The sequence below is a fragment of the Martes martes genome (assembly GCF_963455335.1).
Source record: "Martes martes genome assembly, chromosome: 8".
Lineage (NCBI taxonomy): Eukaryota > Metazoa > Chordata > Mammalia > Carnivora > Mustelidae > Martes > Martes martes.
In genome coordinates, this window is record NC_137895.1 from 3,903,126 (window position 1) to 4,191,483 (window position 288,358).

A 288,358-nucleotide genomic window follows, 5' to 3' on the forward strand; every position below is an offset into this window, starting at 1 on the left:
GCCTAAGGTGACCTTCCAGTCCTCTCTGCTGGGCCAACCCCTACACATCCTTCAAGACTGGTTCGTGCATCCCCTCCTCCAGGAAGTCCCCAGTGCTGTGCAAACAAGGGCGGGAGCAGGGGCTGCAGAGTCGTTGCAGACTGTGAAGGGCTGTAGTGTCATTCTGCCAACCCCGAGTGGTTGGCAGAATGCCCACCCGAGTGCAGGCCCGGAGCAGAGTCTGGGGGGCTCGCTTCTGGTGGGAGAGACGCCTGCACACGAGGGCCTGGTGTGGTAGGAGAGGGTGGCCTCTACGTCCTGGCCTGGCCCTCCTGTTTCTGCCCATGCCTGGGGCTGGGCGGCCTAACCTCTGCAAGCCTCAGCTTCCTCTTCTGTAAAATGGGGATTTTCCTAACGGGCCTGGGTGAGGATGCCCGGCAGGCACCGCTCCAGGTACAAAGGAGGCGCCTGGCTTTCCGAAGCCGCCGCTCCTGACGGCAGCTGTGGACGGAGTGTTTAAACCCCAAAGACACGTGGAACTCGAGAGTGTGAACGAGGCTCTTTGGACACAGGGCGGCTGCCGGGTCTGCCCCATAGGAGGCTCTTCCTCCTCCCTGCACCTGACCTTGCTGCCCTGGGCCTCCCAGCTCTCAGCTGCAGCAGGCCTGGGCCCCTCAGGGCGCAAAGTCCTCGTCTGCCTGGGGTCTGTGCAAGCCCAAGGGGAAGCCCTTGGTTCCTTCAGTCCCACTGGCCTGGTGCTGCATCTGTAAATGGGGCTCGTGCCCACCTGCAAGGTAATCTCAGAGCTGCACAAGGTTCTAAGTGCCCCACGCTGGTGGTAGAGGCCAGGCCTGTCTTCTTGATGCGGTGAATGTTCTCTGACCCCTCTGGGTGCCCCCACAGGCCTGGGGACTGGGCGCATGGGGGTCTCACAGGCTGGACCCAATGCCTGCCTCATGCCACTCGGGTCTGGTAGGCCCAGGAAGCGGCCCTGTTGTCACAGTCCTGGGAGATTCCCCGGGTCTTCTCGGTGAGACCTCACAGACTGCCATAGTCCCACTCTCTTGAGCTGCCAGGGCCTCCCGCCTTTTTCTGGGGATGTCTTGGAGCTGGGGGGGTGGGGGGGGGTCAGGCAGGAGAGCCAGTGCTGGTGGGCCTCTGGCCTCAGGACAGAAGCTCCCCTCTGGGCCCTTGGCCTCCTCCTAGCCTGGCGGATAATCCCCCCAGCATTGTGGGAGCAGGAGCTGGGCCCTGGGAAGATGCCCTAGAGCCTCCGCTTGGGCCCGGGAGGGCGACCTCTGGGGTTTTCACTGGTTGCCCCACCCTTGGGGTAATTGAGAAAGCGGCTTCCTTTTAATTAAAGCTCTGCAAAGGGTCTGAGCTCCCTAGGAAAGGGAAAGTGTAGATGCAGAATAATTAGCCAGACAAAAGGCAAATCCCCTTAGCATCTCCCTGGGCAGGTTAATTGGTTGGGGCTCTGGCCCGCCTGTCCGGGCCAGATACCCCGGCTTTCCCCAGCCTCCCGCCGCTCGCTGACCCTGAGGCCACACCTGCCCCACTGTCCGGTGTGGGAACCCAGCAGGGGCTCCGGTTGCCCTCTGATCCGCCCCTGCCCCTCCAGGCCCTCTGCTCAGCCTCCCGGCCCCTCCCTCGTCATACCCCAGAGCCAGGGGGAGCCTGCGGGGCAGCCCTGGCCGGTCTCCCTGGAGCTCCTGCGGCCCTGGGCCCGCTTTCCTGTGGCCTGTTCCAGCACAGCGCCCTCTGAACCTTTGCCTGGCAGGCTCGTGGGCAGGCTCCCTGCCCACCAACACCCCCAGACCCGGCATAAGTCCTCCTGGCAGAGCCTCCCCCGAGACAAGCCTCTCCTGGGAGGTGCCGGCCACACGCTCCCCCAGCGGGTCCCTGTGACAAATGTCCTCTCTCCGGCTGCTCCTTGTCCTTACCCCAGACGTCAGAGCCATCTCCAAGGACTCAGGGTCCAGCCCAGGCCGAGCACATAGCGGCACCCAGGATCCTCAGGCCCAAGGTGAGGCTTTCGTGCAGGCTGTGAATGCGCAACCAGGCAGGGCCCGGAGTGTCCCTCACCAGCCCAAACGTAGGCCCCGGGAGGAAGGGCCGCCTCCTGACCATGCCCTCCGTCCGTCGGAGGGAGCTGGCTTGGAGAAATCCAGAGGTTATCAGTGAGCAAGAAAGGAGGAAGGAAGGAGGGGGAAAGGGAGAGAAGATAGACGGGAGGGGGACAGCCTCCCGATCGCTGGCCCCTTCCGGACCTGCAGACCCCAAACTGGGCGACGCTCGCTGGGAGGCCTTGCCTGAAATCATTCTGAAACGTCTGATTTCCTGCCCTGCTCTCTGAGGCCTTCCTCTGGCTGTGGCCCCGGGTAGACCCCCGAACCGCGGCCGCCACCATCGCTGTCCACAACTGTGGTCGGAGCAAGAGGTGCCCAGGCCTGCATCTGGTGGAGGCCACGAGGCCACTGAAGTCAGGAGAGGTCGGGGCCGAAGGTCTCACGCTGAGCTGTGGGAGAGCAGGGGTGCGGCAGGGCGGGCATAGCCCGGGTCCTCCCGGCTCGGGGGGCAGTGTGGGGCCCAGATAGGGGTGGCCCTGACCCAAGGTCACCGCGGGGCTCCTCGGGGCAGCCCTGAGCCCCTTCGCACCGCCCCCACCCCGGCGGACAGTGAGTCAGCCCCACAGTTTGGTCTGAGGCCTCGGGCTGTGGTGGTGTTTCCAGCTGTGGTGAGGGGACAGCTGCTTATTTTTCCTGCAGTTCCTGGGGGTGGGGGCGGGGGCGGGGGCGGGACCGAGGAAGCTGACCCTGCTGGTTCTCACACTGGTGCGGGCTTCCCGGGAGCCCCTGAAGGAGAGGGGGGGCCTCAGGGACAGGCCGCCGGGGCGGGGGGCGTGTGGGGCCTCCCCGCCACACGCCTGGGGCGGCCAGCCAAAGCCAATTCTACAGGCCAGTTCCTGGAGCGGGATGTTGGGGTTTCCGAGGTCGAGAAGGAACTGGCAAGCTCGATTCATGATGTCACTGGCCCGGCCCCAGCCCTGGCCCAGGCCCCCGCCCTGCCACCGCCTCTCGAGGGCGAGGGGCACCCTGGGATCGCTCAGAGCCACCGCCGTGAGGACTCAGGTGCCTGCCCCAGAGCCGCCCTAGGCACCCATAGCCCTCAACACCCGGATCTTGACTGCTGGGGCCACCGACCTGGGGAGGCCCTCGGAGGCGGGGACCGAGTGTCCCGGCTTCTGGGACGGGCCAAGGTGGCTTTGAGGGGAGGTTTCCTGAACCGAGAGAACATGTTTCCAAGATGCAGTGATTCACCCGTGCCGGGAGGCCTTCCCGAGACCTGCCGACCCTCCTCCCAGCAGGCCCAGGGCTCGGCCCCCAGTGGGGCTGGAGCCCCCTGCCCGGCCCGGGACCCAGGTGGGGTCAGTGGGGGCTGCATGTCACCGGCCACCTAGAGTCGAGCACCCCTCCCAGTGGGAAGAGGGTGGACGACAGGGGCCATCTTCCCCCTTTCTGGGATTTCCAGTTTTCTGCCACAAACACTATTTTTTCTGGAACTTTTTAATGAAGTATAACCCACAGGAAAGTGGACACAGAAATATACAGCTCGACGAATTTTCACAAACCAAACCCTGCACGTAAGCGGCACAAGGTCAGAAGCAGAGCAGGGCCCGCTCCCAGAAGCCTTCCGATCCCCGCCTGGCCGCCGTCCCACCCCGGGGGCCACGCTCCCGACTCCCACGGCCGTGGATTCGTTTTGCCTGGTGCATGCCCCACATGAACGGGTCACACGGCCTGTCCTCCCATCAACGGGTCACACAAAGCCTGTCGGGCTCCTTTGTTCAACATTGTGTTTGTTAAAAAAAGGAGAAGGAGAAAAAGAAAGAAAGAAACCCCAAAGCCAAGGAAGACGATGTGCGGGGTATGTCCCGTAGCTTGACGGCAATAATCCTAAATACGTACACTTTCTCTGTATCAGTTCTACCTTAGGAAAGCTGGGAAAAAGGAAATGCATAAGCAAACAAACAAAAATTGTGTCTGCAAGGTTCCCCTACGCTGTTGCGTGTGGGCGTAACTCATGTAACACTCTTAAAAAATTTAGAGCATTTTTCAGAGCAATCTGAAGAAAAAAAAATCGAGGGGAAAGTACAGACTTCTTCTGTGCCGCCCTCCCCACCCCTGCGGCGAACATCTCCCGTTTGTCTCAGTTCACGAGCCGATAGGGGCCCATTATGGTTCGTAAAGTGCGTAGCTGACGTTAGGGCTCACTCTTGGTGGGGTGCATTCTTCGGGTTTGGACAAATGAACAATGACATCTCTCCACTATCACAGCACCCTCCAGTCTACAGAGTAATTTCACTGCCCTAAAAATCCTTGGTGTTTCACGTCTCTATTTACTTCTCTCCACCCAGCCCCTGGCAACCACTGGTCCTTTTACCGTGTCCATATTCCAGGCCTTTCCCAGAAAGTGACGGAGTGGGGACCCTACAGTATGGGGTCTTGTCACACAGACTTCTTTCCCTTACGGATGTGCATTTACCGCTCACTCCTTTTCAGCGCTGTGTAATAGTCCATCATCTGCGTGGACCACAATCTATTTATCGGTCCACTGGCCCAATACCTTGGTTGGTTCCAGGTTGGGACAATTACGAGTAAAACTGCTAGAAACATCTTGTGGGCAGGTCCTTAGGTAGACATCAGCGTTTCGCTCTTCTGAGTAAACACCGAGGAGCGCAAATGCTGGCTTATAGGGAGAGAGTATGGTTGGTTTTGATGGCACCGTCAGCTGAGGGTCCAGTTCTTGATTTCGGCTCAGTCTGTGATCTCAGGGTCGTGGGATCGAGCCCCGTGTCGGACTCTGAGCTCAGAATGGAGCCTGTTTGAGAGTCTTCCCTCTCTCTGCTCCCCCCCCCACTTCTGTCTCTCTCTAAAATAAACCAAATTTTAAAAAAATGAGTTTTGTCCCGCACAGTGGCTGCCCCCTTCTGCGTGCCCCCCAACCAGCCACCTGTGTCCTTTCATCCACATCGTTGCCAGCACTGGGCGCGGTGGGTGGTCTGGATTTTGCCCTCTCTCAGACGTGTGTCATGGTCTTATTTTAATTCGCAGTCCCCCGATGACCCAGAAGGGGAGCACCTTTTCAGATGCTTATTTCCCATCTCTGGTAAGTTATCTCTTCAGATCTTTGCCCCGTTTTTTTGTTCGCTTTCCTATCACGGAGTTAAGATTCTGTTACTCAGCACGGTGGTCGTTTAGCAGGTACGTTTTGCGATGGTTTTCTCCCCACTGTGGCTTGTCTTCTCACTCTCATGACCGTGTCTTCCTCAGAGAAGTTTCTAGGTGTGATGCATCTGGCTCATCCATCTTCTCCCTCACGGACCGAGCCGTGGGCGTTGTGTCTACAACGTCATCTCCAAACCCGAGGTCGTCCGGGTTTTCTCCTCCGTGACCTACTAGGAATTTATTATGTAAAGTTCTGCACTTGACACGTAGGTCTATGTCCCTTCCTGAGTTGATTTTCGTGAAGACCACAAGGTTCGTGTCCAGATTCGCTGTTTCGCACGGGATGCTAGGGTGTCCCGGTGCCCTTTCCCCACTCCATCGTGTGTCTGCTCCTTTGCGAGATTGGTGACTATGTTTACATGGGTCTGTTTCCAAGCTCTCCGCTCTGCTCCATGATCCGTTTGTCCTTTCGCCAATGCCGCCCTGTCTCGATCGCCATAGCTTTCCCCTGTTGTGCGCTGTGCTGGAGTCTTCGTGCAGTGCTCTTTTTCATTAAGAAAAATGATCGACCGGGTGCCTGGGTGGCTCAGTGGGTTAAAGCCTCTGCCTTCGGCTCAGGTCATGATCTCAGGGTCCTGGGATCGAGCCCCGCATCGGGCTCTCTGCTCAGCGGGGAGCCTGCTTCCCTTCCTCTCTCTCTGCCTGCCTCTCTGTCTACTTGTGATCTCTGTCTGTCAAATAAATAAACAAAATCTTAAAAAAAAAAAGAAAAAAGAAAAATGATCGACGCTATTTTGAAGAGTTGCCATGTAGGAAGGGATGTGCCTGCAGCTGGCCTGCTGCGTGGGGTGTGTCCTCTGCCAGCCCCATGGTCCCTGGAAGTGACTTCTAGACCCCAGCGAACCTCTGGGTGGCAGGGTGGGTGTGGGGGGGTGTTGTTTTCCAGGCTTGCGGTGAGTGAGTGTGTGCATGTGTGGAGAGGGGAGGCGAAAATTCCTCGCTGGCCTTTGACTATTAAGCATTTCGTTAACCAGACCAGGCCTGCTGGCAGCTGGGGTGGGGAGCCCCACTGCCCCGAGGTGGACCACTCCCACTGTCGGCTTCCCATAGCCATTCTAGAGAGAGTCCCCATCAAGGCTTCGGTGGCTGGGACGGAGGAGGGGGACCTGCCCCGTGAGACCTTGGGCAGGTCGTTCCATTCTCTGAGCTCTCGTTGGCTCACCTGCAGACAAGGGACACGGACCCCCTCCCTGGTGGGTAAGCACTCAACCTAGTTCCGCGGCTCCCAGAGAGGGAGGGAGGCCCCCTGCAAACTGTAAAGCGCCAGGCAGACGGGTGAACGTTAAGACCAGCCGGAGTGTAAGTCCATGAGCCCGGCTGCCTGGGGCTCCATGGGGTGGTCCGAGAAGGCAGGGGAGATGGGCCGTGTGGGGAGGTCTCCAGACAGCCCTGCCCCTCACTCACAGGCCGAGGCAGCAGGGATCCCAGGGGCTGGGACCGGCAGGGCGCACCGGCCGTGGCGGGCGCTGGGTGCCGGGACCCTGTTCCTCCTGCCTCTGGGCGCCAGGCTGCTCCCCGGCCGCCGCCTGGAGAAGAGCCTTGCCGCCCACACGGACGCACCCGGCCAGCGGCCGCAGAGAGCTCCGCGCAGGCGCCTGGCTCTCAGGCCCCCCGGCAGCCCTGTAGGTCCCCCGCAGCATAGGTGCGGGTGAGAAGCAAGGAACTAAGGCGGGTGCCGGCCCAGCCGCCCGCCCCACCCCTGCCCGGCCCCCATTGCCTCCGGCGAGCGTCAGGCAGCCCGAGGCCAAGGCCAGCCTCCCTCTGCCAAGCACCAGGCCTTCCCTCCCTGGACCCTCTCCACCGGGGGGGGCCCCACCCTGACCTCCGCTGCACAGGTGGAGACTGGGGCCTGGGAACTGAGGACAGGGGTGACCTCCTGACCCTGGGACCAGCACCGTGCCCAGAGCGTGCGGCCCAGAGCTCACCTGGGCAGCTTGGTCCCGGGATCCGTGGGACAGGCACTTCCTGTCAGCCTCCCACCCGTGCTTTCACTTGTTACATGAATTCATCTCATTTCGGAGCACCCGGCAGGCCTGCAGGGGGCCGGGGCACGCCCACCCACGTCCGGGTAAGGAATCTGAGGCCCAGGACTCTGCAGCGGCCTGGTCGGAGCCGCTGGGCCAGAGAAGGGTGGCGACGGCTGCGCTTAGAGCCCCTGACTCCAGGGCCCGGCTCTCCCTGACGACCCTGATCTTGACTTCACCAGAGACTGCAGGGGCCTCTTCGGGGCTTCCCCCACTGGGGCCTAGACCCCTCATCAGCCCGTGAGCCCCTACCCCCGGCTCAGTCTCTAGACGGTCATCCCCTCCTAGCAGGTGCGCCCGGGCCTCTCGCCGCCAGCCTGGCCTGCGTGTCCCCTGATGCCAACGCTCCCACACCAGAGTGGGAACCACGGCTGCCTAGAGCCTGGTGGGTGCTCCATTAAGGACATTTGAGGGAATAAGACTGGAGAAGGAGGAAGGGGCACATCATGGCAGCTCTGAAACTCCAGGTCTGGGAGTTTGGCCCTTGTTCTCTGGGCAGTCTGGGAGCCATGGAAGGTTCTGGAGCTTGGAGGAGGGCTTGGAGGGACATCACCCAGTGGGCCACGGGGTTCTCTGTAATTCACAAGCTGCTCTCGGGACTTCTGTTCCTCTGACTGGGAGGAAGTTACCCTAGTAGAGGCGGGAGTGACGCTTCACCAAGCCGAGGGGACACGAGCCCCGGTGGGTGCTGCGCTCATAGTAGGCAAACAGTCTCCAAGGCTTCCTCTGAGACGCGGCACCCAGCTGTGACCCTGGATGTGAGGACTGGGGCGCTCTTGGGGACCGGACAGCTCCTCACGTGACAGACCTGGGGAGGAGGTGCAGGCTGGCCCACAGCGGAGCCTCGCAGCCTGGGCCGGACAGCGCGCAGTAGGCCTGAGAAAATCTCTTGTTAGGTGGGAGCAGCCAACCCGGGTTCCGAAGGAGGACATTTTCAAAACTGGCCAAATATTTGCAAGTAACAAGCTCATCGAGGCAGGTGGCTATCCCATCCGTTTTTACAAGCAGCTGTGCCCTCCCTGTCTCCTCGTCATCTGAGGCCTGGCCGGAGCCAGGGAGCCCGCGGAGCCCGTAGGCAGCAACCAGGCCATGGTCTGGTCCGACGTGGGCCTTCCTCAGTGGGAGCCCCAGCCTCCATTTCCCCGCTCACTCCATCGCCCCATCTCCGGGGCCACTACTCGGCCTCCTCCGAAGAGGGTGGTCTCCAGGGACCTGGTTAAATTGCTGCCCTCCTGCGGTCCCCGGCAAGCCAGTGGCTTCTCTCTGGGCCTCAGTTTCCCTCTGTGGGAGGAAGCAGCTCTTCGCAGAATCCAGCCGGACAGGATGCTGTGGTTCCCCACCCTGGCCCATCGTGCACCAGTGTCCCCTTGTGCTCTGACCACCGGCGGGCTAAGGAGGCAGCCCCAGGGTGAAGGGCAGAGCCCCAGGGGACAGGGGCCTCAGGGCTGGCCTGATGGAAACTGTTTCTGGGCCTTGGGGGCTAAACTCAGCATCCGAGGGGAGAGAGTGCAGGCAGGGTTGAGGCCAGAAGGATGGCTGGGGTCCTCTGTTGCCCCAGTGGCTTCTCCCCTGTGTCCTGCAGAGGGATCCCCCTCCCAGGACTGTGCTCCCCAGGCCCAAGCAGGGAGGGGGCTCCTGACCTCAGTGCAGCACAGACCACACCTCTCTGCCCCACCAAACTCCCCGGCCTTCCAGCTGACCTGCCTGACCTCAGACCCCACCTGAGTCCTTTTCTCTTCTGCCCGCCAGGCTCCAGAGCCCCTCCTCCAGGAAGCTCTCCCTCCTTCCTCCCTGCGGAAGTCTCTGATGAGGAAGACCCAGGGGCCATGGAGCCCTGTCTGGGGGTCAGGGAGGCTTCCTGGAGGAGGTGATGATGGTCTAAGTGAAGGGAGGCAGGAAGTGAAGTGAGAGCTGAAGGAGGAAAGCCAGGCGGGCCGGTCCGAGGACCCTCGCCGCTCTGAGTCGACTCGGGGTTTACTGGCTTTTCTCCTTGCTCCCCTTTCTGGGCTGGCGAGCCTTTGGGGACAGGGTCGGGCTGAATCCTCCCCAAGGGCCTGGTGCCCACAGGGGGGTGCCTGATCCTGCTGGCAGCGTGGGTGAATGAACAAGGAGGAAGGAGTAAGTCAGATGGTCTGGGAGCCCCTCGCCAGTGGGCCGCATCCTCCGGGAGGGGCCTGTGGGGCACAGGGGTACATCAGGTCCGCCACGGCTGGTGGGTGTGGCGCGGCTCCCATGTTTTTACGGTAACGGCAGGGTAGGGGAGTGGCGGGGAAAGGAGTTCTGGAGCCCCCACTTGTTCCGATCCGATCCGATGACGGGAAGCCCCTGGCCAGGCCACAGCGCCGAGCCGAAGCATCAGGGCCGGCGCGCTGAAGCTGGGAAGACGAGGCTGTGGGGAGACCAGGGTCTCACTCACGGGCCGGGGCTCCCCGGCTTCCCCGCGAGGCCGTCCCGGGGATCACGAGACCTCGCGTGCCAGTTCTGGCGCGACGCCAGGAGCAGGTCGGGACAGCACGGTGCTGCGCCCGGCCCGCACACAGGCTCCAAACCCCTCAGTACCGGGCGCTGTCCCGGGGCAGGGACGGGAGCCCCACGGGAAGGGGGCAGCCCGAGGGGGAGGGACAGAGACCCCAGGCCCAGTGAGGGACAGAGGGGCCAGCCGGGCCCCTGGGCAGGGAGGTCAGAGAAGGGAGATTCATTAGTTACTGTCTGAACAAGGTCACTTTTGGAGAGCAAAAGCAGGGAGGTACTGAAAATCATTTAAATTGTCCGTTGCTTGAATGTTTATTTCTTGACCAGTTTTATCATAGGGGTGGGTCTCCCAAGTAGTCCAATTCAAAACTGTTTTTATTCCTCATTAAGTAATTAATTAATATAGCTATTATTTATTTATAATTATTTATAATTGTGAATATTTATATTTATATATTATATTACATATATTTATATAAATGTATTTCTATAAATATAATTTTATGATTATACTATTTATAAGTTATATATATATATTTTTTTACAGATTTATGTGTTTGGGAGGGGAGGGCCCGAGGGAGAGGCAGAATTTCCGGCAGACGCCCCATGGAGCGCAGAGCCTGGCACGGGGCTCCTGTCTGCGACGCTGAGGTCAGGACCCGGGCCCGGATCAAGAGGTGAACTGAGCCACCCAGGTGCCCCTAGGTTCAAGGCCTTTTGAAACTGGTACGACTATTTCTCACACGGTTGAGACCAGTCACATCCGTACACAGGAAGCCGCGATGAAACAGCAGGGCCGTCCCGTGCGTCGGTCACCGGGACACGAAAACGTAATGAACGTAGCATGTGGCTTCTCAGTCACACCACGTCTTTGAGCCCCGTCTGTCCCTTTGTCCTGGTGTTTTCCCAGTGCGTGTGTGTTTAATAACGTCTAATTATTTTTAGGGCTGATTTCCAGCCATTTTCCCGTAACCTTCAAAGTTGCTTGTAATGATCCCTAAAGGTGAACGTGCCGGCACCTTCTGCCCGAGCTTCCCGCGGGTGACAGTGTTTTGGTGGACACGGTCCTCTCCCCACAGCCTGGGGCGCCCGCTGAGCCCAGAGCCAGCCCTGTCAACGGAGGGAGATCTTGGGTCTAACACTTTACACTGAAATGTGGAAACACCTCAGCCCGGGCATGCCCCCAGCCACTGCCTTCTGTCCTCTGTCCAGGGCGCAAATACTCCACAACCAAAGACGAACCGTAAAAGGCAAATCTCACTCCAACAAGTTGTCTCTGTTTGTGATTCTTCGAAATGACTACTGAAATTGACGTGCTGGAAAACTGGGGCTTCTCGGTTCCGTCTCATTTCGACCCAGAAGGTAAATTCACCAGGTTAGTCCGTGGACCCCTCACCACCTCAGCTGCCACAGCCGCCGCTCCCAGCCGAGCGGTTCCAGCCGCGACCATCTGACCATCCGGCTCGGGACTCTCTCCCCGGCCGGGGGTCCAGCTCTCCTTCCTCCTCGCCCGCTTGTCCGTCCGCTTCCTTCCGTGGGGACGGGTGTGAACGCCTTCTGGTTCGCAAGCTGTGTTTCCAGTCCTCGCGGGCCAGGAAGGATTTCCGGCGCTCCTTTGGCTGAAATAGTTGCTGAGATCGCGGCTGATTTCCTTACGGCATCGCAGGGGAAGGTCAGAGGAGCCCCGTCCGCAAACCCTCGACGCCACCCGAGGCCTCCTGGGCTGATTCAGGCAGCAGCGCTCCCGAGCCGAGGGCCGGGGGACAGCGGGCAGCACGTGTTCTGCCGCCCCCGGGGACGTCTTCGTGTGCGTCGCCGCCACGTCACCCCAGAAACGTGGCCATTCGGCCGTGACCTGGGCCAAGAACCAGTGGGAAAGGCTGATCCGCGCAGCGGGTAGCTTTGCAGCTACGGAATCGGCGTGTGTCACGACCGGGCACATCCCCACCCCGTGGGTCGGTGAGCGCGGTCGTCCCTGCAGGAGGAAGGATTCTGTCTTCAGGCCGCACTTGTAGCCGAGCTCGCGAGGGAGGGCCTTCCCCATCACGCCCCCCAGTCCTCCCGGCAGGAGGAAAGCGCTCCTGGAATGGCATGGAAGGGGCAGAATCATCTCTGCTCTACGGCTTGTCAGTTGGTGATGCGCTGGCTGTGTCCTGGGGGCGGGGACGGTCAGCCCCCACGCGTCCCGAGTCAGCAGGCTGCAGCCCCGACCCCGGGGGTCTCCCTGAACTGGCCCAGCTTCTGCTGCGGAGGGTCTGGGTGGGCTGTCCGCACCCTGGGGACCGGAGACTGAGGGGGGTTCCCTGCAGGTCCCTGGGCTTCAGCGGCTGAGAGCCACCCGCAGTCCTTGGACTCCGAAGAGGTGGGGACGCAGAGGCTCTGAGCCGCTGGGTGGCGGGGAGCAAGGCGGAGGCGGGCCCGCGCCCGGGGTCTGGCCGCACTCGCCTGGTGGGGGGAGACAAGGACATGACCAAAGAGCTCGTGTGGGGAAGGGCCCAGCAGGGTCGTGATAGTCGGTGGTGGCTCCTTGGGGCGTCCCAGCAACGAAGCCACTTCTCCCACAGCCTGACAAGCCCCCGGGATGGCTCCACACCCAGGGCTCTGTGACGCCTGAGCCCTCGTGTGCCCAGATTTCATGCCTTGTGAGGTTCCAGGGAACACAGTTTGGGAACCGTTAGAAAACACCCACATTAAACGTTTTTGCCGTGGGTGCTCTTTGTGGAGCTGGCAGGGCTGGGACGAGTGGAACAGCCCGGCCCACGGGGGCAGCTGTTGGGTTTCTCAGTCACGGGATGCTGCCAGTCTCCTGTTCAACCTCTGGCGGGTGCCTGCCCTCCGCCTCAGTTTCTCCACTTGTACAACGAGGTGACTGGATGGCAGGTGCCCTCTCCGCTGCTGTGGCAGCTGATTCCGTGGAGCCCGGGACACACCGGGAAGGAAGGGACAGACGAGGCTCCCGACAGGGTCCCGCTCAGGTCTGCCGGCTGGGGGCTGCCCATGTCACCTCCAGCTCCCTGCTAGGCCTGCCCCTCCCCCAGCAGAGCCCAAGGCCAGCTCACTGCAGCCCTCAAAGCCTGCCAGGCCAGGCGGAGGGGGCGCCCCACGAGCGGGCAGAAGCAGGTCCTGTGCTATTGGAGAGGCTCCCCCCGCACTGATCGGCCCCAGGCAGCTGCTGCCCGGGGCCGGGGGGGCCAGTCGGGGCTCTCTTGGACGTTCTGTGTGGCTGAGGGGGTCTCTAGGCAGTCTCTAGAGATCCCTAGGATTTTCTCCGTCCAGAAACAGGAGTCACCAAGGGCTATCTGGACAGCCCCAAGGAAAGGACAGCCACAACTGGGGGGACAATGATACAGCCCTGGGCTGTGAGGAGGCAGAGGGGTCCGTGCCCACCTTACAAATGGGGAGACTGCAGTCAAGGGAGCAAGGGAGGGGCCAGGAGGCTCTCGTGTCGCAGGGTCCCCCATTGAAAGAGGCTGTTCGTCCTCGACATCCCTCAGCTGCGGGCTGGGTGCTGGCATTTCAGGTGCCGTGGGCCGAGCACAGGCAGACAGACCAGGGAGCAGGTGCCTCCCAGGACGGCTGCTCCAACGCGAGACAGGAACGGAGTCAGGGAAGGGCAGGGGAGGTAGGAGCGAGGTTTGTCCCTCCCAGTTCAAGGGGACCCGTTCGAGGGTTGTGAGCTTTGCCTGCTAGGGGAGGCTGAGGGTGGAAAGGAGCCACCAGGAGAGGGAGGGCGGTGGCTGAGACCTGGGGATGGAGCGGGAGGGTGGGTGCTAGATTCTAGACATCTCTTGAAGGTAGAGCCAACAGGATGGAGTGTGGCATCAAAGAGGAGAAAGAGGCAAGAGAGGTTGAGGGTTTTGGTCTGAGCCTTTGGAAGGAAGGAGGGCTTCCGTCCTGAGACCGGGAGGACTGAGGTCAGAGCAAGGGAGGATGGTGTGTTCAGGGACAAGGTACTCGAAGGAGAAAGGGGAGTGGTCTGGGGCTGGCAGTCCATCGTAGATCTGATGGGATCGTGATGGAGGGAGTGTAGGATCTAACCCTCTGGGGCCTAGTGGGTGTCTCCCTTTCTCTCTACAGCAGCCTGATTACTGCACACGTCCTAACATGTTTGCCCTGCTCCCACGCACACACGCCCGGCACTCTCATGCTGTCTCCTGGGTGCAGAGAGCCCTGTGGGCGGAGGGGGATGGGGAAGCAAGGTTCAGAGCGGTGGTAATGCGCCCCAGGCCTCCGAGCCAGCGCTGGGATTCGGACAGGGGGTGTCAGAGGCCAAAGCCGCTGTTTTTCCAGGGCTCACGGCTGCCTTGGGGCCTGTGGGAATTTTCTCTCCCGGGGCGGGGGCGCTGAGTCCAGCTGATGGAGGCGAAAGGGCCACATGCTTTTTGTGGTTGAATTATCCAAACAGTGAATCGCTCCATCCGCCCGGGTGGCTGTGAACGGGCCGGCTTTGTCCAGTCCTGAGAACAGCGGTGGCGGGCAGGGCCAGACAAAGGCGGGCGCTGACACGGACTTTTCCATGGTCCGGCAGAGAAAGAAAGGCCTGATGGACAAAGCCTGGCAGAGTCAGTGGGGCGGGGCGGGGGCTCAGGCGTTAGTCACGGTGTTGCTGGCGGGCGGGGCGGGGGTCGCCGGGCCCCCCACCCCAGCTGCCCGCCAGCCGGCCAGAGCGGTCAGGGTCGGAACAGAAGAGCGGGAGCTGACTAGCTGATGGCCCTCTCTGTCCTGGGGCAGCTCTCAGGGCTGAAGCCCCCCCCCCGCCCCCGCACCTTCCTCGTAAGCCCCAGAGGAGGCCTCCAGGGACGCCCAGAGACCACCCAGGTTCCCACCGCCACCAGCACCCACTCTGCATGGGCCCTAGGCCCGGTCCCACGTCCTGGACAGCGCCAAGTCTCGGTGTGCAAGACCTCCCCAGCCCAGCGGCCAGTGACTCTTCAGGGGAGCCCCACGACTGGCTCAAACCAACCTCTTAAAAACTGTGTGTGGTGGGGGCCGAGCGACGGGCACGCCGAGGCTGGGGCTGGAGCCCCCTTGTCCTCACCCCTCTGTTCACGGGAACCAAGAATCAACCACAGGCCAAAGGCCAAGCCTGCGGGCTCAGCACAAGGACGGAGATTCAGGGGAGAGGAGGTGGAGGAGTGCCCGGGGCAGGAGGGGACACGCGGGGGGCCGGGCAGAGCGGGTCCCTCGGCCACCGGAGCTGGGCACAGTGGGCTGCCTCCGTGTAGCCCCTGGAAGGGGGCTCTGAGGGTCTGGACTGTGGGGTCCGCCTCTGGACATGGACCTTGAGGGGGGAGGAGTGGGTGTGGACAGAAGGCAGGACGGGGCTGTTGGGGGTGGAGTTACATGGGCATCAGCGTGGGTGGGGGTGCTCCAAAACACCGGGGTCACAGATGAGGGATGGTGGCCTTTGACCGGAAAGGAGCCCACAGGGGTGATGGGCTCATTCCTGCCCTTTAGAGAATTGTCTTGAGGCTGCCTTGACGATGAGCTGGAAGGGGCGGCCGGGCCCTCGGCAGGGTGGGCCGGTGGGGGCGGCTATGGATGGTTCAAGCCTGTGTTTAGTCCAGGTGAGGAAGGGTGGTGGCCGCGGGGGGCAGCCAGCTTTCCCCGGGGGGAGCTGGAAGGAGAGTCGGGTCTGAGGCCGCAAGGGGGCTGTCCTGGGAGTCCGGGCGCCGGAGGGCAAGCCCGCGGAATAACGGCTGGAACCGCCGGGCCTGGCCCAGCCTCTACACGCACAATTTCATCTTTTAATTCTCCAAACTGCCGGGTGCGTGTTATCCCACTTATGTCCCGGGGAAAGCGAAGCTCAAGGGACCCCGAGTGTCCGAGCCGGGCCTCGGGCAGGGTGGGCTCTACCCGCCATGTCCAGCGGCTGCCTCGACTACCCCCGGCCCATGGCTGACCCCGGATCCCTGGGCCACCCCAAGGGAGCACGTTGCTGTCCCCACAGGTGAGGCAGGCTCCCCCAAGCCAGAGCACATCTGGGGCCCTGCGGGGCACACCCGGACACCCGTGCCAGGCCTGCTGAGAAGGCACCTGGGCCTTGGCCAGAGTCGGCGTCATCCTCCCGCAGGCAGAGCAGGGCCCCCAAACCAGGAGGTGGAGCCCCCAGCCTCACCGCGGCCCGCACCGCCCTCTGAGGCCTGCCCCAGCTCCCATCTGGGTCCCATCAGCTTTGCCCTCGGCCAAGAGCGTGTGGCGTCCGTGGGAGTACGAGAAACAGCCGCAGGGCCCGGCCTGCTGCCGACAGGCCTGGCTTTGCCCCAGCGGGGAGGGCGCATTTCTGATGAGGAAGCAACTTGGCTGATCCGTCCCCCCGTCAGGTGGTGCCCGGGGAGGCTGCCCAGGCCCCCGCCCGGCCCTGGCCACCAGGCTCCGGCCACGATCTTCCGCCAGGATGTGACTAAAGGCCTGGCCCAGGGCTGTGGGCCGCCTGGAGGACAGCAGCAGGGGCCCGGCGGGCACTCAGAGGAAGGGACTGGAAGTGTGCACGCACGCGTGTGTGTATGAGCTGGGTGCTTGCCTGCGTGTGTGCGTGTGCATGTGTGTGTGTGTGTCGGTGGCTCTGAGCTCAGGTCCCCGTGCCGGGAGGAGAAGGGGGCCAACCAGCTGCGTCCACAGGAGGATGGGCCCCGACGGAGCTCCAGCCCACCGGGACCCTGGCAAGCCGGCCTCTGCCCTTGGGGTTCTCCCAGGCAACCCCCACCCCCCACCCAGGCCCCTGTTTCCCCACCTGCTGTGAACAGCAGGAAATTAGGTCATTTACACACATCCACTAGCATAGCCCTGGGCCTGTAGCAGGTGCTCTGTGAATGAACTTGCCCTCAGAACAGTCCAGACCCTTCAGGGGCCTGGCCCAGGGTATCAGAGAGACCATCTATGCAGTGGCGGGGGGCCTCAATGTTCATCATGGCTTCCTTCCAGGCTCCAGATATCCCATGGGATTCTGCAAACATTAGCCACGTTCCTGCAACCTCCTAGGCCCTGGGTGTAGGGTTAAGAATCCTGAGATGACCCAAGCATGCCCTTGGGGAGCTCAGACCAGTGGGGGTGGGGGGGTGGTGGACAGACATTGCCCCTGAGAGATAGCTGTGAGACCCCAGCCTCAAAGCCTGACTGGCCCTCAGTCCTTGCTTTGCTGGACTGGGGTGCAGTCAGGGAGGGCTACATGGAAGAGGTACACATTTGAGTTAAATGTGTAGGAGGAACATGTCAGCCTGGCTGGCGGAGAGGGGACAGAGCATGGCAGGGGCAGGACTGACACGAGCAAGGGCCAGAGAAGGGACGGCACATGGTGTCCACGTGGCGGACCCGGTGTGGCGTGGGGAGGTAGCAGGAATGACCATGGAGATGTAGGTCGGTTGGGGGATGCCATTGAGCGGGACCACAGATGGCATGAGGCCCGCAGAGGAGGTGGGCTCTGGAGTCCTCTGTGCCTGCTTCCTCCCTCCCAATCCCGGGCGCTCAATGCGGAGGGTCTGACTGCAAACCCCGGGCCTGATGTGGGGTTGCCCTCGGCCCCCTCCCTGGGTGGCGTGGCCAGGCGTGTCAGTCCACACACGCTGGGGGCAGGCAGGAGCGGAGCCGCCCTGGACAAGGAAGCAGCCGGACCTGGGTGCTTCTCGGTGACCTGGGCCCTCTCTGTCCCCTTCGAAGTAGGGGGACAGCTATTGCCCCCTTCTGCCCCCAGGGGGCTGGGACCCCCTGCAGCAGGCACTGGCCCAAGCCGGTGAAGACGCCTGGGCACGGGCATTCATGTGGTGGGTAATGAGCATGGAGGGAGCATAAGTCCCCAGAAAGCCCTCTGAGGTGTTTGGAGAGAGCAAGCGAGCATCAGTCCCCGCTGGTCCCTGCTGGGTCCGGCCTTTGTTCCCTGGTCTCTGGGCGCTGGAGTCTGGGAGCATCAGTTCAGACCCGGGGCGGGGTTCACCGCGGGCTCCCTCCTGCCCCCGGGGAAGGCTCCCTGAGCACAGCCCCCGAGTTCAAGCTGGGCACGGGCAGGCAGGCAGGGAGAGCGCCACGGTGGCTGCAAGGCTGGTGGTGGTCCTGGGGACAGAGGGGACATTCTGGAGGATGAGCACGAGAAGGGGTCAGGGGGCTGAAGAGTTTGGGGAGCGGGGCTGTGGACACAGGTGCCCCTCCCTCTGCCTGAGGCTGCCTGAGGCTGTGTCCCCAGGTCCCGAAGTCCCCCTCGCCGGGGACCAGAGGTCCTAATCCTCCCCTCACAGAAGGGGGCTGCAGAGGTCTTGTCCAGGGATGTGTATGCCCAGCAGGATTTCCTCCCTTGCTCAGGGTGGGGGGTTGGAGGTGGTCAGGTTTCGGGAGGCGGCCTGATGGGCTGCTGGTCTCCCAGGGGCTCTCTTGTCCCCCCCGGATGGGCACCCACGGGACGCACTGAGTAGATGTGTCAGGGTAAGATCCTGGGTCCAGGAAGACAGGGGAGGGGGTCTTGGACCCAACTTGAATGCAGCGTAGGATTGGGACAGAAGGGAGCAAACCAAGGCAGAGGGCACCAGCGACAAAGGAGTGATGTCGGGAGGGGAGGTTTCCACGTGACCACAGCTGGAGCTGGGCCAGGCCCGAAGGTCACATCCTGACACCCAAGCAAGGCTCTTGGCACTAAAATGCCTTTCCGAGGTTGCTAACCACCCTCTGCCCTGCTCACAGCCAGGCCACTCTCTCCAGAGTGTCGATGACAGGCACAGGGATAGCCACCCCCAGTGGCCTCTCAGGGACGGCCTCATGCCTGGGAATCAGCCTGGGCCTCTCCTCCTGGCTCCGGGTGGTGTACACCTTGCCCTCGCTGTCATTCCCATGGACGAGCACCACCTCGCTGCCCATCACGATGGCTTGGAGTGGACACCACCATCACCCCGTCGGAGAGTAAACAAAGGGGTGACACCGAGGTCCCATGGCTTGCCCAGGATCTTCTGGGTTAAGGGTAATCTGGCCCAGGAGCCATGGCCTTGACCTCCACAGCATGTGATAACATGCTTGTAAGCTGCTAGGATCGATAGATGTTTTTACGTTTCCTAAAATACATTCTGCTCCCTCCAACTCCTCCCATAGCTCCCCATTGCCCACAAGAATGCGGCTGGCATGAGTGTCTGTGTCCCCAGACTGTGCTTGTAGCATGAGGGCCTTCTACTGTGTCCCCCACCAGGACCCCAAGCTCTCTCTAAGGCCTCTCCTAGCCCTTTGGCATCCCCAGGGGCCCCTGGCTGGTGGCCCCAACAGCACTCATCTGAGCCTTGCATGGTGTGGGCCCCTGGGCATCTCACTCTCCTGTGCCCTTCGCCTGCATCCAGCCTCTGGCTCCGGTGACACAGCTGTGGCCAGTGGCCGGGCAAAGCTCTCACAGCTTTGGGAGCCTCGCTGGGCCTTGCTCTAAAAAGGTGTGAGCTGGACCTGGGGCCAGACAGCCACTCTCGTCACAACTCCCTCCTGACAGCTGGAGATGCTGTCAAACCCAAGGACACAGAGGGCCCGGTTAGCGGTCGCGATGCCACGCTCCCAGTCCCAGTCCGCCTCGGGTGACGCCTCCAAGCTTGGAATTATGGTTCCTAAATATGTACTTACTTGGGTTTGCTTTTGAAAAGGTTAGGATTTAAGTATCACCCGATAACACACACATGCCCAGCTACATGTGAAATTACAGAGCAGCGGGCCCCGGGCTCTGGCGCGTGCCCACGGCTTGCCTGCGGCTGTCGGCCGCGGTGCCTGGTGAGGGGTGGTCCGACGCGGCCCCATACCTGGGGCATCCCGGGGAGGGCAAGCGGGGTCTTCGGGGGCAGCCCAAGGACAGGAGGAAGCCCTGCCCGGCTGGACTCACCGGATCCAACAACAGTTTGTGCCCAGGGCCGGAGGCCCCACCCCGGGGGGCCTGGCCTCACAGGTGCTCCCAACTCTCTCTGGAGTCTGGCATTGGACGCTTGCAGGCACTGGGGTCCTGGGCCAGTTCCTTCCCTTCTCCGTGTCTGCGTTGATCATCTGTGAAATAGGGATAGGACCGTTCCAAGCAGATAAAACCTGTGGCGGGACTAAGCCCAGGGCGCACGCATAGCGAGGACGCCGCGGAGCTCGGGGAGCGGCGGTGAGAAGGGCCTGGAGCAGGGCCGACGGCAGCGAGCCCAGGTGCACACGACCAAGCGCAGGGACCCACGTGCCCCACCCCCCACCGTGATCATGGCGAGGGTGATTATCATCGACATTATTATTCTCGGCAGTGGGAAGCTCACCGATGGGAGGCGAGGGAGGCAGGGCAATGTGCGTGACGTCAGGGGAGCTCTCTGCAGGTCCTAAAGGCAGATCCCGGCGGGAGTGAGGAGCGGGCACTGGGGAGGGGCCCAGCACAAGAGGCCCTGTGCTCGGGACGCATGGAGCCCACGCGGGTGCCCGAGTCAGTCCTCCTGAGGACAGGCGTGGTGAACGGGGCTCTGGCCAGCTCTCCTGATGCTCCCTCAGCTCTCCCTGACCGTCCCACCCCGGGCAGGCCCCTCTCCCCGGCTCTCCCTGGCTCCGTGAGTGTGTAAGGCACACCTGCTCTACCTGCACACCTGCCCGGCTCCCTCACCCTGAGGCCTCCGGGGCGTGGCTCATCCTGCGGACAGCAGACTTCTCGCTGTGACCTGCTGGTCAGCTCTGCACCTGTGGGTTAGGAACAGGGGTGCAGTGACCTGAAGCCATGGCCCAGCCCCCCATCAGCCCTGTCGATATCACCTCCCTTCCCTCCCTCTACAGAACAGGCCCTGAATTCGGGAGCTGGAAAGCATGAGGGACAGGGGCCCCAGGATTGGCGCCGGCACCACGCGAAGCAGCTGCCTTCCTCAAAGCTCCGAGTCCCAGGTCCCGGGCCTCCCTTCTACCCTCGTCACTGGGCATCCTCTGTCCTTCATCCGTCTGCGGCCGGGAGCCTGGCGGGTGAGCGGTGGAGGCCGCTCTTCAACCTGAGAGCCCTGTGACTTTGGGCAAGTCCGTCAACGTCTCCGTCTCCAGGTTCCTCTCGATCCGTGCTGTCGCCCCCAACCCCAAGGCAGGGGGCACAATTCACAGGTGCTCAGCCTAGTGCCACCAAACACAGGTCAGATGGACACTGGGGACAATGTCCGACCCCCAGGTCAGAGCTGGGGCCCCTGACCCGCTGTAGGTGCTCCCTGGGCTGCCTCGGGCTCCCTGCTTAACAAAGATACATACACAAGGTATGTGGTGAGCGGCCTGTAGGCCACTATGCGGTGAGCTGCCCCAGCACAGAGACAGACGTCGGGGAGGGTGTCACCCCTGGACCGGACTGGTGCTTGGGTGCTCCCCTATATTCTCAGCAACGGGAGCAGGGTGGGGGCCCTCCCTGGGGAAGGGCACCTGCCACCCACCGGTGCGCGAGTCTCCTAACGTTCATACACCCCCACCGGGGCGGCAGCAGGACCAGGAGGCCGTGAGACAGGGACGGGGAGAGAGCAGATCCCAGGCGCTCAGCGTCTGCGGGGCCGACCCTCCGCTGGCCGTGGCCACGAACCAGTGTGTGGGTACCGTCCCCTCGGGGTCACTCTCCCATCCAGCAATGTGGCCACAGAAAGTCTTCGGTGGGCAGATCCACCCCGCCAAAGGCGTAACAAACTCCAGGGAGGTCTGGCGGTGGGCCCCAGGGGGCGGGGGTACGGGCCTGCTGAGCCCCAGCAGCTGGGGGGTCCCCCACCCCAGGGGATCTGCCTGCACAGGGCGAGGCACAGGGACACAGAAGAGACAGAGTGAGGTGAGGGGCGGCCCACAGTCAGGGCAGCGGGGGGGAGTCTGTGTTCAAATCCCGGCCCAGACCCCATGGGGCTGTGTGAACTGGGAGGCCAGTGCCTCAGCCCCCCAGGCCTCTATTTCCTCGGGTGCAGGACGAACGAGCCAACGCCCCCACGAAACTGAGCTGCTGGGAGGGGAGGTTACTGTCGCTGTTGGACCAACATCCTGCCCACCGCCGTTGTCCGGGGAAGCAAATGGAAGCTCGGTGGGCTTCCTACGAGCCCTTGGGGGCCCGGCCACGGAGAGGTCGCTGAGAGTGCCGGGAGGTCAAGTTTAAGCAGAGGCCTCCCTTGCTTTGCTGGCCCAACCCCAAAGAAAACACAGCCCCAGCCCCCACAGGGCCTTTGTGTCTGCAGAGCCATCCGCCCCCAGGACATCTGTGGCCGCCCCAGCAGGGGACGCGGAGAAAACAATCTGACCAGGTTTGGTGGCCTCTGCATTCAGCGGGGCCCGGGGACAGCACCGCTTCCTTTGGGCCCCACCCCTGGGACCCTGGGCTGCCTCCAGCACTCTGTCCCCAGGGTGGTCCCCGGCCCTCCCCAGCCCCAGCACCTGCCACTACCCCTGAAGGATGCCCAGGGCCTGTGGGTATTGTCCCGGAGCCACCTGTCCTGTCCCCGGCAGGCCCATGGGGTCAGGACAGCTCCGCTCATTCACACAAGCCTGAAAAGCAGCCCCTCCCGGCAACTGCCCTCCTCCTCCTCCTCCTCCTCCTCCTCCTCCTCCTCCTCCTCCTCCTCCTCCTCTGCGTGGGGGGAGGGGCCGGGCAGAGTCAAACAGTATTTTTTCTGTTCTCTCCTGCACAGATGGAATTCAATTAGGAAAGAAGAAACCCAAGCCCAGCCAAATACTGCTTAAAAAAAAAAATCTTGCGGGAGAGAAACATCTTCCCACATCTTTAGCAAATCAATGAAATCAGCGGCTCCTGTCCAGTTTCCTCCCCAAGCGCATCAGACACAGCCAGAACGTTCTCCCCCACATCCGAAGTGGGCAAGGCGGGCCGGGGCGTCTGACGAACACAAGCGGAGCTCGCTCCGGCCCCGACCCCGTTCCCGCCCCACAAACTGCGATTTGCAGGCAAGGCTGTCCCTGGGAGCAGGGCCGGCGGGCAGACCAGGCCAACTCCGCCGCCCCCTGCGCCAGACCCAGCGTGGGGTCAAGGCTCGTCCCTGGGCTCTGAGGGAAGAAAGCTTCTCCCCATGGTCCAGTCACCCCCTTGGCTCTCCCTCCGGGACCCGGCCACCGCCCAGGGCTTCCAGAAGCAGCCTGGGGCCTGGACGCAGGAAGTCGCTGCAGAAGGCGGGGTCCGTGAGCCGCCTCCCACCGCTGTGGCCTCGGACACTGGGTCTCCTCCAGGCTGTTCCCAGCTCCAGAAGCTCGCCACAAGGGCAGGTCTGGCTGCACCTGTCCCCCGCTTCGCGGGGAGCGGCCCCCTCCCGAGGAAACGGCCCAGAGCCTCCCCGGGGCGGTGCTGCGGGCCCAGCCCCAGCCCCGCCCGTGCGCCGCCTTCTCCAGGGGAGGACCGGAGGCTCGTTGAAACGTCCTGTCTCATCTCCAGAAGCTTCACTGGCTTTGGAGACAGACTCTGCCCACAGAGCCAAGTCTTTCCGGGGCACCAGTATGAAACCAGAGGAGAAGCGCATCAGGCCGTCCACAGAAGCAGCTCTGCGCCCTCGGGTCCCGGGGGAGGAGGGGGCCCTCCGCGGCCTGTGTCGCGGGAAGACCAGCGAGTCAGTCCCGGCGCCCGCTCTGCGTGCACGGCCACTCCCCAAGCCCTGCCCCGGGCTCACTGAGGTTCAGGCGTTACCCCATCTGGGAAACGGGTGGGCTGTGCCCAGGACCCTGAGCATTTGAGGGGCGAGAAAGTGGTGGCAGAGGGATGGCAGAGGGATGGTCTGCACGCCCTCCGCTCGGCTCTGCCCCTCTCCACCTGCCCGTCCCCCCAGCTCTGACCCCTGCTCCTCGCCGTCTCTCTTCCAGAAGTCCTAGGGTGCATTTTGCCCCAAACCCCTGGCACCCCGACCTCCCCCAGACTGAGTTACCCGAGGCAGCCATCCTCCCTTGGGGGCTCGTGGGGCCCCAGCCCCGGCACAGAACCAGCACGGGGGAGGGGCTTCTGGCCTGTGGCAGCCTTGGCTTCTCGGCTGGGTGGCGGACTCTGCAGAAAGGACCACGGGCCTCGCCTGCGTGTGCCTCGGCCGTGCCACCTGTGCATGCTCGTGCCACACACCCACGTTGACGTGGAGCCCCTTGGGGGGGAGCAGCGGGCAGGACAGCTGGCTGGGGGCCTGGGCCCGGGAGCAGCGCCACCATCCGCAACGCAACGTCCCAACAGCCGGCTCTGCAGGTGAGAACGGGCCAAGGTCCCGCAGAGGGAGGGGTGGCAAATGCCAGTGGGTTACAGGGGAGCGCTGGCCGGGGCTCGATTCCCTCCGCGTTCTGAACCAACAGGAGCCGTTTCAATTCTGTCGAGGGCGGCTTGTCTCACAGATTGCCGAAGCCCTAATTAGTGCTAATTAGAATCTGATCGACTCGCCAAGGCAATCTGTCCTGCTGGGGCAGGCGGGATCCCAGAAGCACGTCTGATCTCGAAGCGAGTGGAGCCTTTTATGCGAAAAGGCCCCATGGGCAGCTCGGGGGGCTGGGTGTCTTTGTACCTCGCTGCCGGCTTTGAGGACGCCCCTATTAGAGGTGATTCTGTTCAAACGTGTTTGACACATTCCAAGGGGAGGGAAGACAAACGCACGCCTCTGAGAGGTGGGTGAGAGATGGGTGAGAGGTGGGTGAGACACGGGTGAGACACGGGTGAGAGGTGGGTGGGCAGCAGGGCCGGCCAAGTGTCATCTCCAGCGTTTTGTGCAAAGGCACCAATGAGGCCTCGCGGGCCAGGACGAGGCCCCGGAGGGTTGCCATGGGAACGTCCTCCCGCCGGAAGGGGAAAGCGGGCACCCTGGACCTTCCCCTTCTCTCTCCGCCTGGGACCCGCTCTGGAGCGGGGTGGCCGCTGACACCCACCTGGGCCCCCGCGAGGTCAGGGGCGGGAACTAGAGCTGCAGAGAGAGGGGACCCGAAGCCTGGTCTCCGGCAGAGGGCAAGCAGCTGGGTGAGGGCTTCAGTTTAAAATTCCTCCCGGCGCCTGTAACGGGTGCTGGAGGCGCCTCATCTCAGGCGGCCTCCACGGAGGGGGCCTGGAGATCGGCAGGTGCGTCTCCGTTTGACGGACACGAAAACAGCTCCCAAGAGGTTGATGACATGTGCTGAGAGTCCCGGGAGGGCCGGGAAGAGGCAGGGCTGCAGACAAACGAGGGACAGGGGCTCCCACACATGTCCGGAGCCCTGAGCTGCATCCGACCCCCGGGGTGAACAGAGGGGAGCCCCCACGTCACACTGAGGACGGGTTGGGAACGGCTCGCGCTCTCAGTCTCCATCGCGGAGGCTGGTTCTCCTTAGGGTCTCGGGGTCCAGGGCCCGCCTCCATTTGAGAGGTGGGGGCCTGAGGGTGCGGGGCGGGGCTCGTCCGTGGCTAAAACCCAGATCCAGCAATGCTCAAGCCCTCAGGCCGCCCGCTTCTTCGCGGGGGTCAAGCCCAAGCGTTTAGATTCTGAAATTTTTATAGAAAACCCCCACGTGCACGTGTGTCCCGCTGTTCTCCACTGCGCGAGCGCCTTGGCCACGGGCACGGAGCCCCGAGCCCACAGGTCCGGTGTGAGGGGGAAGCGCTCACTTCACGGAGTGGAAGGTCCGGGCCGCCCGGGGCGCGTCTGTTCGTGGGGTCTGTTGGCACGTGGATTCGCAGACAGGTAACTTCTGAGACGCTTCTAGAACATATTTTACCCCCCTGCCTGGCCGCACGTGCTCTGAGCGTGTGCGTGGGATGGGGGCTGGGGTCCTTTTGTGCTGCCCTCGCCAGTCACCGGCGGGCCGTCGTGAGGTCAGGACGGGTTCCACCGAGGCCAGTTTGCAGGAGGAGGAGAGTAAGAGGTCGGAGCCTCTGGGTTTCCGACGGCCGCTCCGCTTCTGGGTCAGCTCTGTTGCCGGGTCCGTCTGTGGTGAGGCTGTGGGCCGGAAGGGGCCTCACTTCGGGAACGTTCCTCTTGCCCTTTTCCCAAAGCAGCTTTATTGAGGTTTAATTCTCAATGAATGGCACGTGTTTAAAGGGTACCCGTCTGATAAGTTCTGACCTGTATACGCATCTGTCAAAACCAAGAATGAGTCCGTTGTCCCCCAAAGTGTCCCTTTGCAATCAATCCCTACCCTCCCCCCCCCCCGCCTTTCCTTGCCCTACCTTTCCCCTTCTGCTTTCTGCAACGATTAATTAGTTTGTGTTTCCTAGAATTTTAGATAAATGGACTCATCTAGTATGTTCTCTGCCTGGGTGCTCACCCGCAGTAGAATGACTCTGAAATTCCTCTGTGTCGTAGGGCCAATCACTAGTGCGTGCTTTCTTTTGCTCGATGTACAGATCTCACAGCTTGGGTGGTTTTTTTTTTTTAATTTAAATTTTTAATTTTAAATTTTTAAAAAAATTTTTTTAAATTTTTAATTTTTTTAAATTTTTATTCTCTTGCTGATAGACATTGAGGTTGTGTCCCATTTGGGGTTACAAATAAAGCTGCTATGAATATTTATATATAAAGCTCTGTGTGGACATATGTTTTCAGGGTATGTTTAACTTTTTAAGAAATGGCCAAAATGCTTTCCAAAAGTGCTTGTGACATTTTATAAATATTCCACCAGCAGTGGGGGTTTTTCCACATCCTTGACAATACTTGGTATTGTTAGCTTTTCTCATTTTAGTCATTCAAATAGATGTGGAGGGTATCTTGCTGGGGTTTTACTATGCGTTTCCTTAACATATTGAGTATCTTTCCGTCTTATCTGTTCTTCTTATAGCTTCCCTGGTGAATGCTGTTAAAATCTTTTGTAAATTAAAAAAAAGTGGGTTGTTTGTTTTCTTACATTGCATTTTGAGAATTCTTTGTATATTCTGGATACAAGACCCTTATCTGTTAAGTGCTTCAAAATTATTTTCTTCCAGTCTGTGGCTTTTCTTTTTATTCTCTTGACAATATCTTTCAAAGAGCAAAAAAAGCTTTAATTTTTTTCAAAGGTTTTATTTATTTATGTGTCAGAGCGAGAGAGAGGGAGCACAAGCAGGGGGAGCGGCGGGCAGAGGGAGAAGCAGGCTCCCCACTGAGCAAGGAGCCAGGGCCCTGGGACCCCTGACCGACTGAGCCACCCAGGCACCCCAGCTTTCATTCTCATCAAGTCCAATTATGACTTTAAGAAAGTGCCTTTACGAATTGTGCTTTGGGTGTCGTGTCTAAGAAATTGGTGTCTAACCCAAGATCGTGAAGTTCTTCTAAAGTTTTTATAGTTTTAGGCTTTCCATTTCCACGGTTTAGTTTTAAGTTAATTCTTTTATGTTGATCCAGATAGGGTTGAAGTTTGCTCTTCAGTTTTTTTGTTTGTTTGTTTTGTTTTTTTAAATACAAATATTTGAATGTTCTAACATCATCTGTTAAAAGGACGATCATACGATCATTTTTCCACTTAATCGACTTGGCTCCTTGTCAAAAATAAGTTGCCTGTCTATGCGTGGGTCTCTATCTTGTTTAATTGCTCCATTTATCTTCACACCAATACTACATTCTCTTGATTATAGTAGTTTTATAATAAGTCTTAAAATAATATCATGTGCATTTTCCACTTCTGTTGTTTTTGAAGTTGTTCTGTTTTTTTCTAGGTTCTGTACACTTCCACGGGAGTGCAAGGGTCATCTGTCAGCCACTACAAGAAGGATGCTGCAGCCTGAGCCGCATGGCATTAAATCCGCATGTTCATTTTGGAGGAAAGTGCCGTTTTCACAATCTTGAGTCCATCTAACCCATGAACACAGTCCACCTCTCCATTTATGAAGATCTGTAATTTCTTTTGGCAATATTTTGTAATTTTCAGGGTAACAGGTCTCTCGTGTCTTTTGTTAGATTTACCCTTAAGTATTCCATACTTTTTTGACACTATTATAAAATGCATCTTTTTATAAAGATTTTATTTATTTGACAGAGAGAGCACAAGCAGGGGGAGCAGCGGAGGTAGAGGGAGATGCAGGGTCCTGGGACCTGACCTGAGCCAAAGGCAGACGCTTAACTGACAAAGACACCCAGGAACCCACATAAGATGAATTTTAAAGTCTTAATTTCTGATTACATGTTGCTGGTATATAGAAATACAGATAATTTATGGACACTGGTCTCGTTCCTGCAAACTTGTTGAAATCTTTATTGTAGATTCATCAGATTTTCCATATAGAAGATCCTGTCACCTCTGAGTACAGACACCTTTACTTCCTCCTTTCCAATCTAGGGATCTTTTATTTATTTTCCTGCCCAATTTCCCTGGCAACAACTTCCAGTTCCGGCTGAATAGAAGTGACAAGAATAGCCATCCTGTCTTGTTCCTGATCTTAAGGGAAGAAAATTCACACTTCCATCATGATGTTAGTTGTAGGTGTTTTATAGATAGATGCCTTTTCTCAGATGAAGAAAGGTCCCTTCAATCTCCAGTTTACTGAGTTTTTAATCAGGAATGGATGTAGATTTTTGTCCAATGTTCGATGTGTTTTCTGCACCTATTGAGGTGATCATATTTTTTTTCAAGTTTGTTAATATGGTGAATTACATTGATTAATTCTCTAATATTAAACCGATCTTGCAATCCTCAGATAAAAGCTCCCTTAGGGGCGCCTAGGTGGCTCCTACCTTCAGCTCAGGTCATGATCCCAGAGTCCTGGGATTGAGTCCTGCATCTGGCTCTCTGCTCAGCAGGGAGCCTGCCCCTCACTCTCTCTCTGCCTGCCACTCTTGACCACTTGTGCTCTCTCTCTATCTCTCTGTCAAATAAATAAATAAAATCTTTTTTAAAAAGCTCCTTTTGTTATGCTGTGTTATCCTTTTTATATATTGTTAATTGGGAAATACATCCCTTCTTTAATATTCTGGGAGTTTCTATAGAATTCCTTAAATGTTTCATAGAATTCACTAGTGAAGACATCTGGACCTGCAGCTTTCCTTGTGCAATGTCAATTTCTTTAGCAGATATAGGGGTATTCAGGCTATCTATTTCTTTTTGAGTGAGCTTTGGAAATTCATGTCTTTCTAAGAATTTGACTGTTTGAACTAAGTTGTCAAATTTATAGGCACAATATTATTCATAATAGTCTCCTATTATCTTCTTACTGTAGAGTCTGTAGTGATGCCACCTTTCTCATTTCTAATGTTAGTAATTAGTATCTTCTCTCTCTCTTATTTTTTTTCCTGATTAGTCTGCTTGGAGTTTTATCAGATTTATCAATCTTCCCAAAGAGATAGCCTTTCTTTGGTTTCATTCGTCTCTTTATTTTTTTTCTCTTTTCTATTTCACTGGTTTTCACTTTGCTCTTCTTCTCTTTCCTTTTCTTTTTTTTTTTTTTAATATTTATTTATTTATTTATTTGACATAGAGAGAGAGAGAGAGAGAGAGAGAGAGATCACAAGTAGGCAGAGAGGCAGGCAGAGAGAGAGGGAGAAGCAGGCTCCCCGCCGAGCAGAGAGCCCAATGTGGGGCTTGATCCCAGGACCCTGAGATCATGACCTGAGCCGAAGGCAGAAGCTTAACCCACTGAGCCACCCAGGGACCCCATGCTCTTTTTCTGTTTTCTTAAGGTGGAATTGGAGTCACTGATCTGAGATCTTACTTCTTTTCTAATTAGGCATCTCATATATCTAAGGTGAAGTTAATCTCTGCTTTAGCATCATCTCTCGAATTCTGATATGTTGTGTTTTCATTTTCATTCAGTTTAAAATACTTTCTGATTTTACTTTTGATTTCTTCTTTGTCTCATGGGAGTATAATATAAATTTTTTTAGTTTCCAAATATTTGAGGCTTGCCCAGACATCTTTTTATTATAGATTTCCATTATGGTAAGAGAACATAATTTGTATAACTTGAATCCTTTTAAATTTCATGAGGTGGAATGTGATGTATCTTGGTAAATGTTCCATGCACACGTCAGAAAAATGTTTATTCTGTTGTTGTTGAGTGCATCATCCTATAAATTATAATTAAGTTAAGTTGGCTAATAATGTGGCTCAAATCCTCTATATCCTTGCTGATTTTCTGTCTCTTGTCCTATCAGTAATTGAGAGAGGAATATTGAAATCTCTCTCCATAATTGTGATTTAGTTCCCTCTTCAGTTTATCAGCTTTTGCTTCATGTTTTCCGAAGCTCTCAATATTTAGGATGGTTATGTCCTCTTGGGACACCTGGGAGGCTCCGTCCGTTAAGTGTCTAACTTTGGCTCAGGTCATGATCTCAGGGTCCTGGGATTGAGCCCTGCGTCAGGCTCCCTGCTCAGTGGGGAGTTTGCTTGTCTCTCTCCCTCTGCCCGTTCCCCTACTCATGCTTAGTCTCTCTCTCAAATAAATAAATGAAATATTTTTTAAAAGATTTTATTTATTATTTATTTGAGAGAGAGAGAGAGAGCATGAGCCGGGGGAGGGAGAGGGAGAAGCAGACTTCCCACTGAGCAAGGAGTCCCAACATAGGGCTCCATCCCAGGACTCTGAGATCATGACCTGAGCCAAAGGCAGAAGCTTAACTGACTAAACCACCCAGGTGCCCCTATAATAAATAAGATCTTTAAAAAAATTGTTATGTCCTCTTGATTAATTGACACCTTTATAATTACGTGCTGGTTTTTTTTTTTTTTTTAATCTCTGATAATAGTCTTTCCTCTGAAATTTACTTGGATGGTATAGTTACTCCAGCATTCTTTGGATTACCATCATACTGGCAAGTCTTTTTCTATGCTTTTACTTTGAACTTATTCGTGTCTTTATATTTAAGGTGCACTTCCTGTATGCAATATTTTAATTGGGACTTGACTTTTTTAAAGTTTATTGATTGATTTAAGTAATCTCTACACCTAATGTGGGGCTTGAACTCATGACCCTGAGATCAAGAATTGCATGCTCTTCTGACTGAGCCAGCCATGTGCCCCAGACCTTGGTTATTTTATCCAATCTTAAAGTCTCTGACCTTTAGTTGGGGTGTTCAGACAATTTACATCTCACGTGATTATTGACATATTAGGTCTCTTTGTCTTGTGGGTTTTTTATGTTTTTTGTTGGTCCCATCTGCTCTTTGTTCTTTTTTTCTCTTTTACTGCCTTATTTTGGATGGAGTATTATTTATTATTCCATTTTCATCTCCTTAGTTATATCTCTTTGTTGTATTATTTTAGTCATTGCTTTAGGGTTTATACTATAATCTTGAACTTATCAGAGTCTACCTTCAAGTGATATTATGCTATTTCACCTAGTAGAGCGTAAGAACCTTTCCGTTCCTCCCCTGACCTTTATACTACTGCCATACATTTCACTTATTTTATAAATGCATCTGAACAGTCAGTCACCTCTTTAAAAATTGAAGGGAAATTCACATAGCAAAATTAGCAATTTTAAAGTGGATAATCTAGCAGCAGTTAGTCTGTGCACAATATTGTAGAACCATCACCATCTACAGATGTTCCAGAACATTTCCACCCCTCCGAAATAAAACCCCACCCTCATTAAGAAGTTACACCCCGTTCCCCCTGGACCTTTGACAACCACTCATCTGCATTCTGTTTCTATGGATATACCTATTCTGAATATTTTGTGTAAATGGAATCATTTACCAGGTGACATTCGTGTCTGGTTTCTTTCACTTAGCCTGATGTTGTCAAGGTTCATCCACATGTAGCATATATCAGTGCTTTACTCCTTTTTATGACTGAAGAACATTCTATTGTGTGGACAGACCACAATTTGTTTATCCACTCATCCATTGATGGACATTTGGGTTCTTTCCACCCTTTGGTTTCTGTGAATATGGTTGCTATGGGCACTGGTGTGCAAGGATTCAAGTCCTTGTTTTCAGTTCCTTGGGAGAACTGCTGATTTTTATGGTCATTCTATGGGTTTTTTTTTGTTTTTTTTTTTGTTTTGTTTTGTTTTTTAAAGATTTTATTTATTTATTTATTTGACAGACAGAGATCACAAGTAGGCAGAGAGGCAGGCAGAGAGAGAGAGGAGGAAGCAGGCTCCCCGCAGAGGAGAGAGCCCAATGTAGGGCTCGATCCCAGGACCCCGGGATCATGACCCGAGCAGAAGACAGAGGCTTTAACCCACTGAGCCACCCAGGTGCCCCTGGTCATTCTATGTTTAATGTTTTGAGGAACAACCAAACTGTTTTCCACAGCAGCCAAACCATTTTATATCTTTACTGACAATGTATGAGGATTCCGGTTTCTCCACATCCTTCCCGATGCTTATTTCCTTTGTTCCAAACAATGTTGGAAACTGTGTGTCACATGGTCATGTGAAAACGTGTGAAGTGGTATTTCACTGTCATGTTAGTTTGTCCTCTCTCTAGTGACCAGTGATGCTGAACATCTCCTGTGCTTGGCCATTTGTATCTTCTTCGGAGAAATGTCTACACAAGTCCTTTGGCCACTTTAAAGTTGGGTTGTCTGTTTTTGGTCTGCTGAGTTGTGAAAGAGTCTTTTATATCTTCTGGATATGACACCCTTATTAGATATTTGATTTATAAATATTTTCTCTCACTCTGTAGGTTGCCTCTTCACTGTCTTGGTAATGTCTTTTGGTGCATAGAAGTTTTTAATTTTAATGAAGTTCAATTTATTTATTTGTTCATCATGGTTTTGGTGTCATATCTAAGACTCCATTGCCAAATCTAAGGCCAGGAAGATGCACTTATATATTATCTTTTAAGAGTTTTATAGTAGCTTTGATAGTTAGGTTGTTGCTGATACACTTCAATTCAAAATTTTAATTCAAATTTTAATTTGAATTTAATTCAAACATTTAATTTTTGTGTATGGTGTGAGGTAAGGGTCCAACTTCATTCTTTTGCTTGTGGATATGAGGTTGTCTCAGCACCTGTTAAAGAGTGTATTCTTTCCCCATTGAATGATCTTGGCAACCTTGTTGACAATCAACTGGCCATAGACATGCAGGTTTATTTCTGGATTCTCAGATTTATTCCACTGGTCTATAGGTCTGTCCTCACACTTGTACCAGACTGTTTTGATTACTGTCACTTTGTAATATGTTAGGAAGTTGAGAGATATGAGTCCTCTAACTTTGTTCTTCCTTTTCAAGGTTGTCTTAGCTATTTGGGACGTCTTATGATTTCATATGAAAGGGAGGGTTGACTTTTCTGTGAAAAGGGCTGTTGGAATTTGGATAGGGATTGTACTGAACCTGTAGATTAGTTTTGATAGTATTTCCATTTTAAGAACATTAAGACTTCCAATCCATTAACATGGAACATTGTTCCATTTGTTTAGTTCTTCTTTTCAATTGTCTTTTGAAGAGATTTGAATTTTAGACAATGTTACATATTTACCCATGTAGGTACCATTTACATTGTTCTTAATATCTTTGTATAGCTCTGTATTTCCAACTGGTATTATTATTCCTCTGCATGAAGGACTGTAACATTTCTTTTTTCTTAAAAAAAAAAAGATTTTATTTACTTATTTGTCAGAGGAAGAGCAGCAGGCAGAGGGAGAAGCAAGTTCCCCACTGAACAAGGAGCTTGATGCAGGGAGCCTGATGTGGGACTCACTCCAAGAACCCTGGGATCATGACCTGAGCCAAAGGCAAAGGCTTAACAGACAGAGCCACCCAAGCATCCCTGGACTGTAACATTTCTTGTGGTGCAGGTGTGCTGCTGATGAATTTTCTTCCTGCTTATATGTTTTTGAAAATGTCATTACTCACTTTTCCTTTTCAAAGATAGTTCACTCTGCATATATTTGCTGGAATTATATTTTAAAAGATACTCTTAAAGATAAGTAGAGGTGACAGTTTATCTTCCAGTACTTAAAAAAAATGTGGTTGCTTTATGTGCATTGTTTCTGACAAGAAATCTGCAGTCATTCTTATTTTCTTCCTTTATAGAATGTCTTTTTCTATGGTGACTCAGATGTCCTCATTTTCACTGGTTTTGAGCCATTTGATTACAATGTCCCTTCACGTAGTTTTCTTCACGCTTCTTGTGCTTGGGGTTTGTTGAGCTCTTAGAGCTGTGGGTTTATAGCTTTCATCATTTTGGAAAAATCTGATCATTATTTCTTCAGATATTTTTTCTGTTCCCTCTTTCCTCGTTTTCAGGGACTCCAATTATACATATATTAGGCCGATGGAAGTTGGCCCACAGCTCACGGATGTTTTTTCTTTGCGGGGGTGGGGGGTGGTTCTTTCTCCTCTGTGAGCTTCATTGTGGATACTCTCTATCACGTGTCTTCAAGTTCGCTAATCTTTTCTCTTGTGATGCTAATTTTCTGTTATTGTGTCCATTATGTGTTTTATCCTGTGCAGTGTGGTTTTCAGTGCGGTTTGGTTTGGTCTTTTTTATCCTCCATATCTCTACTTTATCACTGAACTTGTGGAATTCAGTCAGGGTGTCTGGTTCCGCTAATTCTTTTGGTTGTTTCCAGCAGGAGTCACATGGGCCTAGTTATTCATCTTGGTCAGAAACAGAAGGACTCCCTCTTCTTGATCCAAGAATTGGTAACGTCCTCTTCGCTGACTGTGGGTGCCCGTGTGACGTTGGGCAAAATAAAATGCCAGCCCTCTTCTGATGGTAAGTCCTCCCCACGGCCTCCCAAGGGATAACACAGCTGCTGGTGGGAAGTGGGTGTGGTGTAGCTTCAGCAGAAACAGAGACTGAAATGTGACTTGGCCCAGGTTGTCGGGTACCTGGGCTGGTCAGGGCAGCAAGCATTACCTGGACTGAGGCAAGGCGGCCAGAACCAGCCTCCTGGTAAGCATGTTTGGGGCTTTATTCATGCAGATAGAAGAGCCTGATGCTCACTCAGTGATGCCAACACTGGGAGGACCTAGGACCCCTTGGTTACAGCTCAGGTTGGGGTTCAGAGGGCACTTCCCCCTCAACTGGACAAACAGATTGATGACCCAGCCAGAAAGGTCTGAGGTACGACAGGCCAGGATGAAGGGCGAAAACCAATCTACCCAGGTGGGGGCAAAACAAGATAACAGCCGGATGGGGTGCTCATTGCTGTTCAGGCCGTCTCAACGAGTCCTTCGAATCACGGTAACAAGTACCACAGTCGTCACCACCCTGGTTCTCGAGAGCCACGATGATCGGGGCATTGCCTGTTGGGTATCTTCTCTGGCTCCCTTGGTGACTGGTGGTGCCTACTTTAATCATGCCCTTTTGGGGTTGGTGATTACTGAGGCTACTGTGTGCCTGGTGGGGGTGGGGGATGGTGCTCTCCCTTACCACGTCCAAGCGTGGCATGGTGGGGCAACTCTGCCCTCGGAATAGGGAGTAAAAGGTGGCGTAGATCACGTCTTGTCCTCGGGCAGGGTCCTGGCCTGTGAAATAAGTTGTTAAACAAGAGAGTCTTGCCAGGAAGGCCCGGGGACTGAATTTCTGGGGTCCAGGCCAGCGCCAGGGCTCTAATCAATCATTAGCATCTGGTGGTAGTGCTAACAAGTGTGTGCATGTGTTCAGTGTGTCTGTGTGCATACATGCATATGTGTGTGTGTGGTAGCGAGGACTCCCAGAGGACTGAGTTCAAGTCTGAGACGGGGGCTACGGCGTCTCCTCAGCCCACCGCTGTCACAAGAATGTGGCAGCCAGGGTTAAGCTGGGACTTAATCTGGCTTTGATGCTGACCCACTGAGCACCCAGGGCACAAGGGTCACGACCACCCACTCCGGCCCCAGGGAAACCACCAAATATGAATCCATCCTGCTTAACCTGATTCAAAGCCCCTTGGAGGCTGAAGGGAGGGGCCAGGGCTCCCCTGGACCTGGGGAAAAGTTGTCCTTGCACCTTCCTGTTGGGACTCGTGCTTCTGAGCAAGGAGCCAAGGGCCATCCTTGTGCTGTTCACTTGGTGGAGGTTTAATAGGCGCCCACTATGGCCAGTGCTGTTTGGGGTGTGGGGGATGCAGCGTTGAGCAGAGAGGTCAAAATCCCCACCCTCAAGAACCGGACAAAACATGAAATAGACACTGGCCTGGCTGGAGACAATTAGGAAGCAGGGAAGAGAAGACAGGGCAGGGCTGCTGAGAGGGAAGGTGGGAGGCTACAGGCATGATGCCACTGAGGAGGTGATGTTTCGGCAAAGACCGAAAGGAGATGAGGGAATGAGCTGGGAGAGATCTGATGGGAAAGTGTTTAAGCAAAGGGAATGTCACGTGCAAAGGCCCTGAGGCAGGACACACTGTCACTTGCTTAAGGAGCATCTAGGAGTCTGTGGGGTGAGAGCTGCAGGGAGGGAAGCCCAAGCAGGCGACCCCATCAACTCCAGTGACGCTGGGCGGCGTTGTGAGCGTGATGAGCCTCTGGAGGTTTTTGGCAGAGAAAAATAACATGAGGAGGCAACTGTAACAACCTCAAAGAACACAATGCACGGTGGCTTAGGCGAGGAGGTTGTGGGAGGTGGCCAGATTTGGGACATACGTGGAAGGTAAAGCAACAGGATGTGCTGATGAATGTGGGGTTCGAGAAAGAGGGGGTCCCGGAAGACTGTAAGGATTTTGGTGTGGGCTACTGGAAGGCTGGACTTTTTCTTTTGTGGGTTTGGGAGGACAGGCAGGGGCAGAGCTGGGGTGGGCGGGTGAGGCACTGCGGTGCGCGTGTTCACCCGTGAGACACCTGCCGGCTGTCCCTGTGGTAACATGGAGCGGGGAGTGGGATCCAGGGTCTGGGGCTCAGTGGCGTCCAGGCCAGGTCTAAGTGGGGGCATCTGAGTATCTGGTTTTAAAGCTTTGACACTGGGTAGATCTCCACGGAGTGGGTGTAGACATAGAGAAATGTCACCGACTACACCCAGGAGCATGCCAGGACACGAGAACCAGCCAGGCCATGAGGTCCTCGGTGGCCTTTGGAGCAGTGGAGGGGTGAGCTGCGTCGGAGAGGCTCGCGGGAGAAGAGGGGCGATGGGAGATGGCGAGACAACTCTTCCGGGGGGTTTGGCTTTTGCAAAGAGCTGAGAAATGACCTTCCGCCGGAGGCTGGGTGGGCTCAACAGCGGGGTCCTGATGGTGGGAGAAATCCCAGTGCACGGGCTGCTCGGGGAGGGGGGCACAGGTCAGGCCAGGAAGGGGTGCGCCGCCACTTCCCGGTTCCTGCTGCTTCCAGAACTGGGAGGAAGACCCCACGCCGAGGGGCGGGCGGGCAGCCCCATGGGCCAAGGGGCGTAGGGTGTCAGGTGGCCCGGGTCACGCCTGCAGTGCCCAGCTCCGTGGCGAGTGCTCCCTCCAGGCCGACGGCAGCCACGGAAGGGGCACGAGGCTTTGCCCATGGGAATTCCACGTGGGCCAGGGGCCGGGCTGCGGGGGTGTGGGGGGAGCATGTGAATGAAGACCGCGAGTCAGGTACGGACAGAGGGGAGGGAGGCTGCCGAAGGTTCTAGCGGGGGGCTGGACAGCTGCGGGGAGGAGATGGGAGGCGGCGGGCTGCGGGGCATTGCCGCGCCGTGCCCATGGGAGGGCAAGCCCGAGCGAGCGTCAGTGAGGCCGCCTCTGCCTCAGCGTCCCTGTCTGTAGGATGGACACGATGGCAGCGGTGTCGCGGTACTGCTGGGGGTTAAAGGCCTCGGTCCATGGCCAGTCGGCACCAGCATCGGGGGCTCCTTAGCTCTCGCTGTCCTCCCGGCCGAGGCTGGCCCCGGGGCTGTGGACCTGTGAGTCCCACGGAAAGAGCGCTAGTGCCCTGGGAGCCGCAGAGGAAGGACGGCAGCCCACAGGCCAGAGGGCGCGGGGCGGGCTGGGGGGCCCTGGGCGCTGCGGGCCGCATCCTCCTCACTCCTGCGAGGCCATCCCCCAGAGGGCAGTGCAGGATCACCTCTCGGCCACACGCAGTCTCCCCACAGCTGGGAAGCCGGCTCTCTCTGGAATCCCTGCAAACGGGCCAACCTGCCAGGATTGGCTTTTCCTCTGAATGCTCCTCTGTTTTTCGGCTCTGAATCGAGTGTAGTCAGAGGCTGAGCACTGCTCTCGGCCGCTCCGTGCGTGCTAGCTCACCCGGCCTTCCCAGCGGCTCCAGGCGGTGGTTACTGGGACCTCCACTCTATACAGAAGGAAGCCAAAGACCCGAGAGGTCAAGGCACTTGGCCAAGGCCACACAGCTAGGAAGAGAGGGGGTGATCCCTCTGCTCGACTGCAGGGGCACACGGGCTGTCCGGCACTGTGGGAAGGGTCCCCATCATCCTCCCACCCCAGCTGGTCTCCTTCCTGACCCCCACCCCCAGTCTGGGACCTTGTCACTTTTTTTTTTTTTTTTTTAAGATTTTATTTATTTATTTGACAGAGAAAGAGATCACAAGTAGGCAGAGAGGCAGGCAGAGAGAGAGGAGGAAGCAGGCCCCCCGCTGAGCAGAGAGCCCGATGCGGGGCTCGATCCCAGGACCCTGAGATCATGACCTGAGCCGAAGGCAGAGGCTTAACCCAGGGAGCCACCCAGGCGCTCCCCTTGTCACTTCTTCGTACTGGTGTCTGGAGTGGCCTCCCGCACCTGTCCTTCCGCTCCAGCAGAGCAGGGACCTGGTCTGTCTGCCGGGGGCTGAGCACCCGCCACGCACTCGGGATTCAGACCCAGCACCGGCGGACGTCCCTGTTTCCAGGGGGAAAGGCGGGAAGAGGGGCGAGAAACCCCGTTCTGGGCCAGTGCAGACCTGCTGCCTCCTCTCCCGACACCCCGGCCTCTGGGCTCGCCCCTCCTGCCATGCGCCCGGGCAGCCGCAGGGGCCGCTGCCGCCGGAGCTGCGTTCTCCCACCTTCTGCCGCCGGACCTTGCGTCTGCTCGATGAACGGTGTGACGGCCGTGGTGGCTGGGGACGGCACGCGTCCCGGGCCGTGTCTCCCCGATCCCCCCCCCCCCCGGACCGGCCCTGCCCTGAGCCGGGGTGGGCTGCTGGCAGAGGTGGGGACTTCTCTGAAGATGCAGAAGGAAAGAGGGAGAGACGGGGAGGAGCGGGAAGGCGGGTGGACGGGAGGCGGCCAGAAGGGCGGAGGGGGCAGCGGAGGCCGGCCGGGAGGATGGGGGCCCCGGGAGCTCGGCTCCCCCGCGGGTGCGTGATTTACAGCGGAGAGGAAGTGCTGGGAACAGACCGGCTGGGAAAGCCTCTCGGTGCCAGGTCGGTGCCGCAAAGAAAACCGTATCTGTTAGGACTCTGGGAACAAAGACTCCACGTAAACATCTCCCGAGGTGTGGAATCTCCGGGTGACTCAAGGACCTCACATCCAGACAGCAGAGTTGTGAAACCGAATGCCTGAGCGGGCTAGTCGGCCGTCTCCTGCACCGACGACAGCGGGAGGCGGACTCAGAGCGTGAGTCACCGGCAGCAGCACCCAGGAAAATACCCAGGTCACCCCAATTACAGCATTATCGATCGTTGCCATCGCTCGGGAACCCAACCCAATGAAACTAGAGAAAACGCCAGCTGGGCCGGGCTGGGCCGGGAGGAATCCAGCCCTTGGCACAGTCGGCCTTCCTGGCGGGCGGCAGCCTCTGCGGTCATGCCAAGCCACAGCCCTGTGTGGTCGAAGTGTGCGGAGGTACCGGCCCCCTTCCGCGGACGTGGGCACCAAGGCCCGCCGGGCCAGGGCCCCTCCTGCAGCTCGAGCCCAGGGTAGAGAACCCAGACCGGGGAAGGCTGCTGGGGCGAGGCAATGGGCCTGGGGGACCAAGGGTGGGCAGGGGTGGGGGCGAGGGGAAGGAGAGCGTGAAGCTGCCCCTGGAGTGGTTTCCGCTCACAGAGCATCTGTCATGCGCGGGCACGGACGTGTCAACCGCCACACTTGCTTTATCTTGACCTCGACCAAGTAGATGCCCAGAAACCAAGGCTCAAAGAGCGCATCGCTTGCCCAGGGCCCCTCAGCTAACAAGTGGCTGCACGGGGTTAAACCCAGCCCTACCTGCCCCCGAGTCCACGCTCTTTCCATGGGGACCCCCTGCCTCTCCGTTCCCCTTATGTGCAGGTGGACAGAGGAGGCGAAGGACCCCCGCCCCGTCTCCACGGAGCACGTGTGCACGCAAGTGCGGCCGTGCCCACCAGTGAGGACGTGCGTGGCCGCGTGGCCCCGTGGGGCCTCCCCACTGCCCCCTGCCTGGCCCGGCCTCGGCAGAGCGGGGAGGCCAGCTCCCGGCGGCCCACCCACGAGCCGGTAGCTCCCCATGCTCTTAATCAGTAAGATATGTTTCTGGAATAAAAACCACATCAGCATTTTTATTTTCAAGTTCAGACAAGGTTTTTTTTTTTTTTTTTTTCTTCCCAATTTTCCCTTCACATGGGTGAGGCTAATCCTCTCGCCTTGACTGACAGGTCTTTAGACTCAGCCGTACACGGAGAGAAGCAGAGAATCAAGGACAACAGCACGGGGAGACTTTCCTTCTCCGCGTTTTGCAGATTTCAGAAAGCCCACAACCCGTAATTACCGACGCGAGACGTTGAGAAAGTGACACCAGACCGGTGGCTGGGCCGTCCTGGCAAACGCGAGGAGTGCCACAGGGAGTGCCACGGGAGGGCTCTTGTCCTCGCCTTGTTTATCCCACAGATTCTGTCCTTTCCTCCTGAGGATCTGCCCCGGGGGCGGGGGGGATGGCCCACAGGTAGACACTCTGGCCTGGGGGGGGGGGTGAGAGGGGCAAAGCTCAGAGGGAGGGGGACCAGAAAGAGAAGAGGGGGGAGGGCCCAGGTAGGAGCCAGAGCTCTTGGAAAAGCCACTGAAATCCAGGAAAATGCAGAGTAGGCAAGAGCCTCTCTGTCAGGAGTGGGGAGGCTTCTCCATAGCTACGGAGTAAACAGGAGAACTTTCCATGCCCCTTCTTAGTGTTTTCCAGAGTATACTCAGACCCAGCCTCTGTCCTGGAATTGAACTGACCTTGAGTTAATAAAAGGGGTGTGGCAGTGGGGGGCCAAATCCTGGGTGTGTGTTTGGGAAGGTCTCCAACACTTGAGCCAAGCCCCAAAGGCCCAGTCATAATCTGGCCCGGTGAGGAGGGGTGGGAGACGGTAGCGGGGAGAGCTAGGAGCAAGGCCCGTTCCCAGGTGTGACTCCGTGGGGTCCTTCTGGTGTTCTCAACGGGGTCATTCTTCACTGTGGAGCCTGGTCCAGGCACTGCTGGACATCTGACACCCCAGCCCCTGCCCTCTAAATGTCCGTGATGGGGACGGAGTCTGGGAGTGTGACGACTCACACTTGCACACATTCCTAAATGCCCCCTGGTGGGGGCAGGGGGTACTGCCTCCAGAGAGGGCCAGGTAGAAATCAGGTGCGCCGCCACTCCAGCGTGGGGGGTTGGGGCGGCCTGGAGAAGGACCGCGTTGAAGACGAGGGGCCCTGGGGTTCAGCTGCCTTGAATGTCATCCTGGGGACAAAGCCCTGAAGAAGTTTGGGGAGGGAAAGGACATGGCAGACTTGCGCTGTAGAAAAGTCACGGGTTGCCAGGTGAGGCGTGCTTTGGAGGGCATTAAGACTGGAGGTAGAGGCCTGGGATTCTCTTTGTGGAAAGAGTAATCGCAGATTCAATTTCTTTAATAGATATAGGGTTATCTGAATCTTCTAGTTCTTTTTGTGTCCATTTTGAAAGTCTGTGTCTTTCACAGACATAATTTTGGCATAAAGTTGTCATATTCTCCTCACTTTCCTTTAGTGTCTGTAGGGTTTGTAGTGATGGCCCGTCCTTCATTCCTCATAATTTGTGGGTTTTTCCCTCCTGAGCAGTCTCACTGGGGATTCAGAAACATTGTCAATCTTTTCAAAGAACCAGATTTTGATTTTATTAATTTTCTCTACTATTCGCCAGTTTTCTATGTCATTGGCTCATGCTTTTATCAGTACCGTTTACGTCCTTCTAGTTAGTGGTTCATGGGCTCTTCTTTTTCTAGCTTGTGGGAAACTTAGATGATTGATTTTAAACTGCTCTTCTAATAAAGCATTTTAAAGCCCTACATATCCCTTAAACATTGCTTTACATGCATTTCAAGAATTTTCATATATTTGTGTTTTCCTTAACATTCAGATAAATCTTTTAAATTTAATAATTTCCTTTTTGACCCACAGGTTACTTAGAAGTGTACTTCTTAACTTCCAAATGTTCAGATATTTTCCAGATTTTTGTTATAGATTTTAATTTAATTCTGTCATGGTCAGCACTTAATTCAGTATACGAAAGCATACATGTTCTGTATAATTTCAAGCATTAAAATGTTGCATTTGATAGAATTCTGTGTGAAAATGAAAGGAAATGCAGAAGGAAAAGTTAGAGTAAAATTTCCAGACATTTTTAAAACAAGCGTGTTCAAAGATGGATTATGATGGGGGCCACATTTTTTGATATTTCAATTCTACTGAAATTACTGAAAGGAGTGATATAATATTTTAAAGTAGCTCTACTACTTATGGCAAATTATATTATATCTAGTTATAAAGACCAAAGATTAAAAACTTAAGTATCAACTTGAAATGTTGGTGTCATTTTTTTTTCCGAAGTTCTTTTAGGGAGATGTGAACAAAAAGTTTGAAGACGACTAGGCTAAATAATGAATGAAAAGAACTTGGAATGGGAGGTTTCCTTTTTCTTTAAAACGGGTGCTACTTAAGCCTGCTAGAAAGGGTACAGGAGCGAGGAGGCCTCTGCGCGTGGGGCCGGGGCAGTCTGGAAAGGCAGGTCAGTGTCGGCAGAGCGCAGGTGTGTAGGCACAGGGGCCCTGCTGCGCCCTGCTCTTTCCTAACGGTGTCAGGTTCACCTCCCTCCCCCAGTGCCTATTCGGAGTCCCACTCAAGAAACACTCTAGGGCAGAGCTGCCTACCCTGGGGAGTACTGGCAGGTGCGGATTAAGGTGGACCCAAGTCCTTGAAGACTTCCTGGAGGAGGAGAGCGTTATGGTGGAGCCTGAAGGAATGATGAGTATTTAGGAGAACAGGGAGAGGAAGGATTGGCACCGATCCTGTGGAAGGAAGCAGGGCGGGGCTGGAGCCCAGGCCAAGTCCAGCCCAGGCTCTGCCTTCCGCTGCCAGGGCACCGTTCTCTTTGGGGTCTACTCCCCCACCGCCATGGGGGCCCCAGCAGAGCAGCTGCCACGGCTGAGCATCAGTGAAGGGCCCCTTACAGAAACCAGAGGGCTGATCCTCACCTTAATTCTTGCTTGATGGAGAAGAGGTCGACACCGGTGCTCAGAGACACCCAGCAGCACGCGAGCTCACAGCGCTGGGACCGGGGCCGGGGTCTGCAGCCCTCCCCTCTGCCAGGCGGGCCCTTGCCTGGCCCGTTTTTGCCTCGTCCAACACACCTGCGGCCTCCGGAGGGAGACTCTACTGCTGGGGGCTCCCCATCGTCTCAGGCCACAGCCCGAAGTCCTTAGGCAGGCAGGTGACGCTTCAGCATGAGGTGGCCGTTGTCTCTTGGCCCCAGGCTGATGTCCACTCCGGCTCCCTGCCTGGAACGCCCTCCTGGCCGTCCCGACCCGTGTGAGTGGCCACTGGGAAGCCTGAGACCCTCCAGCCCCCAGGGCTGCGGCTTCCTCACTCACCGGTCTTCTTCCCCACAGGACCCCGGGCGCTGAGGGCCACGGTGAGAGCGTCTGCTTGATTCAGCCTTCAGTGTCGCGAGCGCTGCGGCTCGGCATGCATTCGCCAGGGCTGCCGCGGACTGGCTCCGGCGACAGCAATCCATCCTCTCGCAGTTCCCGGGGCCGGAAGCCAGAGATCAAGGTGCGGGCGGCTGGTTTCCTCTGAGGCCTCTCGCCTCGGCTTGAAGGTGACCCCCCTCTTGCCGATTTTCATGTGAGTTCGTCTGTGCACACACACTCCTGCTCTCTGCGGCCAAATTTCTTCTTCTTAGACGTCAGACTGGATTCAAGGTCACCCTAACAGCTTCATTCTAATCACCTCTTTTAAAAGCCCTATCTCCAAAGACAGTCACATTCTAAGGTCCTGGGGTTAGTGCTTCAATACATGAGTATGGGCAGGGGAACGTGACTGGCCTCTAAAAGCGCTGGATACACAAGGGACGTCAGACAGACACAGCCCCTGCTCTCACTGGCCCCCCAGCACAGAGGGCCAGAGAAGCCACCCGCTGACAGTCCCCTTCCCCGACGACCCCGCTGCGGCTGCTCCTCTGGCCACCCTCCTCCCGAGTCAGTGCTCCACCCCCACATGGCCCTTGCACCCCCTCGGACCCCCAGGACCCTAGAAGGTGTGATGGTTCATTTTCTGCATCAACTTGGCCAGGCCAAGGGGGCCCAGACATTTGTTCAAACATGATTCCAGGTGTGGCTGGGGGGTTGGCGACTGTCGACGAGATTTGGGTTTGCGTCAGTGGTCGGGGTGAAGCCGATGGCTCTCCCCAACTGATTGTTCCCATCCACTCAGCAGAAGGCCCAAAGACAGCAAAAAGGCTGACCTCCCCTGAGAAGGGGGGGGGGGTTCCCCTCCTGCCTGACAGCCTGGAGCTGGGACTTCTGCTTTCTTCCTGCTTTTGGACTCTCTCGGAAACACTGGCTCTTCCTGGGGCTTGAAGCCTTTTGGACTCAGACTGGAACGACACCGTCGGCTCTCCCGGGTCTCCCCCTTGCTGATGGTGGACCCTGGGACTCATCCGCTTCCAAAAACCACACGTGCCAACGCCTGAGAATAACCCTTTCTATCCATACCTACATGTGCCGTGGCCTCTGTTCCTTGGGGAACCCAAACACAGAGGCCCTGCGTGGACCTCACCCTTTTACAAGCAGGGAAACTGAGGCGCCCAGGGACCTACAAACAGGGCTTCCTCTAGGCGATGGAGGCTCCGTCACTCCTTTTCTGAGCTGCAGGGGCCTTCACCTGCTGCTCCCCTCTGGTCCCCAGGAGGGCGAGCTGCTCCACGGACACTTGAGACAAGGCCTTGCAAAGTCCCCTTTCCTGCCCGCGGGACCGCACCAGGGAGACTGTGATCCCAGTTGCCCAGGATCCTGGTCTGACTGAAATACAGAGAGGCCGTTGAGGCCTCCCCTACGAACGATGTGCTCATGTGACCTCGCCCAGGCAGGGAGTGGGACACCCCAGGGCCTTCGAGAGGCTGCTCCGGCCCGCACCCCCCTCCCCTCTCGGGCTCTGCTCCCTGGCGTCTCGTTCATTCTCTACTGGACGGGGCTCCGACCGGTGCCTTCCCCTCCTGTTCCCGGCACGCTCAGCTCCAGAATCTGGTGACGGGTTGGCTGCGTCCAGTCTGACCCCTGGCACTTTCTCTGGGCAAACGTCTGCACGTAGCATCAGGCTTTCTCAGCCCGTGGACACTCGAGCCACAAAACACCTGCCCGAACAGGCCGGGGCTGGTGAGGGTGAGACCGCATCCCTGCCTTCCGGGCAGCCACGCGAGGCCCCACGACCACACCGCCATGGTGGCCGAGGCTGCTGACTGTCCCCACGACCTGCTGTCCCTCCTTCCTGCGGTCAGGGACCACTTGCACTCTGAGTGGGCCAATCACCACCCAACCAGAGACTACGCGGTCCGGTTTCACTTAGGAATACGTGTGGCCACGGGGCTAAGTTCTCACCCAGAGAACGTGAGTGAAAGAGAAGCAGGCCAAGTTCAGACCACCTCCTTCAAAGGAGACCGCCTGCCCTTCACCCTCTGTGCTTCCTCCCGAAGGCAGGAAAATCGGCACAACAGGCCACCCAACTTCACTGCGCACAAGGGGGACAGCACAGGAGACGGCAGAACGACAGGACAGGGAGGAGCCAGGCCCCTGCTGACCCTGAGAGCTCGGGGTACCCAGCCCCGCCCGCCCGTCTGCCCCTAGGAACAGACCGGAGGCTATTACGCCGGGAGAAGCAAGCTTCCTTCCTGCCAGGCCGCCGTACTTAAGGTCTTTGGGGAGAGCAGCTCAACCTGCACCCGGGTGGCAATCTTGGTTAGGTGTGACACAGGAAACCCAGACAGACAGAGACATAACATTGAAGCGTACGACGCCAGGCATTCTCACAAACTGCACACACCCGCGTGACCACCACTGCTCTCCTCCGCAAAGGCAACCACTACCCTTCCTCCCACAGTTTAACCTGCTTACGAACATCATGGGAACAGTCATACGGTTGTCATTTGGGCGTAGCTGCTCCCTGGCGAGTGTGGCCGCCGGACCCTACGCTCTGAATGTACCACGACCTTAGTCCTTGTGCCGCTGGTGGCTCGGGTCCTTCCCCGGTCCTGGCTCTCCCAAGTCCAACGCCGGTCTGGACATTGACATCTCCTCTGTCTTTGGGCTCACCCACACATACTTCTGTTAGGTATGAACCTTGCAGTGGAAATGCTGGTCACACGATATGCTAATCTTCCAAGGTTAGCAGAAAACGCCAAATTGTTTCCCAAAGTGGTTATAGGGTTGTGCCAATTTCCACTTCCACCAGCCGTGTTTGAGAGTTCTGTCTGCTCCACATCCTCACCGACAAACACATGGTATTGTTAGTCTTTTTATTTTTAGCTATCCTGGTGGGTAGTGGCAGCATTTCACTGTGGCTTTAATTTGCATTTCTTTGATTACTAATGAGGTTGAGTACCTTGGTATGTTTGGCGAAAAGCTATCTCCCGTGTGCAGTGCCTGTTGTAGTTTTGGGCCCATTTTGGACAACGTTTTGAGATGTAGTTCTTAATCTATCTGGGATACGAACCCTTTGTCAATTATATGCTTCAAGTCTCCTCTCCCATTGCCTTTTCACCAATTGTGACTTAATGTTTAAGGCAGTCCATTTTAACAGCTCGCACAACATAGTTAGGAAATCGGACCCTATCTGTTGCGAGACTTGTTTCCTAGAAGTTTTCGCATTTTGCTTTTCCTGTTCACACTAGCAATCCATCTGGGAATTGGTATTTTCTTATGGTACAAGGTAAGGGTCAAGGTTCCTTGGCCCTCTACGGATACTCAGTGGCCCGTACCCGATTGGTTGAGATCACCCTCTCCCCACGCTCTGCCAAGCCTTTTGAGAAAAAAATGCATCAAGCGTCCATAGATGATAATCTGGTTTTGGACTCTGTCCGGCTGCTAAACTTGCTTTTCTCAGTTCTGAGAACCTCTTCTTTCAAAGCCTATTGGCTCTTCTTGGCTTTTTCCATTTCCGTGTACACTTTAGAATTTATTTGAACATTTTGTTTTCTAAATCTTCATTCCTGGTGTGTAGAAACTCCACGAACCTTCGTGTATTACCCTTGTATTCAGTAACCTGGCTAGCCTCATGAATCACGCTAACGTTTGGGGCGCGGACCTCTTCTGCACGAGGTGCACGAACCGCCCAACGCCTGCTTGAGGTCTTTCCTGATCGCAACACTTCAGTCTGCTTTTTTGATCTATCTCTGGCTATTTCACCGTTCCAACAGAAGGGTCAACGTAGGTGGTGAATTGTGACTAATCTTGCCTTATTCTTAACGTCAAAGGGAAAAATTCCAGCATTTCTTCACAAAGTACAGGACTTGCTGTAGGAGTTTTTGTAGATAGTCTTAATCATAGTATCTCCATTTGCTATTTTTTATTAATATCATGATTGGTTGTTGAATGTTTACTGACTTTTTCTGCAGGGATTGATCGTGATTTTAATGTTGACATAGTGATGTTTATTGACATTTTAAAAAATGTTACACCAATCCTGCATTCCTAAAATACAGAGTTTGTTAATAATGTGATTAGGCTGTCTGGGTCCACATTCATGCCTAAGATTGGACTTCACTTTTCCTTTCTTCTGATAAACCTTTCAGGTGTTAGTCTCAAGGTTATGCTGCCCTCCCAAAGTGCATTGTGACGTGTTCCTGCTCTTTTCTGTTAGTCTGTGTGTGATTGACAGTATTTCTTCCTAAAATGCTTTAAATGTTTTAAAGATTAAATATTTAAAATACTTAAATATCTAAAATATTCTTTTTAAAATTATTTATTTATTTATTTGAGAGAGAGAGAGATCACAAGTAAGCAGAGAGGCAGGCAGAGAGAGAGGGGAGGAACAGGCTCCCCGCTGAGCAGAGAGCCCCATGTGGGACTTGATCCCAGGACCCTGAGATCATGACCTGAGCCGAAGGCAGAGGCTTAACCCACTGAGTCACCCAGGCGCCCAAATATCTAAAATATTTTAAGACATATTTCACTGTTTTGCTTTTTTTTCAAAAAAAGGAGTTTGTTCATGTCATCCATAAGTTCAAATTTATTAGGGTAAAACAGTCACAATATTCTTCTACGGACTTTCGGCGTTCACACGATCCACGGTGACACAGTTTTATCATTAACGCATTTTTAAATTCTTTTAACGGTTCGTTCTTATTTGACAGAGAGAGACACAGTGAGAGAGGGAACACAATCAGGGGGATTGGGAGAGGGAGAAGCACGTTTCCCACCAAGCAGGGAGCCCGACCCTGAGATCATGACCTGAGCCAAAGGCAGACGCTTAACCAACTGAGCCACCCAGGTGCCCCAATGCATTTTTTTAAGAAGCAATTTTTGGCTTTATCTTTGCTGTATGTTTCTTTTTTAATTTTTATAATTATTGTGGTTGTTTCCTGTTTAATTATGTTCTGCTCTTACGTTTATTACTCATTTTTTCCCCTTAGTTGTGCATTTAAGTCATGTTCATTCTACTGAAGGATGTTCAGGGGATCAATGTTCCGCCTTCTTTTCTCACATGTGCATTTAAGGTAGCAAATCTCCAACTAAGTAGCTTTAATTGCAGCTCACAATCTTCATATGCAGTATTTTTTTTAAAGATTTATTTATTTGAGAGAGAGGGAGGGCAAGGGCACGCATGAGCGGCGGAGGGGCAGGGGCAGGAGAGGGAGAGAATCTCAAGCAGACTCCAGGTTGACCACAGAGCCAGATGCGGGGCTCGATCCCACAACCCTGAGATAATGACCTGAGCTGAAACCAAGAGTTGGGACACTTAACAGACTGAGACACCCAGGCACCCCCTATATGTTAGTATTTTCATTAACATTCACTTAAAAATACTTTCTGATGTTCATTTCTTAGTTCTGACCCTTAGGTATCTGAGAAATGTATTATTTAGTTTCTAAAATTGTGGGCATTTTCTAGTTATTTGATATGCAGCTTAACTGTTCTAGGGTCAGAACATATTCTGTATGATTTTAACCCTTTGAAATTTGTTGGTATTTGTCCTATGGTACAGCAAAATGGCAGATCTGGTAAGTGGTTCCACATGTATGTGTACTCTACAGGTGTTGGGTGCGATGTTTTATGGAAACCAAATAGGGTCGACCCTACTAATTGAATTGCTTGAAACTTTGTATTTTTATGGGTTCTTTTTTTCTGCTTATTTTACCATTTGCTAAGAGAGGACAGACCACTGCAAGCTGACCGTATGACTCCAAACCCTTCCGCGGACTGGGGCAGGAACACCGGCAGGCGGTTGTCACTAGACACTGGCTGGGAGCATGTGACGGCCACTGCAAAGGGAGAAGGGGGAGGGGAGGGAGACAGGGAGGGAGGAAGAGAGACGGATGCAATCACCACTTAGCTGACTGAAGGAAAGAACCGCCCGTCCAGGCGAAGTGGGGTTCACGTTAACTTTCTTTCGCTATTGCCTTCTTGAGGATACTTCAAGCTTAAGGTTTAGTTTTGACTTTCGAGTGTTATTCCCAAGAAGTAAAACATCCATTCCCTTTCTTCTTAGACTATACAAGTGGACATGAGACCTTGTCACTGTATCCCGGGTCTCTTACCCCATCTTCTGTACTTTCCACCATTTTGTCCCTTAGTGGTTCATTTTGGGTATTTTCAACTGGTTGGTCTTCCATGTACAATTTCTCTCTTTCGTGGCTAAAGCCACCTACTGATTCCTCAATTTTAGTTATATTTTCTATGGTTCATGAATTTTTGTAAGTCCCTTTCATACTGTGTCCTGTCTTTTGCTGACATGTCTGATGTCAATCTCCGATCTCCTCTTTCATCTCTGTAAACACGGAACAAGGTTGTTTTAAATGTTTGCTGTCAGCTGGAGCCCTTCTGTGTTCACTTCTATTACTTACGCTTTCTCTTAATTTTCCTATCAGTTGTCTTGTCACCTCGTATTATTTCTGCTTGAGTGGCAGAGAACATATATGGAAAATTATACCAATAATTTGAGATCAAAGGTGGCATCTCTTTCCAGAGAGGACTTCACTTGCCAGGTACCTGGGACAGCAGTAATCCAGGCTGACTGAAGGCACAGCACACCAGATTACTGAAACTCAATTTCTGGGGCTGAAAATATTTTAAACTGAGAGTCGTCCCCTGGGTTATTTCTGGTTCACGATCACTCTTCTGATACAGCCCTTCGGGGTCCTGACCTAAATAAAGAAACAGAGGTTTACCAGGCAACAGTCCCCATCCCCTTGGCTCCTAAAGGCCGCGAGAAACTCCAGTCTCTTTTTGTTTTTCTCTCTCAAACGACAAAACTTCTAGAGGAAAAAGCAGCCCAAACACCAGACTCATCTCCTCGCCTCTGGTTATTCCTGGGTCCTGGCCCTGTAATTTTTCACTGTGTCTTGTTAGCTCCCTGGTACCTTCAAATAGTAGTTTAAAAATATTTTGGCCGGCTTTTTAGTCATCTTCAGAGAGGCTGGTCAGAACCATCATGGAGTTTGGAGCGCCCTCTCTTTTCTAACATAAATAATTCTCTAAGAAGATCTCCTCTAGCTCCCCAACCTATCTTCCTTCCTTGACCTCCCATAGTATACACCCTCCAATGCAAACGAAGCCCTAGCACCAAGATGTTCACAACAGCATCTATAATGATGAGAAGCAGGATACAAAACGCCTAATGATAAGAGGATGGTTCAGTCCACGATACAATATTCTGATGATGCAGTCAGTGAAACTCTTTTTAGGAGGGGTTGTTAGCGTACAGACATATCTGAAGCTATAATGTTAAGTGCAGGCTTATAGGTAGGCTTAAAATGTGGGCTACACGTTGGAGGCAGCCCTCTTCTCGACACACTCCTGCACAAGACAATCCCCTTTATCTCCACGCCTTCAAGCATCATCTATGTGACTCCAGACATGGATTCCCAGCACTGACGGTCTTCTGGGCTCCCGTCTTGTATACTCAATTACTTTCCAAAGTCATCTCCATTGGGAGGTCTTAAAAGCATCTCAAACTTCATTTGCCCTAAAGAGACTCTCCACTCTCTCTGCCCCTTCACATCAAACTTTTTCACTTCGGGGAACATACAATCGTCTACCCAGCTGCTCAACAAAAATCTAAGAGTCCTTCTTGTTCATTTCATCAAGCCCATCCCCAAAACTCCATCAGCAAGTCCTATGAACTCCCACACACACACTACAAGTAAACCTGTCTCCCCACAGCCACTGACCCCCGTGTGTCTGAGTCACCACCACCAGTAGCTCCATGATGATGTCTCGGCTTCTGTTCTCTTTCCACCGCAGTTCATCTGCCACACAGCCGCAGGAGTGGTCACCGAAAAATGCAAGGTAGATCTCATTCCTATGCCGAGTGCCACTTAGTGCCTTCCCAACACATTTCAGTTAAGAGTCAAATGCCCCCAGGGCCTCCAAGACCCTGCGTGATCGGACTCGGGCTTACCCCGTCTAACCAAGTCTCCCTCACACCACATCTCTCCGCTCACCAGACACTGGCCCCACTGGCCCGGCCACCCTCCTGGCCACTGACCACGTGAAGCTTGCCACCTCGGGGCTTTTGTGCTCGGTGCTGTCTCACTGCAAACGCTCTGCCCCAGCTCTCCACACAGGTCAGACGTGACCGTCTGAGAGAGGACACCCCACTTACCGTCCGTATCGTCGCCTTGTTTTCTTCACAGCCTTCACTACAGTATGGGATGCCCTTGTTCTTATCTACCCGTTCGCGTGTTAATTTTCTGTCATTCTCATCAGAACAGAAGCTTCTCGAGAGCACAGGCTGTGCCTGCCTTCTCTACCGCTGGGCCCCCAGTGCCTGCCTGGGACACTGCCTGGGGAGACGGAGGCCCTGGGCAGTTGAGCAACTTGCTCAGGACCACACAGCCGGCAGTCCGTGGAGGTGAGGTTTAAACTCAAGATTTTCTAACTGCAAGCCCACGTGCTTCCCAGGGAGCCCCCCTTGCTCTACGTCCTGAGCCACTGTCCAGGCACTTCTGCTAGATTTACCTTCCGTGCTTCTGGGAAAGAAGCCGTACTTTCCTTCTCACTCATACCCTCCTAATTAACCACAACAGTTAATCATCACGCATTTACTGCTGTGTGGCCTTGGGCCTTAACCCCTGTAACTCAACTTCCTCATCCATGAAATGGGATTAATCCTAGAACATACCATATCATTGCTCTGAAGATTAAACGATTAATATTTTCCAAGTGCTGAGAACCCTGCCCGGTACACAGAAGGCATTACACAAGTATTTGCTCAAGAAATAAATGGCATTTGTGTGTCTGGCACCGTGGAGACGGGGGCAGCGGGAGACAAGGTGAGGTTTCCACGTGCTTCCATCACAGTGGAACTCACAGTGGAGGTGGGAGGGGCCCAAAGACGCAGGTCCAGCAGGGAGAGTAGTGGGCAGTAAGGAATGCTTGCGACGTAACAGGTACTGTCAGCACGTTCACCAATTTTTACTCTCAGACACACCTAGGTATTGGTGCTACTGTGAGCGCCATTTTATTGGTTGAGCAAACGGGAGGCACAGAGCTTACGGAGTCTGCCGAGCTGCACGGGCGAGAGATGAGGGCCGCAACCCACGCGCTCATGTCCACTTATGCCTTTCGACCACCGTAGTGCTCTACACCATGCTAGAAAACCTCACGTAAGTGCCCACTGAACGGATGGACATAAAATGAGCAGGACACACTGTGCATAAAGGAAGAACGTATATTATACTGCTGAACCAAAAAGAAACATTTAATGTAATGTTTCTAATTAAAGGTTTCAATTGGAGCAACAAGGAATGATGACCAAAACCTTCAAAAAGTCATTTCCGCTGACATAACCGGTTGTGACTAGGGAAGTCTGAGGAGTGGGCTAACACTATCAGCACTACAGGAACAGAAAAGACTTACCTTTAACATTTAAGTAGTTGTAGATGGTAAATTAAATTCGATTTGATGTGTTAAAAAAAAAAAAATTCCAGGGGCGCCTGGGTGGCTCAGTGGGTTAAGCCTCTGCCTTCGGCTCAGGTCATGATCTCAGGGTCCTGGGATCGAGCCCCACATCGGGCTCTCTGCTCAGCAGGGAGCCTGCTTCCCTTCCTCTCTCTGCCTGCCTCTCTGCCTACTTGTGAGCTCTGTCAAAGGAATAAATAAAATCTTAAAAAAAAAAATTCCAAATAAGTATATAAAAATTTGTAGGGGGAAAAAATAAACATTCTAGCATACAAATGCAAGGGGAAAAAAGGGAATTTTGAAAGCAAGGTTTTTAACTGATTTCTCACACATAGGCCACTGTGGCTGGAATTATCAGGACCGCGGACAGCACCGAAAGTGCCCTTTGGTGGGGGGCAGGAGGGAGCCAACCTCCAAAAGACTGGGTTTGTATTAGACTCTGAATATTAGGGTTCCTCGTCAACTTCGCCGCATTTTACAGTTCTGTCTCAATTTTACTGACTCGCACGTAAAGACCAGCTCCTATGTGCAGAACCTGCTGACGAGGGAAGACGTATTTTCACGCCTCCCTCCTGCAGTGACTGCCATTTCTACTAACAAGGTCTTTGTTTATTCATTCGAGGATGGAAATGAAAGGAGAGTGATGACATTTCAATAACATTTAAATCCCAGATGTTGGTAAAAGAACAGGATATTGATGCCTTCAGTAGATAACGGGCGCAAGATAGATATATATATATAAAACATGTTAATTTTTTATTTAAGATGTACTAATTGTAGCTCAAATGACCACAACCACTTCTCTATGTTCAATTTTGCAAAATGGGCTCTTTTAGTCGTTTCCAAGCTCTGTGGCTAGATTCAAAAGTTACTGAACAAAAATGTACCTCTGTATTAGCTTCTCAAAAAACCTCATTAACAACCCTATGAGGTGTATTCATAGGGACACACACACATATATAAAATACGGACAAATTATAATAGCATATTACTAAAATGGTGAAAGTAAGTATTTTTGAAATATTAACATCCCTCGTTAGCGCATTAAAAACCATTCCGCAAATACTTAGGACTCGGCATCAAGCAGAACAGCCTTCCCCCGTTTTCTTTGATAATGAAACAGGCTACAGAATTGAACAGCTTTGTTAGTTTGCTCTTGGAAACAATAATACGGCCACGGAACTTGCCGCGACCTTTCTGTCCTTTTACAAATGCTGTTAGGCTGGCCTGCCTTCCTTTCTTCTTCTTCTAAATGACTGATTGAGCTGGTGATCTAATCCTCTGCAGCAAGCATGTAAGACGAGGCTCTCAGAATGGCCAAGCCCGGGGCAGAGGACGGAGAAGCTGCTGGTCATGCCGGAGGCTTAGCCAGCCAGAGCATCCAAGCAGCCACAATGCAGCCGTCAGCATGTTTTCACTATGCAAGTCCCACATTTCCCAGTTAGAAAACACACAGCCATTACCCCTTTCTGTGTTCCCACACAAGGCTCCCTTTTGTTTATTTGTGTTTGTTATCATATGGCTTATACCGACACGTTTGCTTGATTCCACTGGTGTGCACACATCCATTGAGAGGCGAAGAAAAAGAAGTGTCTATTGCAAACTTGTTAAAAGGAAAAAGGGACTCCCACTGTTTTTTTTTTCCTCTGGCGGGGCCCTGTTTAGAGGACAGGATGTTAACTCTTTGCATCCCGGGAAAGAATGACTTCTTCGCGCACTTTAAATTTTGCAAAGGCTTCTTTACTGATGGAATGTCATAAATGAGAGGGGAAAAAAATGTTATTCACAGATGACCACAATTCTAGAAGCTGACGTTTTTTCGGACATAGAGAGTACGTTAGCACAGGGGACCACTTTTATTTCATTCTGAACATACTTGAGCTGTTTTTACAAAAGCAATTTAAAGTACGACTACAAAAAATGTTGGAAGCACTTTACTCTGGAACGATCAGTATTTCGGTTAACGCTTCTGGCGGAATCTTTTTATTTTGGGAAATTCAACAGGAACTGTGCAAAATCTCTAGATAGCTTACAGTAACGGGCTGTTCAGGAATGTTCATACATGACCTCCCTCCTAGAGCTTTTGTTGCTTACATCAATGACCTAAAATTCCAGCGCTCGTTTAATCCAGCTCCAGCTCCGAGTACGTATTGGGGGGGGGGGGCGTGGTTAGAAAGAGATGGAAACAGAAAGATACAGGGTCACATCTGCTCCCACTCCCCAAAGCTACTTTTGCAATTCCACAAAGCGGAGCCGTGGCCAGACCTGGAGTGGCGTGCTTCAGGAGACCGTGTCCTTGAAAGTGAACAGGACAGGGACTCTCTTAATCCTGCGGTCCTGTGCACAGAGTCCCCTTCACAGAAGCAGGCATCCCCCTGGGAGCACAATGGTCCGGGAGGTCTCTTCCCGGGTGATTTGGAAAAAGAAGAGTTAACGGCCTGCACACTCTCCCCACTCTCTCCCCAGGGCCGGGCTCAGTGACAAGCACAGCCCAGTCCCTAAAATGAAGAGCGAGCTTCTCTATTCTTCAGCATCTCTCGAATTAATTAGCTGGAAATGAGTCTTGTCAATGTTTTGGAAAGGCAGAAAGGGTGAGAAGAGATTGCTAGAATTAATCACAGTGAGAAACTACTTCAACTGCCTGCCAGAGTGCGGAAAACCCAACAGGCAGAGAAGAAAGGGAACCGGGCTGACTCGCCATCTGAAGGAACAAACGAACCGATCAAACGCTCCAGGCTCTGCCAAATAAGGGATGCACCCTCCCTCGAGGAGAAGAATTTATTATCTGTTGCCACAGTAAGTACAATGTATTACTGAAACGCACACTGTATCCATGGGGACAAAGGCAAACCAGACAGTTTCTAAAGCAAAGAAACAACAGAAGACTCAGGTACTTTCACTTTCGAGCTTACCCACATTGAACTCTATTATCTAAAGGAGTCACGTGTTCCTGAATTTACACTTAATAAATCTTCAAACACTTGCGACTTCACATACTGCAGAAGATGAAAAATCCAGGAAACAGGTTCCAAAAATTCAGGTATTTTGATGGAGAGCCCATTCACTAAGAAGAAAAAAAAAAGAAACAAAATGACAGCTATAACAGATCTATTTTTAAGAGTCATCCAAGGCGGGTGGGGGAAACAGCGGATTTTGGTCAAGAGCTGAGAGAGAAACCTGGAACACCACACCCAGCATTCTACAGGGAGACGCCTGTTCTTTTCACAGTAGCCATCTCTCCACTAGAAAATCCAGAAACTTCGACCATGTAAAAATTCTCATATGATTTTTCTATTCCCCCCCTAAAATGAGTTTGAACTTTCCAGACAACGGCAGCATAAAGCCAGGACAACCACCACCAAAAAACCCCCAAATTATCGGCAACTAAATTTCAGGCTTTCTTGGCCATTTTAGAAAGTAAAGTGGCCCAGTCATATTCTCAGGAAGAACCCATCACAGGCTGAGGGGACAGGGCGCTGGGACCCAGAGCGGGCGGCGGCTCGCCCCGGCACACTCACCAGTGGTGGTGGGTCACTAGCAGGCTTCAGAATCAGCTTGTCGCCCTTCTTCTCCACCTCAAAGCCCATCTTCTTCAGCAGGGACGCGTCCGCCAGCCCCTGCTCCTCCATCTGGGCGATCAGATCTTGGTTCTGACTGTTGTCTTCGGTGAGGTTGCGGATGGCGTACACCACCCACTGGGTCAGAACTGGGGGCCGAGTGAAGGAATCTGCTGATACGGTTCCCCGTGTCCCAAGTTCACGTGAGCGTGATGGGAAAGGGAGGGCAGGGACACGGCCTCGGCGGACAAGTTCTCACGGAGCGTGTGCTACGGACCCGCCGCCCAACAGGGAGTAATGAAAAAGCGGGAACACGCGCACTGTACACGTGTGTCCCACGTGTGTGCGCCCGTGTGACGGCCAGCACGGGGAGGTACCTGATCGAGATTTGATGAATGAACGAGCAGGGAAGCAACATCTGAACTCTGATCGCGTGCGTGCGCACAGATAACCGTGGCGTTGAGCCGCCGGGGAAGAAGACACGACAGCGTCAGTCACGAAGATGCCAAGTGGGAAGCAGACAGGAGACTCATCTTGCTTAAAACCAGCTCCGTCATAAATAAGAACTGCTCCCTGGCAGTCGGCACGGAATTCCCCTCATTCGGCCGCCTCTTAAGGAGGGAGCTAGAAAACCTTTGAAGGATTTGCTGCGTCCTCTGGCCTGGCTGCACCCAGCCCTCATTCTGCACGTTCTGGGCAGCATCGGCCACAGCAGACAGAAGACAGGATGGCTGTGTTAGTTACTGAGCTCTTTTCTTGAGTGACCAAGAACTGTGTAAATCTCTGGAAAGCATTAAACCTAACGTTCTAGAAAAGACTGCAGAGAAACCGGGTACCAACCCGTGGATCCACGGACGCAAAAGCGATGCCCAGAATAGCGGGCCCGGCACTATCTGTTGGTCCAGAGGAACAGCAAACACCCATGGGAGTAAACACTTTCTCTGAGAAAGCAAGGCCTTCCTGCCCACGATCGGATGGAAGTTGGCAAGAAAAACAGTCCCTTTCCCCTGGCTGCCACATGCTTCCTGGGCCGGCATTTCTGATGTCAGAATGGGGCATCTGTGTTCCCCCCCAGGATGTATCAGGCTCTTTAGCCTGAAGATCCTAGCTCCCAGCACAGCGGTGAGGCCGGGCCCCTCGCTGGACACACGAAGCCACAGAGAAAGGCTTCAATGTGCATAAAGCCTATGGCTCTTTCCTGTAGAATCTGAGAAAGAATGTCAGTCAAACTGCTTTCCCAGCTCCGTAACCTCAGAGCAAGACAGTACGGAACGAGCCTGTCCACTCAAGTCAGACGGCTGAGATGCAGGAAACACGACCCTTCACGTTCAGGACAGACCTTCAGGGGTTTTAAGAAGTTACTCCACCCCAGTCCCTCTGACACGCCCACACTGGTTCACAATCCCAGCAAGGCCTTCGAGCTCTCCCCTGATCATAGACGGTCCACGCCGGCCCTGCCCTTCCCGCCTGGGGACGCAGGCAGCCCCGAGAAGAGGGTGAGCAGAGGTGTGCTGGGGCAGTGACCCACCGCTCTCTGGAGGTCTATCATTAAGGGCACTTGTGAGGATAAATGACTAACCTGTTCCAGATGGCACAGAGTAGGAATGGGTGATGCCCAGCGGATGGTGATTCTATAATCAGCTGTCCCCCTTTGGTGGGGGAATGTCCTTCTGCCATTTACCTGTCATTCTCCGATGAGAAAGCCCAGTACCTTTATAAGGGCTGTTATTTCCTTTCTGGAGACAGAAATACTCAAATGCACAGAGCCTAACTGTAACGTTCTCACCCTTTCCCACGATCACCGAACCCCCATTCTACGCCAGTTTAGAGAGAATAAAAGGGAGGATCATAGACAAAAACTTCCACCATGTTAGTGAATTTCTGAACCACGAATCATTTGCTGCAATTTCTCATCCTGAATAACATCACTCTGCAGGTTCCTTTCCTCACTTTTTGTACGGAAGCGGGGAGGCGGGGTCAGGAGACCTGACTGAAGGAGCCAACAACTGAAGGGTAAATTTAGGCAAGAAAAGATAGAAGACTGAAGAATTAGCTCACGTGTCCAATTCCTGAATGCCAACGACAGGAAGCAAAGCACTTCTTTCTAAAGCTTCCTGGGAACGCACTGAAATGTGACTGAAAGCAGGAAACCCGAAACCCCCCCACATGCCCCCAGAGCTCCCGGAAATGGGGTGGGGGGTGCGGCTCAGTCATGGAGGAACCCAAAGCCAGCCTTCATGATGCCAGACGAAAGGCAGGGTGTCTCTGGAGAATGAACCACCACCCAGAGCGGCAGTGGTCAGACCGTCACAGGGCAAACGAGACCTCTGCCCAAGGGCCACCGTGTCCCTCTCCTGCCAGGCGCCCTTGACACAAACTGGGCTGCGAACACTACCGGTGACCCAGGACTGCGTCTGTGTGTCCACCCAAACACCCCGTGAACTCTTCCTGCGCAGGTGCGAGGCCTGCGGGACGTGGGACCCTGGGAGTGCCATCTCCCTACTCAGCACGTGGGTGGGGCGTGGGGACACGGCAGGGACCCGCACAAACCCCGCACAAATGTGTTTCTCCCTCTTGCTCTCAGGGTGGTTTCCTGACTCGGGGCTTTGCAGGCTGGAGGAAGGGGAGGATGGGAAACTCATCCACATGCAGCCCAGGCGAGAAAGCTGCGTGCTCTGGGTCAGCAAAGGGTTGGGGACAACAGCCCCCAGGAGAATTCCCACCACATGGGCAGACGAGAGGGCAGATCTCAGTCATGCTCATGGTGTTGAGGCAACCAACGCGTTTTGTGAAAATCCTGCCCCCTGTGGCTTCGTAGCCCCTCGCCCTCACAGCGCCTGGAAACTAAACACTGACACGCCCGCCCGGTCTACCCCCCGGGAGAGAGCAGCACAGACCCGGCAAGGGCGCTGCTCCCAGCGCGGCCAGCACTGCGCCAGGAACAAGACGCGAAAGCCGTGAACTTCTCGAGGGTTGGATCCCCGGCACAGCCCCCAGACGGACAGCCTAGCAGACGAGGCAGAAAAGCCTGAAACAGAAGAGGCATATTTGTAGTTTTCCAAAATCGGTGCTCGGAGGGCCAGAGGACGGGAGCCGAGGGAGAGGAGGGGCTGGGCGGGGCCCGGCCACACGCGGGAGCTGGCTCCTAGGCACACCTTGAACGTGAGAAATAACCCGAGGGCAAAACCGCCCCCCTCTGCACTTACATGCACGCTTCACATTCTTATATAAGGAAAATGGTACTTGTTTAAAAGAGGAGGATTTCATGGAGTCAGAGCCCAGCGTCCCGCCGCACACTTTTCCTGGGCAAATAGGAAAGGCGCGCTCTGCCCCTCCGCCCCCCTGCGAGCGCCCGCACTCCGGGGCGGTGTCGTCTGGCTACAGATTAAGTGCCACACAGACGTGCTCGACTGGGTCCCGATTTCCGGGGAGAACATTCTAGTCCTGCTGTCTGGGCTCTCTGATTTAATAATAATTAAAAAACCAAATTGAGTGGTTGTTTCTTTCATAAAATTCGGTCTGAAAAGAGAAACACTGAAACACAGCCCTTACAGGCGGGCTCTCACGCACGAGCCCGGCTCATGAATATGCATGGCCGTCCTTGTTAGCGCCCCTGAAAGCCCGGAGCCCCGGGCAGCCCCGAGTGTCACTAGGGAGATTAAAGCGAGTCCCAGTTAATATTCACATGGCGCTCTTGTTCCCGCTCTGAAGAGACAGACGGAAAGAAAGAGTGGGGGAGAAAATTAAACATCTTCCAAAGTCTAATCCTACCAACACGTGAAGTGCTTTATTGTGCGCTCAGCTTTAGAGAGGCGGCTTCTAAAGTTTCCATAGCTACTGCAAATACAAGGCGTGAGCCTGGGAGCTACAGAGCTACCTTGAAAGGGCCCTGCCAGCAGCGACCTCGAGCGAGGACGCCACAGGGCCAGCCGGCTCCTCCGCGGAGGGCTCCGGTGTCTGGAAACAAGCACAAGCACAAAGACTGAGCAGCTCAGGACTGCTGAGCTTGGGAAGGTGAAGACGGCTCCCGGCCCGAGCCCCGGCCCCGGCTTCAGAAGGACACAGGCCCAGCACCGAATCTTGTGGCTTGGCACAAGTGAGGTGATGCGGTGTTCACGGGCCACAAAAACGGGGGCTGGCAGACGACACAATCTAGGAAAAAATACCGCACAGCAAGGCCATTACTAGCTAGCACATTTATGTGTCAAATCCACTTTATAGATTATTTATTTGAGAGAGCGAGCGAGCGAGCAAGCAAGCCATGTACACGCAAGCCAGGGAGGGGGAAAGGGCAGAGGACAAGGGAGAAGCAGGCTTCCCGAGGAGCAGGGAGCCCCAAGTGGGGCTTGCCCTCAGGACCCTGAGATCCCGACTGAGCCGAAGGCAGACGCTTAATGACTGAGCCACCCAGGCACCCCCCAAATTCACTTGAAAGTCAGGTGAGTGTAAACACTAAAGCTGGAACTGTCCGACGAGGAAGACTCCCTCTAAGAAAGGCAGTGTCTTTCAGTTACTGGGACCCGAGGCACTTACAAAGTCCTGTGCTGTATGGGAACGCAGGGGCCGGGGCAGGGGACAGGGACTCCCTTCTGGTCACTGCTCTCGCTCTCTAGCTGGAGGACTGCTGAGAACGGAGGTCAGCAAATTAGGGCCTGTGTTTCTGTACAGACACAAGTTTAGATCTTGTATCTTTAAATGCTTGGGAAAAATAATCAAGACTACTACTAGTGTGTGACATGTGAAAATTATTTGAAACTCAAACTGCAGTGTCCAGAATAAGTAAAGTTTCATTGGTACGCAGCCACGCCCATTCATTTACGTAGGGACTCTGGCTGCTTTTTGCTCCAACAGCTGAGCTGTGGGGCTGCGGCAGAGACAGGACGGCAGGCACAGCCAAAGATACCTATGGGAAGGTTGGCCAACCTCTGGCATAGAACATGGAATCAGTAAGTATTTGTTGAATCTTATAAATGAGCTTTTAAAAGTACTGGCATCAGGGGCACCTGGTTGGCTCAGTGGGTTAAGCCTCTGCCTTCAGCTCGGGTCATGATCTCAGAGTCCCGGGATCGAGCCCCACATAGGGCTTTCTGCTCACTGGGGAGCCTGCTTCCCTCTCTCCCTCTGCCTGCCTCTCTACCAACTTGTGATCTCTCTTTGTCAAATAAATAAATAAAATCTTTAAAAAAAAGTACTGGCATTGAAAAACTTAAATTAAAACAATTTAAATATATTAAAAAATTTTGCTGATGTGTATACATACTATATGTGCCCTATCTAAATATAATGCTTTATATACTGTGTGTGTATAGATGTATAATGGATACATGTAGATTTAACAGAATCTATACTAGGCATATATCCAAGAGATATACTGTATTTTAGTATCTACATTTAATTTTTGCTTCCAGGATATATTCTTCAACATTACTTGTAGACAACAAACCACTTATGGCAAGGGATTTATGTGGTGCCTAATAAAGTATACTATTTCACAGGGCAGAGAGTATGAAAAATCTTTTATGAGGCTGGTCTGAGAAGACGATGTTCAGTGAGGCAAGCGCACTTTAAGCAGGCTTTCACAAAAATCAGTAATAATCTTTGCTAAAGAGGAGGATAGTTTTACACAAGCTCCGTATCTAAACTAGTATCTTCACAGAACTGGTAAAATTGCAGAATTTTTCAGACTGCAAGAAAGGAGTTTAGTTTAAAACGGTTCGGGAAATGCTTTACGTTGCTAAAAACCAAAATACTTCTAAATATGTCAGGTCCGCCCAGCACGGGCCGCGGCCTCGGAAGAGCGCCCTCTCCCCCTGCTGCGATGACCTGCTTCGGCCCTCCTCCCAGCTGCTCAGGTCTGGGAAGCCGTCCCGTGTCGGGGGTGGCGTGTTTGGGGTCGGAGGGGACGTTCCCGGAGTCCTAGCCAACCTCAGCCCCACTCTCCGAGTCTTGGCTTTCTGAGGGAAAACGCAGCCCTTCCCAAACTGCTGCCCGGGGACCCCCCGGGCTCCCGAGCCTTCTGCTGGAGGAGGAGGAGCTCGCGCAGACCGAGGAGGACTTCCGGGTGCAGGCGGTGAAGGAGGACGAGCTCACGGGGCTCAGGGGCGTTGGGAGGGGAAGCAGGTGCCGAGCTGCGGAGGCAGGAGGGATGGCAGTTGAGCTGGGCCGCTGAGCAGGGGAGGCGGTCGGGCAGGAGAGGTCCTTGAGGAGGGACAGACCCAGAAAACACCACCATCCTTCCTCCCCAAAGCCAGCCCCGCTTCTCCAGCACAGGCTGCCTCTACCTCCAAAGGCCGACATAGGTCACCTCACTGCCCCCTCCGTCTGCCGTCATCACCTTCCGCTCCTCACGCTCATATGTCACTCAGCTAACGACACACTCTTCTCCATCAGAAAATTAAAGTAGGAGTCTTTCTAGCGCGGATTCTATCCGGGGGTCTCCCTGCTGGAAGCCGCGTGTGCCCAATAACCATCGCAAAACCAGCCATTTGGCTCCCTCTTCCCTCTCCAAATCGTTGGTCTATCTGGCTTCTAATTTCCCTCCGCAGTTTTGTATTTTAATATGAGGGAACATCTGTGGTTCCCGTGTCTCAGCGTCGTGCCGATTCCTGCTGCCCGGGCCCCGCGGTGTGTCGTGTCTTAACAGCATTTACACACAGATGGACGCGTCCTCTCTTATTTGCCAATTACTGGCTAATTGTGACTCCCGAGAGTGGTAAAAACAATAACGCTAACAGAAGAGCCGGGGCGGGGGCGGGGGGGCGGATAACTGCCAGATCTGTAGATCAGAGGTCCTATCTGAAGAACATAAAATAATACTTGGGGTTGGTATGTGCTCCGAGAAGGAGCAGTTCGTCTTCTCGGAGGGAAAAGTCATCCCCGAAACACCATCTCTGCGAGCAGAGGCTGTCTGCTGGCCCCTAGGTCCCTCGGAAACTGGGACATCTAAGGAAGTACGACAAGGCTCAGGGAAACAAACCAATTCTGACCGTTCTGTGTCCATGCAAATGTCCACCAAAGACATCCTCTCTCTGGGCCTAACCCAAATCGGCACTCTCTTAGTGACTCTGAAACAAAGGGCATGTTCTCCGTCCTCAGTATGCACAATTTACTTTCTGTAAGTGGAGCTTTGCCAGGGGTGACCCGACAGTGACCACCTCACGGGCCTCCTCCCCTCTCCTCAGCCCGGACCGTGCCTCTAACCCCACACGGCCCCGTGTCCTCAGCAGCAGCTCGCTCTGAGTCCTTTACAAATCCCAGATGTAGAAAGCCCCAGCATCCAAGATGAGCAAAGATGTCGCTGTCACCTCGACCAGCCAGCCTGTGCATCTGGCAGGGGAGTGGCGGGAAGACGATACCCTGCCCTCTGTCACCACACGCACTCCCCACTCCAAAAGTTTCTGTGGCCGAGTGAGGGCTGCGCGGCAGGTACCCCACATCCACGGGGTTTTGGTGGTAAAGGATCCTACGGCCCTGAGACTAATTTGGTCCATTACGTATTCTGGAATCATCTTACCAGCCACTTGAAAGCATAGTGTGGTACGAAGAGTCAGAGTCTGGCGTCCGTGTCACACAACAGGTTTCGGGATCAGAAACAACCAATACCACTTCTAACTTAGACCACATGAAAGGCTTCTGGGGCCACGAAGTCGTTCCATCTGTATCCGGGGCAGCCCTCCAATGTTGCTTCTGAGACACCAGCCCAGCCCCCACATGCCATGTGCTCAGCCGGGCCAGAGCATGGTGAGCAGGGCCCAGACACTCAGTGGCGCCGGGATGATTCCTCTAGAGCCCCTCACACTGGGTGTCCCTCCCCTCCATGACCCTCCCTCTCGGTGCCCCTTCTCAGGCTGCTGTCACCGGGAAAATCTTCAGTCCTTCTGCGGAACGTGCGCACCTGTGTGCAGGGACTGCTGTCCTCGTCCCCGGAGCTCCCAGCACACAGAGAGGAGACGCGGATTGGCTATTTGCCCGATGAAGGGCCCTTGGCGCCTGCCTTCTCTCTCCCTGGAATCTCCCGCCGCACGGGGACCATATGTGAGACATTACCGAGCAAACGCACGCGGATGCCCAGTGCCGCTCCGAGTTGGCCCTGGTGCTGCAGGGGCGAGGTGGCCACGGCTGACGTGGAGACCGCGGCAGGAGAGGGTGCGCTGTGGGTCCCTGAGGACTGACCGCGTGTGAGCAGAGGGAGCACAGCAGAGGCAGCCCGGAAGCCCCAGGCCCCGGGTGCTGGGCAGGACGACGCCTGCCAGGTGCGCGGTGCTCTTCGGGATAAGGGACTCGCCGGGTCACGAGCTGCCTCAAATGAACTTCTCTTCAGAGACAACATTACTGCTGCCTTCGATGTGAGCACAGCTGGGCCAGAGGATCGAACCCCAGCAGAGGGTCAGACCACTTGATCCTCTACAAACGCACCACGCCACAGGGGTGCACAATCATCCCATTTTACTGATGAGAACACAAAACACAGAGGCTCGGGCTTGTCCGAGGTCACACAACCAGAAGGGGCCGAGCCAGAGTCGGAGCAACGCGGCCACGCGGCTTCCAAGCACTTGCAAGCGAGCGCACAGGCAGGGGGAGATGTGTGTGGGAAGGGCGGGTCTGCCTCCTGCTCACTCCGACCATGAGCTTCTAGACTTCGCCTACACCACCAGTTAAAAGGATGCTAAGTTTCCCGACCCTTGAAATCAGTTCCCTGTCTCTTCGAAGAAATCCCAAAGGGCAAGACAGGCTGGGAGATACTAGAGCAACCACCTCTGCAAAATTACCTGGGAAGCAGCCAATGAAGAGTTCAAAATGAAATTAGTATTTGGGGCAGGGAGAGTAAGTAGTGTCGTCTAAATGACGGAGACCAGTGCCGGCCTAGCGCTGACGCGTCCCACATCACGGACGCACAGCTAAGGGTCAGAGATGCTGCCAAGCTACTGAGGCTTAGGAGAAGAGCGAACAGTGTGGGGTTTCGGCAGACGCGAGACAAGACACGGTGGGCACAGAGAGGCAAGGAGGCTTCTCCTGCTGTATACACTAGGTGCCGAGCATCTGTTGTCACTGTCCTTGGCCCAGATGTCACTAGTCACCTGGGGGCAGTCTGCTCCACGGGTACCCCATGGCTGTCCTGCGCGCCTCTCTCCCTGCTCCTTGCCACACCCCAGAAAGTCAGCAGGGGGCCCCCCCCCGCAGATGCTGGGTGGCCTGCTGCAAAGCAAGCAGGGGAGGGGCTGGCGGTTCTCATTCCTGCCGTTGGCTTCTGTTTCCACCACTGACAGGGGAGCTAAGAGTGGAGCGCAGAGCTGGATGCTCGCTCCTCCTTGTTATGGGAGGAGCTCTGCTGGATCCATTTCAAGGTGACGACGACCTCCAGCAGACACTGATCATGTGCAAATACCTTCCACAGTTACTGGAAATGACTACCACGGACCCTCCAGATGATTTAAAGGCCACAGTTGGTTGTGACAGTGACATTAAGTTCTAAAGCTCCTCCCGGACATTTGTCTGCCTTAAAGCTTCTAGAACACCGGCTACTTCACTTTGGGGGTAAAATCTCCTTCAGTTACAGACACCTAATACCTCAACACGTTTTTCCACCTCTCTACCAACAACATGCTTCTTGAGCATGACCCTGGAATGAGCACGGGGTGTAGACACAAACAAGCTTGGTCACACACCCGGCTGTCCGGAGAACTGAACCACCATCTAGTCACTCACGCAGCAAACGGGAAGACACTGCACTCCGTGTGGGGGACACCGCAGCTCCCAGGACGGTCACATCCCTGCCCCTGCAGCACCTACATTCCAGAGACCAACTCATCGGACAAGAGCGGTGGGAGGACGCCTCTCTGAGGAGGCACTGCCAAGTTGAGACCCAGGGGAGAAAAAGAAACCGGTCACCTAGTCACCTAGTCAGCTGGGGCAGACGGCTGTGGGCTGCGCATAAGCCCGTGGCGCCAAGAAATGTCGAGGGGGCCCCTCGGTGGCTGGAGCGAGATGTTCGGGGCAGAGGTAGATGGACGCCACACCTCCTGGGCATTCAGGAGACGGTAAGCCATCTCTCTTTCAGTCCAGTACAATTAGAAGCCGTAGCAGGAGCGATGCAGAAAACTCAAGACACTCTCCTGGGCAGCTGTGCAGACAGTGGTTTGGAGAGAGGCAAGCGTGGGAAGGGGGCGTCCATGAGGAGCCCCCAGGGGCCAGAGGGAGGTTGTGGAACAGGACAGACCTGGGCTCAAATCCCAACGCTGCCCTCTCCAAAGATGTGGGACTTTGGGCAGGTTACATTAGCTCATCAGGGTGAAGTTGCTCGGGTCATCTGCGGGGACAGCAGGAGAGGACGTCTGTGGTGTCTTGCCCCGCACTTGGTGCCCAGCACCGCTCAGGGACAGCACCGGGCCCTGGGTGGGCCGTGGAAACCCCGGCTCCTGTCCGGCCTGGGGCTTCATGACCCCCGTCTCAACTTCTTCTCCCATTCAGTGAGGGGGACAAAGACATTCCCCAGCGTGTGAGGGGCCAATCCAGGACTCAGACGAAGCTCCTGGCTCCTGGAGTGAGAAAGTGCAGATTCTAAATGCCGTGCCTGCTCTCACCAGCAGAGCGCAGAGCCGTGGCCCGTTACAAAACCTTTCTGCCTCCACTTCCTCTTCTGTAAAATGGGGATCCTAACAGGCTCTGTCTTACAGAGTGCTCATGGGGTTTAAATAAAATCCTGAGGCCCGGGATGCGAGAGGCTAGCTCTGCTAGACACACGGGCTGGCCGCCACTGCCTCTGCAGCAGGTAGTCCCCCTGCGGTCAACAAAGCTGGGCCACAGAGACAGCTAGACTCGCCAGTGTCAGGAAAAACCTGTCAATTCAACCGTCAGAACCAATTAGTTCTCTGGCTGCTACCCACGTGACCTGCTCAGCGCATCCCCGAAATCAGTGTCCCCGCCAGCATCCGATGGCACATGCGGGTCTTGTTAAACCCAGCGGCATTCCTGGGTTTCTTTGTTCTCCCTCTGTCCCTTTTCAACGAGGGGACAGAGCAAAGGTGATCACCACGGAGGGAGGAAGGCGTGGAAACGGTGTGTCTGTGCAGACGCACCTGTGTGCTCCAGAAGCATCGAGTCAGGGATGGGGACGGCCTGATGCCACAGTGCTGCTGACCTCCCTGGAACATTCGTGGACAGCAGCACGGAATCCCAGCTGAGTATCGCAGTCCCGATGCTACATGACAGCGGACACTGAAACAATCAAAGGGGGTCTTGCTCGAACTGGGATCATGGGAGATTTCTCTCCAATACACAGAACGTATTTCAAACTGGATGAACCAGTAGGGGTTGGCCAGTGTACACAGGGGAGCAGCCCAGGTCGAGCAGCAGCAGGTGCAGGCCTGGGGGAGGGAAGAGCCGGGGGTACCAGTGGAAGAGGGAGGCCAGTGCACCAGGAGGGAAATCAGGAAAGGCTGATGGGTGGGGTGAGGCCGGGAGGCGGGAGGTCAGGAAGAGGCACCCTCTCCCCACCCCTGCTCAAGTCAGCCCTTACCACAGAGCCCTCTCTTTGCCAGGAACATCTGAGGTACCTCAAGGCACCTCAAGGTACCCCACACCAGACCGCAGGCCTCACGAGAGCAGAGAGGGGGTCTCCTCCTTGGCCAGCCAGCACTGTATCCCCAGCAGCGTGAACAGTGTCCACAGTGTAACCCAAGCAGACAGCAGGAAACACATGCAGAATCCACAAATGGAAGTGATGACAGACACCAGGGACCTGAATCCAGCAACATGGGAAAAGGATCGTGTAAGAAAGGCTGTTTAACATTTGGAATTGGCTCTACCGGCTGTCAAGACAGTCACATACTACAACGAAGATGATATCAGGTAGGAACCATGGGAGGCCAATCTTCTGAACACAGAACAGAAACAGAATCATACCTATGGGACAGTGACATGTGTCCCGCAGAGCCAGGGGTGAAAGGAAGGTCTTCTCATGGTGGGGCAACTACAGAACCACAGGAGGACAATGAAAAAACTGCACCCCGGGGGCGCCTGGGTGGCTCAGTGGGTTAAAGCCTCCGCCTTCGGCTCAGGTCATGATCCCAGGGTCCTGGGATCGAGTCCCACATCGGGCTCTCTGCTCGGCGGGGGCCTGCTTCCCTTCTTCTCTCTCTCTGCCCGCCTCTCTGCCTACTTGTGATCTCTGTCTGTCAAATAAATACGTAAAATCTTTAAAAAAAAAAAAAAACTGCACCCCGACTGTACGCCTGGTAAGAATGAGCTTCTGGTAGACCTCAGATCTGTCAGCAAGGCAGAACTACAGAGTTGCCCGCAAAAATACAGAAAGAAGCTCTTCCAGCCTCAAGGTCTCAGTGAGACACAAACCCACTAACTGCAGAGGGAAGAAGAAACTCGCCCAAGCACCCCAGAAGTCAGATCAGAGTCCGTTCTGTAAAGTGGTGCTGGGTGAGAAGGGGCCCAAAGGAGCCCTCCAGGGGACGGGACCGGTCGTCTTCTGGGTAATGGCTGTGGCGTGCGTACGTATGTGGGGACACCCACACGTTGTGCATGGTACACTGACCTCTCAGTAAGAAAGATACCTATGAAAAATGAAAAACAAGAAAATAAAACAAGCCACGGATCGGAGAGACGCTTTCAATTCACATAAACGAACAAAGGATTCACACCCTGAATACAGGAACTGCTTCCATGAATCAACTGAAGAAAAAGAAAGAAAATGTACATAGAGACAAAAAAAAATCTGGCGGCATCTTTGTGACACGGGAAGTCCCAATGGTCGGCAAGTGTCAAAACATGCTTGTGACCGATGACCGTGCCTCCCGCAGCATCCCGGACGCACGCTGTACTCATCGGAACGGCAAACGTCTTAAAGCCCCCATCGAGCGCCAGGAAGCACGCAGGCCGGGAGAATAAACTGGTACAGCCAATTCTGAAGAGTGTGGTGTCACGGAGGAGCGCGCTGAAGGTAAACAAGCCGCCAGACGGAAATTCCAGAAATGTTCACGGCGCCGTTCACTATCGACGGTAGCAGCCCCCAAGTTAAAATACCTAAATGCCCAGCAACAGCTGAGAGAAAAAGCTGCTGCCGGGAGAGAACGCCGTGAGCCATCGGCAGTGATCTGGAGGGTGAGTCTGATGGCAGGCGACAAAACATCGCAGGCCAGGGCTCCTCGTAAGCCGATCCGGAGATGGCCAACCGCAGCCCCCTGGCGCAGGGAGGCGAGCCCATCGGGGAAGGGCGGACGCGGCGGCGGGCTCCGCGCAGCTGGGCCAGGACTCTGCACCCGGGAGCTGGTTCCGCAGATGCCTGCTTCACAATCTTTTACAAGCGGTGCCTATATACTCTTCCCACTTTTCGGTAAGCACCTTCTGTGTCAAGGCAGAACAGTCTCGAACACTTAGCATGACAACTGAACTGGGACTAAAGGCGTGTGGGTTCGCCAACTAGCCTGTACGAAGAAACACCGCCCCTGACACCCCAACCTTCCGAATCCCGCGGGTTCTACCGTCTCAGCGACGGAGCGGCAGTGCGCGGGCATCACTGCTCTGGCAGCCCAGTGGAAGGCGGCTGGGCACCTTCTCGAAAACCTGTTAGGATTTCCTAGTGCTTCCCAATTCCACACAGAAGGAATGCCTGAATAAGAGGGGGCTGGCTTCTAGAAGTGCTTTAGAAGAGAAAGACAGAAGTCGTTTTGATTCTGACAAAATCTGATTTCTCTCAAAAAAAAAAAAAAAAAAACCCCAAATGGGGAAAATGTGTTGACTTTTTCTAGGCTTTTCCTATCCTCACCCAGAAAGTGTGGATCTTTATCCACATCTGACAAAGTCATCATTCTGTGAGTCTGTAAGAACGAGAAATTCGGCTGTGAACCAAACACGAAGACAAGCATCTCTTGTAAAAGTGAGGCTCGTCGCGGTCATGTGAAAAGTCTCCAGGGCAGGGCCGGCTCCTTGCTGCCCAACTGCAGGCCATCTCCTATTTTTGCTCTGGCCTGGCTTCCGTCCACCCATGAGGCTTTTTCACAGCACGGGGCCTGTTTTCAGTTGTACTCAGTTAACCCTGAAGAAAAGGTCTGTCCACTCCTCAAAGAGCCTCTCCTGGTAGCTCGCAGAAACCAACGGCCATTGCTGGGCTGGGAGCTGGCAGGTTTCTCGGGGTGGCCGGGGCTCACAACCCACAACACAACGCCTGCTGCCCCGGGGCCAAGAGCACTTCGCCTCTGCCTCGGAGAGGATGTGCAGCAGACCAGAGGCCGGTTAAGATGGGGAAAGGGGATATCTGCAAGCTAGCTTCCTTTTTCTGTCTTCTAGATCTGTGCCAGTGTCCAAGTGAAGGGGTGAATGTAGGTCCGCCAAACCACGGGGCTAAGAAAGCCCGAGCAAACGGGGGCCTCCCTTTCCCGGTCGCCAGCACGCCTCGCCCCTGTAAGGCAGTCGACTCTGCGCAGGAAGCAGGCCCTGTATGTCCTCCAAGTGGTCTGCAGGAAGACACAAAGAGCTCGGGACGCGGGGTCCCCGGTGCGGCTCTCCTCCATCGCACCCGCCACTCCCGCCTGGAAAGTGCATTTCCCATGGGCCTCCGAGCAGGGTCTCAGCACACAGCTTCCTTCATGGAGTCGACAAGGACTTACGGGCCAGCTGCTCCCTGAGCTCGTTCCTTCAGAGACTCAAAACACTCACTCAATCGGGTTTGTTTGGTTTTCGTTTTTTTTTTTTTTTTTTTTTTTTAAACCAGATGGTTCTAGAAAAATAAGTGGCACCGAGAACACAACACTTCGTGCTAAGACTGAGGATGTCAAAAGAAAAGAGCCAGAGTTACTATTTAACGGTGCTGGGCTGGCTGCGGCACACCGATGTTTGGACCAGACCCTCGTCTGTCACTGCTAAATTTGACCGAGGTCATTTTAGGCAAAAATACTGACATTAGTCAGGGTTACCTGGAACACGTTTCTCTCTGCCAAACTTTGGCAACCCAATCTCTCAAGTGTTTTACAGAATACACGGTCCGTGTAGCAATGGTATTTAAATCCAACAACTTAAAAAAAAAATCATTTGTTAACATCCTAAACACACCCCAGTGTCACTGCTCTTTTTAATAAAGAAAGGGGATGCAGAAAGAAAAACTGGCAAATAATTAACTTTGTAAGAAAATACATTAAGCTAAATACTACTACTACTACTACCACCACCACTACCACTACTACTTCTTAGGCACCGATCATGCATCAGGAACTGCCCAAGACCCTTTAGGTGCCGGTGTCAGCAGGTTCTCAATTCATTAGCTCGCCTGAAGGCAGAACTTCATCCTTGGGGACCGCTGTGCCTAACAACTGCCCCAGGGCTCTGTCACATGCGATCTGCCGGCGATGCCTCTTGGTAATGCCATCTGCAGACAGAGAGGCGGTTTATTACAAAGCACAAAGAAGACAAGACTTCTTCGTGGGGTGCCTTGCTGACTCAGGAAAGCACGAGACTCTTACTCCTGGGTCACAAGTTGGAGTGCTACACTGGGCAGAGATGACATTCCATCAATCAATGGCTCTCCTGGTGACTGGTAAACTCTGCAGCGCATGCTTTCGAAAGCAGTGCAAACTGCTCCGTGCAGACAGGTTCTCCGGAATGGGAGTGCAGCCCCACAGGAGGACGCGTTTGAAGGAAACTGTCGCACATGTGAAGTTTAGGCTGATGTTCCAGACATTTATGGTCTAATCTATATGGCAGATATAAACGTCCTGAAATGCAAAGAATTACTAAAGCTCTACGACATCCTGTAGAGACAGACACCGGGGACACGTGCGGGACGACCAAGGTGCACACAGACTATCAGAGAGAGCAATTCTGAGAAACAAGTCTCTGGTCCATCCAGACAATGGGATACTATTCAGCACTAAAAAAGCAACGAGCCGTCACACCTGAGAAGTCTCAAGGACGCTTGAGCTGCAAGTTGAAAGAAGCCGATCTGAGAGGCCACGTACTGTGTCATCCCGACTTTCCCAGGCCATTCTGAAAGAGCTCCAGATAAAGAAAAAGATGGGTGTCGGTGGGGAGGGACGTGCGGACGGAGAGCAGACGGTCCTGCGGGCAGTGAGGACACGCCGCGTATCACGACGGTGGACACACGTCATTACACATTTGTCCAGGCTCAGAACGCAGGACCCCAGGAGCGAGTCCTCACGTAAACGATGGCCTGTGGGTGACAGAGATGTGTCCGCAGACAGTCCCCAACCGCAGCAAGTGTCCCATCCTGCCGGGGAGCGCTGAGCACAAAGGAGGCTGTGCACGTGTGGGGACGGGAACAGAGGAAATCTCTGTACTGTCCTCTCAGTGTTGTTGCAAACCTAAAACTGCTCTAAGAAAATGTTATCTTCAAAAAAAAAAAAAAACCAGGAAAAAAATGACATGAAAAATTATTTCATGTTGTTTCAAAATTAAAATACCTCTGTGGGCTAACAAACTCACAACCACCACGGAAGACTAGCACGGGGGAACTATTTACGTGAGAACGTCTAATACGCGTTCCCAGGGACATCCTTTCCCTGAAGGATGCTCATCGGAGGGCACTGTTAGACCAATCAGCCACAAGGTGCAGGACCCCTCAGATTAAGAATCAAGGGCAGTAAATATCTACATAAAGTTTTGTTTCTGTTTTCAAAAGAATTTTATGTGGTGTTATTTAAAACATTAATAGTAACTACTGAGAAATAAAATTAGGAAAACACTGGGTCATCGCAAGGCCAGGTGGCGGATGTGACAGTCTGGGGAAGGGGCTTCCAAGGCACCAGCTTTCGGCGTGGCGGTGGCGGCCCTGCCCAGGTCCCCGCCCAGGTCCCCGCCCAGGGTGAGAGCGTGCGAGGGGCAGGAGGCTGCCTGTAGGGAACACAGTCTACACTGGGCACCTTACCACAGGGAACGACGGACGCCCACTTCCTAACTTCAGTGAGGGTAAGCCTTAAGCCACCTTGCTCTTAGTTCAAGTCAAGGACATACAGCAGAGCCTGACGCATCCTGGCCTCTGCGACAGGGGAGAACGCGGCAAACCAGGCTTAGCAAGACAAAACCCAAGGACAGGCAGGGGGAACTGCCCGTGCCGCTCCTCGGCCCGCTGGACGCAGATCCGTGTGCTGATGACACTTGTCATCTCCAGCCTCTGATTTTCGAGATGGGAGGAAACCAGAAGCACATCACTAGAAGTTAAGTAACACGATCTGAAGGAGTGCAACTCCAAGTGTTTGAGTCTCCTTTTAGGATAGTCCATTTGCCAAAACACCTGAATGAGGAAACTGGCCCACTTTTGTGAAAGCCTCATTCATAACCTTGCAGGGACTCCTCCAGCCACCAGCTCCAGGCCCTGGGGAACTGGTTGCTAGGATACCATAGAAGCCACACAAACAGGACTTCTTCCCTCTTTCACTCTGAATGGTTCCATTTAGATGCATCTGTGTGTGTGTGTGTGTGTGTGTGTGTGTGTGTGTGTTGGGGGGGCACTGGAGGCAGCATGTTACACTCTCAGATGCCTGGGAGCGGCACCAGCGCCTTGTCCAGTCCGCAGCCCTGGGCTTGGCTCACGCCCAGGGCCCCCGGGAGGCCTCTGCTAACCTGTGGGCCCGTGTATGTGCACTTGTTTGCTTTGCTTGGGAAGAAATACTTGGTTCGACATCTTCAAACACACGAGGTGAGCGGTAAGCGCATCAATGAGAGGCTTTAAAAAAACCAAATTAGATCACTGGGAAGCCAAACCAAAAGTTTACCTTTTGAAACTAAAGCAGCATGCAGAGTTTTTCTAGCGTTTAACTGTCAGCTCAACCATGGGACAGAGTGTCACCGACTGTCTGTCAGCTGTTTAATACCGGGGACTCAGAAATAAAGAGAACTCGGGGCAGAAGCAAGACGACACCGATCCCACCAGGAGAAGCTTTTCTAGAGGGAAAGAATTAACACGATTTTTTTACCCCTTCTACGACTGATGAGTATTGGGGATGTTTCCACCTTGGGGCCCTTACAAATCATGCCATGTGGGCGTTCTTGCCCGTCTTCTGAGAGACACGCTGGGAGTGGGAAGCTGGCTCACAGGGCAGGTGTGTGGGTCTGGTGTCGGCAGGCTCCGCTAGAAAGTTTTCCAAAGGGATTATTCCAGTTTCCGTCCTCACCGGCTTGCTCCACGTTCTCGCCATCACTTGCTACCGGTGGCCCTTCTTACCAGCCACGCTGGTGGGTTTCTCATCATGGGTCCAATTTCCATTTCCCTGATGACTGGCAATGCTGGCCTCTTTCCGCGTTTACTGGTCATTTGGATTTTCTTTTTCCCGAAATGCCATGAGTCTTCTGTCCACTTTTGAAACCTGAATTACCTTTTGTAGAAGCCCTTTTACATCCTAAAACAGAAGTCCTCTGGGAGATACCTGCAAAGTAAATCTCTTTGCAAAGCCTTCCTCTTACAGCATGCAGTTCTGGGTTACAATTTTTGTGTCTTAAGAAATCTTCGGGGCGCCTGGGTGGCTCAGTGGGTTAAGCCTCTGCCTTCGGCTCAGGTCATGATCTCAGGGTCCTGGGATCAAGCCCCGCATCGTGCTCTCTGCTCGGCAGGGAGCCTGCTTCCCCCCACCTACTCTCTCTCTCTCTCTGCCTACTTGTGATCTCTCTCTGTCAAATAAATAAAATCTTTAAAACAAAAAAAAAAAAAGAAAGAAATCTTTGCCTACCCCTGTCTAATAACCATGCTCTCCTACAATGCCCTGTGGGAACTCCTGTTCTGTCGTTCACACGGAGGTCTGTGGTTCTTTTTGAGTTGACGTGTGTGAGCAGTGTGAGGTGGGTGGCTGGTTATTTTTTCCCCATTATGGAAACTGAATTAATCCAGTCCCATTTATGGAAAGGACCATCCTTTTCTTGATGAGCTATAGCAGGGCCTCTGTTGTGTATGTGGGAATCTGTTTCTGGATTCCCTACCCTATTCTGTGATAGGACTTTTATTATCATGATGATTTGAGTCCTACCACTGATTCACAGCACAATCGTAGATGAAAACTCACCTTTCTCATAGGAATTAACAGCTTTAATAGGGTGTTTGTATGAGAACATCTATTTGTTGAAAAACCATGTGATGGGCACTTTACAAACATGATGACCCTAGCGGGGTCAGGCCCATTTTAGGGGAGCAGAACCCGGGTGTGTCTCCCCGCCCCTGGGGCCTCTGCGCCTGTCATCATGCCACACTTCCTTAACACAGGGTCACTGGGGAAAATGCCATCGCTTATCACTCCTATAAACTGCTACATTTCTGTACGCAAGTAAAACTTACAAATGAGATGTCTCCATGCTGAAAATTTAAAAAAAAAAAAAAAAAGGAAGAGAGAAAGGGGGGAAGAGAGAGAGAAAAGAGCAGGGAAAAAAACCCTGTTTGGACTCTCATTCGGTGCCTGCCCCTCCCCCTCCAATCAAAACAAAACAAAACAAAAAACCCACATCAAGGACAACTGATGAAAACACAGATCAAAAAAGAATGAAAGAAAAACATTTCAAATAAAGCTCGGTGGTTTCTATTTGGAAACAACAACACAAATTCCCACTTGCCACAGTGAACTGACAAATACGAAACGGGCTCTGCGGCAGCGGAGCGGGGATTTTCCGACGGCATCTCCTACCGTGTCATTACTGTGGGTGACCCACAAGTGAGCGGGCGAGTGGACAGCTGGGCCGGGGCTGGGCCTGTGCCCCTGGAGCAGCAGCAGTGAGCGGAGAGCAGTCCTTCCCTGCTAAACACCCCTTTGACGTGTTGTCTCCCTAAACCTGGAAATCCCCACTAGCCTCCAGAACCTACCTCCAAGAAACGGAGTCGCACTCCGAGGTTCCTAGCCAACGGGGGGCGGGAGGGGGGTTGCTCTGATAGGACAGCCAGCCTGGGGTTCCTAAACCACAAGGGTGGCCAAGAAAGTAGAGGTCTCACAGGGTCCCAACTGCAGATTTCCTCTGGGGAAGGAGCCTGGACCCCACAGGTGTCACATGCCCTCATCCCCAGCCCACGGAGGATGGTTACATACGTGGGCATGACCAGCTGACCCAGAGTGATCGGAGCGTGGGGGGTTTTGGTTAACTGATAGCTCGCGTCAGCATGATTCCTGGTCTAAGCATACTCCAAAAGATCTATCGGTTTCTGACACCAAATACTGAAATCAAAGCTCAAGAAAAACTTGGCTGGTATTAATCAGAAGCTCGGGCGCAACCAAACACATCTGAAATAACATCACTGCCGAACGGAGCTCATTAATTCACCAAAGAATCGCAGAATCCATGGGAAAGATTTCTCTTGTGCTTCCAACCACCCCTGCTCCCGCCAACGAACCACACGTACACCCTCACCGGCTGCTATCTGTTCGCTGTTTCACTCATTCAACTAAGTATTTATTAGAAGTTTACTATGTGCCAGTCAGCAGCATGTTACGCTGAAGCAAGAAACAGAAAAATGGTCCCTGCCCTTGCAGAACCTGGCCCAGAGTAACGGAGATGTAATGCATGACGAGTATTTATTGACGGACTGTGATAAGCTGACACAGCAGGTTCTAGGAGGGGTGACCTGACCTCACTGAGCTCCAGGAACGCTTTGCTGAGGAAGGGACCGAAGGCAGCGCAAGGAGGAATGGACCAGGGAATGGGAGTCAGGGGAGAGGTCAGTACGGGTGACTGCCCGAGGTGACCATCAGGCACATCTGATAAACAAAAAGGGAAGTGTGGGTCAGGCTGCTGCAAAAGGGAAGAGGAGCTCTGGATAAAAATGCGAGGCAGGCAGGGGCAGGGTCCTATGGAACCTTCCAGGTGCTAGAGACTCTGGCTTACTCTAAGTACAATGGGCAGTGCTGGAGATTCTGTAAATCGGGCACGTTTGCGAGAGATGGTGGGGGGCAGGGAGAGTCAAGAGACAGGGAGGAAGGATCTTGTTTTTGTTTTAAAAGATGACACTGAATGAATGGGGAACCCTTATCTCCTGAACACCCCAAAAGAAGGAGGGAAACTGGAGATGAGAAGCCATCACTGACCCAGACCAGGGTGACGAGAGTGTACACACCTTAGAGGCAGGGGAATAAAAAGAAATAGCATCACAAGTGGCTCCCAGACTTCTGACCCGAGCAACTGGATGGATGGAGGTATTTCCCCAATCACCGAGAAAGAGAGGGGATGGTTTTATGGGGATATTAATAGTTCAGCTTTGGACATGCTAGTTTTGGAGTATCGGTAAGACATACAAGCAAATGTTACACAGGGCATTAGAAATTTGTCTGAGACTCAGAAGACAGCTTTGTCTAGAGACTGAGTTTGGGAAGCATAGGAGAAGAGATCTTTAAAGCCGTGAGATACCCAGAATACAACTCCATGTCCCCACCTCCATGGTAACCAGACTGGTCCAAGTCACTGTCACCTCTTGCCTGGACGACTGCAGTAGCCTCCCCACAGGATTCCCTGTCATTCTGGGGGGCCCAGAGAGAGTGTGGCACATAAAAGGTATTCAGTAAATATGGAATGAATTTAAGGAATAAACGGGTAGGATTCCTTAGGGAGAAGATGCAGAGTGAGGCAAGCACTCCTGAGCTCTGCCAATGTCCAGGACTGCTCCAACATTTACGAGTTGTGCAAAAGAGGAGGCAACAAAGGACTCAGAGAAGAAGGATCCAGAAAGACATAAAGAAAACCTATAGAAGGTACTATCATGAAAGCCAAGAAAGAAGCAGTATGTCAAGGAGGAAGTGATTAATTCTTTTGAACTGAGTGTTAACATGATGAGAACAAAGTACCACTGATTCTGGCAACAGGTGAAGAATGGCGATACTAAGCAAATGATGAAGATTATGAGCCCCTTCACCTACCAACACGCCCTTTTGAAGACCCACTGGAGTTTTTAAAGACACAAACCCTAAAGTACCAAAAAAAATTTGAGATGCTGAAAGGCAGACAGAAAAGAAGTAACGGACAAGGCCATGGCTTATGGCTGTGTAACTCAGCAAAACCCAAGAAAGTTGATTCTAAGCTGGCAATAAGAGAAACAAACATTCTGCCCTGCAGAATCCCCCAAAGCTCCAATGTTGGTGCCCACATGTACCTCTTTAATGGAAGGTAAAGGTGAAAATGAAAACAGAAGGCCTGTTTGCAAAGTTCAAACATAGGTGTACCTCTAAGGTCTCCTTTCTCTATCTCGATAGAAGATTGGAAGATTCATTAATCAACGACAAGGATAAAACAGAGATACTCTGGCATGAAGGATACCAGACACCGCACTGGAAATAATGGAATGAAGTCAAAGTATCCATGTTAAAATGGAGAGATCCTGTAGCTCTCCCAACAAAATGGTGGTATCAGGCATACATTTTCAAACAAACTCAACTACTTCCTCACCAGTGGCCCCACTTTAAAGGTAATTCTAAAGATTTCAGGCAGAAGGAAGATGACCCCACTTGGACAAACAGAGATACAAGGAGTTAAGGGCAGGGAAAGCAGTAAATATGTGGACAGATCTAAATGAACACAGATATTGTGGGGTTTGAAAATAGAATTAAAGTGTGTAACAACAGCAGCATGTAAGTTGGGGACCACTAAATGGTCCTGGGAAGGGGGAAGGTTTGAGAAACAGCAGACAAACGTTTCCTTAGTTAATGATGCATATTGTAATTTCCCCAGGTATTAACAGAACAGAAAAAATAAAGAACATTTAAACTAGAAAAAGATAAAAATGGAATTATACAAACTAATCTAAAAGAAAGCAAGAAAGAGAAAAAGAAAAAATAGGAAAGACAGAAAGGCTTTAATAAATAGATTGGTGATTATATTAAATATAAATGGGCTAAATGCAACAGCTAAAAGACAGAGATTGTCAAACTAGATTAAAGAAAAAACCCAACTACATGCTGTTTATAAGAAACAACTCTGATGCAGAGAAGTTGAAAATAAAAGGGTTGAAAATGTTATACCCCATAAATACCAACCAAAAGCTAGTTAGAGGAGCTATATTAATATCAGGTAACAAGTATTTTTAAAGATAAAGAGGTTCAATTCATAATGACAAGAACATATCTCAAAGCCTGCCATACACCTTTATCTAATAACATTGCCTCAAAACATACAAAGGGAAAATTTATGCAACTAAGAGGGAAACAAATCTATAACCACAGACTGATATTTTAAAACTCTCTGTAACTGATAAACCAAAATGGACAAAAATATCAGTAAAAATACAAAAATTTCACAAACTTGACCTAATGTATGTGGATAAAATGCTGCTCCCCTCTACTGGAGAAATGTGCTTTTCAAGGACACATAGAACGGTTGCCAAAAAAAGGACTGAATACTGGGTCATAAGGCAAGTCTCAATAAATTTCACAGGACAGAAAAGCATGTGCTCTTTGATCATAACACATTTATGCTAGAAATCAATCCCCAAAAGAGATTTAGAAAAGTTTTATTTGTATAGATTTTAAGAAATCTATTTCTACACAATCCAGGGGTCTAAGAAGAAACCATAATGGAAATTAGAAAACACTTTAAATGTACAGTAACAAAAATAACACACATCTAAATCTATGCAATGGAGCTATAAAAGATAAAGAAAAGGATAAAAGCTTAAAATTAAGAATCCTAATAAATGGACGGATATACCATATTCATGGACCGGAAGACAGTATTGTTTAGATGTCAATTCTCACCAAATTGATTTTAGTCAATGCAGTTTCAGAGAGTAACTCAATATGTGTGGATTTAAGTCATTTTTGTTGGTTAAACTGGTTTTTGTTCGTTGATTTCATGTGTGTACGTACATGTATGTGCACGTAGACACAGAAGCACGAATGTGTGGAATTTGACAAGCTGATTCTAAAACTTTTATGTGAAAAAACAAATAATCAAAAATAGCCATAACACTCCTTAAAAAGAAGAGACATGTTGGAAAGACTGACCTGACTAATACTGAGCCAGGTTAGAAAGTGATAGCACTTAAAGAATATAGTATTTGTGTTAAGGATAGACAAAGAGATCAATGGAAAAGAAAACACTCCAAATACAGACCCACACATATTTGGACACTTAGGATAAAGACGGCACTACAGCTAACAATGCGTGTTCTTTTCAACAACTGAGCTGGGACGATTATGTGTCCATATAGAAAAGTATAAAAATAGACCCCTAATAAACACCATACTCAAAAATCAACTCAAAGTGAATTACAGACCTAAATATAGAAAGTAAAACTATCAACCATTCAGAGGATAATACAGATTATCATCACGACCTCATGGCTAGAAAATATTTCTTTAACAAGATACATACCCAAAGAACTAACCCTAAAGGAAAAGTGATAAATTTGACTACAAGTTCAGAACGTCTGTTAATTAAAATAAACTATAAAGAGAATGGCAAGATAAGTCACAGAATGAGAGAAACAAAACATTAGCAAACATGTAGTTGACTAAGAACTTCTATTTAGAACATACAGAGATCTATTACAAATAAATTACAGAGAGAAAACCCAATGAAAAAACACAGGCAAGAGGTTTCATCAAGCATGGTTTATGTACACGTGCGTGCACACACGCACACACACACGTACAAAATCCAAATGGCAGATAAACACGCTAGTAGATGCTCAGCCTTGTTAGTCATGCAGCAGTAGAACACAAGATCTTTAGCCTTTCCTGTGGTGACATGAGGGAGGAGAGCACAGGTGTACATTAGAGTAAGCCCTCATGTCATGTTATGATAGATTTATCAGACTCTGATACACACGTCAAGAAACAGCAAGCAGCAAAGCATATTACTGAGACATACAGAAGCAACTGCTAGAAAAGCGAGCTGAGAGTGAACTCAAAGTGTGGAGAGTGGAAGCAGAGACCTCATTCCCTCATTCAATACATTTTGGCACTTAAAACACATGTATTATTTTGATGAAAAGAAAATATAAGAACTGAAAAAAACTAAGAATGGATGGGGGAGAGTGAATGGGAGGGAAGGAGGCCAAGTCAGGGTAGGTAGAGAAATCTCTGGCAAATCTGCTTGTGAGCAAGAGCAGAGGAACAGCATGGAGGGCGGCCTGGTGTGGTTTCATGCTGTAATCTGTATCATGTCCCTTTCACGCCAGCTACCAGGAAGGCCAGGTTCTACCTTATGGCTCACATCTAAAGACTGACTCCCTGGGCTCTAGTGCTTCTTCATCTCTGACCATTCCAACCATCAATTTCCCTTTGCTCTGGTATTTCAGTATGCTATCTCTTATCTTATTATGCATACTTTATAGGCCTTTCTAACATGGTAGGCTTTAATAAAACTCCAAAGAATTAATGAATATGCATCATATAACATGCATATGCATGTTATTGATATGCATCAATAAACTATGTCATATTTTAACTTTTCTTGACAATTTAAAGAATATTCTGGGGTCTTGAAATTCTTCATTAATTATCACTGTAAAAGCTAGTTATATACAGCTTATCCATATACATGCTGAGTGACTTCTCTGCTACACGAACAGTTACTGTGGTTTCCCTGGACGTGTTCTGCCCCCTCCCTGGGACTCATGAGGCAGGACAGGGGAGCAGCTAAGAACCAGGCACACACCAAGCTTACGTTCTGCGTCAGATCTGTAGGACGAGCCACTGAGACTCTCTCGGTGGACATCCTCATCTACAAGACGGGGGTGACGATGACGACAGGACCTGCTTCGCGAAGCTGGAGGATTAAATGAGGTGACGTGCAGGAACCCAGTAAGGGTTCAGGGAATGTTTCTGGAAAGGAGGGAATGTACCTGGCAAGGAGGCCAAAGAGACTCTGCCAGCATAGCCACGGGCGGCTGGTCTGCACAGCCACAACGTGCTTTGTGCAACGGCCTGTCAGAGCCAAAGACCAGTGATCAAAACCTTCATTCCCTGGAGGTCAATTCGGGGAACATGGAACTGTGGGTGAATTTCTTTCTTCACATAATTTATCCCTTCCATCAGGAAGCGCACCCACTACGAATGCGCTCGAGCCTTTTTGTACTGCTTTCCTGTGAGCCAAAGCTCTTTTTCTTCTCCCTTCCTTGTTTAGGGAGCTATGACAAATTTCAAAGCCCTGTGAGGCACAGAGCCTGTCATGCCTGATTGTAACGCGATGCACAGAGCCAACTCTGCTTCACCTCGGAGAAGAGTCTTCTGGGGCTGTTCGTCTTTTCCTGACTGGGCTTATAAACTGTTGTGCTCTTTAAATCCAGAGATTTTCTTCTATCGCTCATCAGACAAATGACGGTATCTTTAGCACAATAATGAGCATGTCTCCATCTACGCACTTTAAATATGTGATTTTCATCAGCTCCTTTTCTCTTCTTGACAGAAACCACAGTGGGGGGGGGTGTTCGTTAAGTGCCCCCCTCCCCCGGCTTCTCAGTTCTAGGCTGGGCTGCTCACCCCCTCTCCGGGGCTTACGCTCTCCACATTCTTATCACCCTCCTCCCCAAACACGTGCAACTGACGCAGGGGCACACAGAGGCCAGGGTGAGGGACTGGGCTGAGTCCGGCGGTCACCAGGGAGGTCTGGAACTTACCAGAATACCTCTCAAACCTGAACAGGCTGAGGTCCTCATCACTGTTCTGTGATCAGTTTTCTACAGCGCCACTGGGTGACGGGGCATGAAATGAGCAGGTTCCCTGTACACCCTCCAACAAGGGGGTCACCCAGGCTGTGGCAAGAACCGGAGTGCCCAGCTTCAGTACCAGAGGGTCACAGGGCAGAACCTGTCCAAAATGGGTACTTTGTGCCACTGAAATATTTCTCCCCATTCCTGTGGGGGACGTGTGCCCCTCATGTCTCTGTCACTAGACCATCGTGAAGATGGTTTGTCCCAAAAGACTGGATACTCAGACTGCCTAGAGCACAACAAAAACAAAAACATAAAAACAAAACCCAAATTCTTCACATTTACAAATACGCACGGTTTGGAAAGGTGACATCGACGCGCTGCCGCACACAGGGGGACCATGGACAAGTGCTCCCCCCCCGCCCCGATTTTAAAGCACTTGTGAGGAGAAGACTGGTTTAGAATGTCCCCCCGACCTTGACCACTCCCACTCGCTACCCCGCACAGACCGCAGGACTGCTCCTCCAGCATGCTAACTTTGAGAAAGTGGCTTAGTTCGGAGGCACGAGCACACAAGAAGGCCGGCGGCCACACCACCAGGGAGCCCAGCACCCTGACTGGGGACGCTGCTCACGCTTCCAGTGCAAGGATACAGGGGTTACTGTCGTCGATGCTGCAGCTGTCCAGGATCAAGGGGATGCCGTCCAGCTCACTGACCTGCAGAGAAAGGAAAAGACAAATTTGTACACGGACAAAACCTTGGGTCATGGTGGAGAGGACAAAGCACTGGTTCTTCCTTTCTGCTTCCTTACTCGCTGCCACGATGTAACAGCATCCTGTTATATCTCAAGCCTGCCCCATCAGCCACAGCAGAGTTCTAAACGTGACCTTGACAGTGAGGCAGACAGACACGGGAGGTGTAGACCTTAGTGACCAGCCTGCCCTAAAGGATTCAGATGATGATGAGATGTCAGTTAACAGGTTAACTCCTCTCCTCCCCTGCTACAGCCCGGTCTCCTGTACCTCCCACCACCCCAATCTCTAATGACTCAGCCCAACACCCCTCGTCACTGCCTCTTGGCCTAGCCATGTGCTCACCATCTTCCTGCTCCCGCTAAGTTACACACTGGTGCACAGGCATGATTTCTACTTTACGCAGGCTGCGTACTCATCGTATCATTCCTGCTTTTATGACATGTTAGTGTTATTTTAGGTTTTAGGTGTTATTTGGTAGGATTTGGTAGGTTATTTTTTGGGAATGAAAATGCTCAAAAATTTTTCCATGTAAATTAAGGGTAATTGCTTCTTTGCTTTCTGCCCTCTTGGTTTATGAGGCTTCAGAGGAACGCTCTACTTTTGCTTATCAGGGGAAACCTGTATCTGAAACACCTCCACCAACTCAGAAATATTTAAAAACAGATAAACAAAAAGGGATACACTATTTTTCTTCTTACCCTTCCTCAAAAATGTGGCAACTAGACAGCCACATAAGGACGGATAAGAGTGTATCTCTTCCCAATACTGTTCACCAGGATAGACCACAAATGGATTGGAGTTTATCACAGTTTAGTAGTACTAGTAAGTGGACTGTTTTTCTAAGTTAAGAATAGGAAAAGCAGGGGGACCTGGATGGCTCAGTCATTAAGCATCTGCCTTCGGCTCAGGTCACAATCCCAGCATCCTGGGATCGAGCCCCACATCGGGCTCCCTGCTCGGTGGGAAGCCTGCTTCTCCCTCTCCCACTCCCCCTGCTTGTGTTCCCTCTCTCGCTGTGTCTCCTTCTGTCAAATAAATAAATAAAATCTTTTTTTTAAAAAAAGGAGTAGGAAAAGCTTTTCAAACTATGATTCACAATCCCATAGCAACAGGGACAAGGTTTTAAAGGTTGGAATACATTTTTTCAAAAGGCAAATAAAAACTGGGAAAATTACTTATTAGCTACCAAAGGCAAAAGGTTAATATGTTAATATATAAAGAACTTGTGGGGGCGCCTGGGTGGCTCAGTGGGTTAAGCCTCTGCCTTCGGCTCAGATCATGATCTCGGGATCCTGGGATCGAGCCCCACATCGGGCTCTCTGCTCATCAGGGAGTCTGCTTCCTCCTCACTCTCTCTCTGCCTGTCTCTCTGCCTACTTGTGATCTCTCTATCAAATAAATAAATAAGATCTTTAAAAAAAATAGTAAAAATCGAGAAAAGACCAGTGGTCCAGTACAAAACAATGGGTTGAATACATGAACAGAAATGGTACAGAAACAAAGAAATGAAGATGGACCACGGACATTGGAATAAGCTCCACTTTGCAAATTGCGAGCAGCTGAGACACCGCTTCTCACCCAACAGTGTGCCAAAGGAGCGGGGGACAGGGAGAGACGGGTGCTCTCACACACTGCCAGAGTGCGTGCTAAAATGGCACAGTGCCCATGGAGGGGCACAGAGGGGCAAGGAGGGGCTGTGCGGGGTCAAGCAGACTCACAGGGGCTACTGCTCTCTGACCCAGTCACCCGCACCTGGGACGACACCTCAAACGTCACAGTCCCATGAAGTTAGGTTTGCACACGTGATTCACTGTGGCACACTTTCTACTTTTTAAGTTTGAGATTCAATTCACACACGGTAACGCTCACCCTTTTAAAGTGCACAAGTCAGTGGATTTTCGTTTAGTCCCACAGTTGTGCGACCATCACCGCTCCCTAGTTTTAGGACACTTTTGTTATCCCCAGAAACTCCATACTCATCAGTCATTCCTCCCTTCTTCCTCCGTCCGCAACCCTGGCAACCACCGATCTTTCTGTCTCTGGATTTGCCTCTTCTGGACGTTTCGTATAAATGGGGCCGTTCGGTATGGGGCCTCTTTCAGTTAGCGTAATGCTTTTGGGGCCTTCCACGCTGAAGCACGTACCAGCGCCTCGTTCCTTTTTACAGCTGAATAATATTCCACCGTCTGGACAGACCACGTTTTCATCCGTTGACAGACATTTGAATTGTTTCAACTTTTTGGCTATTACGGCCATGCTGCTGTGATCACCGTGTACCTGTTTCTGAGTGGATGATTTATATTTAATTCTCCCCACTGTGCATCTGGAGGAAAAATGGCTTGGTCTTGGTAACTCTCGAACATTCTGAGGAACCGCCAGAGTGTTTCTCAAAGTGCTGTACCGTTCTCTAGTCCAGCTGCAACGCATGAGGGTTCCAACTGCCGCACACCCTTCTCGGTACTTGTTAACCATCTTGGTGGGTGTGAAGGGCTGTGTCATCGTGGTTGGATTTGTATTGCTCTGACAACTAGTCGGGTTGTATACAATGCAATGTATGACAACAAAGATCCCAGAAACGACTCAAATGTCAAATATGCTATGGCACAGATGCGAAAGGCTTGTACACAGCTGGGAACACAAGTGGAGAAGACCTAACACACTACTGTGCAGGGATTGCCAGGACGCAAGGTAAGTGAAGAAAGCAAAGTGCAGCGTGGGCTTGTCTGTGGACCTTTTGGGTCATGAATCAGGAGAAATATACAAATTTTCTCGTATTTCCCAAAAGACACCCTGAAGGGTGAAGTAAAAAGCTGTAATGGTTATCCATAGGGGATGAGGAGAGAACGAGGCACAAGAAACAGGAACGGAGACAAGGTCTCTGTTAATGTACCTGCTTATGGAATTCCGACTTTGGAATCCTGAATGTATTTTATATAATTTTATATAGTTAAAATTATATTTTATATAATTAAGTTTATAATGGATATTAACTAGACTTCTTGTGATTATGTCAAAATATACACAAATACTGAGTCAGTATGTTGTATACCTGAATGTCATATGTTATGTGTCAATTGTGCCTTAATAAAAAAGTTAAATTTACAAAGTTATTTTAATCTGATGACACATAAAACAAAGAAAAACTATTTCACAGAACTGAAACAGTCCCTGGTGAGATGTGTATCCTAAACTCAGAAAGAACCACACAGAAACCTTCAGACGGCATTCAGCTTCACTTATTCTGAACCGTTATTTATATATTTAGTTTAAAGCAAAGGATAATTAATGTTTTTAGGAGCAAAGATTTTCAGCATAAAAAAGAACTATCAAATCCAGAAACTAATTTTATACTTATAAATTAGAAACATTAGTAAGATTTCCTGATCTATTTTTCAATTTCTAAGAAACATTTATTCCCTAGCTGCCTACTGTGATGATGGCCCAGAAGAGAAGACAAGCATCACTGAGCATTCCCAGGGCTGGATGAACTGCGGACCCTCCTCGACTTACCATGGGGTTATGTCCCGATGAACCCATCGTTACTACACCCAACCTACTGAGCGTCGCAGCGGAGCCCCGCTGACCTTAAGTGTGCTCGGAACGTTCACGTTATCAGCCTACAGCGGGACAAAATCATCTGCCACAAAGCCAATCTGATACTAGAGTGTGAAACAGCTCACGCACAGAGTGAAAAGCGGAAAGGCTGAAGGGCGCGGCCCAGCTGTCAGCGCACCAGCTGCTGCTGACCTGTGTGATGGTGTGGCCGACAGGAAGCTGTGGCCGCTGGCCCGCGTCACCAGAGAGCACCGTGCGGATCGCTAGCCCGAGAAAAGATCCACTGTCAACACTCCAAGGGCGGTCTCTATTGAACACATTATCACTCGCACACCATCATCGGGGTGGAAATTCCGAAGTCGAGCCACTGTGAGCTGGGGACCGTCTATAAATACGTGTGCTGGCGGAAGAAGGCAGCCCTCCCGCCGCAGGGTCACTGATACCGACCATCCTCAGTTTCACAAAGGCAGAGAGGAAGAGAAGAAATCTAATTCCTACCCTTTTTTCTAGGCACTGGAGATAGGGTGAGAAATGAACTTAACAGACATCAAGCAGGCGCGAAGGAACGACAAACACTTTCATCATGTTTCCCGTCATTCTGATGAAGCCCGGGTACGCATTATTGGCTCTACTTTACTGAATAAGGAAGCGGGGCTCCTGAGTTAAGCACCTCCTCCCCAGGATCACTTCACTAAGGAGTGCTACTCAAAGTGGCCTGGAGACCACCGCAAGTCTGTGAAAATAGACCAGGAGAGGAAAAAGCCAGGAACCGAGCTAACGATTTAACAGGGTTGTCCTGCTACGCTGTTACGTACCCTGAATCTTAAAGTAATAACATCTAGGTTTGAATCTTCCAGGTCTTTTTAAAATTATTTTTCTAGTAATTCATTTGTATTATATTTTATAAGTATCTTGGTCCAGGATGGTCTGGGAGAAAAGAGAGGACGTTCTTCAGCACAGGTAGTGTGAGAAGCATTGACTCGGAAGGTCAGAGCCCTACAGAGGGCCGCACCTGGAAGGGGTCACATGCTTGAAAAGCACAGAAGGAAATGTTTTGGCCAAACTGGTAATGCCCCAGTGAGATTATAGTCAAAGCTTCCCAATGCAACCCTCACACCGCACGTCTCCTCCAATAACCCGCCACGCACCTACCAGCAGGACTGAGGTACTAACAACGACATTGCCAATGCCTGTGTCCTGGGGTGAAGAGGAAGGATCCAGAAGGAACAAGGGCCTGGTGACTGGCATAGTGATGAAGGGGTACCATTGGACCCTCCAGCCCTTTGCAAATATGTGATCTTAAATCCTCCTGGAACATACTGGAATAGCTCGGTGTCTGACCATACAGCACCGGCCTCACAGGGAAGGCCTCCCCGAAGAAGTGGCATTTAGCTCGAGATGAGCGCAAACATGCATTAAGTGAACAAATCAAGGGGGCTGTGGAGAATGTCTTGCCGGGAGAAAAGCATGTACAAAATCTGGGCGATCCAGAGGACCAGAGAATGTTCCAGGAGCCGGCCAGGCAGCACGGCACGGGGATGAAAAGCAAGAGCCCGGGAGACACATGCTGGGGTCCAGGCCTGGTTCTGCAGCTCCGCTGAGCTGAGTGACTTTGGGCAAGTCACTTAACCCAGGAGACTGTGTTTTCTTGCCCATAAAATGGGAGGATGGAGCTCACTTCCAAGGGCAGTTGTGAGAAGGGGACTGACTGCCACAGGTGCTCGCGCACTGCCGGTGCCCCACGATGGCATCCGCTGGTCACACTGTTAACAGGGGTTCAGGTGCTTGCAGTGAGCGGAGCTCTCTGGAGGATGAAGAAGCAGGAAGAGAATGTCCACAGAGCTGAGTTTACAATCCTACTTTGTACCTAATTCAAAAAACTGTAAATTTTTTTTTCAAAAAACAGTAAATTTCTTTTCAAAAATCTTTTTTTTTTTTTGGTGAGAAATAAAACTATTCAGGATCTAATATTTGATGCAAAAAACATTCTCATTTTTGGGGGGCGGTGGGTAAGGAGAATCCTCAGGGGTGCTAAATGGGTGAGATTTCCTTTGAAGGAAACGAAATCGCATGCTAAAATGTGCAATTTAGGCAGGCAGTGAGAGCGAATGCAAGAGCTGCTGAAGACCATGGTTATGCTAGGGCTGTAGCTGTATTGGGGGGCATGCTTTCCCAGGTAAATATTTCTCATTCACACTGCTCCATTACGAAATGATACAAGATACATTTTTTTTTAAAGATTCTATTCATTTACTTGACAGAGAGAGGGAGAGGGCACAAGCAGGAGAGGGAGCAGTAGAGGGAGAAGCAGTCTCCCCACTGAGCAGGGAGCCCGAAGCTGGACTCGATCCCAGGGCCCTGGGCTCATGACCTGAGCCAAAAGCCAAGCTTCACCGACTGAGCCACCCAGGCGTCCCTATACAAGAGAACTTCTTATGGAGATTCATTAAATGTTTGTAACATAAATGATCTCCAGACAAGGATGACGGTGGCATTATGACAAATACACAATTGTATACTCAAGAATGGACTCAGGTTCCGTCACCGGGATGAGGACACGCCGATGCCAGCCCTTCAGGGGGAGTGACCCGTAACACAAAGGTGTTAGGACCAAGCTCAAGTTGACTGCTGCAGCTACATGTGTGGCACTCCCGTCTGGGGCAGGGGAGAACAATTAGGAAATTAACAAGTTTTCTTCTGTTCACACTTCATAAAACAAGGAAGCTGTTTGTTTTCTTACCTAACATGTTGGGAATTGATTCTAGACCTGTAATAAATGAGTCACAAGCTGTAGTGCACATCAAGGAGCCAAGCTCAGTCAACACTTTCACGAGGTAACACATCTCAACAAGACAGCAAGTCTGGCTTAAACAAATGAACATTTAGCCCCTGGAAATAAAGTGTAAACAGAAGGACCATTAATTGATTTGCTAACTGTTCCCTCCTTCCTTGGCCAATCATCTCGGGGAATGTACTCTGCCAAGTGTGCAGGCCAACCTCTACTGTCTAAGCTCCTTTGGGAAAGTAATTAGATGGACAGAAAACAGAACCTCAACTGTTCTGACTGCTCTCACAGCAAACGTTACACGCAAAATCCAAGAACCCGAAGGACGGCCAGAGCACGATACCAACGCAGGACCTAATCTCCATGAAATATATAGTGAATCGAGCATAACTGACATTTGGTAAAAATGTGTTCACAATACAGCTCCTCAAAGCAAATACATCCACAAACAGAAATCAGGGTCCTCGTTCTGAAGTGAAATCGATGACCAGTAGGGGTGTGGCGATACTCCAACAAGGTCTCCGTGGGACGGAAGCCATCCTCAGACACGCTCACAGCCACTCAGAGGGCCTGGAGCCCAAAGGCAATGCTGGATGACAAGGACCACCCGGTCAGAAATGTGGACGCACCTGTCCATGGGCTGAGACTCAACGATCCCCTCAATCACCTGGAAGGACGGCAGATGCTTTGGATGCAGAGAGCCCTACACAAGAATTCCAGCCCATCCTTTCAGCCACGGAACCTGGAGGAGGTTTCTGAACTTCCCGAAGTCCAGACTTGTGTGACGAGGGGTCACGCCCACCTCAGGGGGTTACGATGAAGATCCGCGAGGAAGTGTTCAGCACAGTGCTCCGCACGTCAGGACATAAGACACGGCAGCGTCTGTGATACTGCTCTCACCTGGTTCAGAGATTCTGAAGGTTTCCTTCACGACCCATACTTGCAAAGGGCCGGACACAGGACTCCTTCACCGAATACAAGCAAAGTTCCAAAACATAAAGACTGGCACTTGCAGAAGGAGGAAATCGGTAGCCGTGGTGACTCTGGGTGAGTCAAGCTTCTCCTGAGTGTCTCATGAGCTGCGTGTGATGCTGGGCGGCTAAGCCCTCCCCGCAGCCCCTTGCCAGCTGTTGCCTCACACGGTCAAGTGTGACCGCAAACACGGTCTCGTTCATCTCCGTGTTGCACGCGCTTCTGCACTGTTTCGTGCAGCATCAGCCCGGGCACTTCATGATTGAGCTGCTGCGGCCTCCAGAGAAACAGGTTATGGGGCTACGACTCAAGAAGCCACAGGCCGTCTGGTAGATTCTGCAGGCCATCTTGATCTAGCATGCAGAGCCCAAGGCTAGGCTAGTGGTTCACAACCTTGGCTCCACATCGGCACCCCTGGGAGGTTTCAAACAGGACCGATCCTGCGGTTCCAACCCCAGGACAAAGAAATCACAGTCTCAGAGAGTGAAGTCAGGGGATCAGAGTCTTGGATGGAGTTTTCCAGGGATTCCAATGTGCAGCTGAGCTGAGAATTCCTGACCCGGGCTGAGTCCAAGAGCACCCACAGAGCCAGCGCTGGGGACTCATCGTAAACCCTGAAAGAAGACCCTAGGACGGAGCTCACTGCCTTCGTGTTTTCCCCTCTGGTGCTTTTTTCCCCCTTTCTCCAAATTCCTAAACCCAGCTTTGTTGAGCAATGACTGACATACAGCAGACTGTCGTTGCCCCCGTGCAACCACAAACAAACCAAGGTCAGAATGTCCACCTCCCCAGGAAGCGCCCCGCCACCCACGCGGCTTGCCCCCAGCTCTTGCAGCCGCGCAGCCGCCTTATGCCACGACTAAGCCTACCTCTTTCATTCGTTTTTTTCAAGTGGCTGCTCTAGGGTTTAGAGGATGCGTCTCTGACTTGCTGTGGTCTCCCTACAAGCAGCATTACACTGTTTCCCACACAGCGTCAAGAGTCTCACAACCGGACCCCCCACTTGACCCTGGGGCAAATTCTCATGCACTTTACTTCCACACATCATAACCCCCCGAATACACTGCTTTCCTTCGCTTGATACAACTTCCCTCCACACCCCCCTGGGCACAGCTCCGCCGATGGCAATCTCTCCTGTCTATCTGGAAATGGCTTTACTCTATGTTCATTGGTGAAGGATATTTTAGCTGGATATAGAATTCCAGACTGAGTTTTTGCATTTTAGAGCTGTCACTCCACTGACTCCTGTTTTGCGCCACCACCCAGGAGAAGCCTGCCAGCTCGAGAGTCTTTGTTCTTTTTCTTCTTCTTTTTTTTTTTTTTTGAGAGTCTTTGTTCTTTTTGACCAGCCGGCAAGAGTCAGAGCGGCAGTGGCAAGTAGCAGCACCGCAGAAAGGTGAACTGAAGCCAAAGGGGGTTCTTTGCAAACACTAACGAAATGAAAAAAATTCCAGGAAGACTGATGAAGAAAGAAAAGAGAGACACCGATTTAAACAGAACAGAATGAAAAGAGTTAAACAGCTATAGAAAACATAGATTCAAATGAAATATTATGAATTTCATGAAAAAAAGCTAGAAATCTAGGTATAATAGAATCTCTGAGGAAAGTAGAAGACATCAGCATTGACACAATAAATATAAATCTTGAACAGAATAATTTAAATACTTAAATTATTTAAAGATACAAAAATAAGGAAGACTGACAAAAACATTCAAAGATCCAATGGCTCTCCAAGTGAGGGCCTCCAAATTTCTCAGGACCACATAATCTACGGTGTATTTAAGTTGTTCCCAAACAACAGGACAAGAAAGAAGGCTTCCCAGCTCATTTTAGAAGGCTACTCTGAGTTGGTCCAAAGCCAGCATCAGACAGACCAGGATAGGAAATGACAGGCCTATTTAAGTATGAACATATACCCCCTCCTGTCCCCCCAACACAAAAATCCTGCAAGAAGTATTTGATGAACTAAATTAAACATACTACAAAAATTCACCAGGATCCTCTAAAGCCAACCGGAAAATCTACAATGTAATCATCCTCGCTAATGTACTAAGAATTACCTCACTACCACAGAAGAAGCATGGTCATGGTTAGCACCTATTTGTGATTTTTCTTAATTCTCAGAGAACTGGAAAACATTTCTAACTTGAAAAAGGCTATATGCCAGAAACCTGTAGTATCATACATGCTAAGAGAAAATTTAGGTAGATCCCAAGACCAGAAAAAAAAACTCAAGGGGATGGTCTTCTTATTCTATGTAGGAAAATAAACTCAGTGAAATACTGTGACTTAAAAAGGTCTTTGTTTGGATCTTTCTGACTCTGGAAACCAGAGAGGAGTCAGAGTACTGCGAACAGTGCTCAGTCCTACTGTCAGAACAGAAGCAGCGGAAGAAAACAAACAGAAGAAAGCAATCAGGCTGATTCGAGTGAAGGAAGAGCAATTTTTTTTTAAGGAGTAGAAGTTGAAATCTTAGAGGATCGATTACCCAGATATAAAGTGGAAAATAATCATCCAGGAGGCTGGGATAAAAGGACCTAAAGGGACATGAAAATGCACCCAGTCCTAACTGTTCTCCGAGATGGGTAGAAGTTTTAGTTATTACTGGCACAGAGACTGGACTGGGGCCCCACAAAACCCAGGACAGGAAGAGAACCATGGGCTTGGCTCACTGGAATTGCTCACAGGGGCAGGATCCAAGAAATGAGTGAGGAGAAAACCCGTAAGTGTCACAGACCACCGACTGTCACAGACTCACAAAAGTCCCAGAGAAGCAGAAATAAGACCTTTCTGCATCACTGCTCTCCCCTGGACACGGCAGACTTTCTGCTGAGACTGCTGAGTGCTGGTTTCTGGAGACACGGTTTTGCTTGGGGAAAACCCCGAGCAGACTGGGCACTGGCTCGTCTAACTTTGGTGTGCGGGGCCGGTGCTCTGAAAAACCTGGGCCCTGTTACCTTTCCTCAATTTTAAGAAGTGAGGCATGTCAGGGACTCGGTATTGGGGTTTGGGAACCTGCGGGACACCAACCCGGCCCGCAGCAGGTAAAGGAGTCCCAACCCCAAGAAGGCACAGGGAACCCCTCCAGGCAGGATTACACGGAATAAGAAATCGGACAGGACACATTTTTAAATTTCAATCTCTTTGAATTTTAAGTCATACGGGCAGAGAATCTGACTTTACTGTCTCGGACCTTAATTTAAAATGGAATGTAATCTTTGGATTTCAATGTCTCCCCGGGAATCTGATAATGAGATAGAATTAATATTCAAATTTAGAGTATCTCTTGTGGGCATCTTATTATTACACTGAATTTAGTCTCTTAATATGCAATGAATTCTCTGCCTTGAGGTCAAAGTGACTTTGGAGTTAATTTAATTCATGGGTTGGTGTGACCCACTTAAGAGTCTTCTGGGGGCAAAATCTCGGCTCTTCACCAGTGGTCCAGGAGAAAGAGCGGAGCACGGCTGGTGGAAGAAGCAAGAGTGTCCTCATAATAAAGGTCAGAACAGAATGGTCCTGACAGCGGAGCTTCCCTCTGAAGAAGAAGGGACACATCCGTGGCCCAATACCTCAGCAGAACAACAAAACCCAGAAAAAATGCTGACGGGGCAGACATCTGCTCTCTTTACGTTGCAGAGACAGCTGAATTAATGTAACATCTGACGGCCTCTCCGGGTCCTTCCCTCCGGGTCTCCACTAGCTCCCTCCCAGGGCAGTGGCTCGGAGAGGCCAGCGCTTCCATTCTGGTTTCCATTCTGGTCCAAGCGAGGCTGGTTCTACGACATCCGCGGTCCATCCGTGTCTGTCTGTCTGACTCTTTCATTGGACTCTGGGGTCTTCACCCACATGAAGCGTGCTTCCTTCATTCCTGCATCTCGTGCTTTGCCCTTAGTAACTAGTTGCTGAAAACATACATGGACGTGAAGCAGGTGAAACAGCTCTGCTGACTGACCCCATGCACACACCCGCAAGCGGACAGGCAACAAAGTCTTAGTGCTCGTGCAGCTTAGCTCGGGGGAGTGCGGGACACATCCAGAAGGATGCACGAGCAAGAAATCGGTAAACAAATAAAAACACATTACAGACCGTGATAATTCCTACAGAGGGAATAAACAGGATGACCAACTAGACAGTGACAGGGAGGCTCTCTTTCAAACACAGTGGCCACATAATACTTTTCCACAAAATGGTGACCTTTGAACAAAGACCCAAGCACGAAAACGGGGCAAGCACTCCACGACCTAGCGGGAACCCAAATCGCCTGAGGGAGAGCGGGCTAGAAGTACAGACCTGGCGGTGGAAAGAACTGAGCACATCTGGGGTACGGAAAGGAAATCAGCATGGCTCCGTGCAGGGAGCAGGGGTGACATGGTAGGGGACTAAGCCGGTGAAGGAAGGAGCCGGAGCCCATGGACTAGAGGTTCTCAAAGCAGAGTCCCTGGAGTGGCAGCCAAAGCATCACCTGGGCTTGTTCTAAGGAATGCAAATCCCGAGCCAGCCCTGAGCCTCCAGAATGGAAACGCTGGGGCCGGGCCCAGCAGGGAGCTGTCCAAAGAGCCTTCAGATGATGATGATGCTTGCTGAATTCCAAAAATCGCTGGTACGCAGCAGTGGTTCTCGATCCTTCCTATGAATATGAATCACTTGGGGAGCTTTTAAAAGTGATGCCTTGATCCCACCACACATCAGCTTCACCTGAATCTTGGGGGTGATGGTCCAGGAACATATACTTACGTTCATGCACGTATTTTAAAAGCCCCCTAGGTGATTCCACTTCCTAGAATATAGTCCTGAAGGTCAGGGAAATCACTGGGATCTTTTTTTCCCTAAGTGTAAAAGCAGCGATCGAAGATTTTATGCAATAATCCAATGTGGATTTTCAAAAAGAGGACCGCAGGCTGCCGTATACAGATGTGAGTGAGGAAGAGCACTCTGGGAGGGCTGTCAGGCGTTCCCTGCAGCAGGTTGAGTGGAAAGCAGACAGGTGCACTGGGGGTAAAAACAGCAGCTGATGGGAGACAGATCCGATGGATTTGTCTTCTCCAGCGGTGGGTGGTGAAGACAAAGGACTGGTTTCACTTACTGAGAGACGGAGGAGCTCGGAGACCTCCGAGCAAACACAAGCAGTTACGTCTTCTGTATTTGCTTATGGGGAATGTGAGCTGCCATGTATCCCATCGTGGAGACCAGGGGACAGGTCTGGGCTCGAGAGGGACACAGGGTCATCTGTACACAGATCGATGGTCTTTAAAGCCCAGAACTAGGGGCCTCCCAGGGGAGGTGGCTGCAGACAGCGAAGGGCTCGGGACCAAGTCCTAAAGCATTCGCACACTTAGGGGTTCTCAGACGGGGATTTCTGTGCTCCTTCTACAGCCTTGGCATTGTCGTCAAATATGGTTTCATCAAAAGGTTTGAACAATCCAACACTGGATACTGCAGGGAAATGTAAGCACTTTCTCATGGACTAATTTATAAGAAATAGCAATTTTTTTCCTGGAAGGTGAAAATCAATAATCAAAAATCCAGAGGGATAAGATTTTCTTTAAAAGCCACAGTGACGGGGCACCTGGGTGGCTCAGTGGGTTAAGCCTCTGCCTTCGGCTCAGGGCATGATCTCAGGGTCCTGGGATCGAGCCCTGCATCGGGCTCTCTGCTCAGCAGGGAGCCTGCTTCCTCCTCTCTGCCTGCCTCTCTGCCTACTTGTGATCTCTCTGTCAAATTAAAAAAAAAAAAATCTTAAAAAAAAAAAAAAGCCACAGTGACCATCAGATTATTTGCCCAGCGATCATTTTTCAGGGTGACTTTTTAGAAGGTGATTTCTAAACCGAATCATGTGGGCTGTAAATTTCTTCCCTTGTTGAGGTTACAGGAATAATATATATGCACATATATTGAATAAAATATATTTTATTAAATCGAATAAAAAATATTTTAATTCCAACCAACTGCTGCTGTGCCAGCCTTGTCCTTGAGAGGAACAGAGGCAAACTCGATGGGAAATTCAATGTCAAGACGATTGGTCGCGGCGTTCAGTAAGTCTACTGTGTGCTCGGGGTTAAAAAAAAAAAAAAAAATAGCCAGTCCCGGAAGTGGAGGCTGGACGGTGCGGGTGAAATAACCAGTGAACCAGTGGGCTCCCCGGTCCCTGAGCCCCTCTGTCCCTCTCTGCTTGAGGGCAAACAAAGCAAGGAGGAAACAAGCAAGAGGGTAGAACGAAAAAGGTCAGTTTCAGTGCCAGCGAGAACTAGAGTTCATCTCCGCTCGCAGTCACCACCCTGAAATCTCACCCAACCCAGGCTGACATTTGAGGATCTGATCCATTCCGTTAGGGGTCAGGCCTCACCCCTGAGGTGGGGACAGAGCCCATCCATGAACGTGTTCATGTAGTTCGACATTTCTGTTCAACCCGTATGTATTACAGACACGTATGTTTAAAAACGAAGATCATCTGTCTATAGACGCTATTCTGTGTCTTTCCGCATAATAAAAATTGTTTGAAAATGTGATTTTTAAAATGCTGCATACCATTCCGTTACGACAATCTGCCATAATTTATTTCACCTTCCCTGCTGAGGGCACTTGAGTAATTTCGAAGCTTTTACCAACAATATAACGAGCATTCATGTATCAATATTTTTAACGACATCACCGATGATCTCCTTTGGAGAAGTTTCCCAAGGAAAACTACCATCATCTCCAGACCTCTTTGACACAACTCGCCAAACTGCGCCCCCAGAGGGTCCTGCCGCTTCAGATCACCCTCGTCCTTGACGTCACTTTATCCTTACTGACACGGAGCAATTTTTTCCAAAGTTGTTTTTCTTCAACAGAAAAAATTTTTACTTTCCAGCGTCACTCTTTTTATTATTGTTGTTATTGTTGTTAGAAAGGCCGAGCATTTTTCCACCTAAGTTTTGTGCAGGTGTTTTGAGAAGCAAAGGCTGTAGGAGGTAAAGGCCTGCGCTAGTGAAGTTTTGCAGACCAGCTGGAACACGCAGAGTGGGTTCTGGAACCCGAGTTGGGAAGAACCCACAGGACTTGCAACGGGTGAGCAAACGTACACCTAAGAAGGACCGTGTCCGCGGGACAAGGCTTAGCCCAGCGTTCCACAGGGGACCGGGCCCCCGCAGAGCGTCCGTGTGAACGCTGACAATGGGTGGACGGCACCAACGGCAGAGCCATGGCGGGGGCCCCGAGCGGACAAGAGACTGTACCCCACGGGCGAGCTTGGCCAAGACACCGCAGGGCGGAGCACGCTGGGAAAGAAGAGCACGTGGAAAGGAAGCCGGGCCCGGCTACGGGGCCGGGCCCATTCAGAAAGAAGAGAAGCCAGAGAGAAGACGCGTCTTCCGACTCCACAGGGCGACACAGCAACGTTCTGACGGGGCTTGTGGAAAAACAAAGAAGCGTTTCAGGAAGAGCAACGCTGAGACTCTTAAGGTACTCACAGTACAAAGGACAATGTGATTAATAAAAATATTTTTTACGTTCAACGACCAAATTCCGAGAAGATTAACAACTGACTTCTCGCTAGCCAACACCTGCATCCGAAGCGAGTACGCGTTTCTCCGAATTCTTCACCAGCAGACACGATCTGTTTCCGAAGAGGGAATGGAACGAGCCGGGTTTACAGCGGCTTACTGCATTCTGCTTACAAGGCTGCAAACAACAGTAGTCATTTTTTTTTAAATTTTATTTATTTATTTGACAGACAGAGATCACAAGTAGGCAGAGAGGCAGGCCGAGAGATAGGGGGAAGCAGGCTCCCTGCCGAGCAGAGAGCCCGATGCGGGGCTCGATCCCAGGACCCTGGGATCAGAACAGTGGTCATTTTTAAGGGCGAAGGGAAGAGACTGCCCATGGTAAAGTCGTCCCCTGGCCACAGGATGTATGTGCTTCCAGAAACTTCAGGGCAGGATGTCTGGGAGGTATTTTCAACTGCTTTGGAATGCAAAGCATATTCAAGTGTTCGGTGGGGGGAGAAATGGACGACGACGGGGTCCAGAGGCTGCCAAGCAGACCCCTTCTAGACACTGTTCCTGACGCCAGGTTCTTCACTTTTACACAGGAAGGGGTGAGCCACAGAAACTCAGCTGAGTCACCCTGGGCTCCTCTGAAAACCAGGCAGAAAGTTCGACTGCCACAGCACGGGGTGTCACTTACCTGGGGGGGAGGTGAGACAAGGGAATGTCTTGCACAATACCTGCCTTCCAGAAAGCGTTCAATAAAATGGCAGATAGTAATATAATCTTCTTTATTTGTCCTTCTACTTAGGGCATTTTTGTTGCATTCTTTGCAAAGAATGTTAAACTAGCAGAATTACAAGGAAAGAAGCGCAGGCACAGGGTTCTTTTGCCACTAAGGGCATTTCTTGAAGACTGTTTCAGCAACGAAATGTCAAAAGCTGGCCAGCGTAGCAGCTGGGGAACTAAATGAAAGCCTCTGTTTTCAAGCAGAAATAGGGGAAAGTACGAATCAAGACGTGAACTGATCTCGGACATTCTTGAGTGCACGTGACTTAAAGCTCCACTCTACTCAACGGCCTCCTTAAAGCACCAACAGATATGACTTGAGAAAGCAGTAAGACCAGAAAGGGATCGGTAAACCGTGTCAGCGGCAGAGAAAACAAAGCAGCTCGGGAAAAGTCATGCTGGGACGTCTGCACTATCACACACAGCTATGTTTAGAACAGAAATAACCCATAGAACAAGTTTTTAAAAATATGCATTCCACCTCTGCTTCTTGGGCTGTGATTCCCACCCCACCACACTGTCCACGGTGTCACCCTTCAGCGCCTGAACAAACAGAAATCGGTCCGGAACACATTCAGTCTTTAATTTTTAACCCGTGGACAGAATCTCAATGGCTCGCTGTAACACGACGAGCTCCCTGCCACTAGTAAATACAGCCCTGGAAACAAATTATCCACTTGCCCATGGTGTTAAAAAAAATAAATAAATAAATACAGGAAAGAAAGAAGGACCCGCTGAGAACCTCGCCACCAGCGTGGTAGGAACATCAGAGCACCAACTTTGGGTCCTTTCCCTGGACTGATTGTCTGTTTGCCGATACCTTACAACTATCCACTCATCGGACAAAACTTGAAAATAAAGCTATTCCGCGACAGACCCTATGGTGGGGGCCGATGGGAAAGAGGCACGTTTACGGTTCTTACCCCAGTTGGGGCGGGGGCAAGGGATGAGGGAGCGAGGAAGGCCCGAGACAAGAGCAACATGTCATTCCCATTGGAAGGAGCACAACGCACCAAAGAGACACAGAAGAGGAGCCCAGGTGGGGCCAGAGAGGCCTTGAAGGCCTAGCTTGTAAGTTCCACTTTTTACCCTGAAGGCAACGGAAGACACTTTGTGTAGAGATCTCTTTCAGAACACACACACATATTTTTTTTTAGATTTTATTTATTTATTTGACAGAGATCACAAGTTGGCAGAGAGGCAGGCAGAGAGACAGGAGGAAGCAGGCTCCCCGCCGAGCAGAGAGCCTGATGCTGGGCTCGATCCCAGGACCCTGAGATCATGACCTGAGCCGAAGGCAGAGGCTTAACCCACCGAGCCACCCAGGCGCCCCGAACGCACACATACTTTATTTTAAAAATGTAATTTCCTACAGTAGCGTATATAAAACTGAAGTGCACAGCTTGTAGATGTTTTATATATGGACATGCATGTGCAACTTTTACTCAGATCAAGACAAAGAACATTCCAGCACCCAGAAGCTCCCTGAGTCCCCTACCAGTTGATAACCCCATATAGCAACTAGGACTCTACCCTCTACCATCTTACATTACTTCTGGCTGTTCTGGAATTTGGGTCTATGGACCCACACAGTCTGCACCCTCATGTAGGTTTTCTTCGCTAACCATATTGCTACGGATCACAGGAGTTCGTCCTTTCTCACGGCTGTGTACTACTCCACGGTACGCACATACCAGTCTGTGCCCCTACCCATTCTACCGGCGGTGGACACTTTTGCTTTCTCCAGCGTGGGACTCTTATGAGTAAGACTGCCAAGAACATTCGCACGCATGACTCCCGGTGGACATCAGCCAACATTTCTAGGGTATATACCCAAGTAATTGCTGGTTTCAGAAAACAAATTATTTAACACAAAACCATCTTATTGTGCTGTTGTTGAAAATGCTGGTTGATGTAACGACCTAGACTAAGATAAGGCAAGGAGGTCTTACTCATTAATAATAAAAGGCTGAAAGCAAGATCCTTTCTTGTTTTAATAGGACAAATGGGATGATGAGATCATAAACATTTCCAGAGAGGTGGGTCGCTTACTATACACAAGCTAATGGAAGGAAACATGACCCAGTCTAGACCCTCCTGAATCTGTAGGCTTTTTGTCAAAACTGGGTCATTGTTCCTTTGATCCCGTTTTCAGCCTTACCCTTCTTCTCTCCTTCTGGGACTCTGATGACAGAATCTTAGACCATATATTAGAACCCTACATGTCCCTGAGGCTCCAACGGTTTTTTTTTCCTCCTCGTCTATTTATTTCTGTTGTTCAGACTGGATCATTTTTATTTTATCCTCAAGTTCCTGGATTTTCTCCTCTGTCGTCTCCATGGTGCTCCAAGCCCACCCGTTGGGTTTTTACATTTTATTTTGGGTTACTATATTTCTCATTCTGAAAATTTTCATTTGGCTTTTCTTTACATCTCCTGTTTCTTGGCAGAGATGTCCTATTTCTTCCTTTGCTTCAAGTTCCTAACTGCTCAGTGAAGCGCTTTTATGAACGCTGCTTTAAAACCCTTGTCAGATAATTCAGCATCTGTGTCATCGAGGTGTGGTGTCTCTTGATTGCCTCTTCTCATTCAGGTTGAGATCTGCCTAGCTCTTGGCATTAACGCGTGATTTTTACTTGTACTGCAAACATTTCGGGTGTGATGTTATGAGACCATGAATCTTGAGCAGATGTCCCTGTGTTAGCGGCCTCCTCTAACACCATGACGGCGAGGGGGTGGTGGCGAGGGGCAGCATCTGTTACTACCATGCGGGGGGTCCAAGTCCGGGCTTCCCCTCGCTCGGTCTCTCCTGACAGTGGAGGTGCGGCGGGGCATCGGGGGCCTGCCTCCTTACTGCTCTGTGCCTCTGGCTCCTGAACAGGGTGGCATTCCGGTGCCCCATATGGCCTCTACCAACAGCACAGCTGGGCAGGGGAGGAAGGATGACTGTTACTGCTAAGCAGGGATGAAGTCCCAGCTCCCCATCCAGTCTTCTCGGACTCCACCAGCCGGGGGGACGGGCACCTCCTTCCATCCAGGTGAAGGGAGAAGTGTAGGCTCCCCACCTGGCCTTTGCTGATGAGGGTGGGGCTACATGCTTTTCTACAGTGTCTGCCTGAACAGGGCAATTATCACTGAAAGTCTGCCTTGCAGAAGTGCCCCTTTCTTGGTCCTTTGGCAAGAAAGAGCAATTTCTCTTGGTGTTTCTGGACTGACCCCTTCTCTAACACCCAGTCTGAGACACCAGAGGCAAAAGAAAAACCCAGGGAATGTACCCTTGGCCTCTCCTGGAGTCCCGAGGTCCCTAGGCAGCCTGTCTTCTTCTCCCCACCTTTTAGAAGATTCCTTTGTTCACATCTGACGTCCAGGGATTCTAGCTGTGCTTAGTGAGAAGAACAGAGAGAAAGGCATCTAGGCCACTGTGATCCAGAACCGGAGGTTCGATTCCCAGTACAGGTGTCTTCAAGGTGCAAGGACTTCAATCAGGAGATAAAAGAGGAAGTCTCCTCCAGGTTTGGATTTTGAGAAGACTGGGATGCACGTGTGCACACAAAAATAAGCATGGCTGCAACTCACCAAGGCTCGGTGTTCATGTCACATGGTCCAGCCCGAGCTTCCCAAGAAGCCTCCGAGGCTTCTGTCCCATTTCCTGCGGAGGAAGGAGGCTCACACAGGGTCACTCTGAGTTCACAGTAGGGCTGGGGTTTGGACCTCCAGCTGCCCGACTCTAGAACCAGAGCTCCTAACCACCACACTATGTAAAGTCTTTGGCCATGAGCCACCCTCCAGAATGGGCAGTAAGGGGGCACGGATTCATACTCTGCTATCTTCAGACCATACACTGCAAACACAGCCAACAATCAGCCACTGAGGATTATACACGCTTCCCTTTTATCTTTAGAATTCCTCGTTTTAAAAATGGTAACAGCCTGAACTTTGATAGTGCCGTACGTTTAGAGCTCACAGCTATGATCCCATGAACCCTCTTAACAATCCTATGAGGTGGGTAACCTCTTTTTTTTGTTTCATTAAGTTTCTCATTTTCATCCCAGTATAGTTAACATGCAGTGTAATATTAGATTCAGGTGAATGATGTAGTGATTCGAAAATTCTATACGTTACTCGGCACTCGTTGTGGTAAGCGTATCTTTATTCCCATCATCGATTTCCTCCATCCCCTCCTCCCACCTGCCCTCTGGTAACCACCAGTTTGTTCTCTATACTTCACGGTCTGTTTCTTGAGCGGTCTCTCTCTTTTCTCCTTTGTTCATTTGGGGTTTTTTCCTTAAATTCCACATATGAATGAAATCACGTGACATCTGTCTTCCTCTGACTTATCTGCTCGGCATAATACTCTCTAGCTCCACCCTTGCTGCTGCAAATGGCAAGATTTCTTTCTTTTTTAGAGCTGAATAATATTCTATTGTAGATCTACACCACATCTTCTTTATCCGTTCATCTATCAGTAGACACTTGGGCTGCTTCCATAATTTGGCTATTGTAGATAATGCTGCAAGAAACATCGGGGTGCCTGTAGACCTCTGAATTAGTATTTTTGTATTTTTGGGGTAAATACCCAGTAGTGTGATTGCTGGATCATAGGGCAGCTCTATTTTTCAGTTTCTGAGGACTCTCCCCACTGTTCTCCACAGTGGCTGCACCAGCGTGCATTCCCAACAACAGTGCACGAGCGTTCCCTTCTCTCCATGTCCTCACCGACACCTGTCGTTTCTTGTGCTTTTGACTTTAGCCACTCTGACAAGTGTGAGGTCATATCTCACTGTGACTTGTATTTCCCTGATGATGAGTGATGTGGAACATCTTTTCCATGTGCCTTTTGGCCACCTAAATGCTTTGTTTGGAGAAACGTCTGTTCATGCCTTCTGCCCATTTTTTAATTAGGTTATTTGTTTTTTGGGTGTTGAGCTGTATCAGTTCTTCACATATTTTAGATCCTAACCCTTTACTGGATATGTCATTTGCAAATATCTTCCCCTCCCCCACCACCTCCTTCCCTTTGCCATGCGGGAGCTTTTTATTTTTGAAGCAGTCCCGGGAGTTTGTTTTTGCCTTTATTTCTCTTGCCTCAGGAGACACATCTAGAAAAATGTTGCTACAGCTGACGTCAGAGACATGACTGCCTTTTCTCTATTCCAGGATTTTTATGGTTTCAGGTCCCACATTTACGTCTTTACTCCATTTTCAGTTTATTTTCATGTATGGCGCAAGGAAGTGGTCCAGTTTCATTCTTTTGCGTGTGTCGTCCAGTTTTCCCAACACTAATTGTTGAAGAGACTGTCTTTGTCCCGTTGCATATTCTTGCCTCCTTTGTCGCAGATTAACTGACCATATAATTGTGGGTTTATTTCTGGGTTTTCTATTCTGTCTCATTGATCTATGCATCCATTTTTGTGCCCGTTCCATACTGTTTTCATTATTACAGCGCTGTGATAGAGCTCAAAGTCTGGAATTGTGATGTCTCCTCTTTGCTTTCTTTTTCACAACTCTTTTGGCTATTAGGGGGGTTTTGTGGTTCCATTCAAATTTTAGGATTGCTTGTTCTACTTCTGTGAAAAATCCTGTTGGTATTTTGATAGGGATTGCACTAAATGTGCAGACTGCTTTGGACAGTATGGGCATTTTTAACAACATTTGTTCTAATCCATGAGCAGGGAAAGTCTTCCCATTTTTTCCTGTCCTTTTCCATTTCTTTCATCCGTGTTTCATAGGTCTTTCACCTCTTTGGTTAGGTTTATTCCTAGGTATTTTATCAATTTTGGTGCAACTGTAAATGGGATTGTTTTCTTAATTTTTTCCTGCTGCTTCATTATCAGCATGTAGAAATGCAATGGATTTCCGTATATTGATTTTGTATCCTGTGACCTTACTGAACTCATTCAACAGTTCTAGCAGTTTTTCGGTGGTCTTCAGGGTTTCCTACATATAGTATCATGTCATCTGCAAATAGTGAAAGTTTAACTCTTTCTGACCAATTTGAATCCCTCTCATCTCTTTTTCTTATCTGAGTCCTATGGTTAGAATTTCCAGTACTATGTTGAATAAAAGTGGTGCGAGTGGACATCCTTGCCTTGTTCCTGACCTTAGGGGGAAAACTCTCAGTTTTTTCTCACTGAGTATGATGTTAGCTATGGGTTTTTCATATATGGCCTTTATTATGTCAAGGTATGTTCCCTCCACACCTACTTTGTTGACAGTTTTTATCATGAATGGATGTTGTACTTCTGTGTCTCTTGAAATGATCACATGGTTTTTATCCTTTCTCCTACTGATGTGATATATCACACTGACTTTATCATTCTTCGGAATTCCATGAATTTGGAATATGGTAGATATTAAGTCATAAATAATATTAACCTTGTATTTTTAAAGGCAATGACTCCCAGTAAAATCACTTGAGTATGTTTTTCCACCTTACTTCTTCATCGACCAGTGATTTTTTTTTAACGATATGTTACTAATTACTAAATATCCTAAAAATTAAAGTTCCAGAAGAATGACACATTTTAAAATAAGGTATAAATGGTTTTTCCTTTGTATTTTCTAAAAGCATATATGAATTTTATTTAATCTCTGCCAGATCACAGCCCATGAATTGTAGATTTAATTTTCACATCTGTAATTATACAAAGCAATCCTGAATTGGTTATTTCACATCATATCAACATTTCCTCCAGAGTCATTTGCCAAAGGGAGAGGGCTATAGGAAGGAGGATACAGCAGAACACAGAGAAATGACAGATGCCCAGTGGGAACCTGAAATCACAGCCCCTCGCCGCAACGGCAAGTCTGGTGTTTGAAGCCTCCCAGCCACGCAGCTTTTCCTCCTTTCTACCTTAAACAGATAAAACAACAACACAACACAGCCCTCTTCCTTCCCATCCATCTTTAGTCTTGTGAATCGTATCGTGGAATCGCAAGAATGTCAGAACTGGAAAGTGCCTCAGGTAATTACGTGGTCCCTCACAACGACACCCCACCTACAGGTGAGGGCCAGGAGAGGAATTATCCCGGTTAAGAAGAAGAGAGAAATTGACAGCGTCTCACGGAGACGAGGGCCCTGTCACTCTAATACCATGCATCCTTTACTTCCAGCCATGAAGAACCAAAGGTGTCATAGCATTATGTGAAGAAACAGTGGCAGACCTAGCAGAAGAGAAAAACAATACAGATCTCTCTACTTTGGGAAATCTGGGCGGAGAGAAAATCTACAAATTATATAATTAGAGCTTCTGAAAAGGACCCGGAAAAACATAGTCCAATTTCCTTATTTATTTTAGAAATGAAAAAATGAGCAAAATGAGGTTATTTTTCCCAAGTCAGGGGCTTCTAGGTCCTTTGACACTATGTGTTCATTCCACTCACTAATGAACCCTACCCTACTCCCTGTGCCTGTCCAAGTACCGACATGTAAAATACTCAGGGCCTGGGACCTTGCGCACAAACACCAACTTAATTAGATTATTAATATTTAACGTATATAAAAAAACTAGTATCGAGCTTATATTTTCAAATCTTAGTCTTCTTAGAGCATGATCACCACCTCAATGAATATTAGCCTTTCAGCTGACCCTTACTTCCTCAGTACTCCTCCTCCCTGCTCTTAACTGGATTCGAAGAACCTCAGAAGTCCAAGGCATCTGATGTCTAATGAGAATTTTAAAACATGGAATGAGTAGGGGCGCCTGGGGGGCTCAGTCGTGAAACGTCTGCCTTTGGCTCAGGTCATGATCCTGGGGTCCTGGGATAGAGCCCCATATCAGGCTCCCTGCTCAGCAGGAAGCCTGCTTCTCCCGCTCCGACTTCCCCTACTTATGTTCCCGCTCTCGCTGTCTTTCTCTCTGTCAAATAAATAAGATCTTTAAAAAAAAAATAAAATAAAATATGGAATGAGCATAAAATGCTAGACAGAGTCAGCTCCAAGTTCCGCAGACGAATACGGAAGGGGCTGGTGGCACCAGATCCTCTACTCTTCCTGCTCTCATCGTCTGCAACTGAACGGCCCACTGTACCAAGAGCAATCTGACTGAGCTAGAAGGACACAGTGACACTACTTTACTTACACACGGTTTCCTATGAGCCATTCCCTCTCCTGATGAGGCTAATTGCCCCTTATTACTTCTAGTTATTCATTCTTTCAGTAACAACCTTATGGACAGTAAACATGGAATTACAAGGGTTGCAACCTTGAATTGAGTTTCTACTGTTTTCACACATTAACAACCCTATACTTAGCATAATAATGATAGCTAACATCATAGGGTACGTATTCTACTTATGATCGCCTATGCCCAGGAATGTTCTAAATGCGCTTTTACAAGTATTAATTCATTAAACCCTCCCTGTGCAGTACGCACTATTATTATCCTCACTGAGCACGTTTCACTGGAACGTAAGCCCCACGAGAGCGGGCATGCTGTCTTTCCTTCCCTGGTGCACTTCCTCAGCCTGCAACCACGCTCGACACACAGCAAGCCCCTAACACTCATCGAATGAACAGATAAATGACATTCAGAGAGGAAGAGTTAAGGTGTGAAGAAGTCACAGACATGATTGAGGTCGCACAGTTACTAAGTGGCACAGCCAAGACCCAAACCACTGTTTTTTGATCTCATTATATCAGGAAGCAGCAAACTTCTTCTGTAAAGAGCCAGCAAATAAATAGTTCAGGCTTTGCAAACCATTCGGGAGTCTGTCACACCTACCCAACCATGTTGGAAAAATAACATGTTAACAGCCGCAGACAGACAATACTACAGGAACGGACATGGCTGTGTCTCAATAAAACTTTATTTATAAGAAGGGGCCAGGAGGCCGTAGTTTGCCAACCTCTGCATTAAATCCTCATAAGGATCAAGCAAAGTAGATGAATGGGAACCAGAGAGTCAGCTATGAAAGGACTTCGTCCCAGGCCACACTGTGGACCTGAAAGTTCCTGCTCTTTCCATGAAAGCTCCTGGTCTCTACCAAAGGGAGACCTGCAGACCTACCGTGCACTCAACATTGCTTTTGTACTATTATTCTACAAACCGGAGCCTCAACTCTGTTTTCCATCTTGAAATGAGAACCCTGACCTCAGCAGGCTGCTGGAGCTTAAGTGCACCGGCAGGTATGGAGGGACGTGGGCAAGGGCACAGATATAGTTAATCCAAAATCTGTTTTCACAAGAAAATCTGACCTTACATTAAGCACCGTGATCTGGAAACAATGCAAAGACTCCATCTGGAAGACAGGCAGGGCACAGGGTTGGCCATTTCTGTTCTCCAAAGGAAAACAGCTAACCAAAACTAAACACTAACCTGGTTAAACGTGAGGCTGAACATAGCTGAATGCATTAATCATCAGACAGGATAATAAAGGAAAATATGCAAGCCCTCTCCCAACTGTTTACCACTTATATTTTTCTTGGAACAGAAATGCATTTTATATATTGTATGAACCTGTAAAAAAACACATACCTGGTAAAGTATTTGAACACATACGCTGTATGAAGAGTACTAAAACATGAAATATTCCATCATCATAAAAGAATTTTGAGTTCACAAAGGTTTAAACACTCACCCGACTCCAGCTATGGTAACAACTACAATAACGAAACTTCATGCGAACAGAACTGCACTTTATGCTAACTGGATAATCTTGATAATTACAGACTGTTCGGTATGTAGAAAAGTATGACATACTCCTTCATGCTAGCCAGTCTCAGGAACTAAGGTATCACTTAGGAGAAACAACTTAGAATTTAAGTAGAGAAATCCTAATAAATTCATTTTCAAAATTAAAAGTAGCTTTTTGGTTAAGATTATTGCTCGTATATTTATAAAATCCTTCAAGGCCAGTGCTATCCTCTTTCCAACCGACATAAGTATTACTTGGCTGAGGAAGTTCAACTCAATACCTTCATTTACTGAGAAATTATGTGCAAACTGATACGTGAAATTAAAAAGCTGAGAAAGGCACAGTCCTCCCATCAAGAAATTTTACAAACTCATGTTTACCTCAGGCTCACCGGCACAAAGATGAATTTAAGTAGAGTATAAATGCTGAAAAAGTCACAGTAGCGGTTTCTACTTTGGGGTGACATCATACACCAAGAATCACTGGATGGACTTTACGTAAATGCCACCCACCCTGCGACAGAACGCCGGCATTATCCTTCTCTACAGAGAAAGCCGGTTTCAGTTGTTCTTGCCCCACGTCACACGGCTGGCGAGCACCTGCCGCCTCCAAGTCCAAATGCTCCTTCCGTCCCGCACTTGAACTCCCTCGAATTCGCCGGCTTCTAGCTCTGAGGTCCAAGAATGGGTCTCAGGGCGTGTCTGGCCCCTGTTAAGTGTACAAAAAGTCTATGGCTCTGGTGTGCAAACTTTTCGAAAAGGGATAATTCGTAAAAGAAAAAACATGAAGGATGGTCAGTTGGAGAATCTCGTGATCACACCCGGCAAGTACAGTCAAAGTCTCGCAGAGCCCTCCCTTTCACAAACCTACTGCTCCCAGCTGCCGATACACTTCCGAACAGAGAGCGATGGACCTTTCCTCTCTGACCGTGAGATGGAAGGGCTCTGACAGCCCAGCCCCACGGACGCAGCTCTCCCACCAGAACGGCACGACCCGTCCGCTCGCCCTCACCGTGAGGAACACACACCGCGCCCAAGCGTGGGTTACAAGACAAGACACCACCGCAAGATGTTCGGCTTGCTGGAGCCCAGTTTTGGTCTTCTAGAAAGAGGAAGATCCATTCTACAATTCTCCGGGAGTGTATCTGGAGGGGCCGTTGCCATGCATTGAGGCTCCGATGGACGGACGGACAGATGGATGGATGGATGGACGGATGGGCGTGCCCAGGCTGGGATGGAGCTAGTGGGCTGATGAGGGGGACACACGGCGGCTCCCCTGCCTCTCTTGAGCTCCGTGTTTCTGTTCAACAACAAAGGGGGGCCCGTCTCCCTTCAGGCTGCTGGGAGGGCCTGAATGAGGGGACAGACGCTTCCATGGTTAGTGTCACTATGGGAGACGGCGTGAACCCCCACTTCACAACCCAAGGCCAGAGACGAAAGGCAGCGGTGCACACGCTACGACGGCCCAAAGCCTCGCTCTAACCACAGTTTCCAATATTCATGGTGTTTTAATAAAATGGAAACGCTACCGAGTCATTACTTCTGAATCTCATTCCGCAGGCCAATGAGCCAAGGTCTGAACAGACCAAGGACTGCTGCACGTGGACCACACGTGAACCTGCAGCCAGAGGCGCCCCTTCCACGAGCCTTCGCAGGGCTCGTGCTCTCCGGCCTCAGTCTTCACTTCCTGGACAGTCCTGCCGAAGCTGCCTCACAGACGGAGTGCTCACGCTAGCAGTCCTCAGGCTGAGGTCCCGGATGCGAGCGCAGGGACAGGCCACAGAGCCCTGTCCCCGAACCAGGGAGCTGCTGGTCTTGCTGCCAACTCAACACAAACAGGCATCTCGATGTCTCGTGTGGGCACACATCGATCTTTCCCCTGCTCGCTCCGCCCCCCTCCTTTTCCAAGGATGGCTAAGGACCGAGGGGCAGGGTTTCTCAGAGACGGCCCCAGGCCGGAATCCCACCTCTGGAAACGGTGGGGTCCCTCCCGACTGGCATGGTCAGTAAGTGCCTCTGGAGATCGGACACTAGTGTTTTAGGATTACGGGGTTCGGGAGGAGTGGAGGGGAGGGGAAAAAAGCAGGGAACTACGTTCGTGTAATGCGTCCCACCCCCCATCCCCCATTTCCACTTTGTAAAATCCATTTAAAATTCATTTTCCCTCTTTAAGAACCTGAGGCTGATGACTTCCTGGAACCGGACCCTCTGCCGGCCAGCCCTGGTCAGGGCCAGGGAGAGAGCAGGTGTCAGGACGGCCCCTGAAATCTCACAGGACGGGTCTGTTTCAACAAAGCCGCTGTTCTTTCCCTCCGAGGCAGCTCTGGTTTTCACAGGGAAGGGGCTGGAGACCCCAAGAGTTCTCCCACTGAGCCGCCTGCTCTCATGCTCTCCCTAGACTGTCTTAACGCTGAGACTGTGATGCGCCGGAAGAGAGACGAAGGCCGCCGCGGACAGGCCCAGCGACTGCTTGCTCTCTGCACTAGGCAAACAGCGGGCAGCCAAAGACTCCCCCGGGGGAAATGGTTAAGAGAAGGTGGTGGTGTACGGTGTTGCAGGTGGCCAGCTAACACATGCGCCGCCCAGGGTGCCTGTTAGCATGCACGCGCGCACACACACACACACACACACACACGCGCGCGCGCTCTGGATCTTGGCGGGGTGGGGGAGAGCTGGAGCACATGGTGCAGAACGTCCTTTTCTGTCCAAGAGCCCAGAAGCTGCTCGGTTGCCATGGTTTCGCATTTCTCGACAATTCAGTTCTACTGGCCATTCTGTGTGCCCAGAAAGGAGTAGAGTAAGTGAGAACTCTGCGCAGTTGATTCCAGAATAGGAAATCTCGACATACGAACAGGCCTGCGTATAAACATAACTACTTTTCTCTCGTTCTTCCAACAGTTGGGTCTTTTTTTTTTTTTTTAACATCACGCCATTTTCCTTCTTTCTTTTCACTTTGTTTTTCCTGTGATTATTTTTTGTTTTAGCTTCGGTTTTAATAATTCTTCATTCAGTGAAAAGTGATTTCTGTTCTCGTTTAGCACCGTCGGAGAAGAGGGAAGAGACAGACACTGCGGCGTAATCAGAAAAGGCTCAGCGGTGAAAGACGACGAGAAACGGCAATCAAAGGCACACAGCCTGAAAAGGAGGAAACAACTTCGCCCTCGTTCACAGAGGATACGGTTGTCTGCGTACAAAATGCCAGGGCATCTGTCTTCTAAAACCCCTCGGGTAAGCGACGAGCGGGGCCAACACACAAAAATCAACCGTATTTCATGTGTAAGCAATGAACAGCCAGAAACTGCGTATTTTTTTTAAAAACGCCATTTATAACAGCTCCTCAAAAAGGGAAACATTTAGATATAAATCTAACAAAGCATATATAGGATCCGAATGCTGGCAATGACGAACCATTGATGAGAGAAATCAAAGGAGAGCTCCACAAACAGGAAAACACTCCTTGCTCATGGGTTGGAAGACTCGGGGCAATTATACCAATTCTCCCCCAAAGCAAGCTGTAGATTTAACTCAATTCCAGTCACAATCACAACAGGGTTCTCTGTACGGTTACACACAAGGTATACTCTAGAACTTATGTGGATAAGCAAACAAGGCAGAAAAGCTAAAGTAAAGTTGAGAGAACCCCGCTACCCAATTTCCAGCCTTGATACAAACCTACTGTACTCAAGCCAGTGTGGTGCTGGTGAGCAGACATGGGGCCGGTGGTAGAGAATAAAGTGTCCGGAGACAGGCCCACACAAGGAAGAGCCATCTCACTTCTGACAAAGGTGCAAAAGCCATTCAGCGGACAAAAGATAGTCTTTCTGACAAATGGTGCTGAAATAATTGGTTGTCTGTTTGCAAAAAAAAGGGCAACTTGACCTAAACTTCACATCTGACACAAAGACTAACTCAAATGGAACATAGATCTAAACATAAACCAGAAAGCCAGAAAGCTTTTAGGGAGAAAACATGTGAGAAAGTCTTTGTCATCCTGGACGAGGCAGAGTTCTCAGAAAGGGACTAGAGGCATGACCCCTAATAGGAAAAAAAAAAAAAAAAAAAAAAAACCACACATGAAACTTCATCAAAATTGTAAAGCTGTTGCTCCGTCAAAAACACAGCCAAAAGGGGTGCCTGGGTGGCTCAGTGGGTTAAGCCTCTGCCTTTGGCTCAGGTCATGATCTCAGGGTCGTGGGATCGAGTCCCGTATCGGACTCTCTGCTCAGCGGGGAGCCTGCTCCACGCCCCCCCCCACCTGCCTCTCTGCCTACTTGTGATCTGTCTCTGTCAAATAAATAAATAAAATCTTAAAAAAAAAAAAAACACACACACAGTCACAGAACTGAGAAGACAAACCACAGACTGAGAGAAAATACTGTGGGTCACATATCCAACACAGAAACTGTACCCAGAATGTATGAAGAACTCTCAAAACTCAACAGTAAGGCAACTCGGTTAAAAAAATGGGCAAAGGACTGCACATACACTTCACAGAGAATATACATGGATGACAAGTTAAGGCCCATGGAAAAATGGTCACCATCGTTAGCTGTTAGGGAAACACAAACAAACAGAAAAACCAAGATCCCACTACACACCTATCAGAATGGTTAAAACAGGGGCACCTGGGTGGCTCAGTTGGTTAACTGTCTGCCTTTGGTTCAGGTCATGATCTTGGGGTCCAGGATGGAGCCCTGTGTGCCCAGCGGGGAGCCTGCTTCTCCCTCTCCTTCTGTCCCTCAAAAACAAACAAACAAAAAAAACCCAAAACCAAACCAAACCAAACCAAAACCAAAAAAACGGTTAAAATAAAAACTAGTGATGAACGCCACGTGTTAACAAGGATGTGGAGCAACCGGAATTCCACTCCCGCTGGTGGGAGGGCAAAACGGTACAGCTACTCTGGAAAATGGCTTGGCGGCTTCTTGCAAAACTAAACAGAGACAATCCTACGATCCAGCAGGTCCACTCCTGAGTATCTGTCCTAGAGAAATGAAAACTTAAGCCTAAATCCAAATGCTCATTGCAGCTTTACTGCCAAAAGCTGGAAAGACCCAAACATTCAACAGGTGAGTGGATGAGGGAACGGACCAGCACCAACACAAGCCATACTACTCAGCAGTAACAAGGAATGCACTTTTGGTCACTTGGAAGACACTCCAAGACACTATGATGAGTGAGAGAAGCCAGTCCCAAGATGTCATATATATCCTACGATCCCTTTTATATGAAACCTTCAAAGAGATAAAACTAGTGGCAGAAAAGAGATCCCTGGGCTCGGGGGTTACAGTCGGGGAAAGGATGTGACACGAGGGGGATTTCTGGGGTCATGGACCTGTTCTGTATCCTGATTGTGGCAGTGGTGTTTACACGCATCACATACATACACAAAAAATTCAAAGAGCTGTCTATTCCCCCCAAAATCAATTTTACTCTATGATAACAAAAACAGAAGAAAGAAGCTCAAAGATACGGAGCTCTAAGAGATGAAGGGAGGCAGCCTCTGCACTTTCCCCAGTCTGCTGGCTCCAAGCAGGTGTGCCGCATACTCTGGGGCGGTCAGACTGGAGAAGTCCATCTGCAGGCAGGAGCAATCACTACCAGGTCTTCTGGAATCTTCCCCGAGTGAGTGCTCTCCCTCCAGCGGGGCCCTCTGTGCTCTCCTGCTCAGGGCCCTCATGGCAATCACGCAGAAAGGGCTGACCATCCAGCATGCCTACGTGCTCTAAAAACTTCTTTAATTCTGGTGTGAAGGAAGAGAGGGAAAAAGAAAGACGCCCCAGGGAAGACTCTGGAAAAGACAGAGATGTCTGTGGTCTACTTGCCTCGGATGCCCTTCTTCGGAGAGCAGCCAGAGCGGCTGGAATGGGGGTCGGGAACCCCAGCAGGAACGGGCGACATTCCTGACGGGATGCAGCCGTGAGTGCCCTGAGGAGAAGGCGGCCTGGGAGACTGTGGCCCCCAAAGGTGGTCAGACTCGACGCCAACAACTGAACGGGAAAGACGCAGCCCCGGGGAGCCCAGACAGCTGACCCAGCGCTCTCCCAGGCTGGCTGGAAGCTCTTCTCTAAGGGAAGGTCGCTGTCTTCTTTTTCCAAGCGAACAGTTTCTGAAAGGCCACACAGGGAGCCGTGAGGGAAGCCGGGGTCATTCCCGGGCCAAGTGATCAAAGCGGACAGCTCACCGACTAATGAGTCAAGGCAAGGGCCGGGAGGTGTGAGGTTGCTGGATCCTGGCCCTAGCTCTCCCCATGTCAAGAAGCCCTCTCTGATCCCGGGCTGTGCCTGGCTGCAGTGGGCCCGAAGATGGGCCATGCTTCATCAGGTGCCTCTCTCCCACGCTCAGACACCTGCTCTGTGGGGAACCCTCTACCCAGTACATTCAAGGGCACTTCAGGGCCCCGTCTGGCTACCCCCAGCTCATTCACACAGCCCTTGGCAATGGTATCAATATATTTTTTGAGCTCGCCTCACAGTCAGAAACACATTTTATATTCAACTTAATAAACACACATGAGCTCAAACTCCTCCAGAAACATACGGGCGTGGGGACATCCGGCCACTCGTGTATTCACCTCATAGCGTCCCCTATCTTTCCCACGTCACCTGTCCCAGCCCACCTGGCCCCAGTACTTACTGTAACATGTGTCATTCTCGCTAAATAAGCATGTGAAAAAGCATCTTCTACTCCATGTTACCCTCTCTCATTAAAAAAAAAAATTCTGGCCGTGAGCAATGAAACTGGTTTAAATCCCATGAATGGGTTGCAATCCACATTTTTTCTTTTTTAAATTGTGCTTAAAATGGAATTCAAACAGATCCAGGTTTGGATCCTACTTCGCCGTAACTGGGTTGGGGCAACTTCCTCCTGTGACTTTGGTTCCTCACCTGAAGGACAGGGTAACACGTCCTGCAGGGACACGGCAGCACAGGGCCCCGCACAAGGCAAGCTCTCGGGAAGCTGCAGCATCGTTAGACCAGAAACGCTAAAATCCGCCTCGGGGGTGCTCAGCCTTACCATCTGGGACCCAGCCTGCTCAGAGAAACTGCACCCGGTACCCTTACTTAGATACCTACAGAGTGGCAAAACACTTGGTGGCAAAGTTGACTCCATATTCCACCAAGATTATCTATACCTTGTGTTCCATCAGAAAACTGCATTTTTAAAACTTCCTGACACTCTTCCAAGTTCTTACTCAGATCAGGCTCCCTCACTGTGTCCAGGGTCATCATTCAGCAAATATTTTCTGAGTACCTAGCAGGCACTGTACCAGGTCACTTGCGGAGATGAAATATGGGAGACATGGCTCCTTGGCCAGCAGGGACTCCTAACCAGCTCCCTGGGCCTGTGGACTCAGGCCTTGGTCCACTTTCCGTGACCAAGTCCATTCAAGATTCTCGCTGGCTTTGGCCGCACTGGGACTCACTCCCTTCTTCCTCTGTACCTGTGCTGGTGTAGTGCATTCCTGCTGAATATTCTCTTTGCTGCCCCACACCTAGCTGTTCCCACCCATCCGTGAGGCCCAGTCCAGGCGATCTCTTCTTTCTCCACTGGGGTGTCTGTGGCCTTCTGTCCTAATCATGCGGCAGGACTGTGACCACTTCATCCTTAATTTCCCTACCAACCTGCTAGCACAGTGCCCCACGCTCACCAGAGAACGTGGAAATATTTGTCGTCTATGACTCTTAACAATTCAAACACGTACAACATGCTACTCTTTTGATGAAGTTTTCGGATTCCATGGTGAATCCCCCTACCCACCAAGAGCTTTCAATCTAAGGTCAACAAAGAAATAACTTTGACATTTCTTAACCTTTTTTTGAAATAGAAATTTCCAAACATACCACAAATTAGAGAGAGAAGCATCATAAACACCACTATACCCAACATCCAGCTTCCAAAATTACCAACACATTAGCAGTCCTGTTTCATCTACCCTCTTCCCACGCATTCTATTTAAAGTAAGTCTCAGACATCAAACCATTTCACTGGCTAATGCTTTGGCATATCCAACAGATGCCACCTTAACAGACGCCATTAGTTTGCTTTGTAAGATTAAGTATGATTCCAGGGTGCCTGGGTGGTTTAGTGGGTTAAGCATCAGCCTTTGGCTCAGGTCACGATCCCAGTGTCCTGGGATTGAGTCCTTCACTGGGCTCCTTGCTCAGCAGGGAGCCTGCTTCTCCCTCTGCCTCTGCCTGCTGCTCCCCCTGCTTGTGTTCTCTCTCTCACAAACAGATAAAATCTTAAAAAAAAAAAAATTAACTATGATTCCTCAATATTATCCAACAGCTTGTCCATGTTCAAATATCCACGGACACCTCAAGCGTGTCCTTCTGCAACTGTGTTCAAACTGCCCTCAAGCCCAGTCTACACACCACCTTTGGTCGACAGGCCTCCTCCGGGTCTTTTCAAGTCCTCCTCCTTTCAGGTGGTCCCTTACCGAAGCCACCAGCTGCTTATCTCATAAACCTCCTCACCTGCATTAGATGACGTGTTTACCTTACCTCCCTACCATGTACGTTTTCTCTCGCTGGCGTTAGATCTAGAGGTTTGATTTGATCCGAAATATTTCAGCAAGGAAAGTTCACAGGCCCCCTGGACTTCCTATTGCATAACATCAAGAGGTATGACCCCTGGTACCCTCTGCCCCCACCCCCATCAGGGACTTCTGTCGGTGGGTCCTGGTGCTGGGGCCCCACACAGCCATCACACAGTTCCACCCCAGTGGTTTTACCCTAACGGGCTCTCAGCGCATGCAGAGGATGGCAATCTAAATCCTACCATTCTTTAAGGACTGCCAAAGGCAAACAGTGATTTTCTTCTAACAGGATTCCTTTTCCCTTGTTAGCTGGAATTCTTCTATGGAGTGTGTCTCATCAATTCTTTGCTTGGCCTGAATTACAGTTCAAACTTCCAGAATAATGAACCGGCACCTGAGTCATCTTCAAAGGTGATGGACGAGAATTCCCGCATCTTTAGCATCGTACCTTACATCCTGCATCACGAGCACACGGCTTTTTATGTATCTGCTACGTTTCCACCCGCTACTCGATTTTCCTTTCGTCCTCTGGCCAGCGTACAACCCTTCAAGTAGGCGTCTGTGTCCCTGTGACACCACCCTGGGAAGTCTGACACCTTCCAAGGGACTTCTCCCCGGCTGTCTGCCCCACCTAGAGCCAGCCATTCCTCTAAGAAGCCTGGCTTCCTTTGAGAGAGAGGGGATTAAGAAAACACTAAGTGGATGCTACAGGGGCTCAATGTTTTTGGTATTTTTCAGTGAAGAAAGCCAGGAAATACACACTTTCTTGAAGGAAAATTACCAACCATGAATGGATACTGCTTGTCCCGACTCAAACTCCAAGGGTTTTTAAATGTCTTCGCTTCTATATTTGTATGTTTCATGCTACAAATCTTGCTTCCAAACAGCACAAACACGACTGCTTATTTTCTTTATCCTAAATGCAAAGTAGGTGATGTGCACATAAACCTAAGTGCATCAACAGGTTTAAGTACGCAATTCAGAATAACAGTTCCAACACTGCTCCTAACAACAGAATGTGCTCTACAATTTCTCTGTGGCGCTTCTGTCCCCAGGATGTATCCTTCTAGGGTGACATGGTTAAAATGCTTTCAAGTCACTTCACATGACTCCTTTGGTGTGAGAGTTTCCTTCTGCCCCCACATCCTCCCGCCCCCAGTTTCTCGCTTTCCTTTGAGGGAATGCCTTTGTATTTGTTAAAATTTGTTAAATTAAGTAAAATACACAGGATTTGCGGCACTGGGTGGCTCTGTCGGTGAAGAGTCTGCCTTCGGCTCCTGGGATCGAGTCCACCAACACATCAGGCTCCCTGCTGGGCAGAGAGCCTGCTCCTCCCTCTCCCACCGGCCCTGCTTATGTTCCCTCTCTCGGGGAGTCTCTGTCAAATAAATAAAGAAAAGCTTAAAAAAAAAAAAAAAAACACAGGATTTTGAAGGAAATACTATAAAACAGGGACATGCAGAGGATTCTAGTTTCCATCTCTCTCTATCCTACCCCGCCCTCTTAAAGTTTTAAAAATCAGTCTTTATTTTCTCAGGGTTTCTCTTTAAACATACATGGGAAGAAAAATGCGTGTGCACACGCGTGTGCATACAGAGACACTCCCATTTCTCCCCATGCTACATGGAAGACAGCAGAGTCTGACAGTCTTTGGTGGCTGCTGTTTTCATACAACAACGGATCACTGCACAGAATACATTGTGGGGGATTTCATTCAGGTCACTCATTTGTAGTGCGCTGCATTTCACTGTATGGATATAAGACTCCTTCCTGGGGCGCCTGGGTGGCTCAGGGGGTTAAAGCCTCTGCCTTCAGCTCAGGTCATGATCTCAGGGTCCTGGGATCGAGACCCGCATCGGGCTCTCTGCTCAGCAGGGAGCCTGCTTCTCCCACTCTCTGCCTGCCTCTCTGCCTACTTGTGATCTCTCTCTCTGTGTCAAATAAATAAAACCTTAAAAAAAAAAGACTCCTTCCTGAGGGACAACTGTGTTCTTTCTGATTTCTTAGAATTATAAATAATGTACAGTTAATGGTCCTGAGCTCATCTCTGGAACAGACTGAGGAGTCTAAGAAACAGGTACTAGCCTAGTCTCGGGGACTGCGGCGTGAAACCCAGCATCTCGACGTGCGGTTTCACACGTTCGGTCTCATCATGGGCAGGGTGGAGCGCTGTGTCATGGGTTCGAGGGCCCTCTGCATATTTTCATGTGAATCGTCCATTCACGTCTTCTATCCATTTCTCCACAGGCCCCTGGTCTTTCCCTTCCTTGTTCTCAGAAACAATGTCTCACAGGTGTCAGCTCTCTGCCGGTGATTAAGTCGCAAATATTTTCCATCTTGTCATTTATGGTTTTACTCTGCTGATCTCCTTTGTGCTGTCTAGAGGGTTTTGTTTTTTTTCTGTTTTAAGTCTACTTAAATTTACCATGATTTTCTCTTACTGCTTTCAGACTGAGCGATGTGAGAAAGTCTCCCTAGCTCTTAGGGTGCGAAGGAATCCCGTGGTGCTTTCTTCGAACACTTGCAGGTTCCGGTGTTTTAACATGTAGATTTCTGTCATTTGGCACCCCGCCAAACCAGTGTGCACAGTCCATGGGATGGATCCAATTTTATCAAAGAGATACTGGATGTGCAGTTCTCCTCAACGCCATTTAGAAGACCATCCTTCTCGTCCTCAGTGACCTGAGACACCATCTTTATCACACACGGAATTCCCAAAAACACTTGTCTCTATTTCCGGGTTTTTCCATTCTGTCCCATTAGCCTGTCTCTTCGTGAGCTAAGGCCGTATCATTTTAGTTGTGGAAGCTTTACATTTTCTGGTAGAATTATCCATGGTTTTTCTTTCTCAGGGACTTTCCTGGCTATTACTATTCACTTATTAATCTATATAAGCCTTATAATCAACTTACTTAGCTCTAGGAAAAAACCCAAGAGTATTTCCGAGATTACATTAAATTTAGAAGTTAAACAGCAGGAGAAATGCCACCTCCATGAACGTAGTAAGCCTTCCCGCCCCAAGCACCTGGAGTCAACAAGGGCTGTTTTCAGGCAGGACACTTCCCTTCTCATCCTGCCTTGATGAGAAGAACCAATATTTTAAACAGCAAGATTAAGCAATTTGCTCAGAAATAATTTCTGTTGGAGGAGTGATTTATGACACAAGGTTTTAAAACATCTGCACTGAAGATATGAGTAACCCAAGAGGGGTGAACGTGGCAGTGCGGGGAGCACGTGGAGGTAGGGCACAGCAGCAGCCTCAAACCATGAATCCCAGAGCAGCGTCCAGGGCAACTTCCAGCAATCAGAAGCTGGGTTCAGAGGAATTAAAATGCACACCAAATCCTCGAAGATCAACTCCTGCATGGCTGAATGACCCTCCCTCTGTAACTACTGACAAAGTGTGGCTTTCCTGGGGTTCCCGGGGGGCTCAGTGGATTAAGTGTCTGCCTTTGGCTTAGGTCATCATCCCGGGGTCCTGGGATCAAGTCCCGCATCGGGGTCCCTGCTCCCTCAGTCTATTGTTCCCCCTGCTTGTGCTCCTGCTCTGACAAATAAAATAAAATAAAATAAAAATAAAATAAGTGTGGCTTTTCTGAAAGCTTGTTGTGCTCCCCCCAGCTCTCTACCCCCCCCCCCCCCCCCGTTGGCTCTCAGACCCCGTCTCATTCCTCTCCTCTTGACGTTTCTACATATTCCTCTGCCGGTCGGCTGCAACCTGCTGCTTTTTATCATTCCTGCACTAAGGCAAATATTTCCTCTGCTGCCGCCCTGAGCAGCAGCGTTCCAGGACCAACCCAGGGCTGGGAGGTAATCTCCTCTGAGCCATCCCCCTCCCCCCACAAGCCTTTCCACTGCACATTGCTTCCCTACCAGCATGACTCTTCAAAATTCCTGAGAGGGTTTTTATCATTTACAAAACAGAAAATTTATCATATGATCTTTTACGGTGAAAAACACAGGATTACTGGAAACAATGGCTGTTGAGAATTAACTGACTGATAAACCAACGGCAGAAACTAAGGCAGAAACTCTCAGGCTCTTCGTAATCAAAGCCTGATAAAGTTGAGTACGGACGAGCGTTTCTACAGCTGCGGATACTCCAGTTGCTTGACTCTGAGACAGAATGTGTGAGAAGCAGAAATGTCTGACTTTCACTAACTCCCTGGCTTACCACATACATGTGTGGTTCTGGAATTTTCTGGTTTGCTCCATCCAGGGAGTCGCATTTTCACACAGTTTTGGATAAACTCCTCGGTTGCTTAAGAGCCATTTTGCATCTCTTCATGAAAGCATACAAAGATTTGATACCAAAAAAGAGAAAACTCTATCTTAGCCTGAATCTGGCCACAAAGGCCGAGGGGGGGAAGTCAACAGAAGCCTCCCCCACCCAGGTGGAAGACAAAGGATCGCAGACAGCGAGCCAGACAGTGAAGTCTGGACAGACAGGCACAACCAACCGGGGTAGCCAGACGCAGAGCTGAGGCCTCCTGGGAGTTCAGACCCGAAGGTGAAGGACGCACGGAGGAGGGGAGAGCAGCCGCGAGCGCTGCCGGTGGGGAAACCCTTCTGCCAAGTCTCAGCACACGCCCTGACCTTGGGCTGCCGGCAGCAGAGGGGATGATGGGAAATCTAGCAGCATCGGCCCAAGGTGCTGGCGGGGCCCGGTGGGGGTGCCGTGGGGGTGCCGACACGGCCCCGCCCGTGTAGAAGGGGAAAGGGAAAGACAGCTCACTGCAGGACAACTCACATCTAGAAACCAGCAAGCTTCTCAAGTTAGGTTCCCATACTTCAGTCCTGCACAAGGGGAGAGAGCTCTGGGTCCACGAAGGTCTTGGAGGACAAGGTTCCAAGTGACGGGGATGAAAGATATGCGGATAGGCCACTGGAAAGGCCCAGGGAAGCCTGGTCAGCCCCATTCTGGAGCATTCGGAAACTCATTACAGAGGTAGTACAGCTGTCTGCACTGACACAAAGCAGCCTGAGAAAAGGGGCGAGGGGAGCCTGGAACACACCCTGGGAGGACAAAGCAGTGGCCTTCACACACCCTATGGGCCTCCTTGCAAATACTTGCCATTCAATCAGTCTGCCCGGAGAGCCTGCTTACAACTGGGGCTGTTCTAGACGGAGAGACATCTGGTCCCTGCCCGCCTCTCCCCGCGCCCCCATCCTGGGAGCCAGGGTCCCTGCCCGCCCTCCCTGCACTTACAATCTAGGAATGGGAGTGTGGGTAGGAAGCAGACAGATACAAAACATATCCTGTAAACGCGCAGGATGACAGATGGCAGGAAATGTGCCAGCGGAAAGGCAAATGAGTGCCAAAGGAATGGGGGGAGTGTGGGGGGGGGTTACAATTTTAAGGGAGGAGGGGTAGGAAGGCCTCTGATAAGATGAGCAAAACCCTGAAGGAAACGAGGGAGTGAGAATCCGGCAGAACAAAGTACACAAGGCTGCTGCCGGTGGGAGCCGAGGGCAGCAGGACTGCCGGTGTGTCAGAGCCAAGTGGGCAAGAGGGATAAAGTCCAAATTCCTCAGCTCCACACTCAAAGGCCTTCCATAATCTTGACCAAACCTTTATTCACTGCCTTATCTCTTAGGAGCCCTCCAAAAGAAAATCTCCTTTCCAGCCAGCTGCCTCTTGTTCTCCGGGGAACACATCAGGCCCATCCCCCCACCCTACTCCTCTACTAGGGACCTCTCTCCGGCTAGCAATCGCTCTCCCTGCCATCTTCCTGCCCTCCTCCTGCCCGCCAGGCCCGGCCCCGCCCCGCCCCTCCCCTACTCCCCTAGGGGCAAGCTTCCCCCACTGAGCCTTGTAGGCAGGGAGGGCTGACCACAGGCAGGGCCATTTTCTATGCTTTCTTCTAGACTAGATCCTTCTAGACCAGATCGCTATGGTCACAACCTCTGCTCCAAGAAACAGTCCCTCACTGTCCTCTGTGCAGGACTGGCCACGAACCCCACAAGCGCTTCTGGAATTTACTGCACATTCCAACCACCTGGGCGTCCCGTTCAAGCACAGGTTCTGATTCAGCAGGTGTGAGGTGGAGATTCTGGATGTCAGACAAGGCCCCAAGGGATGCCTCCGTGTTTGGTCCAGGGTCCACACTCGGAGGAGTCAGGGACCAACAGCCAGGATGAAAACTGACCTGAGAGAAGCCATGCTATGATTGTCCCTTAGGATCTGGAACCAAGACACAGAGGGACTAGAGGTGTGAGCTGCAGGCCCCAGAGCAGTGAGGTAAGGGTGCACGAAGGGTCAGGCTGAATGGCTGGGTGGCCTCAATGGGACAAGGGGGGCAGCTCTGGCTTCTAACGGGTCCAGAGTTTCCCGAGTTCCCGGAGGCCTTTCAGTCCCTGCTCTAGGATTCCACGTCCTCACGGTACCCTTAATAATCACGCTCTGGCTCAGCCTCTCCGGCGGCAGCTTCTAGAACAACTAGGAGGAAGAGTCTTGACCAGACCAAGTCATGGGGGAGAGCGGGTTATCCAGGAATCCCGACAAGTTCAAGGGCACACATCTGATTACAGCTGAGCCAACCAGGGTGAGAATACTATTTTATTAAAGAACACAAAGACATCACCGTGTGTGTGTGTGTGTGTGTGTGTGTGTGAGAGAGAGAGAGAGAGAGAGAGAGATCAGCAGTATTAAGCAAAGACCATGTAATAGTGAAACAGACCCTGCATCTGACTGAAATGATCTACGTTACCTGCCACCTGTCATCACAAAGAGAAGTAACAGACAGCTGCCCCTTCCGGCTGGGGGGGAGCATCCACAAACGTGTGAGTACCGATCTAGGCTAAGTCCTCGGTCGGGCAAAACCCAGAGAAAAGCCAACCGAAGTAACTGAGCCTTCAGAAAGAAATACAGTCGAGGGAGACACACACGGGGGGAAAAGTTACAAGAGCGGTTCCAGAAACGCCATGACCAAAGCTGGCACGGACGGAAGGAATTCATTTACTTTTCACCCATTAACTCCAAGCTTCTCCCTATTTCTGTAACTGTTATGAGTATATTATCATTTTTGCGTGATTAATTTTTGTTGTTCAGCTCAGGTAAACCATAAAATGAGGTAAAAACATTGATTTAAATAGGAAATGCTTTAAAAATCAGAAAAACCTGGGAGTCAGAAGGTCCATTCACCTGCTGAACATCAGGACCACGCCTCCAACGTCCCGCACGGATGTGGTTTTTTAAAAAAAAAAAACAAATTATACTTCAACCCCTTAAATACAAACAGTCGCAAGCCCATCGCTCTTAACCCAGCCTCTTCTGTCTCGGCCAACATTTGAAAAAGATCTCCAAGACGACCTTTTTTTTCCAACTTTAATTAGAGACCATTTAAGACAAGCAACCACCTTCTGCCATTCCCTGGGGTGTAGCTTAAAACAGATTTTTGTGTAATTACTAATAATGACTAGGCAAAAGCAGGGAAGGAGTAGATGATACAAGAATAAAGGGCAAAGGCTTGTATCAAGTGTCCTATTCACTGGGGTTGGAAATTTCAAGAAAGGAAAGATGGGTATTTTGTAGCACAAGCTGCGTTTTAATGCTACCAGACATTTAATTTTCTCCTTTAAAAGGAGTTTATACCTATTACGCTACAATTTTATCAACTATTGTTTTGGCTTCCATGTTCCTGGAAAGGTTAGGGGGAAGCGAAGAAAGAGGAAACGTGGCATTAAACAAGAGCTCGGAGAAGCTGAACGGGAAAAGAGTAACCGTATTCGAGAAGATCCACCTGTCCATCCCTGGGAGGGCGCAGAACCTTCTCTCTGGGCAAGGCACCTGCCCCGCTCAGGAGTGAAGAGCAGCAGAGGTGCGCCGCCATGTTCTGGAAGGCATCCTCACCTCGGCTCGGACCCCGAGGTGCTCCTTGCAACTGGAAGGCCGCCACGAGCTCACCCCTCTCCCTGCGGCCGGCGTGCTGAGAGCCACGTCCCCTGCAGCCTTGCCTTTCCTGGCTGCCTCCATTCCAGTCTTCCGTTTATTTCCTGTCTTATCTCCACGCCCCACGGTGGCCTCCCTCCACTCCAGATGCCCATGGCCGACTTCCAACTGCTTCCCCTCGCTGGGGTGGGATGGGAAGGGAGCAGAGGGGATCTGCTCTAGTCCCTTCCATACTGACATGCTTAGCAGCTGGGACTAGTTTATGCTGCTGTGACAAAGAGCCCCCCCACCCCCACCCCAAGCAGCCTGAAACAACAAAGTTCATTTCTTGCTCATCTCGCTTAACAGCTGTGTGGTCTTGGGCACGTCACTTAGCTTCTCTGGCCCTCTGGGTCTTCATCTGTGAAATGGGAACAATTACATCACGAAGAGGGATGGAGTGAAGTACTCATAACTGTGCCTAGCACTTAGTAGCACTCCGTGCTAAGTGGTAACTGCTGTTACTCCCGGGAAGCTTCTGCTGATACCCCAAGTCTTAATGAGGAGCCTGAGCGCAGACTACCCGCTTCTACAGGGTAACTCTCATTTAACCATCTGTGTCCCAAACTGGACCATAAGTTCCTCGAGATTAAGAACTGCACCGGACTCCGTTTTCAGATCCCAGAGCTTAACAGGGTCTGGCACAAGGCAGACACTCCGTCAAAGCTTGCTGAGCTAAAGGGCATCGTGTGGAGTCATAATCCCTGGTTCCTGAACCAACCCCACCCGTGCCGGGTACACACACAGAGAACGATGTTACGGAAGACACGTTCCCAGAGGCCCCTGGCCTGCACATTTGCCTAAAAGCACGTGCTGAGGGTCAGGAACACCCTACGTAGACGGGAAAAACGTATGGCTTCGGGGGCCCTGTACTGGGCCACGGGGCTGGCCAAGACCACCAGGACGTGGGCCACCGCTCCCAGTGCCCGGAGTCTAAGCAAAGGAATGTGGCTGGATTAGCACAAGTCTGTCTCCACCGTAGGAAAAGAATGCGATCCAAGATTCTGCCCTGTTCCTCATTCCTTATGTAGGGCCATTATTCCCCTGCACAGAGAAGCCGGCTTCGACATGGCAGAACCTTTGGAGGTGATGAAAACGTTCTGCAGGTCTTGACTGCGGTGCGAGCGACACAGGCGTACACATTTGTCGACACCCATCAAACCGCTCAGGACATAGCTGTGTTCTGCTGTCTGGAAACGAGAGTGAGAAGCTGGCCACTAAGATCTGGCTTCCTTAGCTCCCGTGAAGGAAAGGGGAGGGGGAGGGAGGGAAAAACTGATGAACGGCGAGGAGAACCTGGGGCCTGCTGACAACATTATTAAACACTACTTACCCTGGAGTCCGTGCCGCATCAACGCCTTGGGAAGCCTTTTTCCTTCCTTCCAGCTTCAGAGCCCCGTGAAGAATGGGGGATTCTCCGCCCTGCCCAGCTCTGTGCCCCACCACCCGGCATGGCCTTCTCACCTCTATCGTAAAAACACAACTTCTCCGTTCTAGCATTTTCCCCTAGGTGCTGAGTTACTCACGGGCTAAGACCACCTCTCGCACGTCCTTTCCCCCAGCACTCAGCAGCATGCTTGGCACACAGAACGTTCTTCCTAAGTATTGGTTTCTCTGTGGATGTGTTTTTTAAAGTTCTCTTCAAACATATGAAATATACACCACCTTTAGATAAGAATGTTACTTCTAGGCAAGAATAATGTCTAAATTACATTAAATCTCGGTAACTCTGTAGAGATTTAATCCCCTCGTTTCTGGATGCGCATGAATCCTACTGTCATGATTTATAAGTCCATAAAAGCCATATATTTACTGGGAAGAATAGACAGTAAGCTTGGAATGCATAACACGGCACTAGAATTCTTGCTCTAAAGATTACTGATGCCTCAGGCTTTTAAAAAATGAGATGTCACATGACGCTGTACATCAGGAGCCTGCCTAAGTATAAAACATTACACAATGCTCTACCAATTCCACTCTACACGACCGCTCCTGGCACTCTGCTGTGAGCATGTATGCACGTGTGCGTGCGCAAGCACACAGGCCAGTTTGTGCGTCAAATTAACCTGGCAACCTAAAACCGCATCTCCAGGTCACTGTCCACACACGAAACACGGCCCTAACAAAGAATTCCCAGAGCCGTAGCCTGGTGCACAGCAGCGGCGATCCGGAGTCAGCTGTGATCCTCCCCGGGAAGGTCAGCTGGTCAACACCGATCATTTGAATCTACAGTTCTGAACCAGAAATAATGACGTCCGAGACTACAGTGGGGAGATCTCAAGCCACAAGTAGGCCATGTCACGTGCTGGGCTTTTACACGGATCCGAGATGGCCAGAAGGTCTGCAGTGCCTCCGGGAGACACGGACAGTCCACGGCCACCGCACCTGCATGCGGGGCTTCAGGGGAACTCTTGAGATGACACTTCCTGGGGCGGGGGGAAGGTGTGTGTCACAGACTTAATTTCGCAGGGGTGAGCGGGGGTGGACAATTCAGAGCCAAATGTCAGGCAAGAGCGACTACCGGGGCAGCATCGGGCTTCCCCAACCGCTGCATGGGGCCTTCCTGAGGCCACTGTGCCAGTGACAAAGGGCCACGTCATTCCCTGCCATACAAACACTGAAGTATTAAATTTAGTTTGAATGTGTACGTCTCCCTACAAAAACTGAACTTTGCGTTTTCTCTTTTATAAATTTAAGATCAATAAACAGTATACACAGAAGTCTAAGAGATGCCAATTTAATCATTATAGCCGAAATGACTAAAGCTGCTTGGAGAAGAGTACATCGGGCTCAATTTTCTAATAAAGGCAAGCCACACTGTTTAATATAAACAACTAGTTACTTACAAAGCCCCTTGGAAGTAACACTTATAAGAGAATAAAATACCAATTAATTTGAGAATTTTAATCACAATTTTGATTAACACCTAAAATTCTGAAACAATGGGACTTACGAGGTTAGTACACGCAAAGCTCCTTGAATCCTACGTGCGTGTGGGAAAAAACCCATCTTTACCGTCTCCGTATTTACCAACGCTGTACTAAGGTTTCTTCTAAAACTGTTAGGATTTCTCAAGATTACAAACAAATCTGTCTTACAGAGAAGACAGAAAGGACCCATTTCTTTCTCCCTTTGAAGTGTTGAATGAGACATCCACCCACACTCCTCGACCCCCCCCCCGGGGGGGCTGATGGCACTTGGGGCGGGGACCCAGCCTGTGCAGGGACCTTCAGGGCCATGTTCCTGGGCCTCTCCAAGGGCTCCTGCGGGAGCAGGGGGCCCAAACCGAGCAACCAGAGGCAGCACCTGGGCCAGGCGGGTGGAGGCCATGTTTACTAGAGCAGCCCTCTCTGCCCTGAAACACGGAGGTGTTTTTTTGTTGTGTTGTGTTGTGTTTTTGGCTGGGGGAGGGAGGAGGATGTAAGCGAGAGTTGCCAGGGCTGAAATTCCAGCAGGCAGGAGACACGCCCTCCCCTCCCGCTCCCAGAGGCCTGCCAGTCGGATTCTTCCTGTCAACACCCCCCTGCCACCCACCTCCCTGCTCAGACTTCCCCAGCCCTCCTCCTCCACACCCCCAGCCCCCAGGCTGTCCGTTCTGGAGCTGCAGGTGCAGACCCAAAGTCGCTCCTTGCCACAGAGAGGAGGAGGGCGTGATCCGTGGCAGAAAACATCTGAAACTGTATCTGTCATCTTAGTTACGTCCCTCACACTGGCTCCCCCCGCCACGTTCACACATCCAGCCCATGGGATTCGACAGAGAAAGTCCACTCCGCCAGCCTTCATGCCCCCAACTCTGCCATGAAAAGGGCTTCCTCTGAACATTTCCCGTTGGATTTTTCCAGTAGGGTAAACCCAACACTGTCACTAAGTCATACCCAGAAATTAGTCTCACGCTGAAGCAGTTATTCAAATGTCCAAGAGTAACATGAGCTAAGTGCAGCTTGGGGAAGGATTTGTAACATAAGATGTACAATAATACAAATAACACAAATAGTTCCACCTGAAAAGGACAATCACCTCCCCACCACACACAAGGAAGCTCCGGATTGGCCCCTCGGCTTGCGAAGGGAGCAAGGTCTCCCGCACTTGGCAGGTGAGCCGCCGCGCCCAAGGGCCTCCTCAGAAAACGTCACACAAAAACTGGAAAGGCCCTTTAAAATAGCAATTTTCTTTTAATGCTAATACTTGATTTTTCTTTACATGATTAAACAACATATATTCTGTTTGCCTATGTGTGTGTGTGTGTGTGTTATATTAGCAGATAAAATTTTCTTTAATATAGACATCTTTTTGGAAGTCTTTCAAAGCTTAAAAATCTTCTGGATAAGCAAAGAGAACCCTATTTTAAACTTAATTTACCAAAAAACTTACTCTTACACCTGAAAGATTTATACTGGGTATTCTGCAGGCCTTCGCCGAAATCAAGTCTGTGACCATGCACAGAAAACTGGAAGAATCATGTCTTTGGTTCACAATGTCCCCAGCGGACAGCTATCACAGAGCCCCAGCCAACAAGGCGTCTAGGCCAAATGTGGAGAGGAGAGCGGGTGGCCAGGAGATGGCGTGGCCCGGTCAGGAGTGTGGACCTGGAGCCGGGTTACCCAGACTCTTATCCAGCTCCCCTGCCGACTGGCTGTGCATGACTTTGAACAAGGGACTCAAGCCTGATGGGCCTCCATTTACAAATCTGTAAGGTGGGACGACAATACGGCCTAGTGTAGGCAGTGGCATGAGCATAAGCGCACTGCTAAGTGCAAGGGGCTGAGAAGACAGCTGCCGCACCATGCTTGCTTCTAACACTCTGACTGTTACTATTTGTCATTGTAGAAGTCATTTACTTTTCCAGGGTCTTGACTGAGACTTAAAATTCTCTTTTTTCCAATTGAAGTTTAAGTGCTGAGGTAACTGATGCCTTTTCTCCAAAAGAAAATGTAGGTGTCCAAGTTCTTACTAGGAGCGTCTTGAAGAGTATAAGCATAGACCACAGTGACCGGCGCAGAAGGGAAGCGTGGGCTCTCCGAACCATCTCAATGAGTCTGCACTCCGGAAAAGAGGGTAACACGTCACACAAAGATGCACAAGACCGATAAACATTTCAGGTGTTTCCCCTCCGGGGCGCCTGGGTGACCCAGTCGGTTAAGGGTCGGATTCCTGATCGCCGCTCAGGTCTTGATCTCGGGATCTTGAGTTCAAGCCCCATGGTGGGCATGGAGCCTACTTTAAAAAAAAAGGTGTTTCCCCTCCAAGGTGCATTTACACTTTACCCTAAATCTGAACTTAAAGACACAAAAGGTTTAGCATGATGGAACCACACAGAGAACCAGGGCCCTTCCTCATTCAGGGAAAAGGCAGCTCTGCGTAGACTTTTCCAGCACAAGGCAGGCTCGAGACTGCCGGAAGCCAACCTAGGAGGCTATCCGCTCTGAGGGCGAACCCGACTAGCATGGGACCACATAGGGTTCTCCTTCGTAGGGCCCCGCACCCAGCATTCCTGAGTTCAAGGATGCTGCCCGGCAAGAGAGCGCCAGCCAGTCCGTGTTCAGAAGGAAGGCAAACAGCAGTGCAACAAGGGCAAACAATGTACAAACAGCTCACGGGCAGAAAAGGACCCGAGCCTTCTCCCTCTCTTGGTTCCCATTCGTGGGTGCTGCGTGCTCAAGAGCCTGTCTCCGAGAGGCTGAGGCCCTTCTCCGAGAACTCGGGGAAGAGCATCAACCCGGAGAGGTTGCACCTCCCGGAGAGGTTGCACCTCCCGGAGAGGGAGCACCGGGCTGTGAGCCAGGCCTTTCCTTCACGCTGACCCTAGAGAGGCAGAACGACCCAGGACAGCGTGGGCTGTGGAGTTGGGCGGGATGAAACGAAACAGAGCAGTGAAAGCCCCCTCCAGGACCCACGGGAGGCATAAAAGGCAGTTATCAGTGTCATCACCACTGACAATAACTCAATCCTCACGAGAGATGCAGGTAGCATCTCACTTTATCGATGAAGAAACAGACTCTGAAAAGTTAAATGACATGTACGAGGCTTCCTTGCTAGTAAGTCAAAAAACAAATTTCAATTTTCTTTTCCCCCAAATCAAAACGTTCTCGTGCTGAAGGGCAGGGTAAGCAGACAGTCGGGGGAAGGCTCACACAGTGAACCCCGGAGCCGGCCTGCTCCCCAGGACCCAGAAGCCATCTCCTTGGCTGACAGGACTCACCTTGGTGCCTAACCCCCCATGGCTCGGGGGTCCTGGCATCACCCTGTCACTGGACAGACTTCGCATCACCCAAGATGCCAGAAACAAAAAGCCAGAGAGGTAGACAGAAGCAAAGGTGCCCAGCAGCCAACCAGGACGAAATTCCTAGAGGCTGGGTTTTCCCAACCACGGTGGGGGTGCCGGCAAGTGGTCTTCAGTCTACACAGCCACTGACAAGGAATGAAATCCCACAGTACAGACTAAGGCCCCACCAGAGGCTGCCACTTGGTGAAAACTCTGCCCGCTAGTTTAATGACACTTATGGTTTGTCCAGGATGGGAGGGGGACCGGGGGCGCTGGGCCACGACAACATGGAGGTGCCGCGTCCGCACTCACGCTGCCGGTGTGCCACTAGAACCTCTAGCCAAGAAATGACATTACTATGGAAACTGCTGAAAGATGGGATATGTGTGCCCTAACGGGTCCTAGGAGATGGAAGCAAAGGCAGATCGCTCTGTGAGAACAAGTCCACAACCCAGGGACCATGAAAACTGCTGTGAGCAAACCACAGGGAAGGAGGGAGGAGGGAGAGGGGAGAAGAGACGGAGAGACAGAGACAGAGCTAGAGAGACAGAGCAAGGGAGGGAAGGAGAGAGGGAGACAGAGATGGAGGGAAGGATGGAGGGAGAGAAGGGAGAGAGATTGGGGTTGGGGGTGACAAATGAGAAAATCATACCCCAAGAGCTAGAAATAATACAACAATCTGAAAGAGAGCAGAAGGAGGGAAAAGACAAAATGCACGGAGAGAGTGCAAGGAAGGAAATGCGGCTCCGAGAGAGAACCAAGATCACCCTCAGAGAGGAGAGATATCTTAATGCATTTACGAGGACACACAACTCCTTCAGCGGAGTTCAGAGCCCGGGGGCCGGGCACACAAAGCCCCCCACCCGCCTTTCCCCCTCCGCACCCCGGCCTCCGCCCTGAGGCCCAGCCAAGGCCAGCGTGTAGCAAGGGGATACGCACACCCCATCGTAGCAAGGGGATACGCACACCCCATCGTAAGGCCAACCGTTCCCTCCACCCGCCACCCTGCTCCTCATCCCTCCCCAAAGGCCTCGACCCCAGAGGCTCTTCTGGACGCGCCAAGGTGAGCCACTTCCACCAAGCACGTACAACACTTCCGCCCCCACTCTGAACACACACAGCATGCCGTCGCACAACCCGTTTTCACACCTGTCTCCCCCTCTACACCGCGCATTCCCTGGGAGGAAGCTTGGGGCCAAATCCATTTCTGCATTCCCCGTGTCTAGAGTCCTGGCTGATACACGGCATATGGCAGCTACATATTTGTTGGGCTGAACCAGAAGCTCTTGCCACTACGCCAAACAGCGCGCGCCTTCGCACTTGGACTCAAAATCATTCCTGACTTGACTCTTCAGTGCGGCACAGCAGCAGATCGAAATTCAAACTAAAACCCACAGCTTGAGACTAAATACCATTCCTGGTCCATTAGAATGTGATGGGTATGAAATTAAATTCTATCAGAACAAGATAAGCAATAGGCTTTTAAGAGGCTTGGGGAGGCAGTCCGACTGTGCCTTCAAGTCCTGATGAAAACAAGCCCATTATAGGGACATGGCTTTGATCCTTTTAATTTTCAGTTGCTGCCAGGGGAAAAAAAAAAAAAAAAAAGAAAGAAAGAAAGAAAGAAAAAACCCGAAATATGCTAAAGATCAAAACTGTTTCAGATGTGTGACAGACAGTGTGACAGACACCACTACTTTATTCTTCAAAAAACGTGAGAACTCTCCATTATTTGAAATCAGAACACTTTTCTCATTTAACCAAAGAAATAAAGCCTGGGGAGATAGAAAGAAATTTTCACAATGTCAAGACTTTCTCCGGGGGTGGGATACATAACAGAAAGCATAGACACTCGCCCGCTCGGCAGAGGCTCACAGACCTGAATCGCGACACCCGACGACTTGGGGTCAATTCAGATTCCGTTCCTTTGATGACGGGAAAAAATGTTCAGCGTGTTGGAAGAATACTTTCTTCTTCATATTTTCTTCTCTCCTTCCCTCCCTCTCACACACCACCCACCACCTCCATCCCGGCTACTAATTATCTGTTAGCAATATTATCCAGATCTTATGCCAACGTTTTACTTATTAAAATCTTTCAATTAAAAATATAATTGAAATTTTAACTGTTAAAGCCCCGGGACCTTGGCCAAGGAGGGGCTGAGATGCTGTGTCCCACCAGGCAGAGGAGAAAGAAGAACGTCAGGCAATAACGAGCTAAGGAGGTTCTCGTCTTATCAGGACCTCTAGCCATGCGCCCCTTCCCTTTTTTAACAGCACTTTCTTGCTATTATAAAGTAATTCACATTTGCTCTCAAGACTACAAAAAGTATACAGAAACAGAAACCTGTCCTTACTTTTACCACCCAGAGACAGCGGCTACCGATGGAGTGTATTCACTATCGCGTGCATACGTATTCGTGTGCCTTAAATCCACGTGCAATATAAACACACATGAAAGTAGGGCTCGTTCCGTACAGTCCCGTGTCCTGTTCTGAATTCCCACTGACCGCATTATCCTGAGTGCTGACTGTATCAAGAGAATGGAAGCTCTCTGAAAACACGGTTTTTACTGGATGCGTATCATCTTACCATAATTTATTTAAACATTTCCAATTGACGGAAAAGTAGGTTGTTCCTAATACAACGTAATAATGTTAAAGTAAGTCTCAGTATAAAAGCTTCGCTTATGTCCCACAAGTGGATCATCTAATTCACCCCTCACACTCACCCTCTGCCGCGAGTCCTACGATGACTCCATTTTTGGCTGCGTAAACTGAGTCACGGAGAGGATAACTGATTAGCTCGAGGTCAGCCTCGTACTACCTAGCAGAACCCAGGTACAAGCTGGTTCAAGGCTGAGTTCCTCACTTAGGCACAGTCAAATCTATGATAATCTTCATTATTTCTACTCCATAAAATATCCTTGGTTATTCTGAAAAACCAATAAACTACGACTATTCCCGAATCCCACGATCCTAGCTGTAACATTTTATTCCTTCATCAACACAACTTTATTCTGGTGGAAACTCAGCTTCTTTCGCAATTTAACCAATTACCCCCAGCTCACTGATAAAACAAGTTTTGCCTCCTCTTTGGTTGGTGGGCTCCCCTGTCACAGGCCAACTTCTCGGGGGTCTGCTTCCAAAGAACATGCTCTCTTCCACTAACACATACACTCCATACACTGCTGATTATTTCAGCCGTAGATTTTAATACTCCTAAGAAAATTCCCCAATTAGTTTCATGTTTTTTGTCAAAATTCTGGTTTTTTTCCCTTCAGTGGGATTTTACCGGCCTAGCAATTAACAGACGTACGGGTTTAAAGACAATAGTTCTACAATATCCCACTTTTCCACCAAGCAACAAGATACTTCTCTCAGCTTATGTGGCTGGTTTTCCTTCACCTGAAGTCTCAGATATTTTCTGTTATGGATACTGTGAAATAATTGTTTTTACTGTTAAACACAAATCCGTTTAAAATCCCTGTTGTCTAGAAACTGATCAGAGGGCGCCGTAAAGAAGACGGAGTGGCAGTTGAGAAAACTGGATTCCGGGCTTTTATAAACTGCTGAGTCACCCCGGACAAATACTCGCCCGGTACCTTCCCTCTAGGTCTGGAGGCTGTGGGTAAACGCTGCTTCTCAGAATGCACAGCACGCCCCAGAGACATAGTTCTCTACACTAACCCCCAGGGGAGTTGCGGACGCCCCGGAGCACTTGAGACGACAAAGCAGCCCAGAGGAACTGAGCCTGAGCGCTGTTCCGAAGGGCTCTGCCGTCAGTGCCCCCTGCGCGGCCGGACTAAAGGTGCCGGCTCTAAGGATTCACACAAAGGTGGTCACAGATCTCAAATGACAGGCCTCAAAGGATCAAGAGATGCTCCCTCTGATGAGTGCAGAAACAGTGGAGTCCCAGTCTTAAGAGTTTGGCCCTGGACCTGGAATTCAGGCTTCGATCACTCCAAGCAAGGAACTTAACTCCTCCGGGCTTTGATCAGCCAGTTAAATGGGGCACTCATCCAGAAGGCGGCACACAGGGGCTACCCCAGACTGGGTGCGAGCTGCCTTCCAAGAGCTCACGGCCACAGCCCAGTGAGGAAGACAGTGGAGGTGGCGGCATCGCCCGCATGGGCCTGGGGCCCAGTTTGTGTGCAACAATCAAGTAACAGACAATGGCAGATCCTTCCATTTTATTTACATATGCAGTACGGTTCTTCCTTTTAAATAATTTACCTCTTTTCTGCAAAAGAACAAGATGATCACTCTAGACGAGACACAAAAAGGGGTTTGGGGCCTTTAAAAAGGAAAAATTTACAGCTGCGCCAGGCTAAGCCATGATATGTGTCCTCCAGATAGGAATGTTAATTTTACCTACTGTAACAGGAACTGTAGGTTCAGGAAACTAATGGTGACAGCTTGATTTATGAATTTTGACATATTTCTTGAACTGGGATTACATTACAAAGAAGAGGAATTCTAAGCAAGCCGGATCTTGCCTATACATTCAATCTTCGAATCAATAAACTGGGGTTCTGTGCAACTTGTTTCTGACAGAGGAAAAACACACGGGCTCACCGAGACAGGCCACAGGCCCGTCATTTGAAAGTTCTTAACATGCTCCCAGAAGCGAGCTAGAATGGATTTGGGGATCCACACAGAAAACACTTGGGCTCTCTACAGGACAGTAACCAGAGACAAATTCAACACAGAGAGTGGGTGTGGTCAAACGGACAGGGGAAATGAGGATTCTCAGCCTGAAGAAAGTTCTCACATTTGATTCACTTTACTAATCCTCCAAAAAGTCCTATTAAAAAAAGTGATGAACACAGAATACAGAACGTGAGGATTACCTTAAACTTCGTAAATACCTGTGAAATGCTGTCTACAAGCTTCTATTTCAATACACAGCCTGGGAGACACTGGCGTGAGCCAGAGCCCCTCAGAAGAGAAGCTGAGTGGCCGCACACGTGCCATCGGACACTTCACATACGTGATCACAGCTCCTCCTTCCAGCCCCACGGGCAGGCGTCGGGGTCCCCGTTCTACACACACAGGAGCTGAGAGTCAGAGAGGTGAGATCATTTGTCCAAGCTACATGGCTGAGATGGTGAAAGCATGAGGCCGATCTCTGGGTATCTAACCACGAGGTCCTGCCTGAGTTCTCCCAACTACCCAAAGCTTTCCGTACGCACATCTGTGTAACCGAACGTGACACACCGCGTAAAGACAGAGGAGCCACGGATGGGTGAGCCCGCTGCGAGGATGTTTTCAGCAGCCTACCTGGAATTCCCCAAGCAGTCAGACGCTGAGGAATGCCATGGAAGATTCCAGTAAAAGGGGAAAAATATGTCCCTGGCAGAGAGTACAGATGACGCCATGATCAACCAGGAAGAGCAGGTTCATGAAAAACGAATCATCAAGGAAGAAGCGAGGAACCCCTGGTTGGGGGCTGAGGGGCGGGGGGAGATGGGCAGAGAGGGGGAGAGGGAGGACTAGGAACTGGGCTGGCCAAGGTAAAGGGAGTGACGCCCAAATCCAACCTCGCATGACCTGCCAGGGGTCACTTATATGTGTGTATTACACCTGAGCCGTAAGTAACAGCACACGTACCGGAAACAAGCTGGAACCCACAACCAGTACTGTATTTACATACAGAAAACAGAGGGGACAAGTGCAGGATAAAGCAGGGCAGTGACAGTGGTGGGTACAGGCTGGAGAGGAGAGTGTGGGTGGAAAGCCGTTCTGCAGTCATCCGAGAAGGTTCTGCAGAGAAGGCAGCTTTCGACCTTGAGACCTAAAGGGCAAGCTAAGGTCACCTGGGGAAAGAACACTGGCTGGGAACACAGCGCCCCCTAGCACGGGCCGAGAGTGCAGGCGCCGGGTGGGTGTGGGGACACAGCGCCTGGGGCCCACGGTACTCCCACCCCGACCTGGCATTCGTTTCTCTGCACAACCACCAGTCACCTGGGGAAGCTGAGGAGTCAGCCTCCAGTCGGCCCGCACAGGTGCAGGCACCAGCCAGCACGAACCCTAAGAGCAGCAACCTAAATGAAATGACGAGGGAACAGCAACCGATTGCTTAAGCTCCATGATCTTAGAGGCAGGTGCGCTGCTGGAGAACACGCCAAACGGAAATCATAAAATAAGGGTTTAACAGTTTGCCCGCTCTTGACCCCTGGCATCCAGATGTGAAAACCTGAGGGTGCCCATCACCCTCCCAAAAAAAGGAGCTAAAAAATCATCATGTCATGAATACTTAGCAACTGTAAATGTAGTCGAAAACTTTAAGATTAATGAAAAAAGCATAGTCAGATCTACAAAGCCTAAAATTTGGATTAAAAACGTACCATCTAACTCCTTAGAAATACTACACTAGGTAGACGTTCTTAGAGTCTAAAATATAGATATGGTCAAATAAGTCACACAAAAATAAGGCAAATTACAGTAAGCTAGAGTATATTCAAATATATGGTAAACATAAAGGATCTTCAAAAATAATTATAGAACCCAAAATTTAGAGGAACATTGCCTTTCATTTGGAAAGGTATTTTCTTTTTACTACGTCTCTGTTCTCAAACACAGTAAAGAAATTTTATAGTAAAATATACACTCCTTGAAGAGAAACTATGTTCAGTACATAGGGGACACTCGACAAATCTTTTATTTTTCATTGTTTCAAAGATTTTATTTCTTCATTTGAGAGAGAGAGAGGGAGAACACATGCAAAGAGGAGGAAGAGAGGGAGAAGCAGGTTCCCCGCTGAGCAGGAAGTCCTATGTGGGGTCTCGATCCCAGAATCCTGGGATCATGACCTGAGCTAGACGCAGAAGCTTAACAGCCGAAGCCACCCAGGCACCCTCCACAAATATTTTTAAAATAAATTCGCACTTAAGAAAAGTCTACCGAATGCCAACAATGTGGGAGGCACAGTTTAGATGTTGGGAATAATGGGCAAATCATTTTAATGAAAAATATATTAGAGATGTTTTCATGTTTATAAATGAAACCTACCTTCGTAATAGGTCATTCTGAGCTGGGACTCAGAATTGGCCAAACACAGTTTCCGGTCTTCACATCTGAACTTTTCCGTACACTACAGACTTATTTTTAAAATGCAGCCACGGATGTAATGAAAGCTTACTGTGTGCATATGTCTGAACACATGGGATCGAACGTACGTGTGAACGCTGGGCATCTTCTCTGCCAGGAAGGAGGAGAAGGAAAAGAAGCAACTGAGCAGCATTTCCACAAAACTTTTGGCAGAATGGACGCAATAATTCAAACTGTGGCCCAGCTTTTAAATCAATACGGTTTCTTTGCGGGAGAAATGAAGGTAGACAAACTAGTTCATTTGTCTATCCGCTCTGGGAAAAAAAATGCAATCAGCTTTTATGGAAAAAAACAGCAACCATGTTTGGGTTTTCTTCTCATCAAGAATTCACTCAAAGCATTTCTGACAAAAGCAAAGAAAGAAGAAGGGGAGGAAAAAAAAGCACACCATGCATTCCTTACGCTAACAAAGAGGAAGCCAAAGAATGCTTTCTTGGTGTTTACAGCATTAACACCCATGTGCTTCTTACAATAGAAACCAAAACAGAATCTCCATTTCAGGCCCACAAAGGTTTAAAAGTAAACTAATCAGTACAGATGTAGCAAGGAAATACTGTGTTTTGCCGAGCACAAAAAGCAAGGTAAGAATAGAAGTCACCAAGGGTTTGGGAACAGCTCCCTACTATGACCTGGGAAAGGGAAGTCCGGCTACTCCTTTACAATCCAGGAAACACTACAATTCATTATGTGTGCAGACTTAAGAGTTGAAGATCCATGGGAGGACAGGGAAGTAACTTCCTGAGTCAGCAGATTTTTCATCTGAGGCCAGAAACATCTGACTCCCTTAAATACAGCTCCAAGACACAAACACACAAGGGGGTTTATCACCCGTCCTATCATGATGGTGCGGGCCAGCCCCCGTCCGTGCTTCCAGGGGGCTGCTGCTGGCCCAGCCTGCCCCGAGGACCACACCACTCACCCGCTCCTCTCTGACGGGCCGATTACAGTGACTCTGGTCTCCCCCAGGGAAGGCAGAGCAGTGGTTCCCATTCAATAAACACCAACGGAACACTAAATCATGGTCTCTCTGAGCCCTAGTCTCCTCATTTAGAAAATGATGGCAGCTTTCCGGAGTTTTCCACAGAGACATCCTAAGGCTCCAACAAACCAATGCGGATGTAACAGGGAAACTAATCCTCTGTAACAGGGAAAGGGCCACCCAGCTGTACAGGGCACCATCCTGTAGGTGGGTACCACATTCGATGAAATGAACGAAAGGACGAAGACAAGCACAGAGACCCAGCTGGCCTCAAACAGCTTCTGATTAAACCTCAGAGCAACTGGGAGTGCACGAAGATCTAGGACAATCAGTCAATCACCTTGGGATCCTAGTTCAGAGAGGCAAGGAGAGTCCCCAGGTGCTCCTTCAGTGAAAGCTTCACAGGAAGAGATACCGGTCTGTCTTCTCCATCAAAAGACCCCCAGCGCTGGGAACATGCACATTTGATGAATGGATGAGTCAGAGACAGAGATGTGATTACTCAGCAGTGCCAGACTCAAACCCAGAGCGGGCAGAAGGGGCCTGGCTAGCCTCGTAGACACAGATACACCAGCCTCTAGCATCTTTGGTGGGAAGTTGATCAGGAAGTCTGCTGACTTCCTCTTCCTCGACTCCCCCGAGAAACTCCTAAATGAGGCACCGTGGCCCAGCGGGGACAGCACAGGCCCAGCAGCTTAGTTGGACAAATCTAAATTCTACTCTGAACAATGCAACTCACCTGACACTTGACAGCCTCTCCTGAATGTGGTTGGCAGAACCTGCTTCCCACGGCTGATACAAAGACCCAAGTTGATAACATATGTAAGTCGCTATGCACAACTGTGGGATGTAGTAATAAACATGAAACAGGTCTTCAGACCCTCCTTCCGGGTAAAGGATGAACCAAATCTGGTTAGAGGATACAAAATCCCCTGAACTCAAATCTTTAGTCTTAGAGCAGAGACAGAGCCAAATTCCCCCTTGGGCCCAAATCTGGGTAAAAGTGGGACAGTCATCTGGACAATACAATGAGAATTAACAGCCTGGTGAGAAAGACTGCACGACATTATCATCCATTTCTCTAAAATCGTAACTAAAGTCATCTTTAGGGCATGTGACCTCTATCCTTTGAGGCAACAATGGGCAAGGTCAAGGTCTGTCACAGCCAGCCAGAATGAGGATTTTGTTGGCATAGGTAAGAGAGGAGGAGAAACAGAGGCATTCTTAAACTCAAAGAATGAACGTCTTCATACCTTCGAGAATGTTTGCTCAGAAATCAGCAGTGCTATTAGCAATGGCACACGTGAAGGAACACAGCCCGACTTCCTGTGAGCCCCGATGACCTCTCCAGAGCAGCCCTTGGCCACACTCCGTATTTACTCACGGCGCAACCCGATCCTGACTTTGGTGAGTTATTTCATAAGCCTTTTAAGGGTTACTACATATTGTTCCTATAAGAGGCCAATCCAAATTAGCAACAAAAGAATAGTTAAACACAAGAAAAACCACCTCTTTTGTGATCCTCAAGAAAGGCAGTCTTGGCCATTAAAAAGGCAAAGTGTTTTATTCTCTATCAACTTTCTCTTAGAAAAATCGGTCCAGTAATTTTCCAGGGTGGGGAGGGGATTAGTAGTCTTCCACTCATGCCTGTTTGAAAATGCGGAAGCGTCGAACCGGTACACACCTCAGAGCAAGTTCTCTGGCATTTGGTTCTGGGCCGTGTCCTGCCCTCAGAGGCTGCACAACACACCCGCCTCCAAATGTCAGCACCTAAAGATGACCGCTGTATTTCCAGTCTTCTCTCTGCTCTCCAACTGGGTGATTCCTACTGTCCTGTCTCCAAGCACACCGACTCTTCACTCTGCCATCTCTACGAAGTTATCAAGCAGATCAGTAAAATTTCTAAATTTTGTTTTGGATACTGTATTCTTCAGTTCTAGGACGTTCCATCTGGTTCTCTTTTTGGTGTCTATCTCTCTGCTGACTTAACGCTATCTTTTTGTTCATTAGATGCATACCTTCCTTTATATCCTCGAGCATAGTTACAATTGCTTTGAAATCTTTGTCCGCTCAACCAGCCTCTGCGTCACTGTAGTCTCCGCTGATTGTCTTTTTTCTCTTGGAGAATGGGTCATATTTTCCTGTGCCTAGAGTAAGCCTGAATGGTACCTTGGACATTGTGAATGCTATGCTGGGAAAACTCTAGATTCTATTATATTCCTTAAAATAGGTTGATATTTTTATTTTAGCATTTTTGGGTGCAATTACATGGTCAGCTCTGGTGTGGCAGCTCAAAACTCAGGACGATTATTTCAGCCTTAGCTCAGCTGCTTGGATCCTGCCCTATGTGCATGGTTCAGACATCTGCATGGATTCAGACAGCTGATACACAGAATTTGAAGCTTGCTTTGTCCTTCCCACGGGTCCCTCCTTCACTTTCCAATGGCTGTGCTTAACTCCAAACTGCCATTTCTTCTTTAGGATGAAGGGAGTGCAGATTTTCTCTAAGAGTTTTAAGTGCCCTGCATGGTACACACGCTATGCCCCTGCCTTCTTCTGAGGGGCGATCGAATTCCAAAATCTGCCTGTTCGTGTCTGATTATCTTCATACTGCTGTCTTTTGTCCAGAGTTTAGAATTATCATTTGCAGGGAAGGTGTAGTCCAACAGTAGCTTACAGGACCATTACATGGTCCTTACAGAACCCACATGACATTTCCCGCCCCCCCCCCCCAATCTGGGACTATCCCTCACAATCTTGTGGGTCACAAATTCAGAAAGGGTTCTCGCAGGCAGGCCGTCGCCGATTCATGCGGCATCAGCCGTGCAACTAGGAAACTAAGGAACTGCACAACTATCAGAAGAGCTTCCAAGTCGGTCTCCTGCTCACAGGTCCATCACCTTGTTCCCTGGCACGGCTCTCTCTCTCTCCTCATTCCACCTCACCCTCCAGGGCTTCTCTCCATGCAGACTGAGCAAATCACGGCACGGTGATCTCAGGGGATCTATACATCTGACACGGTGAGCCGGCTTTGACGAGGCTAGAAATGGAATATGCCAGACCCATCCAGGCTCTATCAGAAACGATACAAGATCACACCCAGCACATGTGACTAGTCAAAACAGAGGCTGAGCCCTCCAGACTGAAGAAAAGGGAGAAACAAATGCTAATCCTTGCTGGGAGGATGGCAAAGTCACGCTGCAGGCGCGCTCTTGCAGCCGTCTTGGAAAAATAGGATCTGCCACGTACGTATTTGATATTTGATGAAACAAAACAAATGCTGCCCGGAGAAAAACACGAGGAAAATTCAGGTAGGCTAGTTAGTTTAGTGTGAAGCATGAGGCTAGTTAGTTCAGTGTGAAGCATGTGGTCCAATTCTCCTGCCATCTTGTTCATCACCTTCTCACGTCCTCAGTCTAGCGACCTCTAAGCTATCCGGCACAACAGAGGTTTCCAATGGCAGTCTACTGAGTTTCCAAAGATTCAACACTTAAATAGTGTATCAATTTCAAAAGAGAAAGAAATGCTTATTTGCTATCATCCATTAAGGGTAGGTCACGATGAAAGTTTTGTTTGTTTTTTGATTAAGATAATGGTCCATAATAACTACGATTTATGAAATGTCTACCATGTGTTTGAAAATTTCTAGGCACTTCAACTACCTGTTTTAATTCACTGTTCTCTACATGATTTAAGAGTGTGTTTAAATGCACCAGCTTAGGACACGCATCGACAATTTAGGAGAAAGGAGATGGGCTCAAACACACTAAAGAAAAATTACAATGCAAATTTACAAAAATACAAACCCTGATATAAACAAATGTGACCTAGGATGCGTATCTGTGGGAATGTGTGCACATACATATTATTTTAAGCTACCTTCCGAACACTGAAAAACGTTCATTTCAAAAAATGGATATAGTCTAAATTCTAAATACCATATTCTCAACAAAGCCATATGTATATGTCACATGCCGGGAAATCATCTTACCTTGTTTTGGTTGTCTTTATTCTTATAACACAGATTTCCAATCAGACGAATGAGATGAGACTTAAACCCCTCCCCCACACTGGAGATGTCACCCTCCGCCCTTATGCAGCCACTGCTACTGAAGATGCTTGCGGTGTCATCGCCAGCTACGTGAATCAGTCTCAAGAGATCTGTAATGAAAACAGGAAGCTTTATTTTCCGTAAGAAAATTTTTAGTATTTTGTACCGATTTTCCAGATACAAATCTAACTTACATTAATGGACGGAAATAAAATAAAGGTGGAATACGGAATACCTTTACTTATTAGAAAACTCTTCTTTTGCTTGAAATTTTTTCATGACTCTGGTTTTGGGGCGATAAGCCATAATGATTATCCCAACTCGGACTTTCTATTTATCCACAAAGAAAAAAGTTAGCTAAAACTTTTCTGCCATCTTTCTTTCTTTTTTCAAAGATTTATTTACTTATTTATTTGAGAGAGAGAGAGAGAGAGAGAAAGAGAGCATGTATGCGCCTGCATGTGCATGCACGAGGGGAGAGGCAGGGGGCAAGCAGACTTCCCACTTAGCTACAGAGCCCAACACAGGGGCTCAATCCCCCAACCAGGAGATCATGACCTGAGCCGAAACCAAAAGCCTAACTGAACGAGGCACCCAGGTGCCTTCTGCAATCTTTCTTATAAACAGGTTTCCAATCCCAAATTCTTTATGAAGGAACTCAGGTGAGAACTACAGTCAACTACATCTAAAATACAATCAGTCCTATTCTGTAATGAGCTGTATGACAGAAACTAAGAAGTAGGTTGATTTTTTTCTCATTGTCCAGATAACTGAAAGGCAACATGTACTCTCCCTAAATCTATTCTAGCTATATTCAAAAGAAGTAACAATATTATGCTCTATGAAATGTCTCTAGACAGCATATGAAAATAGATCATCTTCCAGAAGCTGTGTTTAAGTGTTTCCACATTATCTCATTTAGCACCCTCACAAACCTATTAAATGCAAGTATTGTGATGCCTGCGGGGCTCAAGTTGGTTATGTGTCTGCCTTTGGCTCAGGTCATGATCCCAAGGTCCCGGGATCAAGTCTCACATCGGGCTCCTTGCTCAGCGGGGAGTCTGTTTCTCCCTCTGCCTGCTGTTCCCCCTGCTTATGCACTCTCTCTCTGACAAATAAATAAAATCTTAAGAAAACAAAAAAAAATGAAAAAAGCAAGTATCACTTTCCCAATTTTATCATGAAGAAATCAAGCTCAGAGAAGTCAGTAATCTGGCAGAGTTGGGATGACAACCCATGTCTGCCCCTGGCTCCAAGCAAACATTTTTCTAGAAAGATTCTGTTTCCCAGGTTTGTGGTGTTTCATTTTAATTACCACTAAAAGCACTGCACTCAAAATGAAACACTGACATGAGAGTCTAAACATCTCCTATAGCTCACTGCTGAGTCATCTACACACCTCGATACAAATTCATCATTCTTAGCATACGCATCTCCACAACAAGTATAATCCTTTTTTAAAGGAAAAAAATAGCAAACAGTGAATAACAACACCATAAGCATGGCTAACCACAAGAACAGGTTCTACTTGAATTATTTTGCAAATAGCTTTTTAGCAAAGATGGTATGCCAACCAATGGTTAAGAACCAAATACATAATCGCTAGGTGTAAGGCACTCTCCTTTGTGCCCTATAAAAGTAACTGGGAAAAATATACTTAACAAATTTGGAAAACGAATATAAAAATCACCATCATCACTGCTGAAACTACCCCCATCACCAAACCGTCCCTCACCATCATTACCCTCCTACCACGTTGCCACAACACTACTAAGGAAATGTCCACAACATATACCGTGGGTAACAGGCATCAGTATTCCCATCTACTTGGTCAGGCATCCTGACAGCAGGTAAGTGGCAGAAGCCAGAGCTGGGATCAAAACAGTGATTCTTCCTCCCTCCCACCAAAAAAATATATTTTTTTAAATATCTCAAAAATATACCAATACGATGAAAATTAAGGATCTGTGTTTGGGCTTACATTTCAGCATGACAAGCCAAAGATTCCTTAATTACAAATATTAGCAGGTGGGATACTTCACTCACCAATCACTCTTTCCAGCAAGCCAGGAAAAACCTGCAGATAACTGAGCAGATCAGTATTTGCGGTCATTTCACACAAGACATCGAGAAGCCGGATTGTGGCCAACGCCTCCTAAAAATAGAAAGCATGACTTTTAAGTCAAGCTAAATGATTTGCAACTGTTATCGGTAACGGTAAAAGAAAGGAATATTATGGAAAATATTAAAGAGCTGGTGCTGGGAAAGACAGCCTCGAACAAGAGAAAACAAAACGACCAAGAACGAAACACAAGTATTAAATCTGAACGTGAACGATCATTTTTCCTAACAGCAACATCTGCCATCAAGAACGCGAGATTATGTGTCATTATGTGTCTTCTTGGAGCGAGGAGTCAGAAAAGTTCTTATTCAAGCAAAAATACCTTCCAACAGTGGAATAAATGTTCAAAATTACTAGCTACATACATAACATTTATGCAAATACTTTCTTTTTAAAGCATTCCCAGCAAGCAAATTCTACTTTAAAGATACAACTAGCCCACGAAATACATTAATTTCTTGTCCACAGGAATCCTGTAAAATGCTGTGGTTGAAAGAACTCTGGCGGCAAGAACACGCATTATTTCTGGGTAAATATAAACCTTTATGCAGTATCTTACAAGGCTGGAGAAGATAACGTTATTTGAAAACATTAGTTCACATGACTACTCAATAATTGATCATCAACGGACCAAATGAACCAGAAACGACCAACTACACGGCGTTAGGTAATCTGAAGAAAGTGGTAAAATCCAATTTTATACAGATTTCGACCCTCATTTTTAAAGTGCACATTATTTGGCAAAATGTGGTAGATGCTATAAATTCAGGTCATAAAGATAACATTCTTCAAAAGAAAAATAAACTACTTCCTTTAGTTAATTCTAAACCTGTACTTACTATTCTCTAGTTAGGAGATTTGAAGGTAATATCTAATCTACCATTCTGAAATCTCAAAAGAAACCACAAGAAACAACGTATTTTTAAAATTATTTGTTTGTTCGTTTGTTTAGAGGGAGAGAGCGAGTCCCAAGCAGACTCTGCACTGAGTGCGGAACCCGACACGGGGTTCGATCCCATGACCCAGCAGTAGTCATGACACGAGCTGGAATCAAGAGTCGACGCTCAGCTGACTGTGCCACCGGGGCACCCCACAACACACATTTTTAATGCCCTGTATCTTTAATTTTACTCTAGCTTTCACTTGCTCATGAATGAGTTAAGGGAAATATCCAGATGAGAAGGTGGAGATCAGAGCTACATTCAGAAGACTCCTGAGCAAACCCACAGACGTCGTGCAGTGTCGGCACCCTCTCTGTGAATGGGCTGCCCAGTCAGCTGCCCAGACTGTCACCTGTGGATGCCATTCCCCCTTCAAGAAGTGGCTGGCTGGCTGTAGATCTAGGTCAGAATATGTGTCATGGGATCCTGGACACCCTGTCATGCCAGACAGCAAACAGGCAATAGAGACATCAGGATCACGTTGGAAGGAACCAGAGGCAGACTGAGGAGGCACCCACTGGCTGGCAATGGCGCATTAGAACACGAGGGAGAATTACAGCTAAAACGGACTGAAAATAAATCAAGTGGTTTCAAGGGTGCCTGGGTGGCTAGGTCGGTTAAGCGTCCGACTCTTGCTGTTGGCTCAGGTCACGATCTCAGGGTCCTGGGATCGAGCCCCACGTCAGGCTCCATGCTCAGCGGGGAGTCTGCTTCCACTCTCGTGCTCTCGCTTTTTCTCTAAAACAAATAAATCAATCAATCTTAAAAAAATAAAAAAGGAAATCAGGCAGTTTTAAAACTATGACATCACAACAGCGATGAAATTCAAACAAAACCGGGGCACCTGGGTGGCTCAGTGGGTTAAAGCCTCTGCCTTCGGCTCAGGTCATGATCCCAGGGTCCTGGGATCGAGCCCCACGTCGGGCTCCCTGCTCAGCAGGGAGCCTGCTTCCTCCTCTCTCTCCCTGCCTGCCTCTCTGCCTACTTGTGATCTCTGTCTGTCAAATAAATAAAATGAAATATTTGAAAAAAGAAAAAAAAAGAAATCCAAACAAAACCACCTCACAGCTGATGCCGTAAAACCAGCTCACTACTTTGAAGACTGGGAATCAGTTTATACCTTGTACAACCTAACAGTTGATGAGAAGTTTGTAAATGCTAAGAGTCAAAATACCACCATTCCACAACCCCCCAAAGAATGAACCAATCCAGGTAACATCACAAAAGACAAACCAGACATTATCTGCCTCTTGATGAAAGCACGTATTACCAACAATACAACATTACTGGAAAAAAGGACACAAAAACCTAACCCGGATGTGAACAGGCTCTCTGGAATTATTATCGTCAGTCAGAGGAACGCAAGGGAAAGAGGAATGTGTTAAACACCACCATGGAGAGAAAATCAGAATTCAAACTGCAGAAAACTCTCCAGGAAAAACGGCCCAGGTTCTTCAATAAACATGCTAGCAGAAGAAAAAAGGAGAAAAAACAAAAAGGAGCGGGCAAGAGTGGAACATGTATACATTAATGGGTATTTGGGACACAACCACCGATTGTAACGCACGGCCTTTGTTTGTATCCTGATTCGAAGAAATAAACTTGAGCAAAATTATTAGATGATGGGGGAAAATCTGAGTGTTATTTACTTGATATTATAATTATACTGCTAATTTTTTAGGTGTGCTTATAGTTGACTTGGGTGTGACTCCTCATCTTTTTTAAAGATACATATAAAATGATGCACTGATGAGACATGTTCAAATTTTGCCCCAATCCAGGGCAGTTACCACATGATCGGGCTAGGATCATGGACAGAACAAGAGTGGTAATGAACTGACATGGGTGACAGGGTTTGGGATGCTTTTCTCGCTCAGTCTGCTTGAAATCTGCCATGATAAAAAATAAGAATAAAATCAGAGAGTTGGAAGGGACCACGTAGATGTTTCCTTCCAGCTCCTAAATTCTATAAATTAATCTGGTTCCACCTAACACATCCCCAATCTTAATTATTAGAATCCTTTTATTAATAGTGTGTTCCTAAGGAGCATCTGGAAACCAACAATGAAGAAAAAAAAGCCAGGAAAATGATTCTCTTAAAACCTAAGGGGAATATTTGAGATGCCCTTCTAGTATTTGTTAAGTATCATACAACTGTAGTCATTACATCGGGCACTGGGGAAAACAGACACAGGAACATCAAAGGAACAAGCCTCCACAGCGGGCAGAAAAGGGGGGAAAAAGATTAGTCTCCTGTCCAGATCATCCGTCTGGGTTAACTTTCCCCGTTGGAGTCTTTGAACAATTTTACAATATTCGAAGTTGTAGAAAAGTGATAATGGAGCAAATGACTCTTGTCTACGGAAACACGGATTCCTTGGGTCTGGCTGGAATGCAATTAATTCCTGCCTTGTGCACAGACCAGCATTTGCACCTACGGGTCACACCACTCCAGCATTCTTTCATTGCATATAAACACGTGGCTCTCAGAATTCTTTGATAGCTATTAGTATCTCACTGGTTCTCTTTGTAAAACATCAGAAACACAGAAATGGATCCCAAAACATACAAGAATGTAATATATGACAAAGGTGGCATTAAAAAACAGTGGAAAGGATGAGATTACTCACTAAATGGTACTGACATAACAATTAACAGCTACCATTTGGGGAGCGCTAACCAGGTACCGATCAGTGTAGTAAATGCTTACGTCAAAATACTATTCATCTTCCAGGCAGAGAAACTGGGGCACAGAGGATAAGCAACTTTTCCAAGATCACACACCAGTAATAGAGGAAATTAGGATTCAAACCCAAGTGGTCCTTTACCAAAGATTATAGAATCTTGAATCATCCAAAGCCAGAACCTGGATCTATACTTCCCTCCTTGCTCAAAAAGAAATTCAGTTAAAAATGTGGATCAAGTACTAAAAGGATGAGCACATGCAGGTGGATACTTTCACAACCTAAGTGAAGATGGTTTTACTGAATATGTAAAAAACTTCAGAAACCATAAGGATAAAATTGGTAAGCTTAACTAGATTGAAGACAAAAATATAAACTTCTAAAAGGCTGAGAATACCATAAGTAAATTCAAAGAAAAAATTAACTATGGAGGGGAAGTTTCCTGTATATATGACAAAAACATTATTAAATGTATTTTAGAAGGTAACCTAACGTGAAAAACCAATTAATATGCTGGACACTGAAAACAGTTCCAGAGAAATGGGAATTAAATCAGATCAGGGAAAGGCTGTAAACCCATATATTCCCATGTTCTTTTGTCTGGCATTTACAAGTATTTCCAAACATTTTAAATCAACAGACGCTTTGACTCAGCGATTCAACATCCGGGAATTTACAATTACAGATTTACCTGCCCAAAATGGCAAAGATGTCCACGCTACATACAGCATTACCTGTAAAGGTTTGAGGAAAAACCCTGGCAGCAATTAAAGTGTACGGCGACAGAGAACAAACAAGAAAATCCCATCTCCTCTGTCCAGTGGAATTCTGCTCAGCTGTGAGGGAGAAGGAGGTGAAGGCACGATCAGGTGTTAAAATGGAAAGATGTACGAGACACTGCAGGCTAGGTGAAAAAAGAAGTTGAAGAATAAAAAAAGTATTGTTAAAAAAAATAAAAAGAGGGGTGTCTGGGTGGCTCTGTGGGTTAAGCCTCTGCCTTCAGCTCGGGTCATGATTTCAGGATCCTAGGACTGAGCCCCGCGTCGGGCTCTCTGCTCAGCGGGGAGCCTGCTTCCCCTCTCTCTCTCTGCCTGCCTCCCTGCCTACTTGTGATCTCTGTCTGTCAAATAAATAAATAAAATCTTAAAAAAAAAAAAAAGAAGAAGAACAACCAAAAAAACAGGTGTTTACTTACAAAAACCTCAGAGAAAAAAGTATATATTGATATGTCCATAGAAAACACACAGGGGTTGGACGGGAATGATGACTTTTGTTTCACTGACTTCAGTGTGAATTTTTTGTATTTAATAAGCAAATATTATTTGCACAATACAAATATTTAATCCCTTATCGGTCTGTGCAATGAAAGATTACCCTTTCTTATTCCACAAGTATTTATTAAATACTATGTTAACAGATACTACAGATACCACAACGTAAGTTAGGCACTGCACAGAACAAAAGAATGAACGACCCCCCACCTGAGGATAATTCTTGTAACAGATGAATACAAGAAGCTACAGAACGAAAAAGAATCTGTTTAACTTCCAGAGGAAAGGCCATGCCCCCTACAAGTGACAGGACTAAGACTCAAGGTAAAGCTGGACTGAACCCTAAGTCCTACGGAGAAGCAGCGCCTTCACGCTGACAACAATGTTCTCAGACACTGGAAACAAGTACCCAAAGATACCAAAGCCAGAAACACATATGTTCATGTGAGGACCCGAAACTATTTCTATTAAGGAAGACTGAGGACAAGCCTCGGGATTTGAAAGCCAAACGATTACACAAATACACAACAGATGACCCCGAGACAACATTTTCACTCCAGTTTTTTGGTCACAGCCTCACGGGACCCTTACTGGGTATACTGTCCTAGGGACATCACAACTGGGTAAGCGAGAGGTTTGCCGGTCTGCTGGCTGTGGGGAGAGGGAAGAGGAGGCAGGAGCGCAGAGCGCTGATCGGCAGCCGCTGCTGACCTCCACCGCAGACATACTCCCACCACGGCGGATCGCAGGCTACCAGGAGTTCAACAGTCAGCTCACGGATTTCTGAATATTAACTGACTCTTGGTCAGCCCGTACAGGCCGGCTCCAGTAGACCACTGGGTATATGGTACATTTAAATACCGAGGTGGGAGATCACCTTAAAAATGACTGTGGCTTTTTTAAAAACATCTAACTGAAAGGAGAACACATACACACTAATATGTCCAAGTCATGACTGTATAGATCAATGAATTTTTTAAATTTTTTTTATTCATTTGAGAGAAGTGAGAGAGCGAGCGAGAGTGAGAGCGTGAACAGAGGGGAGGGTCAGCGGGAGAGAGAGAAGCAGACTCTATACCAAGCAGGGAGCTCGATGCAGGGCTCGATCGCAGGGCCCCGGCACCACAATCTGAGCCCAAGGCACTTAACCGACTGAGCCACCCAGGCACCCGATCAATGATTTTTTAAAAAGTGAACTCTGGGCTTCTCAAAAGAAAATTGCCTACAATTTTCTATTTATTAATATACAGTAATTCTTCCTACTTTAGAGAAAAAAACTGCTTGAAAGAAAAATACAAATCTTCCTCCATATACAAAGTTCCATCAGGTAATTTCTTATTACAATACTGAAGTCATCCATACAGCAAATGCCAGGGCCTTGAAAAAGTTTAAAGCTATAGTTTTACAAGTAGCAAGTTTTACTTCCTTTTCTGTCTCCTAGAGAATTAATTTTTACAACTTTTTGAAGCACAGCTCACTGCTCCTCCTGCTGGAAACAGAGGCAAATCTATCTCCAGAAAGGAAAGGCTCCCGTGAGCGAAGGCGTGCCCTCTCCTATCACAGAAATGAGAACGAAAACACCAGCTTTGTCCCCGAGACCCAACGTGGTCTGCAGGACGTGGTACAGAACACCCAGGGCAAAGTCACGGAAAAAAGTACAGTCACAGAGAAGGAAATCTACTGCCAGAGTCGAAGCATGGGCTGCACGCAGAGGGAGCGAACCGGTTCACGGAATCACACACACAGATCTAGAAAACACGAACGGATCCGGAGACCGCGGATGGCCCCACGGAAGGGCAGCCCCTCCCATCTCCCCACCCCACTGCCCGCCACTCCCACCAGCACAGAAATGTTTCCATCGGTGTTAGCGCGATACAGTCCACGTGCAATAAAACACAGCCATCTCGAGCGTACTGTACAGTTTTGTCAAGGTGCGCAGCTACGTATCACATTTCTCTCACTCAACACATACCCCCGTATCCTTCACCATCAAACCCACCCCTTCCCCTCCAGCCCCAGGGGGCATCAGATCTGCTTTGTTCGTATCAGTGAGTTTCGCCTTCCACAGAATTTCAGAGATGGACTCATAAGATACGTTCTCGGGTCTGGCTAATCTCGGGCCGTATGCTCGTGGTTCCTCTCTGCTGTCGCATCACAAACCCCTTCCTTTCTACTGCTGCGCCGTATTCCAGAGACAGAACCATTCTAACTTGAAGACAGAAGGGAAGGGGGATGGAACGGACAAAAATAACGAGAATTTCTCAAGTGTGAAGGATGTATCAATGCTTCTGTCCCCTTAGTAAAGATTGGACTAATCCAAGGCGGCCTTGAGGAGAATGAAACAGAATAATTACAGGATGGAGTATGATCGGGAACGTCCTATAATGACAGAAGAAACAAACATTCTGGGAGGCAATTTAGAAATGTATACCATAAGCTTTAAAACTGAATATACCCCGGGGCCGCCTGGGTGGCTCAATCAGTTAAGCGTCCGACTCTTGATTTCGGCTCAGGTCATGATCTCAGGGGTCCTGGGATGGAGCCCTGCATCTGGCTCTGTGCTCAGCGCGGAGTCTGCTTGAGAGTCTGTCCCTTCCTCACCATCTGCTCCTCCCCCATCCCAAGTGTGTGTACTCTCTCTCTCTGTCTCTCAAATAAATACATCTTTACAAAAAAAAAAAAAGACAACACAAAACTGGTTGTATCCTTAACACCCAGCACTTCCGCTCCCGGGTTAAGGGCGGAAAGGTACAAAGATGCAACTGCCAAGACGTACACGGTAGCACTCACTTCAGGAAACAAATAAGAACAACCCGATTGTCCAACTAACAGCTGGACAAATGAACTATGGCAAATTCTTCACTTCTAATGTTACACTGACTTCATTCCGCAAAGACTAAGTGCGGGCTGTGTGCACAGTACTATGAAAGTAACAGTCAGAACTCCTACCCTCATACAACTTCCATGCAGGAGGAGAAAAAAAGAGAAACTTACAAACAGCACAGCCTGACTTCATTTTTAATACATATATATTTGTGTGTACACGGATGAACATATATATTTGATGTTATCTGCCTGGAAAAACATGTTCGCTAGAATTTGTTTTCAGATCAGGCGCCTGGGTGGCTCAGCGGGTTAAGCCTCTGCCTTCAGCTCGGGTCATGATCTCAGGGTCCTGGGATCAAGTCCCGCATCGGGCTCTCTGCTCAGCGGGGAGCCTGCTTCCCCCTCTCTCTCTGCCAGCCTTCCTGCCTAGTTGTGATCTCTCTCTGCCAAATAAATAAATAAAATCTTGAAAAAAAAAGAAGAATTTGTTTTCAGGTCATTAACTCTGGACGGCAGGAATAAGAGCACCGTTTTCCCTTGCCATATTCTCTTAACTGTTCTAAAACAAGGACACTGTCCTCACCCACCCGGGCCGTGTAACAGAATACCACAGACTGCGTGGCTTAGAAACGACACTCATGGCGGTGGAGACCCAAGTCCATGATCATGACGGCTGGGTTCTGATGAAGGCCCTCCTCCAGGCTGCAGACGGCTGACCTCCCAGTGTCCTCACACGGTGATGGGGCAAAGGATGATGGCAGGGTCTCTTTATAAGGGCACTAATCCCATTCCTGGGGGCTCCACCCTTAAGACCTACTCACCTCCCACAGGACCAGCCTCCTAGGACCTCCACCTTGGCCATCAAGTCTGCAATGGATTTGGAGGGGAGGGGACACAAATATTCAATCCACAGCAGTCCACACATTATTCAAGTGATATTTTTTAAAGCTTTCACAAAAGAATTCTCAGAGAGGGCCTAGCTGGGTCATCTCCCTGCTCTCTCCCGTCCAAGATTAAGGAATCCGTCCTCTTACCTCATCGTCCGCGTGCTGCTCGGAAGTCAGTTTTGGCACCATCTCGCACCGGTCCACAAACGTGTTTGCGATCAGCTCGGCATGGCTCAGGAACACAGGGATGTCATCCTTGGTCAACGGCTCATCCCCCACTAACTTCGCAATTATGAGGTCCAGCAATGTAACTCTGTACAACGTACAAGAGTTTTACGTGAATATGTAATACAATGCTAGAAATACTGAGCGCACATTCTAAGAGAATATGCTTACTTTTAATTTTCTCACTTTGTTTATAATGTCTAGCTAAGGGAAATATTTTGTGTGAATAAAATGAATCTTCATCAATTACGTATTTTTTAAAATTGTGGCTTCTTTGATGGGCCAGAAACCAGCACCTTTTCTAGATGCATTCCTGTGAGCCCTTCGCTCAGCATTTCAGAAATGCTCCCCTCCAAATTTGTAACACACACACGATGACAACAGCAGCAAGGTTCAGGGGACTAATAACGTCGATTCCCGGCTCACTGCTGGGCTAACAAACGTTCGACACACAGGATCTCCGAGAGGCAGCTACCATCGCTGGCCTGCACTCCGCACGGCAAACAGGGCTCACCGAGGCTGACTGACCTGCCCAGATCACACGTGCCGAGGTTCCGTGTCGGGATCCAGGCACAGGGCTCCCCCTCTCCCTCCTGGGCCACAGGCCTCAGCTCCTCCCTATACTGCCCTTCCTGTAAAGGCTGGCTTTGTTTGTTTCGTTATTTTAGTTCATAAAAACATAACTCTGCAGACTAAACCCATGACATTTTACATCAACACTTAAATGATCCCGTAAGTATTTCTATTCAACAAACTCTTTCCTTTTCTGAGGAAAAAAAAAAAAACCATATCCTACCCAGGGCCGTCTATCCAGCATAAACCAAGCAGGATGTTTCCCAAAATCACACTGTGACTTGCGATTAAATGCTTAACTCTCATTTACTTCCAAACCAGAAAGGACGCAGATACTTTGTAAATGGGGAAAATACACTTCGAGGAGGCTCGGAGCGTTTCTTACCAAACAAACAAACAGAACTTGTTTACTGCTGTAAGCTTCAAAGTGGAATAAAACTATACCAAAACTCGTCCCGTATTTTTGCTAAATGACAGGAAAGATGATCAGTCTGGAAAAATCACACACAGACCGTACCGGTTTTCAAGACTCCTGAAGGCCTCCGATTTCTCACAGCAACGACTAATTCAAAAGAAAACAAATAATGCCCTCGACTGAGCACAGAACAACAACAAGTAGTTCAGTTTAGGATATTTTCGTTTTCCCTTATTCACACAGACACTTGACAAATGAATGGGGTCCTCTCAGGCCATAAAACCAGGCTTCCCACTTTTCCCAGGCAGGTAACTTTCCGGGAATGCCAGGCGGGAGGCCAGCTAAGGAACCCAAATGTCTGCTCTAAAAATATTCCTTTGAACCTGGGACACTGTGGCAATGATTGTAAGTATGAGACGCCACGAGCTCTGGCTTCCGGGAACCGAGCACCTTGTGGGCTGTTACTCAGAACAGGGCAAAAAGGAAGGAGGAAGAGATCGTGAAGGAGCTGCGCGAGGTCCGAGACAGAAGGGGCAGGCCCAGCGTGGTACCCGAGCGCGTCCAGCAGGACCGGGAACGCCCTGGAGTCCCAGGGGACACTCTGAGAGAGAGCTGGAAGCTGGAGCCGACAGGTCAGCACAGACTCAGCCTTCCTTACAAGCTCACCAGGGGCCATCCACCCCTCAGACCTCCCTCTCCTCTCCACTCTACCGCGTCATTGTAACACAGGACAGCTAAGCAGAAGAGCTGTGATTTTAAGGTCAAAATAAAAAATAGGGGCGCCTGGGTGGCTCAGTGGGTTAAAGCCTCTGCCTTCAGCTCAGGTCATGATCTCAGGGTCCTGGGATCGAGCCCCGCATCGGGCTCTCTGCTCGGCGGGGAGCCTGCTTCCTCCTCTCTCTCTCTCTCTGCCTACTTGTGATCTCTATCTGTCAAATAAATAAGTAAAAATCTTTAAAAAAAATGTTCAAAACATAAAAACACAAATCAAGCTTAAATATCACCTGAGGATAAATGAGACTTCATTAAATGATCCTACTTCTACTGTGTTCTCTGCCAACAAAAACTTTTAGTGGCTCCCGTTATTAGGCAGTGGGTCCAAAAATTCGGGGCCGTCCCAACTCGAGTCCCCATCAAACTCTCCAACTCCCTCTACTTCGAGCTACCATCGACAACCATCCTTCTCGTCAAATACAGGAATCACGAGTGGGGCACTCACACCTCAAGGAGGAAACTGTTTTCAAAATCACTTATTATAGTGGTGCATTGTATCTTCCATCTGGTTTCCAAGCCAGAAACCACAGGGAACCGCAGGTGTACAGAAATGTCCTGCAGAATCCGGGAAAATGGGACACAATGGGGAATGTCTTACTTCTTCCAGCTGTGGGGGAACCACACTAAATCCTTCCTTGAAAAGGTGACAGAACACAAGCGCTATGCACTTGCTGATTTATTTATCCCCTCCAAAGTAAAGGATGAAAAAGCAAGAGATCTAGTTAAAAAGGTCAGGGACTAGCTGTCCACAGCCACACATCGGTGTGAAAGTCCTGTGTCCTTAAACCCCGGAATCCTGGTAGCCTCAGGCTACCAGACACACCCCTCAATTCAGGCTCGAGCTTCTAGGATTTTCTCCCTCACTGCTGGCTGTCATTCACAATCTTTCTGATCCACTTCTGATTAAATACTTCCACAGTCTGTCCTCAAAATGAGGCTCTGTTTCATTAAAAAAAAAAAAAAATAGCAACATATATACACATGAAGAATTTTAGGGGAAAATTCTACAGCAAAACTTTTATTTGAAAGTTATGCTTAAATTAATTCAGGCTACAATTTTAATAGCCACACCTGGGCTGTCCTGAAGTGGGTGAGTTTTTATGAGAGGACTGGAGTGAGGGTCAAAGAAGGACGGGAGACACAGGAGGGAGTGAGTTTTATGAGCAGGGCATGAATAATATTCTCCAATTCCAGAAATAAAATGTAATTCAAATTTCAGGACTGATGGCTCCAACAAACCATGGATTTACCTCTGGGCTCCTCCACATGTGCCCATTTGTTGAATGCTGTGCCCACAAAGGTCAAACCTTTCATTAACCTGAATTAACCAAGATACGGGTACAAAAGTATGGCTGAAAATCTCCCCGGTCCTTTAATAAGTTATAGAGATAAGAAATTCTTGTGCCGTGGGGAAGATCACTGATTTTGGCAGCCAGCAGACTGCGTTCCAACGCTCCCCCAGCTACCTCTGTAACCCGGGACAAACACCTGACCCTACAAGACCGCAGAGCCCGGTGTGGCAGAGGGCAGGAAGGGCACCGATCCCCCAGGGTCTCCAGAGGATGGAATGAAACGGCCGCAAGATGACCTGGAGGAAAAGCCCAGGTGGCCGAGCATTAGGACTAACAGGGGCGGTGGTAACGGGGCAGTGGGGTGAGGACGAGCCACAGACGCACAGAGGCAGAACTAGCAACTCATCTACCCAGTGATAACCGCATGCCAAGCGCTGAGCGCTTCCTTGTAGATTTCAATCGGTTACAGCAATTTCAAGGGCAGCTACTGTTCTTATGCTCATTCTACTGATGGATCCGAGTTCCACAAGTGCAGGTAACTGCCCACAAGCCACGAGCCATGAACTACCTCTGCTGTTCACTACTCTGCTATACAGACTACAAGCCTGAGAACCACCCAAGCATTTTCCGAGATCAGTGAGCTTCATCTAATAACACTGGCATTAATCATTGGGAAGGAGGACCAGAAAACTGTATACAGGCAGACTCTGGTTTCTGCTGAGTCAATCACGTAAACGGGTTTTGACTCCCTATCCTCAACTTGTCACTGAGTGGTCTGGAGTTGATGAATGGTGACATTCCAAGCACTTTCCCTCCGGAGCCACTCACGCTGTCACCGTGATTCCCCAGGGACTACCATTAGGCACTTAGTGAACTCACTACCTGTTTTACTGACTGATCATCAAACATGTTTAAATCTGGCAGCCCCCAGCCCAAGTGGACGTCCTGACTCAGCAGGTGGGGGCCCCAGCCTGGGCATTCCTCAGGGGATTCTGATGTGTGTTCCCAAAAGTACCAGAGTGTCTCCCCAGGGGTCTCTAGGGAAGTTCCTCATCTGAACCACAGAACACGGAGAACGTGCTCAGTTCTCACAAACAAGGCACAAAGCACCATTCTGGATGCATAAGAAATTCATTACATAGCCCTGCTGAGAAAAACGCTAATTTTTTCAGTGCTATTAATCTGTGAATGCACAACTGTGAACATAGAATTACCCATTACTGCCTCAAAAGGAGTCAACAGGGAACCCATGAGCCCTACTTGACCACAGACTGAGTGCTCCTGCCAGGCCCCCTTTCCCCTCATCCCTGCGCCCTCCCCCACGCACACACCCCAGCACACACGCCATCAGCACGGAATGTGTCAGGCCCTCCAGCCAACTGCTCGAGTCAGTCACCACAAACAGCTCACACAAGCCCGGACAAGGGCCTAAAAGCATGAGTGTACGGCTGACCCCTAGACACCACAGGGGTTGGGGCCCCGACACCCCCACACACAGTCAAAACTCCAGGTTATCACTTTTGACTCCCCAAAAACTCAACTACTAATAGCTGGCTGTTGACCAGAAGCCTTACTGATAACACAAGTCAATTAACGTGTATTTTGTATGTTGCGATGTATTACATACTGTGTTCTTACAATAAAGTAAGTTAGAAGAAAATGTTATCAAGAAAATCAGAAGGATGAAGGGCACCTGGGTGGCTCAGCGGGTTAAACACCCGACTCTCGACTCTCGGTTTCAGCTCAGGTCATGATCTCAGGCACGTGAGATCAAGCCCTGCGCTGGGCTCTGTGCTCAGTGTGGAATCAGCTTGAGGATTCTCTCTTCCTCTCCCTCTGCCTTTCCCCCTGCTCACATGTACTCTTTCTAAAATTAAACTAAATAAATAAACTAGGGAAAAACAGAAAATACACTGACAGGACTGTACTTATTTTAAAAACCTGCCTTAGGGCACCTGGGTGGCTCAGTGGGTTAAAGCCTCTGCCTTCGGCCCAGGTCATGATCCCAGGGTCCTGGGATCGAGCCCCGCATCGGGCTCTCTGCTCAGCAGGGAGCCTGCTTCCTCCTCTCTCTCTGCCTGCCTCTCTGCCTACTTGTGATCTCTGTCAAGTAAATAAATAAAATCTTTAAAAAAAAACCAAAACCCTGCATCTACGTGGACCCGCACGTATTCACACCCATGTTGCTCAACGTTCAGCTGTACCTTCACCAGAAGGAGACGCAGTGGCCAGGACGCTCCAGGCAGAGGAAAGGCCATCTGCAAAAGCACTTCACAGGGAAGGCCTCGAGAACGACAGAAGTTCTGTGTCACCGTAATGTGGTAACCGGGAGCAGGGTGGGGGAGGGAGCGGGGAAGGGACCAGAGACGAAGCTGCAGGGTGGAGGGCCTCACGCCACTCAGGAGGCTCGAGGTGGCGCCACAGCAAGGCCGCCAGAGGGGGTCGGAGGGCTCCGAGGGTCCCACCTCGGCAGACGGCGCCCCAGGAGTCAGGGCGCTCACCGGAACACACCTGTTCGCGAGTGAGAAAATTCATTCCCTTCCTCATGGTTTTAGCTAAACAACTTTTCCGGCACCCCGACGTGCCAAGGACCGTCTGGGGAACACGGCCACCCTGGAAGAAGAAGGTGGAGCCCGCGCCCTCGCAGGGCCGACAGCCCAACGCCAAGGTCACACCGCAGCGCGCGGTGCACACACGGCATGATGCAGGACAAACGGCGCGAGGAACGAAAGCACGTCCCACGGGGAAAAGCCACGAGGGGCCGTGGCACTCGGGCAGACGCGGCCTGAAGGGGAGCAGTGGCTACAACATCTTTATAAGTAAAAACAGAAAATGTTGAGTCTGGCATCTCCATTTGCCTACATAATGGAGCAGTTTAAAAACGGACCCCTTGATAGGATTATGGAAAATGTAAAACTGAGTATTAAAAGTCCAATCGACCCCCCGTACCACGCTCCCAGCGTCTAGGTATCCCTTACGGCAAAGCAATTTTCCAACTGACAGCACTGCTCTTCACGGCACTTATTTTAGGTCAAAAAAGCTACAGATGATTCTTTTTCTGCAACAGAAATATGCAGCTTATGGGGGGGCACTGGATTTATAAACACGGCCTTTAAACTGACTTAAAAGCACGAACTTTCCTCTTCATTAAAGCTATTAAAGAAGAAATCTCCCTTAACGAGACTACAAAGGAGTGTAAAAGCTTAAGTGTTGGAAGCCACGTAGATAGTAAGAATTTCAAAACCACAGCATTTATAAAAATTCTGACCACAATCAAAAGATTAACATTTTTTTCAAGTTTTTGATCATCAGATCTGTGACTTCGAACTGAGTTTTATTTTTCCTAAGGCAACCTTTCCATAAGGCTAGGGAACCCATGAGTTACGGCAGACACCCAGGGCACCGGGAATCACGTCAGTCCACCCTCTCATCTTCCAGGCCGAGAAACTGAATCCGGACACGGTGAAGAGCCTGGCTCTGGTCACAGAGGGAAGAGCCATCACAAGGAGGCAGGGAGCCACGGTCTCCGTGCTCCGAGGGCAGTGCTCTTCCCGCTACAACACTGGAAGATCATGGATGGGAACCCAGGCTCTGTCGGAAAGAACTATGGGAAAACGACACGTGCATGGGGTACGTCCCAAATCATTACACAGTGGCGTGAACGCAGGAGCGCGTTTCAAATCAACTGCCATTAAAGGACAAGCACAACATCTTGTTCTGGATGTTTCTGAGTTTGCCTTTACTGAATGATGGCGCCAACCTGGATCGTGCAGCCCCACGTAAATTACCGCCTGTTGTGGCTAAGCTGTAATGTCAACCAACCAATTTAAAACCATTACTGACACAGAAACATGTATTTAGAGACTTTGTGCCAACTACGAAACCACACAGTTTCTCAGTCATGTGCACAGGATACTGTGTATGGAATGCTAAATACTTAAAACCACACTGGTTTTTGGGGTTACCTTTCTTGATTGCTCATTTTGGCATACATCGCTTTCACCAATTCCGGGCTTTTCAGAAAATGGTCTGTAATAATCAAGAACCTAAGAAGAAAAGGAGGAGAAAATGCGGTTACTAGAAACATAGTACAATGGACAAGGCCTTCTTGACTTGATGGGCATTTTACACATAAAAGTACTTCTTTTTATTGAACTTTTCATTTGCTGTAATCTTAAAATGTTTTAAGAGGGTCACGTACCATTTTTCCATTAGCGGCTAGAAGAAAATAAAAACCCTCTAAATAGGTTTCTCCAATTTTACTTTGGAAAAATTTATTGAAATGATTCAAATTCATTCAACTCTAGGTCCTATCTAAGTTTCATTTCAACTGTAAAATGAAATTTGGCTATAAGTTCAGGTATAAACAGGAACCATAATAAATTGTTTTACTCAGAAGGTGAAGTGCTAAAATTAACTGGGGAAATGGACATGTCACATGTCTTATTTAAACATGTGCCAACGGGGCACCTGGGTGGCTCAGTTGGTTAAGCCTCTGCCTACGGCTCAGGCCATGATCCCAGAATCCTGGGATCGAGTCCCACATTGGGCTCCCTGCTCAGTGGGTAGTCTGCTTCTCCCTCTGACCCTGCCCCTCTCATGCTCTCTCTCTCCCTCTTTCTAGCTCTCTCTCTCTCAAATAAATAAATAAAAATAAAATCTTTAAACACATGCCAACAACCCAGTAATGCACACTGGCTTGATTACCTTGTCTGTAAGAGCTCTCGAGTTACCAAGAAAACATCCTCATTGTCAAGCAACGCACTCATCTAAACTCAGAGATCAACTTATGGAAACCCCGAGGCAGAGATTATAAGCGTATTTCTTTAAAGTACCACTGTGACAACTAAAAAGACTGAATAGTATTATTAATTAATTCTGAATCATATTGGCCAGAGGGCATATTTGCAGGCTTAAGAACTAAAGAATATACTGTTTATAACCAAGGCTACAGCAGTAAGAGTGACTGTAAAGCATTAACTCTATTTAGGAACACAGTTTACTTAACCACTTAAAAAATATAATTGAAATTATGTGTTTTAGTATGATAACCAAATGAACCGTACCAACTACCACAACACAGTGTCACTCATATAAAAGCAAAATCCAAACGTGTTCTATTTCTTCCACAGTCCTCAAAATAACTGATCAGCACTTAGATATATGGTATTTCTAGTAATGATGGATATATTCAAAATTCTCAATTTTCTTACCAGTTCAGGTAGGTCATCAGACTGCAGTAATAGAAATTCACACATTTTAAGCCAGGTACACAAAAGTGATCCTAAAACTCATTCATGATTCACCTTTCTGGAGCTCAAAACATTTTCCCGGAAGACCATTTACTCAAAAAATGCAATGTTCCGGGGCACCTGGGTGGCTCGGTCCGTTGAGCATTGTACTCTTGATTTCTGCTCAGGCCACGACCTCAGGGTCCTGGGATCGAGCCCCACGTCAGGCTCTGCACTGGGCGTGGAGCCTGCTTAAGATTCTCTCTCTCTGCCCCTCCCCCTCACCCCTGTGCTCACCTGCTCCCTCTCTCTCAAAAAACAAATACATAAATAATAATAAAAAATAAAAAGTATTTTAAAAAACACCACAAATGTTCCAAAACTGTGCTAGGAGCTAGATCACAATCCATATTCCAAAATGCTAACAGCGGAGAAAAGCCCACACATAAATAGGGAATTAGACAAAAATGTCTTCGGGGCAACACACACATGCTTTGTGGAACAGAGAAATAACAAAGCTGACCCAGCCAGAGGGTCGGGGCAAGATATTCAAGGGGCTGAAGGAGGTGTTCTGTGAGTCCCTGTGAATCCCTATGAGGGGAACATGGAAAAACAGGACGGCAGTGGGCTCAGGAAACAACCAGGGAAAGACAATGAGGGTTTAAAGAGGGACTCAGGACGGAGAGCCTCCATCTCGGAATGCGACTGGCCCCCAGCCGCGGGCCCTCCCATCCTTCAGCCAAGGTGCTGTGACAACACCCTCCTTCACCATGCCAGCCAGTGTCCTCTCCCTTTCTTTTTGATCAATTTGTGTTGTTCTTCTTAAAGAACCAGACTAGCCTTAGTTCATTTTTCCTATTGACTTCTGTTCCCTGTGTCACTATTTTCGGCCCTGATCTCGTATCAGTTGCTTCTTTCCACTTACTCCGGTTTTCCTGGGCTCTTGTCTTCGTCACAAAGAACCTTCACGGAGGTCACTGCTTTCAGACCCTTCTTCTTTTCTGGTAGAAACGTTCAAAGCTATACATTTCCCTCCAAGCCCTGCTTTAGCTTTATCCCCAAAACTCTGTATTTTCATTATCCTTCAGTTTGAAAGACTAACTAACTTGCCCTATGATTTCTTCTTTGACAAACTGATTCTTTAGATGAGCTGATTTACTAAAGCCTGGACTTTTTCTCAGTACCATCTGATTATGGTTTTCTAATGCAAGGTCACTGGAGTCAGAGATGATATGTTTGTATCTATGTGTTTGTAATCCTTTCTGTATATTTACTGAGACTTTTTACAGCCCGTATTACGGTCGATCTTGGCGAACATTACACATGCAGCTGAAAGCAAAGTGGATTTTGCGAGCACCGAGGTAATGCTCCCTAACACCGCTCCGTGGAGACGGCTCTGAGATCATCTGCGTCTACATTGAAGCCGCTCTGCTCCAGTCGATGGCTGAAAAGCAAGCATTAAAATCTCCAACTACCACTTCCAATTCTAGGCATAATGGACAACAATTTACCCTCCTACCTCAAACAACTATAAAACCAGCCAAAATATATGAAACCATAGTTTTTCAGACAACAAACAACAGACCCAAGTCAGACGAGGAAAATAAAAGTTACTTCGGTGAACTTCCTTTCAAACCAACAAAATACTCTCATACATGTGCGATCATGTGACTTGAGCAGGATGTTTATAAAATCCTTAAGGCCCGGGGCGCCTGCGTGGCTCAGTGGGTTAAAGCCTCTGCCTTTGGCTCAGGTCATGATCCCAGGGTTCTGGGATCAAGCCCTGCATCGGGCTCTCTGCTCAGCAGGGAGAGTGCTTCCTCTTGTCTCTCTGCCTGCTTCTCTGTGATCTCCATCTGTCAAATAAATAAATAAAATCTTAAAAAAAAAAAATCCTTAAGGCCCAACAGCAGACAGAGACACACTCAGAAGGAGAAGGTGGAACCTGATTTAAAAAGACTTCCTGGTGCGCGGGGCGGTGAGGGTGAAGGTGATGGGGAAGGGCAGGGGAGAGACAGGTCACAGTCACTCTGCAGCTCGACCGCTGTGATCATCAGCAGCATCTAGAGCAGAAAGGGAAGGGGACCCACGCTTTGACCTTTCTACAAAGAAAAAACACAAGCAGATCAAACACCTAAACCTCAAAGCTGAAATGATACAACAGTGGAAGAAAACTTCAGTAGAACAAAGATCTTTACAGCTATTACCAAAAATCTACAGGACATAAAAAAGACTGACAATTTCATCTATGAAAATATCAAAGATTTTAAGACAGAAAAAAAGCCACACGCAAAGTCAAAAGACAAAGAAGTGAAAAAAATTTGCATTTTATTTCACACAAAGGACTATTGGCCCTAACATAGAAAATATTCCTACGTACAGGTAAGGACAAAACTGACATCCAAATGGAAAAATGGGTAAAGAAAACGAGAATGCACATGAAAAATGGGCTCTTCAACATATAAATAAAAACGGTGCTCAAACTCTTAAGGAAAATACAAATAAAACTCTGTAATGATACCATTTTCACCCTTAGAGCCTGGCACATCCTCTCCGACAGCACACTCTGTCAGCAATGACAGGAAACCAGGTCCTCTCCAGTGGCCAACGGGACTGTATCCTGGTACCAAAGCTATGAAGGACTACTTGGCAGTGTTTGTTAAAATATAAAAAAGCACATTCCCTTTGACCTAATGATCGCACTTAACGGATTAAGGGACAATCATATCAGCCCACGTGCAATATGACGTAGATATAAACAAAGCTATTCCCTGCCGAATTCTGTATTTACAGGACAGTGGGAACCTAAATGTTCACCAATAAGGAACCGATTAAATAAACTGCGGTGTATTCACACAGCGGAAGATAGAGAAAGTTCTTTATATACTTACATGGAAAGATCTCGAACATGCACTATTTGCTTAAAAAAGTAAGAGGCTCAGGAAGCCTGGACGGCTCAGTCAGTTAAGCCTCCAGCTCTTGGATTGAGCTCAGGTCATGATCTCAGGGTCCTGGGATCAAGCCCCACACAGAGCTCTGTGCTTGGCATGGAGCCTGCTTGAGATTCTCTCTCCCTCTCCCTCTGCCCCTCCCCTGCTCGCACACTCCCTCTAAATAAATAAATAAAATCTTTTAAAAGAGAATATATATACAGAAATTTTTAAGAAAAGCAAGAGGCTCAACAGTGTGTTGAGACGCAAGCAAGCAGCTCACCTGCTCACCTGCTCACCTGCTCAGGGGACGGGGCTGGACAGAGGAACTAGGCGGACGGCTGGGAGGGAAACTAAGCTTTCTAAGACTTGAACCACAGGAATATATGATCTATCAAAGAACGAAACACGTAATAGAAGCATATCCTGGAAAATTCATCTCAAATTTATTTCTGCTTTGTAGACACCCAGCTAGGCAGGAGTGAAAGCATGGCCGTCTCTGGGCAGGACAGCTCGGTGGAGAACTCAGACACGTTTCGTTGTATCGGAAGCTACTTCTGGGCAAACATATTTAAATTCCTACTAATAAAACAGCAAATACTACACACTGTCTCCCGTGAGCCAAGCACCATCTAAGGAACAGTTCAGTACATGAAACATGGTGCGTATTTTTCTTCAAAGCATTCATCTGGCGCGGTATACATTTATGGGGGGGAGTTCGTTATCTGTCTCTCACTAAAACGTAACGTCTGAATTTTGAATCTCCAGTGCCACGAACAGCACCTGGGCACACTTCACTCAATCAGTATCTCCATGACTTAGTTTATGTTTAAAGTGAGCATCTGTAAGTTTTCCGAGTTTCCTACAAGCCTGCTCGAAGAAGGAGTGCCATCTACCTCAAGAATTCAAGATGGAAGAGCATCAGATCCTCAGGAAAAGGGCAGTTTTTCCTAGGCACTGGGTTTCCGGTCAAATGCAAAACCATATGGTCTAGAAGTCACCAGAACTGAATACTAGCTCACTCGCTTTCACCAAAGATCGTTAGAAACGCAAAGCCATCAAAGCCAAGGGCAAGAATGACATCTTTCCGTGATGCTACCTAGAAGAGGGCAGAAGTATGGCCATTCAAGGCTCAGAGCGACAGCAAGAGAAGACAGCGTTGCTGGCCAACACTCCTCGTGCCAAACCAACACTCCAGTGAGTTTCTGCACGTCTTTCACGTGGCATGAAGCTCAAAAGCCTGGAAACATCTCATCTCAATCAGTCCCTTCATTTGCGAAATAAGGACATACGGAAAGAGAGGCCCACAGAGGTTGAGTGTCCTGGGGAACCCCCCCCCCATTACCCAAAAGTCAAGACGAGAGCTCCACCTCTGCCTTCCGTGGCTCCTCTGAAAATGCTCCCCTTTACAGGGCTCGCCCTTTGCTCACGCAGCCCTTCTGGAGAGAAGTTTCAGGAGAACTTAGGGTCCGGTTCTTTGTGCCACCTTCAGTTCAAAATGATCAAGGATGAAATTCCTCTCTTCTTTTTTTTCTTCTTAAAGATTTTATCTTTCAGTAACCTCCACACCAACGTGGGGCTCGAACCTACAACCCCGAGGATCAAGAGCGGCACACGCCACCGATGCAGCATGCCAGCCGCCCCCTCCAGTCTTTCTTCTGGTCCACGAAGAAGAAACATCCACTGGTGAGTGAAGATGGGGCGTTTTTCCTTTAACTATTTGGAAGACAATAGTAGCGCCCCTCACATTCAATTTACACAGAAGGCAGAAGAAAGCGCTCTGTGTGGACGTCCATACGAACAACTAGAGCTCTTGGCTACACCCTATGCGCTAACATTCAGCAGAGAGTACCGATGGCCAACACACACACGGGGCAATGAGCACGAGATGCCGATGGGAGGGAGATTTTCTCTTGCAACTGGAAAGTGGTAACTGCACGGCTGTCAGTTATGGGTAAGTCTGAGCTCGCGGCTGAGACTGTTTTTCTAAATATAATATATTCTCCATCCCAGCACGCTGCCTAAAGTTATAAGCAAAATTCTCAGCTTTCATTCAGAATTCGCTGGAGTTACTTTCTCACCAAACATCTGCTCAAGGAAACCAAAGACAAAGATGTGAGACCCAATCATGGTCAATGTTTTCTAAGTTACAGACTTTAAATTTGCAATTGAATTCTCATGCAGAACAGCTATGTCTGCAAATTCAGAAATTCTGTGGTAGTCCTGTGTGAGGGAGGTGGGGTTCCACTAAAGGGAAACCTAAAATGCCACAAGGACATCTAGAGACCGTAAGACTCAAGTAACACTCCAAACTCGATGGAAAATACGACAGATGGTCTTGGGGGAGGGTCACAAACATTCTCTAGCAAAGGCCGAAGCTAGAGTAGAAGAGGCATCAGAGAAACGGATTTCTTTTACGAAAAGAAAAAACTAGAAAAGTTATCCGTTTGCTAAGTCCTGAATTTCACACACACACAGACACACAGATATAGACAGACACACAGACACACACACACACAGAAGCTGAATTCTCTCCCTCTGTGCGCATGAGGGTCACAGGCTTGCTTCATCTACTACTTTCTGTTTCTGGTGCCAAAACTGACTCACGCAGGCAGTCAGAGGCAAAACTCTGGAGTCTAATCTTGAAATTCATCATTTAAATGTGATTGCAGAAAAGCTAACATTCACAAATCGAGTTGCTGATGCCAAAGCACCGACCACATTTTTACATCATTTTCCATACTGGCTACAACCCAAAATTCCCGAAGGCCCGTCTTTCCATCTCCTTCTTTCTGTCAGTCTTCCTCATTTATCACAGGTGTTAAAGCACATGAACAGTTACAGACAGGCTAATTACCATCCGCAGTGCACTGTTTCTACGTCATGTAGAAGGTGCTAAAAGCCATCTCTCTAAGCTTCAAGGAGCATATGTTAAAAAAAAAAAAAAACAAAACACAAAGATTAGTGTGTCGGTAAACAGAGGTATTCCTGAAGTCAAGGTTTTAGGGAAATCTTTTTCGAATGAGAGCCATTTATTATTTTCATTTCCATATAAGCATACAATGTCAAAGCTATACTTGCGAATAAAACAGACTTCAGTGACTCTGAAAACCCAGAAAACTCTTTTACAGTTCCCTAATTAAATGAAGAATCTGATTTAAACACTGCTCCAGAAAACGGATGCCACTCTCCTATTCTGATTTCTGGGAAATCAAGCCCACAGCGGCTCCCGTCGGCAACCGAGACAAAACACCCAAAGCCGCCATAGAAACAAATGGTCTCCTGTCTGACCGGTAAATAACCTCTCCGGGGGGTCGAATGTGAGGAACGTAAGGCAGACAATTCTACTAGAAAACAAATGAGTTATCATCTCTGAAAAAGAGAGTGCAGGAGCCAGGATCCCCGGGCACCTTTCCTGGGCTGTGGGATCCAGATGAATTCAAACACCCAAACCCAACCCGTGGATTCATCCCGGGTTATCTAAGAGCATGAAAACATCCCTCACACGTACAAACAAAAGAAGCAAACATTTTTAGAAGGACATTATCCCAATAACTCCAGTGCGCCCACACTTTCCTGTGTCTCTGGTATACCTAAACAAAAAAGACCCGGTTACCGAAACCTTACATTTGTCCCTTTCCAAGAAAAGACACTAAACCCATGAATTCGAACACCATCCAGTTTTGTACTCTTTGTCAGCCATCCCCTAATGTTAGCAGGTGGGAGGGCAAAGAGTGGGTGCTCTCTAATTTTCAGAGATGGGTTCATATTTAACGGTAAAAAGTAAACAATTTTGTTGGAAGCCTCTGGATGCTGGCGTAACTCGTGTGACCTGAGCCTCGCTGCATTCCGCTTTGCCAAGAACGCGTTTCTTACAAACTGAAGGTCTGTGGCAACCCTGTGTCTGCAAGTCTGTTGGCACCCGTTTTCCAGCATTTGCTCACCTCGTGTCTCTGGTCACATTCTGGTAGTTCTCACGATATTTCAAACTTTTTTACTATTATATTTGTTACAAAGATCTGTGATCAGTGATTATCATTCACTGAAAGCTAAGCTGATGATTAGCATTTTGTAGCAAGAAAGAATTTTTTCAGTTAAGGTACGTACACTGTTTTTGCAAGAGAAAATGCTCTTGCACACTTACGAAATTACGCTATAGTGTGAACATAGCTTTCACGTGCACTGGGAAAACGAAAACTTAATTTGACTCTCCTTACCCCAGCTTTCGCTGCACTGCAGAGGTCTGGAACTGAACCTGCAGTACCGCTGAAGTATGCCCATATTTCAGGATCCTGTTTCTGTTCAGCAAATGCAGATCTCCTCTCCCACGAATTGAAGCGTCGCTGCTGTGCAGTTAAAGACATCAGCTACTACCACTACTTCCCATCCTTTTTCCTGCCTACCTCCACCTGTTGACCTCTGAGAACTCGAACTTGAGCTCTCCTGAAGTGGATTCCATCTTTTGCCCTTTACCCCAATGCTGCTAGAAAACCGCCCGTGAGCTAAGATACTTAAATGAAACAGAATTCAGCTACAGAAAATTTTTCTAAGTAAGCAGATGCTAATGATTCATCCATCGTGTTTACGAAGCATCAGAATCTGGAGGGAGGTAATCTAAGTCAAGCACGATATCATTCTATTTTCATGCACCAACTTGTGTTTGCATGCACTTAGTAATTCAAATACAAATAAATGTTCAGAAAAATAAATAATTTAAAAATTAGCGACAATTCCAATAGAACAATAAAGCTTATGCTGAAAGAGACCCAAACTCAGAAAACTGGTCCCTCGCCCTTGAAATGCAAGTGGCACTAATGGCAGCTCAAGGCACCACACACGGACACAACCTGTGCCCTGAACACATTGACCTGTCCGTGAAAACACGCACAGAAGTAGATCCTCAGGAAAACTGGGGACCACAACAAAGCACAACAACATCTTTGGTGATTTTTATCATGATGAAAGGGTCAATTCCTCAAGATGTAACAATTACAAACATAAACGTGTACACCTAACCACAGAGCCTGGGAAGAAGAGATGCAAAACCCAACAGATCTGACTAGAGAATCGGAAAATGGTCCACGTCCAATAACGAGCGGAACAGGTGGACGGAAGACCACCAAGAAACAGAAGGCCCAACAGGCGTCTACACAGCACCAAAATCTGAACCCGCAATCCTCTCCGTGCACATGGGACCAGGCTCTATGACAGGCCAGGTGCTCGGCCATAAAACATGCCTTAATATATTTAAAAATTAGAAACAGAATTTTATAAAGTGTGTTCTCCGATCACAACAGAAGGAAACTAAAACTCAAGAGTCAAAGGAAATTTGGGAAGTACACAAATATGGGAAACTGAACAAGCTTGTAAATAACCAACAGGTCAAAGAAAAAAGTTGTAAGAGAAATCGGCTATAACTTGAGACAGATTAAGATAAAAATATATGAGATACAGCTCTTAAAAAGAAATTTATAGATGTAGGGGTGCCTGGGTGGCTCAGTGGGTTAAAGCCTCTGCCTTCGGCTCAGGTCATGATCCCAGGGTCCTGGGATCAAGTCCCACATGGGGCTGTCTGCTCAGCAGGGAGCCTGCTTCCTCTTCTTTCTGCCTGCCTCTCTGCCTACTTGTGATCTCTGTCTGTCCAATAAATAAATAAAAAAAAAACTTTAAAAAAAGAAATTTATAGATGTAAATACCTACATAAAAAAAAACCTGTTTCATCAATAATCAGAACTTTCAGTTTCTTAAGAACTAGAAAAAAGAGCAAACTAAACACAAATTGATAAGAAGGATAAATAAGGATCACAGCAGAAATAAAAAGAGAATAGAAAATGAACAGGGAAAGAAAAAAAAAATCAATGAATCCAAAAGCTGGTTCTCTGAGATCAAAACCCTGACAAATCTTAAGCTGGAACAACCAAAATACAGAATGAAATTACTGAAATCAGTAACAAAGAGGAAACATTCCTACCAACCTCACATAAATAAAAAGGGATCGTAAGGGAATACTATGAATAACTATGCCAACACATCAGGCTGCCCAGGCCAAGTGGACAAATTCTGGGAAAGACACAAACTACTGAAACTGACCCGAGAAGAAGTAAACCATCTAAACAGTCCTGTAACAACAAGCAGAGATTGCATGAGTCATCAAAAAACTTCCCACAACGAAAAAAAAAAAGCCCAGGACCAGAGGGCTTCACTGGTGAATTCTACCAAATATTTAAAGAAAAATTAACACCAGTCCTTTGCAAACTTTTCCCCAAAATAACAAAAAACATAAGAGAAGGGAACACCTCTCAACTCACTCTGTGAGGCAAGTGTTAACCTGATACCAAAACCAGGCAAAGGCATCACAAGAAAAAGAAAACTACAGCCCAATATGCCTTATCAACATAGAAACAGAAGTCCCTTACAGACCATGAGCAAGCCAAGTCCACAACACACAGAGATGATCTACCATAAGCAGGTGGGATCTATCCCAGAAATGACAAGTTGGTTTACAATAAAACAAAACTAGGGGCACCTGGGTGACTCCCTCGGTTAAGTGTCTGACTTTTGATTTCGGCTCAGGTCATGACCTCAAGGTTGTGAGATTAAGCCTCCCGCTGGGCTCCATACTGAGCTTTGAGTCTGCTTGAGATTCTCTCTCCCTCTCCCTCTCCCCCACAATGTGCATGCAGTCGATCTCAAAGAAAAATTAAAAAATTAAAATAAAACAAAATTAATCACCATTATATACTATAGCAATAAGATAAAGAACAAAAACCTCAACAGACACAAAGCACTTGATGAAATCTAACAGCTTCCATGATAAAAACATTCAACTGGCTGGGAATAAGTACAGGGACATTCCTCCCCCGGAAGAAGGGTAACTATGGAGAACCATACTTCACACTCGGTGGTGAGAGACGGACAGCCTTCCACCTGAAATCAGGAGTGAGACACAGAGGTCTGCCCTCCACGACTACTCAGCATTGTATCAAAGCAGCTGTGTTAGAAAAAGAAAGAAAGGCAACCCGACTGGACAGAAAAAAGTAAAACTATTTATTTGCAGGTGACATGATCCTGTATAAACAAAGTCCTAAAAAAAAAAATCACAAAAAAAAACATCAGAACAGGGGAACCTGGGTGGCTCGGTTAGTTAAGCCACTGCCTTTGGTTCAGGTTGGGATCCCGGAGTCCCAGGATCGAGTCCCACATTGGGCTCCCAGCTCCACAGGGAGTCTGCTTCTCCCGCTGACCTTCTCTCCTCTCATGCTCTCTCGCTCTCTCCCTCTCTCTCTCAAATAAATAAATAAAATCTTTAAAAAAAAATCCGAACTAATAAATGAGTTCAGCTCAGGTCACAGGATATAAAACCAATATAAAAAAAATCAACCAGGGGCACCTGGGTGGCTCAGTGGGTTAAACCTCTGCCCTCAGCTCAGGTCATGATCTCAGGGTCCTGGGATTGAGCCCCGCATCAGGCTCTCTGCCTGCCTCTCTGCCTACTTGTGATCTCTGTCTGTCAAATAAATAAATAAAAATTAAAAAAAAATATCAACCATATTTCTATATACTTGCCGTTTACAACTCATGAATGAAATTAAGAAAACAATTCCCCTTAAACAGCATCAAAAATAAAGTACTTAAAATGAACGGAACTGAAGCTAGGTAAGACTTGCATGCAAACACACTACGGAACTTCACTAAAGAAATGAATAAGGCCTAAGTAAGTGGAGAGATACCCCTCCACACGGACTGGAAAACGTAATCTAGTTAAAACGACAGTATTTCTCAGACTCATCTATGGATCCGTGTACTGTCTACCAAAATTCTAGCTGTTCCTCTGAACAAACTGAAAAGCTGATCCTAAAATTAATATGTAACGTAAGAGACCCAGAACAGCCCAAAAAAGTCCTGACAAAGAGGAGCAAAGTTGGAAGACCTACAGTTTACAGTCACCGAGACAGTGAGGCACTGGCATGAGAGAAAATGGATGCAAACAACAAAATCAAAACACAAAACATCAAAACCCCGAGCAGAGCCTCAGGGACCCGTGGCGCAACAACAGAAGACGAAGGTTTGTGTCACCAGACTACAGGGACTGCTCCGAGGGCCCTGCGGCCTCCCATACATGCACACAGGCCATGCGGAAAAAAGCACAACAGCCTGTGATCCTCCCAGAACCCAAGGACGGGCGGCCTGACCTCTGAGGAGGCCTCCTTCCTGCCCTGTGGGCGGCTGCTAGGGACAGTTGGATGAGACGTCCTTCTGATGAGATTCGGAGATGTGTGCCCACCTCCTCAGAATGTAAAACCGCTTCAAGCAACGGGGCATCTCCCTACAGTCATCATCCCAGTCTTCCGGTCCCTTGTCAGCATGTGGGACGAGGATCAAGGCTTCTCCTTTTCCCCGTTACTTCCCACAGAAGTAACAAACTGTCTAAATCTAACAGTGGCTTGTTGTGTCTCTACAGATTACAGTCAGCCTCAACCTCGGCCTTCTGTGTCCTGACACAGAGGCCGCGAAGGAGAAGCTGAAAAAGGATTCAAACAAATAGTGGCTGGTGGGGCGCCTGGGTGGCTCAGTGGGTTGAAGCCTCTGCCTTTGGCTCAGGTCATTGATCCCAGGGTCCTGGGATCGAGCCCCGCATTGGGCTCTCTGCTCAGCACGGAGCCTGCTTCCCTTCCTCTCTCTCTGCCTCTCTGCCTACTTCTGATCTCTGTCTGTCAAATACATAAATAAAATCTTTAAAAAAAAATAAAAAAATAAAAAATCACTTTCAAACAAATAATGGCTGGAAACTCCCCAAATCTGGCAACATAAACCTACAGATTCAAGAAGTCTAGAGAACCCAGAGAGGATATACCCAAAGAATTCCACACCAAGACATTATAAATTAAACTTCTGAAAAGACAAAGAAAAATCTTAAATAAGCAAGTATAGAGGAATGAAGCACTATGTATGGAGGTGGGGGACAGACACACACGACAATCTGAATGACAGTGGGTATCTCATCTGAACAGAAGCTCACGAGACCCACATCAACACACAAGCCTTAACGAACCACCGGCACAGCCGCGGCAGTCTCATCTGGACGCCCCAGAAGAGCCGCGTGTTCTAGGGCTGTGCCCCAGTCCTCACCACCTCACAAAATTCCCTTCTCACACCTCACTTCCCTTTTCCCAAGCCTCCAGGTGCTGCCGAGAAACTTTTCTCATATCGTTCAATCACTATGATTCAAACTCTTACTTACTCTGCAAGGAAAGTGATCCGTCAGAACGTTCTCAGGCAATCAAATTTCTAACAAGATACTTACGGCCATTCGGATTCAGGCTGCTTTTGGTGAGCTTCGATGACATCGATGGCAATGTTCAAATTTTCCTCCAGTTCTTTCATTCTCTCAGAATTCAGGGATGTGAACAAAATCATTGATGAGTAGGCAACAATTTTTTTGTCTGGATGATTTAAGCAAGACCTTCCAAATAAAGGAATGAGAGTGTGAGCCCATTCAGCAATATGGCAAAATATGATTACGATGCATACATAATAATCATCCCATTAACAAATTCAGTGCCTACTGATGTTTTTAAGGATTTAATGAAGTACAACGCTTTGAAACAAATACGGTATTTACTGTAAAAACAGCAACGTAAAACGAGTCACAGCACAAAGCATCCAACATTAAAGACGCAGCTGACGTACGACTCAAAAGCAAATACCATCTGATTAAAGAGAAAGATAATATGATTACATTTATAAAAGATTAAAATGTTCACTCTTGTTAGAAAAAAAAAAACCAAAGGCAAACAGGCTACGTCATTATCAACAGGAATTCCTTCACTAGTTACAAGGGACAGAATTTTCAGAGGAGAGATGGTATCCCGACAAGAAAGAGAGAGAATGTGGAGGCAGGAGCATCAGTGGGAGTCCTGCTTCACTCCCCCATCAGCTGTGTGATCTCTGCAAGGTCACTGACTTATCAACCGTCAGTAACATTATGGGTCACGCACTATGGTAGGATTTTTTTCTCAGTGTAACTTCCTAAGACTCCTCTGGAGGAGATACCATCCTTCTATTATAGACAAAGACTGTACTGACTTTACTTGCCCAAGGGCACAAAGTCAGTGCCTTCCAAAGCTGGAATTCAAATTTGGTTATATTTGTCTCAAAGATACATGCAGAGTATCTTTGATGCATATATACATGCATAGTATGCTATGCGGAGTGAAGTTAAATAACCTCTTTTCATGTGTTTTCTGATATAAAAATGGAATACAATGACCTCCTTGGCCTATCTGACTGGGCTTCAGAGAGGATCAAATTTGACACCATCAGTAAAACCACCCTGCAAGCTGTCTCAACTTCTCTGAGCACCCTGTTGAAGGGCCTCTCCTCTGCTCCTTCTACCTAAGCTTAATTATCACTAATCGTAAAAATTTTAGGCCTCCAACTCTAATTATTAGCAGGAATCTGAGAGCCAGTTACAGACACGGGGAATCATATCTGTTTCTAACTAGTTGATCTGATCTGAACATCACCCTTTCCACACAGCCCAGAACACTCTACCACCAGGGAAGGCGGCAGAGATTTTAGGCAGCTGCTGTCTGAGCAGGTGCAGCCTTTGGATCCAGAGAGCAGCTCGGCCATCTACCAGCAGTGTCAGCTTCCCCGCCTGTCCCAAAGGGGACAGCGTCACCTGCCCTGCAGGGCTGCTGACCAGGACAGAGAACACCCAGCCTGGGGCACGTGGACAACAACTCCCACGCTACAGCTTACACTGTTGCCACAACCAAAGACACCCCACGCGCTGGTAACCGAGCCCGGATGAGAAGCCCGGCCTCCCACTCCCAGTGCCCCTCCTGTTACCTATTCTCTCCCTGCCACCTGCTCACCTTTCATCTCCGTGCTCAACTTCCCACGAACCAACAGAGCTGGTCCAAACAAACCAGTAATCCCCAGGAAAAGCACCGTGAACCAATCCAGACCAACAGAGTGGCTGTCCACGTCTTACAGCTCTCCAGATCTACCAAAACAGAAAGCCCTGGGCCACATATATAAGAAGTGCTTGGCAGGGACGCCCGGGTGGCACAGTCGGTTAAGCGTCTGACTCTTGACTTTGGCTGAGGTCAGGTCAGGGTCCTGAGTTCAAGCTCCACGCTGGGCTCCGTGCCGGGCGCGGAGCCTGCTTGAGATTCTCTCTCTCCCTCGCCCCCAGCCCTCCACCCCATTTTTTCTCCCTCTCCTCCTCCCCTTCCCCCCAATAAAAGTAAGTGCTCACTAAATATATAAATGACTATTCATTGCCCATACTTCAGTGGTTTATGGCTTTTTTATTATAAATTTGTTTTTCTTACCAATTACAATAAACCTAGTATTTCTTAATCAAAATTTCTATTTTCTTAAAATACAACTGACATGCAACAAAGGGCGTAAATCTTAAGTGTACAGGCCCCGAAATTATTACATATGGATATACTTCTATAACTACCAGCCAGATCAAGACATGAAACATTCCCAGAACCCCAGGAGACTCCCCCATGACCTCTCCCAGCTCCTCCTGAACCTGCCACCAACCACCAACCACCACCACTATCCCAAATTCTATTATTAAAGGTTAGTTTTTCCTGTTCTTGAACTTCATGTAAATGGAATGATATAAACACAGTCTTTTCAGAAGTCAGAAAACCTTTTATCAATATACTCACAAAAAGAGTTCTGGGAAAGCATGCACCCAAACAATGGACTGGGAATCTTCATTCCTCGAGGCAATGTTGCCTAGAAACTGCAGGCCACAGCGAAAAGCTGAGGATTTATAAAAAGTGAAAAAAGATACAATTTAAAAATTTTTTGACATACTGAATAAACATATCTAAATAAAAAGGAAATATTCTGGATTATTAAGCAGGAAGTTTCTGTAGCTTCTTTTACCTATATAAGTCTCTCACCACAATGAAACTTTGGGCACAAACTTAATATTAAAATGCCTTACCAATGTACACTAGACAAAATAATTAACTTCTTAAAAAGACTGTAAATGTACACAAAATATACCTCCAATTTACATTAAATATCACTGGATTGTGTGTTCCGATCAAGAGAGCTACTCTTAGAGTGGATTTTGTAAAATCTAACAATGCTATTTCAAACATACATCTAAAACATAAGGCAATAGTAATATTTAAAGTTAAAAAATAGTAAAAAGATATATTAGGCAAAACCAGCCTAAAAAGGAAGTCACACACCACTTAAGATGGGATGTAATAAACATTAAGGCAAAAAGCATTATTGGAGATTATTATTAAAAGTCATTTCAGGGGTGCCTCGCTGGCTGTCAGTGGAACATGCAACTCTTGATCTCAAAGGCTGTGAGTTTGAGCCCCACATTGGGTACAGATATTACTAAAGAAGATACACTTTAAAAAAAAAAAAAGGCCATTTCAGAATGACTTAATTCACCAGGAAGATATAACAATTTTAAATTATAATCATCTAATAATATGGACTTATATATACACATACACACACACACACACACACACACACACATATATATGAAAAACTGACAAACGCACAGAAGAAAAAAATCCACCATTAAATTTAGCAGTAGTTACACATCTTTCTGGGTAACTTATAAAACAAGCAGACAAAAGATTAGTATATTTAGAAATCTTTAATAGCATTTAATAACAACCTAGTTGATAGATACAGAATATTTCAGCAAATAAAAGTGCAGAATATTGAACAAAACCCAGGATGCTGACAGTACCTGGGATGTGGAGCAACAGACATGCTTGTCCACAGCTGGTGGAAGGGCACAGCCACCGTGGAGGACAGTGTACTTCAGTGGTTTCTTACAAAACTAAACATACTCTCAATAATCACAATCCTTGGTATTTACCCAAAGTAACCGAAAACATGTCCACACAAAACCCTGTACGTTAATGTTTACAGCAGCTTTATTCATAATTGCCAAATGAAAGCAACCAAGATGTCCTTCTGTAGGTGAACAGATAAACATGCTGTGGTCCAAGGAGACAATGAAATACTACTCAGCACTGAAAACAAACAAGCATCAAACCATGAACAGACATGGAGGAAACTTACACACACGTTACCAAGTGAAAGACGTCAATGAAAACACCACATACTATATGATTCCAACTATGACATTCCGAAGAAGGCAAACCTAGGGAGACATTGCAAAGATCCATGGCTGCCTGGAATGAAGGCAGGGACAGTGAAAAGGCAGAGCACAGGGAACTTGAGGGCAGTGAAACTACTCTGTGTGATACTATGATGGTGAAAACACGTCACATAGAGTCATGGGAGCAGGAAGCAGAGGGAGAAGCAGGCTCCCTGATGAGCAAGGAGCCCGATGCAGGACTTAATCCCAGGACACTGGAATCATGACCTGAGCGAAGGCAGATGCTTAACCAACTGAGCCACCCAGGTTCCCCCAACATATTTTTAAAAACTGACATACAGATAATGCTCACTTACTGCATCACAATTATGTTTATATATAATTACTTGCAGGAAATAAGCCCCCAAAATGAATAGAAAATCCCCACATATTTAAAATTAGAAGACAGACCCCCAAATAACCCATGGGGACAGAAAAGAAATCACAATGGAAATACAATATTCAATCAACAAAGATGCCAGAAGTCATGGCTCCTAGGTCCAGCTAACACAGTACACAGAGGAATATTCATAGCTTTAAAATGCATACTTTGAAAAAAATAAATAAATAAAAATTAAAAAAATAAAAGGCATACTTTGGGAAAGAAGAATGAAGAAAATAAATAAGCTAAGCATTTGCTTCAAGGAATTACAGCAAGAATAATAAAACAACCCAAAACAGTAAAGGAAGAAAAAAAGATTAAGAGCAGGAAATTACTAAAATTGAAAGCAGTCATAAAAAGAGAACATCAAGATCCAAGATGTGGCTCTTCAAAAAGCTCAATATTAACTAACCTTTGGGAAAACTAATCAAAAAGGAGAAAAGCCACGAAGAATAAAGACGTTAAATTTTCAGAAATAACAGGACACGGCCATGGATCTTGCAGACATCCAAAAAGAAAGTCAGAAGATATTACAAATGCCTTTAGGCCACACTGTTTGAAAATTTAAATTAAATGAACAAAACCCTAGAATACGGCTAAGAACAAGCACCTCTGTAAAAAATTCAGGGAACGTCTTCAGTCTTATACCATTAAGGTCATCAAATCAGCAATCAGAAATTTTCCCACAAAGAAAAAAAAAAAATCCTAGACCCAGGCAGCTTTATTACCCATTCACATTCAAGGAGGAAATAATTCCAATTTATACAACTCTTCCAAAGGACAGAAGAGAGAGCAGACTCTCAAACCAGCTTGGTGAGGCTCGCTCAACTGTGATACCCAAGTCGGAACAAGCACAGCAGGAAAAAGGAAGAGAACAGAATGTAAAAAATACTGAAAATATATTTCAAATTGAATCCAGTCGTATAGAGAATGACGAAGCTGTGAACTTACGGCTGTACTGCAAGCGGCTTTACTATCACAAAGTCAAAATTTGTAACTGACCACATTAACCTACGAAGGACAGAAACCTACGAAAATCTCAAATACCGCAGGGAACATAAGAGATGGTGAAATTCAACACCCATTCATTTTCAAACAACAAACAAAACAAAACAACTACCAGCCACCAAAGATTACCAGAGGGCTTCTTTAACCTAAGAATGGGCAGCCCACAAAAAATCGACAGCACTTTATAATTCATAGCCAACTGGAGAGAGAGAGCCTTCTGAAAGGGAAGGAGACAGAAATGCCTGCTATCACCATTTCTGGTTGACATTCTCCTGAAAATCCAGGCCGGTAAGATGAAGGATGGCCAAACACTAGAAAAGAAGACACTAAACTTTTTTTCCCCCACTGGTGAAGTGTCATTTCTACTGTATGTGGAAAGTATTTTTAAGTATGTAAGTTGTTTGAATTAGAAAGAGGCACCAAAGTTGCTGCATACAAAGTCAGTATTTTAAAAAGTCAACAGGGCACCTGGTGGCTCGGTGAGTCAAGCACCTGAGTTTGACTCCGGTCATGATCTCAGGATCCTGGGATGGGGCCCTGTGTTGGGATGCCCACTCAGCAGGGAGTCTGCTTCTCCCTCTCCCTCTGCCCCTCCCCCTACTCGGGCATGCGCACACTCTCTCTCAGATCAGTATGTAAAATCCTTTAAAAAAGCCCTTGACACAAGGGTTTGTAATAAAATAAAATAAAATAAAATAAAGGAAATTAAAAAACAGAAAAAAGAAAGAAAAAAATTAAAATAAGGATAGAATACAAAAAGAATAACTAAAAATAAATTTTTAAATTAGAGTCAATATTTCCATATATAGAGAGAACAAGCAAAAAAAAAAAATCAAGAAAGGAGACCATGTATAAAAGCATCAAAAATACAGCTATAAGTGATGTACAGTGCCACTAAGCAAAAAAATTCTAAAACTTGACTGAATGAGGAATCGCACCATGATCACAGATTAGAGGAATCCACTTTTCTCTAGAGTAAGTGCAATCTGACTTGAATCCCAACAGGGTGTGTGTGTGCATGTGCGCACACGCATATGCGTATGTGCATATGTGCAATTTTACACAATCAGAGGTTGTGTATATGTTTGTGTGGGTGTCTGTGTAACTTGACAAGATGACTCTAAAATCTGCCACTATACAAAGGGCCAACAGCTGAGAAGCTGTTGAAAATCATCAGGTAAGAGGATTTGTTTTCACAAAACAGTAAGCAAATATACGTAACAGTATGGTACTGGGGCAGGAGTAGATAAACAGACCAACAGGAAAGAACAAGAAAGAGACTCAAACCGAAACTGGCGAGAGATGAGACAACAGATTACTGAATACAAAATGGTCTTTTCAAAAAATAACGCTGGGACGACTGGGTACCAGTACGGAAAAATGGAAATTGGACTCCTTCCTCATACAACACAGAAAACTCAATTCCAAGTACTAACCTAAATTGAAAAAAGTAAAAACAGAAAGCTTTTAGAAAACAACACTACAGAATAAAAAGACATTTTAAACAAGACACACAAAATAACACCAGAGAAAAACATTAACAAACTAAAGTTTAATGTTAAAACACTTGGGTGCCTGGGTGGCTCAGTGGGTTAAGTGTCTGCCTTTAGCTCAGGTCATGATCCTGGAGTCATGGGATCGAGTCCTACATCGGGCTCCCTGCTCAGCGGGAGTCTGCTTCTCCCTCTCCCTCTACTCCTCCCCTCACCACTTGTGTGCTCTTTCTCTCTTTCTCTCTCAAATAAATCTTAAAAACAAAGCAAAACAAAAAAAACCTAAGAGCACTTTTTTTTTTCCTCAAAAGATATCCTAAAGCATATTTTAAAAACACTATCCACAGAACAGGAAGAGAGACAAACACGTAATAGGAACACGTAAGTACCACAGGATTTATCCAAAGATTCAAAAAGCTTTTATAAATCAGTCAACAAGACAAACTCCATAGAAAAATGGCAAGTCCAGCCTCCTCTGTCCACAGGGGCCTCGCGGAAGGTGTGCAGGTACTTGGCTCCGGACGACTCCCCTGGCCGGTTTCGGTAGCATGTGGTCTCCCACGGCGAGATAACAGGGATGAGCTCCTGCAGCGTGTGACCAACCGGAGGCCTCCAGCAGCCGAAAACCTCCTCAGGACGCTTCAAAGCAACCTCCCCAGCAGCCCAGGGGTGGATTTCCAGCAAGTTCCAGCAACACGGCCTCTCAGCGACTTCTCCACGTGACAAGTGAGCCATGACCAGGCCATCTCCAAAAAGAGCTGGATCTCAGACCTCGGGAGGGGGAGTCTCTCCCTTGGACACTCATCTCAGCCCGAGGAGTACTGGCTGCCCAGAGCGTCTACAATGCCTGTATCCTCCGGCACTGTCCGTACTTCTTAGCAGTCACCCCGTTACTTCAAGCCCTGGCTCGTCAGTGATTCTTTACATTAAATTTTCCCTGTTCCAGTGATGACGTGGTTTCCATCTCCTGGATGGGTCCTCGCTGGCAGAGTGGACGGAGAGAAGGAAGGGGGGGGGGCAGGGAGGAGAGGGAGGAAGGGGACGGGGTCCCAGCGGGAGCACGAGAAAAGGGCGCCAAGCACAGGCCTTGGAACACAGTGACCGCTAAATCAGTCCGGACCAAGCCAGGCGGACAACACTACTTACTTCAACAAAGAAAAATATAAAGAATGAAACCACAAAGGCAACACTGAGGTTAACACAGAGACTCAGGCTATAGGAAACGGCCCCCACCCTCGGAACTGAAGGCACGAAAGTAAGGTAAGGCAGGTGGGTTCCGAGAAGCCCGAGCCGGCAGCGGCCCTGAAGGGCTGAAACCCAGGCCTTGGGAGAAAGGGGCTGCCCAGCTACCGTGCGGGCCTTGGAAGCACAGAGGACACCTCCCACTCGGGAAGGGCCCCGACCAGCTGGTAATGGAACCCCCGGGTGAACACAGGGAGGCTGGAAAGGCGGAGCGGCTGCTGCTTTCCAAGGGAGACACGAATGGGGGCCAAGGCCCGACTTCCCTCCTCCGGCCAGCCCGCTTGCCTCCCACCAACATCCTTCACTAGCTGACCCTAACAGAAAGCAAAGGACAGCTGCGTTTGTGGCCTTCCAGCCCTGGCGACACAATGCAAAAACAGAGACAGAGGGGTGAGCTTGAGTTGAATAACGACAGCCCAAGATCCAGAACAGTCTCTGGCCTTAGGCAATCACCAGCGTGGTGCGCACGTGTCATGTATGTGCGTTCTTATTTTCTCTTCACAGTAAGGCAGACCGCACCCTCTAACGCTTCACAGATGAAGAAATGGGGGCACAGAGTGATTCAGTAGATCAGCCGAGGTCGACAGCGAGTGAGGGGCCCGGCCAAAACTCGGAGCCCACGGTGTGCCTTCAACGCCAGCTCTTAACCAGGCCAGGAGCGCGGAGAGAAGCCGGGAACATTCGTACAGTTCACACGGGTAGAGCGAAGCTCATCGGGGAAATACTTAAAATACTTCTGTGCTTTGTGGTAACCAGACACGACCATGAATCCCTGCAGGCCCGCCCCTCCCCAGCCCCTTCCTCGGGACACGCCCCATACCTAAAAGGCCACTGCCTGACCGAGCCCCAGCCTCCCAGGGCCATGCCCCAACTATGCCTGGCATGCACGCTGAGGTGTCCACACCCGCACCCTCCTGTTTGCTCACTGGGTTTGAAGTGGTTCACATCAGGGCCAGGGCAGCCCATGCAGGCGGAAAGGCATGCGATGCGATCCCGAGTGGAAAGAGACCGAGACGCTTCTGGGGAACCAAACCCCACATGAGTAGAGCGTCAGGAAGCGAGCGATGAGGCAAAGAGGCAGGAGGAATAGAAGTACCTAGCACCTGCTGAGTACTTACCAGGTGCTGGGCACTGTGCTCTGACCGTGCTATCACCTAACCCCCACCACAACCTTCTGAGCTAACTGCCCGCCCTTCCACAGACGAGCAAACCAAAGCTCTCGGGATCACCTCGCCTGCACAGCTAAAGCAGCCAGGCTGGCCGAAGCCAGAGGTGGCTCTTCTGCCCCCAGGAACCCAGGCCGATCCAGGAAGGTAAAAAGTTGCAGGAAAAGGAGCTGAAATGGAAGATTCCGCTCCATGAAAGGTTTCCCACCGTGCAGCAACCACGAAGCAATTTTAAGAGCACGGCACTTCTCAGGTCTTTAAACTTTCTAGACCTCTGCTTTGGCGGAAGGAGGGTGGGCCTGCTGGTCCAGCCCCAGAGCTCTGGCCCTCCATCCTCAAGACTCTGCCGGGATCCGGCCTGCCCTTCCAGCCCTCTCGCCCCACCCCCACCCCCACCCCGCAACCCTGGGCTGAGCACAGACGGGCTGCCCCCGACACCTCACAGGCAGAGGGCCTGCAAAGATTAAGAAGGAAAAGATAACACGATGTGCCTGTGCTCATCACTTGCTCACAGGAACTCAGCAATCGCCGGCTCAGAGAGTTCCGGAACTGTGGCCCAAAACAGAAACACTGAGAAAAGAATACAAAGAAATACTAAGAAATACAAAGACAAGAAAACGATGAACCAAGAACTTCAAAACTGAATTAACATTACAATCTACAAGAAGCAAGATACAAAACTGCCAAGTACACGTTCATTCCCGGACACACGAATACTGACAGAGGATTAAACCGTCAAGCGTTTGTCTGAAGCAGCCTACGTACCCTGATGGCTGTTCTCCTTTCCCCTTTCCTGAGTTTTTAAAAATTACTTTGTAATGAAATCACAGGAAATGTTTATAATGAAAAGCTCTACCCTCATTTTTAAACTGAAGTCACAATTTAAAATGACAATTTATATTTTTACTGAATAGTTTAGGATGTTAACATCCAAATCCTCGTAGAACTGAATTTCTCTCTCTCTCTCTCTCACACACACACATGCCAACAATACAAGCTGGTCTGAAGGGCAACTGACCTAACAATCATTCAGGCAACTAAAAATTAGCACTCTGAATCAGAACACAATTCCAGGAAGGAAAAGGTTTAAAGATGTCCCAACAGCAAGAAAAGAAAACCCCAGACAAGTACTAATGACAGTTTACTTTTACCAAACAGCTTATCAAGTGATCTGTGTAAATACTGCAAATGTTACAAAACCATTCAAAAATCCCAACATTATTTTTACAGATTAAAAACGAATAAAGGCCAAAAACAACACCAATAATTCAATTAAAATAACTCATGCTTGTGTTTACATAAAATTTGATGAGCATAATATATTCGTCACACCACTGCAATTATTCTCTGAAAATAATACTCTAAATATTATTTTGACAATATAATTACAGTTTTTACCTCAAGAGTGGTAACAAAATGCTGGCACAGATATGATGCTAAAAATCCACCAAGAATAAGGTTCTCACAGAGAAATAGTCACAACACAGTATGGGCACTTAATATTAAGAACCAGTCTTTTATAAGGCTCGTATTAGGCTTGAACTAATATACTATAAAATTTTTTTAAGTTTCATTGTTGAATCCAAATTTCACTGTGGAATTCCAAATTCAGGAACACCATGGACCGCCCTTTTTAAGAAGAAAGTAAGAAACACTATTTAACTTCCATTTCCCTCCTCGCCTCAGTAACATCCTTCCAGTTCTGCCTACAAGCACACATCATCTACATAAAGCCGACACAACTGGAAAGTAAAGACCTAAATCAGGGGGGAGATGGCCCATGTTCATGGACTAGAAGACTCCGTATAGCTAAGTTGGCAAGTCTCACCAAACGGATTTATAGATTCCACCTAACTGCTAGCATACACGACATAGACATACTCAAAAAATCAACAACAGGAGGGGCGCCTGGGTGGCTCAGTGGGTTAAAGCCTCTGCCTTCAGCTCAGGTCATGATCCCAGGGTCCTGGGATCGAGCCCCGAATCGGGGCTCTCTACTCGGTGAGGAGCCTGCCCCCCCCCCCCGCCTGCCTCTCTGCCTACTGTGACCTCTCTCTGTCAAATAAATAAATAAAAAATTTTTTTAATTAAAAAAAATATTAAAAATCAACAACGGGGGCGCCTGGATGGCTCAGTGAGTGAAGCATCCTGCCTCCAGCTCAGGTCATGATCTCCGCGTCCTGGCATGGAGCCCAGAGTCCGGCTCAGCAGGGAGTCTGCTTCTTCCCCTTTTCCTCTGCCCCTGCTCACACACACTCACTCTCCCTCTCTCCAAAATAAATAAATAAATCTTTAAAAAAAAACAAACACAAAAAGACAAACAGCTCAATTAAAAATTGGGCAAAGACCTTGACACTTCCCCCAAAGAAGATTTACAAATGGCCAAAACAAGCACATAAGATGTTCAGGATCATTAAACATGAGGAAAACACAAATCAGAACCACAATGACATGCCACTTCACAACCATCGGGATGACTACGAACCCCCAAAAAGGAAAATGAACACGGGCGAGGACGTGGAGAAACGGGAATACTGTACACTGTTGGTAAAAATGTAAAATAGCACAGGTGCTGAGAAAAGTCTGGTTCCTTAACAATCTAAATAGGAAGTGGACCCACAATTCCACTGCTAGAGTTGCTGAAGGACAGAAAGCCCATACACCGATTAGTATGTGCACAGGCACGCTCAGAGCAGCGCTGTTCTGGATGGCCCAACAGCAGCGCCACAGCCAAATGGCGGAAACCACCCAAACGGCCGCCAGTGAACAGATGCATAAAATGTGGTCCATGCAACAACCGAGTCTTATTCGGCCGTCACATAAATGAGGTACTGATATCTGCTACCATGTGCGAACACCAGGAAACACATTCTGCTTCCTGAAAGAAGCCAGACACACAGGTCCCGTGACTCTCTGATTCCACGTCCAAGAGAAACCCAGAACTGGTAAATCCAGAGACAGACGCAGGAGAGGGGAGAGCGGAAAGCAGCTGCTCAGCGGGGAGAGGATTTCCTCTGGGAACCGTAGAAGTACGTGCAGTTAGATGTGGTGGTTGCACAGCACTGGGAACGCTCTCAAGGCCCCTCGGCTGTTCCCTTTAAAGAGGTTACTTGTCGGCTGCATGAACGTCAGGTCAGTAAAAAGCAGATTCCTTAATTAAACTAACACACTGCAGCTGCCGAAACCGTAAACCGTTCCAAACACACCAACACAACACAACACAACAACACACCACACCACAACACAACATAACACACCAACACAACACACCACACCAACACAACACAACACCACACCACACCACACCAGAACACACCAACACAACACAACACCACACCACAACATAACACACCAACACAACACACCACACCAACACAACACTACACAACACAGGTGTATGAAGACGTGCCCTCTGGCTGGTACCAACCGGTGAAAAGCCAGGCCACCAACCACACAACCAATTTCTCCACCACGGACAAACTGGGTCCTAAAAAATGTCAGAAATCACCTCCTTCAGGTTTTCTGTTAGGTCATGGACTTGCTTCAGTGAAGAGAGAATTGATCCCGCGAAACACTGTTTTATCCCAGTCTTCTGTGGCCGATCAGGGATGGAGCAGAGAAGCCCACAGCATCCAGGGAAGACAGGAGGGCACGTGATGTGCGAAGGAAGGATGGGGAGCCCAGGGATGGGGTGATTTCAGGAGACATGGTGCTCAGTGGGCACACGGGGATGGGCTTCAGCGCGGCAGGGGAGGGCTGGCCTGCCTGATGGCCCCTGAATCACCGCGTCCATCTGGTGCTTCCTCTCAGGTGTCTCATTCAGAAATACTTCGTGGCCGGGGAAACCCACTTCTGCCCACCACAGGACACACTATCCATCACATCAGCACTTTCCGGTCATTATAAAATGCACTACATTCTGAACTCTCCTTCTGAATGACCACACCACACACAGACTTCAAGAAGAGCTGCTTTTCCATCCGACAGCGAAATCCGGACCGGACCTTATTGCTGATTTTTCATTCCCCAATTTGAGCACAGAGACTTCTGGTGTATCATAAAATCGAGCTACAAAAAGATCTTAAATATGTAACATCTTAAAAACAGTTTCCTACGAAACCCTATACCCTATCGGTTTCTTGACAATACCTGAGAAATTACTGCTGCCCCAAAACCAGAGAGCAAACACTGTGGGTGCGGAGGCACAGGCGATGCGGAAGAAGGATTCTCGTCTGCTGTGCTCAGCATCCGGATCACAGCCGGCACCAAGGACAGGCATGGCACGTCCACACGAGACACCGTATGACTATGCGAGGGCCGGCCTAACAAAGCACCAGACTGGTCAGTGTAAACAATGGATTTATCTTCTCAGAGGAGGAGGTTTGAAGTCCACGATCAAGGTGTGGGAAGGGCTGGTTCCTTCTGAGCCCCTTTCCGGGGCCTCCAGATAGTGGTCCTCTTGCCATGTCCTCGCGGGGTCGTCCCTCTGTGTGTGTCTGTGTCCTGACCTCCTCTTCTTACAAGGACCCCAGCCATCACGGATTAGGGCCCGCCTGCAGGACTCCATTCTATTGTATTTATCTCTTTAATGGCCTGGTCTCCAAACACAGTCACATCCCCAAGTGGCAGGAGTCGGGACTCCACCATATAGAACTGGGGGAGAGTCCGGGAGCACAACTCAGCCCACAACAGATCGAGGAAAGGAAGCTGTGACAACTTCTTTTATGATCATTCACTAACATCACCAAATAAGTTTCTCTGTATCATGAAATACAAAACACTTGCTTTAACTCAAAGTTGTGGATTTTACATCCTTTTCAAAGGTCCGAGTAACCCATGAATCCCACTGCAAGTTACCTGTCAACAGGGATTCCTGCTCCACCCGTAGCTCCCGAAAAAGAAAAATCAGATCAACAGCAACGCCAATTGTATCCAAGTTCCTGTAGGAGATTTTTTAAAAAGACAGAGTCAGAGCCATTAGTTTTCTTAGGCCTGCATTTCAAATGATGATCCAGGGAATGGAGCCGCAAACTTTCCACATCATAATCTCATAACCTGCCAATGTGTTACCCTCCAAGGCAAAGGGGACCTTAGGGCTGTGAGTAGATTCAGGATCTTGAGATGGAAAGATCACCCTGGATTAGCCAGGTGGGCCCAATATGGTCACAAGCACCTTAAAAGAGGAATACAAGAGGGTGTCAGAGTCAGGGAAGGGGACATGAGCCCAGAAATGCCAGCGGCTTCTAGAACCTTCTAGAAAAGGCCAGGAAATGGATTTTCCCCGAGAGCCTCCAGAGGGAACTCGGCCATGGTGACCCATTCCAGCCTTCTGAATTCCTGAACCAAAAGATAACAAATCCGTGTTGTTTGAAGCCACGAAGTGTTGGGTAATGCGTCACAGCAGCAGGAGGAAAGCAGTCAGATTTGGGGAAGCAGAAGCGGTGGTGCTCGTATAAACACCCGCACACGTGGGAGCAGCTCTGGCATCTGGCAGGGACCAAGGGCCGGAAGAACACTGAGCAGCCTCGGAAATGCTAGAAGCTTTTACAGACTCCCAGTGGGCACGTGGATGCCGAAGGCACTGCCAGGGAGGGCTCCGAAGTGAGGAACCGATCCCTGGAAACCGGGGAAAGGGGACCCTTTTCCCACAGGGGCAGTAGCTCAGCAAAATGATGAACTTGGATGTTTAGCTGAGCATGTCTCCAGTGCCCCGCGCTGAAGGTGGGGCCTGAGTGCTTCCTGCTGCACCTAACAGAAGACCAAGGGGAGAGAGAGAGGAGATGAAGAGAGAACCAGGTCTCGCTTCGGGGAATTCTCAGTCTAACCAGATGGCAAAGTCACTAAAACTGGGACAGTCAGTGGCAAGAAAGCGTGCTCTGCCGAGAAAGCCAAGGGATTAGCTGGACAAGCTTTTGCTCCTGCCTGGGAAGGATCAGAAGGTCAGCGATGATTCCCAGGTGAGGAGGGGCTCTTTGAGCAGATTAGGGTGGGACTCGCTCCCTTCCGTCATCTCAGCGGAACCCAGGAATAGAGATGGGGTTATCCGAGAAAGCTCTGTGCAGGACCCTCTTGTCTAACGACGGGAATCCCCATGACAAGCCCGTGAGATCCGCGCGGTCGTTGAAAATGTTTTACCGGGAGAAGAAAGTCTGCCAGCTTGGACGAAAGGCACAGAGAAAGGATAAAATTAAAAAAAAAAAAAAAAAAAGTGTCAGACTCCCAAAATTCTACCGGCAGGAAGTAGGCTGATGGAATGACTCAGGTGCAAACACATGCTCCCCTGGGGAAAAAGGAAGGCTGACTCTGAGGGCAGGGCCAAGGGCACAGCCTCAAGCCACAGATGATTTTTCCGAGGCCTGGAAACCGAGCTGAGTTTTTTGCCAGACGGGATTCTGAAGCCGCTTTGCTCGGGATCAGTGATTCCTCTTTTCCTTCTATTTTCTCCTCTTTCAAAGGATAATGTCCAAAACAGTTATCCTGCGTTTGGGGAGCAGAGGACCCGTCCAGTTTCACAGGCGCACCAAACAGTGGAATTCTACCCCAGGATGGATGTGCTCCATCCAGAATCCGACCCGTGAGTAATTCAGACAACGGGGTAACGAGATTCGGGACTTTTGGCTGATGAGACTTAGATGAGATTCTGGACTCCAGCTGATGTTGTCGGGGTCAAAAATGTGGGGCACTGGGAAGGGCTGAAGGCATTCTGCATACTGACTCTCTAGGGGCTACAGGGTGGACCGTGGTGGGGGAATGGCCCCCAAAAGATGTCCACACCCTCAACTCTGGAACCTGTAATTATGCTCTCTTATATGGCCAAAGAGATGTGGTATATTAAGAAATATGTTTTTGGTCTTTGTCCCATGTTCCTAGCACAGAGCGCCTAAAGCCCTTGGAATTTCCAGCGTGATAAGGAGTTTTTTTGATATTTACAACAAGCCCCTTTCAACCACAAGTGGGTTTATCCTGATAAGGCGGCTCTAATGGGGCCTTCACGTGGCCTCACAGGGGGGCTGGCTGTCCCCCAGAGGGACCAACCAAGTGATTATGGGACTATAACTTTCAGCCCCAACCTCCAGACCTCTGGGGAGGAGAAAGTTCTAGAGATTGAGTTCCATCACCAATAGACAACGATTTTCCCAATCAAGCCTATGTGACAGAAGCTCCATAAAGACCCCCACGAAATGACAAGTTTGGAAAACGTCTCTGTGGGCTAGTGAACCCATCAGAGGGAGCAAGACCGCCCTGCAGCGACCCACTTGCCCTACGTAGCTCCTCTCTTTGGCTATCCCTAAGCTGTGTCCTTCACAGGAAACTGGTAACCGTATGGCAAGTGCTTCCCTGAGTCCTGGGAGCCGCTGTATCCAACCCGAGGGGCGTCACGGGAACCTCGGAACTTGTCAGCTAGGCAGAAATGGCAACCGGTGCGCATCTCAAGTGGGTCTATCTTATGGGCCCGAGTCTTTTACGTTATGGGATCTGGTGGCACTGATTCTAGGTGGGGGGTGTCAGAACGGAAATGAGTCTAGACACACAGCTGCTGCTGAGAATCGAAGTTGGTCAAAAAATATCAGAAGAGACTTTTTAGGTATGATTACTCGTTCTGAGAGAGGGAGGTTATCCTAGATTATTGGTGTGGGCATCATGTAATCCTAAGAGTCCTTACCGGGGGGTGCAGGATGGTGGGAGTTGCAAAGGGACTGGAAGATTCTCTGGTGTTGCTTGGAGGATGGGTGGACAGAGCCGCGAACAAGGACACAGGCAGGCTCCAGAAGGCAGAAAAACAAGAGAATGGATTCTCTGCTAGAGAATGTCCACTACCAGCCCCGCTGGTTCTCGCTGATTTTGGACTTCTGACTCAGAAAGAGAAGATAAGAAAGATCTGGTGTTCGAGCAAGCCGCCAAGTCTGCAGCAGTCTGTTACAGCGGCAAAGGAAACCAATACAGCTCCCCGCCTTCACTTCCCCACAGAAGCAGAATGAAGCCACGACACTCACTCCTTAAAGAACCAGAGGGTCCGGGTCCTGTCTTCCCTCCCCACGGCCGAAAAGCGGCTCGGTGCCTACCTCCCAGAGGAGTATGGTGCTTGCGTGGATGGCCCTGCCAGAAGACAGCTGGTATCTCATCGGCCACACTATTTTCCCTTGCAGTGCTTGAATTTCTATAGTTTGCATATCACTTGTATAGTCAGGAAAAGCAAATAGAAATTAACTGCAAAGGAAGTTTTATTATGGTACACTTCGAGTGCGCTAGCGTTCCTGAGGGCAGACCCAGGCCACCGGGGGACCCGGGCAGAGCGGAGGAGGCAAGCGGCGTTAAGCAATCTCATTTGAAACACCCACAGCCCTGGGTGGGAGATACTGCTTGCCCTGACTTCCAGAGGGGAAGACCGGTGCTCATGAAGGTCAAGGCCCCGGTTTAGGGTCCTGTGGCTGTTCAAGGGACCGAGCAGTCACCCACGACAGGGTGAGCGGGTTGTCTCTGGGCAGATACGACAACCGCTTCCAAGCTCAGCTCTGGAGTCCCAGAGAGCGCTCCCTGGCTCATCTACTGTTCACGGAATGAGGGACTGTCCGGCAAGTTCCCTAACCCGAGCCACAGTTTCTTCTTCTGTAAAAGTGGAAAAATGGTAGCATGATATTTCTTGGGTTTGTTCTAAAAATAAAACAAGACACTGCAGTTAAGCCCTGGGGACAAAGCCCGGTGTGGAGATCAGGCCCACCGAATGCTCACATCCTTCCCAGCGAGGCGGGCCAGGCACAAGGATGAATTTGCCAGTCCACACTCAAGAGTTTCTGTTCTAAGGCTCTCCCTTTCCTCCGCGATCACATCGGAGGGGCTCCCCTGCCGGGAAAGGGAAAAAACAAACTAGCCTCTGCCCCTGGCTTCGTTTCTAGCCCATTAACTAGTTACGTTTTAAGACGCAAACTATTATTAGCAACGTTATTATCGTTTCTATACATTTACTTGCAAAAAGGACAGCAAGGTCTGCTCAGTATTAAAGTGAAACAACCTTGGCATTCTCCCCCCTCTCCTTTGATCTTCAAACTCTCATTCATCACATCAAAGCCTCAGGTATAAGACTGTCTAGGCAGCAAAGGGGGTCCCTCAAGTGGCTTCTGGACCAGCCCAGCTCCACCCACCGCAGCAGTGAGAGAGAGGCCTGGAGGCTCTATCTACTTCAAGTCCAGGAAAGAAAGGGGAGCGTGCTCTTTGTGGCTTCTGATTTCATCTCAAGTAAAAATTAGTAATAAAAAGCAGATTCCAGGGGCGCCTGGGTGGCTCAGTGGGTTAAAGCCTCTGCCTTTGGCTCAGTCATGATCCCAGGGTCCTCGGATCAGGCCCCACATCGGGCTCTCTGCTCAGCGGGGAGCCTGGTTCCCTTCCTCTCTCTCTGCCTGCCTCTCTGCCTACTTGTGATCTCTGTCTGTCAAATAAATAAAATCTTAAAAAAAAAAAAAAAAAAGAGGCAGATTCCATTAAACCAAAGAGGAAAGGTGCTCGGCTCTGGGAGGAGAGACCAACAAGCAAAAGAAGAGGAACGGCATCTGGTAATTCTCTTCTTAACTACTTTCAACAAGGTGCCCCTTCTAAAACAGGTGGAAGGAGAGCTCGCCCCTCTGCACGGTCCAAAGGAAATCTTAAAATAGGCCATCTTGGAAATCTACAAGACACGCTCCTTGTTCCAAATCAACACAGGCTAACTAATTAAAACACTAAAACTAAAATATTTATAGCTACAAAAAGTGAGGCCCAGAACTGCATATATCTTTAGAAAGGCAGAATCCAGGATCAGAGAATTAAAATTCAGTTGAAATCACCGTGCTGTATGTCTATAACCTAATAGTTCAAAACATACTAGAAATACAAAGAAGAAAGCAAACTAACCCCTAATGTTAAAAACACTCTGTTACAGGTTGTACCATTTATATGCTTGCCTGCAAGTGTCCAGTGGCAAGACCGTGAGGTGCCTGTCCCCTGGAGACGGAATCCTAGCCCTGTGGTTACCGCTGGGTAATAATGCTGTGATCCCCAAACTATTTCTCGCCCGTAAACCTGTTTGACAGCCCGGCACTCACATACACAAGGAAAGAGAATCAGAGGTCACTACCAAAGAAGGCTACCTGATGGAGTTCTGGTTCACAGAACATTCGATGCACGCATTCCGGAGACACCGGAAGCACTCTGTTATCAGCTGCAGGCTGGACGCCAGATGCTCCACCTGGGACGGGTCTCTGCAGGCCAGCTCGACAGCGTGGGAAGATTTCTTCAAGATGTCCAGGACTCTCTGGAAGATAGTCCTGGGTGCGGTTTCTCTGAAAAAAGGATGAAACTGTTACAAACCAGAGGAAAACAAATCTAATCGCTGAATGTCCTATTCAGAAAGCTGCTCACACTTACTTCCATGGGCCGGCGGGCCAACCTGTCTGTTCTCACTCCGTAACTTACAACACAAAATCGAAGAGCTACAAAACCGGAGCGCTTAGCCAGGCACTTTCTCAGCAACCTTTTCATGTGTTATTAAGACAAGTGAAACCGAAGGGAATTGAGTAACTTGCCCGTATCACTGGGCTAATAACGGGCAGAGCCCCATTTCCGAAAGAAGCCATCTGACGTGGTACCCGCACCCCCTACGACAACCCAAATGCCCGTCTCAGGGGAGGGTCTGTGCTTAGGGATCGGTCCTTAATCAAAACAGAATATCTACATTCTCTGTTCTAGAAAGAGAATCTAACCACGTCCACCACCGCCCAACATGTACCGAAATACAATTTCGAGAAACGCTATTCATTAAGCTGTCTGGGAGGCCAACCCGCTCACTGTCCGTTTTCTACATACAGAGAAGCCAGCAATACAGCCGGTATATACTGGACTGCACAGATGAAAGCGAGAGAGAAGGAAGGAGGGAGGGAGGGAGGGAAGGGAAGAAAGGAGATAAGGGAGGAAGGAGGGAGATAAACAGGGAGAAAACACACAGAGAAACTGAGACAGTGAGAAGGGGGGAGAGGGAGAGAGGGCGAGCAAGCAGTGAGCAAGCGAGCGAGGGCATCCTTCCACTTAGAACGCATGCCCAGGGGAGAAAAATGAACATGTGGCCAGTCCCCCGGGGCATCTCAGTTCCCACATGCCTCTCCTCCCAGGAGCAAGGCCTGCACCGGCTATCACTACAGGGCTATGAAGATAAGAAATTTTGTGCAACGTGGTTCAGAAACGCGCCGCCTTCCTCGCTCCATGAGGCTTGTGAAGCAGCAGCCCCCGTCTGACGGTCAGAAGAGCAAGTGCTGTGCCGGACAGCTGCGGAGCCTCTCGCCGAGGACTCTGACCACACGAATGCTCACCTCCGGCCCGGTCACGCAACCCCAGCACCCTCCAGCTCTTCCTCGCGCTGTGCCAGGCTATCAGGGAGCCCCCAGTCCACACGAACCGTGGACACCGAGCCACCCAAGTCACTGGGCCCGCTCAGGTGCTGGCAGAGTCCCTCCACGCATCTCCCCCCGCGCAGGGCAGGGCCCAGAGACACGCCCCTCCTTGAGCTTCAGGACCCCGAGTCCCTGTACTGCAACTGGCATGTTTTCAGCTCATGGACAGAGGATGTAAGTCACATTATTTGTCAGTGACTGGGTGACCAAATGAAACCGTAAAAGCCCAAGGGTACGGTACTTATCCCATCTCAGGGACTGTAAGAAACAACTACCCACATAAGCCATTTTCAGTGACGATTTGCCATAAAGAAAATTCGCGAACACTCTCCAGACATCTTTAAGGAGTATAATACAGTGCAAACATTGACACACTAAGGAAACACCAAAGAGTTTCAAACACATCAAAGGATGCTGAGTGTGATCAGGATTTCCACAACAGAGAGTAAGTCTCCTATGTGCCCCCACTGCACACGGTTTCGATGGCAGCCATCATGGAATGTTACGGTCAAACAAAAGGAGAAGCGACCACCTGAATCACATGCAATAACGCCTCTTTTTCCTACTGAGATGGCATCATGTGCCCCGGGATGAAGAAGCCAACGTGACCTCTCCCCACCCGTCCTTCGCAAGGTAACCTCACGCGGACACCGCCTCGCTACCGTGAACGGTCTTCCCAGAAGCCATCGCATCGAAAGCTTCGGACTCAAACTGCGGTAGACAGAAAAGTCAGATGGGAAAAAAACCACTGTTCTTGGGAAAACTGGAGGACTGAGATGCCAACCATGCCGCAATTAGTAAGTTCGAGAACCTATCCTATGAGTGACTCCCCAGGCTTGCACAATAATTTGTCACATGTGCACCAGGCCTTTCTCCTTGGTTACACTTTTAATCAAAAGAAAAATGTTTAGCTGAGCTAAGGCAAACTGCCATCTTCCTAAAATAACTACTAACGGCTGCCAGAGAATCATCATGAGAGCCCTCCCTCGGCACACAGCAATTCACGCTTGTGCCGTGAAGAGAAAGTAAGGTAATCTGGGACTGTGGTCACTGTCATTTGCTCTCCCCAGGCTGTGCACCCATGGATTCCTGAAAACACCAGGCACTTGCAAACCTCTCTGCTCCAACGTACGGGGGGGAATGCACCTTCTACACAACGCCCACCCAAGTGTCCGCCTGCAAAATCCTGCATCTCCTTATTGAAGCCTTTGGAAAACTCCCAGGGCCGGAGAAACTCTCTGCTACTCCAGGTGGACCAGCTCCCCCGTCAACGTCCCACTGTCATTCCGCCTGTAAGACGGACTAATTAAGACTTACCCGCTCAGATTATACTCACTTCTCCAACACAGCTCCCCGGCTGGCCCATAAATCACCGGGAAACAGAGCCTATCCTCTTTATTTCCATATCTCTAGGGTCCAGAACTGGCATTCACTAATTGTACTTACTCAAGCTGCCAACAGCGACGAGGCACCAGCGCGCTCGGTGGCATCTGCCTGCCTCACGGATGTGCACTGGGCACGCCCTGAGCGGGTGAGCAGGGGAGCTCGCGCCTGGGGCTGCAGCAACGGGAGAAAGAGACCTATCCAGGCATCCGCTCGACTCTCCCATTCCTGTCCATATATCCTGGCCTCCATATCTCCTTTCTCCTCAGAAAACGGTCATGTTTTCCAAAAGATGTAACCGTCTTATGACTGGATAGTTCACAAACATCGAATTTCTCCTTCTCCATGGGTGACACAATGGATGAGCCTAAGGGGGGAATGTAAACCTAGTGACAATCGTACCGGACAGCAAAGACTATCTGTTAGATGTCTGGCTCCTCTAGAAAGGGTAGAAGGAAAAAACCCTTTCTCTAGAGCGATACAATAAATGGTTGTAGACTTTACCCGCCACCTTTGTGTACAATACCTGATCAACTTCCACCGGGTGGGGAAAGAGCTTTCATTCGCTACCAGCAAGAACTGGGGAAACACCCAAAAGTCTTGTGTATACCTCTGTGCTCCTCGACAGCCTTGAAAGAAAGCTATTTGGTATAACAGATCCCAACAGCCCTAATGTACTCTGTCTTCAAGTTCGAAGTTCACCGTCAAGGCACTGCAGCTAAAGACCTGAAATGATCAACGACAGACAGCAGAACAGTAAAGACCAACTGCTCCCACATGACAAATGTTACTATTAATAATAGTAATTGCTGTCACTTCTGCTTTAACCAAACTAACACAAAATATTCAGAGACTTTAAAAAGCTTAGCTACTTTACTCACAGAAGGCAGAAAGTACTTAGGAGGACAATTAAAATTCAACTGTTAGACACTCCTATTAGATAGGAATGCATACCCCGAAGACAACATACAAATGAAATGTTACATTACAGAAACAAAAAAAAAAAAAAAAGGCTTTGAATTCTACAAAAGGTAGAATTTAATTTCCTTCAAGTCTGAACAGATCTGTAGGTTGAATCTTGGCAAGTCCCGTCTCAGTAAAATTAAAGAAAACTCCCCGTGACCGTATGTCAGAGATTAGATAGGCCCGCGGTCCCACGGGCACACACTTTTTCCAGTGAGTCATTCATGGGGCTGGACCTCCTCCCGAAAAGGGAGCCAAAGGCTCATCGGCCCGGCCCAGCCCTGCCCTGCCGAGACTTCCCTGCTCCAGAAAAGGAAGATTCTTAGACCTTGCAGCCCCGTTCCAAGATTAAGAATCACTGGCTGTTATTTAAAACCACAGCCCCCCCCCCCACTCCCAACCCTGCTTACTGATCTGACCAGGCTGGATGGAACAAAATAAAACAGAAAATAAAAACATTTGCCCTTCCTGCCAGAAACAGCTGCGGGCAGGATTCTGAGGTTCATCTTTGCCCACCCAGGAGCTCTCTTCCTTCCCTCTTCTGTTCCATCTGGAACTCTCAAGCTGTCCCTGACAGCTCCGACCAATCCATTTCTCTAGGAGAGGCCAGCAAGTAAACACTTGGGACCGGAGGGCCTGACGGGCTCGGTCACCACTCTACAACGCCGCCATCAGAGCAAAAGCAGCTGCAGACGACATCTGAGCGCACAAATATGGCTGAGTGCTGACAAAGCTCTCCTTGGGGACACTGACAGTTAAAGTTCATGCAGTTTTCTTATGACCCAAAGTTTACTTTTTCCAACCACTTCAAAATGTAAAAACTACTCACAGATCATTTAAGGAAGGAAAAAAAAGGAAAAGACAGACACGGACGTTCTTAAAAGGTGGCGGGGCCCCACCATGGCCCCCGGAGTAGTCTGGCACCCCTGCTTTGAAGAGTCCACACACATCAGCCCCCCCCACCCCCCAAAATGACACGCTTCCCCTTTCCCGCTGTCCTCACGATAGTCAAAATTCACCTCTCGTCAGAATCAGACTGCAAATGCACAACGCCGAGTGAGAGAAGCCAAGAAAAGGCGCAACCGGCAGGCAGGTGGGAAAGTAAACCACTGGCTGGCGTGTCCAGGAGCAGCACTGCCTTCAAAGAAACCTGACGGGTGACAGCGTGGCCACGGGCTCTGCGGGGAGTCGGAGGAAGGCACCCCAGATGCATCTAGGACGGCGTGTTAGCCACAGCTAGAAAGCTCTGTTAGAATATATATGAAGAACGTCTTCATGTTCTCAGGCGGAGAAAGATTTTATATATAAGGCCTCCTTAAGCTTATTTGGAAAAGTGGTCTTAGAGCAGGGAACCGGGTAAGGAAGTGCCGGGCCCCTTCCTGGGAGACGGGGTTGGAAGGTGAAGGCGTACCCACCCGGTGCATCACAGGGAAGGCGGAGGGCTGGCGGAGAGGCAGCCCGGCGAGGGAATGGAGAGGTAAACTGAGTCCGAGGCAAGACGGAACCACACCGTGCAGGCTGGAAGGATTTTGGCTTGTATCCTAACGGGAAAGCCCCAGAAGGCTCTAGTGCCCTGCATTCTGGGGGACCCCTCCGGCTGCTCTGTGATGAACGAACCACAGGGGATGAAGGCACCAGGAGACCAGTTAGGGCCCTGTTCTAGGAAAAGAGCGGCAGCGAAAGAATAAGCAGAGATCAGACTCTGGGTGTATTCTCAAGAAAGAGCCGACGAGATCTGACGACGGAATCTGTTGTGAGGGCCATCTGAGAAAGGGGACTCAGGGAGAACTCCAGAACTGTGGCCCAGGCAACTTCAGGAAAGATGTCCGTGCAGCTCGCCAAAAGGGAGAAGCCTGCCTGGAGATACCCACGGGGTGGGGGGCCCTGCGAGCTGGGACTGGTGAGGCTGGAGGTGCTTTCCAGAAACGACGAACCACACAGGAGGCAGAGCGATCCACAGGTCTGGAGTTCGGAAGGCAAGTTCAGCCCAGGCAGATGTTCCAGCCACCAGCAGACGGAGAGTAGTGAAGCACGGACTGAACGCGGTCGCTCGGGAGTGAAGCGAGCACAGGGCGGGGGAGAGGAGCGGTCTGAGGACGGAGCCCCGGGAGCCCCTGCAGCCCCGGGAGGGAGCTGCCAATGAGGAAGGTGGTTCAGAGGAGGGTGGTGGTGTGCAAGGCGGGCGAAGAAAGTGTTTCCAGGAGAAAGATGGGAGCCCCCACCGACTGCAGCCGGCGGTCAGGGGAGTGAAGGACGAAGAGGAACACCACTGGTCAGCAATGTGAAACGGGTTCGAGAGAGAGAGAAACTGAGATGGGTAAACAGAAATCACTGTTTGGAGAAGTTCCATTAGGAAAGGGAGCAGGAAAATGGGATCACGGCTCAGGGAAACAGAGCTTTCTCCCAAGGGGAAAAACAGCAGCAGATGTATAATCGGATGAAAATAATCCAACAGAAAGGGTAAAACTGACAATTTAAGAAGGGGGGGGGATTACGGGAGCGATGCCTGCAAAAGGGAGCGAAGTCGAGCGTGCAGGTCCGGGGACGGGGGGGGGGGGGGGGGGGCAGGTGGCATTCAGAGCAGGACCGTTCCTCCACAGCCACAGAAGGGAAGGCAGGGGACAGTCACGGCACAGGTAGCTGGGGAGAGAGGGGGACGGCGAGTCCTGGAAATCACCTTCTGGTTGCTCCTCTCTTCTCAGTAAAACAGGAAGCCAGGAGTGAGGATGAAGGAGACACAACGGAAAGTTAAGGAAAGGGAAAGGCAGGGCGGGGTTGACCAGGACAGCAAGAGGCCGAATGGAGGAGGGAGAGACAGAGCACTGCCAGGCAGCGCCAAGGCAGTGACCTTAATGACCAACCTAAACACAGACCCATCAGCACCGCTACGTAGGGATCGTCAACTTCCCACGAGACCAGTGAGCAAGGCTGTAAGCTTTCCTCGAGCCTGGCTCAGTTACCCGGGTGCGGGCACAGAGAACACAGCAAGCTGGCTTTATCCGGAGCCGGAGACGTCCCAGGGAAGCCTGAGGCCAAGTTAACAGAAGAGACAAGGGAAGCCCGGGTAGATACACCAGCAGTTGCTTTTACCACCAACCCATCCATCTAAAGTGGCTCAAGAAGGACAATGTGAATCCGAGGAACACAAGGGACAGGAATTAGCAGGGGATCGGGGCGCCGGGCTGGCTCCCTCGGCAGCGCACGGGGCTCTTAATCTCGGGGTTGTGAGTTCAAGCCCCACATGGGCATGGAGCCTACTTAAAATTTAAACAGAAACAAAGAAAAAGAAGTAGTAGGATCAACCGACTGTAGGTCCTGGTCGGACTGAAGACCCTTGCGGGAGGTGACCTAGAGAAGATCAAACAGGGGGCAAGAGTGGGACCCCTGAACAGACTGTGGCGGGAAGGCAGCTGTGGTTAATGATAAGGCCCCGGGGGCGCTGACAGTGTGTGGTTAGATGGGGTGAAGGTCAAGCTCACTGACAGAGAGAAAGAAAGTCAAGGAACGAAAAGGCCAGAGCAATGATCTACGGGAACACCAAAACAGCCAAGGGCTAAGACAGGACAAGCACTGCAGACTTAACACGACCTCGATTTCATTCTTCAAGGAACGAGGTGAAGTGACCCAGGGAATTCTTCTAGCGGCGAAAGTGACCACACATGGGGTACGCGCTGATGGCGTGAGATGGAAAGTTGGAGGGGTCCCAGGGGAAGTCTGGAAGCAGCCAGGGCCATCAAGGAGAACACCTAACACGCCTTCCACTGCAGGGTACACGGGAGAGAGCAAAGAGCCTCCCGCTTGGAAGACCTTCTGGAAAGGCATCCCTCAGAGGCGAGCCGAATTTCACTTCTATCAAGAAGATCAATGTTCAGAGAAGGAAATGAAGACGCTCAAATTTTGGGGAGGACATATGCGAGGGCTTCAAGAGCTGAGGAGTCAGAAAAGGTTCATACAAAGCCTTGAGGGAATCAGGAAGTAACAGAAAACCTAGTTCTCCATACAAATGAGAAAATCAGCTTGTGCATTTCCACCCATAAATATGCCTGTCGAGTTTTTATTTTCAGGGGCACAGAAACCACAAGTCACTCTGGGGAGAATGGATGTCTCTGCGCTACTGAGGTTTTCCATCATGTAATGGTATATCGCACCATTTGTCATCTTTTAACGCCCTTTGATAAAGCTATAACTATTCTCAAGGACAAAGACAACCACAAAAACACTTAAAGTCGTGCTTATTACGTGCCAGGCACTTCCCTGAGCCCGACATACACCAATGGCTCCAATGAGAGCGTCGCTGGCTTACACGTGGTCCCCTGGCTCTGACATGACTCGTCCACGTCTGCGGCCCGCAGGGCGGGTGACTCAGCGCAGGCAGGACCGGGGTCCCTGGGCCTCTGCCTGAGTTTCCTTGCCCACAGTCCAGGGACCACTAAGGAAGACTGGAAGAATGAAGAGCTGAGAAATTCTGCTCTGAGGGTGCTGGCGGTCACAGCCCTGGTCTTATTTATTTTGACTTGCTGGCTCCAACGCTTTCCTGTCTGTTCTGTCCATTTAAGAAAATTGAATGAGAGGGGTGGCTTACCCTGACCACATCTGTATTTTGAAGTTGAGTCAGAACACCTTACCAAATCGTTCCATGGGGTCCTCCAGCTCACAGCCTAGGTAAAAATAAAGCAAACTGTCATGCTGCTCTGCAAAGTGCTTTTTATAGCATCACTGAGTTGATGTTCTCGCTCAACAAAGCTGATCTGAATCACGGTTGAGTCAAGATGCCATACGATGACCTTAGCAAGGCTGACGACTCCTGTGGGTTTTTTGGGGGTTTTCGTTTTGTTTCATTTTTTGTTTTTGTTTTTGGTGCAGCCAGAGATTGTTGCTGGCCAGAGGCTCAGTAATGTTTGGGGAAAACCTAGGTGAGTATGCGTATACACAGACGGACAGGTTTATTTCTGAGCTCCAAAGTACGTTGACTCCAATGTGCTCGTTCTATTTCCTTCGTGAAAGTTCATCAATGCAGTTATACAAGCAGTTAGGAATACCAAGGCTTTTTTTCTTTACCTTTGGAATCATAGTCCTCTGTCATATTTGGCGTTTTTTCTATACTTTCCCTGCTAAAGTCCTTCGTCTACACTCTCTCTTTATATCGAATGACTCAAGAAAATATTTAAGGAACAATAAACACCCCATCAAGTGCTCATTCCGTGCTGGCTCTTCAAGCAGGTTCTGAGGATACAAAGGTAAATGAGGAGAAGCCTGCCCTCGGGCTGCTCTCACTCCAGCGGGCCAGCAGGTGATGACAGGTGATTGCAACACTCCAGGAAGTTCTTTCCAAGAGGGAGGTGCAGAGGGCCACAGGGCAAACAGGCCAGGAGGCAGGCTTTGAGGAGGAGGTGACACGGTAATTGAAGGAAAAATGATCTGTGTGTACACACAAAGGAATGGAGGCACACGACGATACTTACAAACTCAGTATCCTAGCATTTGAACTCTGGCTATGTTATGGGCTGACTACAGCTCTTCGCACTGATCAGCTACCACGACAGTGCTAAACGCTGGCACGTGTGAAGTCAGCAAAGAAAAGCAAACCCCACTAAAAGCTCTGGCGTGGCCAGAACAATAACTACAGACCGGCTCTTGGACACTCTCATCACAGCCAGCGGCTCCCCAACGCACTACGCAGTTCAACGTGTACGGAGCCCCCAAAATGGACCAAGAGCTGCATCAGAGACCCCTGTCCCGCCTGACACGTCTCCCCTCCATTCCAAACAATGTAATCAAGGTACTTTTAAAAAATAAATACACAGCCCGGCCTTAAAACAAGACACGTATGTCCATACTCAAAAACTGAACGGGAACGCTCAGCTACAATCACGTCTAAAACCAAGGAGTGAAGCTCGCTCGCCCAGGACGGGCAGAAGCCCCCTCCGCCGTGTGGCAATCAGGGCCAACACGAGGAAGTCAGCACTAGGCCAGGCCTCCCCTGCACTCGGAGACGGAAGGGTGCAGTAGGAATTACCAAAACTCCAAGGCCATCCAAACATCATCGGTAAGAAAAAAGGTAAGTTATCATCCATCCCCGTGCTGGGAGACTTTACAACAGCCCTCCACGCGTGAAAAGCGGCAGGACTCAAAGACACAATGTAAATGACACGACAACTGTACCAGTGTACCCCTTCTGAAATCAAGAGGGAAGCATGGGATCAGAGTGAAACAAGGAGCCCTCCTACCTCAATCCAACCCCCTGCTGGTGATCAAGCCCTGAAGTGTGATCCCTCCCATGACCATGACAACACGCGGCAGAAAGGGTAGGTCACTTCCAAGATTATTAAGACGCTCCAGCGTCCACCTTGAGCACAGTCTCCTGGCTCGCTGGCAAGAATGAGCCCGCTGCCAGGGTATGAGCAGCCCTAGGGAAGGATCCACGTGGCAAGGACTGAAAGCCTAACCTAAAGCCTGGCGAGAGTTTGGGATCAGGCCTCCAGCCCGTCGGGTCTTCAGGCTGGCTGACCCGGTGAACAGCCTGACCGCGACCTCAGGAAAGACACTAACCCAGATCCACCCAGCCAAGCATCTCCTGACCCTCACAGACTGCGTGATATCATAAACATGTGTGGTTTCAAGCTGCTACCTCCGGGGCAATTTGTTCCCATCCAGAGGACATTAACAGTATGGGTTAACATTTTGGCCTTTGAAAGAAGAAGACAAAACTTGAACGTTTATTGATTTTGCTAGTGAAATGCATGGGTACTCGTTAGATCATCTCTTCTATCGCCCACCATAAGGCACGGACATTTTTCTGTATTTGTGGTCTTGATTTGTCAGAAGTTTAAAAATAAGCAACCAAACCAACGAAAACACTAGGATGAAAACTAATGAAAAGCCTCAATTTCCTTTTCCAAAGACTACACAAGCATGGGTGTTCTGAATGTCAGTTCCTAAAGCAGTCACACCATGCAAACACATCTAAATTCCTCTGCCTAAGTCACAACACTGCTCATTTCAAGTACCTGCTTTTTTTACTGGAAGTTTTTACAGCTTCTTAAAATTATTTAATATTGCCGAAATACCTTTCTACCAAGGGATCACAATTGTGGCATGAAATTACTGCCCACATCTTAGATCTGAAAAACCATTTTTCTTCCACTGAGTTTCTTGTCCTTATACCTATTTTTTATTCCAAAGTTTCAGAGGCCGTTCCAAAAGCTTATTAAAACAAGAACCGGGGCTCAGTGGGTTAAGCCTCTGCCTTCGGCTCAAGTCATGATCCCAAGGCCATGGGACTGAGTCCCGCATCGGGCTCCCTGCTCTGCGGGAAGTCTGCTTCTCCCTCTCCCTCTACCCTACTTGTGTTCCCTCTCTTGCTGTCAGATAAATAAAATCTTTATAAAAAAATAAAGGACCTGACCATGGAAATGAGATGAAATTAAAAACTTTACAAGCATGACTTTAAAATACACAAAACTGGGCACCTGGGTGGCTCAGTCGTTAAGCATCTGCCCTTGGCTCAGGTCATGATCCCAGGGTTCTGCGATCAGGCCCACATCGGGCTCCCTGCTCATCGGGGAGCCTGCTTCTCCCTCTCCCTCTCTCCCTGCTTGTGTTCCCTCTCTCACTGTCTGTCAAATAAATAAATAAAATCTTAAAAATTAAATAAAATAAACAAAATTCCCAACAGTTACCACTCATTTCTTTTCACTTCATACCCTGACTAGAGCCCGCAATGTCAGGGTCTGCTGGGCACCGGATACTCACCAGGCCCTGTTCTGGACTAAGCATATGCAGCACACTCTAATACCTACATCGATCAACCCTACAAAGCAAACACTATAATACCCACTTTCTTTCCAGAGGGATGAGAAGAGTAGTAACTTACAGGCAAAAAATTAAGATACAATTTTACATGCAGTGAAATACACAAATCATGTTAAGTTTAATGAGTTGTGACCAATGCACGCCCCCAGGCAACCAATACCCCCAGCTAGATAAAGCCCACCTCCTTTGCTCCAGAAAATTCCCTCCTGTTCCTTTCCAGTCACTCCCCAACCTCTTTCGACAACCACTGTTCAGAGGTGTATCGGCACTGATTAGCCTTGCCCGTTGGAGAACTTCATAAACATAAACGCACACACCGCGTACTTGGCGTCTGGCCTCTTTCACCTGCTGTGTCCCTGAGACCTGTCCATTCTGCTGCGCTGGTGGTTCGTTCATGTAATTTTCCGGATAGTTTCAGCTGTTTCCCACTGGTGGAAATCTGAGGTGTTTCAAGCATTTGGCTGTATGTCTTCTGTGGACTTATGTTCTTGGCAGAGTCATAGGCAGGTGTATGTTAAATTTTACAGAAAAACTGCCAAAATGTTCCCCAGGGCAGGTGCACCATTTACACACCAGCAATCTACAATCGTAGCCATTCCGATGGGTATGCAGAGTTATCTCGTTATGGTTTTGTTTGTAAAAGCTTTATCGAGGGGCGTCTGGGTGATGCAGTTGGCTGCCCATCTGACACTTGATTCAGCTCAGGTCACGATCTCGGGATTGCGGGACTGAGCCCCACGTCAGGCTCCACACTAGACGTAGAGCCTGCTTAAGAGTCTCTCTCTGCCCCTCCCTCCTCTCAAAAATTAATTTAAAAAATTCAAAAATAAAAGCTTTATTGAGATATAATTTACATAACACATAATTCACCCTTTTCGAGTGTATAACTTGACGGATCTTTGTATATTACATTATTAATTTTTTTTATTGTGGTAAAATGCAATACAGTGGTCCCCCTGCCCTTATCCATAATCTGGCCTTCCACAGTTTTGGTCACCCACAGTCAACCACGGTCCACAAGCAGACACCCACTCTCTGATGTCCCATCAGATCAACAGCAGCCTAACGCTACGTCACGATGCTACATCATTCAGCTCACCTCATGGCGCCATGGGGGCGCTGCTATCATCTCCCGTCATCACAGGAAGGGCGAATACAGCACAGGGAGATACTCTGAGAGAGAGACCAACCACACTCCCATAACTTTTATTACAGTATGCTACTATTGTTCTATTTCACTCCTAGTTACTGCTGTTAATCTTACTGTGCCTCACTTATAAATTAAATGTTATCACAGACAGTATGGATAGGAAAAAACATCCACAGTTTCAGGTATCCACTGAGGGTCCTGGAACGTGTCCCCCAAGGATAAGGGGGGAGAACTACTGTGTACCTAACATAAATTTTGTCATTTTGACCATTTTTAAGTGTAAAATTCAGTGGCTTGAATTATGTTCACATTGTTGTGTAACCACCACCATCTAATTCCAAAACTTTTTGAATACCCCAAAGAGAAACTCTAGAACCACTGGGCATTAGCTCCTCCCCACCCCTAACCACGGGTAACCTCTAACGTGCTAGGTACCTTATAAAGCGGAATCGTGTATTTGTCATTTTATGTCTCGTTTCCTCCACGGAACATGTTTTCAAGGTTCATCTGCACTGCAGCACGGATCAGCACTTCACTCCTCTTTATTGCTCAGTAATATCTCAGTGGATGGACAGACCACATTTTATGTACCCACTCATCTGCTGATGGACACCTGGGTCACTTCCATCTTGTGGCCATTGTGAGTAACGCACACCGAGCCCTGGCCCACGAACACCTGTTGGAACCTCTGCTCTCAGGTGTGTCTGCGATGCCCGCCAATGAGTGGGGCTGCTGAGTCACACTGGCCTTCTGAGGAGCCCCCAAACTCCTTTCCACAGTAGCTACACCATTTACCACTCCCACTAACGATGCCCAAGCGGTCCACTTTCTCCACATTCTCACCAGCACTTCCGTTCCTTTTTTCTGCTGTCACAGCTTTCCTGACGAATGTCAAGTGCTATCTCATTTCAATTTGCATTTACTTAAAGACCAATAACATGGAGCACCTTGTGTGTTTGTTGGACACTTATGCACTGTATCTTCTTTCATGAAGCAGAGAATTTTTTCACCCAATTTTTTAATTAGTTTCGTCTTCTTACCATTGTGTCGTAGGGGCACTTCGTATATTCTAAAACATGTCCTTTGTCAGACACAGGAATTCAAGTATTTTCTCAGTTCATGGCTTGCCTTTTCATTTTCTTAATTATGTCTTGGGGTGAGTGTAAGTTTTTCATTCTGATAAAGTCTAATGGTAAAGTCCATTTTTTCTTGCATGGTTTGTGTTATCTGTGGGCTAAATAAGAAATGTTTACCTACACTCCGGGTCACAACGATAATCTCCCATGTTTCCTTTCCAGCACTTTACAGTTTTGGCTTTTATGCTGAGGTACTTTTTGTGGAATACGTGGGCCAAAGTTCATTTTGTTCCCATCAGATGTCAAGTTCTTCCACCACCATTATTAAAAGACATAGTTTTTAGACTGATTTGGGTTTTGAGTTTGCAGATATTCGTCAAAGGGAAGATACCTAGAAAAGGCCTCCATTTTTCATACAAACATTCAGTGTTCAATAAAAGAGACAGGACCAAATTACTGAACACAAGAAAAACTAACATTGGAAAGTTATCAGGCACTTTTTTTTGGTAATTTTTAAGTAGGCTCCACACTGAATGTAGAGCCCAATGTGGGGCTTGAACTAGCAACCCTGAGATCATGATCTGAGCTGACACCAGGAGTCAGATGCTTAACCAACTAAGCCACTCAGACACCCCGTCAGGCACGTTATTTCAAATAACTATAATTAATATGTTCAAGAAGTAATGAATCTGTTTAAAAAATCAGAGAGAAATTCTGCAATATGATAACTCAAAATACGTACCTGAAACTAAAAACACAGTGGATAACAGTAGACTAAACACAGCAAAAGAGAGGATCAGAATACTAGAAAGCAGATTAGTAGCAAATTTTCAAACAGAAACTCTGAGAAGGGACAAGAAAGAAATGGGCGTGTGATACATATAAAATATAGTGAGGGGCCCCATGGTGGCCCAGTCAGTTAAGCGTCCAACTCTTGGTCTCAGCTCAGGTCATGATCTCAGGGCTGTGAGATCAAGCCCCAAGACTGGCTCTGTGCTCAGGGGGAGTCTACTTGAAGATTCCCTCCCTCTGTCCCTCTCCACATGCACACAGGCTCTCTCTCGCTCTGATGAATAAGTAAATCTTTAAAATATGTATTTATAGTGAAAGGTTTAACATGTGTAACTAGAAGGAAAGGCAAGAATGGGAAAGAAGCAACATCTGAAGAAACACCAGCTGATGTACTGATGAAGAAAATCAAATTCAAGACGCATTATCCAACAGAATAATTCAAAGAAAAGCCAAACAGCTCTATCCTCCTGGGCCTTCTATTCTGGAAAGAGGCAGAGCATCAATAAAAAAATCATTACAAAATAAAACAAAGTATGTTAAAAAATAGTAAGTGCTCTCTTAAGAAAACGAAATAGAGTTTATACGGCAAAAGGGGTTCAGAAGGCTGGAGGGAAACAGCTGCTCTATTCGGCGGGATGTACAAAACCTGGAAGAAAGTAAACAGAAAAACAATTTTACTTTTTTTTTTTTTAAAGATTTTACCTATTTGGGAGAGAGAGAGAGAGAGACAGATGAAGACAGTGAGAGAGAGCATAAGCAGGGAAGAGAGGGGGAAGCAGGCTCCCCAGGGGGCAGGAGCCCGACGCAGGACTCAATCACAGGACCCGGGAACTACCACCTGAGCCAAGGCAGACACCCAACCAACAGACACACCCAGGCACTCCCAGAAAAACAATTTTAACTAAACACAGATTAGAGAGGAAAAATAAGCTATCTTGACAGAAGTTAAGAAAATATGTATGTATACAAACCTGTATGTTTTACATGAGATTGGAAGAAAAGACCAAGCATGCACCTTGGGTAATAAGCTACGCGTACCAGCAATTCCACAGTGATTTGTCAATGGGGCGCCTGGGTGGCTCAGTGGGTTAAGCCTCTGCCTTCAGCTCAGGTCATGGTCTCAGGGTCCTGGGATCGAGCCCCGCATTGGGCTCTCTGCTCAGCGGGGAGCCTGCTTCCTCCTCTCTCTCTGCCTACTTGTCATCTCCCTCTCTGTCAAATAAATAAATAAAATCTTTAAAAAAAAAATTTGTCAAGCACCTCTAATTATCAGACCCCATGCTAGATCTAGGGATACGGTGAATGTGATATGCTCACTTCATCCAGAAGCTTAGCAAATGGGGGTGCCTGGGTGGCTCAGTTAAACGTCTGCATTCGGCTCAGGCAATGATCTCAGGGTCCTGGCATCGAGTCCCGTGTCAGTCTCCCTGCTCAGTGGGAAGCCTGCTTCTCCCCCTGCCTCTCTTCCCCGCTTATGCTCTCTCTCTCAAATAAATAAATAAAATCTTAAAAAAAAAAAAGAAGCTTATCAAATGGAAAAACAATGAGGTATCAGTTTAAGTTTGAGAAGAATTTATAGAAAGTAATATCCAAATGTTACATTACTTCAGGAATGCTCAAGAACCAGAACGTAATCTTGCCAAAAAGAGAGAGAGAGAGAGAGACAGCAGCACTATCCATAACTTTCTACAATGATGAAAACATTCCACATCTGCAGTGACCAACACAGCAGCCACTAACCACATGTGGTTACTGAGTACTTGAAATGTGGCTATTGCCAGTAAGGAACACAACCACTCATTTTACTTATTTCTAATTAATCTAAATCGCCACACATAGCTAATGGCTACTCAACGGCCAGTGGAGGCACAGAGTTCGACAATAAGCTCCACTAGGCTCCACATGTTAACCTAAGGGTCCGGCTACATCACAGAGAGAGATGATGGAGAGATGCACCATGAAGGTAACTAAAGGGTTGGAAAACCTCCAGCAAAAACCCAAAAACAGAATTTTTAATGTATCTATATCTTATTTTGTTTCAGAAAGAATTTAATGAAGACTGACAGCACAACAAGAAAAATCACTTGTTAAATCAATGTTAAAAACGCACATGTGTACATTAAACAAAAGGTAGAAAACAAATGTAATCGGTAAGAAACAGAATCACCTTCCACAAAGAAGCAATAGCCGAAGAGTATCTTTTTTTTTTTTTTTTAAGATTTATTTATTTCAAAGAGAGAAAAAGAGCGGACGGGAGCACCAGCGGGAGGGGCAGAGGGAGAGGGAAAATCTCAGGCAGACTCCGCACTGAGCACAGAGCCCAACACAGGGCTCCACCTCACGACAAGGACATCTGGACCTGAGCCGAAACCAAGAGTCGGACGCTTAACACACTGCACACCCGGGGGGCGCCCCACCGAGTACTATCTTAATACTGGTATTTTATGACTCTCAGCATTTTTTATGGATTTTTGTGATTAAGATACTATTCAAGAAGTGGGCTATACAATCCAGGGCATGAAGAAGTTAGACTGGTGTATCAATGATCTACTGCTATGTAACAAATGACCCCAAACACAGCAGTTTAAAACGCTACCGCTATGGTCTCGCTCAGGTCTGAGGGTCAGGAATCTGGGAGTGGCTGAGCGGGGTGGTTCTGGCTTCTGGTCTCATGAGGCTGCACAGATGGCGGAAAAGTTTCCCTGGATTAAGAACATCACTTCCAAGATGGTTCATCACATTCCTGGCCACACGGATCTCTCTGCACAGATGACATTGTCCTCATGACATGGCAGCTGACTCTGTCAGTGATTCGAGAGGGAGCCGAGAGGGAGCTGCACTGCCGTTTCTGACCTAGTCTCAGAAGTCACACACTGTCACTCCCATCGTAATCTATTATATTAAAAGCAAATGACTAAATTCAGCCCACAAAGGAGAGAGGAATTAACCTCCTCCTCTTGAAGGATGAAGTATCAAAGATTAGCGGAACATCAAAAACCGTTACAATGGGACAGGAGTTTCCGTTCACTTGGGGGTTGGAAGGAGATCCTGGGATCCCTTTCCCTGGAAATCTAAAAATTAGAATACATTATAACCTTTCCAACCGCTTTCCAAAAGGCAAGAGATTAAACCCGACTGGGTTCTCGGTCACTTCCAACCCAACCACGTTTTCAGAGCTGGTATTAAATAAGTAGCCAGAAACACCGTGGCTGTGCGTACAATGTTCCAGAGCCTCAAGTGATTCCGCCAAGTGAGCAGTTTCATCCCCACTTTCAGATAAGAGGTCTGGGGAGATAAGCCACAAGTCCTGTCCAGGTCTACCCGGTTCCCAAGGTTTTGTTCTACCTCAGGATGCTTCTCTGACTCCAGCTACCACAGAAGCTGGTGTGTGTAATGTCACACATATGGAAAGTACCACAAAACGTATTACTTCAGCCAAGATTTTCATCTATTGTTCCATCAATTACTTTCTTTCCCAGTCTGTTTTGGTTTGGTTTGGTGTTTTCTACAGGCTGCTCCCAGGCCTCATTTTGCTTCGCTTTGCGTCCCATCGAGCACCAGGTCCGCTGGCCCATCCACCCTCTGGGTCCCCCTGCATAGGAGAAGCAACGAGTAACTTGCTCAAAGACACACGGAGGCAGGGACAGAACCAGTACCACAGCCTGTCCTTACAAACCCTCCCGCAGGGCTCTCTGCACCACCAAATTCCGCCTCCCCATCCCCAGACCTGCACAGCAGTCCACCTCTCCCTGGTCTCCAAACTCTGCCTGGAACAAGGACACTGACCCAGAAAAGCTCAAGTCAAATGTGGAAAGCTTGATTTGCTCACTCTTCCCCAACAATCCAGTTGGACCCTGATGGCGGTCCATTCGACCTTGTAAATATTTTTCAGTACTTACCCTATCCATCCTCATAAACAATGTCCTACTTCAGGCCATTTTCTTTCACTTGGGCTTCTGCATCAGCTTCTTAAGTCTCCTGCCTCTAGCTAGCATCACCCTCCCTAATTTATCCCCCATATGGCAGTCAGACACTTCTCTGTAATGCCCAGGACTTATCTTGCCACCCCCTAGAAAGAACCTTCAGGGGCTCCCCATCCACGCCCCTCACGACCATCAGGAAGGGCCTTGTAAACTGGCTCAGGGTCTTGGATTTTATCCCAAAGATTACAAAAAGGGATCTGATGTTTGAACGTCTCCTCTGTACCAGACATCTTACCCATGTGATTTCATTTAACCCTCTCGGGAGCTCTGCAAAATCTGCATATGATGCCTTTGCATATACTGTCCTAATTAGCCCTCTCATCTGTCAGCCATGCAGCCAAAATAATCTAAAGCCTTTCCTTGCCCACCATCTATCCAACAGGTCCACAAGTTCCCTCTGGGGAAGCTTCTTGTCTAGACCATTACAATTTGTTCACATGGCGCGGTGCAGATGCTCAGTACAGGGCTGACAGTTGATAATCAACTGCGAGGGAGGTCCACCATGATGTAAATGTGCTGAAGCATTAACTCCATCACTGCATCTCCTAGGAGTATCTTATCAATTACCTACCTCCCCCAGACCCCACAGAGTGCCCGGCGCTTTTACCACGCCTTCAACAGCTCAATGCTGCCATTGTGATCTAAGGGAACCGAAGGGCTCAGACCAAGGTGTCCCATTTAAAGATTAGAGGGCCTCTGGGAACTGATCATCTGGACCAGCCCAGCCCGCATGTAGCGGTCCCTTTCTGTGCTCTGTCTGTGCCCACCTCCCAGATAAAATTATCTGCCAGCTCCCCCAGAACGGGACCTCCCGGTAAAGGACTTCATTGTTCAACTTCACCACGTAGCGCAAAGCCTGGAACACGGGGACCATCGATAAACGTATTAAAGGAAAAGAATCCGAGCTGACGTTTATTTGGTACTATGTACTAGGGATCTGGTAGGCATTATCTCATTTAATCCTTACAGCCATCCTCCCAGGGAAATGCTGAGACACTGTTCCCACGTAAACGGATGAGGCCCGGAGAGGACTACAACACAATAAAACAAGCACCGACTGAGAGTGTCACATACTTTGCATTTTCACACGCTTTATTTATTTCATTCACCCCACTGTACAGTCCCGCAATGAAGTTATAGGTTATATTCCCATTTTACACATTAAAAAAAAAAAGAATCGAAGGCTTGGAGAAGTCGCCCAATACCGCACGGGCTGTAAGGCCAGCCCGAGCAGGTCCGCCGAGTCCCGCCCCTCCGCACTTGGCCATGTCGCCCCTGCAACCCGCCCCCTCCCGAGCAGGGCGCTCCCGCTCCCCACCCCGCGCGGCCCGGGCCCCGGGGGCTGCCCCACCGCGCAGCAAGGCGGTCCCCGCGGCCGCCCCCGGGTCCCCGCCACGCGCCCCTGCCCGCCACCACGCCGCGACGCGAACTGCGGGCCTCGCCACTGCTCCCGGCCGGGGCCCCCCGCGCGCGCTCGGCCAGCACGCCGGGCGGCCGGTGGCACCGGGCTGGCCTGGGACGGTCCCTTCCCGCGCCCGGCTCCGCACCTGTGCCGGCGGGTGGGCGGCAGGGCCCAGCCCCCCGAGCCCCTCGGGCCCACCGCGGAGGCCTCCGCCGCCCGCCGCCCGGGAGGAGGGGCGCCCGCTCCCCGCTCGCCCGCGCCGCCCGGCCGTTACCGGTTCCGCTGCTCTTTGAAGAGCGCCGTCAGCGCGCGGAGGGCCTCCAGGTCCTGGATGGGCGCGGGCACCATGACGCCCGACAGCCGGGCGGGCGGCGGCCTGGGCGCCGCCATCTTGCCGCTCGCAGCTCGCCGAGCCGGGCGACGACGAGGAGCCGGAGCAGGAGGAGGAGCGGGGGCAGCGCAGGCGAGGGAGGAGCACGGCCGCCGCCGCCGGACGCCGCCGCCGCCGCACCCCGGACCCGGCGAGAGAGCGCGACGACACGCTTCCAGCCTCCCCTCGGGCGGCGACGGGGACGACGCGGCGCGGGCAGGGGGCGCGAGCGGAAGTCCCGCCCGAGGGGAGGGGGCGCGAGCGGAAGTTCGGGGGGAGGGGCACCGAGAGGGCTTTGGGTCTGAGAGGAGGAGCCCGGCACCCAGGCTCCTCGGGAGGGGGGGAGTCGGATGGGGCCTGGCCAGCAGTGGGGACAGGACAGATGCACCCCGAAGAGGAGATGCGGGCGTGGGGGCGCTGCAAAGGGGGGTGCAGGGACAGGTGCACCCTGAGGAGGGAGGGGGCGGGGGGCAGCGACGGGTGGGGGACAGGCACAGATGCACCCTGGGGGGGGGGAGGGGTCTGGGCACAGGGACAGATGCACCCTGAGGAGGAGATGCGGGCGTGGAAGGCGCTGCAAAAGGGGGTGCAGGGACGGGTGCACCCTGAGGAGGGAGGGGGCGGGGCAGGGGTCTGGGCACAGGGACCGATGCACCCTGAGGAGGAGATGTGGGGGTGGAGGGTTCTGTGGGAGGGGGTGGGGGTGTCAGAGAGTCATCTGAGGCTCCTTTGAAGAAGGTTGAAGACCTCATTCTGCTGTTGAGATGGGTTGATTGGTGCCCCCCATGGACCCACTGGGAAGTGGAGCGGTCTGTCCGCAGAGTGCAAGTCCCAGACCCTGAGAGCTCGGTTCCCAGGATTTCATGATCATTTATTCACTGGTGATACCAGACGGTTTACCGGGTGCCAATACATTGCTCCAGCTCATCCAGGGCTTAAAATAGAAGTAGGAGTTAAGTAGCTGAATTCTCCATCAGTAGGTTAAGAGTTGTTTTTTTCTAAGGCAAATGAAAATATTTTTTTCAAGAAACAAAGTTCTGTGAGTGGTTGTAGGTAATTCATGTATTTTCTTTCCACTACCCTTTATCATATAATGTGTACTTTCAATATTGTCAGCAAGCCCTGCGCTGGGCGAAGGGATTCCAGCCCTGAAGGAACTCAAGACAGAAGAGGCAAATGGTAACTGCTGCGGCAGAGAACCGTCCACATTGCTTTGGGGCATTTTGATTTCAGGAGTCGGAGTGTGTTTATAATGTGGCACTTTTGATATTCTTTGCTAAGGACAATTTAAAGACACAATAAGCACCACCAGAGTATGCAGGAGTAATGAATCATGCATGGGCAAGTTAGGGGATAACGTAATCAACCTTACGGGTTCAGCGGATTACATATTCATTTCAGAAACATCTCTGTGTGTCAATTATGTGCCAGGCATTAGATCACCTAGCAGTCCAAAAGACAATTCAAAATGTTTAACAATCCTGAGACTAGCAGGGCAAAATCACCCAATATTGCCTTGAGGAGCTGGGGCTAGTAAAATGCATTGTCCTGCATCAAGTTCTTCCCGCTTAGTTTTCCATCATCAGGTGTAAAACAAAAGTAACTACTCTGATTCTTCCAGAAAACCTTCCCCATAATATTCCCATTTATTGCCTGGAATCTTGCAATCTCTTGATTGGTTTCTCAGCTTCTCTCACCTCCCTATATTCTAGATCTTTTAAAAGTGTAAGTCAACATTTCGCTTTTGCTCAAAACCTTGTAAAGGATTTCCATTTCACTCAAAGTAAAAGCCAAAATGCTTCCGGTGAAGAAGTCCCTGAGTAGTCAGTGTCCCTCCTCCTGCCCACCCCTATCACTTTGTCTCTTCCTCCCACACTGGCTTCCTTGTGGTCCTCCACTAGGGGAAATGCGGTCCTGCCTCAGGACTTCGCACATGCCATTCCTTTAGTGTGGAACTGTCCACACTCTCCCAGCAGACACCGGCATAGTTTGCTTCCTTCAGCTATATGCTGAACAGATCTCTTCATGAGCTTCCCTGGTTGATTTTTAAAATTGTAAACATTCCACACGAATTCCTGATTCTGAGAAATTGTTCTCCATAGCATTTAACACTTTCTTTACTACAGTTTACTTATCGATTTTGTTTCCTGCCTTAATGTCTTCCAGCACCTAGGAAAGGACCTACCACATGGTAATTTCTCAATAAATATTAGTTGAATTCATGAACAAAGAATTTTTTAAAGGTATTTTCAGAAAGGAGAAAGAAAATAACATGCCTCCAGAAGAGAGAGAAAAAAAAAAAGACACCAATCCAAAACATACAGGAAAGAGGAAGGATGGAAGAGAGGAAGAAAAAAATTATAAGAAGATAAAAAGAGGTGCGTTAACAGCACAGACTAGTAGTATGGGCAAGCATGAGAAACAAAAGGAGATTAAATTGGTCAAACGGTAGATGTTATTGATTGCCCAGAATCAACTAGGGGATATCAATGTTGACTGAATTGACAGAAGTAAGTTAATATTTCACTTGTGTGAAATGGCATTTTTTCCTTAACCTGTTTTTATTTTTTTAGCTTCAAGTATGTTTTTTTCCCTTTCTCTTTTTTTTTTCTTTGACTAAGTGTTTTTATTTTAATTCCAGTATAGTTAACATACAGCGCAATACTGTTTCAGGTGTACAATATAGTAATTCAACAATTCTATACAGTACTCCGTGCTCATTATGATAAATGTACTCTTTAATCCCCATCACCTATTCCTCTAGCTCTATCCATGTTGTTACAAATGGCAAGATTTCATTCTTTTTATGGATAAACAATATTCCATTCTGTATGTATACCACATCGTCTTTATCTGTTCATCTACCAGTGGACACTTGGGCTGTTTGCATAATTTGGCTATTATAGATAATGCTGCAGTAAACATTGGGGTACATGTGTCCCTTTGAATTAGTGTTTTTGTATTTCAGAGGGAAAATATCCAGTAATGCAATTGCCGGGTCATAAGGTAGCTCTATTTTTAATTTTTTGAGGACCCTTTGTACCCTTTTCCACAGTGGCTACACCAGTTTGCATTCCCACCAACAGGGCATGGGCGTTCCTTTTTCTCTACATCCTCACCAACGCCTCTTGCTTCCAGCCATTGTGACAAGTGAGAAGTGATTATCTCACTGTGGTTTTGATTTGCATGTCCCTGATGATGGGTGATGTGGAGCATCTTTTCCTATGTCTCTTGGCCATCTGTATGTTTTCTTTGGAGAATGTTTGTTCATATCTTCTGCCCATTTTTAAACTGGATTATTTGCTTTGGGGGTGTTGTGTTGTATAAGTTCTTTATATATTTTGGATACTAGCCCTTTATGGGATATGTCATCCTCAAGCATCCTCTTTCATTCAGCAGGTTGTCCTTTAGTTTTGTTGGTTGTTTCATTTGCTGTGCAGAAGCTTTTTATTTTGGAGCAGTCCCAATAGTTTATTTTTGCTTTTATTTCCCGTGCCTCAGGAGACACATCTAGAAAAATGTTGCAATGGCCGATGTCAGAGACATTACTGCCTGTGCTCTCTTCTGGGATTTTTTTAATGGTTTCAGGTCTCATGTTTAGGTCTTTAATCTGTTTTGAGTTTATTTTTGTGTATGGTGGGAGAAAGTGGTCTAGTTCCATTCTTTGGCATGTAGCTGCCCACCTCCACATGTTAAAGAGAGTCTTTTCCCATCACGTGTTCTTGACTCCTTTGTCGAAGATTAATTGACATAGAGTTACGGGTTTGTCTCTGGGTTTTCTATCCTGTTCCATTGATCTATGTGCCTATTTTTGTGCTAGTATCATACTGTTTTGATTACTACAGCTTTGTAATATAACTTGTAATCCAGAATTGTGATACTTCCAAGTTTGTTTTGTTTTTTCAAGGTGGCTGTGGTTATGTGGGGTCTTTTGTGGTTCCATACAAATTTTAGGATTGTTTGTTGGAGTTTCATGGTATTTTGATAGGGATTGCATTAAATCTAAATGGCATTTTTAAATGTTACATCAGTGTGGTTTGCCTTAGATAATGTGTCCACTGTGTTGATGTACATGAATTAAACTTTAAATGAAGTTTGTGATATAAACATATGCCTTGAGCCCAGTGTAGAATAGGATCAATAATCAAGAAGTAAAATAAATAATTTTTAAAAACAAGGAGGTGGGGGAGGAGGAAAGCAAGGGAGAAAGTAGGTGAGGTTGAAGACAAAAAGATTTAGACTCAAGTGTGTATGTTTATTGCAAGGAAAAGAGAGAGGATGTAAATGAATAGTGATAAAAGGTAGAAAAAATGAGTGACAAATGGATAGAAAACTTCTTGCCTGTGCTGGCTCCTCTGTCTGCAACCTTCTCCTTGCCATCACTGCCTATAATTCTCATTAGAAAGCTATGCCATTACCCACCACCTACTGCACCAAAACACCATGTGTCCCTCAGGAAAATCTCTAGTCGGTCTATACCCCTCTTTTGGCACTGAGTAGTCAGCTTGGTGCTACGGATGTGTTTGTGTACCATCTTTGGCACCTGAGGTCTCTCAAGGCAGAGCTTTGTCTTCCTCATCCCCTCCAGGACAATGCTCAGTGCCTTGTGCTTAGAAACAATGTTATAAATATTTGTTGAACTGAAAACTTTAGAGATTAAAGGGGGAAAAAATACAGAATACTGTAATTGTTGAGAGCAGGGATCAGCAAACTACAGTCTGAAAGCCAAATCTTTCCCACTGTTTTTGTAAATGTTATCGGAAACTGTCCCATTCATTTACATATTGCCTATGGCTTCTCTGAGGCTACAGTGGCAGAGTTGAGTAGCTGTGACAGAGACTGTATGTCCTGCAAAGCCTAAAATGGTAACCATTTGGTACTTTATGAAAAAGGTTTGCCAATCTCTGGGAAAGACCATGATCTCTAGAATCATACAAACCAGTCTGGTATCAATCCTGCTTTCATCAATTAACATGTGACCTTGGATAAGTAACCAACCTTTAAGCCTATTTTTTTTTCACTGTAAAAATGGAATAGTAACAATACCTACATAATTGGGCAGTTGGGAAGATTCTTGAGATATTCTAGGTCAACCCCGTGTTATATATTTATTTTGGTTAGCTCAATAAATGTTGACATTGAACTATGTATGAGATAAGATTGAGTAAACAGAAGTGATAAAGCAAGGAGGCGGAAAGCTGTTTGGCAGTTGGGCTAGTTAGGAACACAGGAGTAGGCAGGAAATTGTAGGTAAGCTCAAGGTATAATTGAGTGATTGACAATAGGCTACTGGTGTTTCAGGCAATAATTCTGCTGTGATTAGCAATAGCTGCATTGGAGGGAGGAATGATTTTTATGCAGTTTGAAAAGTGAGTACCTAACTTTAGAAACAAGAAAATGGAACACATTCTCAAGAGGAAAGAAAATTAAGTAAATCCATCCATATGATGAAGTAGATGTTGGAATGGACAAAAAGATAAAGGCAAATACTCTAACTAAACTTGATGAATTAAAACAAAACATGACTTCAATGAATAAAAACCTCAAGAGAGAAATAATCCCAGCAGAAAAAAAAATAGTAAGAAAGGACCAAATGGAAATTGTAGACCTGAAAAAGACATGAGAGAAGAAAGAATCAATGAAATTGAATGAAACAAAGAGATGAGAGAGAGAAAGTGAGACAGAACATGTCTAAGAACAGGAAGAGAAAGAGAAAACGTTGGGGGGAAAAAAACAAAAAACAATGAACAGAACCTCAGGAACCTGTTAGAGATGTCAGATGTTCAAATACTAGTCTAATTGTAATACCAGAAGGATAAAAGAGAACACAGTACACGCAGAAAAGTGCTTGAAAAATAATCACCTAAATTTTTGAAGTTTGATGAAAGATAGAAATATGCAGATACAAATGTTAAACTAACACCAAGCAAAACAGACACAAAGAAGCCTATGTCAAAACACATCACACCATTGAAAGCCAAAGCAAAAGAGTACACGCTGAGAGCATCAAGAGAGAAAAGATGTATTATAGACAGAAAAACAATTATCTGAATTGTGGCTGACTTATTGGAAACCATAGAGTCTAGGAGACAGTGAGACATCTTTAAGCTGCTGAAGGAAAAATCTGTCAATCTTGTATTCTCCCAATTCTGTATCCAGAAAAAACACCACTCAAAAATGAAAACAAAATAGAGAACTAAACTAAAGTAGAACTAAAGGGATTCCTCCCCAACAGTACTGCACCATGAGGAACACTAAAGAAATTTCTTTGGGCCAAGGAAAATGATGTCAGATAGAAACTTAATTCCTCAGAAAAAAACTGAAGAGTATTAGAAATGGTAAATATCTGAGTAAAATCAAATGACCATTTTTTTCTATTTTCCTTTTCTAATTGTTTTATGAGCCATATAATGGTTCATAGCAAAAATTACAACATTTTCTTTTCTAATGTGTTTACATTACATTATATATTCTTTTATAATGTAAATAGATGTGTCAAACATAACAACAGAGGAGATGGATGAGATATGGACCCACAAGCTCATCGCATATTGTATTCTCAAAGGCAACCACCAAAAAATCAAGAATTGAAAATGCAAAGAAGTTATAGCTAAGATATCAACAGGAAATTTGAAGCAGAATCCTCAAAAAAATTCTAAAAAGTTTAAAAGGAATGACAAAGGAGCAAAAATATAGAAGAGACCAGCAAGACAAAAATAAAATGATAGACCCAACCTAACCGTGTCAATAAATAGTAATAGAAGAAACACTCTAATTAAAGGTTAGAGATAATTGGAATGGATTTTTTTAAAGCCAACTATATAAAGACACAGGCTGAGGTTAATGGATGGGAAATAGATAAGCCATGTGAATGATAAGCACAAGAAGGTCAGTGGGGCTATATTAACATTGGATAAAATAGATTTCAAGATAATGTTTTACCAGGGAAAAAGAGGGACACTTCATGGGGTGCCTGGGTGGCTCAGTTGGTTACATGTTGACTCTTGATTTTGGCTCAGGTCATGATCTCAGGATTGTGAGACTGAGCCCCACATCAGGCTCTGCTTAAGATTCTCTCCCTCTCCCCCTCCCCACCCTGCTCCCAGGTGCACATGCACTCTCTCTCCCTCTCTCTCTTAAAAAAAAAAAAGAGGGACACTTAATAATGGTGAAAGAACAAAGTCTTCCTGAAAACGTAGTCATCATCATAAGTGTGTATTTGCCAATAAGTTTCCAAATACATGAAGCAAAACTTGACAGATTTCAAGGGAAGCAGAAAATTCCACAATCATAATTGAAAATTTTAACACTCTTATCTTTACAATGGCTGGAACAATTAGACAAAAATTATGTAGAATGATGATGTAGAATTTCTGAACAATACTCTCAAACTCTTTCGGTATTTGTATGATGCAACACCCAACAATGATAGAATGCACATTCTTTTCAAGTACACATGGGTAGACCATATTCTGAGCCATAAGTCTTAATACATTCATAATGATTGAAAACCTACAGAGTACGTTCTCTGACTACAGCAAATTAATGTTATAAATCAGTAATAATAAAATAACCTAGAACACCTCCAAATATTTGTAAAACTTAAAAACAAACTTCTAAGTAATTTTTGGATCCAAAAAGGAATCACAGAAGAGATTAGAAAATGTTTTGGACTGACTGGTAATGAAAATGTCGTATCGAATGTGTAAGATTACAAAGAAATGGGAAAAATCCCATGCTCAAGGATCGGAAGAACAAACATTGTTAAAATGTCTGTATTACCCAAAGCAATCTACACATTTAATCCAACCCTACCGAAATACCACCAGCAGGTTTCATAGAGCTGGAACAGAAACAATCCCAAAATTTGTATGGAGCCACAAAAGACCCCAAATAGCCAAAGCAATCCTGAAGAAGAGAAGCAAAGCTGAAGGCATCACAATTCTGGACTTCAAGCTCTGTTACAAAGCTGTTGTCATCAAGACAGTATGGAACTGGCATGAAAAACAGACACATAGATCAATGGAACAGAATAGAAAATCCAGAAATGGACACGCAACTGTATGGTCAACTAATCTTCACCAAAGCAGGAAAGAATATCCAATGGAAAAAAAAGACAGTCTCTGTAACAAACGGTGTTGGGAAAACTGGACAGCCACATGCAAAAGAATAAAACTGGACCAGTTTTTAATACCATACATAAAAATAAATTCAAAATGGATGAAAGACCTAAATATGAGACAGGAAACCATCAAAATCCTAGAGGACAACAGAGGCAGCAACTGCTTTGACCTCAGCTGCAGCAACTTCTTCCTAGACACTTCGCCAGAGGCAAGGGAAACAAAAGCACAAATAAACTGTTGGGACTTCATCGAGATAAAATCTTCTGCACAGTGAAGGAAACAATCAACAAAACCAAAAGGCAGCCTATGGAATGGGAGAAGATATTTGAAAATGACATAATAGACAAAGAGTTAGTATCCAAAATCTCTACTTATCAAACACCCCCAAAATAAATAGTCCAGTTATGAAATGGGCAGAAGACGATGAATAAACATTTTTTTCCAAAGAAGACATCCAGATGGCCAACAGACACATGAAAAAATGTTCAACATCACTCATCATCAGGGAAATACAAGTCAAAACCACAATGAGATACCACCTCACAACAGTCAGAATGGCTAAATTTAACAGCACAGGAAACAACAGATGTTGGTGAGGATGCGGCGAAAGGGAAAGACTCTTACCCACTGGGTGGGAATGCAAACTGGTGCAGCCACTCTGAGAAACAGTACGGGGCATCCTCAAAAAGTTAAAAATACAACTACCTTATGATCCAACAATTGCACTACAGGGTATTTACCCAAAGAATACAAAAATACAGCTTCGAAGGGATTCAGGCCCCCTGATGTTTATAGCAGCATTACCAAAAATAGCCAAACTATACAGAGAGCCCAAGTGTCCATTGACTGATGAATGAATAAAGAAGATGTGGTACACACACACACACACACACACACACACATGAATATTACTCAGCCATCAAAAAGAATGAAATCTTTCCATTTGCAACAGTGTGGATGGAGCCAGAGGGTATTATACTACCAAAAAAGTCAGTCAGGGAAAACAAATAACCTATGATTTCACTCATATGTGGAATTTAAGAAAGAAAACAGATGAACATATGGGAAAGGGGGAAAGAAAAAACAGGGAGAGACACAAACCACAGAGACTCTTAATGATAGAGAACAAACTGAGGATTGATGGAGGGAGGTGGGTGGGGAATGGGTAGATGGGTGATGAGTTTTAAAGAGTGCACTTGTAATGAGCACTGGGTGTTATATGTAAGTGATGAATTACTAAATTCTACTGCTGAAACTAATATTACACTATATGTTAACTAACTAGAATTTAAGTAAAAATTTAGAAGAAGGGGCACCTGGGTGGCTCAGTCAGTTAAGCATCTGCCTTCGGCTCAGGTCATGATCCCAGGGTCCTGGGATTGAGCCCCGTGTTGGGCTCCCTGCTTCTCCCACTCGCACTGGTTGTGTTCTCTCACTCTTTCTCTCCCTCTCTCTCTGTCAGATAAAGAAATAAAATATTTTAAAATTTTTTGGAGGGGCGCCTGGGTGGCTCAGTGGGTTAAAGCCTCTGCCTTCGGCTCAGGTCATGATCCCAGGGTCCTGGGATCGAGCCCCACATCGGGCTCTCTGCTCAGCAGGGATCCTGCTTCCCCCTCTCTCTCTGCCTGCCTCTCTGCCTACCTTTGATCTCTGTCTGTCAAATAAATAAATAAAATCTTTTAAAAAATAAAAAATAAAAATAAATAAATAATTTTTGGAAGAAAATTTTTAAAAATAAATGAATAATTTTTAAATTTAAAAAAATCAATTGCTGGGGTGCCTGGGTGGCTCAGTGGGTTAAAGTCTCTGCCTTCAGTTCAGGTCATGATCCCAGGGTCCTGGGATCAAGCCCCATATCGGGCTCTCTGCTCAGCGGGGAGCCTGCTTCTCTTCCTCTCTCTCTCTGCCTGCCTCTCCGCCTACTTATGATCTCTGTCTGTCAAATAAATAAATGCAATCTAAAAAAAAATAAATTGCTGATACTTCAACACTGAAAAAATTTTAATTAACATCCAAACTTCTGGCTTCTTTTGCAAAAAAAAAAAAAAAAATTGTAGGGTATGGTTGCTACACTTGTAGTGAGCATAGCATAATCTATAGACCTGTTGAATCACTGCATTGTATACCTGAAACTGATGTAGAATTATGTGTCAACTATAATTCAGTTAAAAAATTTTAAAAATAGTTTTGTGGGATGAAGTTCAGTCACTGCTTAGAAGGAAATGTAGCTTTAAATGCCTGGTTTGGAAAAGAAGAAATATCTCAAATACATTGTTTAAACATTGGCCTTAAGATCCTAGAAAAAGAAAAGCAAATTAAACCCAAGGCAGGCATAAGAAAGAAAATAACAAAGATGAAAGAAGAAGATCAATAAAATAATTCACTTTTTAAAAGATTTATTTCTTTGTTATAGAGAGAGCGCCTTAGCTGTGGGGGTGGGAGGTCGAGGCAGAGGGGGAGGGAGAGAGAGAATCTCAAGCAGATTGGCGCTTGATCCCACCGTCCTGAGATCATGACCTGAGCCAAAGTCAAGAGTCAGATGCTTTAACTGACTGAGCCACCCAGGCGCCCCAAAACCCTGCATTTTTAAGACACTGAATAACAGGCCACATAGCCCTGAGATCCCCGAGAGGGCAAAAATGCTTGATCTCCTGGCCTCCCTGCCCGGACTAACTTTCCACATCATAGCGCCGGAAGCAGGGAACTCAGCGAGCCAGCATCACCACGCTAAGGAGACAGAGACGGCAGATGGCAAACCGAAGTGGCTGGAATTTGCGGAGGTGGGAACTCTGCAGAGAACCAGCTCCAGAAACCAGATAGGAATCTGCTCAAGTCTCTGACTAACCGTGAAGCCGTGCGTGCCTGCATAAGGTGAGAGTCCACCAAGCAAGACAAGGAACAGCTATCAAAGAGCTGTGGCCTTGACTGTCCCCAGAGCTCCCATGGGGTGAGGAGCTGTTTGAGCCCAGGCCAGCCAGATGGGAGAGATACCCGCCACGGATGAAAACAACAGTATGGCCAGCAAAAGAAGCCAGACCGAAAAGAGACGACATATCTTGCGATTCCATTTCTACGCGATTTCTAGAAAAGACGAAAACCATAGAGACAGAAAGTAGATCTGTATTCGTCCAAGGTGGAGGGGGAGGCATAGGGAGTGACTGCAAATGGACACTAGGGAAATCTGGGGGGGATAATGGACATATTCTGAAATGGGGATGTTGTGATGATTACACAGCTGGGAAAGTCTACCCAACTCATCAGACTGTTAGAGGAAGAAAGCCGGTGGCGCGCTGTCGGGCCCCGGGCGATGGGAGCACCTGCCCGTGACAGCGAGTGTGTACGTGGCCGGGGGTGCCCATCGGGACCTGCAGTCTACCCAGCCCTCCACGGCGCCAACAGCAGCTCCCCGTAAGGTGGAAAACATGCGTCCGGGCTGGAGCACTAGCAAGGGCAGAGGGCAAAGGTAGCGCCGGCAAGTTGCCCGGACTCGGGCCCACTACGGCTGAGGCACTGTCACCTGTCCCTAAGCTCTCCCCACCTCTGGCCACATGCATGGGAGGCCCTTAGGATCGGAAGGAGAAGGGCCCCCGCCAGCTTGGCTCCCTGGTGGGATTGTTCGGTGCGATCTTCATTTCTGGCGGGCGTGGTCGTGAATCGTTACCAACTTAGTGGCTTTGAAACAACACAAACTTAGTCTCTTCCGGGTCTGGAGCTGGGAAGACTGAAATGGGTCTCCCTGGGCTAACATGGTATCGATGGGGGCAGGCCTGCATTCCTTGTAGAGACCCGGGAGGTGGGGTGAGGGGGGAGTGGCGGGATCTGTTTCCTTGCCTTTTCCAGGTTTAGAGGCCACCCGTGTCCCTGGGCGCATGGCTCCTTCCTCCTCCAGAGTCTGGAGGGTGGAGGCCTTCATGCACTGACCTCCCTCTGGTTCTCGGCAACCCACGTCCCATCTCCTTTTCTGTTGCTCACGCGGACTCTCACTTTACAAGAACACTTGTGAGGCCACGAGGCCCACTCAGGTCATTCAGGATCATCCCCCATCTCGAGTCACCAACCCTGATGTCATCTGCAACCTTAGGTGCCTCTTTGCCAATTAAAATGTGCAATTTAACGTATTCACGGGGTCCAGGGATTAGGACAGGGCCATCTTTGGAGGGCGGCTCTCCTGCTTACTGCCTTTGGTATGCGGGGACAAGCCTAAAGACGGGTGAGGCTGTAAGGCAGCTCCCTCCAGGGGCGGCCAGTAGACAGTGGTGAGCCGACGTGTGAAGGGACAGAGCTTCGGGCGGAGGGCCTCGCGGGCATTTCAGGTGGAGAAAGAAATGGCCCCAAGTAGGACTACACAGAGACTGGGGAGCTGGGGCACAGGGCTTGGTGGCCTGGTCCGGGGTCTGAAAGAACACTGGGAACAAAAAGATGTAAGGAGGAAGAGGTGAATGAACCTAAAACAACGAGCACCAAGATAAAAGATGTCTGTGTCCCATCTGACCGCCCGCCAGGAAGCCTCCGACACAGGAAGGGCCCTAAACAGCCAAGCAGAGAGAAGGACTTTGGCCACCAGCCCTTGTCATCAGCTACCCTGGGATGGGCACCATATTCTCACGAGCTGATGAGCCGTGGTGGCCGGGATGGAGACTAGGTGTGGGCCCAGCTGCACGGGGCAGGGGAAGGCGGTGGGGGATGGAAGCCTGCATTAAGGCTGACCCAGCTACTACCCCCACCAGCGTCCCATCTTCTCCCTCCCGAGTCCTGCCTCCTGGACTCCCCACAGGCGTCGATCCCGAGAACACTTCACAATAAGCCGCACCCAGCTCTCTGTCCCCAACTCCCGGGGGAACCCAACCAGGGACAAGATGCTCAGTAACTATTTGTTGGATGGAACTGAACTCACCTGACTCAGTTGTATCCTCCTTCTATCCTCTACTGGAGGACTGCAGCAAGTCCTCCAGTAGAGGACTGTCTCTACTGGAGGATCCTGCCCAAGGCTGGGGATCCAGGTCTCCAAGGATGCGTCTCCTTCCTGGATGAATGACTGAGCCCAGAAAAACCCCCGCTACCTTCCCACCTCGGGGCCTTAGTATCTCAGCCCACGAAGGTTGTCATCGGCACAGGAGACACCTGCTCCCGGCGCGGGTGACATCACCTTGCCAAAGATGGCATCCAGAGCAGGGGGTGGGCGCCACCATTGAACAGGACGAGTGGGTAGTGAGTAGGGACAGGAGGCCGTCGGTGGACTTTCCCTTCGGGGGTCTCCGAGGACCACCCTGTCCAAGCATTCCCGGCCACGAGTTTGGCATCTTCCTTTCCTGGCACTTAACACAGCGTATAATTATTTAATACAGTCATCTGTTTACGCATGCATGGTCTGCCCTTCTGAAGCACAAGCGTCACGAGAGTGGGACCTTGTCTACCTTGTTGGTTATCACACCTGTAGCACCGAGCACAGCACCTGGCCCTGCGGACGCACCCTCCTCGACTGCCCGCAGGCTGTGGAGCCCGAGGGCCACCGATGAGCCTCTGGTTCCCCATTCTGCAAAGTGAGCGTGCAGGGGGCCGTTGCGAGGATACCGGGGAGACCCAGGAACAGAGCTCTGAGCGTGGCGCCCACATAGGCACACGCACGCGCGGGTGGGGGCAGCCCGGAGCCCCTGCGTGATCCACGGGCAGAGCCATCTGCGGCGGGGGGGGTGGGGTGGGGGAGATGTTGGAGGTTGGAAACTGATGCTGAGTAGAGCGGGAGGGGGGGCTGTGGGGAGCCAGCAGCTGACTCCGGGCACCGCGGCTTTGTGGGCACCAGACATCCTTGGTGTGGGATTTCCTCCGCTGGAGCGCAGAAGCTGGTGCGGGGCAGAGAAGACAGGTGACTTGCAAATCCCCGACTGGAGCTGGGCCGGATGAGCCGGGCGGAAGGACAGAGGGGCAAAGCAGCTGAGGGCACTGGCAAGGCAACGCCTGTGAGGATGTCCTGTGCGGTCTGGAGGTCTGCAGATGGGGAGTCAGGAGGCGCTGGTCCGCATGGGAAAGTCCAGGGAGCGGAGCTCGGGGTGAGGTCAGTGGGGGGTGTGGTGGGACGGAGGCGGGAGAGGACTGGCAGCTTCGGAAGCTGTGGTCAGGGAGTGGGATCCCGGAGTGCGGTTGGAGCCCGCGGGGTGATGACAAGGCCCCGCCGGGGTGTGGGCGGCCGGAGGGGAGCGGAGGTGAAGGTCACGGGCGAGGAGGAGGGGTGGGGAGCGTTGCACGGAGCTGGCTGCCCCTCCCGTCTCCTCCGCTCACTTGCCTCCCTTCCTCTCTGGGGCCCCGCTGCCTGGTTTCTGGGGCTCTGTCCGACCTCCCGATGACGCACGCATGGACCCTCCGGCCCTCACCTCTTCGCCTCCGTTCCGGTGGTTCCGCTCTGCCCTCCACCTGACACGGGGCGAGCTCTGGCCGCCTCCGACGACCGAACATTTCGCAAACGGAGCTTGTTTTCTCTCTACCAAATCCTTCCCTTCCCTAACCACCCTATCATTGTCTTCCCAACCCCCCAATTTTTATGTCACTCATTTCCTCTTCTTCTTTGCTGGTTTCGCTCCCAACGTCCTCCACGACGGAGGAGCCTCGTGAATTATTCTGTCCATAACTGTTGTGAGCTAAGCCCCTTCTTGCAATTTGCAGAGCTAAAATCCGACCCAGAGAATTGGCAGCACAGATCTGAGAAGTGAGGGTTGAGAAATGGGCTGAGTCCGTGGCGGTGCGAGGAAGAAGTCCTGGGATGGGGTAGAAACGGCAGACGGCTGTGCAGCCGGGCCGATGGGGGTCCTCGGTGGGGCTCGGCCAGCTCCATGGGGGGCCGCACACACGTCCCTTCACTCAGCCTCAGTGGAAATCGTGAATATTCGTTGACATTAGCTCTTAGCACGCCTGACACGTCATGGGTACCCGCCGTACCCTGGCTCCCCTTCTGGGAGACCTGGTCCAGCCCTAGCCCTACCAGCAGGGCACTGCATGGTGTGATAGGCTCTGGGCCAGAATTAGGTCCGGCTGCAGCCCCGACGAGCCGCGCACCCAGCTTCTGAGTCTCCGTGTCCTCCTCCATCAGATGGGGTTACTAATATCTGCTTTGTCCCCGGCCCAAGGCTGTTGGGAGAATCAAATACAGTGAGGCACGTGAAGGGACCTTGTAAATGAGGGTGTTTTAGTCTCCAGCAAGCTCGCCAGGGCTCGTCCTGGCTTGCTAACAGGTACCTGCTTCCATCATGGGCTCCTTCAGTCTGGATCCAAGGAGAACCCTCTCCCTTCAAAGCTATTGTGTTCCTATCATTCAGAACCCACTTAGTGGAGGCTGGCCCGTGTAGACGGTCGCTGAGGCAGGAGCTCTGGAGTGAAGCTGCTCACACCCGGGTCCCCGTCTCTGGCGCCAGCAGCTGTGTCCCTGGACATGCAACCTTGATGTGACTCAGTTTTCACGGCTGAAGGGTGGGGATGGACAGTGCTGATAGGACCGTGTCATGGGGGAACTGTGAGCATTTAGCGGGCGGGCCTGGGGCCTCTGAGAACAGAGCCCGGCACACGCAGTGAGTGCCTGGTCCTTTTAGCTGTTACCATCATCAGACCCTTCACGACTTCACACCACTGCCCGAAGGTCGTCCACACGTTCCCCGAATGCACGGAGATCTCTGTCATCTGCCTTCTCGGGATAGTCACAGAACTCGATGTCCTGGGCTGAGTGTCCCACGGCTGGACCCCCGTCTGCGATGACCCTTCCCCTTCCTCAGCGTTTCCCAACTTTATTTTCTCTTATTTTTATGCTACATAGAAACCCCACCAAGACAAGCAGAAACACCCAGAAAAAAACGTCAACTAACTGGTCATGTGTCACCTCGGCCTCTGGGGGAGGAGACCGTGGTGGGAGATGTGGGACAGGAAGTGAGGCCTGGGTGGGAGAGGGGTTGGAGCAGCCCCCGAACCCACGGGAGGCCCCAGCTACCCCGCTGTCGCCTAAAGGCTGTTAGCTCTGTGCAGGCATCTCTCCGTTCTGCCTCCGAGCAGCCGCACACACCTTTCCTCGCACCTGGGGTGCTCGCTAGCCCAGCCCTGCCAAGGCGCCACTTATGATGCAGGTGGACACCGGCACCCCCGCTGGAGCCCCCAAGCCAGCCTCTTGCCAGACCCAACGTTCCTCTCTGCGGACACGCACCTCCCAGCGGTCCTCGCTTTTACGGTTGAAATTGTTCCTGGCTTTGAACCTGTTTCCTGCCTCCCGTGTCTGTGCTTAGGATGTTTCTTTCCTTCGTTTCTTTCCCTCAGTGTCATCGACCCTGAACACCGGACATCCAGCCACACGCTTTGTTACGTGGCGCCGGGGACAGAGTGGTGGGAGATTTCCGGGGTGTGCAGTAGAGAAGGCGAGACAGAAGGAAGAAGCTGGCGTTCCTAGGCAACCGTGAGAAGGAAGATGTTTGGGGGGGAGGTGCGGGGGACAAACAACATGCGGGGGGGGGGGCAGGAGCGGCCACAGTCCCTGGAGAGGCCTGGCCGCTTGTTCTCTGGCACCACAACCGGCACAGCTGCCCTACGAAGGGCAGGGGGAGCTCATCCTGGACGCAGGCGCAGGGAGCAAAGAGGGGAGGCCATTTAGCAGGAAAGCAAAAACCTCTGTCATGGGGGATTTTGGAATGTTTGTGCCCAAGGCAGAGAGGAGGAAAGCGGGAAGTCCGGCCGGAGTCCAGGGCCAAGGGAGCCCGGCATTTGAGGCCACGGAGTGCCACCTAGTGCCCATCTGAGGAAGTGCGCCCGGCTTAGGGGACAGGCTCAGGCCGGTGGCTTCTTCGAGCTCAGGATGCGGAGGGCAAGGAGAACCTGGGCCAGGAGCGTACCTGCTTGAGTTCACCTTACCCCACGCTAGGAGAACTCTGGATCCCGGTCCTGGCTCAGACACCAGCGGGGAGACTCCAGACCAGAGCCTCTGCGTCCGTTGGGAGGCAGGGGAGGGTCCTTGCTTCCACGCCTATGCTCTGGGTTCCCGTCGGCAGCCAGGCCCCACGCTGGCCGTCCTGCCTGCCCTCCCTGTGGAGCCGGGGGGAGTGTGGAGGAAGGGCAGCCTCCCCGGGGCAGGAGGTCCACCTTCAAACTCTCTGTTTTGCCGCCAGCCGAAGACTAGCTCCGGTCACGGATGCCGGGGTATCAGCACGGCGCTTTGCCGGGGCGAAGTGCTCCAAGAAAGCCCTGGGTCTTGAGTCAGACTCTAACCCGGTCTAAACAGAAGCACCTTGGGGACGGGAGCTGAGCAGTTCTTCCAGAAGTTTCTCCCTTTCCTTTGGCCTCTCTACAATTCTACCCCATTTGTCTTTGCTTGGCCGTCTGAAGCAGTTCAGAATAATTCTTTTTATTCCGTACCTGCAAAGAGTTTTTACCTTCCCTGTAAATACTGTCATTTGGGGGCTAAATATGCCCAACTTCCTTCATTCTTTAGACCAGTGACTCTCAACCGAGGACGATTTTGCCCCTCAGGGGACATTCGTCTGGAGACCATTTGGTTGTCACACCTGGAAGAGGGAGGCTGCTGCTGACATCTAGTGGGCAGAGACCAAGACGCAGCTCACGTCCTGGGGGCTTGGACGGCGCCGCCCGCCCCCCCCCCCCGCCACCCCCCAACACACAAAGACTGATTCAGCCCCAAACGCATTCGTGCGGAGCTTACAGAAACTCACCTGGGAGTTCCGAGACTTCTCAGCATCCCAGTCCCTTAGGGAACGTTTTCCATTTGTCGTGGATATTTCTACCATCCTATGCAGTGCCCAGGACAGAAACCCAGGCCAGCTCTGACCAGCCTGGGCACCTTGGGGGTCTACTTGCCAGACACCTCTCAGCGGAGCCGAAAGCCTACATCATTCTCCTTAGCAATCCTTTGCTCATGTAGTCGGTACATTTCTGGACAAAGCACTTATCGACTCAACCACATACGATTAAAACCCAGACACATACCACCTAGAAAAGCTAGTATTATATTTACACACACACGCAGAGATGTTGGGTAAAATGAACATTCCTATCAGATGGATTCAGCTTTAAATAATTACTTATATAACTATGGTGTTTTTTTTTGTTTTTGTTTTCGTTTTTTTGAACCATTCCCCTCGACAAAGAAATGGTGGAGCCCGGCTGGAGCTCTGCAGGGCAGACAGAACAAAGAAAAAAAAAAGATGCTTGTCAAGTAAAATATGAAAGGCGTGCTCCAAGCTCCCCTAATTACATCTTGGAAGGGAAGCTTTGTCCTAGTGACATTCAGGATCATTTTTCATAAGCTCAGGTTACCCTCTTGAAGATTTTTAGGAAGTTTCATGATATGGAGACATTGTTGAAAAATTGGCTGCTTGACTTCTGCTAAGCAATCAGATTCGGAGATCAAACCCATTCCTCCCCGCTTAGCTCCGAGCCCCGCCGGTTATCTCGGGCGAAATGAGTTGGCAACTTTAACTTGGACTTTTCAGGCGGCGGATGGTTTAACCCTGCTCTTCCGTGTGTGGTTTTCACAAAGGCTCTCCGAGAAGGCTTGGCCGAAGGTGCGGATTGAGTCTGAGATAGCTGGCGTGGTCTGGGGCCATAAACATCACACCATTTAGGGGACAACAGAGGCGGTTGTCATCTTCATACACGAGAAGCGGAGGAAACAGAATCGCTTTCGTCAGACCCTCAGGTCTTTCCTTTAGAATATAAAATTCTGAAGTAAATTGTGGGTTCCTCTTGTCCTGCCCTGAATTTTAAGTGTTGGACTGCTTAAACTATCATTAAAACTTAATGAAATTAAACTCGCTTGGCTCTGCGGAATCCCGATTTATGCACACCTGTTTTTACGCTCGCGGAGACTCTGGCCAGGGCTGCTTTTGTATGGGGTCAAGACAGTACGTAGACCTCCTGTTTCTGCGCTGGGTCTTCATTCTTGGGAACGGGAGTGTCTAGCAAATAGGAATATATTATAAATCACATTTTTGGTGAGAATGACAAAGCTTAGTAACCCTCGCCTTAGGGAACCTGTCCAATTTGTCAGTTAAAATTTAGCCTTCTGATATAAAACGAGCCCATTCATGTTGTGTGAGGGCTGATTCCCCGCGGAAAGAATCTGTTTGGGAGCTGCCAACAAAGCAGAATGTTAGTAACGTGGGGCACAGTACGTGGACCTCTGCAGAAAGCTTTGCAGCCGTTCCTCAGTTTACCGTGCGGCCCCCCCATCTCCCATCCCCCCAGTCCCCCAGTCTCACAGCGGCAGGCGGACGAGCCTCTGAAGACACAGGGTCCCCATCTAGGGGAGTTTCTGGATTGCAAAACGAGGACACAGATTAGAATCTGTTACTCGCACGAAGGGGACAGTGCAAATATCCAACCTAAAAACAATGACCCAAGCACAAAGCATTTCACTGGAAGGCGAGGGGGAAGACAGGCACACTTCCGTCCACGTTTGGGTCGAGACTAGACAGACCCTTCTGGGACGGGAGGAGGAGCGGGGGTTGATCCTGAACTCTATCACTTGGTGCTTGGAGAGCATGCGGTGGACGGGGTCTGGAAGCTGTAGTGCGAGGGAACTTCATGCTTAATATCAACACGACTTTGGGGAGCAAAGAGGATGTGGTCTCTAGGTCCACAGCTCCAAGCACTTTGCTCTCTCCGTGCCCCAGACGTGTGGTCTCCACACCCAAACCCGGGGGAGCCCAGCCCCGTCGGCTCTGTGCTCCCAGGGCGGGCGGCTCCTGCCCACCCAGCCACCGCCAGGGACAGCACCAGCCCCACGCCCAGGCCACCTGTCGCAGGCTCTGTCACCCGCAGGGTGGCTGAAACCGCACTTTCATGGGCCCCACCCTGGGGCCTTCGGAGTCAGGATCTCCGTGTCCTGGTGACTCGGCTACTTGCTCCATTAGGAACCACAGAGCAAAACCTGGGGGTTTTGTGCAGTCGGACCTCCAGCTTGGCCATCCTCACACCGTGGGGCTCCCCTGCGACCTCAGGGAACAGCCAGAACGCAGGCTGGAATCCACGGAAATGTCCAACCCGGGAAAGGCCCGCAGGTGAGGTGCCTTCTGGGCCCCAACACATTCCCGCGGAGCCTCCCAGACCCCCCCCTGCCCCCTCGGTCTCCTCCACCTCCGAAGGCTGAGTGCCCTTCCGATGTGGGCCTGTTCCAGAAGGTCTGAGAGTCTACAGTATTGACTGCCCCCTTGAAGGCAGGGCACCCCGAGAAGAGAAAACCCACAGAACTTCCTAGGCCCTGCCCCGGCCCCTGGGTTTAAGGAGGCTTAGGGCGGTTTTACCCTCAGAGACCTCAGGACTTGATGATGACATTTCCTCCTTGCTTGCCTACGGAGCTCTCCAAGGACCAAGAGTACTGATGGGGAGGTTGGGGTAGGGAAAACAGAGACTCCCCCTCTCCCTCCTGCTGCCCCTCTGTGCCCCGGTGTCGGTGTCGGAGGACAGCCACCACCCTGCACTCCCCCACCTCCACTGCCTCACTCCCTCAGCTTCTCTTCATTCTTCAAGACCTACCTCAAAGGCCACTTCCTCCAGGAAGCTTTCCCTGGTTCCATCCTTAAAGCATGAATTACCAGAGCCTCTCTGCTCCCACCTGGGTTTCCAGGCACCTCTAGCTCACACACCACCTTGGCTGCGGCTTTCCTGTCTCCCTTCCCCCAGCGCGTCCCTGAGAGGACCGTGTTTATTTAACTTGGAGACGTTTCTGACACCCCTCTCCTGGTCGCCATTTCATGAAGTGGTTCTCACCGCGGGGGTCCAAGCTGGGCCTCCGGCATGAGACTTCTCTCCAAACCTGCTGGGTGATGGGACACAAGCGCTTTCTCCTCTGGGGCCCGCAGAGAAGGGGCAGCAGGGACGAGGCCTGAAGCACCACCTCAGTTAAAGGTCTGCTGAAGGTCTGAATGTTCCCGGCACCCAGACCAGGAGCCACAAAGCGGTACGTCGCCCACCAGGCTGACCCCGGCTTCCCTGGTGGCTCAAACATCCGCGATGCTCACCGATCCACCGGGGGGAGGGGGGTGCCCCTAATTGGCCATGACAGGCAGGCTCTGTGCTGACCTTGGCAGATGGAGGACGAACAGAGGCCCAGAGAGGTTAAGTCACGAGCTCGGATCACACGGCTCAGGTGGACGGCGCACCGTGAGCTTGTCCTGCTGTTGGCCGGTACTCCCCGCTCCCCGGGCTCGGCCGTGCGGCAGAGGGCCTGTCCCCAGCCTCGCACTTGCCGGGTGGCAACGATCACAGACACTATTCAGACGAGGCACTTGCAATCCTGGGGTCAGGAGGAGGCAGTGGTGAAGAGGGTTTCTATGCAGGTGGTCTGGATCTACGAGGAGGGCCCGAGGCAAAACCCAGCTGGGGCAGTTCACCTCTCGCTAACCTTGGTGGTGACCCCCGGGCCTGGTGGGCGCAGGAGGGGAAAATGCTGACTCACTGGGGCGCCTGGAATAAAGGAAAGCAGAGACACTCCCTCCCGGCGCGACCACAGCCTCCTCCGGCCCCGGCCACGTCCCTCCCAGGTTGCATCAATGCGGAGACCTTTCCCATCTCCGCAGCACCCTTGCCATGGGTGACTCACACCTCCTCCCAGCCCCGTCTGTGAGCCGCGAAATCTGGACATCATCCCGGGTCAGACAGCGTGGCTTTACCTCTACTCTGATCTGTTTGTCAAACGGAAAGGTTGCTTTGTGTTTAAGTCAAACTCTCCTTAATGCATTTTCCATTCTCTACAGAAACCACAGCCGCCCATTTAAAACACACACACACACACACACACACTCACACACTCACACACCACGAAGCACACGTCCCTTGCCTGGCTGACCATTTTCTTTGATCCATTAAAATCCAAGAGCCAGTCCTCCTCCGTCTCTAGAGCGAGGCCGAGAGGGAATAATTACCCATAAAGTGGCCATCCGAGTGTTTGCTCTGTGATGAAAGAAAACTTTTGAGAACTTGGAATAGAGAAGGAATATGTAAGCCACTCCAGACCCCATCAATAATAATATAATGAATTAATGATTTACTCAAGTTTTATATGTCTGTTTGCTTTGTGATTCATAAGCACGCGGCGTTTCCTTAGTAACCTTGACATTGGACCAAACTTCATCTCTCTGGGAACTGAAGGGTACCTCTCAAGGAAAGGCTCACAGCGTCTCTGGCTTTTTTCAGTGTTTGCAAAAGAGAAAATGATGAATGGGTATTTTCTGAAGGAGGCATTTCTCGTCTTTCCCTTCCTTCCCATTATCACAGAGATCTGACATCTGAAACACCTACCGTATCAGCCTCTAATTCCACCCCCTCCCTCCCACACAATGCTTTCGGTCTTAACCAAATAACATCGCTTTCACTGTTGTGTGTCGTTAATTTTTGGATGTGTAGCTACGGACACACACACACACACACACACACCGTCGACGTCTTACCGGCAAACACAAACGATCTATTTTCTCAGTCGACTTAAAAAATGTCAGCACTCTCCGTGCCTTGTATGGGACTGTGCGGTAGGCTGAGGAAGTACGACACAGGGTAGGTCCAGGGAGATGAAAGTTTCTGGATGTGTCACCTAGAAAGCCCATTTATCCACAGCAGCCCGAGTTGCAGTGAATCCCGTTTCCCTGGTGTGAACCCTTGCCGAGGAATCTGTTCAGACGGACGAGAGTCAGTGCCTCGGAACTGGACGTCTATAGACTGAGACCCACGCCCAGCTGGGTAACATTTTCTTTGATCTGCCACTGGGGCCAAGAATCTTCTCGCGGGGAGGATTTTGTTATCTTCCTTTTGGGGTACAGTTTTCAAAAGAAAGGGCAGAAGCGGGATAAGGGGGGGCCTGCTTGCTGGGGAAAAAGTCAAAGGAGGGAGTCCGTGTTTTCTAGGCACTGAGAACGGTTGCCCCCATCAACGAACGCCTTTCAGTGTTAGACGCTTGTCCTCCGAGGTCGCTGCCCTGTCTGGGGTCTGAGAAGCACCGGTCACAGTCACGTGAGGCTTTGTGGTAGGAGGGGCTCAAGGCGGGAGCCAAAGGGAGGCATCCTGGTGGGGGGGGGCGGCAAGACACATCCCTGGGCCTTGGAAAGCCCCTGGCCTGACCGGTTAGATCCCTGGACAGCAGCGAAATGGGGTGCTGTGAGAGACGGGGAGCACAAAGGAGCGAGGGCTTCCTTGGCCTGAGGGCTTTTGGAAGGGTGTTTCCTGGACCCAGAGGTTGAGGAAGGCCTCGGCGGGTGTGCGAGTCAGGACAGGAGACCTTGTTTTATGGCCAATATCAGAGTCCAGAGCTATCACGTGCCTTCCCGGGTCGGCAAGATCCCCCCACAAGCCAACACCTCAGTGGGGTTACCCGCCCTGCCCCATCACTCCCGTGGGCTCCTCTCCTGGCAGTTGTCAAATCTGGTGAGGATCTCGCTTCTCAGATACACATCACTCAGCTAGTCCCGAGGAGATGGAATAATAACTTGGGGTGAGCGGCCCAGGCTCTTGCTGCGCGGGCCGGCGAGGCTGGGCTATGCGGCAGGGAAGGAGCGCTAACGAGATGGCCCAATTCTGCTGACCCAGGTGTCCTATCGGTCTGAAACTCGTTGGGGATCTGAAGTTTAAGGGACATGTTAGAACATCCCGAATGGAATCGAGTTGGCCGGGGGGGCCCAAACCATGAGAAACCACCAAAAAGTCCACTTGTTTTTTTAAACCAAACGTGGCCCCTCTTGTCTACGGTCTGACCCAGGTTTTGAGGGAGAAGCCCAGTTTGCTTGAAGGCCTGTGAAGGAACCCGAGACCAATCTGTCCTACCTCCCACCCACTCAAGTTTTCCAGGAAAAGTATGACCAACACTCTTTACAAACTGTCCCCATGACAGGGCAGCCGACCTGCACCCAGGAGCCAGGCAGGTGGACAGGGCGTTGGAGCTGGCCGGCAGCAGAGAGGGGCTGGGATAGCACCATCCACCCTTACCAGACATCATCTCCCTCTCCCCACCTGACCTTCAGCCCCTGAGCCGGGAAGTGACACCAGGGAAGGTTCTAGAAGCTTCCGGAACCACGTCTCCACACCCTTCGGAAACGAAATGCGTGGTTTCTCTTGATTGTGTTCTGAGGGGCTTATAAAGAAAAGTCAAACCCAGCGTTTAAAATCCCTCCACAAATGGAATGTTCCCTGTCTTACTGCTGTTCGTCTGGTTGGGTTCAAGTCAAGCCAAGGAGGCATCTCAAACATTTCTGTGCGTGTTGGGAGGCACACACGAGGGGGTCTCTGGTCCTCTTCAGTGGGCGGAGGCCGCCTGCAGCTTATTTGCCCTATCGTCAAGCAGATCCCCTTTGGGGCTCCCACCACGGGGCTTTCCGGGGAGCACAGTGGGGGTCCGGCTTGCAGATCGCTGCCCAGCCCCCGCCACCCAGAAGGCCAGTCACTCACCGATTTTCCCTGGGACCCGCCTCTCTCTTTTTTCTCAAGACCCCATTGGGTGAACTTCAACTGGACCTTTAAAAAAAAGAAAGATCCACGGTAACCTAAGCAGGTGGTTTTAGGACACAGTGTCTTGATTAACCCTCATCTGAGAACATACAGTTTTCAAAAGGTCGAGAAGATCTAGAGTATAAGGGTGAGGGGCCGAGAGCCTGGCCCTGCCTGGTACCCCTGGAGGCGAATGCTGGTGCTGACGCTATGGCCCACACTGGGCCTCAGTCCACCCTCCACTGCCTGTGCTGTAGGGCTCTGGCCTTCTGCCTGCCTCTCCCCATCCTTGTGCCCATGACCTGGTGTCCACGTGTTGGGCCAGGCTGGTCTCACCGTCAGCATTTCTGGGAGTCAGAGCCGCCGCTCCCAGGATGCAGCGATGAGCTAGCTGACTGCTTCTCAGGTCTGAGACATCCATCAGCCCAGGCCCTCATGGAGTCCCTGTCTCCATGACTAATATTTTCCAGGGTCAACCCTGAACTACACGCTAAGGTCGCTTCTCAAGACAAAACAGTAGCAGCACACTCTGGCTTGGGTGGCTGGAAGTCAGGTCACCATCCAGGGCTATCTGGGGGTCGGGAAGACAAACACTGGTGCCCCCGCCCACCCACCCCTGCCCCCACGGGAGGGAATACAGCCTGCACACCTGCACACAATGCCTTCCTGTATCTATCGCCTACTCTGGGGGACAAAGAATCACTTTCAACATGGAGTCAGCCAAAGGAAAATTAGACAGCTTGTCCCTGACCCATGGGGCAAAGGGCAGGTTGGGCGCTTCTCCAGTGGGGGGCAGGATGGTGAGTGGCCAAGGCAGGACTTGGTCTGGTCTGCTGGGTGGAGGACGCCAGGCCAGGGACGCACGGGCCCCTATAGGCAGCGCCCACGAGGCCTGGCTCCTGCATCTCCCTCTGCCTGAAGCTCCTTCTCCCCACAACCTTGTCCTCCTCTCCCCTTTCTGCCTCCCACTCTCTAGCAGCGTATGTTTCCTGTACTTCCCGCTCTGCTGATCTCCACAGACAGGATCTCTCTCTTGGTCTGGGAACATTCCTTTTCAGTGTGCCCTGTTCTTGTTTTATAAATGTACTATCTCCACCCTTCTTGCTGGGAGTCCTCACCAGCCCTTTCTGGGGTTCCTGTTGTTTCGCTCTGGCCTGGTCCCTTAATCCATTGTCACTTAGGGATTCTCCTGTTTGTTGGCTTTGGTCCTGATGCACCCAAGCTGGCCGGGCCCTACACCGGGGGAAGGCGTGAGCAGCAGGTCTCGGGTGGGAGCCACCGTGGACAGTGGCTCCCGGGTGTCAGAATATGGAAAGCTGGTCTTTAGGGAAGAATATGAGGAGAGAGGAGGGGGACAGGCGCCAAACCACCTGGGGTTCTCGGTGAGTGTGGGGGCTGACTGTTCTGAAAACCAGCTTTGAATTGCTCTTGGGGAGCCCCGTGCTCAATCAGCTTCCACCGGGCACAGCCTGGGCATCACTAAGGCTTCGGATGACTCTGTGTTCTGATTTGTAAGGAGGTAATTCCAGTTACTTTTCACGAACCCAGCTCCCTCGGGTCTGTGTTGCAACTGCCTTACCCAGGCTCTGCAGCCACCATGTGCACGGCTCATCTGACCACCGCCGAGTTTGGGGCCTTCCGCCAGGTCTGCAGGACCAAGGGCCGGCGGCGCCCAGGCTCGCGGGCCGCTCACACACAATGCCACGTTCTTCCTTCCTGCATCCTTTGTCTGCTGCACAAATCCTCTCCCGCGCTTCCTCAAGGACAGACCATGTGTGGTTCCTCCTAATTGCAATTTACCTCATTTGCATGTGGCTTTTTCATTATAATTCCCTGAACCCAAGCAGCCGCGTTTCCAGGGCAACTGAGACCGCGCTTCCCAGCCTGCTCACGGCTGTCTGGGAGACCCTTGGCACCGTGTGGTCAGGCTCCAGCTGTGCTCCCTTCCCCCCACCCAGAAGGCGTGGTCTGCAGGAGCCTCCCGCCTGCTTTGTGTGTCTCTCCACAGGGGCTCCGTGACCTTTCCGTGTGCCCAGACTCGCGTGTCCCGCTCCCCAGATCGGAGCCTTCCCCCCTCCCCCCACCCAGCAAGCCCCATTCGATCCACGCCAGCTGGGCTCACCTCGGGGGGGTCTCGTGGTGTCCAATGAGATGACGCGCCTGATGCACAGAGCACGCAGAATCCTCGGGACCCGTGAGGACAGTTACCTGTGGTCACACTCCAGCAGGTCTCCACGCCACACCAGGAACTCGCCCCACGTGTGTCGTCTCCCCGAGATCCGTGCCGCGCCTCTGCCTGCATAGACGACCCCCCTCCAGCCCCTCCATCTGCTCTCGCTCCAGCTCCCGGCCGCTGGCATCTGTGCCTGGGGTGGGGGCCAAACACTCCCTCCCCTTCCAACAGCGTTCAGGTTGGAAGTCGGGTGAATCCAATCGAACCCCTGCTTAATTACAGTCCTCGGGTCCTGCCGCTCGGCCGGGGCAGCCGGGGAGTGAATGAACATGAATGAATGAGTGAGCCTCCGCCTGGTCACACCCCCACAATCCACTTCAGAGATGTGAACTTGGGGGCCATGTCGCTGTTTAATCGGGGTACTCGGTGACAAAGGGCAAGGGCCAGATGTGGCGAAGCGGCCCGTACAGAAGCCTTGAGCCGCTCGGAGCCACGATGTCCACACTTTCCCCCACAGCGAGTAAGTGGCCCGAATGGCCGGACTCACCCTACGACCCCTCTGAGGAAGTGTAGTTGTGCTGTGAGATTCACGGAGCCGGGGAAGACCGGTGGGGGGGGGGCGGTCATCTATGAAGGCGTAATGTGAGGTCAAGTGCATAAACCCTAGCTAACTCTTACCCAGCTAGTCTATTAGCAGTGGCCTGTGTGACTACGGTGTGTGGCCGGCCCCCGGGTCGTCCTCACTTTCTGACAGAGGAGGCGAGGGGAGGGGCGGCCGCCGGAGAGAAAAGCCGACAATAATTCTCCTCATGACAGACTGAGTTATACTCAAGTCGCATTTCTAAAAGCTGAGCTCGTGAACACTTTTGCGAGGGATGGGGGGGGGGTGGGGAGAGGGTGCGTTGGACAACAAAGGAAGAAAAAAAAGAGAAATTCTGCCTTTTGATCCCAGCTCAGCCTCTGACCAGCTTTGTGACCTTGGCCAAGTCATTCATGGGCCCCGTGATGTCATTGTCTCAGCCCGTCCCCGGAATCTAGCAGGTTCTCAGTAGAAATTGTGGCCGAGACCCGCGTCGGTCACTGGGGTGGGGAGAGCCCATGACAAATCACAGTGGCCGTGGTTGCTTGTGAGGAACGGCCAGCGCGCAGGGAGGACTCGCACCCGGGCCCGCGTACCGCTCCCAGAGCAGCCCCGGCTCCCGGCGTGCGGGACGGCTGCCACCGGGAGACAGAGAGCTGAGAGGACGTGTCCAGACCCAGCCGCTGTCGGGTGAGTGGCCGCAAGCCTCTGGCTTTTTCCAGGCCTAGGCTGCTTGCTTGGAGCCCTTTTCAAACGCCAGACGCCGTATCTCCCTGAAGAGATGTGATGCTTTCTGCTGGAAATGCCTCTAACCGCTAGAGCAGCATCACCAAAAAGATAGAAGAAAGGAGTCTTTTAAGGGTGCAGGGTGTCCTGGAGGGGAGCCCAGAAAGGCTGTTGCTGCGGCACATGAGGGCCGCCGCAGTCATGCTATTTTTATTGGTATTTTTTTCCACCGAGTATATTCCTCCTGCCAGAAAGTTTGACGGCTGAGCTTGAAGCAGCCACAAATCTGTCTTGCTGAAGTGCGTTAGTTTACCTCTAAGTGTCTCCCGAGTGGTTCCCAGTGATTTCCAGGTTGGCTCCAGCGAGGAGACAGACGCCAAGAATCGTCCCCGTGGGGGCCGCGCGCCAGTCCCTCAGATCTGGGTCCCCTGGGCTTCTGGAAGCTTTCTACAGAAGCCAACGTGCTTCACTGCAGCGTCTTCATAGATCTGTTGGGTCCCGTTTCCTTAGAGGTTTTGGGGTTTGTTTCATGGCCCCCAAAAAGGAATTCCGGATGAGACCTTCCCCGCAGAGAAGCAAAGCGGCGGAGGCCACTCCCTTGCCACGAAGTGTGTGTGGCCTGGGCCCGTGCAGATAAGCCAGGCATGCCCGGGGGGACCTGGGGCTGGAGACACCCAGCGCAGACCTGGCTGCAACCCCGTCCCACCAGCGAGCCCCGGGGGGTTCGGCAAGAAGGCGCAGACTTTGCAAATGTTACGTTTCGGTATCATCCGTGGTTGGCTTCAGTGCCATCAGACGTGGTCCGCTGTTTTGTTCCTTTTGCCCCCGTTTACGCCTCCGTTCTCGGTCCGGAGGTGTGGGCCGTGCTCAGAAGAGTCATTGCACGGTGAGGATGACAGACAGTGACCGCAGGTGTCCGCAAGGCCCGGCTCTGAGCAGCTGAGGCTCCTCCTAGGACCGTCCTCACTGAGGAGTGCTCGGGACAGGACAAAGGCCTGTCCCCGCCGTGGGTGTTTCGTGGGGTAAAATGAAAGAAAGAGGTAGCCAAAGGAGCCAGTTGTGAGCCCTAATACAAAGAAAATAGGACAAGACGCGGCCAAAGTACCCTCACCTAAACAGGGTTTTCGCCTCTGCGGCTCGATAAAGAAACCGACTCGACTTGTGTAGCCCGTGAGCTCCTCCAGCCCTGGTGCCTCCAGCCCCCTTCCCCGGCGTCCACGCCTGCCTCCCTCGACTACCTTTCAAGAGGGGCGGGCGTGCCACACAAGAGCTATTTCTCGCACACATGTCCCGTCCTGGAGCCTGGCAGGTTTTGCCACAGATGACTCAGGTAAACATGTTATCGAGCCCTGCTGCCAGGAGCCCGGCGATGATCCGGCCAGTACGATCACGCCGGCGGCCGGCTTGACGCACCTGCGCTGCTCCCAGAAATTTCCCTGGCTTGTCTGCACTAGAATCGGGAGGTGGGAGAGAAGAGCGGCAGCTGGCCTACCCCCAGCCGCGCCCCGGGAGGAGGACGAGGAGAGTGTGAGCGGAGGACAGAGGGAGAGGAGGAGAGCCCGGGAGCAGGAGGAAGGACGCAGAGTGCCAAGTTCTCGGCCGGGGGCTGGGAGGACCGCCAGGAACAAAATAGATGAGCCCACGCCTTTGAGGAGCTCGTGGTCTAAAAGAGGCAACATCTATACATTACAAGATGACATAAATAACAAGACTCGTTATGCCTTCGCAATGCATGGCAAGTGCTAGAAAGGAAAAAAGAAGGAAACGAGAAGAAATGAGGAAAGGTTATAAAGGGGAACTGATTTGAATTGCGAGATGGGTCCAAATGGACAGTTTGGAAAGGAATGTTTGAAAAAAAGACCTGTGAGAGCAGAGCCAGCGAGGTGACGAGGGCCGGGACAAGCATGCTGACTGAGGGAACAGCACAAAGGCCTCCCAGGTGGGAAGGAGTTTGGACCGTCAGAGGAACGGAAAAGAGGCCGATGGACCCGGAGCACCGAGAACAAGGGAGAAGGTGGCTTGCTGCTGTGAATCCTTAGACGTCCACAAAGGATACATTTTCCTCAGTTTAATGAACCTGCCGTGGGCTGAGCACCGCTGGGAACTGAGAAAGCATTCCACCTGGGAGACTTGGGTGTCCTGTCCGGCCGGTGGAACTAATGGCTCCCGCTTCAGAGTGTGGGGCTACGAGTTGGTTGGGAGAAAGTGTGGGACGTGCCCAGTGTGGGGTCAGGCAAACGGTGGGCCCCCATTAGATGGGAGCTAGGGTTCCTCCTCCAAATATCCACCTCCGTCCTCACCTGGGGGCCTCTGTGCCCAAATAAAAGAGCTTTAGCACTGCTCTGCCCTGTAGCTTCCCTGGACCCATGTAAGGAAGAGGGTGCTATTTATTGAGGCCTTTTTGGAAACTCACACCAAAAAAACAGAAACGAGGAGGCCCAGAGGATGTAGGGAACTCTACCTGCTCCTCATGTAAAGGAGGGAATTAACAGAGAAGCTGGAAGGAACGGTCATTGTTGTTGATTCTCTTAAGGACAAGTATAATTGTAGGAAAAGCGACGTTCCGTCCCTGTTTTTTGCGGGGCCTGTACGAACATCGGGATAACACGTGGAAGGTGGCAAGGCCCCCAAGGGCGACGTGACAGTCTGTGAAGCATTTCTCATTTTCATAATCCAGGAGACAATGGAATGACGTCTTTAAATTGTTGAAAGGGAAAAAAAAAAAAAAACCGCCCTGCCCATCTTTTTGTAGATTGCTTTTTTCAGAAATGAAGATTAACGCAAAAATGCCTTCAAAAGCTATGAGAGTCAGTTACCAAGAAGTCAACACACAAGAAATCCCATAGGAAGACCTTCATGTTGAAGGAACATGACCCCAGATGGAAGCACCAAATTGCAGAAAGGAAGGAAGGACAGGGTAAATTTAAGGTAGTAGAAACTATCTAGAGCAATCATAAGTGACCGAATGCTAAAATGCATGATATCTATGGCACCAGGAAAGGGACAAATGGAATCGTGGACTATGTATCAAAATAGATCCTATGCTGGGCCCTAGAGCAAGTCTCAACAGATTTCAAAGGGCTGAAATCACACATTTCATTCTCTGTGCATTCTCTGACCACAGTGCAATTAAACAAGAAATTAATAACAGAAAGATAATTGTTGAATCCCCAAGTGTTTGGAAATTAAGCAACACACTTCTGAATAACTCACGGGCCAGAGGAAACATCACAATGGAAGTTAGCAAATACTTTGAACTGAATGATAATGAAAATAAACGTATTGGAACTTGCGAGAAGCCGCTGAGGAAGTGCCCAAGTGAGAATTTTTTGTTTTAAATGCATGAGCTGGAAAATAAAGGGGTTGGAAGTCAGTAATCTAAGCTTCTGTCTCAGGAAAGTAGAAAAACCCAGTAAATTAAATACAAAGAAAACGGAAGGACAACACTAATCAAGAGAAGAGTTGACGTCAGTGAACCAGAGAGGTACAACAGACAAAAAAAAAAAAAAAAAAACAACAAAACCACAAACAACCCAGCAAAACCAAACTAGGTGTTCCAAAAGATGAACGAAATTGATAATCCCGTCAAGACTGATCATGGAAAAAACCCAGAAAACGTAGCCCCAGATTTTTTTCACATCGATATTAGAAATAAAAGCAGGCCATCAGTACAGAGCCCGATACATCTTAAATGGGATAACAGATTGTTATGAACAACTTTATGCCAAATAAAAAGGACAACCCTGAAGAAAAAGGCACATTCTCTAAAAACTGCAATTAGCAAAATTAATATGAGAAGAAATGGAAATTCCTAAGAATTTTATACTTATAGTTTAAAATAACCAAATCTGTACTGAATAACTTCCCACAAAGGGAACTCAGACTCAGACGGCTCCACTAGTCATTTTCCAGACACTTAAGGAAAAAATAATACTGATCTTACATAAAGTCTTGCAGGGAAAGAAAAATGAACCCCTCCCAACTCATTTTATACGGCTGGCAAAACCCTGGTATTAAAAATCGACAAGGACATTACAATAAAAGAAATTTACAGGCTTCTACCTCTCATGCATGTAGATAAAAACCTCTACATAAAACATTAGTAAATCAAATCCAGAGACACATGAAAAGGGTAATACTTCTTGACCAAATAGAGTTTATTCCAGAAATGCAAGGTTGGTTTAACATTTGAAAATCAATCAGCGTAATTTGATTATGCTGTAATCACGTCATGTCAAGTATGTTCATGCCTATTGATGCAGGAAAACAACTGATAAAATTCAATATGTATTCATGATATAAACTGTCCATCTATTAATAATAAAAAGACACTTTCTTGATCTGGTAAAGAGCATTTTTTAAAACTGCAAGGTTAGTGTTATGAAATGACTAAGCACTTTCCTCTTGCCCACTATCACCATTTCTGTTCAACATGGTGCTGGAAGTCCTAGCCAGTCCAATAAGGCAAGAAAAAGAAATAGATACAAAGATTAGAAAGGAAGAAAGTAAAACTGTCTTTATTTGCAGAAGGCATAATCATGTACTAGAAAATCCAAAAGAATCTATAACTACTAGAATCAATAAACGAATTTAGTGGCATCACTGGATAAAATGTCAATCTATGAAATTTAGTTTATTTCTACATACAAGCAAATGACTAGACAATGAAATTAAAGACAACTTATAGCATAAAAATATAGACTACTTAGGGATGAATCTTTAGAAAGATGTGCAAGATTCGCACTGAAAATTACAAAACTTTTTTTTAATTTAAGACCTTTATTAAAGGGTGCTTGCCGTTTGTTGACTTTTTTGAAAAAATCAAGTTGTAAACTTTTATTACAAATTAAAAATGAGGTTCTTAAAAATCTCAACTTGACCAGATATGAAACAATTTAAAAACCTTTAAAGGTGTATTGAGAAAAAACAGGCTTTTTTTTTTCTTAAAAAACACGTTTGTCATTACCAAAAAGAGACGTCTTTAGGTAAAAATAATAAAAACCCCATGCTGCATAGATAATGCACAGATAGTTCTGTTTATCTGATCAATGGGCAAAAAGCAAGCACTTAAGATCTTCAGCTCCAATCTTTTGTTCATTTCTTATTGCTGGAATTTCGTCTTCATTCTTTGTGTTGGATGACTAAACCAGAATGGTTAAAATGAAAGCATCTGATAATTCTAGCACTGGTGAGTCTGTGGAATGAGTGAACCTCCCATGTGATACTGTAAATTGTACACCCATCAGTGTGTCCACTAAAGGACATGGACAAGGAAGCCCACAGCAACTCAGTGGAAACAGTGATACACAGATTGTAGTTCATTTTCACAGTGGAATACTACACAGTGATCAAGAAGAATGTCTGAGACATAATATTGAACAAAAAAAAAGCCAGATATGGAAGAGTACATCCTACATAATTCCATTTATATGAAGTCCAAGGCTAAGCAGAATTGTGGTCGTCACTTCTGGGTGCTGGGCCATAGGAACTTTCTGGATCCTGGAAATGTTCTGTATTTAGTGGAGTGATGACAGGGGTGTATACAAATATAAACATCCTTTTTTTTTTCCTTTTTAAAGATTTATTTATTTATTTATTTATTTGAGAGGGGTGAGTGAGAGAAAGAGAGCAGGGGGAGGGGTAGAGGGAGGGGGAGACAGAGACTCCCCACTGACCAGGGAGCCTGATGTGCGGCTCCATCCCAGGACCCTGGATCATGACCTGAGCTGAAGGCAGACACTTAACCAACTGAGTCACCCTGGTGCCCCAAATATAAACATTCTCTAAGTTGTGTGCTGAAGATTTATACGATTCACTCCATTTACATCAAATCTCACTTCAAAACAACAAAGACCCAAGTGTAGAAATCACCTTTTTAAGAAATGATTGTAGTTCAGCCAAGACTTCTGTGAGCCCGATGAAGTATTTTATTAGCAAACCTGCACATATGCTCGTGGGGGAACAGTTCCGTTCTGTCTCCTGCCTGTGCCCAACACAGGTCACGTGGCAAAAGCTTGAAACACAGCTGGTCTAAGTCTTGGTCTTGTGGTCCTCCTGGACCATAGGAGCACAGGAGGCTCAGGGGGTGGAGGGAAGCTGCCACCAGACCCTTTGTCACTCTCTTTCCTGGCCACAAAGGAGGCTGTCATGAGACAGCTGGTGAAGCAATGGGAAATCCATTTTGTCTCCCTCCGAGTTCTGACGAGGTATGAGACTTCCTGCCTTGACCCCTCCAGGGTACAGCTGCATAAAACCCCTTTGGGCAGTCCAGGGTCAGCTCCCTGCTCTGGGGCGTCCTACCGCTGGGGTTGTCACCGGGCCCCTTTGTCTTCGTGTTACAGACCCCTATGTTTACTCTCCCTTTTGCCGTCTACATAAGCAACAAACCGGGTAAATCCAATAAGGCTCGTTCTTTACTGCCCGTTCAGTCAGGCCTTGGCCTCGCCTTGCCTCGTGGTTGCCAATTGTTCCATATGGAAAGTGGATCGTTCGTGTTCTGGGGGCTATAAAGGGAGCTGCTATTTACTGCAAAGCCAACTGTGTGCCCAACACCAGGCGTTACGCATCTAACTGCATTTCCTCGTTACGGATTTGCCTTCGGCTCTCTTGGACGGCGATCACGCTCTCTGTTTATCTAATGCTTCTCTGGCATCGAGATCGCTCCTGCCTGTTTTGTGGGTTTGCAGCCTGTCATCCCGCAGAGACTAGGTGGGCAGAGCATCCGAGTCCAGCCCTTGGGAATTAGCCCTGCTGATCTGGAAGGCACCAGCCAGAGGAGTTCTGAGAAGGGGACGATGGTCACTGTCCCTTAGAGGCTGCCCTGCAGGGATGGAAGGCGGTTCGGAGACAGGCTGAGCATGCTGGAGGGTGTCTGCAGTGAGCTCAGCGGGCAGGACCGTGCTGTTGGGGAAGAGGTTGGGGGCAGGGAGCTGAGTGTCCGGTGTCTTGCTGGGAGAGTTCCCTAGTGGCATCGTGGTCCCCGTGCAAGTCTCCGAGAGGGTTAGCCACACGCCCATACCACAGAGCTCATCGGCGATGGGGCCAGGACTCAAACCCCGGGCCGTCTGCCTCCACGGCTGGGGCTGAGACTGCCTCGGGGGGCTCCTGTCCTGGGTGGCCACCGTGCTCAGCTGAACGCCGGGCTGCTCCAGGGACAGCGCTCTGCTCGCCCACGTCGCTCCTGTCGCTACAGCGGGCTTGTGTCAGTGGTGCCCCGTGGGCGTGGTGACAGCAAGTCACCGTTTGTGTGACTTGGACGCCTCCTTGGAGAGCCCCAGAACACAACTAACTTTGGTAAGAGGACACATGCGTCCAAAGGAGGAGGCTATGACATCATCCCTCCAGCAAGAATGAAACATCAGAGGTTGGCCTAGGGCATTTTCTAGAAGACAAATGTTTCGATGTTCATTTTCAGGTGATTTCCCTCCCTCCCTCCCTTCCTTCCTTTCTTGTGGTAACATCTACCTACTATAAAATTTACCACTTTAACCATTTTTAAGTGTGCTGTTCGGGGGCGTTAAGGACATTCGCACCATGTACAGCCATCCCCACCATCCACCTCCAGAATGTTCTCCACTTCCCAAACTGAAACGGCTCCATTCAGCCCTTCCTCGTTCCCTGGCACCCCCCGCCCTGCTTCCGGCCTCTCTGCGCTCAGCTGCTCCAGGGGCTTCGGGCGGGTGAGATCACACAGCCCGTGTCCTCCTGTGGCTGGCTCGTTCCACGGAGCAAAATGTCTTCAGGCTTCATCCACGCTGTCACCGCTGCCCGGGTCGCCTTCCCTCTTAGACGGAGCAATGTTCCGTTGTGCGGACGGACCACCGTTTGCTTATTCGGCTACTGATGGACACTTCGGTTGCTTTTAACTTTAGGCTCTTGTGTCAGGTGATTTCTATTGTGATATTCTCTTCACCTTTTGCAAAATCACAATTTATGCCTCAATCTAAAGAAAGATACGAGGGGCGCCTGGGTGGCTCAGTCGGTGAAGCATCAGACTCCTGATTTCAGCTCCGGTCATGATCTTGGGGTCCCGGAATAGAGACTCCCTTGTTGGGCTCAGTGCTGACTGGGGAGTCTTCTCGAGATTCTCTCTCTCTCTCTCTGCTCCTCCCCCTACTCGTGATCACGTGTGCTCTCTCTCTCTCAAATAAATAAGTAACTCTTAAAAAAATAAACAAAAAAGAATATGAGATGATTTCCTCTAAAAAACATGCTTTAGAACAGTATAAAGTAAGATAATGGAAGTCAGAAACAAGGCAGGAGGTAAAACTAAATTTTAAATGTAGACAAGGTTTTATTCAGTTGGACATTAAATTTAGACTTGAGCTTCCCAGTGGCCAGAGTGAAAAGGAAAATATGGATTCTCGGGATTCTGAAAGCATGTGGTGCTTTTATTAGTAAAGTTAGTGGAGTTGAATTATGACTGATTCATTGGAGGTTTCTTTGAGAATTTATTTCTTTAAATATTGGTGAAATTGCAATGAGTTCTGTTCTACCCATCCTGGTGCATAGAGGGAAAACTGACAAAATGAAAGAGATGAAAACAAAACTTGGTCCAGTGAATTGTAAGAGACAATTAAAGAAACTGACTTCTTCTGGGCCTAAAAGACCCCACATCATCACCCTGCTGGCCTCTGTGCCTCATTTCCTGTGCCTCCGGGCCTGGCTCTGGACCTGTGTTATTGAAGATGTGCAATCAAGATTTGCCTAAAATTAAAAAAAAGAAATAATGACCCATGAAACGACATTTACTGAGAGCCCATGACAGTGAGTCTCCAGGGAGGGAGAAGAACCAGAATAGCTATTCTCTGAGCTCCTCTGGCCAGCACCGGGCACGGTGTTTCACATTTGCCATCTTGCTTCTTCTCCCCAAAGCCCCATGAAGCAGTTATGATTGAACCCATTATTCAGATGAGAACACTGACACAAATGAAGAAAGTTCTGAGAAAGATCTTGACATGAGCTGGAGGAAGGTTCTAGACATTGGATGTGGCCCTACAGGGAGAAGGGAGGAAAGGCCCCTTTCCGGCCATTCAGTGCCAGATTCACGCCTTCTGGAAGGTTTCATGCATGTGCCACAGAGGAGCCTGTCCTGGGGCCGGCATCCATGGCTGTTGGCTCGGTTATGATTGCGCTGTTGTTTTTATCCTAGGGAATGGCACACAATAAACATTCGACTGGTTTTTACCCAACGGGACTGAACCTAGTTGGTAAAGAGGAAGGACTGGGCTGCACAGAGCTCATGAGAGCTTAGACGGAAGGTGGTCTCTCCTGTGTGTCTGTCTGCAGCAGAAAGGGCCTGGGAGGGCCCCAGAGGAGGGAGTGCTAGGCTGGGGGAGTTGGTGAACTTCTGCGGCTCAGGGAGGTCCTCTGCCAGGTGGCATTACTGGTGACGACCTCCCAGAGCTGCCTGGAGGTGGTAGATGGTCTTTCTCTAAAGTAACCCATCCTGGTCCAGTTGGAAGCACCTTTCCTCTCCCATCTCTGTTAGAATCTGTGAGTAGCAGGTGGCATCCATCCCAGAGCTCCGCAAGCCCACCTACTGCCATGGGCGCCCTGCCTCCCCCCGCCACCACCCAAGGGAGCCCGGCCCCGGGGCGCAAGCCCGCCACACCAGCACTCACCTCCAGCAGCGTCCGTCTTCCTGTCACATAATAAACAGAATGCTTGGCAGGAAAGCCACAGACCAACCCATAAACTTTCTCATGTTACCCCAGGTTAGTGTTCTCCGCTGAAATTTTGTGGGACAAAAAGAAAATAAATAAAGTCTTTTTTTTCCCTCCCATGGACTGGAAGAAGTCCGGAATGTGGACAGTGGCCCCTAGATCCCAGTTGGGTTCATTGTGCTGGGAATGGATTTCTTCCTGTTCACCTACAACACTAATATTCTCATCACAGACCAGAAGTGAGGGGGTTCTCTTGTGAAGTCAGTGCCATTAGCACATGGCCCAGGATGCCAGGTGCTGTCTGGGCTGTGGTTTTTGGTTTGGGAGGCTGGCGTGCTGAGGTTTCCATGGCGATGCTGCTGGTGGGCAGGGCTGACAGTAAAGGCTCATCGAGGGAGACGATGTAGAAATCATTTCTTTGTGGGATCGCAAACTCTTTGCACCAGGGGCAGGCAGGCTCTGCTCTCTAGGACAAGAATTAAGCACCTTCTGTGTGCCTAGCAATATACTGGTCAGAGAGGAAAGGATGTCCAGCAGAATTTCTTCTGGGATCTGTCTGCCTTTACCCACAAGGAAGGCAGAGTAGCATTTCGCCTCTTAGGAATGATCTGCGATCACTGGCTTCTCGAAAGACGGATTGGAATAGTTCACCTGTAAACGTGCAGGATCTGGGGCGGTGTGGCTGGGGCGTGAGAGGGAGGTGAGAGGGAGGGGTTCATGCAATAATACAACGTCAGGGTCATAGCTGTTGGCCAATGTCCCCATTACAGTTGGCCCTGGTACCTCCTTAGATTTCCCATTTAGGACCTTGGCCCTTGGCCGCTACACAGAGAGATCTGTTAGCACGTGGTTAGATGGCCACATTGGCCCTGTGCCATTTCAATAAATCTGGGTCCCACCTTCCAGGTGACCCCCTCTTCCTTGGACCTCTTTAATGCCCAGAGCTCTGCATGCCTGTCTCCTGCCTCCATCACCACCCATCCCTGCCTCTCCTTCACAATAGCCCTGCCCAAAACCAGGGCTTCTGGGCAGACTCTAGTTTCCTGTAGGGATGTGGGGGGAGAGAGAGGTGCTGGAGGGGGGCTTCAGGCTTCCCTACAATGTAGGCTTCTGTCACATATGCTAAGATTCTCCTGGGCTCCCAGACAAACATTCAAGCTGACCATCACAGATACCACGTACTTGTCCCAAGGGTGGGGCTGCATCCACGTTCCGGCATCGTGACTACGGCCAGGACTCAGGGAACCAGTCCAGGCATAGGTGTGTCAGACCCCTGAGCTACCTGGACCATGGTAGTGGGGGTGGGTGTGTGGCAGGAAGGATGTAGAGTTTGGCTTTCCAGAATAATCTCAGGAAACCCAAAAGGAGAATGGCTGAAGCCCCAGGGGACTCTTTTCAGCTTCCCTGCAACTACGCTGGCCAGGCCTCCGCTCCAAAGAACAGCCTCAGACTTGACCCATCATTACGAAGGCCACCAGACTACCAGGTCTGGCCGTCCTGGGATCAATGCGTGCGCAGAAGACCCCACTTGGGGGTGGGCGGCTCCTCCCCACCAGGGACCTGGTGCAGAGGAGAGCCTGGCCGCCCTCCAGGGGAGTGGGTGTCGGGCTCCCTGCCCCTAATAACCACCTTGTCTGAGTGCGCTACCTGCACACAATTAATTATGCAATTATCTAGGCTGGGTTGGGAAAGAGCAACAATCAAGCTGTCAAGATAGGCCATGGGATAAGAGTGTTTCCACTCTACAGAGTGGAAAACATTCCTTTCTAATTTCTAAACACCGTGCAGCCGCAGTTAAAGCAACATCTAGGACTCTGGGGTTAGATCCCCGCTTAGGCAGGTATGTAGCATTTTTACTAAGCTAAACCGTAGTTACGGAGGTATCTAGTGCTTTTTACCATTGTAACTGTAAGGGCCTGGTTGGCCAGAGGGAGGCCTTTCCTTGTGGGCTTGGGTTGACCCTGCCCCTCCCAGACGAACTTACTTGCAAACCCCGGATATAGGGGCGGGCCAGGCCAGATGGAGACATCCAATCAGTGGGGTGTGCATATATTTGCTCTGGTGAGTTGGAATTCAATTGGTCACCTGTATTGCCGACCTAGCATAACTGTGCAGTTTCCCCTGTGTATTGCAATCTCATTGGCCACCTGTGTGTGGGCTGGGCTCAACCACCTCTGTGAAGCTGGGGTGTAGGAGTAGTAGGAGTAGTCGTAGGGGGATAACGATAGTTGTTGGGAGCGTTAGGATCATCAGGAGCAGCATTGTCAGGAGCATCGTGGTCGTCGGCAGTGTCATGAGCATTGCCAGGGAGCAGCCTTGCCGGGGAGCAGCCTCACCTCGAAGGGGAATCGTCAGGTAAGGGGAATCGTCGGGGTGGGTGTCCTGGTCGTCGTCGCCTCTTTGTAAGACACAGCCCCGACTGGTCGGTTTGATTTTCGATGCTTGGCGTGAAATAAAGCTTTGCTTGACTCTCGCTTTGTGTCGGTCTCTTTCCTTTGATCACGGACCCTAACACTGGGGGCTAGTCCGGGATCAAACGACGAGAACAGAGCCAGCATTGGAATTTCTGGGAAAAGCCTCTGGAGGTAAGGTATTGGGATCTTGTCTGTCTGTCTGGTTGCGGAGCTCCAGGGTATAGCCCACCGGGGAGAAACTGGACGCGGCCATGCTCCTCAGGGCTGGAGTGGATGCGGGGATGCCCCTTCTCTCCACTGGTAGATCGCCAGGGGGTTCAAGTCCCCCTAGATGGTCAGGGGGTTCGAGTCCCCCTAGGCGGTCTCTGGGGGTTTGAGTCCCCCTAGGCGGTCTCTGGGGGTTTGAGTCCCCCTAGGTGGTCACGGGGTTTCAAGTCCTCCTAGCTGGTCACCGGGGGTTCGAGACCCCCTAGGCGGTGGGGGGTTCGAGTCCCCCTAGGTGGGTGGTCACCGGGAGCCGAGAAAATCCCCACCAGTGGCAGGTTCTGGGTAAGGACCGCTGGGTCTGCGGTTGTCTTTGTGTTGTCTTTTTGTTGTCTGTTGTGTTGTTTGTTGTGATTGAAGGAATGGGGCAAGCAGAGAGTAAGGGGACTCTGACTTTCGTCTCTCCGTTCCTCATAATAGATGTGGGCCTTCTCCCTCACTCATTTCGTGTGTTATGGGCTATAACTGGAGTCAACTGGGGTTAGTCTAATGCTGGGTTAAGGTGCCCAATGCTGATGCTCATTGGAGTCGGGCGTGGAATGTGAGTGCCTAGTGGGCCACTTTTGGTAAGCAGAACTAGCGCTGCGGGATGAACCAAACTCGAGACAGAGACTTTAAGGAATATTCCCAAGCAGCTGCCAAAACTCCCTTTGTTTCAGGGAATTCCTTGCCTTCTCTGGCCTGACGTGGACTGCCTAGCCCCTCCCCCTTGCTGGCGGGGAAAGCATGGCATCTGAAGTGGAATGGGCCCAGGTGGAACATGAGGTCTGTTGGTGGAGGGTTGGCTGGGCTGATGGTTAATTGTCTGTCTCAAGGTTTTAATGGGTAATTGTTAAAGTAGCTTTCGGAGTCTTTGGTAACCTGAAGCTTTGAAGTTTTGCTTGGATGACAAATGGGTTGAAGTGCTAGGGCGCTGGTTGCTGGAACTGGGTTTGTGCTTTTGAAATCTGTTGGTAAACATGTTTTGTGCTGAACTGCTGTTGCAACAGTTCACAATTGTTTAATATTTGGTCTTCACTAGAGATTGAGATGTTTCTAAGAAAATGTAAATGGTTTTCTCTTTGCCCGCCCAGAATTGTAGATGAGATCTCTTTGACTCATAAGGCTTTTCCTTGATATGCTAAGTTACTCAGGAAGTACTGCTAAATCAATGATAAACCTTGGGTTACATTTGGGTAAATGCTGTAACTACTCCAGAGGTTCTATCCATTTCCTAAAGTTTTAATGTTTTGATAAGGGTCATCACTTGATATTTAACCATATCTATTCTGAGTTTTTGTCATTTGTAATTGTTTTAATTACAATTCATCTTGTAAGATGAATTCCGCCTTAAAGGAAATTCATATGGGAGATTTTCAGAACAAATACAGGTCTTTGATATGTTGAAATCCTGGAACTGAAATGGGTAAGAATTTCCAGAAGTAAAAGCTGCACTCAGACTAAACCAGAATTAGTACGGTGACCCAAGGTAAGAATGAGTCTCCAGGAGCTTTCCTAGAAAGGCTTATTGAAGCCTGTAAAATGTATAGCCCAATCGACCCTGAGGCACCTGAAAATCAGAGGGCAGTGAATCTTGCTTTTGCCAGTCAGTCAGCCCCAGATATAAGGAGGAAACTTCAGGAAATTGAAGGATTTGAAGGGAAGAATCTGACTGAGTTAGTGGGAATAGCAGAAAAGGTGTTTAACAACAGGGATGCACAGGAGGATGAAAAACAGAAAAAAAAACTGGTTAAGGTTTTGGCATTACATGAGGCGGGTAGGGGATGGTAAATGGAAGGAAAAGCCTAAGCACAGAGAAGGCAGGCGGGAAGACTTAGATCAGTGCGCTTACTGTAAGGGAAAAGGACATTGAGCCAGGGAGTGCCCCCAAAAGGAAGACGGCAATGCTGGCCACCAGAGTAAAAATTAAAGTGGAGGGGAAATCAATTGATTTTTGGGTGGACACGGGAGCCCAATTTTCATCATTACTTAAACCTATGGGAAAACTATCTGGAGAGGAAGTCTGGGTACAAGGAGCAAATGGCACAGAGAGACATAAATGGACAACAGAAAGGACTTTAAATTTGGCCTCGGGAGTAGTTAAACGTCGATTTTTGGTCCTCCCTAATGCCCCATGTAACTTGATGGGAAGAGATCTCCTCCACAAGTTATGAGCTGGCATTCAGTTCTCAGAAGGAGACATGACTGTAACCTTGAGACAACCCACTGTACAGGAGCTCATGGCAGCAGTAAATGAACACCTCCTTTAGGACCCAGTCTCAAAACAAGAGGAGACAAAGTGGGGGAGTCTTCTCCAAACCCTACAGGTCGAGTTTCCCAAGGTCTGGGCAGAAGGGAAACCCCCTGGCTTGGCCAGGGGACAACCTCCAGTGGTGGTACAATTAAAGGCGGCAGCTACGGCTGTTCATGTCTGGCAGTACCCCCTCCCCGGGAAGCAAAGGAAGGGATTAGAAAACACATTAACTGCCTCTGAGGAGACAGGATCCTAGTTCCTTGCAAATCTCCGTGGAACATACCTTTGCTGCCTGTCAAAAAGGCCGAGACTGGGGAGTACCGACCCGCTCAGGACTTGCGGGAAGTTAATAAACGGGTTGACGATATCCACCCGACGGTGCCTAACCCCTATACCCTACTCTTCCTCCTGGGCCCCAAAAGAACTGTGTATACCATCTTAGATCTCAGGATGCATTTTTCTGCATATCTTTTAGCAAAGGAGTCTCAGCCCCTTTTTGCTTTTGAGTGGTCCGACCCACAGGAAGGATTCCAAGGCCAGCTCACCTGGACAAGACTTCCCCAAGGGTTCAAGAATTCACCCACCATTTTCAACAAGGCCCTACATGAGGATTTACATGAGTACAGAACCTCCAACCCGGGAGTCACTCTGTTACAGTATGTTGATGACTTGCTAATAGTCGCTGTGGACTATGAGTCATGTTTGTGGGGGATGAGAGCTCTCTTACAGGCTCTGTAGGAAAAAGGGCATCAGGTGTCAGCAAAGAAAGCACAGCTCTGTCAGAGCCATGCCACTTACCTAGGCTTTGATTTCCACGAGGGAGTGTGTTCACTGTCTGAGTCCAGGAAACAGGTGATCACCCGATACCCTCGCCCCACCATGTCCCGATAAGTGAGGGAGTTTCTTGGGATGGTGGGCTACTGTAGGCTGTGGATACCGCAGTTTGTGGAGATTGTCCAACCTCTCTACTAACTGGCAAAAGGGGACTCACTATGATAGAGTGGACAGCTGAGGCCGAAGGAGCATTTCAGGAATTACAAACAGCCTTACTGAGTGCCCCAGCATTGGCCATCCCAGATATTACCAAGCCCTTCCACTTGTATGTGGATGAAAAGGCAGGGGTGGCCAAAAGAGTTTTGACTCAGACTCTGGGGCCTTGGCAAAGGCCAATAGCCTATCTTAGTGAAAAACTAGATCCAGTAGCGGCTGGGTTTCCCCCCCTTGCCTCCACATAATTGCTGCCACGGCCCTCCTGGTCAAGGATGCAAGTAAATTGACTTAGGGTCAAAATCTCATCTCAGTCCGGCCTTCTCCGGACTCCACCAGACCAATGGATGACGAACGCCCGAGTGACGGGGTATCAGGCCCTCCTCCTCAACAAACCAAGAGTGACCTTCCAGGCCCCAGCGGTGCTAAATCCAGCCACGCTGCTGCCAGAGGAGCTGGCTGACCACCCACATGACTGCGGGGAGGTCCTGACCCAAGTCACAGGAATAAAGGCAGGATCTCAGAGACATTCCCCTCCCAGACACAGAGATGACTCTGTTCACAGACAGGAGTAGCTACATGGTCAATGGAAAGAGGTTTGTGGGGGCTGCAGTGGTTTCCCCTGAGCAGGAACTCTGGACGGCAGCCCTGCCACGCGGAACCTCGGTGCAGAAAGCGGAGCTGATTGCACTCGCTAAGGCGCTGCCGATGGCTAAAGGTAAAACCGCCAACATCTATACGGACAGTAGGTATGCCTTTGCTGTTCTCCATATACATGGGACTATTTATAAAGAAAGGGGCCTATTAACAGCAGAAGAAAAAGGAACTAAAAACAGAGGAGAAATATTGGCTCTTCTCCAGGCTATTTGGGACCCAAAAGAGGTGGCCGTTATGCATTGCCCGGGACACCAAAAGGGGACTGATCTGATTTCAAAAGGAAACCAATTATCAGATCAAGCTGCAAAGTAAGCAGCCTGAGAGACAGTGCAAGAGCTGGTTACACTCCCGGCTCCAGCCCTACCAGAAAAACCAAACTAGTCAGAGGAAGATTTAAAGTATTTACAAAAATGGGCTAAATTAGACTATAAAAGGGATTGGGCTAAGACTAAAACAGGAAAGTTAATTCTTCCTCGAAGACTAGGTAAAAAGTTAGTAGACCAGAACATCAGGGTACTCATTTGGGGACACGCAAACTCAAGGAGCTTATAGGCAAGCAGTTCCAAGTTTCTAAATTAGGGTGCATGGTTCAGGATGTAATTGATAGATGTGCTCAATGCCAGGCAGTTAATGTGGGAGGAACTAGAATGGGAAGAGGGAAAAGAGAAAGAGATAAGGAACCAGGAATTTATTGGGAAATAGATTTTACAGAGATGAAACCCGGAAAATATGGGCACAAGTATATGTTAGTTTTTGTAGATACCTTTTCAGGCTGGGTAGAAGCTTTTTCCTCCAAATGTGAGATGGAGACAGAGGTGGAGCCACATCCTTACCAACCCGGGGACTTGGTTTGGATACATCACCATCGAGTGGGAAACTTGGAGTCTCGTTGGAAGGGACCATTTACTGTCATCCTGACCACCCCCACGGCAGTAAAAGTAGAAGGCATCAGGGCCTGGATTCACGTGGGTCACATCAAATGAGCCGAGAACAAGGACGCCCCCCAGAGATAGAAGCCGCAGCCGATGGACCCCGCTGACCGTGGACTAAAGCTAAGACTCAAAAGACTATGAGTTCATTGTTGCTCCTATTGTTACCTGTTTGTGTAAAGTATAGGTGGGAAAATTAGAGCGATAAGAATGTTAGTCTTACATACTCAATATAACCCCTTACAACAGGAGAACAGAACTGGCTGAAAAGTCAAGAATTTGACTAAATTCCAAAGAAAAGGGGGGAATGTAAGGGCCTGGTTGGCCAGAGGGAGGCCTTTCGTTGTGGGCTTGGGTTGACCCTGCCCCTCCCAGACGAACTTACTTTCAAACCCTGGATATAGGGGTGGGCCAGGCCGGATGGAGACATCCAATCAGTGGGGTGTGCATATATTTGCTCTGGTGAGTTGGAATTCAATTGGTCACCTGTATTGCCGACCCAGCATGACTGTGCAGTTTTCCCTGTGTATTGCAATCTCATTGGCCACCTGTGTGTGGGCCAGGCTCAACCACCTCTATAAAGGTTAGTCTGTGAGGCTGGGGTGTAGGAGTAGTAGGAGTAGTCATAGGGGTAGTCGTAGAGGGATAGTGATAGTCATCAGGAGCGTCGGGAGCATCGGGAGCAGCATCGCCGGGAGCATCGTGGTCGTCGGGAGCGTCATGAGCGTCTCAGGGGAGCGGCATCGCCGGAGAGCGGCGTCGCTGGGTAAGGGGAATCGCCGGGTAAAGGAAATCGTCAGGGTCGGCGTCCTGGTTGTCGTCGCCTCTTTGTAAGAGACGGCCCTGACTGGCCGGTTTGATTTTCTATGCTTGGCGCGAAATAAAGCTTTGCTTGACTTTCGCTTTGTGTAGGTCTCGTTCCTTTGATCATGGACTCTAACAGTGACTACCTCTTGCCCTGCAGTTGGCAGTGTCAGCACAAGATGGCAAATGTGGAATTCGAAGGGGAGAAGGCGGTCCTTGGTGCAGACCAGAGGCTGGGGGCTGGGGGCTGGAGGCCGGAGGCTGGAGGCTGGGGGCAGGGCAGGGGGCAGAAGCTAACTCAGCACCTCATCTTGGCCAACCCCGACCTGCCGACGCAGGCTTCACTTCGGAGGGGACTCTCGGCAGAGGGCACAGAGGATCCCGGGGGTGAGACCAAGGCCTCGGGCTGCTTTGGGGCAGATGTGAGGTTAGGTCTTGTACCCGGGGGTGTTGAGCCTTTCCAATGAATGGTCTCTTTTCTGGGGAGCCTGAAGCTACGGTATAGGGGAAAAGAGGCGGGAGAGAAGGGGTGGGTTTCGGTTGGATCTCAGACAGAACTCCCGCCAGGAGACCCTAGATTATCTCAATGCTTGCGAGACCAGGAAGCCCCCCACCCCCCCGGCCCAAGACTGCCCCGTCTTTAACTCCCACCGCCCGCAGCGCCCGCTGGCCATGGCGCTGTCACGGGTCCTCAGATGGCTCGACGGGCCTGCGTGTCTGCTGTGTGGCATGGTGTGGCTCCTGCAGCAAATACGGCAGGAGGGCTTCCCGTTCATTCATTCCTTACAGTTCTGGGGGCTGAAATGCAAGACCAAGGTACCAGGAAACTTGGTTCCTGGGGAGGCTCCCTTCTGCCTTGTCAACAGCCACCTTCTCCTTGTGTCCATATGACGTCCATATGAGATCTCGGGGGCTTTTCTTCTTCCTACAGGGACACTGACCCTCTCAGGTCAGGACGCCTCCCTGATTACCCTGAATCACTCCCGTAAAGGCGCCATCTTCAAAGAGTCACACGGGAGACTAGGGTTGGAAAGTATGAATTTGGAGGGGGACCCAGTTCAGCTCGCGGTACGGTGGTCTTACCTCTCCCATCCAATAAACATGGGCTGCGAGCTTATTCTGGGCCCGACACTGAGCCAGGGGAAACCCAGAACGGAGATGAGTCCCTGTCCTCTGGGCGCCGGCTCTCCAGCAGGGGACAGGCACGCGAACAGACAAAGCACAGTTCAGCAAGCAGCGCCCACGGGAAGTTTCCAAATGCACGGAGGAGGCCAGAACCGATCACACCTGGGAAATTAAGGGAGGCGTCTCAGAGTAACAGGCATTTCTTTTTTAGAGTTTAAAAAAAATGCGGGCCGCCTGGCTGACGCCGTCGGAAGCGCGTGCAACTCCTGATCCCAGGGTTGTGGGTTCGAGCCCCGTGCTGGGTATAGAGATTGCTTTAAAAAAAATCTTTAACAAATTATGCTAAAATACACACAGCATGGCAGTTATCATTTTCGTCCTTCGTAAGTGTACGATTCAGTGATACCAAAGACGTTCACAATGTTCTTGCTCCTTTCCCTTCTATACCTCAAAGATTTCCATCCTCCCCGACAAGAACTCTGTGCTCATTGGACACTGACTCCCTAAAACATCCCCTCGGCCCCTGGAAACCTCTGCTCTATGTTCTGTTTTAATGTAATTTTCCTCTTCTGGGAACCTACCTCTTAGAAGCAGACCATAGAATAGTTGCCCTTCGGGGTCGGGCTTATTTCCTTCTTTTTTATGGATGAGTCGTTTTCCACTGAATGGCTACACCGCGTCTTGTCTACGCAGTCACCTGCTGCCAGGCTCTTGGGTTGTCTCCGTCTTTCGGTTGTTGTCACCCATGCTGCTCTGAACATGGATGTACGAATATCCGCTCTAGTCCCTGCTTTCAGTCCTTTTGGATATAGACCTAAAACGGCTGGCATTCTAGGCTCGGTCTTGTGGGGTCAGGAGAAGTTCACCCGGCGGGGAGGGTGGAGAGGGTGTCAGTCAGGGTGGAGGGATCTGTGCGTGCGGGTCAGTTCTGTGTGTCTGGACCCTGCATGGAGTGGGCGGAGTGGGGAGGTGTGGGTAGTAAGGGGGGACCAGTGTGAGGGGTCCTGTAGCCACACCATGAGGTGGACACGGGAGTCCCTAAAGCCTCCGGGACCAGGAGCAGCTCCAGCCGGTCTGGGTTTGGTAGAGTCGCCTGGCAGCTGTTGGGAGACTGAGGAAGAATGAGTCAGCGGTGGGAGGGGCGGAGTGAGGCTACTGATGGAAGGAAGGAAGGAAGGAATGGGACCAGGTGGTGCAGGGTCTCACCAACGAAGCAGAGGGGCTGGGACCCTGGGTCCTCTGCTCTGAAGGAGCAGTTGCCAGGGGGCGGCGGGACCGGGAGGTCACGGCATTTGGAGGGAGAGTGTCTAGGCTGGCTTCTGGACTGGCTCCAGCTGGGTAGAGACCCGCGCTTGTTTCCCGGGGCCCCAAACACACCATCCGGGAGACTGCTCCCAGGACGGTGACACCAGACCTTGAGTCCCTGCAGAAAGTCAACAGGAATGAGCTAAGGTGACGTTTCTCTGCAGGGAGACCAAATCCAGGTGGTTTTAATGATCCGAAGCGATCGCTTCACTCTGACTCGTACGGCTGACCCTCTCCCCTACAGAAGTTTGTACGTGAGGAAAACGCCGCTGCTCACGTGCCTCCAAATCACGCAGGAGCTGCCGCGAGTATGAACAAACCAACTGTGTTTCAGTGGATCCCTCAGCATCCCGTGCCCAAACCTTCTCATGCCCCATAATGTTGAATAATTAAATCGTGGCACCTTGAACTTTTCGTGGCCACCGGGGACCACAGCTGAACTCCCCAAATGGAAGGCAGCGGCGGTCCATCTTCTGGGCTACTCGGTGTCACTTGGGACGCTAGTTTTCAGTGAACCACTCGTGTTGAGGTGGACGCCTCCCTCCACTCTGTGGCCCCCTTTGCCAGCCAACAATTCCCAGGGAAACAGGTGCCTGTGACGTAGCTGCTGTCCTCAAGACTGAGACCAAAGGGACAGGCCAGGCAGGTGCACCCACAGTCATCTCGGCCTCACTTTTGCAAAACACGAGGAAATAGCAGTATGAATTCCCCGTCGAGGATGTCCAAGGAATCTATAAACCAGAAGATGTATTATGGAGCAGGAATTTTTTTAAAATATGCATACACAGGTGTGCGTGCACACACACGCGGATATCATTTCCCAGGGCTGTTGTAACAAATTACTGCGAACCTAGTGGCTTCACCCAGCAGATAAGTGTGTCCTCCCGCAGCCAGAAATTGAGGTGTCCGCAAGGTGAGCTGCGTCGGGAGGTTCCGGCAGACACTTCTTCCCCGCACTCTCCGGCTTCTGGACGTTGTTGGCAATCTCTGGCTTGCGGGGGCCTCACTGACCTCTGTGTCCCTTTCCAGGTGGCCATGCCCTCTGGGTCTGCGTGTCGAGTCTTTCTCTCTTTTCTTTTGTAATCACGCCTGCCGTTGGACTTAGGACCCATCCTAAATTCAGGACGGGCTCACCCAGAGAGCCCCTGCTTGATCCCATCTGCAAAGACCCTATTTCCAAGTAAACTCCCACTCACAAGTGCTTGAGATCAGGACTTAGACCTATCTTTTGGGGGGACGCTAGTTAACGCCTACACATAGATAAAGAGTGCCTTGGAACCTTGAACTTTATTTCACTTACCAAACAGAGTCAGGATGTCCTTCCAGCCCCCTTGCCTCGCCTCAGTCCCCCTGCCTCACTCCAGCCAGACTTGGGAGCAGGTGCACAGGGGTCCTGTTCACACCGTGCCCCTTCCCCGGCCTCCCCGGCCTCTAGTTCCCAGCTCGGATCACTTGCCGTCTCAGTGCCAGAGCCCTGCCTGGAACCAGGTGAGCACGTCTGGGACTCCAGGTCGGGCAGTTCCGGATTATTTGGGATACGTGCTTACGACATGTGTTGTATGAAGGGAAGTCTGTGCCTTGGGTCGTGGGGATCCAGGAGAAGCCTCAATTCCGAGAGACACGTTTGGGCTGAGGCTTGGAGAATGACGTGGAGAATAAAGCGCGTCCGTTTTCTGTTAAGCCGTGAACACAAAGTAGAGGCTGGTTTCATAAAAACAGTCCCAAGGTGAGTCCTTTGGTAAATGAAAAGTTCCTTTTGTTAAGGAGAAAATTACCTTCTATTCTGTGCCCCATCCCCCATCCCAGGGATCAGATCGTTTTTATCTTTGTGTCCTTGCCACCCCCGGTCCCCAGCAGGCTCCTTCCACCCGTCCTGCTAAGTACTTGTTGAGTTGAATTAGAAATACCATAAACCACTTATTAGAAATAATTAAGGATTCCTCATTACTGTTTGGTGTAACAGGTGTGGTGGTCATGTTTTAAAAGCCCTCATCCTTAGAAATGTATATGAAAAAAAGTGTTTAAAATATTTAAACATGAAATGACTTGATGTCTGGGTTTTGCTTTAAAATATCGCTGCACTCTTCCCTCACGATGGTGGAGAGTAAGTCCTCATCCCTGAAAAAGTCCCCGGCTGTGCATAGTGACGTCCTCCCAAAGAGGACGGAATGGACAGGGGGACAGAGTGACTTCAAGAGAAGAAGCCTACAGACCCCCTCCCCTAGGTGCTGAAGGCCGACACCGCCAGCGCTCAGTGCTGTGGACGGCAGGTGCCGGGGTAGGAGGGTCCGGGAAGGGCCCTTCCCTTCCACGGTCATCCCAAACCCGTAACCCAGTCTAACCGTGAGAAAACCATCAGGCAAATCCCATTTGAGCGTCATCTGACAAAATATCTGCCCAGTACGCCTCCAAACTGCCAAGGTCATCAAAAACAGGGAGAGTCTGAGACACTGTCACAGCCCAGGGGAGCTAAGGAGACATGACACCCGAATGTAACATAGGATCCTGGATGGGGTCCTGGGACAACAAGAGGATATTTGGTACAAACCAAAGGCACCAGAATAAAGAAGGTGTTTTAGTTAACGAAGACGCATTGGTATGGGTTCATTCATTATAACAAGTGGACCAGACTCATGCAAGATATTAACGGTGGAGAAACCAGGGGCTGGGTGTACACAAACTCTGCCTGACCCTGATAACTTTTCTGTGACTCTAAAACGGTTCTAAACATAAAGTTTATTGAAAAAAAAATTCCCGTAAAATAAAAAGGAGCCAGGGGAGGGGAGAGATGGAAGAGGACTGGCAAAACGTCTGTAATTGTTGAAGCTGGGGGACGGGTGCGAGAGGTTTCTAGACTCTTTGCTGTCCTTGACTGCATCTTTGGAAGTTTTGAGAAAGTAAAGTCCCAGAGCACGGGACAGGGGGTCACGCTGTGAGTTCGGCAGCGATGGGAGTGATGGGTCATCTCTCGGAATTGAGGCTTCTCCTGGATCCCCACGACCCGGGGCACAGACTTCCCTTCATACAACACATGTCGTCCAAGAGTGGCTGGATCTGAACTTGAGCCTGAACTTGAGCCTGCGAAACCCAAAAGCTTTTTTTTTTTAAAGTTTAATTGAAGTGAAATTTAATATCATTGAGTCACCATTTCTTCAAAATGCAAACTGATCTTACAAGACGGTAACGGTAGAATCTAGGAGGGGGGACCCCAACCTTCACTGTCAAACCCTTCCACCTCTCTCGCTGCACGTTTGGAAATTTTCACGATAAAATATTGGGGATGAAAAGATGTAGCATGATTTCCAGGTGTTTTTTTCACCTGAACTCACTTGAGGATCTTGACGGGACTTAGGAAAGGGGGCTTACCTCCTGTTGCCCTTCACGCTGGTCCCTCCAGAACGCCAGGAGACCCAGGCCCTCCTGCCGCCATGCTGCAGTGGTCCTCTGAGCGTCAGTGTAGGTTCCCTTCGTTCACAACAGAGACGCCTTTCCGGTAGAATAGGACAGCCCAGACCTTCTAGAACCTTCCTTCCAACATTCTTCGACTACAAAATCAGCAAAAACGATCTGGTCTGGTGTGTGTGCGCCTTCGGCCTCTCATCCTGCTTATGAACTCGCTTTCCCTGTAGTGATTCCCCTCTATAATTTTGTCCTAAGGCCGCAATTAAAAAGAGATCACTGTTGTCTGGGGCCCAGAGGCCTGGCTGGTTCCTATCAGCTGGTCGGGAAGGCAGCTGAAGCTGGGCCCTGGCAGGACCTCCTTGGCAAGAATAATGGGACGCGTATTGGTCCGTCGGGTGTCCAACCCAGAGCACGATATCAAATGTGAAAAGTTGGGCTCTTGCGCAATCGACACAATTGTCTCCCCGGGCTCTCATGGGTGGTTAAGAAAAGGAAATGCAGAGCGCACTGGTGTGGCCTGGTTGACAGTGGCCATCGCTGTCATCGTCACCATCATCACTTGAACGGTGAGTGAACTCAGATCGGACACAGACACGCAGCTCCTGACAGGTGCAGAGCCCTTCTGTGCTCCCAGTCTCCAACGCTGCGGGCTGCCATCGAGGGCTGGGGGGCCGGGCAGCGGTCACTGCCTCTGCTTTGCAGGTGCAGAAACTGAGGCTGGGCGGATGGCGGTGACCCGGGCTGCTGGCCCCTGCCAAGGTGAGGTCCGGCTCGGCCTCTCTGGCTCTGAGTCAGGCAGGGCAGGGGCCTGGCTTGCTCTTCTCCCCTCTGCTTTCCACCGGGCAGCTCCCGCCCTCAGCACTTCCCCTCTGCCCGCTGCCACGCCCCCCCCCACCCCCGGCCCACGCTCAGGAAGGTTGACTGGCCAACGTGGATCCTACGCTCCTCTGAGAACCAGTCAGAGACAGGAGGCGGCTCTGTCCACCAACGGCAGCTCCCACCCTAACCCCTAAAAAGAGAGTGGGAAGGCCTTTTCCAGGGGTCCCTGCTTCTGTCGTCCCACTCTGCCCCACCCAGGAATCCGGGAGCGGAGAAACCTTCCTCTCTGAGGGCCGGGCCCCCGCTGCCTGGCCCTGGCAGACTTGTCCCCCGAATTGCAGGCAGGAAACCAGAACCCCAAGTGGCTTTCTCACTTGCTGCCCGTCACCCCAGGCTTCCATTCCTGTGATCGGACCCCAGGTCCCCCCCTCCCTGCCCAGACCCCAATTCACCGGCGTCCAGAGCTACTGGGACGGCTTCCTGGACTGTCCAGTCCCACCCCGTTCCCCTCTTCCCAGTACTTCAAGATGCCCAGACCCTGCAGTTCTTGTGCCTGAGCTGGCCCCGGCCTGGCTTGGACAGAACAATGCCCAGAATGAGGGACCTCAGAAACGCAGGAGTCCCCAGAGGCGGCTAGAGACCCCATCCCGCAGAGTGGGAGTAGCGCTCATTTGAATGACCAGAACGCCAGCCACAGTGAAATCCCAGCGAGGGTGACGTCCCCTGTGGGGCTAAGATCTCAGCCAGTGCCAGGGTCCGGGCTGCGGAGATGAGCCGGGGCGTGGGAGGAGAGAGGCTCTGAGCCCCAAGCGGGGTCCCTGCCTAAGAAGCTGGGATAAACCCGGGGCGGGGGGCACCTAGAGGAGGGGCATGTGTGGGAGCGAGGGGCCCTGAGGCTGAATCCCCGTGGGTCCCAGGGTGCTACTGAGCATGGGCTGGGCCGGGCTCCCTGGCGATGCTGAGGGTGTCAGGACGCCCTACAGACCGAGCCTGTCCACATCTCTCCGACACAAGGCTTCACAGACGAGTGGAGTTCAGCGTCTGATAAACTAACTTTGAATCCCGTGTTCCTAAAAAGCTTGCGACTTGGGCCGTGGCGTTCCTCTCTCGGAGCCCTGTCTGCTCACCTCAAACTTGTGTCCGATCATGCCCACCTCGGGTTCCGGGAGTGAATAAATGAAGCACCACGGGCCAGGTGCGTGGGGACTCCCTGTGCCCTGGGGGTCTCTCCTTCCTGCTGAAGACAGACGTTTTTTCTCCCCAGTGATTTCTAGAGGGGACCAGAATCCCATACGGAATACCATCTCGTCAGGCAGGGCTGGACGTGGGGCATGGGGTGGGCTTGAACCACACTTGTCAGAGGGCGGGCGTGGAACCGGAAATGACAGGGGTGGGAAGCTATTCCTACGCACAGGCTGGGCCCCACCCAAAACCTCCCCAGGGGGCAGGAGGGTGTCTGAGAAGGTGTGAAGGGACAGTCCCAGGGGCTTTGCTAGCGGAGAACCCCCTTCTTGAAAGACCCTCATGCACAGGCCACCAGGAGGATCACAAAGCTGTTTATTTCCCCACCTCTGATGAAAAAAGACGGATGCACGGTGCAGAGAAAACCCAGCCATTCCCTCACTGACCGCGCAGGGTCCGCACTTAAACCTAACAGGCTCTGCCTCTCCCGAGGAAATTCTTCTGCTTTAACAGATCTGTAACGCACCTTCTAAGTGCTCCCCGAGGCATCGGGGCAGAGCTGGTCATACTTGCTACTGGACAGCACCCGTGTCCTTGGACACACTGCCTCCGATTGGCGAAAAAAGTACCAGATGTCAAACTACATATGATCAGTGCTGGAACTGGTTTTCTCTCGGCGTCTAGACTGGCTGCCCCCTGAAAAATGTCTTTCTTTCCTGCAGCGGCCCAGTCACCCCCACCCCTCTGCCAGGGCAGAGAACGGGAGCAAACTTTAACCTTGGCGTTAAAAAATAAGCAAGGTTTTCAACAGACAGTTGAGTAATTGGACTTGTTATTTAAATACCAAAATACATCGGATGAACTTATTCATCTGGCCAGCTTAATACATGTTGGCCTAACGCTAAGACAAATACATCAATTTAAGAAATGTCGACGGGGACGGGCATGGTTGGTGTGGCAACGACTTGGCCTGGAGACACAGCTGTGGCCGCATGGCACGGACAGGCCCTCAGAACCAGTACTCGGAGACAAAGATGTGCACATTGACGACGTTTCTGTGGGACACCACACCCCCGACCACATAGTTCATCTCCAGCTTCAGGACAGCATGGAACGGGCCCACAATGGGCCGCACTTGACGCACGACACCTGGAGAGAGAACAGAAGGCATCTTAGACCTCCTCGAGTCCCACGCTGAGCCAGATGTTTGAATCCCCTGTGTAGTAACGTCTACCTCCAGGTGGTCACCCCGGGCTCTGTTTCCACCTCCAGAGGACAAATGACAGTGAGTTCATTCTGGCCATCTACCTGACAGAGGATTTGGAAGAGCTTAGACGCGGGCCTGGTGTGGCGTAGACACCCAGGAGACACCCGTCCCCCTCCTTCCTACCCACCGCGTCTAGTTCTGACCCCGCAGAAGGAGCAAAGCACATGTGATCCTGTCTTCTGTGACACTGAAGATCACAGAGGGGGCCTGGAAACCCTTTATCCAAGCATAGCTGTCCCCACAGGCCATGGCCCTGGATCCCTCGCTGTCCATGCCCCCGTGGAGGGTGACACTTGAGCTCACTGCTCGGTGTTGGTGGGAACCGGTGAGCGAGAAGCATCTGCCAACAGAGTCTCAGAGCAGTGCAGCCTGAGCAGCAGAGCCTGGCCAGGGCCATCAGCAGGAGGACAGGCGGGGACAGGCGGCGGAGGGACCCCACGAAGGCCATGACTGGCGGCCTCCTCTGCCAGGGCTCAGAGTACAGGGCTCAGACAAAGCTCAGCTTGGAAGGCACCCTGAGATTTGGAGGGGAGCAGGATCGGAAGGGAAGAGCAGATTCCGTAACACTCTCCAAACCCGCGCCTGGCCATCTCCCTGTCTCCGGGTCAGGCTTCGTGGGCGTCTGCTTGCCTCTGCAGGACACCTAAAGGCTCAGAGAAAACTGTTCTGCCCTCTGGGAGAAGACTGATGGGGCTAGGGTGGGCATTAGCCTGGCCGGACGGAGTCAGGGAAGGCTTCTTGGAGGAGGAAGCAACACAAGCAGTCTGCAGGTGGATGGATCCCCGGTGCATGGATCCCCGGTGCCACCAATAGCTGTTGACATCTATGAATGAATGATGTCCAAAGTCCTTTCTCCGTCCCACCTGCTCTGATATTAGGACCTGCCCCAAGTCACGTGCTGTGGAGGGGTGGGTCTCCCGCTGGAGTGCACAATTTCTGTGGCTGATTTTCAGCCACAGAGGGGCCGTCACTGAGGGCAGGGGTGGGAAGTGTGGACCAGTGCCTCGCAGCCGACTGTCGTGGTGTGCTGCCCCGGCGTGCGGGCAGAGAGCAGCTGGGGAGCCGCAGCTCTGCAACCACGTGCTGCGAACTCGCCCTGATTGTTTACTGCATCAGACCGCTGACCCCCGGCCCCAGACCTAGGAACCAAGCCCAGGGCAGTGCGGTCAGGCCCCCAGGGCCGCCTCTGCCCACGTCAAAGGCTTGGGGTTGGGGGGCCTACAGGCTGGCGAAGGCCTTCTGCAGCGGCCCTCGTTCCCGATCAGGAGCGCCAAGTTCACGGTCAGAAGGGGAATCTGGGTGTGCCATCCCCCCTTTCACTCTCTGGGCTTATGTTTCAAAAGTGAAATGCCCAACAGCCGAGGTAGAATTCCAGGCTATTCTAAGTAAACAAGGGCTTTTGCTCTGATGGAGAGATATTCTGCAGGCTGTCAGCACCCTTTCTCTGCCCCTGCCCGGCGGTGACATTGTGGCTTTGTCCTGGGTGAACGCCCGAAACATCTTCAGCTGCTAAAGACGCGGGCTTGTCAGCGGCCCCTGACGACCCGGCCACTCCCGCCTGCCCCTCCCGGGCACAGAATCTGGACTGATCGGTGGGGGCTCCCCCGTAGTCCCCCTCCGTGTCACCCTCTCTTCTCCCCTGGCCTGAGGCCCACAGTGCTACCTGAGGCCACCAGTGGCCTGGGTTACCTCCTGACTTCTCCCACGCTGGGGACAGAGGTTACTGCTCTATTTCCAGGGCTCAGAGGAGTTTCTGGGTCTTCAAGGAAGAGGTGAGAGGCCGGGGGAGCCTGAGAACTATTTGGGGACAGAGGAACAGTGGAGTGGAGAGTACATTTCTCCAAGCGACGATCAGATATGTATTTATTTCTATTAATAATCATTGTGTTTATATAGCATATAATTAATATGTGATACAGATTATAATTTTACATATGTTATTATTATAATGCCAAATACATAACTAGATAATATGAAATATGTAAATATACTTATTTAAAATATATTAAAAATCTGGGGAACCTGGGTGGCTCAGTGGGTTAAAGCCTCTGCCTTCGGCTCAGGTCATCATCCCAGGTTCCAGGGATCGAGCCCCGCATCGGGCTCCCAGCTCAGCAGGGAGCCTGCTTCCCTTCCTCTCTCTCTGCCTGCCTCTCTGCCTACTTGTGATCTCCATCTGTCAAATAAATAAATAAAAATCTTAAAAATATATATATTAAAAATCTTTTACATAAATATTATATAAAATATATTATATATTTGAAATTTATATAAATTTTTCTATATCTATATATTTTATATAAATTTATGAATATTATATAGAAATAGAAAATGTATACATTTGTATGTTAAATAGAAATATTATAAAATTATTATGCACACACATTTGAATAGCATGAACGGTTCAGACCCACAGACATCTGGGTGTTGCCAAGCACACGCTAAGGAATTGTGTCAAGGAAATGTTGGGCTCTCCTTGCGGCTCAGCGTGGGGACAGGGAAAGGCGGTACGACCCCAGAAGAGTTTGTTAACCTTCCTGCGTTTTAACGTGTTCTTCTGTGAAACAGCAATGAAAAAAAGCAACCTTCAAAATCAGATACAAAACAAGCACGAGGACACCCTCCTCCTCCTCCCTCAGAAATGACTACTGGACGGCAAAAAAGCATTTCACGATTCCAACTTGAAAGTGATCTGATGTTCAAAGTATGGCTGAATTCTTGCCTGACGGGAAACCAGAGCAAGTGTTGAGTATTTTTACTGGATTGGTTTTAAAACTGGACTGAAAGTAAGGCCCCAAACGTGTAGAAAACGTTTGTACGACATCCGTCATGTTGGGCACTTTCCCAGGTTTTGTCTCTGCCGGGCCGTGGCTCGTTGCTCGGCGGCAGCTCAGCACTGAGACAAAGGGGCGTGGAAGGAAGCCTGGGGCTGTGTTAGTGAAGGGGGCACTGGGAGGGGCCACAGGGAGGTGGACCCAAATCTGGTGCAGGTCACGCTCAAAGCCGGGATTTTTGCAGGGTCTCGGCAATTAGCAAGAAAAATGATTAAGGTGGAACAAATATGCATGTTGCCAGTGGGAAATAAGAAATCGTGAGTGCACGTAGGAGGGCCAGGAAGCGTGTCCCCTCCCTCCCACCCCCCGGATCCCCCACCTCACTGGAAGGGGCTTCTCGGCCCCTTCCCTCTGACCTGAAGTCAGCACTAAATCCCACCTCTACCCGTAAACTCAGCCAACCCAGGGCTCCCTTTCCAGGCCACACCACTCTGTGGACCTGACCGTGACTTCTTCTGCTCAGTCACGTTTCCCCTGGAGCTCTGGTTCAGGTGAACATGTTCCCTCCATTCCCAGCATAGTCCGAGCTTGAGTTCCACCTCCTAGTCCTCCCTTTGACCAAACCCAGGTTTTCTCCTGGTATCACTTCTTTCTTTACAGCTCTCCTACCCATCGATCCACTCACCATCCATCCACCCAATCATCCATCCATCCATCCACCCACCCACCCATCTACCCATCCATCCTGGCTTCCTCCCCACCACTGATTCTAGACCAGCATCCATTCAGAACCACCATCAACCTTCCTACTGCAGGGAAACAAGCGAGGGAAGAAGAGAGACTCGTGCTGCCCATCTGTAACCCCACAGAGTTTGGAAAGCCTCTCCCAGGGGTCCAGCTGCCCCCCACCCCCACCCATCAACTTGATTCTGTAGATGTGATATTGGTGTCTGCTATAGACCAGGCTTGGGGGACCAGCTAGACCGTTTAGGTCCTTTTTCACGAAGCCTCCCCAGCCCTGGGGTCCATGATAGCTCGTCCCCGCAGCTGTAACGCCGCCTCTGCCCATGGCTGGAAAGCTACAGTCAGCTCCGCTTCAAGGGAGATGGCATCTGCAACTCGGGGGTCCCACTGTCCCCAGCCTGGAGCTGGATGCAGAGGGAGCTCCATCATGACGACTGAGTGAGATAAAGACGGAGGAAGCAAGAAGGCAAGAGGAAAGAAGGGACGGCAGTCCTTGAGGCCCCCACAGTCTAGGAAGGGAGACAAAACTCTGTCCTGAAGGAAAGAGGAACCACAGAAGGTTCTGGAAGGACGGTAGTTAATGACGAGTCTAGCAACGACACGCAAGCCGAAGGGAGGTGCGCTTCTCCACCGTGCCTGGCACGTCCGTCTGACCTGCTGGGGTCTGTGCCTCCCCAGCATCCCGGAGCCCCAGAACAACAACAAAGAGAACGCGGTGCCGGGTTCAACTGTGTTAATCTTCCAAAGCCTCGTCCTTGGCATTTCTGCTTCGGGTCTCAGACGCTGCTGGTATTCCTCAGCGTGTCTGTGCCTCTTAAAGATATAATTAAGCCTCCTTTTTCCCCTTTGAAAAATGTAGGCCCCTCAGGCACTTCACCGTCACGTCTCGTCTCTGCTTTGTAAATTGCAGCTGATGTGCTGGGAGCCGGGAAGCCCACAGGAAGCACACGGGTCCAGCGGGGGACCCTGGTCATCCCGGGGCTCTGTGGTCAGCCTTCCTGGTCCTCAAGCCCCGCCCCCCAGCATCTGCTGCTCAGAGTGGCACCCGAGTGCCCGTCTGCCGTTTGAAAGGACGGAAAGCAGCTGTGGAGCTCCCTGCACGGGTCTTGTCTCTGACACAGACGCCGATCTAGGAGGAGACCCGGGATCCTAGCCTCGGGTTCCGGGGCTCGCCGCACACGGACCAGCGGTGTGACCTTGGGCAAGTCATCATGCGTTCTCAAGGTCAGCCTTCAACCCAGAAGCCCTGTGATTCTGACCGATGAGGTGTAACGGCGTGAGCGGGGCTGTCGGAGAGGATTTTAGCAAGCCAGATGACGCATCAAGGAACTTCGCGGTGCTCTCATGTCAGTGGAAATTAACCGTGCGTTTCAGAGAGATCCGGCTTAGGAAAGACGGGTAAGAAAGTCGCAGCCCACAGAGTAAAAAGAATGAGAAGCTATCGCTCCTCGGAGACAGGCTAGAGAGCCATTGCTCTCTTGGGGGTCATCGGTCTCCGCACAGCCGTGGAAGTCCGGAGGCTCACAGCCCCATCTTTCCCGGCCACTCCGGTGTCTCCGGTGTGTGGCACGAAACGGGTCCTTCGTCCTACTTTGCACGTGACACACAGGAGGCACTTGGCCCACATTTGCTGGATGACTGAATGAACGAACGAACACGAAAACATTAAGTACAGTTCGTAAAGTGGAAACTGTCACCCGGAAGGGAGAGTGTGGGGAGCAGGAAAACGCTGGTTGCGGGTCCTTGAGTTTCCCGGCTCGGGTGGGAAGGGGACGGCGAGGAAGAGCCAGGGCTCATTGACTGGACTTGGTGGCCGCCACGCAGAGCCACAAGCAGGGAGGAGGGCGGAGTGCTGGCCCGTGAGGACGAGGTGCTGGGACCGAGAGCTGGGCAGTCAGAGGAGACCCATGTGGTCCCGACAAACCCAGACGTGACGGGCAGTCGGGAAGGGCCCGTCATTACGCACGTCTCAGTGAGGTTTCCTCGGTATAAACGATGGTCCCTGCAGAGGAGAATGAAAAGCACAGACCAACGGCAAAGGGGAAAACGCAAGAAAACAAAGATACACTGTGGCGACATAGAAAGCAAAACACTAGATGGGGTGCTTGCCTGGCTCAGTCAGGAGTGTGTGACGCTTGATCTAGGGGTCGTGAATTTGAGCCCCATGTCGGGCCTAGAGATTACATAAAACAAAACGGCACCACCAGAACTAGAGCGCGGACGGGCTGGGGCAGGGACACGCAGCCGGTGAAGGGGAAGGGAAATGAGTGGTTCCCACGTGCCCATCGGTTCTTAAGTCCTCACCGCAGTGAAATCGGGAACAGGCCTTCCCCTCCCTTCCCTGGGGGGAGTGCAGTGGACTCGAGGACTAGATACCCCAGGTCACACCGCTCACACCTCCAGATGCCATCCAGCTGGGATGGACCCAAAGCTCAGCTCTTCCCAAGCCCCTGCATCTCCTTCCTCCTCACAGTGCCACGTGATGTGGAGGAAGCTTCCAGAATGTGCTGCTCTTGGCTGAGTCGTGCATCGAAGGCAAGCACGGCAGAAAGGAACCACGAAGCAGGCCCGTCTGTAATGGGCAGTGGAGGAACTGAGCTCCTGAAACCCCGTCTTCCCTTCTTGCCCTGAGAAACACCCAAGCAGGTGCTTGGAAGGAAGGAGGGGGGTGTCTGGGCTGCATATTTAAAATACCAAATGGCCCTCAACATGTCTCCGCAGAACTCGCCCTCCGCACTTCTCGATTGTTATAAATGTGCTCCCCTCACCGGCCTCCCGGGAGCTCGAGCAGCTTGGACGGGGCGGATGCAGGCGGCCGCACGGGAGGCAGCCCCCCGAGGCCAGCCTTCCCCTCCAGGAGGCATGTGGAAAGCAAGGTCGCTCTGTGCTAGACCTTTCCGTCTCGCTCCCTGACGCGGAAGCCGATGTCTCTACGGTGCTTTGTCCTTGGGACGCCCGCTCCCGTCTGCCGTCTCGTCCTCCTCATGTCAACCTCACTGTCTGTGCTCCTGGAGGAGGAAACCGGCTCCATGCGGGGAAGTGAGTGAGTTCTGAGCATCAGGGAGTCAGCCCTGGGCCACGGCCCGTTCCACGGAGCTGTGTGGCTCGCCAGAGGAAGAGGACGCTGGGCCCTTTTCTGGAAGGGATTCGCCATCTAACGCACCGACTGTAACAGTTGGCCAAAAAGCTGCCCATGATGGAAGGGATAAAAAATCATTTCCTGCCCCTACCCCTGCCTGCTGGGGTCCTTCTGCCCCAGACCCAAGCTCACCAGCTGCTCAGATCCCCCCAGATGCCCCCTTCCCCCAAATCTGCTGCCCTTCTCCAGTCTCCAGAGAACGCGGACCCCTCCTCAACAGGCCTCCTGGCTTCTGTCCATCCCACTCGGTCACCGTGGGGACAGACGGCTTCCATCCACAAGAGTGTCCAGACCCTCCTGTCTGCTCCAGCCCCAACCTCACCCTGCCTCAGGCCATGCCTGACCTTACAACACCTTGCTCCTCACCCCCAAAGCTCTCCCCTCACTGCGGCCACAGCCAGCCTTCTAGAACGCAGGTCTGATCCTGGGGTTGTGCTATGGCTCTGCCAAAAATCGTGTCTCCCCCACCCCAACCCCCAGCTCATCGCAGGTGAAGAACTTTGCTCGGGTCCCCCACATTCTTAGCGCTCTGCCCCTGCCACACTGAACCCCTCACAGTCCCCCCAGGAGGCGCAAAGGTCATGGAAAGGCAAGTGTGTGCAAGTCTTGCCAAGGGGACTTAGGATTAGAGCTGGGAGTACCAGAGAGAGACAAGTCCTGCTCTCTGCTATCACCTCCTTCTTCAGAGGCGATAAGGCCCCGAGGAATTAAGACGCCGGCCCAGCGTGCAGCTGCCAAGTTCAGAGCGGGCCCCCCAAACCCCCACTGCTGGCTGCCACACGGCACCCGCTCTTCTCTTTCCTTTGGCAAGCACGGAGCCCACGTTCTGGGCACACACTGTGCTGGGTGCTGTGGGCACGAGCTTGCCCAGAGCCGGCGTGGGTCCTCGTGGAGCTCTCGGCCCCCTGGGGGAGTCGGACATAGAGGGCGAGGCCGCAGAGGCTGGGAAAGCGAGGAAAGAGGCTTCCATGGGGCTTGGGGGAAATGCTCACCCCAAACCAGGCACCGGCCACCTGTGAGAGCTTCACCGAGGAGCTCATCTCGGCTGAACTTCGAAGGACAAGCCAGCCCGGCACGAACAGTCTGGGGGCCTGATCAGAAGCGCAGCCGCAGGGGAATTTGAGGACCGGGCCGGACCCCAAAGAGTAGGACTTCGTCCTGCCCAAGGTCGCCCTGGAAGGTCACGGCCCAGGAACCCCACACGGAGTCCCGACACCCTGTGTGCTCTCCTGACTCACACTCCCTGAGCCCGAGCCTCAGTTTCCTCCTCTGTGGACGGGGAGAATCACCCATGGGCCTGCCATAAGTAGGATCCCCGCCGTGCCAGAAGGACGCTAGGTCCACAGCTGGGCCTGGGGGGTGAGTTCTTCGTCTGCGGCGGTGATAACTGGGACGCTGGGGTCCCCCATCTCAGCCACAGAGCGGACGTTCCTCGCAGAGTCCGTCCAAAACACCTGACATTGAGGCTCTTCCTGCTAATGGGTGACGAAGGCATCTGGGTCCTTTGCACATTATGGTTGTGAGGCGAGGAGGCTCGAACTTTCGGATTTTCACCCAACTTTCCTTTCCTGAGTTTGCATGACATGCCTCCACTGCTATTTGCCTAAAACACTGTATTTTTTTTTTTAAAATAAAGAGCGATTTATGAGTGTGCCCAGTGCTATCAAAGGCTTTTCCAAAGGTGCATGACGGCGGCAGCAGGAATCATCCTGGCTGGGCACAGACGGTCTCTGGGGGCCACCTCGGGGGGCGCTGAGGGTCTGCTCTGGGATTGCTTTAACCTCGTGGTGACTCTGGAATTCAGCGGACCCTGGGCCTGGGTGGTGACCTCCTAGCATGGTGGGTGTGTGCACACACGTGTGTGCGAGAAAGACTAACGAGCAGGGTGGTGGAGGGAGCCGTTGCACAGAGGAGCCCCTCGTAGGTCCTTGCCTCCCGGAATTCACAATCTTTAGAAGAGCAAATCCAGCAAGAACTCGCGAGGCCGTGAGCACTGCGCCGCTGCCATGGGCGCGAGCGTTCCTCTGCTCCTGTTCCAGAAGGAGCCTCTAGTTACCCTGCTCCCAGCATCTCCCCCCATCCTGTCTGCTGGGAGGGCCTTGCCAGGGTCACCAGGGCGTCACCAAATCCAATGGGTGTGCCCTCCTCTGGGAAACGCCTTCCCCTCTTCCAGGATATCACGGCAGCAGGCTCGCCGGCGAGCCCCGACCCCGAGCACAAGGGCTGTGCGCCCCGTCTCGGCCTCTTCTGTGTCTATACTCGCCTCCTCGGTGAGCTCATGGGGTCTCGGGCTCTGACCACCATCCACACGCTAACGTCCCCCAGGCTCATCTGTCCCACGGAGTGCCACCGCGGGGCCGTGGAGTCCTGATCCCAATGTCCAAGCCGAACCTCCAGCCGCCCCGAAGCTGCCGCGTCTTGGCCTTCCCCTCTCGGCAGTCTTCTCTTTTTCGGGCCAAAATCTATGGGGTTATCCGCCCTAAACCACCCCATAACAAAACGTGGCCCCCCCTTCCAATGACACCTGAATCTGTCTCCCTCTCATGCCTTCTGCGGGACCCACGTGGGGGCCCACCATCGCCTCAGCTCAGCCGCTTCCGAGAGCCTCGGCCCCACACTCAGAGGCAGCCTTTAAAGCATTAGGTCACCTCACCTTTCACCTCAAGACCCTCCTGTGCCTCCCACCTCACTCAGTGGAAAAGCCAGAGGCCTCGAAAGTCCTTAAGACCCCGCCTCACCAGCCACCAGCTCACACCTCTGTTCCAGCCTCATCCGCCTCCTTGCTGTGGTTCAAAGACACCAGGCTTCCCTCTGCCTCAGGGACTTTGCACGTGCTCTCTGCCTCACATTTCCATGTGGCTCATTGCCCCGGCTCCTCGGGTTAGACAACCGTCTCCGACTACCAGATTTAAAGTCGTTTCTCTGCCCCACAGCCTACCCTGCCCCTCCTCCTCTCCAGCCCTCCACGTCACACTCACCGCCCCCTGACCATGCACATATTCTACTCATTTCTTGTCTGCTCCCACCCTCTGGAATAAAATGAATATGTGGCAGGGTGGCATGTCTCTCTAGGTCACTGCTGTGTCTCCTGGACTGGGACCTGCTCTGCAGGGCACAGACATTGTTTGCTGGAAGAAGGGATATGAGAAGGGTCCCCAAAGAGGCCCATCCAGGCTGTTGTGGAACACAGGGGAGGAGCCAAATACTCAGCCTGTGGGGGTGCGGAGGACAGGCAAGAGGAGAAAACAGGGCTTTGAGGGATGGATAGGAGTTCACCCAGAGGAGGAAGCAGGGAACGTCCTAGCTAATGTCCAGAAGAAGAGACACGCCACGGCTTCCCAGGGTCCGAGGCATGGGCTCGGGTTGCTGGAGACAGTGGACAGAGAGAGAGGAGGGACAAGCATGCTGAGCGCTGAGGAGGAAAAGGACAGGCCTAGGTGCAGAACATCTCTCCGGCTGGGCAGTGGGGGCTTTACAGTTGACTGCGGGGGTGTGAGGGGAGCCACTGGAGAGGGTCCCCAGCTCCTGGCTTTAGGAACCGAGTGGCTAGAGCACCTTTGCCATGACATGGAAACACTTTGCTGAGAGAGGAGGGATGTTTGGCCGGGCTCAGCGGGTCCAGCTTGGGCCACTGGGGTCACTTGGGCAGGAGCAGGCTGCATGCCTCACTTGTGTGGACTCCAAAGCCCTGAGCCCCACCAAGCCCTTGGAGGGTCCAGTGCGAGCCCGAAGGGCTGCCTCGGGGCATCATCAGCTGTGTGATGGGGTGACCTCTGAGAGTCCGTGTCAGTCAAACTGGCGGTTGAGAACCCTTCTTATAGGGCTCTGAGGGCCTAAAGCTGTCCTTTGAGCATGGTGACGAGGTCAGGCACAGCACTGGGCCCTGTGCCCTCCACCTCATCTCGACTCCCTGGGATCCCAGCACAGGGGCACAAGGAAAGTGTGTGCCTATCATCTCCATGCTGTCCCCTTCAAGACACCCTCCCACCTACCCTCTACCTCCCACCGCCCTCGGTGAGGCTGCCAGCCCTCAGGGTGAAGTCAGGCCACAGCCCATCCCGGGCCTCGAGGCAGCTGGGCTGTCACCCCAGGAAACATGCTGGCTGTGGGCCAGGGTGTGGCCTGGGGTGACAGGCGGGCTGTGCCTCCAGGAGGAGAGAGAGCGCCTAATCCCCGGGATTTGCCGTGAAAGCCGGGACAGGGCCAATCACTCGTCACCCGGCAGGGACAGCCGCACTGTTGTTTTTAGGTGGAATTTCTCAATGTCATCTGTAATGTGTACTGATCCCAGGCCAAGCTTTCTGAATCAGGCCGCAGGACGGGGTCAGCAGCACATGTTTAACCCCTTAGGGGGTAATGATTTTAAAGAGGTGATCTGCACTCTGCCTGCTGGGATAGCTAACAGGACCTGAAGCCAGACTGTTGGGCGAGCAAGCGCTCTGCTCCCTGGGGGTAGGAGTGGCTGGCAGAGGTGCTGTGAGCTTGGGATCTTCACTCACGAGGTCTTGTACCAGGGCTGCCATGTACTAGCCCGTGTGTTGTGCACCGCACACGGAAGAGGCTGCAAATGGTGGCCCCCTAGGGTTTTGCAGTGCACAACGTTCTCGGCTAGATGCGGCAGGCCTGCCACAGGCCACTTCTCTCTCCCTCTGAGACACGAACAGGTGCGGGGCCCGCAGGAGCTCAGACGGCCGGATGCTGGGAAAGCCAGGAGGCGGCTCCATGAAAGCAGGCTCTGTGGCTTGGGTGTGAGTTGGCAGCCCGGGGCCCGGCCCGGGGCTTGGCCTAGAGCAGGAACCCAGGATGTTCTTGTTGAATGAGCGAGATAATTCAAGGATGGCAGAACTCGGAAGGCACAGCCTCCACCATCCTGCTTCTGGCTGGGCCTGCCTCGCCCTCCCAAGCCACAAGGATGGCCCCCAGGCAGCTGGAGCTGCTTTGGGGTGAACACTCCCGGCGCTGTCATTCCCTCAGGTGACACAAAGCTCTCACCTGCTCCAGCTCCGAACGGCTCCCCCCCAGCGGCTCATTCATCCCCTAACAACCCACCCAGCTCTGTTCAAGGACGCATGTCCCCTCCAGTCCTCCCAGTTATCAACCCAGCAAGGCAAGTATTGAGGCAGTTTTGCTGAGATGAAAACTGAGGCTCAGAGAGGTTATGCGAACTGCCTGGGGTCACACAGTTAGAAACAGGGAAGCAAGTGCCAAGCCCAGAAAGTCTCAGCCCAAGTCCAGGGCTCCAATTGTGGCCACACGATCACATTTTGCCCCAGAAGGGCCACCCCAACTACTGATAATTTTCAAACAGTAAACTTGCAATCGAGTAAGAATCCTTCTACCCACAGATGCAATCAGAATGCTATTTCAAAGCTTAGATGTTTTCAGTTTGCTTTAAGAGGGGGTACTGTATGAGGGTGCCTATACCCCGGTTGGCACAGACAGCGGGGTAAGTGGAGGCCATCAACCCCTTTCCACAGAGGAGCCTCAAGTCCCACTAGGACTGACTTTCTGCACAGTCATTGCGGGCCAGGCACGGCTACGAGCCTTCACACAATCCTTCCATCTAATTGCATTAATGGGCGTCTATAATTAGGGCATATCCCTTCTGCACCTAACCGGGAACCACCTCTAAGGTGAGTGGGACAATCACGTGATCCTCCATTCATTCCGCCTTTACTGAGTGCAGAACTAGCTGCCACGGTGCCAGGGCAAGTTTCTCGGGGGGCCCAGGGGCCTCAGAGCAGCCCACGACGAGGCCAGGGAGCTCGAGCCAAAGCGGGCACGTTGCCGACCAGCTCTCCAGCCGCAGCTCTGACTCGCTGGCTGCAGGACCCGGTGCTGGCTGTTCAGTTTTTATTACAGCAACAGTGATACCGTCCCACCAGGCAGCACGAGGAGGGGTTTGCTCCCAAGTGTCAAGCTTGCAAAGGGCTCTGTGCACGGGGATGAGTGAACGCACACGGGGACCCCAGATGACTTCTCCCCTCCCAGGTGAAACTGTGAGCAGACCCTCCAGACCCTGGCCCTGGGTCCAGGATGGCTTGGCGCTGGGGACATGAGGCTGAACCTTGATGTTACAGGGTCACCCTTCTCCAAGCCGGCAAGTATCCCCCATCTCAGAAATCAAACCCTGTGTGTATACACCCGCTCGTCTTCATGCTCCTACAGACCTAGATGCTTAGCCTCCCCCATGCCTACACATACCCGCACATACTCATCCGGAAACTCACACCCACCCACCCACATGCACCATGCACACACGCACACACACACACACACGCGCGCACTGTCAGACCAGAGGGCTTTCCCAGAAACAAAGTCACAAATAGAGTGCGATTTGAATTTCTCTCTAGACCCGTAGGTTATAATTAAAGCATGTTTCTAGCCAGAGTCCTGCCCGGCCTACACATAATCCCCCTAAGGTGCAAGTGCCCGTATAGGGTGCGGCTTGGCCCAGGCTGAGCGGCTCCCCACGGCGGTCCCGGACCCCCGTCCCCACCAGCCCCCTGCAGCCAGACGGGGAAGAGGCAGGCCCAAGGGTCCCGAGGAGCAGCCCCCGCTGCGGCCGCCTGTGGGAACGAGAATGAGTCGGCCCTGGTCAGGTGAAGGATCAGAGAAGGCTGTTCCGGACCTGCTGCCTCCCCAGCACGTGGTATCTAAACCCCGTTTCTTGACCATGTAGGCTTGGAGGGGCTCTTTACTCACAAAGGGGTGGCCTGAGGCACAAGATCCCACAGCTGGGAGCGAGCCCTGCAGCTGTCCGGAAGGAGACGCTTCATGACCTACCCCTCTGACTAGTGCCACCAGATGCCAGTGGTAGAGATGCCCACCGGTGTAGACTAGAGGAAAACGGGGCTGCACCATGGGGACCATCAGGGTGGGGGGCTCTGGAGACAGGCGGTCCAGGTCCAACTTCCATCCTCAAGTGCTCCCAGCTGAGAGGCCCCAGCAAGCAGCTTAGTTCCCCCGGCCTCAGTCCTCTCATCTGCGAAGTGGGGACAACCACCATGGTGGGCTGCAGAGGGATCTAGAAGCACCACGGGCGGTGCACACCTCCCAAGGAGCACCGCGGACCTCCGGTGGCTCCCTGTGGGCCACCGAAGTCCACGGAGGCCTGGCCCTGTGACGCTCCCAGCCTCTCCTCTCACCCTGCTCTGGTAGCACCGGACCGTGTGGTGCCTCTCCCGCCCCGCCTCTCGTCGCGTTGCCCCCGGGCCGGGGATACCTCTTGGCCTTGCTTACTCCTACTCCGCTATCAAGACCCAACACTCATGTTACCTCTTCCAAGAAGCCTCCCTTGACCGCCTGTGGAGCCGGCTGGGCTGCCTCTCCTCTGCCTGTCCAGCACACTCCGCTCTTTACTGGAAGGGTCAGCTTTGGTGTCCGCCTCCCTCTCTGGGCTGGGAGCAACCAGAGAGCAACCACCTCAGCCTCCTCGAGCCGACCCGGGGCCGGGCCACAGGAGGCCTGCGCGTGTTTCTTGGACTCCAGGGAAGGTTAGGTGACAGGGCGACAGCGTTGGCAAGACCGCCAGGTACACCGCACTCAGCGGGGAGCAGGAGGGGAGCGGAGGGAGAGCTGACGCGTGTGCAAGCGCTCGCGTGCCTGCAGAGGTAAAGCCCGCCTGCGTCCGGTGGCAGGTCCCTGGGTCCATGAAGAGTGTAACGTTACTCCAAACCCCAGAACCTTCAGAGGGTACCGCTGGGAGGCGCTGCCCAGCACAGACAATTAAGGCTGAACGACACTTGGGTGGAGACGCGTGTAGGAGGGGTTGTCTTGAAGCTTCCAGACCACACGAGATGACTTAAGACCACGCCCCCTTGAAGTTGATATGGTCAAGATGTTCAAAGCACCATCCCGCTGAGGGCGGGAACAAGGTCCAGGAACAGCCTTCTCTGGTTCTTCACCTGGTCAGGGCCGAGCCTCCCAGGTGCCACCTCCTCCCGGCAGCCCGCAAAGATTTGCTCAGGCAGGGGCCACCGGGCTCTGCACCCCAGCACCTCTGTGCTCTCCTGTCTCGCTCCGGAGACAGTGAGCTCCCTAGAGGCAGAGAAGCAGGGATGGCGTTAGCACGGCCAACATTGGATCCTTGCAGGCCGCCACGATGTGAGCAGAACGGGAAGGGAGAGCGGCTGCTGGAAGGGCCGCGGGGACAGCGCACCCGAGCAGCCCGCACCCGAAGCTACGATTCATGCCCGTGTGAAGGCCACACGCGGCAGTTTATCGCCAGGAACTCTGCAGCCAGAACGCAGGGACGGTCTCGGCACAGTTCAAGTGGAAAGACTGGTCAGATCTCACGAGGCCCAAGGCTAACACGGCCGGTGACGCTGATACAAAGCTGTTCTTTTGGGTTCCTGCTTGTTTTAGTAAAATTAGAGCCTTCCCCGCAGTTATGCAAAGGCTACAAAATGGAGCTCCCCCCCCGCCCCCCGCGGAAGAGCAAGTAGCAAGCCCACCTCTTTCACCCCAGCTCACTTGGGGGCTGGGAGGGCTCCGGAACTAGCAGTTTTAGGGCTGTCCTTATCTTAATTATCATCATTTATAAGGGATGTCCGCTAATACAGTCAAATGTTATGAACCGCACGTCACGCACCAGCGGCCCGGCGTGAAGGATTCCACTCCAAGCAGGAAACGCCGGGCCCAGAGAGGAGTCGCGGCTCCAACCCAGTCTGGTGGCCCTTTCTTGCCAGGAGGGGTCAGTGCCCCGGGAGGTGGGACCCACGGAGGCTGTGTGAGCCGGGGCGCTTCTGTCCCTCCCGAGTGGCCTTGGGTAAACACTCGATCACTTACTGTGTGTCCACAGCTGACGGGGAACCAAGGCCCGTCCCAGACCCGCACAGAACTCACACCGCACGTGGCTGACGCGCTGTCCCGAGGCTCCCCGAGCACCCCCCGAGCTCACAAAACAGGTGTTTGGCAGGAGGGGCCGACTTTCAACAAGCCACTAAATTCCCCATCCGTGCGCCTGCTGGCCAAGGATGGGTCGGGCCTGCACAAAATCGGAAGGTGGGTCTAAAAACCACTCAGGCTACGCGCTGTCCAGCTCCTCTCGGCTTTGGGGAGGTTTTCACAGAAATGTTGGCAAAGCTGAGCCTCAGGATAGACAGATTTTATGTTCCTGTCCTCGGAAAAAGAGCTGAAAAGAAGCAGGGAGGAGGGGGGTGGCAGGGAGGGCTGAGGCTCTGAGGCCCACCGGGGCCCTGAGGCCTGGGGAGGGGGCGGCCCCCCGCGGCGGGGGAGCTGACAGGACCCAGCCTGCACCCGCTCGGCCAGGGCCCCCTGCGAGTGCCGAGCTAGTACCAGAAGGACCCCTTCTCGGCACAGCCCCTGACCGCAGCCCGTGGCCCGCAGAGCGAAGTCTGAGCATGGGGCTGGGTGAGGAGGCCTTCGTCGTGGCCCGAGGGTACCTCAGCATTAAGAGGGCATTTTTGCACGGCCTAAAAATGCTTTCTTCATTTTTCTCTGACAGCTGGTGAAGGAGGAATGCAACAGATGGCTGCGCGGGCTTTGGGCAGACAGCAGGCTCAGACCTGGGCAGAGCCGCCTTTATCCCCACTAAGAACGGGCTTTTAAGGGATACATTAGGGGAAGGCCTGGCCCTTTTAGGTTCTGAGTGGACTTGGGGCACTTTCTTTTTCTGTTATTCGGGGGCAGAATGAGCTCTGTGGCCCCAGGGTCCTGGCAGCTTGTGCACGCCGCGTTTCTCTGGGACCCAAACCCTCAGTCACTTTGGCCAAGTCAGCCCCAGCCGTCAGCGGGCTCTAGCCCCGGGTGTTCGGGGAGCACGGGGCTCTAGGCCCGCTTTGCCCCCAACACCGAGTGGCCAAGGACAAGCCTCTTGCTCTCCTGGCTCTCACTAAGTGTCAGTTGCTTCTTCACATGTGTCAAGACTCAGCTCAGACCTCACCTCCTCCAGGAAGCCTTCCTGACCTCGGTGTCCAGTATCCATATAGGGCATGGCCTAAAGCGGGCAGGTGTTCAGCTGACACCTGTGAGCGGGTCAGTGTCCCTTCCCAGGCAGTATGGGCAGCATGGGGCTGCACATTAGTTCTCTTTGGGCCCCAGGAGCCCTCCCACATCCTGCTGGTCATGCAGACAGCAGGTATGAGTGGCCCCAGAAAACACTTTCTTCTTTTCCACTGACACACAGGATTCCTAAGACATTGCTTGAAATGAGAACTGCACCCCTAAAAACAAGTTGGCAAATACCCAGGTCCCACTGAGTTTCAGATGCCCAGTCCCAGTGTGGTTGATTAACTCCGTTCCCTTCTTTGCCCGAGAGAGACGACTGCACCCATCCCTGAAGGTATTGGTGAGACCCGAGAGGGGTGTGGGGTAAACAGTTTGGCTGTGGCTTGTGGGCTACTCATGCCTGGGCTCGGGTCCAGCAGCAAACCATTCACCACAGGTGGATAGGCCTGGAGCTGCACCACCACGGCCACCCCCAGGGGCCCAGGAGCTCCTGGGGTGAACAGGAGTTATTTGGGACAGAGGAGGAGAGGGAAAGAGGAGGAGACCCAAGCAGAGAGATAAGGCAGCGACCGGTGGGCAGAGATGAGAGCCCAACCCGAAACCCAGCCCAGGTCCCACCCCAGCCGGACCTTGCCATCCGGACTCCCCTGGCCTCAGTCCTCAATCTGGGAGATGGCATCAGCACGAGGACCCTGGGACCCCAGGCCAAACCCCGGCCAGATGGATGCCTGGCGATCACAGCGAGGAGTGGAGGAGGCCGAGTCCACCGGAAGCAGGACGAATCCCCCGGGGCTAGCCTGGGCCCTCCTCCACGCAGCCCCAGCCCGGATTCCAAAGACCAGAGCACGCGTGACCAAGCGCAGTGAGGGACAGCACATTCCATTCCCAGGGGCTCCATTCGGTTCCCCACTCTGCCCTGAGGCACCGTGAGAAGACGGGCACACTCTCGCCTCTCTGGGCCTCGGTTTCCCCCTCTACAAAGCAGTTGGAAAGAGATGGTCTCTAGGAGCCTCCAGGCTCTGACACGCCAAGATTTTCTGCCCCAGTGGATGGGAAGCCGCGAAACGGAGGCTCCCAGGTTGACTCTGTCTGGAGTACAGATGCGGCTAGAAAAATGCACTGGTGGGCACTGGATCCAGGCCCAGCCACTGCTCAACCCCCAGGCGTGGGTCATCCAGGAAGGATTTAGCCGGGACCATGAGGCACAAACATTACAAGGTGCCACCCCCTAGAGAGGCCTCGTGGGGCCACAGAGGCTTGTCAGTCTCTTCAGTGTCAGATTTTGATGATCTATTTTGGGCTGTCGATCTCCCCCGCTGGAATGCAAAGCCCCCCGGGGCAGGGTCTGCATGGTGTTTGTTCACCTGTGTCCCCGCAGTGTCCAGTCCGGGCTCCCGGACAGATGGGGGCTCAGGGACGGAGCAGAAGGGAAGGAGTGAGCGGGTGAGGCAGAAGGCTCGGAGTCCGGCTCTTACAGTTCTAAAGCTGTGACTTACCCTGCAAGGGGGTGATTCACTGCGCGAGGGGGTGATTTACCCGCAGCGAGGCAGTGTTGCTGCTCCCCCGGCCGGCTCAGCCTCACGCACGGGGCTGGGGGGACGTGGGCTTCTGGAGGCCAGCGTCGGCAGGTAGCGCTCACCACCACCCCCCAAACGGCACAAAGCCTGACCCTCCCTCCTCCCGCCTGCTCTCCTCCCTGGGGCCCTGACCGTAGGGCCTGTTCAGCTAATGTGGGGGAAACTGAGGCCCGGGGTGGGCAGTGACTGAGGGCAAGCAGCCAGTTTTAGGACTGCTGACAGCCAACTGCATCCCTCCCTCTGGGATCCCAGGGAGGACTAATGTACCATTAATTGTAATTAACTAATTATTCCTGCTGCCAACTAGCGGAGGAGGCGGCTGGGGGTGGGGAGCCCCTAAATGACTCAGTCGTGTTTACAGCATGCAAACCCATTTAAGAGCTTGTAAAGTCGCTATAAATGGCTCTCTGGCA

At 50.2% G+C, this 288,358-nt stretch overlaps 2 protein-coding genes across 3 annotated transcripts in view; both read right to left on the reverse strand.

The window, feature by feature from the left end:
• Positions 1 to 55,438: 55,438 nt before the first annotated feature.
• Positions 55,439 to 214,870, reverse strand: ATXN10 (ataxin 10). The gene is made up of 12 exons (XM_080809915.1): positions 214,537 to 214,870; positions 194,406 to 194,597; positions 189,142 to 189,224; positions 177,516 to 177,612; positions 175,127 to 175,285; positions 161,627 to 161,707; positions 154,530 to 154,695; positions 145,698 to 145,806; positions 143,592 to 143,761; positions 83,472 to 83,535; positions 56,211 to 56,398; positions 55,439 to 55,756 (listed from the first exon to the last, which is right to left on the reverse strand). The coding sequence occupies exons 1-12, from the start codon at positions 214,650 to 214,652 to the stop codon at positions 55,754 to 55,756; spliced, it is 1,428 nt and encodes a 475-aa protein (XP_080666041.1). The 5' UTR covers positions 214,653 to 214,870; the 3' UTR covers positions 55,439 to 55,753.
• Positions 214,871 to 269,282: 54,412 nt separating this feature from the next.
• The window catches only part of FBLN1 (fibulin 1), a 78,433-nt gene continuing 59,357 nt past the window's right edge, over positions 269,283 to 288,358 (reverse strand). For both annotated transcript variants that reach the window (XM_080811393.1, XM_080811392.1), the window contains exon 17: positions 269,283 to 269,621. In XM_080811393.1, coding sequence (XP_080667519.1) covers positions 269,482 to 269,621 — 140 coding nt within the window. In that variant the 3' untranslated portion in view covers positions 269,283 to 269,481. The remainder of the gene's footprint in view (positions 269,622 to 288,358) is intronic.

Excerpts from the sequence above, each read along its gene's own strand:
- ATXN10 (XM_080809915.1), bottom strand. The coding sequence starts at position 214,652 with ATGGCGGCGCCCAGGCCGCCGCCCGCCCGGCTGTCGGGCGTCATGGTG. Across the intron at positions 194,598-214,536 it reads TTCAAAGAGCAGCGGAACCG|AGAAACCGCACCCAGGACTA; the intron begins GTAACGGCCGGG and ends TCCTTTTTTCAG. Across the intron at positions 145,807-154,529 it reads AGCAGCACGCGGACGATGAG|GAGGCGTTGGCCACAATCCG; the intron begins GTAAGAGGACGG and ends TTCTATTTTTAG.